This window comes from Bos indicus x Bos taurus, chromosome 21 (genome assembly GCF_003369695.1).
Source record: "Bos indicus x Bos taurus breed Angus x Brahman F1 hybrid chromosome 21, Bos_hybrid_MaternalHap_v2.0, whole genome shotgun sequence".
NCBI lineage: Eukaryota > Metazoa > Chordata > Mammalia > Artiodactyla > Bovidae > Bos > Bos indicus x Bos taurus.
The window spans coordinates 11,317,004-11,605,361 of NC_040096.1; positions in this window are offsets into that span (position 1 = coordinate 11,317,004).

Here is a 288,358-nt window from a genome sequence, read left to right on the forward strand (position 1 = left end):
GAAGATACAAATTGGGGATTTAAGTGCTCATGTTTTGAAAAAACTCCCTTGATTTGAATTCTTGCTCTGAAACCTTAGACAACTTATTAAACCTTTATATGCAAGGGATGAGAGGCTTCCCTGATGGCTCAGTGGTAAAGAATCCCCGTGCAATGCAGGAGACATGGGTTCGATTCCTGGGTTGGGAAGATCCCCTGTAGAAGGAAATAGCAACCCACTGGAGAATTCCATGGACAGAGGAGTCTGACAGGCTACAGTCCATGGCATCACAAAGAGTCTAACATGACTGAGCAACTCAGCACACATGCAAGGGAAGTGCTAAGCTTGTCCCTGACTTTAAGGCATATAACTAGTATTATAGCTTATAAGAGGTATCCTCCTCTTTTGTCAAAGTCTGCATGAAGCAGGAATTTCTTATTTTGGGAGTTAATTTTTCTCAGAGGAAGGGATTATGTTTCTTCCATTCTGTTGGCCTTGTAGGGAAGTGGGCACTGTAGCATTCAGGGCCCCCATTTATTTTTAATTCTACCTGATTTTGTTGTTGTTGTATGCAGCACATAAAAGAGATCTATCGAGTTGACCGATCAATGTAAGCTTATTATTGCTTACCCAAGTGTTTAATAAACCCAGCTCTGTCCTGGGCATAGCCTTAAATACTTCATTGACTGTAACAAAGCTACTCTTTGCTTTTTTGGCCAAAGTGGCCACATAAACTATAATTAAGCACTAATTATGGGCTCTGCTGGTCAGATAGGAGAAAGCAGAGTTCATTATACAATCACCAGAATAAAAATTGGAATGAGATATATGTTTCTGGAAAATATTATAAAATAACAAAATAAAACATAAGAATGAGAAAAAGAAGAAGTTTGTTTCCTTTTTTCTCTACTCCTCCCACTCCCCCCAATTTCTAGGATATGGTCATTGACCTCATGTAGTACTTTTCTGTTTTGTGAAAAATAATGATACCAGCAAAATATTTTCAAATGGTGACTTATTTTTTCAGAGTCAGTAAAATTATGAGAGTATCTGGATCATGATCTATTTTATGGATAAATGTAAAACAGAATGACTTTTTTCAGTTCTTACCATTTGAGAAAACTTGATGTTAAATTAGTCCAACGCATGAAAAGTTAGCTTGAAAATTACTCTTTGACCTGCAGATATTATTGAAAAATACAACAATTTCTATGAGAAATTTTCATTGGAGGGAAGTATATGATTTGAGAAGTATTGCTTATTTTGAACACACACACACACGCACATGCATGCACGCACACACACACACACACACTCCTAGTAGGGCCACCTGCACAGCCTTGCAGGCAGCTTGCAAACATCTCTGTGATCTCACTCTGCTACTTGTCAGGAAGAGTGTCCCGGCCATGGCCATGTGCATACTTTACAGGAGCTTAGCATAGAAAGGACATATTTAACAGTTTATAACTGTCTCGGTGACAGCAAGTTCTAATTTAAAACTCCTGTGTAATACTTGTTAGGAAGTTTTAATATCAAAAGGCCAGCCAAGGTCTTTCATGAAAAATTTCTAGACAGTGAAAGAAACTAATTCTTTTTAGTGATGTTTGGCTTCTCCTAGGCTGTAAAGGATCTTGATTTCATATTTTATATCCATGGTTTGTTAATGAAATTTTCTCACTTAGAGAACAACCAGGAAAAGGAAAGATGGCAATACTGTATGATAAATATTTGAGTGAGATATTTATGTAGAATGCAAAATCTACCACTAAAATTTTCGAGTGATTTATGTGGTGCGTTTTGGGAGACCTCTGCTGATTATATTCTTTTATACAAGGCAAAAGGTGAAGGGGCGACAGAAGATGAGATGGTTAGACAGCATCACGGACTCAATGGACGTGAATTTAACCAAGCTCCGGGAGATAGTGAAGGACAGGGAAACCTGGTGTACTGCAGTCCATGGGGTTGCAAAGGGCTGGACATGACTTGGTAATTGAACAAAAACAATACAAGGAGTGAACTGTCTGGCTGACACTGGACTGGTTTTTGGATTTACATTGCTTATAAAAGGATTGACATGTTTCCCGGGGCTCCTGGCTCCTCTTCTCAGCTGACATGGATAACCTCACCTCTACACCTTTACATATAAGGAATCCCAGTGCTTGTTACAATTACTGTGGAGGTGTGGTCACAGGTGAGGACATGTATCTCCCTCTCAGTGATCAAATCCTGCTTGGCAAAGGGCCATTCATCTTGGCAAAGGGCCACTGTCTTGGAGCAGTACTGGCTTGCACACCACAAGAACTCAGAAATGTGATAGCCTCCTTCTGCAGTGCCTTCTGGGAATATCTTTCTCTCTCTACAAAGCAAGCATACATATATCTATAGGCACTGAAACAGAAGCATATGTATGTGTGTGAATAAATGTGAAGATGTGTGAATAGAACTGGGTAGACATGCACAGACAATATTCCAGTGAGGTTTTCTTGTTAAAAAATTCTTATTATAATTCTTCCAGGAACTTGTGAAAATAGCCTAAAAGATGGAAAACAGTTAATCCAGAGGATTTATTGTTTTTGCAGTAATCTCCAATTACTTGATATCTTATTGAATATTAATCTTTCCTAAAAGGAATTACCTGGGCAAATATTACAGGACTATTCATAGGTTGATACCTAGAGAGTCCAACTAGATTATAGAATGAAAGGCAATCACTATTAAAATATGATGCATTCATTGTTCCTTTTCTCATTTATATGACATTCTATTTTTAATAGTAATATATGGCTCTCTGATTTCTATTTTTGTCTTAGTGAATTGTACGCATTTTTGGTAAGCTGTCTCAACTATTCTTCGAAAGGAATTCTGTGTGGGGATGTGAAAAGATTGCTGGGAAGAAGGATAGTAAATAAATAAATAACATCTGATCTGTGTGGAACATTTCAATTATTTAGACGATGCATTTGACATCATGTTAGTTCAATGGATGACACACATTGATATGATTACCATTTTCCTTCTTTCTCAATATAATGAAAAATGGGAATAATCTTTTATACTAATGAGTTTGTGTTTAAAAGCCTTATTGATTTCTTCAAGCAAAGACATTGCATTTCTTTATAATTCATGCTTTACTAAGATTTATTAACAAATATAGTAGAAAATGGATTTTCCAGACACCTATTAGGAGGTGGATGTCAGTCCAGAGCACACAGCCTCTGAAGTTTGTGTTAGGAGAAACAGTGATGATATTTTTGGCTGAGTGATACGTAATGTGCAGCTGAGAAATTAAACCTGGGATATTTGGTTGTTCTCCTCGCCATGGGCATCTCATAAATGGCAACTGTTTTGAAATCTCCCATGGTGCCCTCCTCATTGTGCTTTCCCCGTTGTGGTACATTAAATGGACAGTGCTTCTCCCCTTTCCTTTATACGCTCTTCTGCCCTCTCCCTTCTCTCCCTAGCCTCCCCTAGCCACATGACTCTCCGTCTGTGACTCCTCCATGTGTAACAAAAAGACATCAGAATCACAGACATGTTTCTTCAAATAAAGACATCACTAATTGACAGATTTGCCTCATGTTGTGGCACTTGAGGGCAACGGTTACATTTTCTCAGCTGGACAAAATACAGATTTCTCCACATGTGGACAGAAGGTCACGGCGAGCTGCCCTTCCTTCGTCAACTGCTCTGACGTTTACTAAGTTTCTGAAGTCAGCCTTAACGACTCCAGCATGGTCTCTCTCTTTCCACCGAGCTTCCCCAGAGTTCACTGCAGGCGTCACTGAGCAGTTAGCGATTACTGTGGTTCTGTCCTGCTCCTTTTCCATGTTACTTATGCCCCTTCCCAGGGGGGTGTGAGAGTCCCTGTGCTCTGATGACTCTAGCACCTGGCCTGCATTAAAGGCCCGCTAGGCTTAACATACTGAATAAAGTGACATGAGGCTCAAGGGGGATTAACATTTTTGAGCACTTATTATTTTTCAGCAACATCATTAAACAGTTCACATATGCTCTTTACTACATCCTCAGAACAGCTCCAGGTGTGGGTGGTCTTCTTCCCAATTTATGGATGAGAGCATTGAGGCTCAAAATTTGGTAGCTTATAATTTGAAAAGACACATGCACCCCAGCGTTCACTGCAACACTATTTTCAATAGTCAGGATACAGAAGCAACCTAAATGTTCATTGAGCAATGAATGGATAAAGAAGATGTAGTACATTTATACAGTGGACTATTACTCAGCAATAAAAAAGAATGAATTAATACATTTTGCAACAATGTGGATAGACTTAGAGACTGTCATACTGAATGAAATAAGATAAAGACAAATATCATATGATAGCACTCATATGTGCAATCTAAAAAGAATTATACTAATGAACTTATCTCCAAAACAGAAATAGAGTCACAGATATAGAAGACAAACTTGTGCTTCCCAAGGGGGAAACAGGGGAAGAGACAAACTGGGAGATTGGAAGTGACAAATATACACTATTATATATAAAATAGATGACTAATAAGGACCTACTGTATAGCACAGGGAACTCTACTAAATGGTCCATAATTACTTTTATGGAAAAAGTATCTAAAAGAGTGGATATATGTATATGTATAGCTGATCCATTTTGCCGTGCAGCAGAAACAAACACAACATGAGAAATCAACTATACTCCAATAAAAACTAATTAAAACAAAAAATTTGGTAACTTGCCTAGAGTTGGGCTGCCCAATCTTGTCTGCCCAATCCACTTTGTGTTACTATCATGTTCACCACGGAATCACCGTGCCTTGAATAAACAATGTTTAGCATAGTAATTTGCCCGTAATTACTCATTACTGTCAAGTGGACAGGAGCAGCCAGAATAATTTTGGCAAATATAAAGTAGGTACCGCTATCCTCAGGTTCAAAGCCCATCAATGGCTTTATATCATACTAAAAAAAAAAAAAATCCAAACTCCTTACTCCAGTCTGTAAGACCGAGGTTCCCTGGCTTCTGACTACCTCTCTGACCCACACCCCACCTATCTGGTCTCCCCTTGACTGACACAGGCTGTCTCCAGCCTCAGCCACAGTGGCCTATGCATTATTCTCCTAACACATCAGTTGGCTTCTTTGTTTCTCCAAATCATTGCCTGGACTTCTCCTTCACTTAATTAAGATCTCTGCTCAGAAAGGATTTGCTTGACATTTACTGTCTGTAATAGTCCTTTCCATCTTTTAGTCTCTATCCCATTACCTTGCCTTGATTTGCTTCTGAGACTTTTATCACTATCAGATACCGCTTCATGTGTGTGTTTGATACTTTTCTTTCCATCACTGACTTATGAGCTCTGAAGTTTAAGGACCCTATATATCTTATTTCCCACAGTACTCAGCATCTAGAACTTAGTAGGTTCTCAACATATCATTAAGTGGGTATTCAATAAACTGACCTTCTGTTAGAGCCATGTGGTTGATTGATGGCTAACTTAGGTCTTGATGCTGAGTTGTGTTGTTCTTGTTGTATACTCAAGGAAGGGTGTCAGGGGGCATTCACTGGCCCACTACATAGTTGAACATCCAGTCAGGACATATGATCCAAGACAGTGTAATTTCATTTAATGGGAGAGACTGTTTGAAACGGATTCTCTGTGGAAAGCCTAAGGTCTAAGTTGGTTCTTGCATTGCTCAACTCTTGCACGTGGAACAGATATCACATTGTGAGTCCCCAGGTACAGTCTCTCAGCATATAAGTAGGCAAGAAGCCACACAATAAAAGGAAACTAATATGGGTTGAATAATGAATAACGATTTATCCATGTATCCTGTACATATTTCTTCATTTGTCTTCCCTGAGATACATGTTCGCTTTCCCCTCTCCAAATAAATCAAGAGCCTCCAGGCTACAAAACTTGCCCCAAGACAGACCTGCTGAGATTGGCAGATGGGACATTTTGTACAAGATTGTCAGCTGAGGCACAGAAGTCAGGATCTGATCCAGACCCACACACTTCTTTATCAGATGTTGCAACTCCGTTCACTTTCCCCCAAGTCACTCCCTCTTCTGAGACTTTCCCCGCCCCCAGCACCCACACATAAAGGCACACACACAACAAAGCAACCTCAAGTCTGTGGAGGACAGCCAAGGATTTGAGGCTGAGCTTTCCTGTGCCAAGAGTTGCCCCACTAAGCCGAGAATATAACACCTCCTTTTGGCTTCCGTAAAGCTTCAAGACAAATCTTAAACCAGATACACTCCTTTTAATCCTATTGTTACCATCTCATGTGGTGCCAAAGTAAAGAAAGGACATGCCTTTAAAATGGGGACTCTAAGAAGATATAAGTAGGATACACAAAACACACACTCAGAGCAATTCCCAGGAGGGTTAAAGTGTGATCTCGCCTAACCACACTTCCTCCTTCCCATCACCCCCTTCCTGTGCAGTAATAAGTAAATAAATGAACCAACAAGCTACACTCTGCTGTCTTCTTTCAAAAGCATAATATATTGCAAAAGTTTAGTTGTTTCTTTCTGCTTTCTTTCAAGGGAAGAAAGTGCACTTACTGTGACTCAGACCTGAGGGCAGTTTCTTTCTATGTATTATTTCATTTATCTTTATCATAGTTTCTTAAAAGCAAGCATTAATGACAAATGAACTGCAGCTCAGAGAGGTGAGTTTATTTAATGTCAAACAGCTAGTAAGTAGCTCAACTGGGATTTGGATTCAAATCAGATGATTCCAATACCCCCATTTTTTTTCACTTTCTTCCATATGCAGTACTGAATGAATATAATATATGTTTGTGGGGGCTGGGCAGAGAAAGGTGACTGCAGTTGATTATTGTTATAACAAGAGCTCAGACTGATTTTTTTTTAAGTCAGGGACTAATAAAGATGGCTGTGCTGAGCTCACATGGTATTAACATGACACGTGTTGAGATGTGCTTGTTGGAAGGTGGATATCTTTGTGTTATACCTGCTTCCTGACCCACTCATGCAGGTCGGCAAGAGTTGACACAATCAAGCAATAAAGTGCCTGACAGGAAGTGGCTTGTGTGCAGTTCTGAGCTCTCTGGCCAGGAGACAGGACTTCCTGGTGAGCAAAGCTAACAGCAGATGAATTAGTGCTTTTTATCAGCAGGAGTTCCAGACCCCTTCATTTCTAAGGTGAAACCACCAAATATCAACTCAATCATGTCAGTATTATGACAGTCCTTTGTCTACACAGCACCATAGGATTTCTGGGGAGAAAGCTAGAAAGAAGCTGATATGCAAAGTGTTTATTAAAGCAACAGGAGAATACAACAGTTAATTCTTTTTCGAAAGTACCTGACATGAACAACTGGAACCTAAACTGCAGAAAGCTGAGAATTTCATTAACTCTGTTGCAGGATTTCTCAAACCCATACGACTCCCAAAACTAAGCAGCCATCAACAGCACAGTTCTCCTTCTAAACCGCCACTGTGGAATATCAATTGCCTTCATGACATGGAAAATCAGGACCCAATGTCCACCCCTGAATGCACCTAGATTCAGAATGACAACTTGAGAACATAACTTAGAGATTCACTTCTACCTTGATTTTTCAATGAGAGGTATTTGAGGCACGTAAAAAGCATTCATTTTCCATTCCCATATTTCTTATGAAATGAATGTTCCTAGGTGTGCACTTGATTCTCATTCTGGTGTCAAGAACCCAGTGCAAATGTCTCATAGGGTAAACTTTAGAGTGTAGTCTATTTTTTTTTCTCTCAACTTCTTGCAATATGCTTCACTAGAACTTTATAACGTGATTTGATACTATCATTTGTCATAACTACTGAATCTGAGTGATTTCTTGGATTGAAGTCTGCACACTCCTTAGTACCAAGTGTAGAGATGCTAAAATGGCAACCCTGAGGTCAGATATTAAAATGTACAACCTCTTCTCCTCTTGTAATGCTTGGTTGATAAGCAGTTATTGTCCTGAAAGCCAGTCATTGGAGTTGAAAGATAAATATTATTCCGTATCTTATTGAATAAAATATATTATATCACAGGTGATGGAGACAGACTGACTCAATAAATTCTAATAGTGTATGCTGAGAAATAGTGGCAATAAAAATGCTGATGACTTGACACAGGGAGAATATTGAATGTCATTAACATGCTATTTCCTCTCTTCTGATCTCCCTGTCATGTTCTTTACACTGCTATCATCTCTATCAGTGGATTTTTCTTTGCATTATCGGTATGAGGATAAATGGCATGTTTAGTACTTTAAGTTATCCACTACTCCACTGATTGCAGAAATGAGGCAGTAGCCTAAACACAGAAAATTAATATAAAATTTTATATTTAGCCATATCATCAGCCTATATTTGAGCATGCTGCAAGAATGGGAGCTGCCACGGAGCACAACTGTGTGGTCCTTCCACAAAGTTTTGTCCAAACTCTCATTTGTGCTAATTTTCATTAACTGAATCAGTTTAGAATAATGAGTCAGAATTTCCTTTTGGGATTTTATTTTAAGACAGTTCAGTGACATGGATCTTATTTTATGAGATGCAGTTAAGGCACAAGGCATGAAAATTTTAAAGCTTGTTTTAATCTCAGTTGTTTTTATATATTGTTTGGGATAGACAATAAACACATACCATTTGTTAATAGAATTTAACTTTTGAGTTACAACTTCTAAATTGATATTAAAAAAGAAGTGTATTATGTTAGAGCAGTGACTCATCATTAATGAGAGCGTCTCTCCTATGAGGACCTTTCACAGGGTTCTTACTCAATTGGAGTAAGATTTCCTACTCCAATTACCCTCAGTCTTCTCTGCAGAGTTTTGGATGAGATGCTTCTATTTGGCATAGTTCCTTAAATTGTCCACAGATACTCTAATCTCAAAATATCTTGAGCTGAAATTGTCTTTTTCTGGAAAAGCTTTTTCCTCTCTCTGTCCTATTTCAGTGAGTGATATTACTCCCTAACCTGTACCCCCAAACCAGACTTTCACATCCTCTCTGTCCTTCCTCTTCTTTGCCCAAAGCCTCAATAAGCAAGCAGTTACCAAGGACACAGGTGTTTCTGACAGTGTTTAGAATCTATCTAGTTCTCCAAATCCTGTATCTATTCTCCTTCAGGTGAATGTCATCTCATCCTCAGTTTGCTACAATAGTCTCTGAATTCTTCTTCCATCTTCTAAACTGCTCGCATCCTCAACCCCCAACCTGTCAATCATTCTCCATATTGCAGCAAATCTGATCACGCCTTAAAGTGAAGTCGCTCGGTCATGTCTGACTCTTTGTGACCCCATGGACTGTAGCCTACCAGGCACCTCCGTCCATGGTATTTTCCAGGCAAGAGTACTGGAGTGGGTTGCTATTTCCTTCTCCAGAGGATCTTCCTGACTGAGGGATCGAACACAGGTGTCCAGCATTGTATGCAGACGCTTTACCATCTGAGCCACCTGGGAAGTCCTCCTAAGATAATGCATGATCTTATCAAATCCCTTCCATGGTTCCTCACCATCATCAGCAGCTTATCCCCAGGAGCAGGGGCATGGATATGTCTTGCCTTTAAAGGCTGTAATGGGGTGTGTTATAATTAATATTGCTATTGATATTAAAGAAACTAGCAAAATATTCCTTCCTCAAAGCTGAAATATACTGAGAGGCTCCAATGATGACTTTAAAGTCAAATATGACTGGTGCTGGTGGATTTCCAGCTGGTGTGCTCATGCTGTCACTCACACCTCCATCACATAGAAGGGGAACACCCTGGAGTGCTTTGGTTGTCATAGCGGGCAGGCGAATTGTTTTTTATTCTTAAACTTATTTATCTTCATAAATAACATGGTTTAAACCTTCAATTCGGAGAAGGCAATGGCACCCCACTCCAGTACTCTTGCCTGGAAAATCTCATGGATGGAGGAGCCTGGTGGGCTGCAGTCCATGGGGTCGCGAAGAGTCGGGCATGACTGAGCGACTTCACTTTCACTTTTCACTTTCATGCATTGGAGAAGGAAATGGCAACCCACTCCACTGTTCTTGCCTGGAGAATCCCAGGGACGGGGGATCCTGGTGGGCTGCCGTCTATGGGGTCGCATAGAGTCGGATACGACTGAAGCGACTTAGCAGCAAACCTTTAATTAAAGGTTTGTTTCTAGGAATCCTAGAAATACAATGTTAGAATATGAGTTAATCAGTTCAGTTCAGTTCAGTCGCTCAGTCGTGTCCGACTCTTTGCGACCCCATGAATCGCAGCACACCAGGCCTCCCTGTCCATCACCAACTCCCGGAGTTCACTCAAACTCACGTCCATCGAGTCGGTGATGTCATCCAGCCATCTCATCCTCTGCCGTCCCCTTTTCCTCCTGCCCTGAATCCCTCCCAGCATCAGAGTCTTTTCCAATGAGTCAAATAAGCACTATTAAAACTGAGCAATGAGTGTCAATGGACCCATAATGCTCAATTCATTTAATCACGATATGTATAAACGACAGCAAGATATGTACAATAGTCAAAAGATGTCTTCAGTAATCTTGATGTCTCCAGTAATCTAGTTATTGAAATCAAATGTTAGAAAAATTAGGAAAAATACAATAACGTTTTTCCACATATCTTTTTAAAATTTTGTCTTTTAGTGTATTGAGTGGAGAAGGCAATGGCACCCCACTCCAGTACTCTTGGAAAATCCCATGGACGGAGGAGCCTGGTAGGCTGCAGTCCATGGGGTTGCTAAGAGTCGGGCGCTACTGAGGGACTTCACTTTCACTTTTCACTTTCATGCATTGGAGAAGGAAATGGCAACCCACTCCAGTGTTCTTGCCTGGAGAATCCCAGGGACAGCGGAGCCTAGTGGGCTGCCGACTGTGGGGTCGCACAGAGTCAGACACGACTGAAGCGACTTAGCAGCAGCAGCAGTGTATTGAGAATAAGACAGTCTATCTGTACCCATGATAGAATAGCACCTACCAGTAGCATCCTGAAGTTTATAGTTTAGAAGCAAACTATAATATTAATAAAGCAAATTAACCAGTTGTATGTTTGAGTGTGTGTGTATGAGTGTGTGAGGGGGTATATAAGAGGGACAGAGAGACAGAGATTTCAAAACCCCTAAGTGTCAATTAGTCCAAGAAAGCAGTTTTATCCACTCCTTATGTTGTAAGAAATATTTCATTTTTAATCTACATTGTATTTTACATTCACTACAAAAAATTATGTGGTGTACACATCTTGAAAATTATTTGTTCATAATTTTTCACTTAATTAGTTTTCTAGTAAATAGCAAGAGTGGCATTTTTTCTGGGAAATAGTAAAATTAGTCTTTACATATAATTACTATTAATAATAATTTTAGCAGGACGTTGAAGAGAGATTATTTCCCATCTCCTTTTTGGCCAAAGCCCCAGTGGTTAATGGAGAAGGGAATGGCAACCCACTCCAATATTCTTACCTGGAGAATCCCATGGACAGAGAAGCCTGGCGAGCTACAGTCCATGAGGTTGTGAGACTCAGACACAACTTAGTGGCTAAACCACCACCACCCAGTGGTTGAGAAAAAATATACTGTTCCAAGAAATGTCCCGGTACAAAGAGAAGAGCTGGTCTATCATGGCAGGCTGAGATAAAACTTGCTCTGCCAGAGTTATTGACAATCCATTCCCAAGCCATAAGAGTAGGTGGGTGAGACAAAAAAGGAGCACATCTTCCACAGTGCAGAGAGGTGCCTTCCTTATCACTGCATGAGTACAAAACCTTTAAGTGGCCTGCTTCTTAGAATTCGTCTGTGTGTTATCATCACCTAGAGACTACTAAAGGCAAATTCAGGGGCATTCTGAAACTTCTGCAGATGACTATGATGGTAGGTATCTCCCAATTACCAAAAATGGACCTTTGAGAAGGAGCTTGCTAGAACTTTCCAAAAGAACACTTGGAAAAAATGGGGGGAGGGGGCAGAGGGGCAGGGAATGTCCGTGGTGGTCCAGTGGTTAGAGCTTCATCCTTCTACTACAGGGTGCATGGGTTTGATCCCCAGGTGGAGAAATAAGATCCCACAAGCCATGCAGTGTAGGCAAAAGAAAAAAGGAAGAAAGAAAGAAACACCACTTGGGAAGGCCACCTGGACAGGTGAAGAGACCCAGAGGAGGATGGCCATTTTACTTTCTGAAATGATTGTTCTTATGTCTAAAGAGGACTAGAAATCTTAAAGACCTGTATGATAATGTCATCTAGGAGTGGGGAGTGATAACCTTCAGAACAAGTAGTGAGAGAAAGAAATTATTTCTGCTTGGTCCTAATCAAGTTCAGTTTGATCAATTGTGTAATGATAACTACTAAGAGTTCTGTGTTTTTTCAAGTTTGAAATCACAAGTCAGGTTCCCCAGAAAGCAATGAACCAGATATCCGTGGACTGGAAAGTTTGGGACATTCTCTGGGACATTCTCTGAGGATCTATACTTGTGGGGAACTAAAGGAATCTGGATTTAACTGAAGGAGAAGTTAGATTGTGATGCATATTTAGAATAAGTCTTAGTTGGGCTGGGATCCTCCTTCAGAGTTTTCTAAAATTAAAACAAGGAACTGAGCTTCTTACATAGACCAAGCATTGCACGTGGTTTACTCCAAGGAAGGGCATATGAGCTTGAATGAAGCAATATTCTTTGTTCTAAGAAACTCACCATGTCAAGATGGAGGTAGTGTTTCAGCAGCAAATGAGTCTTCGGAACTGCCAACGACTGGGAAAATATGTCATTCAATCCTGAAGAGTGTGTTTGGCACCTCATAACATTTGTAACTATCTATGTCTTGTACTACTAAGATCTACTTGCTTCATATAAATTTAGGGATCACCTTTTTCACAATTATGGTGGGCTCCTTTCCTGGAGAACCTGATAGGAAGAAATACAGACCCCACACTGACACTGTTCATAGGTCATGTAACCAATATTCATTATTTCATTTTTGAACTATCCATTCTAGTTTTCCTTCATTTTAGAAGGATCCATTTCTTGGTCTAGGTAGCTTACCTGGGCAGTAGGGTAAAATGTTTTTATTTATGAAAAGTGTGAGTGTCTGTCACCATGCTCTTCTCAGGCTAGGCTGCTGCTTTTGCCCGCTTGCTATTAAAATTAGGCACAAGAATAGTAAGGCATCCCCACATAGTGACTAAACTTATTCTTCTCTGCCTCCATTCTGTAAATGTATGTCAGTTACACCAGCCAGGGTGGCAGACTTTCCAATGCCTGGTACCATATTATCAGCCAGGTCTCATGGCTCAATGTCAGGGCTATTTGCACCATACCCTGAGTCTGCTGCAAAGCTCTTTCCTTCCCCCAACTCTTCACAAAACTGACAGCCTTTTAGGTGATTTGGGACTTCATTATCTGTTTCCCATACACAACCACACTAATAGTTGGGCCCATGACAATGTTTTAGAATTCTAAATATCAATGTCAGCTCAAATACTGTCTACAAAAACTCTTATAATGTTGAAACAGTTTCTTTTTTTAACCCAGGCAAGTGGCTCGGTTTTTAAAAGAGACCAAGAAAACCATTCATACATACACTTTCTGTGGTGTTGCTATAGTTTTTCCCCCTGGAAATCTGATTCTTTCTTCAGTCAGTGGGTTCTGAACTATAAACTGGGTCAGGCTCAGTATCTGAAGAAGGAAGTGGATTTTTGATTGGGGTGGTTGCCTTGAATCATATACAGTTTGTATTTCTTTTGATCATATAGATGGCACTCTTGTTAATTGCTCATCAATCTTTCTCCCAGGAAGGTGGGATCTATTATCTATTCTCACAATTATCTGTAGGTCCATTAATTCCAGTTGTTTTTTTAAATTTCTAACTTATTATAATCTTTGTGTGGAACTTGCTCCGGTGGTAAAGTGTCATTACCTACCCTCTAATATTTCTGAATTCCAAGATGCCACTCTATCATTGAGCCCATTTCTATAATAGTATCTGCTATTGTCAATGCTGGTTCACACCACTCAGTCACCACTGAACTTCTCCATTCCTCTCATCAGTTTGCTTGCCAGTTTGATTAGCAAGGTGACCTCTGATCCTTTCTGCTGAACACAGTCAAATGATGGGTTTCCCAGTCTTATACACAGCACCAACTTTAGCATGTCCATTCTCTGAGCCTTTTGATCCCCTATTGTATAATCTGCAATGGCAGTTCTGTCAGTTCTGCTTAGCCTTCTGAGGGTAATTGATTTCCCCAAGCTTCTAAGAGACATCCTAACAATGTGTTAAAATCACCATCTGAGGTCTTTGCCAGATTGTTGTATCCAATATTTCGAGTATTAATCCCATTTTGGTAAACTCTATCTGTACAAAATTATATTCTGTCCACTTATTTTCAGTACCCTCTGAATCCATTCTCTATATAATTACCTTGTTTCTGATGGTACATGTTGACTGTCTCTTAGCAAATTCCTTTCCTCCCTTGGTAGGCTCAGTGATTCCCAGCTAGGTATCATTGTGACTCATCCCTAGTTAAAGTGGTCAGGAAAGAATAAGGGGCAGATCCTGAAAGGTACACACTTTGTTTTACAAGACAGAAAACTCTGCATAGTCTTCACACACACACACACACAAACGTGAGCTATAGGTTTAAACAGAGAGAAATAGGTAATTTCCGCTAGCCTAGATGGATTTGGAGATTCAAGGTTTTTGATGCAAAACTTCAGATGTTCCTATCCTGAAAGTGAAAGTCACTCAGTCGTGTCTAACTCTTTGCAGCCCCATGGACTGTACAGTCCATGGAATTCTCCAGGTCAGAAAACTGGAGTAGGTAGTCTTTCCCTTCTCTGGAGGATCTTCCCAACCTGGGGATCAAACCCAGGTCTCCAGCATTGCAGGTGAATTCTTTACCAGCTGAGCCACAAGGGAAGCCCAAGAATACTGGAGTGGGTTCGCTATCCCTTCTCCAGAGGATCTTCCCAACCTAGGAACAAACCAGGGTGTCCTGCACTGCAGATGGATTCTTTACCAACTAAGTTATCAGGGAAGCCCTGTTCCTATCCTAGTTCTTACTAAATATACAATAGCTTTATGCCTTTAAATTTTGCATGCTGATGCTGCTGCTAAGTCGCTTCAGTCATGTCCAACTCTGTGTGACCCTATGACGGCAGCCCATCAGGGTCCATCGTACCTGGGATTTTCCAGGCAAGAACACTGGAGCAGGTTGCCATTTCCTTCTCCAATGCATGAAAGTGAAAAGTGAAAGTGAAGTCGCTCAGTCGTGTCCGACTCTTAGCAACCCCCTTATTTAAAATATAATTTGTTGATAAAAATGCTGTCATCTGAGTCTTCAGTGAATCATAATCTTTTTGCTCAATGATGATGGCTGCTGACTGATCAGCATAGTCTTTGCTTAAGGCTGGTCAGTTCCGTTGCTCAGTCGTGCCTGACTCTTTGCGACCCCATGGACTGTAGCACGCCAGGCTTCCCTGTCCATCACCAACTCCTGGAGTTTGCTCAAACCCATGTCCATTGAGTCAGTGATGCCATCCAACCATCTCATCCTCTGTCATCCCCTTCTCTTCCCACCTTCAATCTTTCCCAACATCAGGGTCTTCTCCAATGGGTCAGTTCTTCGTATCAGGTGGCTAAATTATTGGAGTTTCAGCTTCAGCATCAGTCCTTTCAGTGAACATTCAGGACTGATTTCCTTTGCAATTGATTGGTTCAATCTCCTTGCAGTCCAAGGGACTCTCAAGAGTCTTCTCCAACACAACAGTTCAAAAGCATCAATTCTTTGGCACTCAACTCTCTTTATAGTCCAACTCTCACATCTATACATGACCACTGGAAAAACCAAAGCTTTGGCTACATGGACCTTTGTTGGCAAAGCAATGCCTCTGTTTTTTAATGTGCTGTCTATGTTGGTCATAGCTTTTCTTCCAAGGGATAAGCATGTTTTAATCTTATGGCTGGGATGGCTGTAGCAATTTCTTAAAAGACAACCTGAAGTTTGCCACAGCAGTTGATATTTCCTTTTCTGAACTATTTTTCTGTAGTATGCAATACTGTTTAATAGCACTTTGCCCACATTTGAAGTTTGTTCAATATTGGAGTCAATTCTTTCAAATCCTTCCCCTGCTTTATGAAATAAATTGATGTAATATTCTAAGTCCTTTGTTGCCATTTCAGCAATCTTCACAGCATTTTTGCCGGGAATAAATTCCATCTCAAGAAACCACTTTCTCTACTCATCCATAAGAAGCAAGTCCTCATCCATTCAAGTTTTACTGTGAGGTTGCAGCAATTCAGTCTCATCCTTGAAGGCTGGAATCATCTTCTGCCTAACTCCTGCTAATGTCAATATTTTGACCTCTTCCCATGAATCACAAACATTCTCAAAGGTATGTAAAATGGTGAATCCCTTCCATAACATTTTCAATTTACTTTGCCCAGATCCATCAGTGGAATCACTATTTGTGGCACCTGTAGACTTCATATAATACAACTTGGAATTTGAAATTACTCTTTGATCCATGGGCTGCAGAATGGATGCTGTGTTAGCAGGCATAAAAAACAATATTAATCTCATTGTTGACTTTCATTAGAGCTCTTGAGTAGTCATGTGTACTGCCAATAAGCAGTAATGTTTCAAGATGAATCTTCATCTTTTTTTTTTTTTTTTCTGAGCTGTAGGTCTCAACAATGGGATTAAAATATTTAGTAAAGCATATTGTAAACAGATGTGCTGTCATACAGGCTTTGTTGTTCCATTTATAGAGCGCAGGCGGAGTAGATTTAGAGTCCACAGTTTTTAAAAGTCCTAGGATTTTCATAATAGTAAATGAGAAATGGCTTTTACTTGAAAGTCACCAGCTGCAGTAGCCCTGAACAAGAGAGTCGGCCTGTCATTTGAAATTTTGAAGCCAGGCGTTGACTTCTCCTCTTTAGCTATGAAAGACTTAAATGGCATCTTCTTCCAGTGTAAGGATGCTTCTTCTACACTGAAAATTTATAGTTTAGAGATGCCATCTTCATGGCTAATGGTTTTAGTTCAGCCTCTAGATAACTTGCTGCCAGCAGTCACTGTTTCATCTTGCTCTTGCATATTATAAGGACAGTGTCTTTCCTGACACCTTATGAACCAATCTCTGTGAGCTTCACACTTTTCTTCTGTAGTTTCCTCACCTGCCTCAGCCTTCCTAGAATTGAAGAGAGTTAGGGCCTTGCTCTTGATTAGGCTTTAACTTAATGGACTGTTGTGATCTTCTACCCAGAACACTCAAACTTTTTTCCCCAATCAGTAATAAAGTGATTTTTTTTTTTTTTTTTTACCATTTGTGTGATCATGGGAGCAGTTTCAAGAAACTTTTCCTTCGTGAACTTTTGTTTTGTCTTCACAACTTGACTAACTCTTTAACTTTCATACTATTTTGGTTCAACATGCCTTCTTCACTAGGCTTAATTATTTCCAGCTTTTATTTAAGGTGAGAGAGGTGTGACTCCTCCTTTCACTTGAAAACTTAGAGGCCATTGCAGGATTATTAATTGGCCTAACTTCAGTATTATTGTGTCTCAGGGTGTATGGAGGCCTGAGGAGGGGGAAAGAGACTGGGGAACAGGTAGTTGGTAGAGTAGTTGGAACTCACACATAATTTATGTATTACATTCACTGTCTTATATGGGTGCAGTTCATGGCACCACAAAACAACTGCAGTCATAACATCAAAGATCACTGACCATCATTGTTGTTCATTGTTCAGTCAATAAGTCATGTCTGATTCTTTGCAACCCCATGGACTTAAGCACATCAGGCTTCCCTGTCCTTCACTATCTCCTGCAGCTTGTTCAAACTCATGTCCATTGAGTCAGTGATGCCATCCAACCATCTCATCCTCTGTTCATTCCCTTCATCTCCTGCCCTCAATCTTTCCCAGCATCATCATATTGAATATAATAATGATGAAAACATTTGAAATTCTGTGAAATTTATCAACCTGTGACTCAGAGACACAAAATCAGTAAATGCTGTTGGAAAAACGGCACCCATAGCCTTGCTCCATGCAGGTTGCCACAAACTTTCAATTTGTTTAAAAAAAAAAAGTGCAATTATTTTCAAAGTACAGTAAAGCGAAAGGTAATAAAAGAAGCCATGCTTGCATTCATCCTTCAGAACTGAGGCACTCATACACAGTTGCTGGAAATATTACTCTTTTGACTCCATCTTCAGGAATTGCCCTCAGCTGAGGAGAACGACTGAGCTCAAATCTGTACATTTCCCTTGAGTGCTGGCACAGACCCAGTGGCTGGTAATATAGAGGCCAAAGGTGCAGGCTTCTTGCTTCAAGGCAGGCACTTCTGAAATGGTGATCCATCTCCAACACTCTCCAGGGCATTCTGGGGTTGGGTTGATACCCTCTAAATTGCATTACTTCCTCTGCCGCAGTCCTCCCTTGCCTCCTCCACAGGAGTTGATCTTGCAAGGCACTTCTCAATAAACTTCCTGCATAAAATCCCTGTGTTTCTTTCAAAGGACTTGGTCTAAGATAACGAACATATTCTGCAGTTACTGGACTTATGAATGTCATTAGAGATTGTTTCAAATATTCTTATCCAAAGTGAAGTATTTATTTTACTTGGAAATGTTATAATATGCCATGGAAATTGACAAAAAGATTGAAAAAATTTCCCTAAGAGTTTGGGAGATTACGCTACTGTAAAATGAGTCTGTAAGTCTAAGGTTGGCTAATGCCTATAGGATCATGTCCTATATCACTTGCTTCTCACAGTCTATCCTTCTCACATCCCAAGTTATTTGTTTTCTCCTAATTGTATCTCTTTAGGGGTCTTTTACTATATTATTTTCTGTTTCCTCTTCCTTCACATAGCTAAGTGAAGTGACACCAGAAGTACAGCTTTTCTAATAATTTTTCATTGAAGTATTTTGCTGGGAAGGGGCCATCTCTAGAATGAATTAATTAATATGGTGATAGCATGCGGGTATAACTTTTATTATCATAAGTTTATCCTCTTCAGTTATCACAGCAGGGGCTCAGATCAACCAGATTCAGAGCTTTGACTTTGATAGAAAAATGATGACAATGGTGTGAGAATCAATAGAGTAATGTCTAGAGTACTCTCTTGTTGGTTTATGAATTTTCTGATAAGTATGAGTGTAGGTCAAAGCCAGACTTGAGATGGCAACCCAACTCACCTCAGCTGCTCAGGTTTTATTACGGAGGTTCTGTTAGCCACAGGCTTCAGAACATCCTTGTGGTTGGATAACTAGCTCAGGACTGTGAGACACAAAGATAAGAAGTCTATACATGTCAAAATGAATCGCATTGCACACCCTATAATTGATTCTGGATTATGGCAGCAGAATTTAGAAAAGGGTTGGAAATGCTCTCCACTAGCAGTTCCCAACCTTTTGGGGAACAGGGACTGGTTTCATGGAAGAGGAACTGGGGATGGGGGTTAGGGGTGGTGAACAGCTATAAATAGAGATGAATCTTCACTTGCTCACCTACTGCTCACCTCCTGTTGTGCAGCCCACTTCCTAAAAGGTCAGGGAGCAGGACTGATCTGTGGCCCAGGAGTTGGAGACCTCTGCTCTGAGCTTCCCTAAAGAGTAAGATTCTTTCCTTGAAATGGTTCTGTAACAAGAAATAAATTTTTGCTGTTGTTGTTCAGTCACCAAGTCATGTTTGACTCTTCTCGATCCCATGGGCTGCAGCATGCCAGGCCTCCCTGTCCCTCACTATCTCCTAGAATTTGCCCAAGTTCATGTCCATTGCACTGGTGATGCCATCCAACCATCTCATCCTCTGTCACCTTCTTCTCCTTTTGCCTTCCATCTTTCCCAGCATCAGGGTCTTTTCCAATGAGTCAGATATTCACATCAGGTAGCCAAAGTATTGGAGTTTCAGCTTCAGCATCAGTCCTTCCAATGACTATTCAAGGTTGATTTCCTCTAGAATTTACTGGTTTGGTCCTCTTGCAGTCTAAGTGTCTCTCAAGAGTCTTCTCCAGTACCACAGTTTGAAAACATCAATTCTTCACTGCTCTGTTTTCTTTATGGTCCAACTCTTACAACCATATATGACTACTGGAAAACTTTGATCTATGATTTAGGAAAGGCAGAGAAACCAGAGAGCTAATGGCTTTTTGTGTGGAGATAAGTATGGGATTTCTATTTAAAAACTCAGAAGCTCTAGTGAAGTATGTTTATAGCTTTGATTGTACAACCCTATAAACAGATTTGTGAACAACAGATTCAGTTTCAGAGAATGAGGCACAGCTTCTACCCAACGATTTTAAAGGAATCAACCCCAGATGTGCTATATGTAGTATTGTCAAGTCAGTTTGACAAATGCCTTCTGGAAGAGCACTATTACCTCTCCATAATGGATTTTTTTTTCCAGAAGACAATTGGTGGACACATTATTTCTATTTTGTCAATATCCCCATCTTTAGGTATCACTTCTCTGGTCTTGGTTGGCCCTCACTCACCATGTCCCACAAACTATGGCCACTTTTCCTGACACAGGGTTGGTTTGTGACACACACTGAGCCAATAATTAAACTACCATCTCCTTAAAGAGAGTACAAGTAGAATCTTCCCCGAGATTGCCTCATGCTTATTGGAAGAGGCAATATCTCTTTATCTCTACATTTTACAGCTAAAAAGAGCTAAGCCAGAGATGGCCAGTGGTTATCTTACTCACACAGTGAAAGAAATCTTCATTTCAATGAAATGAGAGTTTAGAAGGAGATGCAAAGAAAGATCACTGGCAATATTCCTGGGGCCCATGGGTCTGATTGAACATTTAGTTGACTGTTCTCCTGGACATCTTTTAGTGAGCCAATGAAATTCTGTTCCTCCCTGAGATTGTTTGAATTGTTTTGCCACTTTAAAAACATCCAGTCTATTTTAACAAATTATTTGGATGAATTGTATTTGAGTTGAATCTACTACTACTTAATTCCTCCAGTCCACATTCTCCACACCTAGTTTGAGTCAGAATAATCTAGGATTGATGCATATAATTGCATTTTTTTTCTGTTTAACTGGAGACATAAAGTGACAGTGAAGGTCACTCAGTTGTGTCTGACTCTTTGCGACTCCATGGACTAGTCCGTGGAATTCTCCAGGCCAGAATACTGGAGTGGGTAGCCTTTCCCTTCTTCAGGGGATCTTCCCAACCTAAGAATTGAACTCAGGTCTCCCACATTGCAGGTGTATTTTTTACCAGCTGAGCCACAAGGGAAGTATAAGTCAGGAAGATTTTCTTACATCAGTGTCTTTAAGTGAAGAATCTGCTATGGCCAATAGGTCAGAAAATGCCCATTGGATACAGATATACTGGATTAATAAAAATGTAAAAGTACTAGGTAAATAATTTCAATGTTATATAAGTGATGATAAAACTAAGAATACAGGTTTCCATTCAGTTTTTAAAAGTACCAAAGAGGTATGTGATGAACAAAGACTACAACAATACAACTAAGGTAGCCATGAAACTTCATTCTTATGAAAATAGAAAGGATTCCCTTATTCATTAATGATCTACCTTTCTAAGTAATATGTAATTTTTGTCTCTCTGCCAATGGGCATGGCTAAATATTGATGCAATCACATAGGGTGGAATATCAGTGAATAGGAGGCAACATTTTATATTTATACTATATTTCTCTAGAGTCAAAAACTAGTAATATCCTGGGGTTTTAGGATTTCTTTTCTCAGTTGTGAGCATAAGAGCATGAAAATGAATGAATGGGGAAGAACTGGGAGAAGGATGGGGTGGGAGGCTGGGGTTAGCAGATGGAAGCTGTTATATGCAGAACGGATAAACAGCAAGGTTCTACTGTACAGCACAGGGAACTAGATTCAATATCTTGTTATAAACAATAGTGAAAAACATTAAAAGTGTATGCAAATGTATAACTGAATCACTTTGCTGCATAGCAGAAATTAATACAACACTGTAAATCAACTATACTTCAATAAAAATAAGAAAATGAAATTAGCTTGAAGGGATTACTTGTATTTTACCTGATTTTCACCTAAAAAGTGTTCATTTCATATGATTCAACATGAGCATTCAATGATTTTAATTCTAATATTATTACGAATATGACATGAACATTACTAAAGAAAGAACACCTACTACAAAACAGGAACTGGAATAAGTCCTTAATTTACTAAAAACATGTGATCTTTCACAACATTGACAGTTGTAAAATACCAATGAAAGAAAGTGAAAGTGAAAGTCACTCTGTCATCTTTGACTCTTTGCAACCCCATGGACTATACAGTCCATGGAATTCTCCAGGCCAGAATACTGGAGTGGTAACCTTTCCCTTCTCCAGGGGATCTTCCCAACTCAGGAAAGGAAACCAGGTCTCCTGCATTGCAGGTAGATTCTTTATCAGCTGAGCTACCAAGGAAGCCCAATATATGTAAAGCCCAATTGGTAAAGTACCAATAGGTGTAATTATTTTCTTACTAAACAGATGAAGAAAATAAGTCTCTAAAGGTTAATTAACTGGCCAGTGTCACAGAGACTCTATATATGGGAGCCAGGACTTGAACCCAATGAATCTGGTTACTGAGTCTGCATGATTAGCTGCTGTGCTATATTATGCCACAAAGTAACACTCCAAATTCCAGGCTTATATTTCACCTTTTCCAGTCATAATGCAGATACAATAAAACAAGGTAAGATTTCTTGAAGTTTTATATTCCTCTTCCTCTGATTTCTTATTCAGGATATCAATGAAATGAGACCACTTTTGGTGTCAGCACAGTCAGGACTTCTTTGAAACTCTGGATCTGAGTCAATGGAATAACAAGTAAAACTCATTACTTTATTGAATGCCATTGTTGTTTCAGATTATCTCCTAGTCATCTCATTTCATGAGGGAGGGATTTCTACTCTAGGCTTTTTAGAATGGCCAAAAAAGTTACCTGACACTGGACAGAGGAGATAGACAGCAATTTATAAATCACAGGCACTCTCAGACTGGGGGAGAAAGATGGTACCTGCCCCACAGGGCCACATAGAAGCTGCATTCAGGGACAGAGTGAAAAAGTAGGTCTGTGGGAGTCAGTCTTTGTAGCATCAAGAGGATGGGGTGACCCATGGTGTCCATGGAAGGATGTGGTTGGCTTGTTTGAATAATGCCACAGACGGGCAGCAAAGTAAAATCTGCTAGTCAGAGATGGGCAGGAACTGTGTCTGGTCCTCTTAGAGGGTTGTTTGGTTAAGGGGATTCATCCATGAGAGCACTGTGGGGAGGAAAACCTGCAGTTAGGTCCCTGGTGCTTCCCTGGTGGCTCAGATGGTAAAGCATCTGCCTGCAATGCAGGAGACCCAGGTTCCATCCCTGAGTTGGGAAGATCCCCTGGAGAAGGGAAAGGCTACCCACTCCAGGACTCTTGCCTGGAAAATCCTATGGATGGAGGAACCTGGTGGCCTTCAGTCCATGTCGTCGCAAAGAGTCGGACACAACTGAGCAACTTCACTTTTCAGTTTCCCTAGGTATCAAGGCAGCAGAGAATATTGAGCCTTGATTTTAGGCTTTAAATGCTGTTGTCTGGCTTGATGGTTCTAGTAGGAGCAAAATCTAAAACAAAAAAAAAAACAAAATAGTCCTTGATATGTTTGGCTAAAACTGAACGTGAGAAAACTTTTGCTCTAGCCAAAAGAGGAAGGAGGCTGACTAATCATAAACAGTGGTCAGAGGCATTGCTTCAGTACTTTGTAATCTTCAGGTCCTAACTTGTCCTTAGGTTTTTATAAAAGCACAGATGAAATGCTAGATGAAAATTTCCAAATCATTTATACAGATGTTCATATTTTCAGGCTAACAGACAGGACAAAGATATCTTCAAATATTTTTAAATGTCTCCTTTGAAGGTCCTGTAGCATAAGCTACACAACTATGTGATCTTGGGCAAGTTGTTCCACTTTCTTAGGCTCAATTGCTTGACTTTCAAATAAGATCTAATAATATCCATTTCAAGGGATTACATGAAACTTGAATAAAACAACAGATATGAATGGGTTGCCACTTCAGAATACTCAGTAAATATTATTCCTTTCTTTCTTCTCCTCCACTTACCATTTGGTTTTTGTCTCTTTATACTATTGACAATTATTAGATGCTACCTTACTTTCTATGGTGTGCAGATGCAGCTGTAATTGCTAGATCCTTTTATCAGGCCATTGTAAATGTAACAATTGAGTCAATAAAAAGGCATCATCTTAGTATTCAGTATACAACTATATATACATGTTACTTCTATACCATGTCATCCATGAAATCTCTAAAGTCTCAATGTTGAAAACAAGAAGCTACCAGAGTGGAACAAAGATACTTCTGCTTTCAGTTGTCTGTAGATTGCATTTGTAATGTTTAAATACTAAACAATGATATTTTTTTTAGTGCTGGTGGGAAGTGAAATGTCAATATCTCCAGTAGTTAATCAAGTATTTCATTGCTAGGTGAAGTAGAAGAAAAAGGAAACATAACAATAATGGCCTATTCTTTAGAATACAAGATAATCCCATAGCACCTTTCTGCTAAAGTTAAGTTTTAACTTAATTTGTTCATCATATATAGACTTCCAGATGTACAAGCTGGATTTAGAAAAGGCAGAGGAACCAGGGATCAAACTGTCAACATCTGTTGGACCATAGAAAAAGCAAGAGAATTTCAGAAGAACTTCTGCTTCATTGATTACACTAAAACCTTTGTGTGTATCACAACAAACTGTGGGGAATTCTTCAAGAGATGGGATTATCAGACCACCTTACCTGTCTCCTGAGAAACCTGTATGCAGGTCAAAAAGCAACAGTTAGAATCAGGCATGGAACATCAGACTGGTTCAAAACTGTGATAGGAGTACGTCAAGGTTGTATATTGTCACCTTGCTTAATTAAATTTTATGCAGAATACAGATGCAAGATACCAGGCTGAATGAAGCACAAGCCGGAATCAAGATTGCTGGGAGAAATATCAATAACCTCAGATATGCAGATGATATCACCCTTATGGTAGAAAGTGAAGAGGAACTGAGAGTCTCTTGATGAAAGTGAAGAAGAGAGTGAAAAAACTGGCTTAAAATTCAACATTTAAAAAATGAAGACCATGGCACCTGGTCCCATGACTACATGGCAAATAGATGGAGAAACTGGTTTGAAACAGTGATAGACTTTTTTGGGGGGGCTCCAGAATCACTGCCAATGGTGACTGTAGAGCCATGAAATTAAAAGATACTTGTTCCTTGGAAGAAAGGCTATGACAAACCTGGACAGTGCATTAAAAAACAGAGACATTACTTTGCTGACAGAGGCCCATGTAGTCAAAGCCATGGTTTTTCCAGTAGTCATGTATGGATGTGAGAGTTGGACTATAAAGAAGGCAGAACACTGAAGAGTTGATGCTTTTGAAATATGGTGTTGGAGAAGACTCTTGAGAGTCCCTTGGACTGCAAGGAGATCCAACCAGTCCATCCTGGTTTGATCAGGAAATCAGGAAATCGGATTTCCTGATTTTCTGATATTCTTATATTCAGGATTCTTGATCATAATATCAATGAATATTCAAGAAATCAGTCCTGAATAGTCATTGGAAGGACTGATGTTGAAACTGAAACTCCAATACTTTGGCCACCTAACATGAAGAGCTGACTCATTGGAGAAGACCCTGATGCTGAGAAAGATTGAAGGTAGAAGGAGAAAGGGATAACTGAGGACTAGATGGTTGGATGGTATCACTGACTCAATGGACATGAGTTTGAGCAAACTCTGGGAGATGGTGAAGGACAGGGAAACCTGGTGTTCTTCAGTCCATGGGGGTGCAAAGAGTCAGACACAACTGAGCAGCAACAAATACCTGTTTTATGCTAGTAATTCTATTAACTTCTTGCTAAATCTCATAATAGCCCATGGACACCCCAAACTTAACATGTCCATGATGAAATTTCCATGTTGTACCCATTCCCTACATTCTTTCTCTTCTCTCCGTTTTAATGAAGGGAACTGCCAATGTCTATCAAACTAAATCAGAACTAGGGCTTCATCTGGGGTCTCTTCCCTCTCCTATCCTTCATAACCAATCATTCCTATTGTACTGTCAATGCTTAGTCTTAATCCACTTTGGTTTTTTGTCCCATCACCACCTTCAGCTTTCATCCAGATTAAAACATTCAACAACAGCTCTGTTGTCACATGTATGTTTCACATAGTAACCAACTACCTTTTCTTATATAAAAACATGCCACACAATAGGAGATAGGAAGGTATCAGCATGATGGTGAAGATCCACTCTAGCCTATTTCTTCAACTAATTACAATTGAAATCTTTGGACAAAATACAAAACTGATTGTTTGAGAGTTCTAAACAAAGCAGGTGGAGTTGAGCCAAATCTTGAAGTAACTCTACAGAGCTGTATCCTGAGATTTTTTCCCCCCTATCCTATTGTTGGGTTCCTTTAACGGACCTTTAATGGACCCCAACAATAGGTCCTTTAATGGACCACTCTGGTGGTCCGGAGTTGACCGATAAGAAAGTAAAGGAGAGAGAAAGAGACTGATATTCCTTGGTTTACAAAGAAAGCCAATAAAGCCCCTGCATGGGGTTTGCTCTGTTCACGAAGGCCTCAGGCGCCCTATCAATGGGGTGAAGGTGCAGAGCACCTTCTCGAGAGGGTCTTAGAAGCCCAGGCAGGAAAGTGAACACAGACGACTTCTGCACTTCAAAGAAATAGCCTGAGAGAGAGAGAAAGAAAGCAAGAGACAGGGACCAAATCTCTGATGGAGCAAAGGTGTTTTAATCAACATGGTGTGGACATATATACTGTAGTTATTCTCAGCAAAGATAAAGATTAAAATTCCAGACTTACAAAACATAGGCGATCCATATTAAAGAGAGAGAGAGTTGTAAATAATCACTTTTACCATATGGTTCATAAAAAGGAAGAGGGTACTTATCACCATATAGAAAAACTAATGAAGGAAATGCCTGGATTCCTCAGCCCCCAGAGAGGCTTGCCTCTCCTCTTAATTCCTGAATATTCAGGAATTAATAAGGAACAGAGAATTCCTGACAGATCCAAAACAGCACGTAGGAAGCCTCCTGTTAAATGCTTCCTGACGATTCCCCCTATTTTATTATATTTGTAAAAAAAAAGGTCCTGACCAAATGAGTTTGGTTAGTATTAACCAACCTTATAGAAAGGCTACGGTAAACAACAAATATAATAATCAAGACAATCACCAAAGTTACAGTTCCAGACCCAATACTGTGGGTAATACTTTGAAACCATCCTGGTGGGTCTAGCCCGGATAATTTGTTCAGCTAAAGTTTCCAAATTAGGGGAAGAGGGCAGATTTTTAGAAAAAGTTTTAAACATTTCCTTTTGCAGTAAATGTACATTCAGAGAGGCATTATCATATATATTCTGTAAATGAAATTTGATTTGTTCCCAGTTGTAGGCACTATGATTGAATTGAACAAGAGTAACACAAAATTGAGTAGCTTAAAGAGATAGAGGAGTTAAGACAAGTATATAGTTTGCAATTAATACAAATTACAGAACATAAAGTCTTATTAAATTGTAAATTTCCTATGGCTATAACAAAAGGGAGTGGAACACAGTCCTGTATAAAATATGACTGATTATAGCGAAAGAAATAGTTACTATGACCACGAGAGGTCTCTGTGAAATGTCCGGTCCAAGTTCCAAATTTTTTGCTGTTTGCAGCAAGTTTTCCAAATGTCCCATTGTTCAGGCCCAATTTGTTTATTGAGGACGATTAGAAGAGGAGGAGGGGGTGCCATTCCATAGTCAAGCCAGCCAAGAAGTCCTTTGTCGTGGTAATATTTCGTTAGTAACCTTTTACATAATGTTTTTTGTTCTTTCCCTAACTCTTTCCCTAAAGTTTCAGTGGTGTAAACATGGTTCACAGTAAATAACCCAAGCAACTTCTGAAGGTTTTCGTTTGGAGGCAGGACGAAAACTCAAGTTTGTCGGCTGACGTTTATGTGTAGTACTGCTGGGCCCATGCACAGGGAAGGACTTCATATCCTAAAGAAATGTTAATTAGTGTTCCTTCCTCCCCAGGTTGTGATGGCTCCTTCACATTCTAGGGAGGGGGCATACGTATAGAGTCATTAGTTGAAAGGATTGGTCCTCTCTCTGTCCATTTGACCACCTGTAATAGAGCGGGGTTGGGTATTAGTCAAGCTTGAGCTGGGGGTGGTCGGGGGTGGGGGTGGGGAGAGCTGGGGGGTGGGAGGGGGAGGTACAGGCCAAAAGACTGAGCATTGCCAGGAGAATGTATTCAGGACTCCGAGGCAATCCCTGTTGAGAGACCAAATTTTCAGCTCAATTAGTAAGGGTTTTTATTTGTCCCCAGGGGAGATCATGGGGTGATGCCTCTGAGGGCGGTGCTTTCTGGAGATCTTTAGAGTGGACATAGCCCATATTGGGATTTCTTCTTCCTGGGGTTCTTGTTTCATCTCCATTTTGAATGCTGGGGGCCCCCTTGGGTTTAATCTTCCAAAGAGGTTAAAAAAAATTAAAACAAATAAAACTGTATTAACAATAGATATAGGTTTAGAAAGTATCTTATGTTGGGATCTAGTGAAGTCTGCTTTAGATAAGGAAGACAGTAGTGTACCTGTGTATACTCCCTTTTAAAAATTTATTTATTTGCAACTTTAGTGTCTGATGTGTTCATTTGTGTAAGTCTTGTGTCTGTGGATTATAAAGAATACCTGTAATATATTTAATAGAAAAAGATTGTAAAAATTGTTTAAAGTGTCTAGAAATATAGACAGGGTATAACATGTTGTGTAGCCTTGCCATGAAGAGGTGTGGCCCAGATAAAAGAGGAAGGAAAATAGAGGAAGTTCAGGGCAATGAGTTACCTTGTGCGATGGGTCAAAGATGTTCAGTTCAGTTCAGTCACTCAGTCGTGTCCGACTCTTTGCGACCCCTTGAATCACAGCATGCCAGGCCTCCCTGTCCATCACCAACTCCTGGAGTTCACTCAAACTCACGTCCATCAAGTCAGTGATGCCATCCAGGCGTCTCATCCTCTGTCATCCCCTTTCCCTCCTGCCCCCAATCCCTCCCAGCATCAGAGTCTTTTCCAATGAGTCAACTCTTCACATGAGGTGGCCAAAGTACTGGAGTTTCAGCTTTAGCATCATTCCTTCCAAAGAACACCCAGGGCTGGTCTCCTTTAGAGTGGACTGGTTGGATCTCCCTGCAGTCCAAGGGACTCTCAAGAGTCTTCTCCAACACCACAGTTCAAAAGCATCAATTCTTCGGCGCTCAGCTTTCTTCACAGTCCAACTCTCACATCCATTCATGACCAAAGGAAAAACCATAGCCTTGACTAAACGGATCTTTGTTGGCAAAGTGATGTCTCTGCTTTTCAATATGCTATCTAGGTTGATCATAACTTTTCTTCCAAGGAGTAAGCGTCTTTTAATTTCATGGCTGCAGTCACCATCTGCAGTGATTTTGGAGCCCAAATAGATAAAGTCTGACACTGTTTGCACTGTTTCCCCATCTATTTCCCATGAAGTAATGGGACCAGATGCCATGATCTTCGTTTTCTGAATGTTGAGTTTATTTCCACATGTAAAGCATCCTTCATTTCCCTTTCTAAAGGCAGCAACCATTGTTTTAGCTAGCATTTGTATCTTCTGAGTTTCTGATCCTAGATTGTGACAAGCCTTCAAATAATCAGTAATAGTCCCTGTCTCACGAATTGGAGCTATAGCTTTTTGACATTCCTGATTTGCATTTTCATAAGCAAGTAATTTCTCTAGTTGCCTTTTGGCTTCTTCTCCAATTACAGTATGGGAAATAGCAGTTTCTAATCTAGCTAAAAAATCAGCATACATTTCATTAGATCCCAGAACTTTAAATAAGTGATGAAGTAAAGTAGCAAAGTGATGGGGCTTTCCAGCCATTTTATCCATGTCTTAGTACTTACCGGCCTCAATAGGCCCTGAGGGCACTCTATCAGAATTTGCCTATGTATACCAAGCTCCTGTTCTGGGTACCACTTGTTGGGGTCCATTAATGGACTGGAACCTGGTGGTCCAGAGTCGACCAATAAGAAAGTAAAGGAGAGAGAAAGAGGCTGATATTCCTTGGTTTACGCAGAAAGCCAATAAAGCCCCTGCACGGGGCTTGCCCTGTTCATGAAGCCCTCAAGTGCCCTCTTGATGGGGTGAAAGCGCAGAGCGCCTTCTGGAGAGGGTCTTAGAAGCCCAGGCAGGAAAGTGAACACTGAGGACCTCTGGGCTCCAAAGAAAGCCTGAGAGAGAGAGAAAGAGAGAGACAGAGAGAAAGCAAGACACGGGGACCAAAGCTCTGATGCAGCAAAGGTGTTTTAATCAACATGGTGTGGGTATATATACGGTAGTTATTCTCAGCAAAGATAAAGATTAAAATTCCAGACTTACAAAACATGGGTGATCCATATTAAAGAGAGAGAGAGTTGTAAATAATCACTGTTACCATATGGTTCATAAAAAGGAAGAGGGTACTTATCACCATATAGAAAAACTAATGAAGGAAATGCCTGGATTCCTCAGCCCCCAGAGAGGCTTGCCTCTCCTCTTAATTCCTGAATATTCAGGAATTAATAAGGAACAGAGAATTCCTGACAGATCCAAAACAGCACGCAGGAAGCCTCCTGTTAAATGCTTCCTGACATCCTATCATACATTTTCTCTCAGTATGGCAAGAGTAGTGCAGTCTTCAGCTAAAATTTTGAGTAAAATTCTGTGTTTCTGGCTAAAGGAACAAAGGAAACAGGATTCTTATGGTGAGATGTTATCGAGAGATGGATGCTCAAAGGAAGAGAAGAGGCGCTTCTAATTCTCTGTATAGGAACATGCAAGTGTTAGTCCATACCTTGAGCTACGTCTTTGTGGGAGAGACCAACATAGCTTAACTAAGGCTTAGATGAATGAGAGAATAAAATGACACACACAAATCTTTTAGTGCAGTCTTTGAAGAGCATGCATATGGAATAAATACAAACCAAAGATGGTGAATGCTTGCAGAACTCAACTGAACTCTGCACAAGTATCTGTCTAAATTCTGAGCTGTTCAGCATAAGGCAGATTCAAACCCTCATAGCAAACACTTTGAGAATTTAACCTAATAATTGAGCCTCTTCCCACAGAAGAGAAGACACAACCTAATTAGACTCATTGCTTGCTGAAAGGAAAATAATAATATTTTTCAGAGCACTTTAAAAAGAACAGTGCCCAACAACTTAACATCCACAACATTCAGGGTGTAATCCAAAATTAATTGATTCAAAAACTAAACAAATTTCAACAGTAACAAATAATAAAATGTGACAGATAATAAAATGTCACAAAATTGTAAAGGTAAAAATAAACATATGCCAAGCTTGAGGTTAGTCCAAATGCTGGAAAAATCAGACACATGCTTCAAAACATACTTTAAACTTTATTAATATTTATGTAAAGAAAAATATTTTGAAATGAGTAATAAAAATGAGAAATTGTCAACAGAAATAAGAATTATACAAAGAACTAAATGTGAATTTTAGAGGTGGAAAACAGAATATAAGAAAATTTTTAAAAATGCTAATTGGATCCAATAATAAAATAATGACAAAAGAAGAAAGAGTAAACAAACCTGAGGGTATATCAATATAAATTATCCTAAGGCTAGAGAGAGAAAAGATTAAAAAAGAAGAACAGAGTTTTGGTTTCTTTGAATGTGTAATTGAAGTTCAAAAGAAGGGGGCAAGGAAATTGGGTTGAAATAGTATTTAAAGCAATAACAGTAGGAAACTTAAATTCTTGAAAAATATATTTATAGGTGGAAGATTGGCAAATTTCAACCTAGATAAAACCAAAGAAGATCATGTGTAGATATATTATAAACAGTTCACAACTAAAGATAAAGAAAAATGTTTAGAAAATGGCATGACACATAGTGGAAGAAAAATTTGAATAAATTTCTCTTTAATATCCTTAAAGCACTGAAAGAAAGAAATAGAAACTCAGAATTCTATCTCCAATAAAAATATTCTGCAGAAATAAAAGTTAAATAAATAAATTTAAAAATAAACAAAATAATAAACTAAAAGAAAATTTATGAAATTCTAGAGGAATTTCTTCAAGGTGAAAAGAAAATGATACAGAGATTAGAATTTTTAGGAATTAAGGAAAAGCAAGAGAAATATCAAATAGCAGGATAAATGTAAAAATTACCTTTACTGAATAAAACAAAAATTAAATTAAAGCAAAAATTAAAACATTTTTGAAATTATTGAGGTATATAGAAGTAAAAAGTATGACAATTGAGACAATTAAGAGATGAAGATGATTGTGGTGGAGAAAAGACCTAATATAGTTGCAAAGATTTTCATTTTATATAAAGTGATACAATATTAAAGGTAAAAGATTAAGTATGTATACTGAAATCTCTAGAGAAATCACTAAAATAATGCAAACAGATATTGACAAACATTCAGTAAATAAAATGAACAGGTGAAATAAAAAGAAAGTAGTAAAATTATAGACATAAATCCAATGCAATCCATGATTATATTAAGTGTTAATAGTTTAAATACCTCAATTAAAAAAAAAAGCATAAAAAATTGCCAGAGTAGCTTAAAAAGCAAGAATCCTCTATGTGCTGCCTACAAGAAATATATTTTATTTTATTTTTATTTTTTAAATTAATTTATTTATTATAATTGGAGGCTAATTACTTTACAATATTGTGGTGGTTTTTGACATACATTGACATGAATCAGCCACGGGTGCACATGTGTCCCCTATCCTGAACCCCCTCCCACCTCCCTCACCACCCCATCCCTCTGGGTTGTCCCACTGCACTGGCTTTGAGTACCCTGTTTCATGCATCAAACTTGGACTGGCGATCTATTTCACATATGGTAATATACATGTTTCAATGCTATTCTCTCAAATCATTCCACCCTCACCTTCTCCCACAGAGTCCAAAGGTCTGTTCTTTATATCTGTGTTTCTTTTGCTGTCTCACATATAGGGTCATTGTTACCATCTTTCTAAATTCCATACATATATGCATTAATATACTGTTTTGACAGAGAAGGCAATGGCACCCCACTCCAGTACTCTTGCCTGGAAAATTCCATGGATGGAGGAGCCTGGTAGGCTGCAGTCCATGGGGTTGCAAAGAGTGAACACACTGAGCAACTTCACTTTCAATTTTCACTTTCATGCATTGGAGAAGGAAATGGCAACCCACTCCAGTGTTCTTGCCTGGAGAATCCCAGGGATGGAGGAGTCTGGTGGGAGGCTATCTATGGGGTCGCACAGAGTCAGACACGACTGAAGCGACTTAGCAGTAGCAGCATACTGTACTGATGTTTTTCTTCCAGGCTTACTTCACTCTGTATAATAGGCTCCAGTTTTGCCCACCTCATTAGAACTGATTCAAATGTGTTCTTTTTAATAACTGAGTAATATTCCATTGTGTACATGTACCACAGCTTTCTTATCCATTTGTCTTCTGATGGACATCTAGGTTACTTCCATGTCCTAGCTATTGTGAACAGTGCTACGACTGGGGTACACTTGTCTCTTTCAATTCTGGTTTGATCAGTGTGTATGCCCAGCAGTGAGATTGCTGGGTCGTATGGAAGTTCTATTTCCAGTTTTTTAAGGTATCTCCACACTGTTCTCCATAGTGGCTGTACTAGTTTGCATTCCCACCAACAGTGTAAGAGGGTTCCCTTTTCTCCACACCCTCTCTAGCATTTATTGTTTGTAGACTTTTTGAGAGCAATTCTGACCAGCATGAGATGGTACCTCACTGTGGTTTTGATGTGCATTTCTCTGATAATGAGTGATGTTGAGCATCTTTTCATGTTTGTTAGCCCTCTCTATGTCTTATTTGGAGAAATGTCTGTTTAGTTCTTTGGCCTATTTTTTGACTGGGTCATTTATTTTTCTGGTATTGAGCTACATGCACTGCTTGTATATTTTTGAGATTAATTCTTTGTCAGTTGCTTTGTTTACTATTCAGAGAAGGCAATGGCACCCCACTCCAGTACTCTTGCCTGGAAAATCCCATGGATGGAGAAGCCTGGTAGGCTGCAATCCATGGGGTCGCTGAGGGTTTTCTCCCATTCTGAAGGCTGTCTTTTCACCTTGCTTATAGTTTCCTTCATTGTGCAAAAGCTTTTAAGTATAATTAGGTCCCATTTGTCTATTTTCACTCTTATTTCCATTGCTCTGGAAGGTGGGTCATAGAAGATCCTGCTGCTGCTGCTGCTACTAAGTCACTTCAGTCGTGTCCAGCTCTGTGCGACCCCATAGACGGCAGCCCATCAGTGGGATGCCCCGTCCCCTGGGATTCTCCAGGCAAGAACACTGGAGCCGGTTGCCATTTCCTTCTCCAATGCATGAAAGTGAAAAGTCAAAGTGAAGTCATTTAGTCATTCCCGACTCTTAGCAACCCCATGGGCTGGAGCCTACCAGGCTCCTCCCTCCATGGGATTTTCCAGAAGAGAGTACTGGAGTGGGGTGCCATTGCCTTCTCCAATAGAAGATCCTACTGTGATTTATGTCAGAGAATGTTCTGCCTATGTTTTCCTCTGGGAGTTTTATAGTTTCTGGTCTTATATTTAGGTCTTTGAAATCCATTTTATTTTTGTGTATGGTGTTATAAAGTGTTCTAGTTTTATTCTTTTACAGGTGGTTGACCAGTTTTCCAGCACCACTTGTTGAAAGATTGTCTTTTCTCCATGTATTTTTGCCTTCTTTATCAAAGCAAAGGTGTCCATAGGTGCATGGTGTTATCTTTGGGCTTTCTATTTTGATCCACTGATCCATATTTTTGTCTTTGTGCTAGTATCATACTGTCTTGATGACTGTAGCTTTGCAGTATAGTCTAAACACAGGCAGGTTGAATTCCTCCAGTTCCATTCTTCTTTCTCAAGATTGCATTGGCTATTCGAGGTTTTTTGTGTTTCCATACAAATTGTGAAAATATTTATTCTAGTTCTGTGACAAATGCCATTGGTAGCTTGTTAGAGATTGCACTGAATCTATAGATGCTTTGGGTAGTATACTCATTTTCACTATATTGATTCTTCCAACCCATGAACATTATATATTTCCCCATTTATTTGTATTATTTGATTTCTTTCATCATTGTTTTATAGTTTTCTACATATAGGTCTTTTGAAGAAACATATTTTAAACATAAAAATAACATATTGAAAGTAAATAGGTGCAAAAAATTGCCGAGAAAACAGTAAGCCTTACTATTTATAAAATAAAATTAAAGAGTACTACCAGATATAAAAAGAAATATTTCAGTAAAAAATTTCAATATGACAAATGGGATAATTCAGAAGAAAGACATAAAAATTATTAATATACATGTGTTCAGTGATACAGCTTCAGTTCAGTTCAGTCACTCAGTTGTGTACGACTCTTTGCGACCCCATGAACCACAGCACACCAGGCCTCCCTGTCCATCACCAACTCCTGGAGTCCACCCAAACCCATGTTCATTGAGTCAGTGATGCCATCCAACCATATTATCCTCTGTCGTCCCCTTCTCCTCCTGCCCTCATCTTTCCCAGCATCAGGGTCTTTTCAAATGAGTCAGCTCTTCACACCAGGTGGCCCAAGTATTGGAGTTTCAGCTTCAATATCAGTCTTTCCAATGAACATCCAGGACTGATCTCCTTTAGGATAGACTGGTTGGATCTCCTTGCAGTCCAAGGCACTCTCAAGAGTCTTCTCCAACACCACAGTTCAAAAGCATCAATTCTTCGGTGCTCAGCTTTCTTTATAGTCCAACTCTCAAATCCATACATGACCACTGAAAAAACCATAGCCTTGACTAGATGGACCTTTGTTGGCAAAGTAATGTCTCTGCTTTTCAGTATACTGTCTAGGTTGGTCATAACTTTCCTTCCAAGGAGTAAGCGTCTTTTAATTTCATGGCTGCAATCGCCATCTGCAGTGATTTTGGAGCCCCCTAAAATAAAGTCTGACACTGTTTCCACTGTTTCCCCATCTATTTCCCATGAAGTGATGGGTCCGGATGCCGTGATCTTCGTTTTCTGAATGTTGAGCTTTAAGCCAACATTTTCACTCTCCTCCTTCACTTTCATCAAGAGGCTCTTTAGTTCCTCTTCACTTTCTGCCATAAGGGTGGTGTCATCTGCATATCTGAGGTTATTGATATTCCTCCTGGCAATCTTGATTCCAGCTTGTGCTTCTTCCAGCCCAGCGTTTCTCATCATGTACTCTGCATAGAAGTTAAATAAGCAGGGTGACAATATACAGCCTTGACGCACTCCTTTTACTATTTGGAACCACTCTGTTGTTCTATGTCCAGTTCTAACTGTTGCTTCTTGACCTGCATACAAATTTCCCAAGAGGCAGGTCAGGTGGTCTGGTATTTCTATTTCTTTCAGAATTGTCCCCAGTTTATTGTGATCCACACAGTCAGAGGCTTTGGCATAGTCAATAAAGCAGAAATAGATGTTTTTCTGGAACTCTCTTGCTTTTTCAATGATCCAGCAGATGTTGGCAATTTGATCTCTGGTTCCTCTGCCTTTTCTAAAACTAGCTTGAACATCTGGAAGTTCATGGTTCACGTATTGCTGAAGCCTGGCTTGGAGAATTTAAAACATCATTTTACTAGCGTGTGAGATAAGTGTAGTTGTGTGGTAGTTTGAGCATTCTCTGGCATTGCCTTTCTTTGGGATTGGAATGAAAACTGACCTTTTCCAGTCCTGTGGCCACTGGTGAGTTTTCCAAATTTGCTGGCATATTGAGTGCAGCATTTCACAGCATCATTTTCCAGGATTTAAAATAGCTCAACTGGAATTCTATCACCTCCACTAGCTTTGTTGGTAGTGATGCTTTCTAAGGCCCACTTGACTTCACATTCCAGGATGTCTGGCTCTAGGTTAGGGATCATATCATCATGATTATCTTGGTTATGAAGATCTTTTTTGTACAGTTCTTCTGTGTATTCTTGCCACCTCTTCTTAATATCTTCTGCTTCTGTTAAGTCCATACCATTTCTGTCCTTTCTCGAGCCCATCTTTGCATGAAATGTTCCCTGGGTATCTCTAATTTTATTGAAGAGATCTCTAGTCTTTCCCATTCTATTGTTTTCCTCTATTTCTTTGCACTGATAGCCGAGGAAGGCTTTCTTATCTCTCCTTGTTATTCTTTGGAACTCTGTATTCAAATGAGTATATCTTTCCTTTTCTCCTTTGCTTTTCACTTCCCTTCTTTTCAGAGTTATTTGTAAGTCCTCAGACAGCCATTTTGCTTTTTTGCATTTCTTTTTCTTGGGGATGGTTTTGATTCCTGTGTCCTATACAATGTCACGAACCTCCGTCCATAGTTCATCAGGCACTCTGTGTATCAGATCTAGTCCCTTAAATATATATATCTCACTTCCACTGTATACTCATAAGGGATTTGATTTAGATCATAGCTGAATGGTCTGGTGGTTTTCCCTACTTCCTTCAATTTAAGTCTGAATTTGGCAATAAGGAGTTCATGATCTGAGCCACAGTCAGCTCCCAGTCTTGTTTTTGCTGACTGTATAGAGCTTCTCCGTCTTTGGAAACAGCTTCACATGACAATAAATGAAAAATGACAGAAGGATACAGATAAATTCAAAACTATTGTAGCATACTTTAATAACTGTTATTTCTCATTATTTCTCATGAATTAATAAAATTAGATGAAATCAGTAAGAAAATAGAAGACCTAAAACCTCTTTCAAGTACCTTGTTCTAATCAATATTTTCAATCATTGTATCCAATAAGTGCACCTTACACATGGTACAGTCACTATAACAGATCATATATTAGGGTGTAAGACAATTCACATTAAGTATAAAAGGATCAAAATCATATGGAGTATTATTACAAAAGGATTAAATTTGAAACCAATAAAAAAAATTTAGGAAAACCCACCTATCTGAAAATTAGACAGCACATTTCTAAATAGTTCATAGGTCAAGGAGAAAATCATGAGGAATGTTAGAAACTATTTTTAGTAAAAATATATGATATCAAACTATGTGTGGTATAATTAAAATATATTTGTTATTTTTAATTATTTTAGCAAAAAAAAGATTCACCTTCATAAGCTAAAATAAGCCAGGTAAACAAAGATTTATTTTACAAGAAATGCAAAAGGAATTTCTTCAGTCTAAAAGTAATGACATCAGATATTAATTAAAATCCACAGAAAGAATTTAAGAGAATTTGAAATGATAAATATGTGGATAAATATACAAGATTACATAATTTTCTTCTGTTTTCACTTCCTTCTTTCAAAGGCACACAATTACATAAAGCAATCATTATAACCCAGTATAATTGAATTTACAAGATATAGCAATAATAATACATGTGACATTAACAGTAAAAATAAAGATGAAGGAAATGAAGCTATACTGTAACAAAGTATCTATATCTTATAAGAATTCATCTAATTTGTGATAATATTATGTAATCCATAGAAAATAATTAACCATATGTATGTAATCACTAGTGAAAATGAAAATGGTGATATAGGTACATAAGTGCCATATTGCTATTTGATATACTGTTATTTATAATTTTTGTTTCTTTATCTGTTTGTCCTTTGTAATGATCTTAGCTTTTGTAAATATATATATATACACACATACATATATACCAAATATATATAAACTATGCATAATACCAAATATACATATATAATACAAAGCGTATATATAAAACATCATATATTATTATAACAAGATTGATATAATTTATATTAAATATGTATAAAATTATATGTATATAATATATAATAATAACAAAGGAGAAAAGGAGAATCTGAGTAACAAAGAGAGACATGGGAGATATTAAACCAAATAGTAACATGACAGATATAAATTCAATCACATCAATAATTATATTACATATAAGTGGATTCAGTTCAGTTCAGTTCAGTTCAGTGGCTCAGTCCTGTCCGACTCTTTGCGACCCCATGAATCGCAGCTTGCCAGGCCTCCCTGTCCATTACCAACTCCTGGAGTTCACTCAAACTCACGTCCATAGAGTCGGTGATGCCATCCAGGCGTCTCATCCTCTGTCGTCTTCTTTTCCTCCTGCCCCCAATCCCTCTCAGCATCAGAGTCTTTTCCAGTGAGTCAACTCTTCACATGAGGTGGCTAAAGTACTGGAGTTTCAGCTTTAGCATCATTCCTTCCAAAGAACACCCAGGGCTGGTCTCCTTTAGAATGGACTGGTTGGATCTCCTTGCAGTCCAAGGACTCTCAAGAGTCTTCTCCAACACCACAGCTCAAAAGCATCAATTCTTCGGTGCTCAGCTTTCTTCACAGTCCAACTCTCACATCCATACATGACCACTGGAAAAACCATAGCCTTGACTAGACGGACGTTTGTTGGCAAAGTAATGTCTTTGCTTTTCAATATGCTATCTAGGTTGGTCACAACTTTCCTTCCAAGGAGTAAGCATCTTTTAATTTCATGGCTGCAGTCACCATCTGCAGTGATTTTGGAACCCCCAAAATAAAGTCTGACACTGTTTCCACTGTTTCCCCATCTATTTCCCATGAAGTGATGGGACCAGATGCCATGATCTTAGTTTTCTGAATGTTGAGCTTTAAGCCAACTTTTTCACTCTCCACTTTCACTTTCATCAAGAGGCTTTTTAGTTCCTCTTCACTTTCTGCCATAAGGGTGATGTCATCTGCGTATCTGAGGTTATTGATATTTCTCCTGGCAATCTTGATTCCAGCTTGTGCTTCTTCCAGCCCAGCATTTCTCATGATGTACTCTGCATACAAGTTAAATAAGCAGGGTGACAATATACAACCTTGATGTACTCCTTTTCCTATTTGGAACCAGTCTGTTGTTCCATGTCCAGTTCTAACTGTTGCTTCTGGACCTGCACATAGGTTTCCTCCAATAAAAATAATCAGCAACTGTCAGATTGACTAGAAAGGCAATGTTCAACCACATGTTGTCTATAAGAAACACATTTTATATTTAATGACACAAACAAGTAGAAATAAAAGAATAGCAAAAGACATACCATGGAAATAATAAACCATGAGAGAAATGAAGTAGCTATATATAAATATTAGACAATATTTTGGACTTTATAAAAAGAAATCCTGCAAGAACTCGGTATTTCTGGAAGATATAATAAATATAATGTATATGCATCTATTAAGCCATGACTCCAGAGCACGTGAACGAAAATCTGATAGAAGTGAAAAGAACATAATCAATGATGATATTTTAATACTCTAATCTCAAAAAAAGAGAGAGAAATCTCCAGTGATATAAAAGACCTGAATTACTATCAACCATTTTGACCTCAGTGACAGTTATGTTATCCTTTATCTGATGACACCACAATATACTCTTTTCAAGGTGGCATAAAATATTCTTTAGGATGGACCATATGCTAGACCATAAAAGTCTCAGTAAAGTGAAAGCACTGAAATAACACAAAGTGTGCTCTTCGATCACAAAGAAATTAAATTAGAAATTAATAACAAAGATATTTTGGAAATCCTCAAATATCTAGAGATTAAATATTCTACTTGGTATTTCAGGGGTTAAAAAAGAAACCACAGGGATAATTAGATGAATATTTTAGATGAATGAAAAAGAAAATGTCAAAATTTATGAAATGAATCTAAAGCAATGCTTAGAGAGATATTCATATATTTAAAACAGCTTTATATATATATATATATGTATATGTAAAACTCAATGTGCAACACCTACCATACAACTTAGCCATCTTGTAGCTCAGTTGGTGAAGAGTCTGCCTGCAATGTGGGAGACCTGGGTTAAATCCCTGGGTTGGAAAGATCCCCAGGAGAAGGGAAAGATTACTCACTCCAATATTCTGGGCTGGAGAATTACATAGACTGTGTAGCCCATGGGGTTGCAAAGAGTTGGACACAACTGAACGGCTTTCACACACACCCCAATGGCTCAGTGGTTAAAGAATACATCTGCAATGCAGAAGATGAAGGACACGCAGGTTTGATCCCTGGACAGGAAGATCCCTTAGATGAGGAAATGGTAATCCACTCCAATATTCTTGCCTGGAAAATCCCATGGACAGAGGAGCCTGGCAGTCTATAGTCCATGGGATTGCAAAGATCAGATATGACTGAGCGACTAAGAACACACACATATTTAATTCAATGATAAGTCAAACAGCCCCATCAAAAATGAGCAAAATACTTGAATCTACTTTGCCAAATAAGAGAGGAGTAGTACTGTATGTAAGCATATGGGAAGTTTAGTCATCGGGGAAATACAAATTCATACTACAATGAAATACAATTACAAACCTATTTACTTTACTGTAACCCAAAAGATTGATTGTATCAAGCATTGGTAAGGATATGCAGAGTTGATATTTCCATATGTAGCTTTGTTGGAAATGTAATGTGGTACAACTACTTTGGAAAACAGTTTAACATATTCTTAAAAATTAACCAACAACCTACCATACAACCTAGCCATTTCAGTCTTAAATATCAGAGGAAAGAAAACCCTCAAATAAAATCAACATGTGAATGAATAAACACATTATGTTCTAACCATACAATAAAATAAAATATTAAGCAAAATTAAACGAAAAAAAGAAATAAACTATGAAATACACAAGAACAGGAGACTAAGGATAAGTCTTAATTATTCAGCTGTGTGAACCAAACCAGGCCAAAAAGGGAACATATTGTATGACTCTATAAATGCATACTCTCTATGATTTATTTTTTTAAAAAAGCTAGAACATACAAACAGGAAGACATTTTATGAATGTCTGGGATGGGGGTGACAGAAATGACAGATTACTACAGGTGCTGAGAAAATGTTTGGTGGTGATGGATATGTTCATTATCTGTGGTGATGGCTTCTACAGGAGTGCACTTTTATCAAAATGGATCCAATTTTACTCCTTAAATATGTGTAACTATACCTTAATACAACATACTAAAAATAGATAAGTAAAACTTTTATGGAACCCTACTGTCACCTGGAAAATTTTTTAATTTTTTAGCATGGCATGTGTCAAAGGCCTCCATATTAGCTTGAATTAGTCCTAGCTTTGAGTGGCAGAAAATCTAAATGAATGGTGGTCTAATCTCAGGGTCAGCAAGCATTTTCTGTAAAGGGCCAGACAGTGAACAGTTTAGGCTTTGCCGGCCACATGATGGTAACTACTCAACTTTGCCTTTGTGACATCAAATCAGTTATGCGAAGCTGCTAAGTCACTTCAGTCGTGTCCGACTCTGTGCAACCCCATAGACGGCAGCCCACCAGGCTCCCCCGTCCCTGGGTTCTCCAGGCAAGAACACTGGAGTGGGTTGCCATTTCCCTCTCCAATGCATAAAAGTGAAAAGTGAAAGTGAAGCCGCTCAGTTGTGTCCGAGTCCTAGCGATGGACTGCAGCCTACCAGGCTCCTCTGTCCATGGGATTTTCCAGGCAAGAGTACTGGAGTGGGGTGCCATTGCCTTTTCCGTCCATCGGTTATAGATGCTATCTAAAGGAATGGCATTAGTGTGATCCAGTGAAACTTTAATTACAAAAACAGATGGTGAACTGAATTTGGAAGGGTGGGCTGTAGTTTGCCTATCTCCAGTTTGAAAAATAGCTTTTGTAAACATAGGTAATCCAAGAATACGATGATGACTCCATTTTCTTCCTGGTTTACTATCCTTAACGTGTGGTGTCTATGTCATGGCGCAAGACAGCCACTCTAGCATCAACCACATCTGTATTTCAGCAAATGGGAGAAGAAAAGAAACAAAAAAAAAAGCATGCCTTTCTCTTGGAATACTCCTAGAAAGTTATGCACACTTTAATTTATATTTGTCTGTCTGGAAATTAATCACATGGCCACACTTAGATACAAGGGAAATTGAGCAATATAGTTTTCATTCATGATGACTAGGTATCCAGATAATTGTCAGGGTTCTACTACAAAGAAGAAAGTATTAGGTAAAAATTTTCTTCTGAATTTTTCTAAATATAATATGTATAGAATCCATAATTATATGAAGGAAGCAAAAAGGAAAATATATTTTTAGATAGAAATCACAAGCTTTTATTTTGTATCATTTTTAAATATTGTAAGAAACATGCTTAAAGGATATTTGTTTATGTAAAGAAATATGATTTCCTTAATGACATAGAGATGACGTCAGACAAGCTTGTGTGTTGGATTCAGATGAGCCTGGATGAGAATTCTGGTTTTCACTTATTGTTTATGAGAAAGTTAATAAATGTCCTTTGAATCCTAGTTTGAGAATTGAAAGTGAAAATATTAGTCACTCAGTCATGTCTGACTCTTTGCAACTCCATGGACTGTAGCCTGCCAGGCTTCTCTGTCCGTGGGATTCTGTAGGCAAGAATACTAGACAGGGTAGCCATTCCCTTCTCCAGGGGAGTCTTCCCAACCCAGGGATAAAACCTAGGTCTCCTGCACTGCAGACAGATTCTTTACCATCTGAGCCACCAGGGAAGCCTAGTTTACTAATCTGTACAGTGGGCAGATATAGTTTATTTAATATATTCACATCTATGTACGAGGACAGGGAGAGTACTGCTTATCTTTTCAACACTGTAGTTTTGATATTACAAGTTAGGATGATTTCTAGTGTCTGAAAGTGAAAGTGAAAGCTGCTCAGTTGTGTCTGACTCTTTGAGACCCCATGGACTATACAGTCCATGGACTTCTCCAGGCCAGAATACTGGAGTGGGTAGCCTTTGCCTTCTCCAGGGGATCTTCCTAAACCAGGGATCGAACCCAGGTCTCCTGCATTGCAGGCGGATTATTTATCAACTGAGACAAAAGGGAAGCCCAAGAATACTGGAGTGGGTAGCCTGTCCCTTCTCCAGCAGATCTTCCCGATCCAGGAACCAAACTGGGGTTTCCTGCATTGCAGGCGGATTCTTTACCAACTGAGCTATCCAGCATCTACATTTTATTAAATCTTCATAGGCAAAGCACAGAAGAATTTGAGGGTCTGAGGATCTTAGGTGTGCCATAGACATTTTTAAAATTCACATTGGTGTATATCACTCTAGGTAACTGATAATATCTCACTTACATACAAACTGAGCCACTCATCACAATGCCATTCCTGAAACCTACATGCCAACAAATCTCCAGAAAAATACTGAGGCAGGGGTCTTAATTTTTAGCCATTCTGAAACTCCAATACTTTGGCCACCTCATGAGAAGAACTGACTCATTGGAAAAGAACCTGATGCTAGGAGGGATTAGGGACAGGAGGAGAAGGAGACAACAGAGGATGAGATGGCTGGATGGCATCACCGACTCAGTGCAGATGAGTTTGGGTGAACTACGGGAGTTGGTGATGGACAGAGAGGCCTGGCGTGCTGCTATTCATGGGGTCGCAATGAGTCAGACACGACTGAGCGACTGAACTGAACTGAACATTTGTTGCTAAGAAAGGCATTGCTATTACATATTTAAATAAGATTATTACCAGCTTGTGTTTTGAAAACAATTTGCAACTATCACTGTATTTTATTTTAAGACAGCTTAGTTTGGTAATCCTTGTTTGACAGATGAGAAAGCCAAAACATAGAACAGGTACCTGCCTCATAATAACAAGCAGATGTTTATTGCTGAAGCTTATTGCCATCGGGGGAGTATAAGGAATATAAGAAATACTGGGTTGGTTAATTTTAAGAAATTATAATCAGGATGGTCCACCCTTACCTTTGCGATACACAGGTGCTGGCTGTCTTAGTGGCTTCAACATGGGCACAGCATTGAAACACATTTGCCTTCAAATTCTAGACCCTTCTTGTCCACTCACAGGTTTAGTTAACTATAGAACCTACAGGAACTATCTGTCTTGTGCGTAATCTTGAGGAGTAAAGATACTAAATAAAGTAAAGATCAGATTAGATCAGTTGCTCAGTCGTGTCCGACTCTTTGCGACCCCATGAATCGCAGCACACCAGGTCTCCCTGTCCATCTGAATGAGTGGTGTAGTCATACCTTTCTCTCGCCCCCCAACTGGTGGATGCAGATTACAGACCAAGAACAAAGCAAAATCTGGGGCAAACTGCCCACCACCTCCAGCCTGACCACAAGCTCCCTTGGAGATATATGACCCTTGTCTGCAGTCATCCCAACCACCTGCTCACCCTCAGCCAGCAACTGGCAAGCTCCAAATTTACATTGGGAAATTTGAAAAAGTATCAGCTCCCGACCTCATAGGCTTCCCAGGTAGTGCTAGGGGTAAAGAACCCGCCTGCCAACGCAGGAGATGTAGGAGATGTAGGTTCGATCCCTGGGTCGGGAAGATCCCCTGAAGGAGGAAATGGCCACCCACTCGAGTATTCTTGCCTGGAAAATTCCATAGACAGAGGAGCCTGGCAGGCTATAGTCCATGAAGTCATACACAGTCAGACACGACTGAAGCTTAGCACCGAGCCTTGGACCTCCAGAGGTTCTGACTTAACTGGACTGGGATGGGGCTTCGATTGGTAGGTTTTAAGAGTTGTCACCCTACTTATTTAACTTATATGCTGAGTACATCATGAGAAATGCTAGGCTGGAAGAAGCACAAGCTGGAATCAAGATTGCCAGGAGAAATATCAATAACCTCAGATATGCAGATGACACCACCCTTATGGCAGAAAGTGAAGAGGAACTAAAAACCCACTTGATGAAAGTGAAAGTGGAGAGTGAAAAAGTTGGCTTAAAGCTCAACATTCAGAAAACGAAGATCATGGCATCTGGTCCCACCACTTCATGGGAAATAGATGGGGAAACAGTGGAAACAGTGTCAGACTTTATTTTTGGGGGCTCCAAAATCACTGCAGATGGTGATTGCAGCCATGAAATTAAAAGACGCTTACTCCTTGGAAGGAAAGTTATGACCAACCTAGATAGCATATTGAAAAGCAGAGACATTACTTTGCCAACAAAGGTCTGTCTAGTCAAGGCTATGGTTTTTCCAGTGGTCATGTATGGATGTGAGATTTGGACTGTGAAGAAAGCTGAGCACCAAAGAATTGATGCTTTTGAACTGTGGTGTTGGAGAAGACTCTTGAGAGTCCCTTGGACTGCAAGGAGATCCAACCAGTCCATCATAAAGGAGATCAGTCCTGAGTGTTCTTTGAAAGGACTGATGCTAAAGCTGAAACTCCAGTACTTTGGCCACCTCATGCAAGAGTTGACTCATTGGAAAAGACCCTGATCCTGGGAGGGATTGGGGGCAGGAGGAGAAGGGGATGACAGAGGATGAGATGGCTGGATGGCATCACCAACTCAATGGACATGAGTTTGGGTGAACTCCGGGAGTTGGTATGGACAGGGAGGCCTGGCGTGCTGTGATTCATGGGGTCGCAAAGAGTCGGACACGACTGAGTGACTGAACTGAACCGAACTGAAGAGCATCCCAGGTGTTTTTAATGTGCAGCTTAGGTTAAGAACCACAGCTCAGGGGCTCCCTGGCTGGGACTGCGGGCTGCCTCACCTTTCCCGTGGATTTCAGACTTGATCTTTCCTGTTGCTGTCTGGCCTGCTCTGCCCGATTCTCTATTCAGAACTCCTGCCTAGTTCTGCACTTTCTGGTATTTGTGTCGTCCTCATTCACTGGTGCTTTTCCAGCTTCCGGCTAAATGCCTGCTCCACCTCGCAGGTGTGTCTGAGTCAGACCCAGGCTTTGCCTCGGCCTCTTGCTGCCTGGGTCCTGAGTCTGTTCCTGACAACCACTGTCCAAAGCTTAGCACAGCCTGCAAGACTTTGCTTCTTTAGGGATGCTTCCCTGAGGCTCCTCCTAGCCAGGGGCACCCTCAGAACAGATTTTCCCAGCAAAAATACTGGAGTGGGTTGCCATTTCCTCCTCCAGGGGATTTTCCTGAGCCAGGGATCAAACCTGCATCTCCTGAATTGCAGGCAGGTTCTTTACCTGCTGAGCCACTGCGGAATGCATACTGATGCTGTTTAATATTCTCTGATGTTCCTTTGCCCTGAGAGAGAACGGGAGGGAGTGTGGTTGTGGGGGTGGGGTTGGGGGTGGGGGAGTGGAGGGTGTGGGAGGGTGTAGGGGGTGTGGGAGGGGATAGGGGGTGGAGAGGTTGGAGGAAGGAGGTGTGAAGGGGAGCAAAATTCCAGGACATATTTCCCCAGTGAGTTCCCCATTATTATTAAACACAAATAATTAAAGTTGATACATTTTATGTTGTCTAGTACATTTTTCATATTCTATTAAGCCTAGTGTATTTTTAGCTTTGTATTTAAACATTTAATATTTATTACTAAAGGTATAATATAAACCATTTAATATAATTTAACTACAGTGCCTATATTTTTTGAGGAAATTTAAAGGAAAAACTATTAGCTACACAAAACTCCAAGCTTTGATCTTGTATTGATTGAAATTTGGGTCTGTAACTCATAACATTGTTTGAAAGAAATATTTATTTGATACCTGTTATAAATAAGAGAAAGAAGGGGGAAAGCAGTCACTTTTCACACCTACAACAATGGGAAATTTTATATCTTCTGCCAAAGTATTCATCCTACTCAAAGTTACTTGAGAAGAAAAGCTGGAGTTAATTGTCATTTATTTATATAAAGCTACAAATTAATAATGACTACTTGTTGTCTTCCCCTTCGACTCATTCAGTATTTCCCAAATGGAGTTAACTGGGAGTAAGAAACGAGGCATGGGAGGGAGTGATTCATTGACTCAGATTACTGTCACCTGTTTTATCATCTTATGGGAAATAGTAAATAGATAGATGCCTATTTATTATTTTATCTCAATTTGCAATGTCACGAATGAGTCTTATTATGCAATGACTGACATTTACTCAAAATTTCTGAGATAACATTTCATTTACATAATTTCAAGATAAATCATCTAAATATAGTAGCCTGCCCTGTTTCCTATCAAAAATTGATCAGAATATGAAAATATCAATTGATTGCTTCCAGTTGATGCATCGTCTTGTACTTAATCATTTGTCTATGATTTAACATTGAACTAATTTTTTTCATTCTATTTTTCTTTTCTATGCTGATATCAATAACATTGCAGTGAATGACTCTGTGTTATTTCAAAATAAATATTTTGAATTTATTCTTTTGTATAGATTTTACACAGGTCAAATATCGTTAAACTTCTTAGTCTAATTGATAAGCCTATCGAATACATCCAGTTCTCTAAGCTTCCTAAGGGGATGCTGCTGCTGCTGCTGCTAAGTCGCTTCAGTTGTGTCCGATTCTGTGCGACCCCATAGACGGCAGCCCACCAGGCTCCTCTGTCCCCGGGATTCTCCAGGCAAGAACACTGGAGTGGGTTGCCATTTCCTTCTCCAGGGGATCTTCTTGACCCAGAGATCAAACCCATGTTTCTTGCATCTCCTGCACTGGCAAGTGGATTCTTTCCAACTGACCCCCCTGGGAAGTCCCATATATAGAGAGTGCACAGTGTGAACTATTAAGGCGATTCATAAATTGGGAAGGGGAAATATGTGATACAACTGTCTTTCTTGTTTGGGGACATCTGCTCTTTGACCTTTTCCAACTGGTCACTGTGCCCCGTGGCTGTTGGGCTAGGTTGGGTAACCAAAGGAAGAGCTTTGCAACAGGTGTTCTTTTACAGGTGTTGCTATGGCCTCTTGAGGACTTTCTTTTTTTCCAGTTAGATGTCTATCAGACTTTGTGGTTCACATTCTCCACTCGTTATTCTCTCAGCTGTGATCAGCAGACTCTGAGATACCAGGTGGAGCTTTCCATGTGGTACTGTGGCACAGCTTCTCCATGTATGTCTGTGCTACAAAAGGATGATAGATGCTTTACCAGCAATCATGTTACTGGCTCTGAAAGGAGGTTTGATCTCGGTTCTAGTAACCAATTAGAATCTACCCCTCTTCAAAATTTACATTGTTTAATTCATAACTAATCATAATTATTCTTCTGTTATGAAACTATTCCATGTTTTAATGGCCATGATGAACTTCTTTGTGGTCATTTATTTTTTTCTTCTCACTCTCTCCTTCTCTTCTTCTTTTTTTTTGTTCTCATCACATTTACTTCCTTTGTTGATTCCATTTGCAAAGGTTGTTCCTCTGTTACTTCCACTGGGAGAGATTCCACATAGGTGATTTTAGGCAGGAGGTACTACAGCAGAATTTAGTCCCTGAGTTTGACTGAAGTAGCCAAAACTTGTTATGTTGCTGTTGTTGTTTCTACAAATTCTATCCCCTCTTTTCAAAATAAAGGATACAGTCACTTAAACTTTTCCAGCCAGGCTCCTCATCTCCACAATGACATTCTTCATGCCTGGGGTGGGGGGTAGAGGGCTCTTTATTTCCCCTCTCCACAGAGCATGGTCCCAGCTGTGTGGCTCCCTTCATGAATATGCATGAAATCAGATATGACATTGCCCTGCTCCCATTAATAATCTTGTCATCTGACTTGTGCTCCAGAAAGCTCCAGCCCTGGGCTTCTCAGAGCAAATGTAGCCTGAAGAAAAACAAGACAAAACAAAACAAAAAGACCCTATCTTTTTGTTTATCTTTTTTTTTTAAATTTTATTTGGATTAAGTATTCCAACATTTGGGCAAGGGCTTGTGAGAGGAACAGAGGAGGCAGGAAGGGAGAGAGGGAGAGGGCTCAGAGGAGAAGTCGGCCCCCGTGTGAATGGCGTGGCTTGTTGGGAGTCGAACGCGGTGGGTGTAATGGCATGCGAAGTGACCTTGAATACAGGCACTGTGGGTAGCCCCAGCTTTTTTGTAAAAGAAGCATTTGCAGTGGAGGTTTGGGTTTCAGGCCTCCCAGTCATCAATCATCTCAGCCCATTCTTCTCTTTGACAGCTCAGTACAAGGCCTGACATTTGACACCCAAGACCCCAGGACTTACGCACAGACACAAGCTGATGCCCTAAGGGAGGGGAGGAGGGGAAGAGAGAGAAAAAAAGCTTATTTTATTTTTTAAGCAGCAAACAAATTCTGTCACAGTAATTCTGCAGAAGAGCATCACGTTGAGTTTTGCCACTGCTTTGTGATTTTTCATGCTGCCCAGGGTTCTTAAAATAGCTTTGTGTGGACAGTTTGGGGTAAATATCTCAGCCTGGCGGGCCACTTACCATTTGGCCAGATTGAATCCAACCTCAGCATTAAAGGATGGATTGGTGGACAAGGGGGTTATCACTTTCTGGACAATGGTCCATGACATTGTGACCTGAGTGCCATTACATCATACTGTCACTTCGGGGGGAAGGCCACCCTCAGGGTACTTTCCCTTTGGAACACTGGAAAAATAAAAAAGAAGGATAATAACTCAGGTTCAGATATGAGCTCACTGAAGTCTGGGGTCAACTAATGCAAGCGTTTCAGGGATCAAATAATGGTAATTGGTGTTAAGAATTAGGTAATTTATGGTGCTAACTTTGAAAGAGTCTAAAAGGTTTATAACATGCAAGTCCCAGGATTTCATGGGTGAAGGTCCAGGTGGCTGTGTTTCTAATCCCTGTTCATCGACAGTCAGTTAAGCTGAGTGCCAAGCCCTGAGCATGTGAGGCCAAGGGTATGCCATTAAATTCTTACCCAATTCTGAAATCTGACAGATCAATCTTTCAATGACTTTTGACAATGACTATATGCCCAGCACTATACTGATATCATAGAAAATGCAAATACTTTAAGAGACAATCCCAGCCCCCACAAACACTACTAGACTATTTGGAGAGATAAAGCATATGTTGATAAGATAGTGCATAGCAGGATAGTAAAAACAAATGTATTCTGATAAACAGTGAGACTGTCTCCAGGATTACTCAGCACATCTTTCATTCTGGAAACATCAGCACCTCACACAGACTTGAGGAAAAAAAAAACATGGTTCTTCTCAGTGTAAATGTAGAAAAATATTTTGGGGACTGCTTAGGAAATATAAAAAGCTTCCTAACAATTATTAGCAGTATAGGTTTTGGGGTCAATATTAGGTATGGTTCAGAAAAATTGAGCAGAGACTAATAACAGCAGTGAATGGTGTGGCTGAAGTAGAAGTCATTTTTCTCTTTATCTTTAATAACTTTCCCAATAATTAATAATGGATATGAATAACTTTTATTAATAAATAAATGTTATGAATATTGAAAACAGTAGGGCTATTCAGTTGGTCCCGAGAATCATATATCAGCTTCATTTCATTCTATGGATTTTCTCACAGTGTGGAAAGTCTGTCAACATCCTCCTTTCATTCCCCTCCTGGAAATAGTTAATAATGTTCATGCTTCTGCAAGAGCAAAGGTGAATCAGCCTCTGAACCTGAGGGAAGCTCTTTAGAGTAGATGGGGGCTCCTCTTCTCTATTTCCACAATGCCTTGTGCACTTGAATAACACTAACAAGTTGCATTAATTTGGGAGTGACTTTTCGACCTTACTCATTCAACTGGGAGCTTCTTGAGGGCCAGACCCTGTCTTTGTCAGGCAGTTTACACATGTTTATTCCTCCAGAGGGCAGGTCCTTACCAAAAGAGGCATTCGATGTCCTGCTGAAGACTTAAGAAGTATATGAATAAAAATCTGCTTCGGTATCTCCTTAGACAAGCTTTATCACTATAGATTTAGGGCACTGATTTGTCCACCTGTAGGCAGTCACACTGGGGGAGGAAATGGCAACGCATTCCAGTATCCTTGCCTGAGAAACCCCATGGGCAGAGAAGCCTGGTGAGCTACAGTGCGTGGGGTTGCAACCAAACCAGCACCACCACCAGGCAGGCACACATTCCTTAGTCTTTGAGCTTTGCTCTGTTATCACTTTTGGCAGTAAACAAATTTATTTTTCTGACTTTTCCTGAGCTTCTTGTCAAGAATGGATGAAGAAAAACTTACCAGACTCTCATCTACTTTCATTGAAAATTGCCTGTGCTTTTTTGCTCCTCCTTTAACCTTTCTTTCCTTGTTCTTAATTTTTTAAAGTATGTCTTTCTTTTTTGAAACGCTTTTAAATTCTCTAAGGAATAATACTGTATTTTTTTTGCCTTTTTAATTCTCCAAAATAAAGTGTCATTTATAATGATGTAAGTTTCACATAGTTAATTCCTGTCCAAAATAGCTTTTATTCCCCAAGTTATTTATTAATTTTTTCAAGTATCTTGCTATTCTATCAGGGTATTCATCTAAGTTTGGATAAATCTGTGGTACTTTTATTTGGTGTGCTTCTTTTTCCCCTAGAAAACTTCACCCACTGCTGTCAAGAATTTGAAGTCCAAATCATGATTTTCCCCCAAACTTTGTTAAAGAAGTACAGAATCTGCAATATTGCAAAATGAAAGGTCTTAATCTTGAGGGGAATTCTCTGATCCATAAAATAAGAGCTTTGCTTAGCCATGAGCTTGTAGAAGTAGTGTTTTTCATTCTGTACAAAAGATCTACAGTTAGCCTGAAAATGTCACACAGTGGAGATGATTAGTTATAATGTAAATAGAATGTACCACTGAAAGCAAACTCAGGACAAATGTCTTGGTTTTTTTTTACAAGTTAGCTATTTCCCAGTGTGGGCAAAAAAAAAAAAAAAAAAAGTAATCAAACATTTGTAATTAACAATACTGACTACCATCATTTTAATACTTTCAAACTATGGAGACAGCTGACGTTCAATGCAATCAGGGTGAAGACTGCATTGTTGGGTGGAGGAACTCCATGGCCATTTTTCTCCTATAGGTTCACCATGTGTCACTACAGAATTGGAATTCAAGAGGTGAGCCTGTATTTCTAATCATGTTGATATTTCCCATGTAGCTTCTTAGTCAGCTCCTTGAATTCTTCACACAAAACTATAAAAAGGTCATCAATTATGAGGACCTTATGTAAATACTGGGCAGTTTTGTGATTCTATTCTGAGCAACGTTTATATACATCTGCTCAAATAAATTAATTTTCTTGTCCCAAATGACTCATTTAGTGGAAATAGAAGTTTTCATGCCAGTGCAAATAGAGAAGGGAAAGAGGGCACAGGGAAATGAGGAGAATGGGAATTCACTTTGTAATCTACCAGTTTATGAGTGTTGGCACATAGTTTTTAAATGGAAAAGCATTAAGCAAATATTTATTAATATATGGGGAAGGAAAAGAGAGAGATAGGATTAGGAATCTAATCTTATATGGAAAGTAACCATGTTGAGGGTTTGGTGTGCATTACAGACATGCCTGCATTCTAGTCCAGTTTGCACTGTTTTCCTGGCTTGAGAATCTGACTCACTTCAGTTAATTTTTCAGAGCCTTATTTCTATATATGCAACATCATAATGTAGTTTTTCAAACCGTGATCACTGGCAGCTAAACGACACAACACTTCTATCTTCTGTAGGTGCTGGGGCAGGTCCACGTGTATTGGGCATCCCGTAACAGATGAAGAAAGGCTTGCAAACTTTGCTCAGTCATGTTACAGGCTAAGGTGAGTCTGACAGATCCTTGAAACTCCACCTGAGGTCTGGAGTCATGGCCATATGGATTTTAATAGCAGTTTCTTTCCTGCCAGGAAACAAAGTTTCTATACAAAGCTTCCACCATGTTTCCATCAACCCATTGCAATGAGTCATTTGCTATGCTATGCTATGCTAAGTCACTTCAGTTGTGTTCGACTCTGTGCGACCCCATAGATGGCAGCCCACCAGACTCCGACGTCCCTGGGATTCTCCAGGCAAGAACACTGGAGTGGGTTGCCATTCCCTTCTCCAATGCATGAAAGTGAAAAATAAAAGTGAAGTCGCTCAGTCGCGTCCGACTCTTAGCGACCCCATGGACTGCAGCCCACCAGGCTCCTCCATCCATGGGATTTTCCAGGCAAGAGTACTGGAGTGGGGTGCCATTGCCTTCTCCAAATTAGTCATATAGACTGCTCCAAAAACTATATTTTCTTCCTATCACTTGTTAGATCTCAATAAACTTCCTCTTCTGGCATTTATACCCTCCCCCCCATCATCTAGCATTGATTATCCTAGTTTTGTGGTATTCACAGACACTGTCATTTTATGAATTATCCATCCCAACCTTATTGCCAGCCCTTTGACATCTCTTGAAATTTCTCCCCCTTTCTACATGACCTTTTTAGAGCATTGGCATTCTCCTCCAGCTTATGCCCATGATTATTTTTTCAAAATTCAGTTCATCTTTCTCCATACAAGAATCTTTCTGAATGAAATTTAGCTTCTTTGAATTGTTACTTTATTTTGTGTTCCTCAACTTTTCTGCAGAATGGATGCGTTTATGTTTTTCATACTTCTTTTCCCTTGCCATTTCTTAAAGCTTTTCTTTCTTTTCTATTGAGAATGCAAACTCGTCAGGAGCTAGCATTACATTTTTAAAACATATTGTATTCATTATATGGCCCAGCAGAGTTCCTTATATAGGATAAAAATTTTAATAACTGATTCTTGAATATAATTGCAATTAATTGAATGCTACTACAGATTCCCATTAGCTATTACTATTATTTTTGCATGCATTCTGCTTTTTCTATCTCCCTTCCCTAAATAGGTAGAAAAATTGATTTATTGATTTGCATACAAGTATTGGTATTCATCTATCTGTATTTTTAATTATATCATGGCAATGCCCCTGAAAACAAAAGTTCATTTTTAATTGTGGCATTTCTTGGTCCTAGAATGGGTTCAAGGTAACACATTTCTAATGGAAATTAACTAGCAGAATTTCACTAGCAGAACTTCAAGTTTCACACCTTTGTCTTTTCTAATTCCAGTCCTAGAAACCTAGCTGTATCGTGTGCTTCTGGGTATTTGTCCAATAAGACCTCAATCCAGGTTCAAGAAATAAAATAGTATTATTTCAGTTGTATTCTTATAATTCTTAAAATGCATTATTGTTGTATAGATGAGTGAGTGACTTGATCTCTACTTCACTAAGTAGACGAGGGAGTTTGCTAATTCACTCCAGGTCTATTCTTTGAGTTCTGCTACACAGTTTTGGGCCCTTAAGTATAAGGATAGCAAAACTTGGATAATAATGAAGAAAGAATGTACTATATGCTTTGAAAAGGAGGAAGATAAACAATGGAAGAGAAGATTAGAAATACTGGTTCTGCAACCACAGTATTCGGTTTGAAAATCAACCCCCCACCACTTGACTCTCTGTTTCAATTACCTTATCTATAAAATGGAAATAAAATGCAGCTTCATGGGGTTATCTGGAGGATCCAATGGTATATGGAAGTAATGTGCTTATACAGTCTCTGGCAGAATATGGCTTTTATTCCATCCATGCTAGCTATAATTTTCATGATTCTGACCATGAATTCATCAGGTGGATAGTCCCCGTGCTTTTGCTGTGGGTCAGTCCACTTGGGTGAAGCCACAGTCAAGCGCATGCTTATTAGGCAGCACAGGCTCCCAGCTTCCAGCGCCATGTTTCTTAGTTCCATCTGTGTGGGCTGAGTGTGAAGGAGGATGGAGAAACTGAAGAGGAAAAAAAAACAAGGCCCCTGAGCATTAAACAGAGTCTATTCCCCACGCCTACTCCAAGAGATTAAAGAGACGGATTCTCGAGCAGTTCTTCAGACTGACTAATTTATATGTATATCGAGGACTCAGCCAGAGAATTTTTTTTAAAAGGAGCTGGGGGAAAATATGATGCTCTCACAGTCCCAGCGGTGTTGCCACATCCATTTTACTAGCGCGTTTATCCTTTAGTACTTCCACGGATTGACATGAGGGAGGAATCCGCATGTCATGGGAGATAACATCTCACTGTTGCCAAAGGAGTCTATTCAGACATGCATGTTAGTGGGTTGATAACTTATTCGGTATTGCAGAGGACTCAAAGATAGACATTTCGCCTTTTATCTCCATCTCTGTGCTCCCTGCATACTAAAGATAGTGCAAAACAGCCAGATACATCTTAACTAACCCACGCAGAAAAGAGGGACTTTTGCTAGCCTGCTGCCAGGGCTGCGAAGTGAAAGGGACAAGGTGTCACAGGACCTAATGACAAATGAATTAAACATGTTTATGTCCCAACTTGAGTGGTCTGTGAATGTATTTTTAAAGCTCACACCTAGTGATAATTTAGCAAGAAGAGGTGTAAAATAAATGGAATGCAGACATTTTGCAGCAGTCTGGGGTGGAGAGGTGGGTGATAAAAAAGCAAATAGTGAGGTTGCGATAAAAAAAAAAAGTGGGTAGGTTAACCCATATGGATATTTATACTAGTTGACACACATTTTGAGGAGAAGGAAAGAAAAATGAAAACTTATTTAAACAATGGCTCTACATATGTATTAAAACAGAAACCATTCTAATTGCCTCTGTATTCTCAGGAAGGTAAGGATGCAGGATTCTCTATTAGACACTGTACAAAAGGAACATCTATCTTTTTGTCAGCACCAATCATTGAGTATTTATCCTTTACTCAAATAGTATGTGTCCTCTCTCAATTACCTATGGGTGGTAGTAAAGTGGGATCATTTAAGATAATGTTCAAGATAACATTTCAAATATACAAGGTGAAGTTGACCGTGAAGATAGTGATTTCATTATTTTAGATCAGCAAGATCACAGCAACTCTGACATGATCTGAAAACTGAAGCCCAAAAGTGAAATTTTGGTCAAATTTTCTAACTCACTTTTTATGTTTAGCTAGAATTTATTGCTATGCTATTAATATAAAATATAATTATCTAAACAAAAATTAATATTTTAGAGAAAAGTGAAACGCTTAATGGTCACTGTTGCTCTGCGTAAAGAGCTTGAAAAATGATTCAAAGAATATGAACCAAGATGATAAAAAGTAATTCAGCTGGAAGATTTTAAGTGATTTTTATATTTTGCTTTCTAGCTCTTTTCCAGATTTTCCAAATATTCAAAACTTAGTATGTATTTTTATAACCAAGAGAAATGTGTAAGTGCTTCTTAAACATACTTTATTTATTAAAACCCATTGTTTGTATGATCCATATGGCCGCCAATTATTTATATATATATATATATATTTCAAACATATTTTATTGAAGTACAGTTGATTTATAATGTTGCATTAATTTCTAATCTAGTGTTCTACTTAACATTCTTAAATGTTCCTTTTAAACATCTTTGAAACAAAGAAATGCTATATTTGAAAAAGTTCTCCTCATGCACACAATATTTAGGAAAGTATACCATGTTTTTCATGGTCAAGTAGATCAAAAGACAATTTATTTTGAGATCTTACCAGGTCTTCAGTAGAGTTAATTGAATATACAGAAATGGGTTCAATTTTTTTTCAAATGAAATTTATAGGTGGCTCAGATGGTAAAGAATCTGCCTGCAATGCAAGAGACCTGGGCTCTATCCCTAAATCAGGAAGATCCCCTGGAGAAAGGACAGGCAACGCGCTCCAATATTCTTGCCTGGAGAATCCCACGGACAGAGCAGCCTGGTTGAGCCGCTAACACGCTCACTTTTCATCTGTAAGTACAGTGTGTGTATCCATGTATGTGATGCATGCTCAGTTGTGTCTGATTCTTTGAGACCCCATGGGTTGTAGCTCATCAGGTTCCTCTGTCCATGGGATTTCCCCGGCAAGAATACTGGAGTGGGTTACCATTTCCTACTCTAGGGGATCTTCCTGATCCAGGGATTGAACCCATGCCTCCTGCATCTCCTGTATTGGCAGGCAGGTTCTTTACCAACTGGGCCACCTGGGAATACCACCTGTAAGTAGAGTACTAGGTGTTATTAATATATATAACTTAAAATATTATAGACCTAACAGCATGCAATCTGTTCACACTCTTTGGAGGGTTTGTATTGGTATTATGAAGTATATGAGCCCTGCCTCCCCTTCCTAACTTCTTCTGCTTTCAGTTGATTTTTAAAAAAATATGTTTGTACCTCTCTACAAATGAAGTATAAAACAAGTGTTTTTATTTCATTTGATCATTATAGGGAACAAAACTGAAATTCCAGGCACCTACAAACTTGTGTAATCTCATTTAGCTACATGTGCTAAGATAGAAAATGTTTACTCTTCAGCTTTGTGTCGTGTAGAACTAGAGAACTAGCTGATCTTTAATGGAAAATTCCTTTGTCTCAGTCCTAGTACTTTCTATCATTTTCAAGATGGGCATAAGATTTCTTTCTTTCATTTTCCAGTGTAACAGTGAATGAGTTCTGATTGGTCAGGAGCTTCATTGAAATCCTTGAGTGCACAGGGTATTTCACTAACTCAAGAACTATTTAAAAATAAACTATAACTGTAAATGCAATTTTACAGTAAGGCCATCAGCTTTGAAGATATAAATCTATAATATTTATATATGGGCTGCCATTGCACAGAAGTCATAACCTCCCATGAGAATGTGTGTGTGTATGCCTCTGCATCCCACCTCGAATGATTTTAACTTTTAGCTTTTCTTCATGAGCACCCAGATTAGTGTCTGTGACTTATGGCTGCATCAATTCATACAGAAATGCATTGTACCACTGCAAGGGAAGTAGTTCATCTTCTACATGACAACACTTGCACATCTCCAAAACCTGAGAGGACTCTAGACATGCAAAGTCAGAATGGCTTTAGAAAGAGTTCGGGGCCTAATTATAAACCTGACAAGCAGGAATTTACAGAAATAGAACAGAGCCACGCTGGGTGATATGTCTTTGTTGATATGTCTATTTATAAATTGACATTGGACAAAAACACTGAATACTTGGACCTACCCAAATACATGAGTATATTATTAACTAATATTCTACAAATTCAAAAGTCTATGGATTTGAAAAACAGCTGGTTAATAATCATTGGTCTACCAAAATTTTGCTTTGAATTTTCAAATTAATTAGTGGGTTTGAACACAATAGCATCAATATGTTCAATATTTTAGTTTTGTATTTAGAACTAATGTTTAAGTTCCCTGAACATACAACATTAGAAATGATTCCTCTGTGTAATTACTCTTATTTCCTAATCACTCTCATTTGCAGTTTGTTTATATTTATAAACACATAGAATTTGAAAGTACCAAAATATACTAATTCAAAAGAAATCCCCTTTCATGGATAAAGTATTTATGAATATCAATCATATGGGAATTTCTTTGATATTTCTAGTAAGATCCAAGTGCATTTCAGTTCAACTGTTAGTTGTATCAGGATGAAAATAGCCGTGTGTTATGGTCAACTTCACATCCAAAGAATTGGGTCTATAAATTTACACTTTCTTATACCTCTGGCTATAGATTTGATCCTGATAAATGTGACACCATTGGAGGTTCATTAAAAACATGGCCCACATTAGAAAACATCCATTAGATAATATTTTATTCAATAGCAGTTAATTGTATCTTGGTTTAAATAGCTTTTGCTTATGATTGAGCAAGAAAGAGAGCAAACAATACTTGCACACACTTTAATTTTCAGTAGATGATTAGTAAATATTGTTCAATGAAATACTTTTGTGTCATTCTCCACTAAGGCATTAAGCCACATAACTTCAACTAGAGTCTTTATGTAGCTAATTCCCAAATATAAATCTCCAGCTGCCATATTTTTAATGAACTGTTTGAATTCAACTGCATGATGAACTTTCTATATGGATGTTTCTCCAGGCTGGCGATATCAGCATGTCTCTTTGGAGGTTCTGCCTTCTCTTGTGTGCCTTGCACATGTGAAAGTCAATACCCCCGCCTTCAATTGTTAAATCCTCATTGGTTACTTTCTCTTTTCTTCTGTCTACATGCCATGAGAGGCAAACTAAGTTTATTTGGTCTGTCTTTACAGTTCTTCCCATGCCCACCTTTTCTTTCTATTTCCACTACTATTACGTATACTCAAGTTCTGAACATTTCCTGTACAGACTTCAATAACTTTCCAGTTGATCTTTCCTTCTACCATCTCCTTTGACCTTAGCCCACTTTAGCATAACTACAAATTAATATCTCTTTTGCATATACTTGGGATATTACAAACTCTTTTTTTAAAATCTTCAGTTGTTCTCAAACCCAAACTTCCAGAATAAACCTTTCCACAATTTGGCTCCGAACTTATTTTCTAGGGAATTCTGCTTTTAGCTTTGACATAAGAAGAACATGGAAATAGTCACTCCCAGATTTCTAACAAGCAAAAGCTGGACAAGATGAAAAGCAACAACTTTTCTTAGACCCATCAGAGAACTGACATGACAAGGGAAATTCCCATCCTGAAATTTGAAGACAATGAGACATCTTGAGAGACATTAACGCAGATATGTTTACCAGGAGCAGAAGTCTCTGGGTCCATAAGCTGAGAGGAACACAAAAATGGTAATGTGACAAATTACTGGAGTGAGAATGTGGATTAGTAGGAGGGAAAATACTTAGAGGTTACAGTCTTAGAAGGTACTGACACTTGTACTGGGCTTTCAGTCCAGGAATGCTATGAAGATCCAAGAAAGGCACTCCCCTCAGGGGTTCTGGCAGAGGGAAAAGGGAACAGAGAACTTTATGATACATATCCAGAGTCTTTTCCATAACAGAATTCTGCTCTTCATGGAAAGGACTTTGCCAGAGCACAGTTCTAAAAAACAATTCTGCTAGAATAAGGGAATTCCTCTGTACTCCAGCTCCGTAAGCCTTCCCGTTGGACCTAAAGTGGGAGGGGGTGGATTACAGGCAACTGGGGACTGAATCAGAAAGTTATACAGCATTTCTACCCTCTGTACCCTATCACCACACCAGTAAGGATTCAGGATAGTCACAGTAGATTACAGCTGAAGGGGCTGTGACACACAGATTCTCTCTGAGAAGTAGTACATAGGAAAGTCCCAAAGTCAAGGTAAAGGACAAAGTTAAGGACTAGAGGAATATGAAAACTCTGAAGCCTAGAAGTACAGAAAACGTGAAACACAGCCCAACTGTTAGGCAGATTAATGTAAATCCTCACACTAAAAATCTGTTTACCTCAGTTCCTATTCCCTGATACTACATCTGCAAACTTATACATAAATAAATATTTATATTTATAAATTTATAAATAAAAAACCTTATAAATAAATAAAGCAAAAATAATAAATCATACAGTGAAAGTGAGTGAAGCCGCTCAGTCGTGTCCGACTCTTTGCGACCCCATAGACTGTAGCCTACCAGGCTCCTCTGTCCATGGGATTTTCCAGGCAATAGTACTGGAGTGGATCGCCATTGCCATTCCCTTCTCCAGGGGATCTTCCCAACCCAGGGCTCGAACCCGGGTCTCCCGCATTGTAGACAGACGCTTTACCATCTGAGCCACCAGGGAAGTCAAATCATACAAGAGGCAAGGAAAAAGAGGGTGAAAAAAAAATAAGCCATCAGAACACAGACTCATATATGATACAGGTGCTGAAATTTTCAGACAGGGAATTTAAAATTACAGTTTCATACATTAAGGTTGCTAATGAAAAAAAGTAGGCAATATACAAAGAGAAAATTAAAAAGGAAACCAAATAAAACAAAAATAGACAGACACTGAAAAAAAGAATAAAAAAGAACTGCTAGAAATCAAAAACTTTGTGTTAAAAATGAAGAATGCCTTCAACAGGCTCATTAGTAGACTTGACATAACCAAAGAGAGAATTAAAAGACTTGAAGGTGTAGCAATAAAGACTTCCCAAACAGAAAAGTAAAAAACCAAAAATAATAAAGAAAACATTTAAAAACTGAATGTAATGACAATACAAAAATGTACATAAGTGGAGTACTACAAAAAATGAAAAGAGAGAATGAAACAGCGGTATTTGAAGAAATAGTGGCTGAGAAATTCTAAAATTGACGGACACCAAACCACAGATCCAGATGCTCAGTGAACATCAAACAGCATAAATACCAAACACACACACATAGACACACACTCACACACACACACATTACATTCAAATTTTAGATAATTAGATACACAAAACTGAAGGAAGCTGGAGGAGGAAAAAGCATCTTAACTTATAGGAATAAAGATAAAAATTACATCAGACTTCTTTTTAGGAAACTTGCAGTCAAGAAGAGTGTGATATATTTGTGATATATTTAAAGTGTTGAAAGAAAATGTGATATATTTAAAGTGTTGAAAGAAAACACTATCAACCTGGAATTACACATCAAGCCATATTATCCTTCAAAAAGGAAGGAGAAATAATGACTTGCTTAATAAAGAAAAGCTGAAAGAGTTCATTGTGAGCATACCTTCTCCATAAGAAATGTTAAAAGAAATTTTTAAGCAGAGGAAAAAAACTATTCAATACATAGGTCAGAAATTGGGATCAATATAAAGAAAGGAAGAGGATAGAAAGAAAATTTATTATTACTATTTAATTGATCAAAATGACCAGTTAAATACTAAATTAATGCTAAAATAATGACTAACACTTAATTGAGTAATTTTAGTATATATGCATACACACACACACACACACACGAGTTACATCAGTAGTCCAAGGGATAAGAATTGGGAATACTGTATTATAAGGTATCTATGAAATATGTGACGTACACAGCCTGTACTTGAATGTGGACATAGGTTATTCCAAAATTTGTATTGTAAAACCTAGGGTAAATCACTAAGTTTAAAAGAAAAGCATAAATGATGTGATAAAAGAGAAGATAAAATGGAATCATATAAAATGCTCATTTAAGACCAGAGAAGGCAGAAGGACCCGGGGGCAATAAATGAATTCAACAAGAAAAAAGTGGAAAGATGATAGATATTATTCCAAGCATATCCATGGGTACTTGCTCTCAATGTGAACAGTCTAAAAACATTTAATTTTTAGAGTGGATTAAACAAATCTAATAAATCAAATAAACCCTCATTTCCATCTTTTGGACTTACCTACTCCTATTTTAAATAGAGTAAACTATGATGTTAGAAAACAAAAATATAAATGGTAATCTCCTAAGCTCTGCCCACAAATCAATTGTAACATGTAGATTGAATTTGACTGATTGATGGAGAAGGAAATAGCCACCCACTCCAGTATTCTTGCCTGGGAAATCCCATGGATAGAGGAGCCCGGTGGGCTACAGTCCATGAGGTTGCAAAAGAGTCAGACATGACTTAGTGACTAAACAGCAAACAGAACTGTTTTTAGATATTTTACATTTATTTGTAAGCATTTAGGAGTAATGTTTTCTAAGATTGAGAATTAGGTCAACAGAAAACTGAAAACTAGTCTATTATATTCTGCTCATGAAAGGTTTTAAGAATGTATTTATAAAGGTATGCTGTCTGAGACATGTTTGTTGTAATGATAACAAATAAAATATCTAAAAATATAATTTATATCCATACTAAATTTTATCTTTTTAATTAATATGAGTAATGACCTCTTTTTGCATCTAAATGGCAGGTAAAATTATTGCATGTTGCTGTTTGTTATGGCTTTTCTAGAAAATGCTAGTTAATAGTAGTATAATCCTTGAAAACTTCCTCCCACAGTTTGTAGAGGTCTGGGTCTCCCTGCAAAAGACACATAGGGTACATGTTAGGTGAGCTTGTAAAGACTTTGAGAAAGCAAAGATGGAGAATAAAAAACTCTATTGATGTACTTCTGCTACAGGTTTTGTCTGTTAACCTCATGGAGAATTTATTTGTAATTAAACTACCAAAATCTTTCTTGGTCAACGTGTTCTTTATTTTGAAAGATGAACAAAAACTGTCAAATAATAGATTTTTGAAATGCAAAAAAGAAGTACTGTTTTTATAACTCTATTCAATATACTTTTTTCCCTTCTAAATAGGTCATTATACTTCAAGCATTTCTTTAAAAAAAAAATCTCAGCATAATCAGCAGAATTTAAATGACTTTATTATTTGCATTTCAAATTACAGTTGAAGAAACTGAAGTTGGTTTTATAAAGCACATCAAGGAAAGGGAATTAACAAGGAAATCAGTTTTACCTGAACCATTTTTTTAAATTTATTTTTTTATTGAAGGATAATTGCTTTATAGAATTTTGTTGTTTTCTGTTAAACCTCAACATGAATCAGCCATAGGTACTATTAATTTGTAATCCCTTAAACTCAATGTAGCCCCCAAAATGTACATTTCTGTTCTCCTTTGAATTTAGAAAAAGAATGAATAAATTATGAAGTCAAGTTGGAGTGTATGGACTCATGCACATTCTTCCACAGAAAGAAAATAAATACTAGGTGATTGTTTCAGCACAAATATATTGATACAGCTACTCATTTCAAAACGCTAACTTTATCTGTGAACAGCAGATGCAGACAAGTATGGGTACCTGATAACAAGGATGCAAGATGGATACAAATGTTATCAGCAATCTCTTGTGCGTTAGGAACGTGAATCCATAAGGCTGAGTTGGCATCATAGGGTAAATGCAAAATTTTCCTTTCTTCAGATATTTTTCAGTCAAACTCTGGTTTTCTTCTTGATATTCTGGATATCATTTTCAGCTTTTTTTTTTTTTCAAATTTGAATGTTTATATGATCACTTGGCAATCTTGTTAAACGCATGTTCTGAATCAGTAGATTCTAGGTAGAGTCTAAGAATTTGCATTTCCAGCAAGCTCCTAAGTAATGGTAATCCTGCCCTTCTTAGGACCGCACTTAAAGATGTAAGTTTTTAATTTATTCTTTTAAATTTATTTTTAATTGAAAGATAATTGCTTTACAATATTGTATTGGTTTCTGCTATACATCAACGTGTGAATCAGCCATAGGTATACTTATGTCTTCTTCCTCTTGACCCTTCCTCCCACCTCCCACCCCTCTAGGTTGTCCCAGAGCACCAGTCTGAGCTCCCTGAATCATACAGTTAATTCCTACTGGCTATCTATTTTACATATGGTAGTGTATATTTCCATGCTACTCTCTCCAGGGTTTTAGAAGATTACACATTTAAGAGGAGCTTAGTAATGTACATATTGTTATAAACTATTATTTTATATTAAATAGCACTTTTTGCTCTTTGGATACATAATAAAATTCACTATGACTTCCTCATTTATATTTTGGTAGCTTTTGATACTGTAGATAATAAAAAAATAAATTGCTTTGTTTTGGTCACTTAGGGGATTTTTTCCCCTTTGCAATGATTTAGATCAACCCCCTTTGTAGTGAATCAGATTTGGATTCCCAAAAGTTAAATTCTGTGTTTATTAGTAGAGGGACAATCTTTTCCATTTCGGCAAAATCATTTTTGGATCTGTCTCTTCACTTTGCTTTCACTCCTAAGTCATCATCCTCTGTTACATGTGGAGGACACAAGATGCTTTAGTAAGTAAGCAAGTGTTAATTTCAGAGTTAATACCTCACTATATTGCAAAAACAAATACAGCTTATCCCTGACTTTGGGGCCGGATGATGTAGCCAAATCATCTCAAAGTCGTTTTTGAAATAATTAAATATGTAGGATACTCGGAGGGAGAAGTGATCCGTTAGTTATCCTCTAGTTAGAAGAGAATCATGGAAAGCTTAGTGAAAGAGGCTGAGCAAGGCTTAGAGGTCTACGAAGGACTTGGCCATCTAGACAGGGCTGTCAATGACATTGAAAAGGAAATCCATGCAGTATTCTAGAAGTCTGTGAAAGTCTGGTTGGTTAGAGGCCGTGCAAGTCATTTGTTACTGATGAGACAATCAGTGGAAAAGAAGGCCAAAGGTAGAAAGGGAACAGGCTACAAATAGCATCAGGCAGTTGCAAGTTTCTGTGTTTTATCCTGGCAATAGGAAGTCATTTATGATTTTAAGTAGGGTAATGATGTGAAAAAAAAATTTTACTGTGAGTTCTTTATCTTCTCTTCAGTGTTGTGCAGAACAGACTTCTACAAAATGTAAGTTTCTACCGTAGCCTTTTCAGAGTTTAGTGCTTGTTAGACTCTGCACATATACATGTACATTTATATGCAGAAAAGAAAGTTGAAGTGTTAATCACACAGTCATGTCTGATTCTTTACAACTTCATGGATTGTAGTCCGCCAGCCTCCTCCTGGCCATGGAATTCTCCAGCAAGAACACTGGAGTGGGTAGCCATTCCCTTCTCCAGGGGATCTTGCTGACCCAAAGATCAAACCTGGATCTCCTGCATTGAAGGAAGATTCTATACCATCTGCGCTACCAGGAAGCCTGATGTAACTACAACTATGCCGTATACAAATGTCTAGGTTTTACCTCAGTTGTTTTGAATCTTAATTAAAAAAAAAAAAAAACTTGCAACCTATAACTATATTTTAAAAAAAGATCAAAGTGTTAATTCATTTAGAAATTACTAAAATCCTGTACTAAACCCTGTACTTTTATTCATAATCTCTTTAAATGTTTTCTTTCTAAGTTACACTTTTACAGGTTATTGCCTTTGGACAAAATCACAAAACTTTCTGCTATGTCTAAATTAAACTTTACTAAGTTTAAAAAAGCAGAATAAATGACTTTATTGTATTCTTTAGAAATTATTCATATTAATTATAACAGATTCTAGCAATGGGTCTGCAAAGAAAACATTAGAAAAATTTTTCACCAAGTTTTTTTAAACAGGTTTAAACATACATAAATTATACAGATTTGTATAATAAATATCTCAATACCCTTTATATAGATTCACCAGCTGTTCTAATTTTTCACATTTGTTTTTTCTACACACAATTGGGTCAGGCTGAAGTATTTGATAATAAATTGCAGGTATCATAACACATTCATTCCTAAATATTTCAGAATGAATCTCCACCAGATAAGTAAATTCTCCTTCAAATAAGTACAACAGTGTTGCTATAACTAAGAAAAGTAGTAGTAATAACAATACTATAATAGTACTTATAATGTCCTTTAGGAAGTTAGGGTTAGGGTTAGAGTGAAGAATAGAAAACTTTTCTATTCTCCATATCCAGGTAAAAATTTGATTCTGCAGAAACAGTAGAAGTTAATGCATATTCACTTGAGGGAGGGATATGGACCTACCTTGAGCTCAGGATCCTATACAAATAACAATCAGAGACTGGATAATTCCAGGATATGGATAGAACACTCTCCTGCTTAAGACCCTCTCCAGATACAAGACAGAATTTGGTTGCCATGGGAAGAAAGGCAGGAATACTGAGAAAGAGTCACTCTCAAGGTAAACATGCTCTGCATAAGGGTGACGCTCAACCAGGACAATCAAGAACGACTCTTTTTCCCCATAGTGAGCCCAGTATTGAGTAACAAGCAACAGCAGTCTACTAATAGTAGGCAAGAACTTGGAAAGACCCTCTGTGGAAGTTAATTATGTGCAGGAACTACTAAAATGTTAGAGTGGAGCTGGGACATTTAGGAAAAAACCCCATGTCACCCCTAACCCTTCATTAAGCACAAGGTGCTAACATTCCACCACTGTAGGACTTTGAAATCTGTGGTCCCTTAAAGATAACTTGAGGAGTAAAGCCCCAGTTTCAGCTTCTTGTCTTACTGTATTTCACGATAATATTTCACACTAAGAGCCAGAAAAAAAAATGTGCCTGATTATGGTTCTAAGTATTATTTACTTTAGTCTCTACATTTTTATTTATAATGTCTCCAATCTCATAAAAACTATGAGACAACTAAATAAAGCAAGGGAAACATAATCATTCATTTTCAAAAGAAAAAGAAGTTAGAAATAGACCAAGAGAAAACAACAACTTTAAAATAACTATGAATAATATGTTAAAAGATCTGGTGTAAAAGTTGACAATATGAATGAATAAATGAGGTATTTTAGTAGAGATATGAAAGCTATTTAAAGGCAAATGGAAATGCTAGAAGTTAAAATCAGAAATGTTGTATGCCTGTGGCGGATTCATTTTGATATTTGGCAAAACTAATACAATTATGTAAAGTTTAAAAATAAAATAAAATTTAAAAAAAATAAATAAAAAAATAAAAAGCAAAAAAAAAAAAAAAATCAGAAATGAAGCATTAGTTTAACAGACATTTCAGCTAATTGGACAAAAATGAGGACTGGATGAGTTAAGTTAATAATGCTGCTGCTGCTGCTGCTAAGTTGCTTCAGTCGTGTCTGACTCTGTGCAACCCCATAGTCAGCAGCCCACCAGGCTCCCCTGTCCCTGGGATTCTCCAGGCAAGAACACTGGAGTGGGTTGCCATTTCCTTCTCCAATGCATGAAAGTGAAAAGTGAAAGAGAAGCCGCTCAGTCGTGTCCGACTCTTCGTGACCCCATGGACTGCAGCCTACCAGGCTCCTCCGTCCATGGGATTTTCCAGGCAAGAGTACTGGAGTGGGGTGCCATTGTCTTCTCCAAGTTAATAATAGATAAACAGAAATTATCCAATAGGATCACAAATAGAAAATAGAGGGGAAAATAAACAAGCAAAATATGTAAAAGCCATGAGAAAATAACAAACAGTCTAACAAAAATCTTCCTGAAGGAAATGGGAGAGATTTTGAGCTAAGAATATAGTAGAAAAGATAATAGCTGAGAATACTCCAAAATTAAAGAAGGGATACTAATCATGGATTGAAGAATCCGAGAGAACCCAACTGATAAAAATACAGAATGTATCAGGAGAAAAAAAAAAATTCTAATCCAGTTGCTGAAAACCAAAACTAAAGTGAAAAATCTTAGACAGCTAAGGTCACGTATATTTTAGAGCTTAAGAGAAAAGTATATTATATTGACCTTTTCTGGCGCTCCACCCTCATTCTTGAAGTTATAAGTTTCCTCTGGTATTCTCAGTCTGAAGGATTTCCTTTTAACACTATTTCAGGGCAGATCTGCTGTTAATTAATTCTTTTAGTTTTCTTCATATGAGAATTTCTTTTTGCTGTTGTTCCCGAAGGATATGTCCAGTGGATATAAGAATCTGTTTTAGAAGTCGCCTTTTTGTATGTGGGGGGATGGGAGGGCACATTAAAGGAACTCCACTCTTTCCTGGTGTTCATGATTTCTGGTGAGAAGTCCTCTGCCATTGCTCCCCAACATATAACGTGTCTTTTTTTGTCCGTTTTTCTGATTTTCTCCCATATCTTTGGTTTTCAGAAGCTATATTACTGTATTTGTGGGTATGAACATCTTTGACTTTTGCTGTTGTTCAGATTTCTCTAATCTTCTTGAGGGTCTAACATATAACCTTTGCCAAATTTGGCAAGACTTTCTGCTGTTATTTTGTTATGTATTTTATCTTTACCAATCCCTCCCTTCTTTCCTTCTGGGGTTCTAGTATTACGAATGTTAGGCCTTTGGGTATTATCCCATAGGACCCTGAGGTTTGATTTAAATACTTCTTTGTCACTGTTCTCAGGTCTTTGGGTTGGATCATCTCTGTTGATCCATCTTTAAGTTCACTGAGTCATTCCTCTGTCATCTCCATTCTGCTATAAGCCTATACAACATTTTAAAATTTTCAGATATTTTGTTTTATAGCCCTGTTACCATTTGATTATTTTTAATAGTTCTTTCTTCTATGCTGAGAATTTATACTCTGTTTTCAATTCTTTAAATGCTTACCCTTATTTTATGGAGAATGGTCACATTGCTGCTTGTTGATTCCAAAATCTGTGTCATTTGGTGATTGGCATCTGTTGATTATCATTGTTGAGGATTGTTCAAATTTTTCTGGTTCTTTGTATGCTGAAGAGCTTTGTATGCCTCCTAGGAAATCTGAATAATATGTTGTGAGGGTTTTGGACACACTAAAATCCTCTGGAGAATTTTGAATTTGTCTTTAGGAGCCAGTCAACCCAGTCAGCTCCATATCACAAGTTCTGTTTCATCTTCTGTGGGCAGTTGTTAAAGTATCTGTTTAGTCTGAAAGGATTTACCATGCTGTTTGCAGCTATCCCCGTGGATGTACCACCACTCAGGTAGGACTTGGGCAGTACTTTGCATCATAGTTCAGCTCTAAACATGTTTGCTATGCTTCTTGAGAATATACAGCTTGGAGAGAAAAGGGGGCCTCCTGCCAGCTGATACACATAATTAGGGTGTTTTCTCTCTCATTCTCAGTATTTTCCCAGTATTCCCCGCTTTTCAGCCTTCTGGCTAGGAAATCAGTGTTTTCCTCTCAGAATTTTAGCCCCTGCACTGATACTCATGGGGAGAAACACCAATTTAAAAAAGTAATGAGTATCTCCCCCATGTTCTTCAAATAACATGAGTCTCTTTTCCTGTTTCCTCTATACAGATTGATAAGCTTTTTCTGCAAGGTTTTATGTGTCACATCAATCAGCTATTTCATCCAAATGAGCATGAAGTGATCAGAATAATTTATATCAATATTTACTCTCTTTTCATCAGGAAATCAAAATGTAAGAGGCATTTTATTTATCTATCTTAAGCTACTTATAGAAATGTATTCCCTAATTATAGAATTCTGTCTAGGCATATCCAGAAATTTCCTACCTATGCTATCAGGATTTGCCTCAATGTTTAGTAAGTTCTTCCTACTTAGGCTGTCTAAAATATATATGAAATAGGACATTTTTCTGTATTTTTAAGAAATATTTAGAATTTCTTAATACGTTTTATTTTAGGTGGCTTAAAGATCAATATACCATTTTGAATTAATGTTTCATATAGTGCTAAAGATTTTCCATCATATATTTCTTATGTTAATATTTATTTTTGCTAATGTAGTCCAAAGGTTGTGCTAAAAACCTAATTTGGATGCTCTTATCCATCATGTGAGAGTGATACAAGAGCACATTTTTTTTTTGCTACTGAAATTAAAGTGTCTTATTATAGGGTATTTATGCTATGGATGTTCTTAGTAAAGTGGAATTTTTATATTATGTCATTAAAATGAATATTAAAATGATACAATGGAAAATATAGATTTTCATATTTTTTTGGCATAGAGAAATTCTAATGTGAAGTACAAGTGGCATCTTGTAGAAAGATCTAAATTGAAGTCTTTAATTTAAAAGAAAGAGGTAGAAGAGACAGGAGCACAAAGGCTAGAAAAAAAAAAAAAAAAGTCATGGAGATGTGATGTGGGGTCTCACCCAGCAGACCAGCTATAGTTGGCTCTGAAAAACAGAAATTAGCTAAGGGAATGCAGGTGGCCACTAAAGCCAGGAGAGGCAAGGAGGCAGATTCTCTCCTTGAGCACCCAGAAAGGAATGAAGGCCTGCCCACTGCAGTTTATGGGGTCTCAAAGAGTTGGACATGACTTGGCCCAGTGAGTCCCAGTTTGGATCCATCTTAGAGAATTGTGAGATAATGAATTTGTTACAGCAACAAGAGAACTAATAAACTGTCTACTGAAAAAACTGTACAGTAAAAAAAAAAAAAAAAAAGGCTATATGATTTTTAAAAGATCTACTTTAAATTTCCTTAACTATTTCACTAATTAAAGTGATTAAGGAATAGAGTTTCTATATACCATCTTCTTATGTTTTTGCAAATATTGTATTCATGAATAAAACTAAACAGCTGGCTGCTGAACTCGGACACAAAAGAATACCAGTCTAGGTATTACACCGTACTGTTGGTAATCCTAGATTTTTTTGGACATATCTTGTTGACTGGATGTTACCTATTCCTCTCCCTTTCTGGTAAGACCACTCCAGATCACTTTTGGGAAACCAAGCTCTTTGATATGGTGTGATGTGATTCCTGTATAAGGGAATTGTTCTCAAACTTCAAGTGTACCAGGCATACTCAGGGTACTTGATGAAGCACAGATTTCTGGTCCCACTTCCAGAATTTCTGAGTCAGTAGGTCTGAGGTGGGGCTTAAAAACTTGCATTTCTCACAAGTCCTTAGGTATTGACAATGTGGCAAATGCAGGGACAACACTTGGAGAAACTCTAATCTAGGGTGAATCACTCTATTTTCTCACTGCTGGAAAGTAGTTCCACTGGTATCAGCTGAACCATCATAGCCTAGATCATTGTACTTCTCTCCACACTGAACCAAAAACACAAAACTATAAACTTGGTATATGGCGGTGTTGAAATACAAGTATGTTGTTTGTTAGAAATCTAAGCTTAGTCAGTGTGTGCTGTAGTCAGAATCACAATGATAGCAAATGATATAATGTCCAGTGAAATAAGTGATATATTCCCATCTTTGTTAGGAGGATAAATCAGAAGGCCCTCTGTTCACCTTGCTAACATCACTTCACTCAAGTCTTCCTTGGTCTAGCCATTCATCAAGATGGGTTATAGATCATTTCTTATACAGCCATCAAAACATCCTGTGAATATATCTATCATTGAACTTTACATTTTAAAAAAATTATCTTTCTATGTATCTGTTTTCTTCATTGGACATTTGGTCTTTGAAGGCAAGGGTCATTTCTTATTAATCTTTTAACTTCAATGCTTGGGGCAAAATCTTGTGGGTGGTTGGACCCTAATAAATTTTTTGTTGAATAAAAGAAGAGATTCATGATGGATGGTGAGTGAAAGGCAAAGTCAAAATACAACCTGTCCAAAATGATTTCCTGAGAGACTGAGTGTTTGCATTTCTTCATACACTCATGCAAGTCTGTACACGAGAAACTATTGTCCCCATAACAGTCCTTTACTCTTTTCTAGAAAGTGTCCCTGTGCTTGTGACTTGTACAGAGAATGACAAGTAAAATCCTCAAGTCTATCACCAAGAGGTGATAGACTGGAAAATTTAAATTCTAGATGGCAAGGCACAAGTTGAAGGAAAACATGTCCTAAGTTTAAAACTCACTGAAAGCATGGGTGGGGGAAGGTGGATTTAACACACAGTAAAATAAGCTAGAATTGGGTGTTTTCATTGGGATTTAAGAAACTATGTTATCACACCTTAAAAAAAAATATTACTATGCATTGTGATGGATACAGAGCACATTCATCCTTTACTTACATTTTTGTACTTTTAGAACATTCTCCCCCTTTAAATACGAAGCCATATTTCAAGACCCACTAGCAGTTTCTAGAATTCACCTATTCCTGTTCCCACCTGCAGTGATCTCTCCCTCCATTGAACTAATATAACAGACGCTTTACTTATCAAAATTCTGTCATAATATACACGAGCATCTATGGACTATGAACTGTCTCTGATGAGATTGTGAGTTCTTCGATGTTGTACATCAGGAGTGACAAATTGAATGCAATGTGCACGCGGCTTCTCACCAAATGGCAACATTTCCCTGAAGTCCTGGGATAAGAATAATGCTGAAAGTGTGTAATATTCTCCCAATCGTACTTAGAATGAGAAAATGTCATTACTTATACAAGATGTGATATTGTCTGGAAATTTTGAATTCCTAAAAACTGGTAGGGCAAAATTTGTAGCAGAGAAGGACCAACAATATGTAAAATGAAGAAATTAAAAAGAATGTAACAGTTACTTAATTACTAATATAAAATATATGTTGAGATTTAAAAAGATATTCAAAAAGTTCAGTTAATTTTATTCCTAAATAATAGATTTATAAGAAATATTAATGAACTCATGGGTGCACGTAATTAATTTGGGGGGAATATATTCTCCACCAATATACTCTTTGTTTGTAATACCCAAAACAGAACTATCAGGTCTTTACATATGTATTTAGGTAAGCAAAAATGGCTCCAAATAAATATTCAACTTTAACCTGGAAGTTCTGGACAATATCTTTCTGTAATTGTTTTCTATTATGCATAATCTATTATACAGCTATTTTTTTAATGAGGAATTTATGCTATAATTGATGGACTATTAGAGTTTAAAATGGGAGTGAATTTAATAGCCTATCTCATATATTTAATTCTATATTCACAAAGGACTTCAGAGCATGCAAAAGAAATTTTGAATTTACTTTGGTGATCTTAAAATCTGGACAGTATTGACTGTTAACCCAATAGTTGATTCATCTTTTTTTTTTTTTTGAGATAAAATTAATCTAGGGAACTCCCTGGTTGTCCAGTGGTTAGGACTTTTCATACTCACTGCTGGAGGCGCAGGTTTGATTTTGGTCAGGGAAGTAATATTCTGCAAGCAACATGGTGTGGCCAAAAAATTAAAAAAAAAAAAACAAACACAAAATTAATCTAGTTGCTCTTGTGATGGAAATAAGAATTCTTACTCATTTTCAGTAATGAAAAATTCCCTCTTTTTATAGATCTCAGTGACACCTGATTAAAACATGAGTGGGCAATGCTGTTAAATTCATTTTTCCCCAGAAGTAAGAACATCATGATTACCCATGGGCTTGGACTCTTAAACCCTGAAAGTCTCTAGTATGTGCATAAAAGAGAGCTCAATTGTTTTTACTTCTTCTGAATGATGTTTTTAATTGCTTTGTCTTTCGTTAGTTCTTATTCATACATGTGTGTTCTCAGCTTAATGTTTATTACAGTTTTTCTCTGTGCCAGACATTTTTCTCAGTGAGGAGCTACACAGATGACAGTGACGTAGATCATGCACTCAAGAGATCATAGACCATTAGAAAGAACAGATAAGTAAAAAGGCAGTTAGACTAAAATTGAAGCATCATGATAGAAGTGTTTTGTAACCCTTTAATCTTTTGTGTCTCTCAGCATTTAGGGCCCCTGGTATCAATACAATCTGTATTCCTAGTTAGATTTTCTTTTTTTTTTTTTTTCAAGTTTTTATAGTTCAACTTTTTTTTGCCTACCATCTTTTTCACAACAACAATATCTCATTCTTGCTGAACATCACTGAGTTTAAAACCTTTAATTATCCCTCATGTACAGTACCTACTTCTTTGATGTAGAGATAATAGCTGTAATGAGGCATGTGAGCAGACCTAAACAAACGCTATATGTCCCTTCCAGGGTCTGGATTAATTGATACATTTAAAGCACAAATTACCTGTGAAGGAGAGGTACATAGGTGGAGTACAGTAACTGGCTCTGATTTAAGACTATTATAAGCAAGATTGTTCTGATTCAGTCACATCCTCAGTGTCTCCCCCTGGATGTGCCTGGCTCAGATTAGGGGACAGCCTCCTTCTCCCTACTTTTGCTATGTAGCTTCTCATTACTCAGTCTGTGTTTTGTCCTTGTACAAATCCAGAATGTGGGCAGATCAAGTTCAAATGGATGGAAATTAGGCAAGCATTTGGCCGCCTCATTTCCTAACCCTGAAAAATGCACCAAACTCATTTCAAGATCTCTGATTTCTGTAAAAAATGGGGGAAGAAAATGATTCAGAGCTAGTGTGTTCTGAAAAACATATATTTGACTGAATAGTAAAATCTTTGGGCGGGCTAAAAGGAGAGACATTTTGTGATAACAGCAAACAGCATGCACTGCTGTATATTCTCCCTATAAATATAGACCTTGTAATTCTAAGTAAAAGTGAAAGGTTGAGAGCATAATATACTTGATCTTTTGTAAATTTTTGTTCATTCAACAGTATTTCATGTTTTTTATTGTCTGTACATTCTATATGATGAATATTTTTCCCACAGAATAATCAGTGCATCTTTCCCATATTAATATACATATTAATGATTTAATCCATTCTCTGTTATACATTGAGTTTGTTTAATTTATAATATTATTTTTGAAAAAGATAAATATTTTGTACATCTCTGGCTACCTCTTTGAGTAAACACCTTTAAAAGGAATTATCTTTTCAAGTACAATTTTTTTTTTCAATTAAAAAAATATTGTCATATTTTCATTCAGAAATGTTATTTACATTCCCAATAACCATCTCTGATTGTCCTAAAATGTTAGCTATTTATAAAGCATTCATTAGGAATTTAGAAAAATTAGAGGTCTACGTTATGTGCTGGGGGTATTTCAATAAGGCGGGGTTTTCAACTATGTGTTCAAGTTTCCTAGTAGTTAAAGGACTATGCTCATTGTCTATTTCAGCTTGTGTCAGTTCAAATTTATTAACAACAACATATTTGTAATATCACTGCCTGATCATTTTAAAGTCTCAGGATCTATAGTGATGTGCTTTTTTTATTCTTAATATTTGCAATTTTTGTCTTCTCTATCTTTATTGACTTTTCTAAAAATTATTTTTTGACTTTGCTTATCTCCTCTATTGTATGCCAACTTTCTATATTATTAATTTATGCTCTTATATTTATTATTGCCTACTTTTGGGGGATTCATTTTTTGTGCTTTTCCTGTCTTTCTGTCGTACTTGACACTTTGGCTTCCACCCTTCTTTTGAACAATAGACCTTAATGTGAAAGATTAAACAATAAAACTAAAATTATAATGTAGCAATATAGAAGTAATAGAAAAGGAGTCTTAAACAAAAGCCAAAAACTTTAACCCCAAATTAAAAATTGATAAAGAAAAGTTATTACATTAGCTGAATTGTGTTTATATTCTTTAAAAGAAACCATCGAGAGTGAAAAAGGGAGGTACAGAAAGGAGGAAGCTGTTTAGAATAAACATAACTAACAAATAATCTTATTTGAAATGTATTAAGAACTACTAAACATCAATCTAAAAAACAAAATAATATCAACTATGGACAAAGAACTCAAACAGGTACATCAAAGAAGAAACTACTGAAATACTTAATAATCATATAAACATTTCTTCATGTGTTAGTAATCTGAAATGTCAATTAAAATGACAGTGAAATGAATAGTTCACATTTACCACAAAGGCTAGCAAGATTGACAATTTTACAATAACCATAGTGTTTGTAAAAGGAATTATGGATGTTATAATTATTGAATGGAACATACCTGTGGACAGGATATTTTCTGGCTTTTTTCACCTCCTTGGCACAGGATGCTGAGTTAAATACATGGCATGGTGTTTTGCCAGGAGTGAGAGATTTAATTCCTTGAGAACTTTAATTCTGATGATCTTGTACTTCATCAGCAATCCTGTTTCCTTTCCTGCTGTTTTTTTGGAACTCTGAATGAAATGCAGAAAGACAGAAGAGGAAACTTTGGGCCTCAAAAGATATCATTTGTACAGAACAGGTATAGTTATTCCGCATTCTTCATGGAACAAAAACTGGAGTTCTGAGATGGGAAATAGATGGTATGGCGTCTGTAAAAAGAGGCTTTGATTTATTTTAGGACCACTGGTGGTTCAGACTGTAAAGAATCTGCCTGCAGTGAGGGAAACCCAGGTTCGATCCCTGGGTCCGGAAGATCCTCTGGAGAATGCAATGGCAACCCACTCCAGTATTCTTGCCTGGAGAATTCCATGGACAGAGGAGCCTGGCGGGCCACAGACCATGGGATCACAAAGAGTTGGACACGCCTGAGCAACTAACACTTTCACTTGTTCACTTTCATGATCATGAGACAAAGCATGAAACAGACAATTGTTATTTTTCCCAGTTCAATCTAATTGAGTTTATAACCAGTAGAAGTTCTTTCCAAGATATTGTAATAAGTTTTTGCTTATTTGTTTTAGTTTTTAGTTATTCACATTTTGACACGTGTTGATGTTATTTTGAGGCATCTATTTTTCACCTATTGTAATAGTAATACTATATGACTGAAACTATTTGTCTTTTTACCAGACTCTTTAAGTTCCATCAAGGTAGGAGCTATTAATATGTTTATTTTCTTGCTTATCATAATTTCTAGGCACAATATAGATACTTGACTTTATTTATGAAGGAATAAATGAATCAATCATACATTCAATTTTATCATGAAGCTTCAAGAGAATTAATCCATATTGATATTATATTCTAAAGTTATATTATTAATATTCTTGGCATTCAAAGGAAGCACTCACATATAGCTACATATATTACACACTTATAGTTGAATAATGTACAATATACTCTATATATTGAAGCAAAAACATTGTATATTGAAGCAAAAACATTCAGGGTTTAGTGAAAATGGGAAAAGGTACACTACGTTAGACAAATGATAAATTATCTATCTTGAATGAACAAGTTCAAAAAGATTCAAAATATATAATAAAAGCTTATGCGTGTGTGCCTCCTAAATCTCTTCAGTCGTGTCTGATTCTTTGCAACCCTATGGAATGTAGCCCTTGAATTTTGGACTATAAGTTATGGGCTTATTAAGCATAATAGAAGGCTTCCCTGATGGTTCTAGTGGTAAAAAACCCACCTGCCAATGCAAGAGATGTAAAGGATGCAGTTTCAATTCCTGGGTTGGGAAGATCCCCTGGAGGAGGGCAGGGCAACCCACTATGGTATTCTTGCCTAGAGAATCCCATGGACAGAGGAGCCTGGAGGGCTGCAGTCCACAGGTTTGCAAAGAGACATGACTGAAGTTTCTTAGGAATGCACGCAAGCATGATAGAGTAGTCAAATTTGTTTTATTAGGCACTGTTATGACTTAAGTAATATTGCAGGGAGAATTAATATCATAGCCATTAACATAATAAATTATGACTAGGCAGGAAAATGGGATGAAGGGCTTGTAAGAAAATAAAGAATTGGCAAAACATCAGAGAGAGCTTCCCTGGTGGCTCAGTGGTAAAGAATCTGTCTGCAATGCAGGAGCTGCAGGAAACGCAGTTCCATCCCTGGGTTGGGAAGATCCCCTGGAGGTGATCCCATGTTAACCCACTCCAGTATTCTTGCCTAGAGAATCCCATGAACAGAGGAGCCTGACGGGCTACAGTCCCTAGAAGTGACTGAGCACACACGCATAGCCTGAAAGATGTGGAGGAAAAGAAAAGAGGAGTTAAATATGGTTCTTGACAAGTAGATCACTGAGACTTAGAAAATTCTCTCTGCTGGGGGTTCTCTTTTAACTTTCCAGCTACAACGTGTATTCTCTAAATATGGGGATTTATCTTCAGGTCTCTCTATCTGTCCTCATCTGTTCCTCTCTCTCTATTCCTCCAACTTCCTCTTTTTCTAATTCTTTCACACTTTCTTCATCTCTTTTCCTTACATTTCTTTATTTTATTGTATATTTTTCTCCTTCACTTGCCCCTTTCAATTTCAACTTAAGGTTGAAATTCATCCATCTTTCCTTCATTTAGTCAACAAGTCAAAAAAATTAATTACCTATAACTATAACATGCCAAGGTTCTAGTTAATTAGAATGCAAAGATTAATAAGACATGATACCTTGCCTCAAGAGATTTTACCATTAAACAGTGATAAACATTCATTCATTTCTCTATTTATTCAATCATTATTTATTTACTGGGGATATATGGTTGAATAATACATGATCTATATTAGCAAGGAATTCCAAGTTTGATCTAAGAATATTTAAAATACTTTTAGTCTTTATCATGATAATATGTGGAAGAATATGATACACAGGGCTGCACTGATTCCAAAGGATAGGGTTAGAGGTGGGGAAAGGAATATCATTATTTTTCATCCCTATACCACTTTTAGGAGAAGGCAATGGCACCCCACTCCAGTATTCTTGCCTGGAAAATCCCCTGGACGGAGGAGCCTGGTGAGCTGCAGTCCATGGGGTCGCTAAGAGTCGGACACGACTGAGCGACTTCCCTTTCACTTTTCACTTTCATGCATTGGAGAAGGAAATGGCAACCCACTCCAGTATTCTTGCCTGGAGAATCCCGGGGACAGGGGAGCCTGGTGGGCTGCCATCTATGGGGTCACACAGAGTCAGACACGACTGAAGCGACTTAGCAGCAGCAGCAGCATACCACTTTTACCTCAATGAGAAGGTATCATTTTATAATTTAACAAATATTATTAATAAAAAGTCTCAAATACAAAGTTATGATTCTGGATGTTTGTGTCTTCTCATTTCTCAGGGTCCCTTTATTTCACAGTCACACTCAGTTATTATTAGTTTTATTCCTATGTACTTCAGTTCAGCCTTTCACCCTTTGATTCAGGGTCTATTAAGAGGGAAGAAAAAAGTTTTGTCCGGCAATTTTAGTCTCATCATATTTCTACTCTCACTTAAAAATTGTATTGTCTACGAAAAATTATCATATATCTGCTTTTTTACTATGCCTTTATTTAAAATTTGCTCCAAAATTATTGCTTTGGTGATCAAATTAATCTTTTTTATTTCTTGTATCTTAGAAATTCTTTGAAATACAATGTCCTTTTACATAAACATTTCAGTCAATAGTTAATAAGTTTCTTTTACATTTCTGTAAATTCTATGTCACTGGAAACAATTGGTAAAGAATCTGCCTGCAGTATGGGAGACTAGGGTTTGATCCCTGGGGAGGGAAGATCCCCGGAGGAGGGCATGTTTACCTACTCCAGTACTCTTGCCTAGAGAATCCCATGGACAGAGGAACCTGGTGAACTAGAGTCCATAGGGTCGCACAGAGTTGGACGTGACTGAAGTATATAAGCAGCAGCAGCTGGAAACAATAAGCTTTATTCAAGAACTCTGTACATCCTCTTCTCTCCCAAATACTTTTCATCTCTAAGAGAGACAGAAGTTTATCTTGATAAACTTAAGCTCTTGACAAGAAACCTGTCTGGGTTGAATGTGCAATCACTTCGGTCACATCTTTCCTTTTCTTTTTTGAGCAACTGCCCCTGAATTTCAAAACTGAAATACAAACACATCATAATAAAGACATGCATTTCCAGGTTTCTGTGGGACTTCATGGCAAAGAATGTGTCTTCATAAATGTGTTGTGGCCTTACAGACAAAGCATTGCTCTCCTTGTCAGATCTATAAGCTTCTCCGGCTTTGTCACCTCCCCAGTATGACAAATAGATGGGGAAACAGTGGAAACAAGTGGCTGACTTTATTTTTCTGGGCTCCAAAATCACTGCAGATGGTGATTGCAGCCATGAAATTAAAACACCCTTGCTCATTGAAAGGTAAGTTATGACCAACCTACATAGCATATTAAAAAGCAGTAATGCTCAAAATTCTCCAAGCCAGGCTTCAGCAATATGTGAACCGTGAACTTCCAGATGTTCAAGCTGGTTTTAGAAAAGGCAGAGGAACCAGAGATCAAACTGCCAACATCTGCTGGATCATAGAAAAAGCAAGAGATTCCAGAAAAACATCTATTTCTGCTTTATTGACTATGCCAAAGCCTTTGACTGTGTGGATCACAATAAACTGTGGAAAATTCTGAAAGAGATGGGAATACCAGACCACCTGATCTGCCTCTTGAGAAACCTATATGCAGGTCAGGAAGCAACAGTTAGAACTGGACATGGAACAACAGACTGGTTCCAAATAGGAAAAGGAGTTCGTCAAGGCTGTATATTGTCACCCTGCTTACTTAACTTATATGCAGAGTACATCATGAGAAATGCTGGACTGGAAGAAACACAAACTGGAATCAAGATTGCCAGGAGAAATATCAATAACCTCAGATGACACCACCCTTACGGCAGAAAGTGAAGAGCAAATCAAAAGCCTCTTGATGAAAGTGAAAGTGGAGAGTGAAAAAGTTGGCTTAAAGCTCGACATTCAGAAAACTAAGATCATGGCATCCGGTCCCACCACTTCATGGGAAATAGATGGGGAAACAGTGGAAACAGTGTCAGACTTTATTTTGGGGGGCTCCAAAATCACTACAGATGGTGACTGCAGCCATGAAATTAAAAGACGCTTACTCCTTGGAAGGAAAGTTATGACCAACCTAGATAGCATATTCAAAAGCAGAGACATTACTTTGCCAACAAAGGTTCGTCTAGTCAAGGCTACGGTTTTTCCTGTGGTCATGTATGGATGTGAGAGTTGGACTGTGAAGAAGGCTGAGCACTGAAGAATTGATGCTTTTGAACTGTGGTGTTGGAGAAGACTCTTGAGAGTCCCTTGGACTGCAAGGAGATCCAACCAGTCCATTCTGAAGGAGATCAGCCCTGGGATTTCTTTGGAAGGAATGATGCTAAAGCTGAAACTCCAATACTTTGGCCACCTCATGCGAAGAGTTGACTCATTGGAAAAGACTCTGATGCTGGGAGGGATTGGGGGCAGGAGGAGAAGGGGACAACAGAGGATGAGATGGCTGGATGGCATCACTGACTCAATGGACGTGAGTCTGGGTGAACTCTGGGAGTTGGTGATGGACAGGGAAGCCTGGCGTGCTGTGATTCATGGGGTCGCAAAGAGTCAGACACGACTGAGCGACTGATTGATATGATCTGATTACTTTGCTAACAAAGGTCCGTCTAGTCAAGCCTATGGTTTTCCCAGTGGTCATGTATGGATGTGAGAGTTGGACTATAAAGAAAGCTGAGCGCCAAAGAATTGATGCTTTTGAACTGTGGTGTTGGAGAAGAGTCTTGAGAGTCCCTTGGACTGCAAGGAGATCCAACCAGTCCATCCTAAAGGAGATCAGTCCTGGATGTTCATTGGAGGGACTGATGTTGAAGCTGAAACTGCAACACTTTGGCCACCTGATGGGGAGAGCTGACTCATTTGAAAAGACCCTGATGCTGGGAAAGATTGAGAGCAGGAGGAGAAGGGGACGACAGAGGATGAGATGGCTGGATGGCATCACCAACTCAACGGACATGGTTTTGGGTAGACTCTGGGAGTTGGTGATGGACAGGGAGGCCTGGCGTGCTGCAGTTCATGGGGTCGCAAAGAGGTCACATGGGGACACGACTGAGCGACTGAACTGAACTGAACTGAACAGTAACAAATGGAATAGGCGCTGAGTCAAGCACACGGTTTGCTGTTAAGTGACACTGCATGGTTTTCTTTACTCTTCAGGAGGATCCTCCCATGCCAAGTCAGTTTGTAATAGATTGAATCTTTCAGCAGTCCTTTGCTCTGACTCCAGAGTCCTTCTCAAATATCTTATGAGGGTGAGCTGTTCATGTAAACGCCAATATCTCAGAAACCTAACCTAAAATCCAAGAGGCTTTTTCAGCATCTGAACTTTATTCTTGGCGCTCTACATACTGTTCTTTGAATCCATGAACGGACTACTTGGTAACTTACTGATCTGTGATCCAGTTTGTTTGGAAGCTTTGGCTTATAGTCCCGCACAAGGACAGACACAAAGACTTGGATGATGAGAGGCAGATGCGAGCTGGCAGTGCTACAGCATCCAATTAAGATTTTTAAGTAAAAAGGCGGGAAAGAGAGGAACACAAGGTGTACAGTGCCAAGAATGAAAATCAACAAATAAAGGGCAAAACAATAATCCAGCACCTTCTTTGTCGTAGTTAAAGAATCCCAAATGTGGAATGAATGTGGTAGAGGTTGTTACAGATGTGGGTGGAGGTAAGTGAAATGAGGAGACCATGATAACCAAGTGTTTCTAGAAACAAAAATATATATAAATTCATTATAGAAAATTCATGAATTATGAAAGACACATTTTTGTTTTTTTTAATACTTAATACTCTTTAGGGTTAAACTATCTTAATATTACTCTTACCTAACGTTATTTTCTAGCCCACTTTTGGTTTATCTGATCTATATAAAAGTGAAATGCATTGATCAGAATTATAATCTTCTTTTAGACAATAACATCAATATTTCTCTGCTTAGGGTGACTGAAAAGTAGTAAGATGTAAGAAAAACCTTTTATCTCTCAAGAAACTTACTCTCTAATGGGAGAAAAGCCACTTCTATATTTTAAAATAAAAGATAAGAAAGATATAAAAGCAAGATATATTCACTACCACCATTGTTTATAGGTTAAACACATTCATGCACATGCACCATGCATGTGTGCACACACACACACGCTCACACCCCTCCTTTCTAGATCATCCTAATTGTCAGCATTGTCATTGTTTGCACCCCCATATCCTCAGTAATTTCAACATTTCCCATTTTCTTCTTTTAATTAGTAAACTTAATTTTTAAGAGCAATATTTTAGGTTTACAGAAAAACAGAGTAAGAGGGACAGAGAGTTCCTATATATGCAGTCCCAACCCCCAAATGTTCCCTATTACCAACATTTTGCAATAGTGGGTTACTTTTATTACAACCAGTAAACTAATATTGATATATTGTTACTAAACCAAATCCACAGTTTCCACTAAGACTCACTCTTTGTGTTGTAAATGCTATGGATTTTAACAAATGAATCATATCATGTGCCTAAGATTTTATAAAACTCAACATTCAGAAAACGAAGATCATGGCATCTGGTCCCATCACTTCATGGGAAATAGATGGGGAAACAGTGGAAACACTGTCAGACTTTATTTTGGGGGGCTCCAAAACCACTGCAGATGGTGATTGCAGCCATGAAATTAAAAGATGCTTACTCCTTGGAAGAAAAGTTATGACCAACCTAAATAGCATATTCAAAAGCAGAGACATTACTTTGCCAACAAAGGTCCTTCTAGTCAAGGCTATGGTTTTTCCAGTGGTCATGTAGGATGTGAGAGTTGGACTGTGAAGAAAGCTGAGCGCTGAAGAATGGATGCTTTTGAACTGTGGTGTTGGAGAAGAGTCTTGAGAGTCCCTTAGATTGCAAGGAGATCCAACCAGTCCATCATAAAGGAGATCAGCCCTGGGTGTTCTTTGGAAGGAATGATGGTAAAGCTGAAACTCCAATACTTTGGCCACCTCATGCAAAGAGTTGACTCATTGGAAAAGACTCTGATGCTGGGAGGGATTGGGGGCAGGAGAAGGGGACGACAGAGGATGAGATGGCTGGATGGCATCACTGACTCGATGGACGTGAGTCTGAGTGAACTCTGGGAGTTGGTGATGGACAGGGAGGCCTGGTGTGCTGCGATTCATGGCGTTGCAAAGAGTTGGACACGACTAAGCGACTGAACTGAACTGAAGATTGGTTAAACAGAACAGTTTCACAGCCCCAAGTAGCTTTTTTTAAAATTAATTTTTATTGGAGTATAGTTGCTTTGCAATGTTGTATTAGTGTATACTGTACAGCAAAATGAATCAGTTTTCTGCCCCTTTTTGAACTTCCTTCCCATTCAAGTCACCACAGTGCCTTAAGGAGAGTTCCCTGTGCTACAGTAGGTTCTCGTTAGTAATCCATTTTATATATAGTATCAATAGTGTATATCTATCAGTCCCAATCTCCCAATTTCTCTCACCCCCTTTCCCTCTTGGTATCCATATGTTTGTTCTCTATGTCTGTGTCTCTATTCCTATCCTGTAAATAGGTTCATCAGTATCATTTTTCTATATGCCACATATATGCATTAATATATAATATTTGTTTTTCTCTTTCTGATTCACTTCACTCTATAGGACACTCTCCAGGCCCATCGACATCTCTACAAATGGCTTCTTTATAAGCCATTCTTATAAAGCCATTCCTTATAAGTTTTGCTTCTTTATATAGAAAAAGCATTGTTAAATGTATCTCCTGTGAGCAGTGGAAGTATGGTTCTTATAGTAGGTAGTCAACAAGATGTGGAATGGCTAGGGCACTGGATATGCCCTTTAAGAACAATTTTAATGAAGACTGCATGTTTTCTCCAAAACAGACACATGAGTCTTATACTCTAACCAGCTGTTTGAGAGTATTTATTTCCTTTTGCTGTTTCCAATATATTACTAAATTCTAAAATTTTTGCCAAAGGCCTATCTTTGTTCAGCTGGCATTTCCCCCAGTTACTGGTAATATTGAGCATCTTTTCATATGTGTAATTGACTACTTATGTTTCTTTTTATGGTAATTGCATTTTTTGTATAATTTGTTGATGAATTGGGGTTGAGTACTTTGTAATTTTCTTATTAATCTTTGGGTTTTTATATACTCCAGATATTTATCCTTGACTGTTAGGTAAGTTGAAATATTACATTTCAGTTGCGGCTTGTTCTTAACTTCACTTACGATGCCTGTTATTGCACATAAGTTTGAGGGAAAAATAAAGATAAAAAGGAAGTCTAGAACCTAACATAGTAAAATGGCGAGTGGTTGGGAGTGGGGGATGGAAGCCAAGAAAACAAAAACATATGCTACGGTCCTAATTTGGCAAGAAGCCCATCCTTATTCTGGTGACTAGTTTTCTCTGGATTTTCTGAAGATCTTAAGCCATATACCCGCCCTTTTTCTTCTTTAACTTTCTGCAAGTGAATTTCATATTCTTTTTCTGCCACCCAACCATATCATTCCATGAGAAGTGCCTCTGCTGTTCAGATTTCCTCATTCAGAGACCCTGTCTTCTGTGTTTGATGCTCTCTAAAGAACTGTGTACACTCACAGCTCTCTATAAATAATTGAAAGAGTAATAATTTGCATATACAGTGGCCTGTAATTGGTTGTGATATACTCACTGGTAATTTTGCATGAGGGATGCTCCAGTAAAATAAATCGTGCTTGTCTGTGTTTACTTTGGACAGGTGAAGTACTATATGGCATGCTGAATTTTTATATCAAGTTTTAATTAGGTTATCTCGCTTGAGTTACCCAAATAACCTGCTCTTCCCAATAATGAGAATGGAATTTATTTAGAAATGAATATCAATGACTCATCCTATATTTCAGATTAGGAAAGAACTCTTCTCGGTAATAGATTCAAGTTAAATATTTGGAATCCTAATCTAGTCAGGCTTACCGATTGATTCTCTGCCAAGAAGAGCCCCTGCCAAGCCAGAGAAGGGAGATATTGAGGTCAGGACTCTGTTGCATACCCAAGAGAGCACATGGAACCCACTCGGCAGGGATGCAGGGAGTGATCAACCCTCTCCTTTTCTGTAAATCCCGCTCCAGCCAGCAGTAGGTCAGATTGAAGGAGAGCATACTTCCCGCACCATCTCACTTTTGGCACATCACGTTTTCACTAGGTGATCCTCTGTTTCAAAATGACAGACTTTTCCTTTTTTTTTTTCCCACAGAATAGAACTTTACAAAGCAAATTCTTTGAAGCTTATTATTTTCAGTTTCAGTCATTCAGTTCAGTCAATTCATTCACTCAGTTGTGTCCGACTCTTTGAGACCCCATGAACTGCAGCACGCCAGGCCTCCCTGTCCATCACCAACTCCCAGAGTCCACCCAAACCCATGTCCATTGAGTCGGTTTAATGCCATCCAACCATCTCATCCCCTGTCGTTCCCGTCTCCTCCTGCCCTCAATCTTTCCCAGCATCAGGTCTTTTCAAATGAGTCAGCTCTTCGCATCAGGTGGCCAAAGTATTGGAATTTCAGCTTCAACATTGATTATGGTGGCTACTCCATTTCTTCTAAGGGGTTCCTGCCGACATTAGTAGATATAATGGTAATCTGAGTTAAATTCACCCATTCCAGTCCATTTTAGTTCTCTGATTCCTAGAATGTCAATGTTCAGTCTTGCCATCTCCTGTTTGACCACTTTCAATTTGCCTTGATTCGTGGACCTAACATTCCAGGTTCCTATGCAATATTGCTCTTTACAGCATCGAATCTTGCTTCTCTCACCAATCCCATCCACAACTGGGTGCTGTTTTTGCTTTGGCTCCATCTCTTAATTCTTTCTGGAGTTATTTCTCCATTGATCTCCAGTAGCATATCGGGCACCTACCAACCTGGGGAGTTCATCTTTCAGTATCCTATCTTTTTGCCTTTTCATACTGTTCATGGGGTTCTCAAGGCAAGAATACTGAAGTGGCTTGCCATTCCCTTCCCCAGTGGACCACATTCTGTCAGACCTCTCCACCATGACCCGCCCGTATTGGGTGGCCCCACACGGCATGGCTTAGTTTCATCGAGTTAGACAAGGCTGTGGTCCGTATGATCAGTTTGGCTAGTTTTCTGTGATTGTGGTTTCAGTCTGTCTGCCCTCTGATGCCCTCTCTCAGTGCCTACCATCTTACTTGGGTTTCTCTTTGGGAAAGTCAAAGCATGGAGGATGATAGGAAGAAGTAGTTTTAAGTTACACTAATACTTTTTATTATTGTGATCATGATTTTTAACCTCACAAAGGACTTTTCTTTTTATTCTTACCCCAGTCAACCAAGGCAAACTCCTCCAAAGAAGCAATGATCACAATATTGTTCAAAACGCTAAGGTACAATTTGCATGTGACTTGAGGCCTAGCCTAGTCATTTCATCTCTGAAATGACGTGTCTCTGAAAGATGTGCAAAGCACACCCAGCACACAAAGAAATAAGAGAATGTGCTCTCAGTGCTTTATAATCTTAATCAGATTCTCTGAGAGACATTCTTTCATGGATATAAGACAGGAAGGCGGTATCCAGATTAAGAAGTTATTGGTACCCAGTAGCTCAGAATTAACTCAGTGATTCTGCCTTGAAAATGTGTTTTCTCATGGAAACAGTAGGTATCAAGACTTCCTAAGCTTTGTTGAATCTATGACTTTGCCCTTGAAATACAGCCACCAGGTTAGGAAGGTGATGAGAGTAAAGTTCCATCTTTTTCCAAGATAAGAGTAAGTTCCATCAAAAAAATCTCCAGCAGACATGATTTTGTAGATATTTGTACCAGGAGTTCTGGCAAACACTGGTCAGGTGGAATGAGAGCTGTGAAGGAGAGAAAGGTGGGGTGGCTAACAAGAGGATTGTATGTAAGAAAAAATGTGATGCAGAGACAGGACATGTGCAGGAGCATTCCCTCAAATATAAGAAGGGTGTTCCAAAGCTGCTGGGCAGACAAAGGATAACAAACATCCTGCTGCTGCTGCTGCTAAGTCGATTCAGTCGTGTCTGACTCTGTGCGACCCCATAGACGGCAGCCCACCAGGCTTCCCTGTCCCTGGGATTCTCCAGGCAAGAACACTGGAGTGGGTTGCCATTTCCTTCTCCAATGCATGAAAGTGAAAAGGGAAAGTGAAGTCTCTCAGTCGTGTCCGACTCTTTGCGACCCCATGGACTTCAGCCTACCAGGATCCTCCGTCCATGGGAGTTTCCAGGCAAGAGTACTGGAGTGGGGTGCCTTTGCCTTCTCTGAACAAACATCCTACATGAACCTAAATATCCCTGAATATAAAAATAGTTACATAAACTACATGTAAGTATATTATGTATAACATATTTACATATATAACATATGTATAAATAGATTATATACAGATAAGAATAATTAAATATATAGATTATCTTATACAAATTATATATAGATTATATTATATAAATTACACATAGACTTGGAGAAGGAAATGGCAATCCACTTCAGTATTCTTGCCTGGAGAATCCCATGGACAGAGGAGCCTGACAGGCTACAGTCCATGGGGTCACAAGAGTCAGACACAACTTAGCAACTAAACCACCACCACCATATATAGACTATATTATATAAGTTATATATAGAGAAAGAGAAAGATATAGATGTGTTTCCATAGGATACGGGGTCAACTAAAAGTCACATTTTAAAAACATTTACTAGCATGATGCATGAAAAAATACATGTCAGCATACAGATATAAAACTACAAATATAGAATGATTCCTTTTTAAAAACATGTAGAGAAAAATATTAGAAAATATAACAAGACACTAAACATGGATAAAAAGGTGAAGTTTTTACTTTCATTCTTTTTTGTGTTTTATACAATTAATACACATCACTTTATAATGAAAGTTGCTGAAGAATTGATACTTCCCAATTGTGGTGCTGAAGAAGATTCTTGAAAGTCCTCTGGACTGCAAGATCAAACCAATCAATCCTAAAAGATATCAACCCTGAGTATTCATTAGAAAGACTGATGCTGAAGCTGAAACTTCTATACTTTGACCACTTGATGCGAAGAGCCAACTCATTGGAAAAGACCCTGATGCTGGGAAAGACTGAGGGCAGGAGGAGAAGGGGGCAACAGAGGATGAGATGGTTGGATGGCATCAGCGATTCAATGGACACGAGTTTGAGCAAGCTCTGGGAGATAGTGAAGGACAGGGAAGCTTGGTGTGCTGCAGTTCATGAGGTCACAGAGTCAGACAGGACTTAGACACTAAATAACAATAACAAAATTAAAAACCTAGCTCCTTATGGGTTTATAGGTATAAAAAAGTTATTACATTTACCTGGGCAAAGCAAAACAAATCTGCTTGAGATGCTCAGCTCTGACCACTGCCAATAAATACTTGAAAAGGGAGAAAAGCATCTGCTGCCAATCTACCCGCATGTCTGGCTGCCAAGACTTTTTATCCAAACTTTTCTTGAAAAGAAATTTTATATTCGGTAGCCTCCATATTGTTGTCTTTTTCATCTTTCAACACTCAACAACCCACTTTCTGCTCTTACTGCTCTGTGGAAAGACCCCTCAACCAACTACCAAAATTGGCAAATAAAATCTCTTTTCTCCCACTTCTTTAACTGCACATTCTTTTGGTGTTCTATTTTTCAAAACCTTCTAAGGGTATAAGATGTAAGCTCTACTTCCATGTTTCTGTGACATCACACTTTCCAGGTCTTCCTTTGACCCATTTATTCATTTTTGTTTGTAAGTGCATGCTTATTTGGGGTTCTACTATATTCCAGATTTATCTGTGAGCAAGCCTTTGCGCTAACAGAGCTTACCTGATGGGGAAGGTGGAGAGGAATGTTAAAAAAGTAAGTAAAGATAGAAACCAAGCAATTTCATTTCATATTTCTGAACCTATCTGGTGCTGCTTACAAAGGCCTCTCATTTACCCTTAGTATTTTCCAGGGTTCTCTCTTTATGTCTTGTCTCATTCTTCACACTTTTCTATCTTTTCTCAGGTTTTCTACTAATCTGTTTAGTCTTGATCTCACCCCAGTGTTCATGTATACAACTGTCCATCCACAGATAACTCTACCTACACATCTGGCACTTGTCAAAAATCAAGAAATGTCAAGATAAATTCATCATCTTTCACTTTAAACCTGTCTGTGCGAGGGTATCTCCACCTCCGAGCAGTCTACCTTGCCTGAGGACTACAGGATAAACATGGAGAAGGTCAGTGATGATCGTTCCTGGTGTTTCTAATCTCCCAGGTTACCAAATTAACTTCTTTCAGTAGAGATAATTTGGCTTTCACCTCTGAAATAATCCAGAGCATAAGCACCATGACCTCTTTATTCTAAAATATATACGTGAACACATGCAACATGAGCTACACACAGATACACAGCCAGGCTCCCCAGGTGGCACTAGAGGATAAGAACCCGCCTGCCAATGCAGGAGACATAAGAGATGTGAGTTTGATACCTGGGTGGGGAAGATTCCCTGGAGAAAGGAGCAGCAACCCACTCCAGTATTCTTGCCTGGAGAATCCCACAGAGAGAGGAACCTGGCAGGCTATAGTCCATAGCGTCGCAAAGGAGTCAGACATGACTGAAGCGACTTCATATGACTTCACACACATGTACACTAAATTCTTTGAGGTCAGGTCAAATTCATATATTCCAATCTACTTCTATTAATTTGGGGACACAGGTGTTCAAAATAAAACGTTAACATCGGAAATCTTGGTTTTAGATCCCCTCCCACCTATAATTAATTTCCAGTTACTATCGGGTTCTGAGCACCATGGCGTCTCACTTAGGACCAGATGCATACCAGACTCACAATCAATGTTTGTATTAATAGATTAATTCTTCTGTTTCCTGAGAGATCCACTGTCGTGAGGCTGCTGGTGACCTACTCAAGAAAGAAAGCAAGACAGATAAGTTGTTTTCTATTTCAACATGCTGCTGCTGCTGCTAAGTCGCTTCAGTCATGTCCGACTCTGTGCGACCCCATAGACGGCAGCCCACCAGGCTCCCCTGTCCCTGGGATTCCCCTGTCCCTGGCAAGAACACTGGAGTGGGTTGCCATTTCCTTCTCCAATGTATGAAAGTGAAAAGAGAAAGGGAAGTCGCTCAGTCATGTCCGACTTAGCGACCCCATGGACTGCAGCCTACCAGGCTCCTCCGTCCATGGGACTTTCCAGGCAAGAGTACTGGAGTGGGGTGCCATTGCCTTCTCCGATTTCAACATAGGGTTTTGCATGTTTTTACTGGGAAGTAGGGGATGGATATATGCCTTTGAGTAAACATTATGTGATGTATTTTCTGCACTTTGCTATTGTCAAAGATGATTTAAGATCTCTTTTTTTGTTGTTGTTTGTTTCTTTGCTTTTTTCTTTAACGGCTATTTGGCCATCATGGGAATGTATTGTATTTTCCATGGTCTAGTCTTTACCTTTCCCTTTCTTAAAAAAATTCTAGTTTAGTGCAGCAGCCTAATGGGAACTGGGCTGACACTGGCACCCCAGTCCAGCTGGGCACAGGTTTTCCATCCAGCAGCCTGGCAGCCTAGCATGTCCGTGATCTGGATGGATCAGCTGACAGTCCTTCGTGCAGCTGAATCTGGCTGAGGGGAGATGCACTCTGTTTTCAAGAAAGCAAAGGTAAGCCTGCCACAGTCCATGGTCCTTGTGCTAGCCAGATACAATATGTACCCTGGTGAGAACTTGCTTTATCCTGTTCTCCGAAACTACTTCTTCTCTAGCTGGAGAATGCTTACAAGGTGAAAGGTGAACTCTATGCATATTTTATAGAATAGGTTTATTACAGCTCTTAGAGTCCAAATCCAATCTGTATCATCACCTTCCCAAAGCACTTCTGCTCTCCCCTGCAAACTTTTGCATCCACTTTCACTCTGATCAAGGTGAAACTGAGGCTTCCCAGGTGGCTCCGTGGTAAAGAATCTGGCTGCCAATGCAGTAGACGCCAGTTCGATCCCATGGTCAGGAAGATACTCTGGAGAAGGAAATGACAACCCATGCCAGTATGCTTGCCTGGGAAATCCCATGGACAAAGGAGCCTGGCGGGCTACTGTCCATGGCATCGCAAAAGACTCAGACACGACTTAGTGACTAAAACAACAACGAAAGTGAAACAAACGCCCCAGTCCTCTCACAAACCCACTCCGTTTTCTCTTCCCACAATCTCCTCTCTGTTTTCATCCGCATCTCTGTTTTTCTCTCTCTCCTCTCCGCAGCCAGGAGAAGAGAGGCTTGGAAAGGAAGGTGCGAAACAAGTCTCATCTCCTTTTACTACTTTCAGAACAATAAAAGCTCTCACAACAACACCCACAGTAATGAAGAAACCAGGCCAGAAAAAACCTCTAACTTACATTCAGGGTGTTTTAAACCCTAGCACTGATCAGAGCTCATTGAGAGATGGGGATGTCAGTCACACGCACCAATGAGGGTAAGAACTTTTGAAAGCATTTCTTTAAAAAAAAAAGAAAGAAAGAAAGAAAGAGAAAAGAAATTCACAGGTTCCGACAGAAATTCACAAACACAGGAAGTGGAGTGGTGATTTGCTCAAGGTGTTTTTTATTTTTTTTTCTCCATCACTCCCATTTTGGGGAATCACTGTGTACCTACGGCAGCCCCAAACAAAAGGAACGGGGCAGGTTTTAGAGGCTTTGGAACGGGGGGAACTGAGGAGGCGAGGGAAGAGAGGAGCATGATTGATGGAGTTCTGGTTGGCTTATAAAGGGCAGCCGGGAGTGCAGAGAAATAATCAGGGAAAAGGGCGTCCCGTGCTGGCTTTCTCAGAGGGGCGAAATGAATCCGGCTCCTCTGCATTATTAAGTTGTCAGGCGGGCTGATGATGAAAATCTGAAGGTCAGGCATAACAAGAAGCACCTTATGGGGGGGTCACGACCTTTCTGGAAGTGCTACACTCATGTTTATCTGCACCTAACCCTTATCCACAATTCTTCATTTGATAAGAACATTGGAGGGGGGAGGCTGGGAGGGGTGTCTCCTCATATGTATAAGCAGTGAGCGAAATTAGGCTTCCCGTGAAACTGATGGTGGAGGCTCAATTCACAGTGAAAGATAATAAAACCTAAAGGACACACGAGGGATGCAGGCAGAAATTGTTCGCTACAGTGGAACTCAATAAAGGGAACAAGAGCTTCCCTAAATGACAAATTTGGTACAGTGGTGCTAAAATCAGGATTCTCCCCGGAATTGAGGCAGCAATTCACGCCCGGCAGTACCACTTCTTATTTACTTTGGAGATCCTAATGGCCTGGGGAGGGGTGGGGGGGGTGTTTTGGGGGAATGTTTGTTTCTTGATCTGCTTGTTTTAAAATCAAAGACACGAGGTGAAGGACGATCAGACAGAAATACTCAATTTGATTTGTAATTTTGTTTGTTTCTGAACTGGCAACCGAGCCGCAGCTCTCGGGCATCTTGTCTGCATGTGTTGGGGCTGAGAGTTTGTAGTTTTCGCTGAGTCCCCTCCCAGGTGTCCTCCATTTCTTGAGAACTGAGGAAGTGCTTGGGATTCTCAGCTGGGACTCATAGACCAAACCTCTCACTGATCACAAAAATAAACATATCACTTGTAAAAATAACACTGGAACGATTCACAAGCTACAATGCAGGCTTCTATTGACACTTCCAAATCGAGCTGTTTATCCCTGTCTGTAAAAGGAGCATTCTTCAGATTTAGAGTCTTTGGCAGCTGTGTGTGTAAAACACAGCATTTGAAAAATCCCTTCTAAAATGCAGATATATTTGAAATTGTACAGAAAGGGGAACACTTGGTAAAATGAGAGCGGAAGCAGTTTACCTGTGGAATAAAAAGTGAATCACTCTGAAAGTCAGCTAAGGACTTTACTCTTTCCAGAAAAGAATTCTCTAAAATGTGGAAGGAAGGAATATTTTCTCTACTGCTCTTATGTATTTTTTGCTTATATCTCTTTTAAGGGGTAAAACCTGATTTTCAACAAGGTACTTTGAGATAGTTCATTTGACAAAATAAGTAGATTGTGACTTGAGTGGATGATATTCAATTTGGATTTACATTCTTAAATAAAAGGAATAAGCTAGTACTTAAAAAAAATATATTTTGGTCAGGTTCCTTAAGTTATCTCCATAAGCTACTTGCCATCCCTTCTGCCAACTCATATGTACAGAAGCATTATCCCAATAGATAAACCACGGATAAACTAGGGAAAAAAATCCATTTTAGTTTCTCAATTCTAATCTTTTATTTTTTTTCTTTGTGGTGCTGTGCGGCATGTAGGATCTTAGTTCCATGACCAGGGATCTAACCTACATCTAACCTTCCTGCATTGGAAGTGCTGAGTGTTAAACACTGGACTGCCAGGTAAACCCTAGTTTCTAAATTCTATGCAGGGATAAAAATACAGGTTATATATATAACTTGACTGGGACATTACTCACAGCCTATACATTTGAAGATTATATCTGTGCTTTTTGCCTCACAGGTACCTCCCCTGTGTAGCAGAGATAAAATCTCTACCTTCCTGCAAATGTGCATATGAATGTTTGTTTAAAAATTGGATTCCCTCTATAAAAATAGCATCACAAAATTAAGGGAAATAGGAATATTCAGTAGTAATATTACACTCAAACATTTTTTTTTCTTTTCTTTCTCATTTTTTTTAATTCTTTGTCCAGAAAAAAAAAAAAAAAAAAAAAAACAGGCTTGTAATTGATGAGATGCTTTGGTTTAGGCAACATTGACCCAGAAACCAAGATAATAAAGTGAGCCCATTATTGCAGGGCGGCTGCCACATTAGGTTACACCAAGGGATGACTTTACTTGCAGAATGGAACAGGTGCTAAGAGATGAACCCACAGGAATAGTCCTTCTGCAATTGTTTAAATACAAAATAATCTTTTTTGTTCTTTTGTAGGCTAAAGTAAGTGTACCATCTGGAATGTATTTTCTATTAATACTGATTAGAATATTAACATTACTGGTTTGCAATTCAAACAAATCTTTAAAAAGTCACAGTTCAGCTTGCCATGAGCTCCATTTATCAGAATGCATCCGTATAATGAGCCAAGATGTCTTTAGAGCTAAGGGTGAATTTTCCAATAACTTTGTCAATGATCAACCACCCAGTGACAATGTGAGTATGTGGAATGTCACAAATATTAACAACACTTTTGTTTTGCAAGGAAGAAGAATAAATTTTTATTTTGTGATGGTTTCGTTTTTCAACCTATGGATTTCTTTTGTAAAAAAAGCAGATTTGAACTTGCTTGCAATAAAAGATATGTACGCATTAAACATAATTAGATCAAAAACATCAACAAATAAAATTGAACATACTGAAACTGATGTCATTATCAGCTGGTGACTTTGAACAGTTAAGAAGAGACTGGATCTCCACCTCCTGGCCGTTGGTTTTCTTTGTGAGTCTCAGCTCTTTCTTGCTTTCACTGACTCATGTTTGCAGTACGTTTCATCTGACCTCAAAATATCCTTTTGATCAGATTGTATCTGTGGTTCTGGAGCCATGATTTTCCATTCTCCTAGGCTTGGGCCTAGATTTCTATGACATTCAGAAGTTTGTTTTAAAATGTGTGACATTTGATTGAAAGGAAGGGGCCCAACGTATTAAACCATGGTACTCAGGGTACTGTCTATGGATGAGCAGCATCTGTCCCTTGGCTGGCCACAGGCACCCAAGCTTGTTAGAAGTAGAGAATCTAGAACCCCTCACTCAAGACTGGCATTTGTAACAAGATCTGAAGTGATTCATAAACACATTCTAGTTGGACTGAAGTAGATGCCATTTGGCATTTGGGGGCCTCACTTGGCTGAATCAAGGGTCAGCCTCACCTTGATGACATGGCAGTTCCAAATGCCTGCTGCCTCCATGGCACAGTTATCACCAGGGGCCAAGACTGACAAATGCATGGACTTTCTCTGCTCGTCTTCCCCGGTAGAGAAGAAAGCATCAGAGTTGAGGATATGCCGAGAAGAGTTCTTGGGGAATCACAAATCCCTAGAGAAGAGAAGGGCTCCATTTCTCATAACATGTTTACTCTGAAGGTAATTAATAACACAGGCTTCCCAGTTGGCTTAGTGGTAAAGAATCCTCCTGCCAGTGCAGGAGATGTGGGTTCAATCCCTGGGTTGGGAAGATACCCTGGAGGAGGAAATGGCAGCCCATTTCAGTATTCTTGTCTGGGAAATCCCATGGACAGAGGAGCCTTGTAGGTTACAGTCCATGGGGTCACAAAGAGTCAACATAACTGATCAAATAAGCAAGCACAAAAGCAGCTAATAACACATCGTCCAATAGCAAATACCTGTAGGAGGGTAATAGTGTTAGTCAGTCTTGTCCAGCTCTTTGCAATCCCGTGTACTGTGGCTCTCCAGGATCCTCTGTCTGTGGAATTCTCTAGGCAAGAATACTGGAGTTGGTAGCCATTCCCTTCTCCATCAGATCTTCCAAATCCAGGGATCGAACCCTGGTCTCCTGTACTGCAGGCAGACTCTTTACCATCTGAGCCACCAGGGAAGCCCCCAGGAAATACCTGTGCATCAGGTTAATTGTAAGTTGTAATAACAATAATAAAAACAAAAACTCTTTCTTTGCATCAGAGATGCTCAAAGAATAATGCCTTCTGTTCTCATGATACCTATTATTAGCTGCTTTTTCTTTCTTTAACTTTGCAGAGGGCAAAAATACTCTCTGTGTTTTTAAAGATACTGGAAGTGATTGCTACCTCTCAGGGTATCTTTATTTTATTTTCACCTCTGCGAGCTGACTCTACTGTGACTTTTTATTGCTGCCTTTTTTATCCATTTGGAATTTCATAGGCCAATCGATTCAAATCCATTTTAAACCTCAATGGGCTGGAGCTTGGCATGTGAGTTGGTTGGCCAGGTGCAAGTTTCTCTTCAAAATATGACAAAAGTCATGGCTGAAATATAGAGCGGCAAAAATGTGGGAGAGTTTTGCCAAGTTGCGGCTAAACAAGGCTGACTGTTATTAGCAAGGGGCAGAGGGGCAAACAGGGGAGGAGGACTGTGGGCAGTGTTCCATTTGCATAATGATCAATCTAGTATTTTTTTTTAAGAACACGCCACTACCGTTCATTCTTTGAGCTTTTAAAATTTTTACATTAATAAAAATATAACTCAAGAACTAGCAATGCATTTAACAAATAAGAGAGATAAGAATGGAAATGTTTTAATGATCTTCAGCCCAGTGTTCGATCCCTTAGAAGTTCTATCCCAAAGACACCCCCAAATTCAGTTTCCACCACCAAAGCATGAAGCCTGACTATGGCACTTGCAGTTTATGTACCACTGAGCAGATGCTGCAAAATAAGGATGAAACAGTTTCTGGTTTGTCTTAGATAATCACGGCAGATTAAGCAGCAGTTTCGTTACAGTGTTTTTACTATGCATTATTTTTACTAGGCAGCGTCCTTCGAAATAATGGGAATTGATTTCACAGATCTTTTGCATATTACTGATGCTCAGTAATGTTGCCGAGTAAAACCTTTTCCATCCTGCCGCTGTGAAAAGGCACTAATTGGGGAAGAAGAAGGTCCCCCCCATGGAAGGCTCTCTTCTTCCGCAGATTTGAGGCTGGGAATCAATTGAGCCAGGGAAACTATATGTGGGCCTTTGTGGTTTTAGCAGCTGGAGCTTTGTGTCCTGATTTAGCTGACCTAAAATTCACACGCTCCCAGATCACAGAGCATCGGCTGCACTGCCCTTGGTTTCCCCTTCTTGGCCCTCAGCTTCCCCCTCCCACCACTGTATTTCTCCTGCTGGATAATAAAAAAAAAAATGGAGATGAACTGCTGGTGAACCAGGAGGCCAGAGAGTGAATGCAGAGACAAAGATCACCAGTGTCTTCTGCAGTCAGACACAAATCTTAAAACGCATCCGATTGTTTACCTTGACTTTGGGTCCCTGGGTGTGCATTTCATCTCTACCTGGCTGTTTGGTTTATTTCCCCAAAGAACTTACCTGCAAACATTCTCTAACAGACATGTGGATAGAAGATAGAACTTCTTTCTTTCCAAAGTCGTCTCTCTCACTGGTTGACTTGCCAATAACAGCTTCATTCCTTCTAGAAATGATTTTTATTGGAAGCCTCTATTTTTTTTTCCTCCTCTGAAGCCTTCATCCCTAAGTCATTTCCTCTTGCTGGGATTGTGAGATCTTGTGTGTTTGGGAAAAGAACAGTGAGAGGAAACAGGCCATCTGGCCTCCACTGCAGTGCCTTATCACAGTTAGCTACAGGACTTAGGCAAGACAGTGAACTTTGCTTGTACCTTGCTTCCTTTCTGTATAACTTTCTCTTTCAAGTGAGTAAGGCCTCCTTCACCTTCATCACTCTTACCTTTGAGGAGTTCCACTATAAAAGTTAAACTCCCATGTAAAAATTAATCTGCATCACATTATCCACACTGTATTCAGGCCAGGCTGTCCTGAGCTGAACATGTTAGGAAGAAGCTGGAAGATTTATTCATTTTATCTGCAAAATTCTGAAAAGAGGACATGGCAAGGTTTTTTTCTTCCATTTAGGATGCGAAAATATTTCAGCTGTGAAAGTATATAACACATGAAAATGTTTTAAATGATAAAGTTAGATGGATTCAGTAGCAAACATTCTAAAATTATTTTAAATATAATTTGAGTGAGAGAAATCTGTTTCTGTACACTTCAAGGATAAAATGATCAGCAAAGCCCCAGAAGTATCTGTTGTCCCATAAGGTTTTGCAGGGAGTTCAAAGTCGATTAGTTCTATCCAGGGTTACAACTGCAACAGCTCAATAATAGCTATGGAAATTTCCCAAAATATGCTCCTTAAAATACTAAGTCAGTGAGATGTTAATGGTTATTCTAGACACACATGTTCATGCGCACGTGCGCACACACGCACGGACACACACACACACACAAAGTTTTCATGGTGAAAAACAGTTTGGAAGAATTTGAGATGAAATATACTCAAGATAGTTTTTTGATTGCAGTATGTTCAGAGCTTTTTATCTGCAGATGTTCACTATGAATCTCCTTGAGAAAGATTGCCCTCACAGCATCTTTATAATGTACATGACCATTAACTCTTCGTGGGGAAACACCAGTTAATGCCTTAACCAAACCATGCATCTCAGAACACCATTTATTAAACACAGATATAAATTCAGCCTCTTGGAATTCAATAGAAATACAGATTGAATGGGACTCCTAAACACTGCTTTAAATAGATGAAATTCAAACATCTTCACCAATTTTTTTAGGCAAAATCTCTTATTTACTATTTTATATCATTGTCTTTCTTGGTAAGGAAAGGCTGTCTATAGATAACAGCTTAGTGATGGGCAGTTTTAAGAGACAAATAAAGATGGTGTATGCATTAACTTTTTGGCATAACTCTTATGAGTTATTATAGTATTCATAGCCTGTCATGACGAAACACCACTATATCATTTCAACCAAACCACCTATTACACATAGATCAGTCAAAATTTTAATAATGTCAAAATATTCTCCATTCTCCAAATTTCACCATGGGCTTCTCTGTTGCCCTGCCTTGACTTACTAAGAGGTTTCTTCTAAAACCCCCTTCACCCTTATGGCCACTTTTCCAAATCCTCTTCTTCCTCCAAGGACCATGCAAAATGCTAGGACGATTCCTTTTATCTTCTTATAGCTAATCTTTTTCTCTGGTTCTCAGCAGTTTGTACTGCTACTGGTATTGGACACATATTTCCTCTTTTTATGCTTAGCTCTTAGTATTATTTTAATTCCCATTCCTTAAGCATTTTTCTAAGCTTATCACAGTGCTAAATTTCTGTAGAGGATCTCATTAATATGTAATCTATGCAATGGGGAGTACCTGTCTGTCTCTCCTGCATCACACCACCTCGACCCCTCTCTAAGCACTCTTTAATAAAGAAGGGGATTTAATGAAGTTTGCTGCAATAGATGGACTGTACTAAAATTGATTTCAAATTTGTGACTAAATATCTGAGTTGATGGTCTGCAGTCTTTCCAAGTTTCTTTTGCCTTGGCCAATGTCCTGAAGATATCCTGCATAAACCCTTTGCTGTGCTCACTGAAGTTTTTTGCTACTGTTGTTCTAGACACTCTTTTAGCCCTGAGAAACCAGGAGAAATTGATGAAGGATATTCCTCTTCAGACCAAAGATTTATTCCTATTGCAGGAACCATTTTTGGAAAAGCGTCATTCTCTGTTTGATTCCGAGGCTGCAGAGAGGCCATCTCTTGGTTTATATGAACTGAGTTAAAATCACCCCTCTACTTCAGCTCACTTGTGTTGAGCATCTATAATGCATCAAGACTTATGTGAGACCTCATGGGTACAAAGTTAATTGAGACATCTCAGTGGAGTCTAACGGTGAAGACCTATAGATAAAGACATTATTTGAACAAAATCGAATAAATTCTAAAGCTGAAGTATGTACCAGATGCTACCTAAGTTCAAAAAGAGGCATTTGCCCAAAGATGAAGGTTTAAAAACCCAAAGTAATCCCTGTTTCTGGGCTTCCCAGGTGATAAAGAATCACCTGCCAATACAGGACATATGGGTTCAATCCCTGGGTCCAGAAGATTCTCTGGAGAAGGAAATGACAACCCACTCCAGTATTCTTGCCCCAGAAATCCCATAGACAGAGAAGTCTGGTGGGCTACAGTCCACGGAGTCGCAAGAGGGTTGGATACGACTGAGCAACTAAACGACAAACAAAAACAAAAATCCTGGTTTCTACCACCCTTTGACTTCTTGGTTATGTTTATACCTATAATAAAATTAGGAGAATGATGTTTTTGGCTTCTCACATCGCTCCTTGGAAAACTTCTACACTGATAAAACTCAATAATATAGCCCAGTCCTGGGGGTTTGTCTTTAGTAGTTTCTCCAATTGAAGTGGGCAGGGAGCTAATTTTCTTTCAGCTGGAATCAATTTTTTCTACTCAAGTCCATTCACTAGAATTAATCGTTTCGGAAGAAGCTCAATTTTGCTGGAAAATCCAGAAAAGATTTTAGTTACAGCTCCACATAATAAAGCAATTGTGTAATTAATAATACATTTGTCACTCCTTTAGAGAGTGGGAAAAAAAGTAACACATGTATGGCTTTAGTGTAAATCCTGACAGTGGAGATTTTTTTTTCCAGGGAATTATACTATTATACCATAAAAATGTCAAGGCGCAAGTTTACTGTTCCTACTAATATTCTAAAATATTCTCTTCAGCTGACATCTCTGTCAATTAAAATTAAACAAAATTGCATTCTGCCATCCACACTTCAAGGAGGAAGCTTTCAGTTTTATGGCTGTTCTTTGAATTGATTTTTAAGATGGCATCTGTAAAACTTGTCTGAAACAAGATGAGGTGGGATGAATCTAAGGACCAGTCAATGTAAAAAATGTTTTTAAAGATCGTGAATTGACAGCCAGAATAGACTGCACATGTCTCCAGGTTTCTCAACTATTAAAATACATCCAGCAATTCTTTTGAATGGAATGTTTGTCCTGATATAATTCAGTGCCAACATGCTTCTGGCTTGTTTTGGGTTTCCAATATTTTTACAGAGAGTAACATAAACAAGGAAGCTGGTGAGTGTTGCTTCCAGTTACTCAATTTGCACAGATTTGGGAAGAGTCCTCCTCCTGGTGTTTCCCACAGAGCAGCACTGTGAACGTGCTTTCTCACGGGACTGTGGTTCTCTGGGAGGACAGGCAAGAGCCATGTGGACAGTGGATGCTTTTGGCAGGATGAGGCTGCCAATAAAATCTTCAGGGAGATCATCCTCTGTGATAGGAAGAGGAGCAAAATAAAATTACAATTCCCCTAAAAGAAATTGAAGAAGCCATCTTTGGGCTTAGCCCTCTGATTGCCAAACTTTAATGCGAAATGTTTTATGAGTGCATTTAAGGCAAGTATTATTTAATGATCCAGAGTTTCTTAGGGCCAAAGTACCCCCTTCATTCTTGGTTAAGCACCTTTTGGAAGCTCAGTGTTCCTTTTCAGGTCACCTGGTTACCACTTAAGGGAAAGAGATAATATCCTAAGCAGTTTAAAAGGGTTTGTGCCCTTTACAGTAGGTTCAAAATGGTATTCTGGCTTGGCTGCTGTCTTGAGTAATTCATGGAGTTGGGGAGGGTAGAAGGGTGGCTTGGAAGATGGGTATTCTTCATGGGCAGATGCTTTGTCTAGATACATAGGAAACGGTACTCAGGAAAAAGCAATAAGGGTTGAGGGAAACTTTCTTCCTTGCTTTAAACTGAAGAGACAGGACTGTTTAGGAACAGTATTTGGGTGTATTTGGGTCTTGTAAAAAAGGATAGCATCTTTCTCAGTGGTCATGTGTAAGCTTCCATGAATTCTAATTCTAAGGGAGCAGCATCATCATGTTCAATTTTTCTGTTTCTTTTTTTTTTTTTTTATGAATTTCCCATTCCTGGCATATAGCAGCACATAGTATAGGCTTCTTAAATATTTTTGAATAAAAGGTCCATCTAGTCAAAGCTATGGTTTTTCCAGTAGTCATGTATGGATGTGAGAGTTGAACTATAAAGAAAGCTGAGCACTAAAGAATTGATGCTTTTGAACTGCAGTGTTGGAGAAGACGCTTGAGAGTCGCTTGGACTGCAAGGAGATCCAACCAGTTCATCCTAAAGGAAATCAGTCCTAAATATTCATTGGAAGGACTGATGCTGAAGCTGAAACTCCAATACTTTGGCCACCTGATGAGAAGAACTGACTCATTGGAAAAGACCTTGATGCTAGGAAAGATTGAAGGCAGGAGGAGAAGGGGATGACAGAGGATGAGATGGTTGGATGGCATCACAGACGGGATGGACTGAGTTTGAGTAGGCTCCGGGAGTCGGTGATGGACAGGGAAGCCTGGCGTGCTGCAGTCCATGGGGTTGCAAAGAGTCGGACATGATTGAATGACTGAGCTAAACTGACTATTTATTTTATAAGTGAATGAATGATCAGATTAGACTCTGTTGCTCCAGTTCCTTAAGTATCTCTGTCACACAGGGCGCTCAGGGCCAGTACACTGAGATGACCCTGAAGGATGGGATGGGGAGGGAGGAGGGAGGGGGTTCAGGATGGGGGACACATGTACATTTATGGCTGATTCTTGTCAATGTATGGCAAAAACCACTACAGTATTGTAAAGTAATTAGCTTCCAGTTAAAATAAATAAATTAATTTACAAACAACAACAACAAAACTCTGTCACAGAAGTAGAGTAAGTGAAAATGCCTCAGGAGAGAATTATGTGGGAGGAAACTACCATACTGGGTCTCCTGGAGACTCATGGAGCCCACACTGGAAGAAAAATCAGGAGAAAGACAGAGGCTGCTTTCAGCACTCCGGGTTTCATTTTCTTTCTTCTCTCTTTCAGTCTTCAACACTCTTGTGTCCTCTCTCTTTATTCTCTAATTCTGTTCTTGTTGGATGAAAGCATTAATCTCTCAGTTGTGTTTGGCTCTTTGTGACCCCATGGACTGTAGCCCACCAGGCTCCTCTGTCCATGGAACTCTCCAGAGAGGAATACTGCAGTCGGTTGCATTCTCTTGTCCTGAGGATTTTCCCAATCCAGGGATCAAACCCAGGTCTCCTGCATTGCAGGTGGATTCTTCACCATCTGAGCCACCAGGGAAGTGCCTTGTTGGGTTAGAGTGTATCTTTAAAGGACATCTACTGCATGTTACAGGTCCAAATTCAGTAGAAAGATGGAGCTCAGGAGAAGGATTGGGATAAAAGATGCCATAGACTATCCACCTCCAAAATTCATATGTTGAAAGTTAATCCCCATTGTCATGGCATTTGGATGTGGCATCTCTGGGAGGTGATTAGGTCTAGATGGTGAGGGTAGAACACTCATGAATGAGATTAGTGCCTTTATAAAAGAGATCTCATTGAGCTTCCTTGCTCCTTCTGCCATGTAAGGATACAATGAGAATATGACCATCCCCAAACCAGGAAGCCAGGTCCTTACCAGATACCAAATCTGCTGGCCCCTTGATCCCAAATTTCTCAGCCTCCAAAATTGTGAGAAATTAATACTTGTTGTTTAAGCCAACCCAGGGCTTCTCTGGTGGCTCAGAGGTAAAGAACCTGCCTGTCAATTCGGGAGATGCAGGTTCTATCCCTGGGTTGGGAAGATCTCCTGGAGAAGGAAATGGTAACCCACTCCAGTATTTTTGCCTGGCAAATCCCTTGGACAGAGGAGTTTGGCAGTATACAGTCTATGGGATCGCCAAAGAGTCAGATACAACTTTAGCAACTAAATGACAACAATAAGCCACCCTGACTGTAGCATTTTGGTTATAGCAGCTTGAACCAACTGTGTCCAGACGTGGGCAGGGTAGGCAGTAAGGTCTACTTGAACCAAGTGACTAAGGACCTCTTTGAAGTATTTGAGAACCCACAGTGGAAGTAAAAGGACTGTCTTAGAAAATTCGACATCTGTTCTTAGCCACATTGTGGAGTTGGCCTGAAAGTTTGATTTATAGCATCTTCCTCTGCCTGAGCCTCAATCTGGAAATAATAACAGGCTCATTTTTAACATAAAGGCATGCTACACAAATACCTGGAATATCTTACATGGTAACACAAGGGCTATTTTAGTTGATTATTGACTCATTCCACTTTAAAAAAAAACTGATAAATATTTATTAGGCTCCTACTATATGCAGAGGCACATTTCTAAGCATCCAGATACAGACATGTGGAATGACTAAACCCTTTCTTGTAGAAGTGATATTCCATTGGGGATTATGGAGAATAAGCAAGATAAATAAATCAGTTGATATCTATGTATGCACACACAAGGTATGTAAGTGTGTAAAGCATATGTGTGTGTGTAAAATGTCCTATATGGTAAAAATATTGGAAGAAAAAACTAAAACAGAGACAGGGATAAAGAATGTGGGAGAATAGGGATGGGAGAGACTGGGGAGGTAGAAATAGTTTCAAAGGGTGTCAGGGGAAGATGCCCTAAAATGGTGCCAACTGAATAAAGACTTGGGGAAGATGAGGAACAAATCCTCCAGATTCCTAGGAGATTCCTTTCAAGTAGAGGGAACAAAAAACAGGAGCATCACTGACATCTAGGAGGAACACCATGAAGGACAATGTGCCTGAACATGAATCAGCAAAGAGAAAAGGAAAGAAAGATGAGACCAGACGGATTAACATTTTGTGAGTCATTGGGAGGTCTCTGGGTCTCACCTGGAGTGAGATGAGAAGCCTCTGAAGTATTCTGAGCAGAAGAGCTTAACAATGTTTGTTTTTTGTTATATTTTTGTTTTTCCAGAGGGCTTTGTGTTGCTTTCTTGAGAAGAGACTGAAGATGGGCCAGAGTAGTGAGTAGGCTCTTGTACTAATCTAGGAAAAGATTTATAATTTGGGAAGAAATATGCTTTGTATTTTCATAAGAGATGATGATATTGATTGGAGAGGTCAGGAAATTGAAGCAGATCCAGGACTAGAACACTAAACTCTCTTCTCTTCTTTGAGCAATTTTATCAAGATCCAATACTTTAGATATCATCTTTACATGAATAACTTTTCAATTAAATCCACAGGCTGTCTTTTCTCTGGGTTCACATCTGTGTATTCTATTGAGATGTCTCAGTGATTAATTTTTATCAACTTGACATATTTCAGTGGTTGCCCAGGTATTTGGTCAAACGTTACTCTGAGTATTTCTGTGAGGGTGATTTGGATGAGATAAACATTTAAAACTGTGTTTATAGACTGAATAAAGCAGATTGCCCTCCTTAGTGTGAGTGGGCCTCACTTAATCAGTTGAAGATCTGAATAAATCAATTGACTCTCCCTTGGGCAAGAGGGAACTCCTCCTGTCTTTCTACCTTTGAACTGACATATCAGGGTTTTTTCCTTCCTTTGACTTAAACTACAGCATTAGGTCTTCCTGGTCCTCAAGTCTACTGGCCTTGGGTCTAAAACTATACTATTGGTTCTCCTGGGTCCCCAGTTTATCCACTCACCATGAAGAGCTTTGAGTGTTGAGCTTTGAGCTTCATAATTGCATGATCAGTTCCTTATAATAACCTATATATGCATATATTCTGTTTCTCTGGAGAACTTTAATACAAATTTCATCCTGAGTATTTGCAAGCCTTTAACATGAAGCCTGGTGGGCTGCCGTCTATGGGGTCACACAGAGTTGGACACGACTGAAGTGACTTAGCAGCAGCAGCAGCAGCAACATGTATATGTATAATATTAAACTTATATTCTTCACTCCTCACTACTCCATCAATCATTTCAGCCTTCTGCCAGTAACTAATAAATGGATTCACCTTCAATCTGGTTACATAAATCTTAAAGGAGTTATCCTTGGTTTTTCCCTCTCCCTCATCTGCTAAGCCCATCTAAACCATCTGTATATTCAGTTGTTTGATAACCTCAATAGATCTCTTAAATATGGACACTTACATAAATTTCCATTGCCTCACTATAATCTCAGATCAGTTTAGTTCAGTTCAGTTGCTCAGCTGTGTCCGACTCTTTGCAACTCCATGAATCGCGGCACACCAGGCCTCCCTGTCCATCACCAGCTCCCAGAGTTCACTCAGACTCATGTCCATAGAGTCAGTGATGCCATCCAGCCATCTCATCCTCTGTCATCCCTTTCTCCTCCTGCCCCCAATCCCTCCCAGCATCAGAGTCTTTTCCAATGAGTCAACTCTTCGCATGAGGTGGCCAAAGTACTGGAGTTTCAGCTTTAGCATCATTCCTTCCAAAGAAATCCCAGGGCTGATCTCCTTCAGAATGGACTGGTTGGATCTTCTTGCAGTCCAAGGGACTCTCAAGAGTCTTTTCCAACACCACAGTTCAAAAGCATCACATCAATTCTTCAGGGCTCAGCCTTCTTCACAGTCCAACTCTCACATCCATACATGACCACAGGAAAAGCCATAATCTCAACTACCACCATATTTGTTGGACTACTCTGTTTTACCCACCGTCACTTTAGGCTCCTCCACTGTGTACTGATCTGTGAGATTTAGTCTTTCAAAACATACATTTGATTATTCTACTTTATTTGAAAAATCCAGGGTCTTCTTATTGCTCTGAGAATAAGGAATATAATCCCCTCACTCAGCTTCCAAGACTCGTAATCCCCTTTGCTTGTGACAAGTATATGCTTGTTGTCCCAGACTAATTCTTCTTAGCACCTCCTTTCAATCTCAAATGTATCTAGGTTTGGACAATAAATTAAGGGGTTACTTTTCCATGACCAAGATTAAGGTGAACCAGTTTATATTCTCAACTGATGAGCACCCAGATCATTCTCAGCTACTTAAAGAAATATTTTCTGAACAAGCAGAGCCGTCTTGATTGAGACAAAATACAGGTGCTAGAAGCTCAGGAGTTACGTTTTCAAAAAAGTTCCCCAGAGAGGAAAGAAGAGGCCATGCGGCCCTTGACCCAGTGAGTAGGGGAAAAAGGAGGTTGGTGACAGAAAGCCATTAATTCATGCACTGTGAGTTTGAATGATGTGTTTTCTTTACACCTTCAAGTAGTTAAGATCAACTGGAAGTCTAAAGCCCAGTTCAGCCTTCCTAGAACAGTTATAAACCATGGAAGTTATCCCAAGCCTCAGGATTTCTTTCAGAAATTCAACCCAGAGGGATAGGGTGATGAGAGAGGTCGGAGGAGGTTTCAGGATTGGTAGGTGAGAGCATATGTATATCTGTGGCCAATTTATGTTGATGTACGGCAAAACCATAACAATATGGTAAAGTAATTATCTTCCAATTAAAATAAATTAATTAATTCAAAAAAAGAAATTCAATGTCTTCTATTACATGAAATCCAAATGTATTTTCATTTCATGGTAAGTTTAAAAAGATGACATGAGTTTCTGTTTTCAGATATGAAAATAGAAAAAACAAAGAACTCTAGATAAATCAACATTATTTGTAATGTTATTGTGTTACTTGAATGTGGGTCTTTTCACATATTTAAATTATTAATTCATCATTTATATTTGAAGATTGCTAAACTTTCAACAATGAAAACAGTGACAGACTTTATTTTCTTGGGGTTCAAAATCACTGCAGATGGTGACTGCAGCCATGAAATTAAAAGACACTTGCTCCTTGGAAGGAAAGCTATGACCAATCTAGATAATGTATTAAAAAACAGAGATATTAGTTTGCCAACAAAGGTCCGTCTAGTCAAAGATATGGCTTTTCCAGTGGTCATGTATGGATGTGATAGTTGGACTATAAAGAAAACTGAGTGCCAAAGAATTGATGATTTTGAACTGTGGTGTTGGAGAAGACTCTTGAGAGTCCCTTGGACTGCAAGGAGATCCAACCAGTCCATCCTAAAGGAAATCAGTCCTGAATAGTCATTGGAAGGACTGATGTTGAAGCTGAAACTCCAAGACTTTGGCCACTTGATGCGAAAAACTGACTCATTAGAAAAGACCCTGATGCTGGGAAAGATTGAAGACAGGAGGAGAAGGGGATGACGGAGGATGAGATGGTTGGACGGCATCACCAACTCGATGGACATGAGTTTGAGCAAGCTCTGGGAGTTAGTGATGGACTCAGAGGCCTGGCGTGCTGCAGTCCATAGGGTTGCAAAGAGTTGGACATGACTGAGCAACTGAACTGTACTGAAACTTTCAGGAAAATGGTAAAGTTTACATGGAGATAGTGCTATATGGAAGTTTCCTTACCTAAAATAAGGAGGTAATATATCTTTTATCTCCTAACATAATTGTGAGGAGTAAAAGAGAACTTGTGAAAATGTATAAGGTGTTCTGTTTCAGTTGATGGACCCTATATATTCCAAGACTATTGGTTGTCTTTTTTTGAGACAACCTTTGTCTATTTACTGAGTCCCTAAAATATAACAACTATTCCTACACTTGGGCTTTTTAGGTTCAGTGATAAAGAATCTGTCAGCCAATGCAAGAGACACAGAAGACATGAGTTCAATCTCTGGGCTGGCAAAATGCCCGGGAGAAAGGAATGGCAACCCACTCCCGTGTTCTTGCCTGGGAAATCCCATGGACAAAGGAGGCTGGTGGGCTTAAGTCCACAGGGTTCTTAAGTCCACAGGGTTCCAAAGAGTCAGACAAAACTAAGTGACTGTGCACACATGGCACATACATACACTTACTCTTATCTTTATAATTATATGTTTCATGTTTTTATGAAAAATCTACCCACCTAATTATCAACCAAGAATTCAAATGGTGGATATTTAAGAAATAAGGAATGCATATAATATTTAGAGTTCTGAAGTGACAAGCCTTTGCTGCTGCACACAGTCCTCTAAGTCATGTACTCCTCATTCTGAAATGACAACCCTGAACTGTAAATAAAGCATAAATCTCTGAAGAGCTTGTAAGACAGATATGGAGAGAAAGCATATACATATAACCATAAGTAAACATGCAAAATAAATGGACACAACATTGCTTTCTCTATTATTTTCAAATCAATCATTTATGTACATTCTTTATTCAATTTGTCTCTTACATAGACATTTCAATTGGCTTTTCTTATTTCCCCATGTTCCTTAGCCTAATTGATTTTTATTTGCCTCACATTTAGATTTTGTTAATTGCTGTACATATTCTGGAAATGATTTCCTGATATTTTTGTCCATAAGTCTGAATTATTTGATGAACGTCCAATTCTTGATGCTCTGCATATGTTAGGTGTTTATATCAACTTGTTGATATCAGCATGTTTATATCAACTTAAGATCCCTAAAAATTGACTTGGACCATCATGAAATTCTGAAATACGCTTTGAGACAAAGGTATGTCTGTCTAGTTTGTTACTGTGAAGACAGATCCCCAGAGGGGTCTGGCCTGACCCCTGAATGTTTTCCTTCCTTGCTGGAGGAGGACATGCTTGGTCCACTTCTGTGCCTGCCCCCGCTGTTCACTATCTAATTGTTTATTATGTTTCCCAGGCAGACCTCTATGATAAATAATGAAGATTTGCTTTACATGTAGATATTTATATTTTATAAATGGAGCCCAGGTTTCCCAGCTCACACCGTCCTGGAGGGGATATAACCAAATGGGTGAGGGTAACAATAAGGACAACCACAAAAGCCTCCCACAAGCAGCAGGACTGTGTTTCTGATCCCGAATGTAAGCACTTGCCTGCTTCCGGCAGAGGCCTAGCCAACATCAACATCCTTAACCACTGTGACCTAAGTCCTTTTTTCTTTTACAAGTTAGTTCTACTCTTTCTTCTGCCATTTCTAGTGGAGTTTTCTAGTGGAAAAAGAGTTTTCCTCAAGAGTCTCCATTTTTCACTCTCCAACGTTCTGCCATATTGGTTCCTGGTTTGTCCTGAATATGGTTGAATCTAGGGTTTGTCATAGCTTCATGGTAACGTTCTCTCCATCACAATTTGTTTTCTTTTTTCATGTCCTTGGTCACCCACGTCGCCACCACCGTTATGGTAAGGAAAAGTGCTAACCAAAATTATAACCACACGACTAGGCAAAAAAATTAGGAACCTCGCCTTGGTTTCTTTACAGCAGATTTATTTGACTATTTTTTCAGTTGACGCCACCACTTTCCCCCAGAACTTGGCAGAATCTGTTAGAAAGACAGGGCAGAAGAAAATATGGGCATCAGTGAAGAATTGACAATCAGATCTACCCATCCGCACCTACATTTGAGCATCCTGATTCCAGCTGGAGTGTCTCTTCTCTTTCTTTTCTCAAGTATGCGGCTTCTCCATCCAGTCTAGTTTTAGGAGAGGTCACTGGCATGTCACCTGAGAGGTATTGTTCTAGGGAACTGCTGATGATGTTAATGTATGCGGTCACTTTAAGTAATTTAGAGTATTGGGTCTAGACCCATGGGTCATAATGCATGGCACTGATGCTAGGTAAGCTCTCCAGAGGCTCCATCAAATTTCTATTGATTTGTCAAGGTTTTCTTTATTATAACTATATATTTATCTGCATTAGTTGGTATAAAGGCTAAACTTTGATGATAAAGAGAAGCAAAACTACTCAAAGATAAAAATTAGTATCTTTCACAGAGTATTTCAGAGAAAGGCAGGAAGTCTGGGTGTGTGCTGGGTGATTCTGCTACATGAGGTTGAAGAATTCCAGCTTCCTCCAGGGTAATAAATCTAGCTGCTCAGCTGTTGCTTAATTCAATGCCCTTAACTGTGTGGTCAAACCTGGCTCACAAGTTCCATGACCTTGTTATTAATCCAATCCATAGGAAGGAGGGAAGGAGGAATGTGAAGCAGTAGAGGCCAGGGAAGGAAAGAAGGTATTTTCCTTATGATAGTTTGCTTTCATCCCTTTGGCAAGAAATGCACATGTCTACACAAGGTCCGAGTAAGTCTGAGAAATGTTGCTTTTACATAGGTGGCCATTTGCTACCCAAAACCCAATGCAGGGTGGATCATATCAGTGAAGAAAGAATGTCAAAAGAGTGACTGGGTAACAGTTAGCAGCCTTCTTCACAATACTGTATGGAGATGCCTCTTGGGTGAACTACTAAGCTGAACAGCTCATGTGATGTAAGATGCAGTGGGCACAACTGCCTTGAGTTATAGGTGATGCCTCAGGCTACTATTAGAACTTGGTTGGCAGAATCCCTGAGTATGTCAGGCTGTAACTGAACACAAGTTTAGTCACTTACCACTCAACAGCCAATAGATAGAGGGGAAGAAAAGTACTTTATTCAGAAAAACCTGCCAATCTGGGGAGATGGTGGACTTATGTACAGAGACAAATTCTAGAGATTCTGCTCAGTCTTGACAATTTCTAAAGGTGAAAAGGTGAAACAATCTCAGTCAATCATCAAGGCAGGCATTCAGAAAATTCCATCAACTGAGGAGCCTGGTAGGCTACAGTCCATGGGGTCCCAAAGTCAGACCTGACTGAGTGACTTCACTTTCACTTTTCAGATTCTTTGTCATTTTCCACTGCATGCAGATCTGATGACTTCTCCCCTTCTTCCTTGGAATGTTGTCTTGCTCACATGGTCCATCTGCAATTGGATGTTCTTTTGCCTGTGTGGTCCACCTGGAAATTTACTAAGGGGAAACTACAGGTAGAGGGTCAGTCATTCTTGACTTAATTCTTCAATCTTACTCCTTCTAATCTAATAAAGGAATCAGCAGGGAAGGTAACGTGTATATATATAGTAAAGCAGGAATCAGGAGCAAAGTTAAATGTAAACTAATGATCTCATCGGAGAAGGCAATGGCAACCCACTTCAGCACTCTTGCCTGGAAAATCCCATGGACAGAGGAGCCTGGTAGGCTGCAGTCCATGGGGTCGCTAAGAGTTGGACACAATTGAGCGACTTCACTTTCACTTTTCACTTTCATGCATTGGAGAAGAAAATGGCAACCCACTCCAGTGTTCTTGCCTGGAGAATCCCAAGGACGGGGGAGCCTGGTGGGCTGCCATCTATGGGGTTGCAGAGTCAGACACTACTGAAGTGACTTAGCAGCAGCAGCAGCAGCAGCAATGATCTCATATTTATGATTAAAGTCTAAAAAAAAACAGGGATGATCAAACAGAAAAGAGGCAAAGGAGCTGCTTACAGAGCCAAAGTGACCTACTGGATCAGCCAAATAGATGTTGTGGAGGAAAAAAACAAGTAACCAGAGGGATAATGGTAGATGCTTCATAGATGTCTTTAGGCTCTCTCAAGGTTGTTTGAGTCTTCTCATTTCCTTTCCATTTGTTGTGAGAAGTTCTAGAATTCCAAACACTGCTGAGGACACAAAAACATTGTCAATGACTAGTGTCAAAAGTGAGGCAGGGGGCCAAACCCTATGGCTCCAATAATGAACAGGATAGACAAAACGACTCCCCCCAAGCCACAGAGGGGGAGAAAAGAAAATAATTACAAGCCACTAAATGATTGCAAATGTGTGAAAGGCTGTGAAGATGTCCAGGCTGCTAATAATGTGTGTGTCACAAGTAATCTAATCTAGCCTGGGGTCGTGAAAGGCCTTTCCAAGGAAGTGATGCTTCAGCTCAGTCTGCAGGATGGGTAAGAATTAGTGGGGCTAACAAGAAAAAGGGTAAGGGGTGAAATAGCATATGCAAACTCAAGAGGGTAAGCTGGGAAACAGATTTTTTTTAAAATCTCAGGTTTCTCATCTATTAAATGGGGATAAACATGCCTCCTTCTAAAGACTCTTGTTAGGCTTGAGTTAAATAATTCAGATAAAGATTTAATAACAAGCCTGGAAAGAGATAAAGGGCAAAAATTGGTAGCTTTCAGCTGACTGTGGCTCAGATCATGAACTCTTTATTGCCAAATTCAGACTTAAATTGAAGAAAGTAGGGAAAACCACTAGACCATTCAGGTATGACCTAAATCAAATCCCTTATGATTATACAGTGGAAGTGAGAAATAGATTTAAGGGCCTAGATCTGATAGATAGAGTGCCTGATGAACTATGGACTGAGGATCGTGACATTGTACAGGAGACAGGGATCAAGACCATCCCCATGGAAAAGAAATGCAAAAAAGCAAAATGGCTGTCTGGGGAGGCCTTACAAATAGCTGTGAAAAGAAGAGAAGTGAAAAGCAAAGGAGAAAAGGAAAGATATAAGCATCTGAATGCAGAGTTCCAAAGAATAGGAAGAAGAGATAAGAAAGCCTTCTTCAGCGATCAATGCAAAGAAATAGAGGAAAACAACAGAATGGGAAAGACTAGAGATCTCTTCAAGAAAATTAGAGATACCAAGGGAACATTTCATGCAAAGATGGGCACAATAAAGGACAGAAATGGTATGGACCTAACAGAAGTAGAAGATATTAAGAAGAGATGGCAAGAATACACAGAAGAACTGTACAAAAAAGATCTTCATGACCCAGATAATCACGATGGTGTGATCACTGACCTAGAGCCAGACATCCTGGAATGTGAAGTCAAGTGGGCCTTAGAAAGCATCACTACGAACAAAGCTAGTGGAGGTGATGGAATTCCAGTTGAGCTATTTCAAATCCTGAAAGATGATGCTATGAAAGTGCTGCACTCAATATGCCAGCAAATTTGGTAAACTCAGCAGTGGCCAGAGAACTGAAAAAGGTCAGTTTTCATTCCAATCCTGAAAATGAAGATCATGGCATCTGGTCCCATCACTTCATGGGAAATAGATGGGGAAATAGTGATAACAGTGTCAGACTTTATTTTTGGGGGCTCCAAAATCACTGCAGATGGTGATTGCAGCCATGAAATCAAAAGACACTTACTTCTTGGAAGGAAAGTTATGACCAACCTAGATAGCATATTAAAAAGCAGAGACATTACTTTGCCAACGAAGGTCCGTCTTGTCAAGGCTATGGTTTTTCCAGTTGTCATGTATGGATGTGAGAGTTGAACTGTGAAGAAGGCTGAGCACCAAAGAATTGATGCTTTTGAACTGTGGTGTTGGAAAAGACTCTTGAGAGTCCCTTGGACTGCAAGGAGATCCAACCAGTTCATTCTGAAGGAGATCAGCCCTGGGATTTCTTTGGAAGGAATGATGCTAAAGCTGAAACTCCAGTACTTTGGCCACCTCATGCGAAGAGTTGACTCATTGGAAAAGACTCTGATGCTGGGAGGGATTGGGGGCAGGAGGAGAAGGGGACGACAGAGGATGAGATGGCTGGATGGCATCACTGACTTGATGGACGTGAGTCTGAGTGAAGTCCTGGAGTTGGTGATGGACAGGGAGGCTTGGCGTGCTGCAATTCCTGGGGTCGCAAAGAATCGGACATGACTGAGTGACTGAACTGAACTGAACTGAATTGTTATATTAGCATTAACATTAATTCTACTCACCTAGGAAGTGGAAGATATATTTATGCAAATATAATCTCTCATCTGACACTGGAAACATCTTGATATGTTTTAATGCTATACATATATATATACATACATATATCCAAAATTCCCTAGTGATTCTGATGGTAAAGCATGTGCCTGCAATGCAGGAGACCTGGGTTTGATCCCTGGGTTGGGAAGATCCCCTGAAGAAGGGAATGGCAACCTACTCCAGTATTCTTGCCTAGAGAATTCCATGGAAAGAGGAGCCTGGCGGGCTGTAGCCCATGGGGTCACAGTCAGACATGACTGAGTGACTAACACCTTCACTTTCATATATATATATATATATATATATATATGATATATAAGGGATGTATATATGTATATCCATGACATATCACTTAGCAAACAGAAATAAGAAATCAGAGAACAAGATTGAGCAAATAAAAATTTTAGAGATAGTTATATCAGCTGTAAGTAACAGCATATCCAATTAATAATGTTAATGATGGCTAGTGTAATAAAGGTATTTATTTGTCTCCCCATCCAGAAAGACCAAATATAGGCAATTCTCTGGTCAGGGTAGCAGCTCCAGGATGTCATTAAGGTCTTTTCAATACTCTGTTCCAGCTTTCTCAGCATTGCCTCTTGTTTCCAAAATGGCTGCCACAGTCTTGGCAGCTCAACCTTCTCCAAATACATTCAAGACAAAAGTGAAAGCCACAAAACAAAAGGAGTCTTTCATTTCATCATTTCAAAATCTTTCCCTGGAGCCTCCTAACAAGTTTTTCCTTTGTGTCACTGTCCACTTCTAGCTGCAAGTGACACTTGGATAAGTCACCAACGTCTTTGTGATATAGTTAGGCTGTTGTTAGTGGCTGGAGTTGGGTAGATTACTGCATCAGGGAAAAAAAAAAGAGTCAGACAGGAAGTGATTGTGGCTATTGAATATGCAACTAACAGTATCTCTCTGTTGGTTTGGAGATGATTTGAGAAGGCAATGCTTGGTTGATTTTATAGGCTAACACAAGAAGAACAATCCATAAAAAAAAAGTGCATATGCAAATAGTTAGGATAGCTTCCAACTTTACACATGTGGGGAAGAATGTGGAGAAGTATGAAGCAGATTGTAATTCAAGTCAACATTTTTTGAAGTGGTAGGAACTTTTCACTTATCATCTAATTTAATTCTCACAGTATCCTGGAAAGGGAGGCATTATGCTTCACCAGAAATAAGTTAACAGCTCAGAAAGTTAAATTCGTGGGTTCAAGGTCACATATTGATTGGGTAAGAGGCAGAACTGAGATCCCAATTCAAGTAAGTCTAACAATAATTTCAGGATATTATTATCTTAAAGATGGAAGAGGCTGTATAAACATGTGTAAATGTGGCTCAAAGAGAATTAAACCTGTATGAGCTTGAGGCACAGAAACTATTAATATGAGCTGCTGCTGCTGCTGCTGCTGCTGCTACTGCTGCTAAGTTGCTTCAGTCGTGTCTGACTCTGTGCGACCCCATAGACGGCAGCCCACCAGGCTCCCCTGTGCCTGGGATTCTCCAGGCAAGAGTACTGGAGTGGGTTGCCATTTCCTTCTCCAATGCATGAAAGTGAAAAGTGAAAGTGAAGTCATTCAGTCGTGTCCGACCCTTAGCGACTCCATGGACTGCAGCCTACCAGGCTCCTCCGTCCACTGGATTTTCCAGGCAAAAGTACTGGAGTAGGTTGCCATCGCCTTCTTCGAATATGAGCTAGAATATCTTAAATACCAACTTACGGGTCAAGCACCATTCTAAGCTCTTTGAATACAGATAAATGTCTTACTAATATATGCTACTATCTATCATCCTTTATAGACCAAGGCACAGATGATTAAACACCATGCACAAGCCCACCTAGCTGGCACATTGAATGCTGAAGGTTTACCTTGAAGCTATCTGACTCTAGAGCCCATCCCATTAACCACTTTGCAAATCTGCCTCCAAGAGTTCCCAGTCGTTGCTATGAGCTCTGGAATGTTCTCTTTGATCATCAGTGTCCCTAGGAACTCCTTTAGAGCGTACCCCAGGTGAGTTTACTGTAGTTGCACAGCACCTGCTGTGAGCAGGACCGCTTACCCCTGTCAGGACAGAATGCGTATCAGACAATGAGAATTCATGTTAGGATTGGGTACAGAGGACACAAGCTCTAGATGAGAGGAAACAAAGGAAACCCTAATAATGTAGTAGTTAATTAGAACAAACAAACAAGCCACCAGAGAATTTTTCCAAATTAGTTATTACATAGAGCTATTACAATGAGAAATATAATTACTCATATTTTTAAAAAAATCATCATAGATAACCAACCATTTTGAGAGAGCAGAATGACAAATTCTTTTCATTTTGAGATATTGAAGATTCCCCTTTGAGTTGAGTTTCAAGAGTTTCTAAATATAACTGTATCCTCAGATTACTGTTTGAGGGTGTGATCTAGGTTTATTAGAATAAGATTAAGCTATTGTAACAAAGGATGCAACGTGATTCAGAAACTTAAAAAAAGATGGCTTAGCTAAACTGCTGGAAGAAGAGGCAAGTAATTTCCCTTTCACTGGGAGGTAGCTTGCTGCTAAGTCACTTCAGTCATGTCTGACTCTTAGCGACCCTATGGACTGCAGCCTACCAGGCTCCTCCTTCTACAGGATTTTCCAGGCAAGAGTACTGGAGTGGAATGCCATTGCCTTAAGTCAGTTCAACTGATACAACTCAACGATAGCAACAAACCACAATGATGGGTTGTTATGTCTGTATTTGTAGCCCCAAAGTTATCAAAAGGCCAGATCAAGGTTTAGATGATGGTGAGAGTTAACAGATTTGTTTATCCCTATGATCTCTAATACTAATTCAAATTTTCTATTTAATTTTCTTAAGAGGCAGTAGTGGACTGAAATAGACCACAGATACAGAAAACAAACTTAGGGTTACCACAGGGGAAGGCAAGGAGGCATGGATCAGGAGTGTGCGATTAACATATACACCCTACTATACATAAACTCGGAGAAGGCAATGGCACCCCACTCCAGTACTCTTGCCTGGAAAATCCCATGGACAGAGGGGCCTGGTGGGCTGCAGTCCATGGGGTTGCTAGGAGTCGGACATGACTGAGCGACTTCACTTTCACTTTTCACTTTCATGCATTGGAGAAGGCAATGGCAACCCACTCCAGTGTTCTTGCCTGGAGAATCCCAGGGACGGGGGAGCCTGGTGGGCTGCCGTCTATGGGGTCGCATAGAGTTGGACACGACTGAAGCGACTCAGCAGCAGCAGCATACATACATAAACTAGATAAATAACAAGGACTTATCGTATAGAACAAAGAACTATACTAGATATTTTGTAATAACATATAAGGGAAAATAATCTGAAAAAAATATATAGAGTCACTTTGCCGTATACTTGAAATTAACACAGCATTGTAAATCAACTATATTTCAATAAAAAGCTAAAAAAAATTTAGTGGACAGAGTGGGTAATCACCACCATCAAAAAAAATGGAATAACAAAATAAGTCAAGAAACATGCAAACAAATTATTGCAATAAAGTAAAATTGCCCTGCAAACTGGGTCTATGTCTTTATGGGATTAAAAAAACAATTTAGAGGGTCTCTGGCATGGATCTTGGCAATCACGTAATGACTGAGACAAGGAAGAAGATGAATTGTGTTGGTGTCCAGAGGTGTTCTCCCATCTTTAGGTGTGGATTCACAAATTTAAGTGACGAATGATTTATAAAAGTCCAAATTAAGAGCCTTTGTCTGACAGTATTCACATTTGCATTATATTTTCTTTGTCAAGATTTTGGCCTTGATCTTTCTCCCACTAGAACAGTGATTTACAATGAAACCATTTGAAATACTCCACACTGAAGTAAGACCCGGGATGTCACTCCCTGGTCACCCAGAGCCAGCACTCAGTGATTAAACCCATTCAGAGCTGGGCTGCAGGAACAAAAACAGAAATATAACCTCCTGTCTTCTGCCCTCATTTTTTTTTCTATTTTGAGCAAGCAAGAAGATATAAAACAGTAGAAACATTACTATTGTCACAGCTAAGGAAATAGAGAGGAGACAAATTATGTAAACATACCTGTAACATATGTGTGTGTGTGTGTGTGTACATAAGAGATTACATTTATAATTAACATTATTCATGCAAGAAAAGAAAGAAAATAGCTAAATGTTTTGCAACTTGAAGTTTATAATACAACATGCAAATATAAAAATGTTAACATTTAGTTTCAAAAAACATAGCTTTATTTCTCTTTCCTAAATTAAATCGCAGAATGGAAACTATGATAGCTCAATTTAAAGAGTTTCATAATAATTATCAGGATAGGTTAAAAAAAATATTGAGGGGAAATAAACTGACCCAATAGTTACCATAATTCTCACCTCTTCTTGACACACCAGGAGTTTTTATAGAAACAGTTCATTTTTCCAGTTTAGAATGAGGCTGGAATTAATTTAGAATTAACTTGAAGAATTTTCCATTTATAAAAAAATATACCATGATATTAACTGTGGTTATTTCTGGTATTGGAGATCATGTAGAAAACTTGTTTTCTTCTTGAAATTCTTCTGCATTTTCCAAGTTTTATATAATCAGCTTGCGCTACTTAGATAATCAAGTAATTAAGAAAGTTATTTTAGGGGAATAAACTGTTCAACATCATATTTTCTTTGTATTGAGAAAAAGCAGTTGTACTGAATCAAAAGATTAAAGAAAATTGGAGTTCATTTGCACTCAGTAAACTACCTAAATTTAGATAATAGCCAACTGAATCAGGTAGTGCATCATAATAGAGGCTGTTTAAATAGTTGTTTGGGGGGAAGGATATGCATATAATATGTGTATGGGGAGCCAAACACATCACATATAGAAATTCTTTATGAATTGTTTAACCCTTCAAATATTTTCTACCTTTACCTGGCAAATTTAAGAACATTATTTTTAATTTTTTTTTGAGTAATAATATATTTCATTTGCATGTGAAAATACTTTTTATCTGTTTCTGAACTTCATAATTTTTTTTCTATAGAAAAAACTTGCCTTTTTCTTCTCTCTGTGTGTGTACAAAATTTGTTACTCCTTCATAGGTATCAAGTATATTTAAACTTGAACGTGTATATATTCTCCTGCTTTAGTACTTACAGGGATTTTGGAAGATTCTCACATACTAACTTCTTACAAATTGTAGAAACTAGTTCTGTCCTGGATCTGTGCCCCCCACACCCCCACCAATCTGTTTTATTATTTTACCATCATTTAAAATGTCCTTATCTTGTTAGCACTTACAGAGGCTCTCTCTAACTATAACTTCAGGAACAGATTAAGTTGGCTTTTCAAAACCATCCATCATCAGAGATATGTTTTCGTTCATGTTTTCTTTTGTAAATCATTTTATTCTTGTAAGGTGTCTCTGGATGCTGGCATATTAATAGGCTATATAAATGATTTTATCCTATATTTGTGTTGTATATACTTTATTGTAATAGCACTCTCGGGTCAAAAGCAGCCAATATTATTCCGATTAATTCCTGTCTAGACACTCATAAATTGTCCTTTAATTTGCAGAGAGAAAACGAAGTCATATGAAGCATAACCTTTCCTGGCTGTAGGAGCTGCACCTGGTTTTTCTGGGCGAGAGGAGGCCCGCCTCCTCGCGTCCTTCAAAGCAGCAGGCTCACAGCTACAAGGGTGAGCGTCGGGTTTTCTATGCTTGGCCCAGGTAGTCAGCCAAGTCCTGCCAGTTGGCACGCTGTCCTCAAAAGGAAAACACAAAACCTAATCCCCCAACACACTTTCAGACAAACACTCATTTTATTTACTCATATTCATCTCCCCAGAAGGAAAAAAAAAGGAGGAGAAAATAGCTTGCTTAATCCCAATACTAACACAATATTGATTCACATTCATGTTCCCTATTTATTGACGTGTGTTGCATACAATGGGGGCTCTCATTTAGGTGACTGTGTTGAGAGGGGGAGGCACAATTGCATTAGAGAAAGAGATGAAGCACAGTTTATACAGCCCTAATTTTACGTAATATAAACTTTTCAGGCTCTGCACATAGGAGTGAAAATGTATGTCCTAATGAAAAGCCAAATGCATACCAAATGGATTTATCTTAAAGCTAATTATGGCTGTGGAATATCTGTCCTGCAAAGTCCACCATCATTTCCTAAACTTGTATAATGAAATTAACTTTCTTCGTTTTGCAACAGCTTTCTGTATATCTCATTAACCAACTGTAAATGCTTTTGTGCTTGAGAGCAGAGCATGGGGTTTTGTTTTGTGACATCTAGTGTTCAATGTTTTGAAATTATGCAGGTGGTGTGTAATGCTGTAGGCTAACTATACACAGAGCTGGAGTATATATTGAACACCAGACGACATATACGTATTACTAGCATATGGCTTCTGCAAGAAGAAAGCAGATATGAAAAACACCGCACTCTTTTTTTGCCCCTTGGAAATTTTTATTGCCTAGTGGCAGCTGTATTTAATAAAATATTAGTAGCCACTTGAGGTTTAAAGGTGTAACACAATTCCATTTCAATATAACAATTCCATAAATTCAAATATGAAAACTTCATAGAAGCATGATATGGCTATAATTAAAAAAAAAAAACCTTGGTATGTGCTTTCAAAAAACAAATTTAGAGTTCAAAAGGGAGGGGATATATGTATACCTATGGCTGATTTATGTTGAGGTTTGAGAGAAAACAACAAAATTCTGTAAAGCAATTATCCTTCAATTAAAAAAAAAAAAAAAAAACAAATTTAGGGCACTTTGTACCTGTAGTCTATCTATAATGTGGACTTCAGGTGATCATTCACATGTTTGAAAGTTGGAAGTGATTCTAGAGACCTCTATAACAGAGACTGATGGTTTAATTTGTTGTTTTTTAAATCACTAAACCAGCAACACAGTCGTCTACCCACTGCCAGCAAATAAGTTTCTTCCCTTCCTAATTTCTTTATGCCTCTTAAAGTCTTCTTTCTTTCGAGACTATCAAATACAAAAGTGCTTAAGAAGCTGTCAAGCTCCACACAAATCTTAAGCTTTATTGTTGTCATTTGCAAGTTCATAAAGAAATAATACCCCCCTTAACCACCCTGTCCAATCTATTCTGGTATAGTCAAGGTCTCAGGGAGGCAGAGACACATATTGAATGAGAAGCTTTGGATTGGAAAGATTTTGGGTGGTCCCCTTTTCCTATGAAATTATCCAGATAAAATGAAGAGAGAAATAGCCCTTTTCTGGAGGAAGGTTGTACCTTTATAGATAGCTGGCAAAGAATCTAAAGGAAACAGAACATGAAAAGGTTCAGAGTTTTAAGAGACATGGGTTCATTCAGAGTGTGTCTTTGAGTGTGGCCAGAGGAGAAGCAGAGTTTACAGTGCCTTCCACAGGGCTCATCTAGCCCACAGTGGAGTTTTGATTACCTAGCACAGTATTTTTTATTTTTATTTTATTTATTTATTTATTTTATTTTTTAACTTTACAATATTGTATTGGTTTTGCCATATATCAGCATGAATCCACCACAGGTATACACGTGTTCTCCATCCTGAACCCTCCTCCCTCCTCCCTCCCCGTACCATCCCTCTGGGTCGTCCCAGTGCACCAGCCCCAAGCATCCAGTATCGTGCATCGAACCTGGACTGGCGACTCGTTTCATATATGATATTATACATGTTTCAATGCCATTCTCCCAAATCGTTTTTTAAAATGTGTAAATGCGTCAAGATTGCAGACACTCTTTCTAGTCTATCACAATCCCCTTGTTCACTTGCTAAGTTTTGTCAGATTCTTTGTGACCCCATGGACTGCAGCATGCCAGTCTTCCCTGTTCTTCGTTATCTCCCAGACTTTACTCAAACTCGTGTCCCTTGGGCCGGTGATGCCATCCAACCATCTCATCCTCTGTCATACCCTTCTCCTCCCATCCTCAATCTTTATCAGCATCAGGGTCTTTTCCAATGAGCCGGCTCTTTGCATCAGGTGGCCAAAGTATTGGAGCTTCAGCTTCAGCATCAGTCCTTTCAATGAATATTCAGTGTTGATTTCCTTTAAGAATGACCGGTTTGATCTCCTTGCAGTCCCAGGGACTCTCAAGAATCTTCTCCAGCACCACAATCCCTATGATTCCCTATCAGCTTATACCTGAGACATTCTAGGTCAAGATTCCTAACCTAAGACATGGGGAAAATGAAAGACAGGAGGGGGCACATATGCAAGAGTAGAAAGTTAAGTGAAAGGATGAAATGGTATCAGGTCAAGACAACAGCCCCCCCGGTACCTGCAAAGGGAGAGTCCTGGAAGGGTTCTAAGTGCTGTTGTTGCTCTTTAGTCCCTTAGTCGTGTGTGACACTTTGCGACCCCATGGACCGTAGCCCTCCAGGCTCACCTCTCCATGGGATTTCCCAAGCATGGTTCCACTTTTATTCAAAAGATTATTTGGGTGGGGCAGTAAAAAGAATGGTATGGAATAGAGAGCAGGAAATACAGCTCAAGAGTCTTTGGAAATAGCCCCAGAAAGAAAGAGATGATGAAGGACAGACTAAAGGCTGCATCCCAGGGCACATGGAGAAGGTAAGAATTCTGGACATGTTAGTGAAGTAGGTCAACAGAAGTTGATACTACCTGAAAGGAAAACCAGGGGTTAAGAGAACGTGTTATATAATTTTAAATGTACAAGTTTACATACAAAATTGAATGAGAAGCAAATAACAGAGATGGAGAAGAATTTGAGGAAGACAATAGTGAGTTTTCTGTATAGGTAAGATGTTAGGTGAAGATGATCAGCTCAGAATCAGAGTGCAACTTTGGAAAGCAGTATTGGCTGAAGATATACACTTGATGGTGAATTGTAGGAATTTCAGTGAACATCAAGGCTGTATATTGTCACCCTGCTTATTAACTTATGTGCAGAGTACATCATGAGAAATGCAAGGATGGATGAAGCACAAGCTGGACTCAAGATTGCCAGAAGAAATATCAATAACCTCAGGTATGCAGATGACACCACACTTATGGCAGAAAGCTAAGAAGAACTAAAGAGCCTCTTGATGAAAATGAAAGAGGAGAGTGAAAAAGTTAGCTTAGAACTTAACACTCAAAAAGCTAAGATCATGGCATCCAGTCCCATCACTTCACGGCAAATAGATGGAGAAATAGTGGAAATAGTGACAGACTTTATTTTTCTGGGCTCCAAAATCACTGCGGATTGTGACTGAAGCCATGCAATTAAAAGACTCTTGCTCTTTGGAAGAAAAGCTATGACCAACCTAGACAGCATATTAAAAAGCAGAGACATTACTTTGTCAACAAAGGTCCATCTATTCAAAGTTATGGTTTTTCCAGTAGTCATGTATGGATGTGAGAGTTGGACTCTAAAGAAAGCTGAGCACTGAAGAACTGATGCTTTTGAACTGTGGTGTTGGAGATGACTCTTGAGAGTCTTTGGACTGCAAGGAGATCCAAACAGTCCATCCTAAAGGAAATCAGTCTGAATATTCATTGGAAGGACTGATGCTGAAGCTGAAACTCCAATACTTTGGCCACCTGATGTGAAGAACTGACTCATTGGAAAAGACCCTGATGCTGGGCAAGATTGAAGGCAGGAGAAGGGGATGACAGAGGATGAGATGTTTGGATGGCATCACCAACTCAATGGACACGAGTTTGAGTAAACTCCAGGAGTTGGTGAAGCCTGGCGTGCTGCAGTCCATGGGGTTGCAAAGAGTTGGACACAACTGAGTGACTGAACTGAACTGAATCTTTCTTGGAAAAATAATACCCAGTGAGGAGTGAAAGGGCTTCCCTGATGGCTCAAGCAGTAAAAGAATCCAGCTGAAAAGCAGGAGTTACAGGAGATGGTGGTTCAATCCCTATGTCAGGAAGACCCCCTGGAGAAGGAAATGGCAACCCCCTCCAGTATTCTTGTCTGGGAAATCCCATGGACAGAGGAGCCTCGGGGCCTACAGTTCATGGGATCACAAAGAGTCAGACATGACTAAACATTCATGTACATGAGCAGGGAAACGCATGAGGAGGGAAAAGGGTGAGGGATGGTTCCCCTAGGAATGACAGTGTTCCAACATTGACTCAATGAGGAAGTGAAAACAGAGACTGAGAAATAATAGTTATTAAAAAGGTAGAGGGACCTCCCTGGTGGTCCAGTGGTTAAGACTCCACACTTTCAATATAGGGGTTGTAGGTTTGATCACTGGCTGGGGAACTAAGATCCAATGTGCCTCATAGTGAAAGTGAAGTCGCTCAGTCGTGTCCGACTCTGTGACCCCATGGACTGTAGCCTACAAAGCTCCTCTGTCCATGGGATTTTCCAGGCAAGAGTACTGGAGTGGGTTGCTGTTTCCTTCTCCAGGGATCTTCCCAACCCAAGGATTGAACCTGGGTCTCCTACGTTGCAGGCAGATGCTTTACTGTCTGAGCTCCCAAGGAAGCCAATGTGCTTCATGGTGCAGCCAAAAACTAAAATAAAATAAATGCTTTTAAAAAGGTAGAAAATCCAGAGAAAGGGTCTAAGATAATACTGAGATGCATTGCTTAATACTGTGTGCCATCGTGTATGATGCCAGGGAGATGGATTTCCAAAGGAATACTCTAGTCTGCAGCTTCTTATTGTCTTTCTATAAGATTTGTTGTTGTCATTTATACATTGACTTAATGTTTAGCCAAGTGAGCAGAGCCCGTTTTGAATACATTGAGAACAGTCACTGAGAACAGTTCTTTCTAAACAAATCAACCCCTTCCCCCACCCAAACAGCTTTGCTGGAACACCCTGTTTGTTTTGAGATGCATTTCATTCCTGTTGTGTGTTGACTCGATTACAATGTTCTAAGTGACCCCATTTATTTTCTTCAAACTGCTGTGATAAGGCTGGAGCTCAGGAAACAGGACTTGAGAAGTTCAGGATTTAAATCAAGATGAACTTTAAAATAGAGAACTTGAACCAAATTCCCATCTCTAATCCCAGGAAAGAAGAATCACATGGCCCAATTGGGTTGAACTTTTGTTTTGTTTTGCAGCAGACTTTTCCAAAGGAGGGTCAGGAACAGAAATTATTGTTGCTATGGTAACTTCTGAGCTTTTAGTTTGTGTGTGTGTGTGTTTGTGTGTGTGTGTGTTTTCTATCTTATTTCTGCAGTTCCAAAGTAAGATAAAGGTTGCTAAAAATTCAGTAGTTTTTTCTAGTAGCTAGAAGGAAAACACATATCAAATTTTACTCTTAGGTCAGTGCTTTTTTTCATATATATTAAGACATGATGGAATTATTTAATTACCTTTGCTAGCAAGTTTACAGACAAGCATAGCCCTCTCTTATTGCATATCCACAAATAGGATTATTTACATCCAATCTAAGGAGTGCTGACTGGTGTCATTGGAAGCTGACGCTGTATCAGCATTTAAATTCTCACTTTTCTGGGCAAAAACCCAACTGAATGATTCAATTAAACTCTTTATGTTATATATTATCCAGAAGTTCACAATATAAAGTGATTCTCCCAGTCTAAACCCCTGCCTTTATGATTGCAATTTGGTAGCAAGACAATTTCCAAGGACTATTTTACTTGAACTGCAATGAAAACGTTAGGCCATAACATACTTTTTGATGCAGGTTTTATGAACGGCACTCCAAAATCAACCATTATTTCAAGCACATGCAATAAATAACCTTCATTATTCATCAGAGTGCAAATATGCGTTTGTGTTTGCAAATATGGTGGTTTCCTGAGCGAAGAAGCCAGAAATCAACAGCTCCTGCAGCCATTTAAGGAGGTAACAAATGGATGTCAGCCTCTTTAATTGGGAAAGACCATCTCTAGAGAGACAAATAGCCCATCCTTCAGCATAGACTTTGTTTATTGCTTCTACCCAGTACCTAGGAGGGTGTCATATTGTAGACACTCAACTAATATGTATTGAATAAACAAGACTTGACCTAGATCCCCTAGTGACCTTGGAGGTGTAATTTTTCCAATGATTTTAAAGGAATTTATTTTCTGTTTGTTTTGAAATTATCAACCTCCTCCAAACTCTTTTAACAAAATTAACCAATTAGATTTAGCATATTGTAATTCTGAGACTGAAAATGCTAAAGAATTTCTTTCTTTGAAGATGCTGTTGCCAGCTGCCTAATATCCTTTTTCTTTTTAAGAGAAGGAAAGTCAAAAATATTTATACTGAGATTCCAAGCATACTACATAAATGCAGAAATAATATATCAGCCACTTGGATGGATAAATCCAACATGTCCGGTAAAGCCATTTGGTGTCATTTGCTTTCAGCAGTTGGGACAGACACTTTTCTGTTCGAACTCCTTCAGCTCCAGACCCCCTCACACAGGTTTCTTTGTCAATTTAACATTTCTTGCTCCTGCCTTTGGGCTGATGAAACATCTCAGCCTCCTGTGTGTAACCCTGCAACCTCACCACTCCAGCTTCTTCATTAGAATTATGCTGGGTGGTTGGTTTATTCATGCATTTAACCAGAAAAATTTAAGTGTTGATCACATGTCATCTACTGTGCTATGTGCTACACACTTGGACACACGGATGAATAATTTTTACTAAATATTTACCCCCAACTCCCCCAAAAATCATGCACTGAAGCCCTAACCCCCAGTGCAATGATATTTGGAGGTGGGGCCTTTGGGAGGGAATTGGGTATAGACAAGGCCATGAGTGAGGCCCTCATGATGAGATTGGTGCCCTTATAAGAAGAGAAACCAGAGTACTTTTCTGCACTATGTAAGGACACAGAGAGAAGCTGGTGGTCTTCAAGTCAAAAAGAAGACCCTCACCAAGAAGCCCACCACGCTAGCACTCTAATCTGGGACCTCTAGGTCCAGAACTGTGAGAAAACACAATTTTGTCATTTGAGCCACGTTATCTATGGCATTTAGTTCTAGCTTCTGAGCAGACTAAGACAAACTCTAAAGTCTCCACATCCCGATGCCAAGAGTTGATATATAACATCAGCCAAATCCAATGCAGTAGTGTCATAACTCCAGAGAAGAAAGAAGGTAACTGCCTAGAGCAGTCACAGGTGAGTGAACATTTATGATTAGTTTTGAAGGCGTGTACTAAAAATAGAAATTCGGTAGAGTGAATTTTTTGTAGAAGATGCAGAATGTGCAAAGGTCTGGAATCATGCAATGGTGTGGCGTATTCAGGCAACAGTCATATGTTTAGTGTAGGTAAGATATAGACTTGGTCAGACCAGAGATGAAGATGAAAAGATAGGCTAGTCAGATTGAGAAAAGTCAAAGGTTCTTTGCTAAGGAATTTAAGCTTCATCTCATCCCATTAAAAAGGTGGTGGGGGAAAATGAACGTATGGTTACCACAGGGAAGGGATAGTTAGAGAGTTTGGAAAGGTCATGTACACACTGCTATATTCAAAATGGATGAACAACAAGGATGTTGTATAGCACTTGGAACTCTGCTCAATGTTATGTGGCAGCCTGCATAGGAGGCGAATTTGGGTGGCGAATGGATACATGCATATATATACCTGAGTCCTTTCACCGTTCACCTGAAGCTAACCACAGCATTGTTAATTGGCTATAAGCACTAAGTTGCTTCAGTCATGTCCAGCTCTTTGCAGCCCTATGAACTATAGCCTGCTAGGCAACACTGTCCATGGGATTCTCCAGGCAAGAATACTGTAATGGATGGCCATGCCCTTCTACCCAATACAAAATAAAATCTGAAAGAAAAAACAAAGATGGTGGTGGGGTCACTGGATTTGCAAGCAAGCAAGTGATAAGGGTAATTTTCTTTTCATCCTGATAAGAACACTCAACATGATATCTAACCCTAAGAAATGTTAGATATATGTATGATATTGTTCACTAAATGCTCAAAGGTATACAGCAGACCCTTAGAATGTAACCATCTTCCATAACTGAGATTTTGCACCCATTGAATAGCAACCTCCCATGCCTCCTTCCCTCAGCCACTGGTTCCCATCCTTCCAATTCTGCTTTGTGAGTTTGACTATTTTAGATACTTCATGTAAGTGGCATCGTGCACTATCGGTCCTTCCGCAACTGGCTTATTTCACTTAGCATAAAATCCTTAGGGTTCATCCATGTTGTCACAAATAGCAGAACTTTCTTCTTTTTAAAGTTTAAATAATACTTTACTGTTATGTATATACCACATTTCTTTATTTATCTGTTGATGGACATTTAGGCTATTTCCATAAAGCTATGGTTAACAATGCTGCAATGAACATGGGAATGAAAGTATCTCTTCAAGAGTTTGATTTCAATTCTTTTGGATAAAGAGTCAGAAGCAGCATTGCTGGGTCATAGGGTCGCCTTTTTAAAGGATGATCTGCAGCACTTAAGGGTAAGACAGATAATGCAGAAGCTAGTTAGAAGGCTGTTATGGTCTGTGGGAGAGAATGAGAGCCTGAGCTACATTGAGGGGATGGAAAGGAGCCAACAGATTTGAACTGACCTCTACACGACTAGCCTTTCATGCAAGAAAAGGCATCAGCTGTCTACTTTCTCTGGTTGCCAGAAGGTTCTCTGTTCCCAAACTTCTCTCTTTGCCAAAGTACCTGATAATCCCATTGCATTTCACTCAAATCAGTTCAAGAAGGAAAGCTGCCTTGAAACAAAATAAAACAAAACAAAAACAGGATTCTGGGAGGCATGGCACATTATCAATAATATCGCTTTATACTGGCCTGGGGAAATATTTCCCAAAGTGTGTTCTGTGGGACACTATGGTCTGTCAGACATTAATATTTATTCCATTAAACAGAGAAAAGGGGTTTGTGATGAAATTTCTTGGGAGATTCTCTGGGTCAAACAGATTTATTTGCTGCTATGTTGTAAGCCTCTAATTCCTAATGTGCACTATAAATATCTACAAGAGGGATGTAGGCTGTGTTTTTTCTCAAGGGCATTGGGCCACTTTTTCATAGAGCTTCTCCTATGAATATAGTTTTAAGTGACAATTTTGAAAACCTTCGATATACAGAGGGCTTATAGGTAACAAAGAACATTCCCTCAAGAGCTTCATAACTGGGACAAGGCAAACTTTACTGCAGATATTTTAGCAGAAAGAAACAGATGCTCAGAGTTGCCAGTGCCTTATTTTTACTCATAGAGCACCTAAGAGGAAGAATTTGGGATTCAAAACCCAAATTTTCTGACTTCAGGTCTTAGGGAGCTTCCTGCTAGGCCACAAATACCATTGCTGCCATAGTTAAAGCAGTGGATGGAAAGAGATCACAGATGGTCTCTGGTGAGTGGTGAATGGAGCTTGGCAGAATGCTTAAGGACTTGGAGGATCAAAGTATGGATATGTTTAGACATCCATGTCATATATGTAAAATCTTGGAAAACTGTCAGCACTGGTATCCAATATGTGATATTCAACTGGAGAGTGCAAATGTACTCTGTGTGAACTGTACCTATTCCTTGGCTTTACCACCTGAAGTCACTGCCATCTTAGGTGGAACTGGTGCTTCAAGGGTCCTTGTTTCTTTGTATAATCATTTATTTGTTCAGTGGACACTTATAAAGACATATTGATTCAATCATAGTATCCTTTCAGCCTAGATATGGCTCTGACTCCCCAAAGCTGGTACAGCTATTTCACAAGGCTCCCTTAAGCTGAGTGCTCTTTCTGGCTATATAATGTTCATAATATGAAAGGTCTGATGCTTTCAAACTGTGGTGCTGGAGAAGACTCTTGAGAGTCTGATGGACAGCAAGGAGTTCAAACCAGTCAATCCTAAAGGAAATCAACCATGAATATTCATTGGAAGGACTAATGCTAAAGCTGAAGCTCCAATTCTTTGGCCACCTAATTCAAAGAACCTACTCATTGGAAAATACCCTGATGCTGGGAAAGATTGAAGGCAAAAGGAGAAGGGGGTGGAAGAGGATGAGAGGGTTAGATAACATCACCAACTCAATGGAGATGAATTTGAGCAAACTTTGGAGATAGTGAAGGACAGAGGAGTCTGGAATGTTGCAGTCCATGGGGTAGCAAAGAGTTGGACAAAATTTAGCAACTGAAAAACAGCAAAAAATATGAAGGGTCACCTCATTTTAAGATTAATCCATTCCAATTGGATGAGGAAGACTTTGCCATAATTATGCAAACTTGGAAAGGAAGTTGGGTATAACACAGAACCTGCTGCAGACTCTCACCAGAATACCATTGCTCAAGTAGTCATTCAACATGATACAGCAGCAAACTCAATGCAAAATGTATGCTAAAAACTAAGAATAGTCGTGGGCAACAGAGACATGACCTCTGCCTTCACAGGAAACTGGACTTCACCAGGGAAGGCAACTGTAGAATACATCATTTTAAGTGATTAAGTAAATAATTTAAAGTGAAAACAGGCACAAATACTAGGAATGATGAAAAGCTCTAAAACGGAGCCTAACAATTTTTCTAATATGGTGGTCAGAAGGAGATCAGCCCTGGGATTTCTTTGGAAGGAATGATGCTAAAGCTGAAACTCCAGTACTTTGGCCACCTCATGCGAAGAGTTGACTCATTGGAAAAGACTCTGATGCTGGGAGGGATTGGGGGCAGGAGGAGAAGGGGACGACAGAGGATGAGATGGCTGGATGGCATCACTGACTCGATGGACGTGAGTCTGAGTGAACTCCGAGAGTTGGTGATGGACAGGGAGGCCTGGCGTGCTGCGATTCCTGGGGTCGCAGAGTCCGACACGACTGAGCGACTGAACTGAACTGAAGGACTATGTGGAGTTTCTTTAGCTCGTCTCATCTGAAGATATCTGCAAAATGAGGTGATGGGACTCCAGCAATATTTTCCAGAGAATCCTCTACAGAACTTGGCGCTATGTATTTGGGAGTTAACGTTGATCATACAAAGTTCAACAGGCTTGTTGACTGAAGAATCTGTTAGTTTTTAGTGTGCAAGTGTTCTTTTGAATCTCAAAGGGAAGCTCTGGAGAGGGGCAGCTCCCAAACTTGATGGGGAACATGTTCGTGTAGAATACTTTTTGTAATGGTGATCCAAGGAAGACCATTTTAAAACATAACAATAGATGTCCAAGATCTCTCCCAATTTTAAAATTCAATTATATCTCCAAGCATGTCTTTCATTTTATAATGCCCAGCTATTTTCAACTAAGATTTTCCTCAGGCTGTAGACCAGTGAGCAGGTCAATGTAACTTTATATTGTGTGCATGCTAAGTTGCTTCAGTCATGTCTGACTCTGTGTGACCCTGTGGACTGCAGCCTGCCAGGCTCCTCTGTCCATGGGATTCTCTAGGCAAGAATACTGGAGCGGGTTGCCATTTCCTTCTCCAGGGGATCTTCCCGACCCAGGGATCAAACCAGCATCTTCTGCATTGGCAGGCAGATCCTTTACCACTGAGCCACGTGGGAAGCCCTTCTCCTTGGGACTTCCCACAGCTTCCCACAGCACCAACAGGGAGCCATGTATCATAAAAAGTGCAGGCTGGGAACCTCACCTGCTCTCCTCGTGTAGTCAGAATGAGACTACAGAATGAGACAGAATGACATCTAGAGCCTCGGGCAATAGCATTGGTTCGTTTGTTGATTTGTGATCTTTATTTAATTATTTTTGCCTGTGCTGTGTCTCCGTCGCTGCCCACAGGGTTTTTATCTAGTTGCTGCAAGTGGGGGATACTCTCTAATTGCAAAGCTGGGGCTTCTATTTGCATGGCTTCTCTTACTGCGGAGCACGGGCTCTAGGGCAGGCGAGCTTCAGTGCTTGCATCACATGGGCTCAGTAGTTGTGGCTCTAGAGCACAGGCTCAGAATATGTGGTGCAACAGACTTAGTTGCTCCGCAGCACGTGGGATTCTCGTGGATCAGGGAGTGAACCTGTGTCTCCTGTATCAGCAGGCAATTTCCTTACCACTGAGCCACCAGGGAACCCATCGGCATCAATTCTGAAGGAGGTTCCTGGGTGGACACAACCTGCTGGCCGCCCTGTTGGCTCACCTCCTACAGAGTATGTTAGTGGATTCTGTGAGAGCTTTTCTACTTAGTGTGATGCTGTGCTACTCTCCCAGGAAGAAGAATCCTGACTTCAAAGTCTTCCTTCAGTCTGTTTTTATATCTGTATCACATACAGCAGCTCACGCAAAGCTTCTGTCATGTCAGTCTCTGCCTGCCTAGATGATACAGGCTTTTCCCTAGTTAGCAAATCTTTGATAAGTTTACTGATAACCTGGGGGGCGGGGCAGCTGGAATGGGAAAAATTACGTGCTCATTATCCAGGGGTCATTTTAATAGAAATACTCCCATCGATTAGAGTTCCATCCTTTGGGACCAAAGTCCTTATCTTTGTTCCAAACTGAACGTGTCTATTATTCACTCTACATGGTGATTCTATCAGTAATGGACAACAGTTTTCAGGAATATCCACTCTGACCAGGAGGTTCTGTTCTCTGAGTAATACAGACTTCTGCTTTTCCTATGGACGGACTGGTATTTTTTCACCGTGACTGTCATGTCTTAGTGTTTCTACTTATTTCTTAGGATGTAGCATGATAGATAAGGACACCACTCTGGTTGTTATCTGATCTCGAGTAAGATGATCCCTTCTTAAATACAGTACCTCTATTTTTATAACCAAAGCAACACTGTACTAGCTTACTGGGTATCACATCATACAGTTGACACCCATGGGCTCTATTTCACAATTGAAGCCACCAATCTTTTCCAGAGAGGCTTTGATTAAGCCACAGTTTTCACATCCAGTTATTCCAGGCCTTTTGTTTTCTTTGGATGAAAGTGCAAGACTTTACATTTGTTCCCGTGACATGACTGTATATTTTGGCTCATCATTCACATCCATTCACATTCTTTCATTCACTGTGTTCAAGATCCTTGCTGGGTTTGTGTAAGAAAATTTGATGAGCATGCCATCTACATCATCTTTCTGATCCCAAATAAAAATGTGGAACAAGATGAGGCTGAGTGCTGGGTGGTCATGACATGCTCCTAGAAACATTGTCCCTCAGTGACATTAATTCACTTAATTACTCACCTCTGGGAACTTGTTCAGCCAAGTCCAAGACTCCTTCATGACCTCAAATTTTACTATTTGGACTACTAGTATATCAGGAAAGGCTCTGTATACTCAGACGGACTTTGCAGAAGAGTTCTTAATTCTCTCTGCACGTCTTTGTGGGTTTCTGTATATGTCTGTGTATTTCTCTATGGGTCTGTGTTTCTGTGTATGTGTGTGTACGAAAAGATTTAGGAGCTCCTGAATAGCATAAGAAGAAAAAGCACTTCTTTTTAATAAGAAGCCTTATGAAATAGCTTGTGTTACAGGAGCGAAGTCCCAGAAAGTCATCTTTGTGATCAGTGTCTGCCTCATCTCTGCAATTTGTCACAAACTGATTCAACACAGAAGTTATCTGGAAAAATTAAGGTCTCAAAGAAATCTTGGCCGTACTCTGCCTTTTCCTGGATTTCAGGGAAAATTTTTGATTTGTGATCTCTTAAGTCTGTAACAATTTGCTATTTCTAATTTATTGCTTCATTTGTGACTGCTGCTAAGGCAAGGTAAATTTATTCTGATTTGCACAACCTAAGTCCTTCCTCTGACAGTGACTAATTATTACCTGAGTTAAAATAATGAAGGTGTCGGAAAGTGTCCGAATGCAATTTGTTAGGAAAACATGTGGCATGCTGTGTTACCCCAGACCAGAAAAGCCTAAGTGATCAGAAACCATGGAGAATTAAGAGATGTTTTTTTTCTCCCTCAAAGGTTATAAATCAATGTAGAAAATTTTAAGAACTTTCATGCCAAAAAACTGAATTTGGTGACATAAAGAGTACTTGTCAGTTCTTAAATGTCTCATATCTTAATAAAAGTAATACTTTTAGAGAACCCATCGAAAATGACACAATAACAACATACAAGGAGTCAAGAGGACCAATATTTGGCAAATGCCTACTATGTTCTTGATGTCACCATCCTGCTCATACCAGGTGCTTCATCTAATTTTCATAACAATTCTTTATGGACTCATTTTAAATTTTCTTATTTTATTCCTCAACATACAGCGATGTGAAGTGTGTGTAACTGTCTCAAGGACAAACTGATAAGTATGAGAGCTGTATTTTCAACACCAACTGCTGATTCGAGAACTGCCATACCAACGTTCCACTGAAAGTTGACTCTATTTAATGTGTAAAGCAATTTGAAAAAGTACCTAATGAAGCTTCTATTCAAGAAGCTAGATGTATGGAAACATGTATTTATATAATAGAACTAATTATTAAAACATAGAGTGATAAACTCAGACCTGAAGTGAGTAACAGAATTTGACAGAGAAACTGAAGGCCAAAGAATTCCTCATTTGTATCTTTTCCAAAAGCAATGTCTGGCCCAAAGTTGGATTCTTTCTGACTTCCAACTTCTCTGTAACTTACTCAGTCTCCAAATACTTTTTTGTTTTTTTAATTTCAACACTCTCTTAAAAAAATTTTTGACCCAAATACCTGACCTGTCAGGATTACTCCAGGTAAAATATGTATAATCATAATAGTAATGATGATGAGACTAAGTTTCCAAAAAGGGTGTCATTTTAACTTAATGGTATAATTTATATATGCACAGTACATTTGTAAAAAGTACTGACTAGATTTTGGCAATTTTAAACTACAGTATAACAAAAAAGTGGAAGTTCTGCTTCTTCATGAGAAAAACTCTGTTATAAAGATGAATACTTCAATAAATCTCAGTTAAGATACTTCAGCTTACAAGGTCATTAAAGATACCAGTATTGTTAATTTAAGGCGCTGTTTCAAATGTATCCCATATTTTTTATTACATAATTTTAACCAAATACTTTAAAAATATTGTAGGTAATGTTCATACAGAGGAAGAATTTCTTAATTTGATCATATTTTTAATTGCTAATCATTAAAAGAAAAATATTTCCAAAGTTTTCACCTACAAGTTGCTAATATATGTTGTAGATGTAGCTAGGAGGGAATCTCATCAGTACAATATATTGAGGGTATCTGACTAATATCACCTTCAACATTTCTTAAAGGGACCCTAACCTTTAAGAAGGTGGTTGTAACTTAGCAACATGGTCAATCAAAAATCTACTCTATGGCAGAATTAACCTTCAACTCTATTCATTAATGCAGTGAATGTGGCATGTAATAGAATACTATCCATCCCTGAAAAAGGAATGCGTGTTGACACATATTAATATTACCACATGGATGAACTTTAATGACATTATACTAAGTGAAATAATCCAAATACAAAAATAAAATTTAGGATTCCACACACTTGAGGTATCTTGAAGAGTCAAATTCATTGAGACAGAAAGTAGAGTGGTGATTTCCAGGGATTGGAAGGCGGAGGAATGGGAAGTAATTATTTAATGGATAGAGCTTCAGTTAGAGAAAGTGAAGCATCTCTGGAGCTGGATGGTGGCAATGGTTGCAAAACAAAGTGAATGGACACAATGCCACTGAACTTTACACTTAAAAAGGGTTAAAAAATAAGTTTTATGTTATGTTTGCTTTATCACAATGAAATATAACTGATATCAGTTTAAGAAATGTATGGTCTTGTAAATTGTTTCCTTGTTAATTGCTTCCTAAAATATATTTTCTGATAGGAAACAAGTTAGGATAGGGTCAAAGCAAAGAAAAATTTCAAAGCTAGGCAAAGTATTTTTTAAACACTATTGTTGAAGAGATAATATGTGCATCTGATAAAGATGTAAATTTTTCAACAGTGTATATAGTAAAACTTAAGTCAGTCTTCCTAGTTCTCCTGTCATTGAAGGCAGCCATTATTATCACTTGTGATACAGTTTCCCAAGAGATTCTCACATAAATATATATTTATGAAAGTATTTAAAAAAAAAAAAAAAACTTCTTGCTTTCTTCACATAAGACATCTTGAAAATTCTTTTTTTAATTAATTAATTTATTTTAATCGGAGGTTAATTACTTTACAATATTGTAGTGGTTTTTGCCATTTGGAGAAGGAAATGGCAACCCACTCCAGTGTTCTTGCCTGGAGTATCCCAGGGACAGGGGAGCCTGATGGGCTGCCGTCTATGGGGTCACACAGAGTCGGACACGACTGAAGCGACTTAGCAGCAGCTGATGTGAATCAGCCATGGGTGTACATGTGTTCCCCATCCTGAACCCCCCTCCACGTCCCTCCTCATCCCATCCCTCAGGGTCATCCCAGCACACTGGCCTTGAACGCCCTGCCTCATGCATCGAACCTGGACTGGTGATCTATTTCACATATGGTAATATACATGTTTCAATGCCATTCTCTCAAATCATCCCACCCTCACCTTCTCCCACAGAGTCCAAATGTCTGTTCTTTATATCTGTGTCTCTTTTGCTTTATCACATATAGGGTCATCATTACCATCTTTCTATATTCCAGATATATGCATTAATATACTGTATTGGTGTTTTTCTTTCTGACTTACTTCACTTTGTATAATAGGCTCCAGTTTCATCCACCTCATTAGAACTGATTCAAATGTGTTCTATTTAATAGCTGAGTAAGACTCCATTGTGTATATGTACCACAGCTTTCTTATCCATTCGTCTGCTGATGGACATCTAGGTTGCTTCCATGTCCTGGCTATTGTGAACAGTGCTGCGATGAACATTTGGGTACACGTGTCTCTTTCAATTCTGGTTTCCTCAGCGTGTATGCCCAGCAGTGGGATTTCTGGGTATTATGGCAGTTCTATTTCCAGTTTTTAAAGAAATTGCCACACTGTTTTCCATAGTGGCTGTACTAGTTTGCATTCCCACGAACAGTGTAAGAGGGTTCCCTTTTCTCCATACCCTCTCCAGCATTTATTGTTTGTAGACTTTTGAATAGCAGCCATTCTGACTGGCATGAAATGGTACCTCATTGTGGTTTTGACGGACTGTCGCCTACCAGGCTTCTCAGGCGACAGTCCGTGGAGTTTTTCAGGCAAGAGTACTGGAGTGGGTTGCCATTTCCTTCTCCAGGGGATCTTCCTGACCCAAGGATCAAACCTGGGTCTCCCGCATTGCAGGCAGACGCTTTACCATCTGAGCCACAGGGAAGCCCTGATAATGAGTGATGTTGAGCATCTTTTCATCTGTAGTTAGCCATCAGCATGTCTTCTTTGGAGAAGCGTCTGTTTAGCTCTTTGGCCCACTTTTTGATTGGGTCATTTATTTTTCTGTTATTGAGCTGCATGAGCTGCTTGTATATTTTGGAGATTAATTCTTTGTCAGTTGCTTCATTTGCTATTATTTTCTCCCATTCTGAAGACTGACTTTTCACCTTGCTTATAGTTTCCTTTGTTGTGTAAAAGCTTTTAAGTTTAATTAGGTCCTATTTGTTTATTTTTGCTTTTATTTCCATTAATCTGGGAGGTGGGTCATAGAAGATCCTGCTGTGATTTATGTCAGAGAGTGTTTTGCCTAAGTTTTCCTCTAGGAGTTTTATACTTTCTGGTCTCACATTTAGATCTTTAATCCATTTTGAGTTTATTTTTGTGTATGTAGTTGGAAAGTGTTCTAGTTTCATTCTTTTACAAGTGGTTGACCAGTTTTCCCAGCACCACTTGGTAAAGAGATTGTCTTTTCTCCATTGTATATTCTTGCCTCCTTTGTCAAAGATAAGGTATCCATAGGTGCATGGATTTATCTCTGGGCTTTCTATTTTGTTCCATTGACCTATATTTCTGTCTTTGTGCCAGTACCATACTGTCTTGATGACTATAGCTTTGTAGTAGAGCCTGAAGTCAAGCAGGTTGATTCTTTCAGTGCCATTCTTCTTTCTCAAGATTGCTTTGACTATTTGAGGTTTTTTGTGTTTGCATTCAAATTGTGAAATTATTTGTTCTAGTTCTGTGAAAAATACCATTGGTAGCTTGATAGGGATTGCACTGAATCTATAGATTACTTTGGGTAGTATACCATTTCACTATATTGAGTCTTCTGATCCCTGAACATGGTGTATTTCTCCATCTATTTGTGTCACCTTTGATTTCTTTCATCAGTGTTTTATAGTTTTCTATATATAGGTCTTTTGTTTCTTTAAGTAGATTTACTCCTAAGTATTTTATTCTTTTCATTGCAATGGTGAATGGAATTGTTTCCTTTATTTCTGTTTTCTCATTGTTAGTGTATAGGAATGCAAGGGATTTCTGTGTATTAATTTTATATCCTGAAACTTTATTATATTCATTGATTAGCTCTAATAGTTTTCTGGTGGTGTCTGTAGGGTTTTCTATGTAGAGGATAATGTTATCTGCAAACAGAGTTTTACTTCTTTTCCAATCTGGATTCCTTTTATTTATTTTTCTTCTCTGATTGCTGTGGCTAAAACTTCCAAAACTATGTTGAACAGTAGTGGTGAGAATGGGCATCCTTGTCTTGTTCCTGACTTAAGGGAAATGCTTTCAATTTTTCACCAGTGAGGATAATGTTTGCTGTGGGTTTATTATATATGACTTTTTTATGTTGAGATATGTTCCTTCTATGCCTGCTTTTTGGAGGGTTTTTATCATAAATTAATGTTGAATTTTGTCAAAGTCTTTCTCTTCATCTATTGAGATAATCATAAGGTTTTTATCTTTCAATTTATTAATGTGGTGTATCACATTCATTGATTTGCAAATATTGAAGAATCCTTGCATCCCTGGGATAAAACCCGCTTGGTCATGATGTATGATCTTTTTAATATGTTGTTGGATTCTGTTTTATAGAATTTTGTTGAGGATTTTTGCATCTAAGTTCATCAGTGATATTGGCCTGTGGTTTTCTTTTTTTGTGGCATCATTGTCTGGTTTTGGTATTAGGGTGATGTTGGCCTCATAGAATTAATTTGGCAGTTTACCTTCCTCTGAAAATTTTTGGAAGAGTTTGAGTAGGATAGGTGTTAGCTCTTCTCTAAATTTTTGGTAGGAAAATTCTTGAAAATTTTTGAAAAATTTCAAGAAAAATCTTGAAAATTTTCCCTTTGAAATACTGCCTTATTCTTTTAAATTGCTGCAGTACTAGTTCATTGAATAAGTGTATCCCAATTGATTTAACATTTTACCAGAGGTGAATATTAAGTTGTTTTCTAATATTTAGAATCATAAGTGATTCTTCAGTGACTACCATTGTATGAATACTATTTCCTAGTGTGGGATGTTCTTCAGCTTTCTAAGCCTCAGTTCCCATGTTTGTAAAATACACATACTGTGACAAACCTAGGCAGTGTATTAAAGAGCAGAGACATCACTTTTCCGACAAAGGTCCATATAGTCAAAGCTATGTGAGGAGAGAGAGCAAATTAGCCAAGGTGGCATGTTCAGGCTCTCTCATCCCACACTTTGGAAATAAGGACATGTAACAGCTGAGATCATTTATAGCCCTGCGTATGCACATCATGAGATACTTGGTCATGAGCTACATTGAGCTTGTAGGGATATATGAGCTCCACCCAAGAAAGTTGTGACATTTTACTGTTCCATCAGGGCTATATCCATTAGGTCAGCCACAAAGGGAAAGAATAGAGTGTGTCTACTTCTATGGCTGCTGCTTCAGCTAGCAGAGAAAACTTATGGCTGCTGTGTCAGCCAGGAGAGAGGTTGTGTGCAGTTATGTTGTGTTATGTCTGCTGCTACAGCTGCCGTGCCAGAAGAGGATAAACATGTCTGCAGTTCCTACTGCTCCATGAGTCCTTCTAGCCTCTTAGCTCACGCCTCGCCTACTCTGGGTTCAGTGGACAGTGCGGGCAGTGTGAACAACAAGACAACTGGTGCTGTGAATAGGATGAAGAGCGATACACTGTGGTGTTTCCAGTAGCCATGTACACATGTGGGAGTGGGACCATGAAGAAGTCTGAGCCCTGAAGAATTGATGCTTTCAAACTGTGGTGCTGGAGAAGACTCTTGAGAGTCCCTTGGACTGCATAGAGATCAAACCAGTCAATCCTAAAGGAGATCAGTCCTGACTATTTCTTGGAACGACTGATGCTGAAGCTGAAATTCCAGTACTTTGGCCACCTGATGCAAAGAACTGACTCATTGGAAAAGACCCTGATGCTGGGAAAGATTGAAGGCAGTAGAAGAGGATGACAGAGGATTAGATGGTTGGATGGCATCATCAACTCAATGGACATGAGTTTGAGCAAGCTTCAGGAGAAGGTGAACAACAGGGAAGCCTGGCATTCAGCAGACCATGGGGTTGCAGAGTCAGTGACTGAGCAACAGCAACAAAATTACTTATTTGTGGACACATGAAACAAGTACCTAAAGTACTGAGCACAGCGTCAGGTTTGTGGTGTATATTCAGCAAATGCAGCTTCCGGTTTCTTTCCTCTCCTGTAGTTCACATGCTTTTTCTAAGTTAAATAATCACAATTGGAAGTTAATGGAAGATGAAGATCTAAGATTTTTCATGGCATAGGGAGGTTAAGAGCGTATAGTAATAGAACCAAACTGCATAGATCCTATCAAGCCTTGCTGCTTATCAAACATGCAAGCATAACCTCATGCTTTCATTTCCATTACCCACCCCGCCTCCAGCCCAGTTCCATAGGAATAACTAAGGTACCTATTCATACACTTGCATGAAAGCATGCAACTTCATGCTTGGAGGAAAGCATGCATCTGCAGTGTTTTTTAATACTGTAAGCTTTCCAAAAATGATAGTTTATGAAAGAATTTATGGGTCTTTGAAAGAAACTGCTCTTATTCATTTACTCTAAGTAAGCAGGGTTGTTACTCTGCATTTAACTACCTGAAAAATGGCAAAGAGCTCTGTAAACAAGTGCCTATTTAATTATTGTCTAAAAGTATGGAGCACCGAAGAATCGATGCTTTTGAACTGTGGTGTTGGAGAAGACTCTTGAGAGTCCCTTGGCCTGCAAGGAGATCCAACCAGTCCATTCTGAAGGAGATCAGCCCTGGGATTTCTTTGGAAGGAATGATGCTAAAGCTGAAACTCCAGTACTTTGGCCACCTCATGTGAAGAGCTGACTCATTGGAAAAGACTCTGACGCTGGGAGGGATTGGGGGCAGGAGGAGAAGGGGATGACAGAGGATGAGATGGCTGGATGGCATCACTGACTCGATGGACGTGAGTCTGAGTGAACTCCGGGAGCTGGTGATGGACAGGGAGGCCTGGCGTGCTGCGATTCATGGGGTCGCAAAGAGTTGGACACGACTGAGCGACTGATCTGATCTGATCTGATGTCTAAAGAGAGTGCAAATCATAGGTTCATAGACTTATGGAATGTTAGCATAGGGAGAAAAATATTATCACATCTTTCCTTTTCTAGTGGTAAATAGAAACTAACCGGACAATTCTATTTAATGTGTCTGAGCACTCTGTGTAAAGTCTGCTTTAGCACTAAATATCTATTGGATATTTCCTCTGAGAACAGATCTTATTATTACATTATATCATACAAGATGAGTCAATAAGGGAGTTATTTTCCAACCCAGCTTGCCAATGGAAATACCTATTTTAAAATTATTTCAAGACCTTCTTTGTAGGAGGTTAGGAAAAATATGCCCATGAATCATAAAAATAGCAAGCCCTGGGGCTGAGTGGGCCTGATATAAGAGATACAAAGAACAAAGATAAAGGTGTACTACAGGTATGCAGAAATAAGGGATAATAAAAGAAGTAGACATTGGATGAGATGGGTAAGGCAGAATAGTATACTCAGAATGCAAAAACAAAAGACACAAAATGAACTTAAAAAGTTCTTGACCTGGAGAGAATAAGAGGATAGTTTTTACTACAAATGTCAGGAGGAAAAAAAAAACCAAAACATGATTTCCTTGCATAATTGAGGTTTAATTAGGCCAAATTAGGCTGTACTTTTACTAATATTACTTTTATTTTTCAGTTTAATCCATTTTCAATCACAAAAGGTTTTTTTTTTTTTCATTTTTCTTAATATCCTATCATTATCAGTAACAGCTCACCTGTTTTAAAAATATCTTGACCCGAATAAGAAAAGCCTCTTTTGAATTAATTACTCCTCTCGGGGAAAGTGAAGGTACTTTTCCTAATTCAAATTTAAAGTAGCAGAGTAAAAGAAAAAGCCACACACACTCAAACCCCAAATTCACTGTTTTTCCTTGCTGGTCAAACAATCTGACAGGAGAAGGAAAGGGGTTGTATTTAAATGCTCATTTTGCCTATAAAGATTTTTCATATCTCACAAAACCAAATTCTTCTGTAAGATTGACATTTCAGAAGAGGAAGGAAGGCAGACAGGTGAACTCAGATCAAAATGGATTTTGCCAACCTTCGATTTTAAAGGTCAAGGTTGTTGCAGACTCGTGTCGCGTTTTCAGTCTAAAGCTCTCACCTTCATTGCCAGCACTCGGGAAATGTCCATGAACAAAAGGAAGAGAATTCTTCCCTTGCTCTGGTTGGGACTTCAAAATAGCTGCAGAAGACAGCTGCGTTAGAAGAGCAGAAGGACTTCCTGTCACATGTGCTATTCTTCTAGAAGAGGAGGGAGGATGTTTAATTTGTTTATTTATGAACTCCGGACAATTCTGGAAGAATGGCACATTAGTAGTCTCCGCTGTTCCAGGCTGCAGTGGTCCATTGTGGTCAGTGTTTGGGACCTTTTCACCTGTCAGACCACTTACTCTGGAGTTTGTTCTTGGAGAACTATTAGGGTCTATCAAAAAGTACACACATTCTCTTGTGAACCAAGATACCCAACTTAAACAAATGTGCATTTAGCTGCCCTGGCTTTCTGTTCACAAGGAATTCTGGCCACACAGCAAGAATTCCACACAGCTCCTGCCCACAGCCCATAAGGGAACAGCAGTAAAAAGAGAAAGTTAAGAATTTGTATCTTTCAAGGAGATGAAACATTTGTATAAAAAGTTCCTAAAAGTGCCACCTTCATAAGAAGAGTCATTCACTTGAGGGTGGTTTTAAAGTTTGGCCTAACTGTTCTAGAGATGCTGTCTTTATACTGGCATAAAATGTGAGCTTAACTCTCATGATGTTTTAAATATTATTGGAAAATATCATATATTGCTGAGATATACATTTTGTGATATTTTGTGACCTATTACAATTATTTGTAATACAGGAGAGGAAGAAATTTTTCTTAGCATCCCTGGCTAGGTCTGAAAATTAAACCTATGAAGACAAATTAACAAGTGAAGAAGATACAAATTTATTTAATATGAGTTTTATGGGACACAAGAACCTTCATAAGGAAATGAAGGCTTGAATAAAAGGTTAAACTTGAGTATTTGTAGGCTAGGATTCACGGAGAGTGGACTGATGTGGAAAATTCCAATAGGTTAGAGTATAACTGCAAGATGCTGGCAGAAACTTAGCAAGATCTCTCCATTTGTCCCTCTAATAAGGATGTCCCTTTCCTCTATATAATGGGCTTCCTTGGTGGCTCAGACTGTAAAGCATCTGTCTGCAATGCGGGAGACCCGGCTTCGATCCCTGGGTTGGGAGGATCCCCTGGAGAAGGCAATGGCACTCCACTCCAGTACTCTTGCCTGGAAAATCCCATGGACAGAGGAGCCTGATAGCCTACAGTCCATGGGGTCGCAAAGAGTCGGACACGACTGAGCAACTTCACGTTCACTTTTCACTTTTCCTCCATATAAGGAGGGAACCTTTGTGGAGGTAATGGAATTCCAATTGAACTGTTTCAAATCCTGAAAGATAATGCTGTGAAAGTGCTGCACTCAATATGCCAGCAAATTTGGAAAACTCAGCAGTGGCCACAGGACTGGAAAAGGTCAGTTTTCATTCCAATCCCAAAGAAAGGCAATGCCAAAGAATGCTCAAAATACTGCACAATTGCACTCTTCTCACACGCTAGTAAAGTAATGCTCAAAATTCTCCAAGCCAGGCTTCAGCAGTACGTGAACCGTGAACTTCCAGAGGTTCAAGCTGGTTTTGGAAAAGGTAGAGGAACCAGAGATCAAATTGCCAACATCCACTGGATCATCGAAAAAGCAAGAGAGTTCCAGAAAAACATCTATTTCTGCTTTATTGACTATGCCAAAGCCTTTGACTGTGTGGATCACAATAAACTGTGGAAAATTCTGAAAGAGATGGGAATACCAGACCACCTGACCTGCCTCTTGAGAAACCCATATGCAGGTCAGGAAGCAACAGTTAGAACTGGACATGGAACAACACACTGGTTCCAAATAGGAAAAGGAGTATGTCAAGGCTGTATATTGTCACCCTGCTTATTTAACTTATATGCAGAGTACATGATGAGAAACGCTGGGCTGGAAGAAGCACAAACTGGAATCAAGATTGCCAGGAGAATTATCAACAATCTCAGATATGCAGATGACACCACCCTTATGGCAGAAAGTGAAGAGGAACTTAAAAGCCTCTTGATGAAAGTGAAAGAAGAAGTGAAAAAGTTGGCTTAAAGCTCAACATTCAGAAAACGAAGATCATGGCATCTGGTCCCATCACTTCATGGGAAATAGATGGGGAAACAGTGGAAACAGTGTCAGACTTTATTTTTGGGGGCTCCAAAATCACTGCAGATGATGACTGCAGCTATGAAATTAAAAGACGCTTGCTCCTTGGAAGAAAAGTTATGACCAACCTAGATAGCATATTCAAAAGCAGAGATATTACTTTGCCAACAAAGGTCCATCTAGTCAAGGCTATGATTTTTTCCAGTGGTCATGTATAGATGTGAGAGTTGGACTGTGAAGAAAGCTGAGCGCCGAAGAATTGATGCTTTTGAACTGTGGTGTTGGAGAAGACTCTTGTGAGTCCCTTGGCCTTCAAGGAGATCCAACCAGTCCATTCTGAAGGAGATCAGCCCTGGGATTTCTTTGGAAGGAATGATGCTAAAGCTGAAACTCCAATACTTTGGCCACCTCATGCAAAGAGTTGACTCACTGGAAAAGACTGATACTGGGAGGGATTGGGGGCAAGAGGAGAAGGGGACGACAGAGGATGAGATGGCTGCATGGCATCACCGACTCGATGGACATGAGTTTGAGTGAACTCCGGGAGTTGGTGATGGACAGGGAGGCCTGGCGTGCTGCGATTCATGCGGTTGCAAAGAGTCGGACACGACTGAGTGACTGAACTGAAGGATTTTATCATCCGTTTCAGGGGCGAAGGGCCAGAGGAATGTCAAAGTGACTTGGTACTTCTGCTGTTTTCTCAAACTCCTTAGGCTTAAAACATTCGATACACTGAAGTGCCTAATTTTGAAGTGGCATGTCCTCATCCTCATCATTTGTATTTTAAAATGTTACAGGATTCCAATACACAGGCTTCTGTGTTACATTACAAATGCTCAGCACACTATATTCTACCTTGGACACTCTTAGTACACACTCAGACACCCACACTCATGTAAGATATAAGCTCAGTTCAGTTCAGTTCAGTTCAGTCGCTCAGTCGTGTCCGACTCTTTGTGACCCCAGGAATCGCAGCACACCAGGCCTCCCTGTCCATCACCAACTTCCGGAGTTCACTCAGACTCACATCCATCGAGTCGGTGATGTCATCCAGCCATCTCATCCTCTGTTATCCCCTTCTCCTCCTGCCCCCAATCCCTCCCAGCATCAGAGTCTTTTCCAATGAGTCAACTCTTCTCATGAGGTGGCCAAAGTATTGGAGTTTCAGCTTTAGCATCATTCCTTCCAAAGAAATCCCAGGGCTGATCTCCTTTAGGGTGGACTGGTTGGATCTTCTTGCAGTCCAAGGGACTCTCAAGAGTCTTCTCCAACACCACAGTTCAAAAGCATCAATTCTTCGGCACTCAGCTTTCTTCACAGTCTAACTCTCACATCTATACATGACGACTGCATATAAACTAATGGGATATTAATGCTAATAGTATCCTCAGAAGTGATCAATAGTGACCCTCTACTTTGAAAATGACTTAACAGGGACCTAGCACATTCAGAAATGTGGTCTAGTGGCAGATAGCTGGTTAATGATGGGGCAGAGGATGGAACCCGGTCCTCCTGGGCCCTGGCCCTGCCAGCCCTCAGCTCTTGGTTTTCAACAACCACTTAAATTCTCTGTAGACTTGAGATGCTCAGCAAATGTCTTCAACACCATCAGACTGTACCAAATAAGCACGTGCAACTGAAACACTTAGGTTCCTAATATTTGACATTTAACACCACATACTGAGGAATATCTTTGACCCATCAGGGCTACATCTGAACCTGAAAGAAAAATGTTTATGTTGGTTATTAGACATCTCTATGCCTGTCTCCCTTCCCAGCTCTTAGAGACATATGCGGCTATTGTCAGCTCCGTTTCCTGTGTTTAACCCACGCTCTGTCTCCTCTGATTGCCCCTAATGGAGCTTGACAGTGTAGAGTTAATCTAAGCTCTGGTTTCCAGGTCTCAGTTCAGGAAACAATCGGTCCCCAGAGTGCTGGGCCTTCTTGCAAGGCTATATTCCCCTTGGGGCCTTTCCCAGCCCAGCTGGGGAGCTTTTCCCATTGTCTGCCAAATGGACACCAATTAAGTCAACTGTTCTCCAATTAGAATTTAGCAGAATTCCTCTTGTTCTCTGGTACTCCTGTTCCCAAACCACGGTCTGTTTTTGGAATTAGTTACACAGGGAGGAAAATAAATAAATAAATGGCAGCCCTTTCCTGTAACCAGATCCCCCTGGGTTTTTCCTGTCAGCCATTCACACAACATGATCCCCGAATAGATCGCAACTGCTTGGTAGCTCTGAGGTTTATAATCTGCATAATTCTTCCATGGGGCTATTCGGGTAGTAGAGAGCCCGAAGCTAAGAATAGAAGGAGCATTCCCCAGAAGGAGCACTCAAGTCGCTGGGAAGAGGAGGGAAAATTCCTCTCTGCACCAAAAAATGTGGGTTTGCTTTGAAGAGATGAAAGTGTGGTGTTGTGCTTTCTGGAGGATATGCTCCTCCATTTGGACAGCCAACTTTCAGACAGATGTATTCTTGTGATGAAGGATTCTGCAGAGTGTGGCATTTCCAGGCAGCGTTTAAGATGTCACGTTGAAATCACTCAGGCTGTCACAGCTGGGTGACACCAGGCCAAATCAGGGCATCTTTGGAGAACAGGGCATCGTTGACATCAGAATGCACTTGTTTATGAAACACAGTCAATCACAAATAAGATCTTCTGCAAAGAATCCTACTTATTATCATACATTTTTTAGTAATTTTTTTGCATGTTCATTTGGCATGCTCATAAAGAACAAAGAAAGGCATGTAGCTAAGAGCCACACTTCTTTCAGACTATAACAACCTGGGCTCTTATTAAAATAAGATTCCAATTCAGGAGACCCAGGATGGGACCTGATCAGCTGCACTTTTCATAAGTTCCCTGGTGATACTGAAGCTTCATAACCTTCACCACAGTTCATCCCAAGTGTTCAGATTAATAGGTAATAAACTGATGAGTAATTAAGTCAATAGGTAAAGGATCCATCACTCTTATTGGATTGGGTCCACAAGGACAAATAGAATTAAAACTTGAATGACATGCTCAGATATTTCAGATAAAACATCTTGCCAATCTGTGGTTAATGTTTTTCTTTCCGGTAGTACCAGCTTATTTATCTACTCATTTATTCATTCATTCATTTGACATTATTCATTATTAATTGACAATGTATCACATGGGGAGCATTCAGGAAATGTGCTAAGATACAAAAGAAACATACTGGAAAGATCTCTGAACTCCAGACAGAAAGTAAAGAAATAGAAGTTCAATATCTGCAGATGTAGCAGTTAACTGCACGCAAGCAACAATCCTGCAAATGCCAGTGGTCTTTAGATGGTGGCTGAAGTTTCCCAGTGTGCCAAGGCAGACTCTGCTTAGCCTTCTGCTTTGGAGTCGGAACGGGCAGCTCACTGGCTGACACAGTCACAGGCCCAGCCTTGATCTGGCGAGGGACGAGTCTGCACAAAGCCAGGGATGATGGGAAGTAGGGACCACAAGGCCCTATTTGGAGACTGACTGGCAGTCCCAATGTAATGACAAAATGAAGAACAGAAAAGTAAGGGCCATACAGTTTCAGAGAATTGAATCAATGTGAGGTACATTTTTAGGAGAAGTCTTCATCTATAAGCTTTGGAGGGAAAAAAGAGTCATGTATGATAGTTATATATTTATTACTTCCATTATTAAAGTTAAATAAATGTTTACTGAAATCAATTAGAAAATAACGAAAAACAAAAAAGTCATTTCTAATGAAATTTAAAAAATGAATAACTATTTACAATGGCCTTTTACCTTGATAAAAGCAGCCTAACATCAAAGAGTAAGATCTGAAACAGAAAAGCTAAAGGCCATATAGAAAATTATATGTTATGGGGGAAAGGGGCCCCCTTAAAAGCATAAGATGACAATATATCAACGATCTAGGTAGGTTTTAAATAACGTGCTTCACACTTACTGCAGGCTGCGAAAGGAATTCCTTAGCTTGTCACAAATCACCCACAATCCCACCAGACTTCACTCAACAGTCAGATACAATAATGTGAAAATTCCTACCTCCACATACTTTGCAGCTATATGCCACAGTCTCAAAGAAAATACCAACTATTAGCGAAACGAGCCTGACTCAGTTTTATCTGAATCATATTTGTTTGGAAAGTGATCAATAAACCTTGCATAAAAGGAAAATTGACATCTGCCTTTTACAAGAAGAATGACAGCCTAAGGAGCCACTTCTCTCTCTCTCTCTCTCTGTGGTTAAATCCCAAGAAAACAAAAAAATACAGGTGAATGTATCTTAGGGCTGAGTTCATAATAGTCAAACACGGATCATCATCAAGCTTTGAATATTAAGAAACAATGACTTCACAGTGTGAAATACACAAGCTGTTCATTTTTTCATTTTTTAAGTTTGATGTACTTTTATTTTTTTGCTTTCTCTTTCTATGGCTCTCTCTCGCCAGCCACCTAATTCTATATTCTGGGCAGTTTTCCAGGTCTGATATCCCTTGCTATTCTTTTTTTCTGGTTGTTGTCCTAAGAAAGTAATGGCAAAGCATTATTAAAATATTGTTACTTTCTATGGGGAAAAGTAAGAGGATGCTTTTATTTAATTTTCCACTAATAAGGCCACCTGGAGAGATGCCCGAAAGACCTGTTTAAGATGATGGGAAAATGTCTAGATCTTGATAGGATGTGGCAATGAACTTTTGGGATGTACTGGGGAACTTGCGACTACCCCATCATTCCTTACCAGGGATTTAACTCCTTCTGTCTTAATTCACACCCTCAACAGAGGCGCAGAAATCAGGACAGAGGAGTAGAGATGGGATATTTCTCTCCTGACCCAAAACAGCCCAGCCTGAAACATTTACAAGAAAGTTTGTTTTTAGGAAATTTCCAGTCCAATTATACTCTCCCAAGAGACACGAATAGTTCAGATAGCATTCAGATAAGCATCCACAATTTTGGGAACTTCATAAAAAAAAAAAAAAAAAAAACAGAATTAGCAACTTCTTGAGGCTTGGCCTTCCCTGACTAAAATAGCTCTTTCTGGGAGAGGCAGCCTCTCCTGGTGGTCCCAGGATCGAGGTTAGAATCAGGAGGTTCTGGGTGTTTTGATTCCAGCTTTCTTTCTCACTTGATGGGTGGCCTGAGGAATAAAATGAGCACTAATCTCTAGACTTGAGACAAAGGGACAAATAAAAATAAATTTCAGGTTTTTTTTAATTGATTTATCAGGTTGATGAATGGGGCTATACATGTAATTACTTTCCAGCTTGAAGAGGATATATGGAATTCACAGAAAAGTCATCTGAGGTGGGCTCTGATTCTCCTGGCAGAATCCTGGTCACCTCATCTGCCTGTACAATTATCTAAGATTCAAAAGCAGTGGAAGTTCTTCCTGGCCTCTGATCAGTTGCACTTTGGGAGGTATTTTTAGACAGCTCACCATGGTGACCTAACCTAACATTGGCTGATGGACATGGTACATTTATCAGGCTAGTTTTGGCAGAGAAGACAATGGTACTTTTGATGGAAATAAATCACAAGAGAGACCTACTTCAGAAAGACACCATGGAGATATAATCTAAGAGCAACAGACACTTAGTGAGTTCTTCTTCTACTTCAATATGCAACCTCCTTTGCCTACAATGATTCTGTGGGTAAGTACATAATGTTTGATGATCTAGGCTACAAGTGAGAAAAATCCAAATTGACTTAGTTTAAACTGGAAGTGGAACGTTCACCTACAAAGTCCCAAAGTATAGGAAGAAGAGGTTTGATCACAGGCTCACCTCCATTTCTTGGTGAGTCTCTGTACTCTGTCTCCTCTGCCTATTAAATTTGCCCAGAGGTCAGCTTTCCTAATGGTGGGAAAAATGATTGTGGAGTTTCAGAATTCACCTCTATACATGTACTATCCACTAAAAAGGAGGAATCCCTGATCCATTTTCATTCCATGCCCTGGCTTCATTCTGATTGGATCAATATCTCATCCCTGAACCCAGCATGGTGGCAAGTAAATGAGATTAGGCTGATCATCTTGGGCTAACTGCGACTTGAATGGGGTTGAAACTTGGGTCAATCCCAATCAACTGGTGACTGGTACCAGGTAGGGAAGAGACACAATCAATGCTGGGGGAACCAGCAATGTCCTTTACCAGAGGAATGATCACCCTCTTCTCAAGGTAAATAGATCATATTTGTAGTTAACTGACTCATTCAAGATCTCTCAGTCAGTCTGTGCTGAACCCAAGGTCTTAATCAATACCTAGTGTTGAATAATGCCAAAGATCTCTACATAACAAATAAATCTTTCAAAATGCAAATATGCTTACATTATTCCCAGCTTCACCATCAGCTCCCATGAACTTCAGGAGAAAATCCAAATGCCCTGGCTTGACTTTCAAGTAGCTTTGTGCCCTAGTTTCTGCCTATCATCCCAAACTGATCTTATCTCTCATTTTAAACCACTTAGCATCTTTTTAGATTCTATGTCCTCGCTTACCCATTTGACTCTCACATTTCAGTATTACCATTATACTGTAGTTGGTCAATTTCTAATAGTTGGACAATTGTCCATCTGTCCATAACATAGAGTCAGAATGAAAATCAAAGTCTTTGAAGTCAGCCAGACTAGGGTATGAGCTATGAATTCCCAGACAACCCAAAGGATTTGTCTGAACACTGAGCTAAGACTTGGTCAGATTTTAGCCTCATTTCCACCTGCACTAAGTCATGTCCCTAAAGGTGACCCCAAACCCCATGATAAATCTTTGCTCAAAAAAATGCTATGCTATCAAACTGAAAAATGTACATTGTCTCAACCCACTTTGCCAACCTCTCTTTTGTAATTCTCCACTTTCCCCACTTCTGTAACTTTCCACTAATTCCCTCACTAGTTTCCTCCTTTTCACCTACCTATAACCTATTTTTTTTTCCCCGTCTCCGTTCTCCCTTTAAAAATGTCTGTCTTCTTTGTATCAGTTGAACTTGAACTCAGTTTATATTGGATTCTCTCTCCCCTACTGCAGTAGTCTGAATAAAATCTGTCTTGCCACTTTTTAGCAAATGTCCAGGGCTGTTTCTTTTCTTTTCTTTTTTTCCAATGGTTAGATTCCCAGGTCTGCTGCTCAGTAGTAAAGTGGTCCTTACCAAATCAACTTCTGTAAGCCTTCATTTTGTCCACCTATAAAATGAGGATAATCATGCTTATCTTACAAGGAGAAATGTGTTTAGAACAGGGCTTGGCTCTTATTACATACACACATACAAGTCGCTCAGTCGTGTCTGACTCTTTGCGACCCCATGGACAGTAGCCTACCAGGCTCCGCAGTCCATGGGATTTTCTAGGCAAGAATAATGGAGTGGACTGCCATTTCCTTCTCCAGGGGATCTTCCCAACCCAGGGATCGAACCCGGGTCTCCTGCATTGCAGACAGACGCTTTACCGTCTGAGCCACTAGGGAAGCCCTAGTGGCACTTAGTAAGCCCATAATAAATGTGACCATTATCACCACTCTATTCCCATGTCTGAGAATCTCGCAAGTCTGAAGGTCAGGGCTGTGTCTTCACCTAGCTTGTCTCTCCATTGCTGAGCTCATGGTCTACCAAGGCATCCAGAGCATCTTCATGACTTTCTGTAAATTGTCTGTGTCTAAACCAAATCCAAAAGTTTCTCTAAAATGTCCTCACTCGTTTATTACTTTTCTTGCTAATCTGTTCCTCTCCTAGACCTTTCTGTTTGAATGCTAACAGGTGCTACTTGGTGACTTTTGAATTTCACTGGAGAAGCCACAGCTCTGATACAATCTTTGCCCTGAAGTGCTTTAATGCACTGAGAAGGTTCCAATAAAAATGTCACACCTTTAATCAGACCTTTGGCTTGGGCTTCTTTAATCAGCTGAGTGGTTTCCTTGGCATTTGAAGTCTTGTTAATCCTATCTCTAGAAGCTCTCCTTCTTCCAACCTCACGAGTCTTTCAGTTCAGTTCAGGTCAGTTCAGTCACTAAGTCATGTGAGACTCACTGAGACCCCATGAATCGCAGCACACCAGGCCTCCCTGTCCATCACCAACTCCCAGAGATCACTCAAACTCATGTCCATTGAGTCGTCGATGCCATTCAGCCATCTCATCCTCTGTCGTCCCCTTCTCCTCCTGCCCCCAATCCCCCCCAGTATCAGGGTCTTTTCCAATGAGTCAACTCCTTGCATGAGGTGGCCAAAGTATTGGAGTTTCAGCTTCAGCATCAGTCCTTCCAATGAACACCCAGGACTGATCTCCTTTAGAATGGACTGGTTGGATCTCCTTGCAGTCCAAGGGACTCTCAAGAGTCTTCTCCAATACCACAGTTCAAAAGCATCAATTCTTCGGCGCTCAGCTTTCTTCACAGTCCAACTCTCACATCCATACATGACCACTGGAAAAACCATAGCCTTGACTAGAAGGACCTTTGTTGATAAAGTAATGTCTCTGCTTTTCAATATGCTATCTAGGTTGGTCATAACTTTCCTTCCAAGGAGCAAGCGTCTTTTAATTTCATGGCTGCAATCACCATCTGCAGTGATTTTGGAGCCCCAAAAAATAAAGTCTGACACTGTTTCCACTGTTTCCCCATCTATTTCCCATGAAGTGATGGGACCAGATGCCATGATCTTCGTTTTCTGAATGTTGAGCTTTAAGCCAACTTTTTCACTCTCCTCTTTCACTTTCATGAAGAGGCTTTTGAGTTCCTCTTCACTTTCTGCCATGAGGGTGGTGTCATCTGCATATCTGAGGTTATTGATATTTCTCCCGGCAATCTTGATTCCAGCTTGTGCTTCTTCCAGCCCAGCGTTTCTCATGATGTACTCTGCATATAAGTTAAATAAGCAGGGTGACAATATACAGCCTTGATGTACTCCTTTTCCAATTTGGAACCAGTCTGTTGTACCATGTTCAGTTCTAACTGTTGCTTCCTGACCTGCATATAAGTTTCTCAAGAGGCAGGTCAGGTGGTCTGGTATTCCCATCTCTTTCAGAATTTTCCACAGTTTATTGTGATCCACACAGTCAAAGGCTTTGGCATAGTCAATAAAGCAGAAATAGATGTTTTTCTGGAACTCTCTTGCTTTTTCCATGATCCAGCGGATGTTGGCAATTTGATCTCTGGTTCCTCCGCCTTTTCTAAAACCACGTACTGCTGAAGCCTGACTTGGAGAATTTTGAGCATTACTTTACTAGCGTGTGAGATGAGTGCAATCGTGCAGTAGTTTGAGCATTCTTTGGCATTGCCTTTCTTTGGGATTGGAATGAAAACTGACCTTTCCAGTCCTGTGGCCACTGCTGAGTTTTCCAAATTTGCTGGCATATTGAGTGCAGCGCTTTCACAGCAACATCTTTCAGGATTTGAAATAGCTCAACTGTAATTCCATCACCGCCACTAGCTTTGTTCATAGTGATGCTTTCTAAGGCCCACTTGACTTCACATTCCAGGATATCTGGCTTTCCAGGATATCTGGCTCTAGGTGAGTGATCATAGCATCGTGATTATCTTGGTCATGAAGATCTTTTTTGTACAGTTCTTCTGTTTATTCTTGCCACCTCTTCTTAATATCTTCTGCTTCTGTTAGGTCCATACCATTTCTGTTCTTTATTGAGCCCATCTTTGCATGAAATGTTCCCTTGGTATCCCTAATTTTCTTGAAGAAATCTCTAGTCTTTCCCATTCTGTTGTTTTCCTCTATTTCCTTGCATTGATCACTGAGGAAGGCTTTCTTATTTTTCCTTGCTATTCTTTTGAACTCTGCACTCAGATGCTTATATCTTTCCTTTTCTCTTTTGCTTTTCACTTCTCTTCATTTCACAGCTATTTGTAAGGCCTCCCCAGACAGTTATTTTGCTTTTTTGCATTTCTTTTCCATGGGGATGGTCTTGATCCCTGTCTCCTGTACAGTGTCACAAACCTCATTCCATAGTTCATCAGGGACTCTACTTATCAGATCTAGTCCCTTAAATCTATTTCTCAATTCCACTGTATAATCATAAGGGATTTGATTTAGGTCATACCTGAATGGTCTAGTGGTTTTCCCTACTTTCTTCAATTTAAGTCTGAATTTGGTAATAAGGAGTTCATGACCTGAGCCACAGTCACCTCCCAGTCTTTTTTTTGCTGACTGTATAGCACTTCTCCATCTTTGGCTGCAAAGAAAATAATCAATCTGATTTCGGTGTTGCCCATCAGGTGATGTCCACGTGTAGAGTCTTCTCTTGTGTTGTTGGAAGAGGGTTTTTGCTATGACCAGTGTGTTCTCTTGGCAAAACTCTATTAGCCTTTGCCCTGCTTCATTCTGTACTCCTAGGCCAAATTTGCCTGTTACTCTAGGTGTTTCTTATGGACTTCCCTGGTGGCTCAGATGGTAAAGCATCTGTCTACAATGTGGGAGACCTGGGTTCCATCCCTGGGTCAGGAAGATGCACTGGAGAAGGAAATGGCAATCTACTCCAGTAGTATTGCCTGGAGAATCCCACGGACAGAGGAGCCTGGTAGGCTACAGTCCATGGGGTTGCAAAGAGTCAGACATGACTGAGCGACTTCACTTTCTTTCACTTTCCAGGTGTTTCTTGACTTCCTACTTTTGCATTCCAGTCCCCAATAATGAAAAGGACATCTTTTTCGGGTGTTAGTTCTAAAAGGTCTTGTAGGTCCTCATAGAACCGTTCAACTTCAGCTTCTTCAGCATTACTGGTAAGGGCATAGGCTTGGCTTACCATGATATTGAATGGTTTGCCTTGGAAACGAACAGAGATCATCCTGTCGTTTTTGAGATTGCATCAAAGTACTGCATTTCGGACTCTTTTGTTGACCATGATGGCTACTCCATTTCTTCTAAGGGATTCCTGCCCACAGTAGTAGATATAATGGTCATCTGAGTTAAATTCACCCATTTCAGTCTATTTTAGTTCACTGATTGCTAGAATATCGACATTCACTCTTGCCATCTCCTGTTTGACCACTTCCAATTTGCCTTGATTCATGGACCTGACATTCCAGGTAAGCATGCCAGCTGCAAACGGACCACACATAAGTGCAGCCAAGAGGAGCTACCACACGCCCGAGGTCAGGGGAGACGGCCAAGAGGAGCAACCCCATGTCCAAGGAGCGGCAGCTGCACAGGCACAGGAGGGCTGAGAGGAGCTACTCTATGTTCAAGGTCAGGAGGGGTGGCCATGAGGAGATACCCCTGGTCCAAGGTAAGGAGCAGCAGCTGCACTTTGCTGGAGCAGCCGTGAAGAGATACCCCACGTCCAAGGTAAGAGAAACCCAAGTAAGATGGTAGGCGTTGCGAGAGGGCATCAGAGGGCAGACAGACTGAAACCATAATCACAGAAAACTAGCCAATCTGATCACATGGACCACAGCCTCGTCTAACTCAATGAAACTAAGCCATGCCATGTGGGGCCACCCAAGATGGACGGGTCATGGTGGAGAGGTCTGACAGAATGTGGTCCACTGGAGAAGGGAATGGCAAACCACTTCAGTATTCTTGCCTTGAGAACCCCATGAACAGTATGAAAAGGCAAAATGATAGGATACTGAAAGGGGAACTCCCTGGGTCGGTAGGTGCCCAATATGCTACTGGAGATCAGTGGAGAAATAACTCCAGAAAGAATGAAGGGATGGAGCCAAAGCAAAAACAATACCCAGTTGTGGATGCAACTGGTGATAGAAGCACAAGTCTTTGAATATCTGCAAATAACACTATTTCTTTTCATTCCTTCCAGAAAACTGGCAAATTCTTTCTAATGTGCATGCTAAGTCACTTTAGTCATGTCTGACTCTTTGTGACCCCGTAGACCATAGCCTGCCATGGTCTGTGCATGGGATTCTCCAGGCAAGAATACTGGAGTGGGTTGCCATTCCCTTTCCCAGGGGATCTTCCTGACATAGGGATCAAACCCACATATCTTACATCTCCTGCTTTGACAGTTATGTTCTTTACCACTAGTGGCACCTGGGAAGCCCATTCTTCCTAGAGCTTATCTCATTTTTTTTAATATCTTGCAAATTCAGTTAACACCAGCTAAACATTCTGCTTTCCAGCTTCTTCTCTCAGTTCAGTACACGAAGTCCATCTTCCAAATGAACCAAAGTGGCAGTTTTCCCGTATGTTTTCCCTTTGCATGATAAAGATCTTCATATTCCAACTATGATACTAATTTCCTCACCTCCACTGCCCCACTGCTAAACTAATGTCATCTATGCTTAGTTTATGTTATGATGGAAACTCACTTTTGGTATTGATTTCTATATTGACCAGAATAGGAAAGGCTCTCCATGGTAATAAACCCCAATGTTCCATAGCTTATCATGGAAACAAGGTTATTTCTTGCTTTCTCAAAGTCCCTGATTCAGGGACTCATGCTACTTGCATCTGGTAGGTCACTGGCTTCTAGAACACACATCTTTCTAAGTCCCTTTAGGAGGGGAGGGAAGAGCATAAAGAACTCACACTCTCACTGAAAACTTTTAACCAGAAGTGACACTGGTTACCTTTATTCATAGCATACTGGCCATATTCTAGTGGTCCCACCTGACATGAATTGATTCTGGGGAAATGTAGGGAGCAAATGCCACGTCCGTTTGAGCACTCTGTTTTGTCCCATCTCCTCTACCTATTTCTCTTTCTCCACGGTTCTGGAGCTGAGAGGCACTCTTTTTACACACTCTCTCTCTATTTTTGTTGGCTGCACTGGGTCTTCCTTGTTGTACATGTACTTGTGGCAAGCAGGGGGTACTTTATGTTGTGATGCTAGGCTTCTCACTGTGGTGGCTTCTCCTGTTGCAGAACTCAGGCTCTAGGTGTGCAAGCTTCAATAGCTGCATGGGCTTAGTTGTCCCATAGCATGTGGGATCTTCCCAGACCAGGGATGGAACCCTTGACCCCTGCATTGGCAGGTTGATTCTTAACCATTGGACCACTGAGGAAGTCCCATATATCTTTGTCTTAAGAATGGGAGGCATCAGATATGAAAATCCCATGATTTATGAAAGAGGGGAAAAAATTATCTTCATGGTTCTGATCTGTCAGGGAAGAACTGCAGGAGAGAGATTTTTCTAAGGATAATATCAATGCATTTAACTGGAATAGGTTACTGTTCTTGAGTACCAAGTCTATGTCCTCAAGGGAGGTTGTTTCAGAAGGGAGAGGGATTCCATGTGGGTTCATTCATTTATTCATTTTGTTTTTCTTTTTTAATACTAATATCCATATGGGACCAATTCTGGAAATTCCAATCTATCAACCTTAGTTGAGGCTCAAATTTCAACATTTTGGTAGATAGTTTGGATGATCAGTCTGGGTGAAGGACCGCTGGACACAAGTCACCCAAGAATGTGTGAATTTACCAGTAGGAGACCCAGGGTAAGAGGTGAGAGTTTGAAAATGCTGGCAGGAAAATAAGATGTTAAGGAGGCAGACTTTATCAGTGGGCAGGCCTAGTCATGAGAAGAAGGACGATATCCCTTCACCTGCAGTGGAAGAGGAGGTGGTAGAGAAAAGAGACTGTGAAATTCACAGCCCTGGCAGCTTCAGATTTTCCATTTACTTTGCTTTTGCTTAGTCAACATTTATCACTAGCTCTGCTCACCAGCCAGGGACTCTGGGAGGTACCACAGACAAAGTGCTGGAAAAGGCAGCCGTGGCCACTGTTCTCAGGATACTCACGGCTGATGGACATAGAGTTAAGAACACAGCATCATGTGTGCAGTGATTTCAGAACAGGAAAGGAGCCTGTGTGGATCAAGGGAAGCCTCCTGAGAAAAATAAACTTCTCCCCAGAGCTTGAAATGTGAAATAAGTATCAGAGGCCACACTTTTGAATCCTTTCTGTGGTGGGTGAGGAAGGCCAAACAAACAAACAAAGCTGGACTTGGGCCTGATTGTCTATAGGATGCTGAAAGGAACACGTGCAGGGAGGAAGACAGACGCCAGCAACACCATCCCCAGCATCAGCTGTGGGACCTGAGCTGGGGACCCTCCTGGTCCCCCTTCCTCAGTTATACAATCAGCCTTATAACACCTGTTATCTGCTTGGAGCAGCCGGGGTCTGGCTTAATGACCACCTCTTCCTCCTCCCACCACTCTCCACCTTCAAAATAAAAAGGAATACTAACACTGATAGAAATAGTAAAAATGCTGTCAATATAGAGTGCCACTAACAGTGGTAATACATCATATTATATAGCAATCCACAGTTTACATGATACTCGTATACCCATTCTCATCTGAAGTTGTTACTGCTTTTTCCTCTCTTCCTTCCTTCTCTTTTTGCTTCCTTCCTTTCTTCTTTCCTTTCTACCTTCCCTTAATGTCTTCTCCGACATACATAGTGTTTTGACTGGCATAAAGAGTACTTACAGTAATAGAGTGCTGCTGCTGCTGCTAAGTCGCTTCAGTCGTGTCCGACTCCGTGCGACCCCATAGACGGCAGCCCACCAGGCTCCCCCATCCCTGAGATTCTCCAGGCAAGAACACTGGAGTGGGTTGCCATTTCCTTCTCCAATGCATGAAAGTGAAAAATAAAAGTGAAGTCGCTCAGTCGCTTCCGACTCTTAGCGACCCCATGGACTGCAGCCCACCAGGCTCCTCCATCCATGGGATTTTCCAGGCAAGAGCACTGGAGTGGGGTGCCATTGCCTTCTCCGAGTAATAGAGTAAAAGAATTAAAATCAAAGTGACAAAAAATACGGTGACAAAGTGAGCCTAATAATAAGATTGGCCACAATGCTCTTATTTATACCCTGGGCAGATTCAAGAGTTGGATTTCACTTTTCTAGGAGCCAAGGTAAAAGGATAAATATATTTAGATTTATAGTGCATATCATCCACGAAAGGAGTAATTACCAGTGCTTTGGATTTACAACTAGTACTGACACTGATTTTGGACCTGCACTTCCTCCTGGGGGTGTCTCATAAATGGGACACTGTGTTCTGGAGTAAAGAATGTTCAAGGCGACCTCCCACCAATTTCTCCTTGCAAGAGCTTTGCTAGGATATTTTCTCCAAGATTCCTAGCATGGGCTATGGTTAACAAATTATCTTGGAGAGGAGAGAAAGATGGTGCAACTTGAATACCAAGCCTTCTTTGATTTGGGTTGACCCAGTGGGCAGATAGGGCTTCCCTGGTGGCTCAGTGGTAAAGAATCTGCCTGCAATGCAGGAGCCACAGGAGACCAGGGTTCAATCTCTGGATCAGGAAGATCCTTTGGAGGAAGGTATGGCAACCCACTCCAGTATTCTTGCCTGGAGAATCCCATGAGAAGAGGAACTTGGTGGGCTACAGTTCAGTTCAGTTCAGATCAGTCGCTCAGTCGTGTCTAACTCTTTGTGACCCCATGGATTGCAGCACGCCAGGCTTCCCTGTCCATCACCAACTCCCGGAGCTTGCACAAACTCATGTCCATCAAGTCAGTGACACCATCCAGCCATCTCATCCTCTGTCATCCCCTTCTCCTCCCACCTTCAATCTTTCCCAGCATCAGGGTCTTTTCCAATGAGTCAGCTCTTTGCATCAGGTGGCCAAAGTATTGGAGCTTCAGCTTCAGCATCAGTCTTTCCAATAAACATCTAAGACTGATTTCGTTGAGGATGGATTAGTTTGATCTTCTTGCAGTCCAAGGGACTCTCAAGAGTCATCTCCAACACCACAGTTCAAAAGCATCAATTCTTCAGTGCTCCACTTTCTTTATAGTCCAACTCTCACATCCATATATGACTACTGGAAAAACTATAGCTTTGACTAGATGGACCTTTGTTGGCAAAGTACTGTCTCTGCTTTTTAATATGCTGTCTAGGTTGGCTATAACTTTTCTTCCAAGGAACAAGGGTCTTTTAATTTCATGGCTGCAGTCACCATCTGCAGTGCTTTTGGAGCCCCCCAAAATAAAGTCTCTTACTGTTTCCATTGTTTCCCCATTTATTTGCCATGAAGTGATGGGGCCAGATGCCATGATTTTAGTTTTTTGAATGTTGAGTTTTAAGCCAACTTTTTTACTCTTCTCTTTTAGGAGAGGGCTACAGTCCATGGGGCCTCAAAGAGTCGGACATGCATGAAGCGACTTAGCATACACACAGGGGCAGATACAATTTAGAGTTTGGGGAGAGATGGATAAGCCATGCTTTCCGTAAGCATTTCTCATGGGATCTCTATAAATGTCAAAGAGCAACGAGCTCAAGTTTCCCCTGCATGGTAGTTCACATAGATTTGTTTCTCAACTTTAGTTTCTCCAACTCAAAACCTTGGAATCTTTCCATAATGAAGCACAAATTATGTTGAAGGATCTTGCTTGTGTGTATTGTCACTCAGTCATATCTGACTCTTTGTGACCCCATGGACTGTAGCCTACTAGGCTTCCCTGTCCATGGGATTATCCTAGCAAGAACACTGGAATGGGTAGTCATTTCCTACTTCAGGGGATCTTCCTGACCCAGGGATCAAGCTCTCTTTTCCTGCATCTCCAGCATTAACAGGTGATTTTTTTTTTTTTTTAACCATTTTACCAACTGGGAAGGCCTTGAAGGATCATGAGGACATCCTTTCTGTATCTTTAGTCCCATTCTTCCTCCTTGGCCTTGAGTCTTGCTACAGGAAAAGCATCACTGTCTTCCCGTGCAGCAAAGCCAAAGCTTTGCCTAGGAAACAAATCCAGGATATTTTACACAGTATGGTTCCTTCCGAAATCCGTCAATTATTCTCCGTATATTGATTTGATGTTCTTGCAAGTTTGGTAGTTTAATGGTGTTTTTAAATAAACATTATCTCCTAACAGTATAAAGAAGAGTCCTAATTGAAATCCATTTGGGTCCAAGGAGGGTCTTTAGACCTCTAATGTTCAGTTAATCAGCTGATCGTTGGCACAGTGGAGGGCGACTGCTCCTTTGCGGTACAGATTCTGAGATGGGTCTGGCATATTGAGCCCATTCCTGCCTGGCAAGGCCCTGGATGCCAAAAGATGTTCTCAGAAGCAGGAAGAACGAATTTAAGGACAGATGTTTGGGTGGGAGGCGCTGCAAAGTACTGTTGGTGTCACTGTCTCCATCATCACACCTAAGCTTCAGATAATTTTCTGGGCACAACCAGTATGCAGTTTCACAGTCAGAAACTGGGTCCCCTGGCAACCACTCCTGAGGGCTTCACAGGGAAGGTTAATATTTGTCATCTTTGGGCAGTTTTGAAATCACACTCTCTTGGCCATTCTTCTTATAACTCTTAACCTTCAGATGCTATGGGAAGCAGCAGATGCCAGACCACCAAGCAACCCCATAGAGAGTCTGGCCCTGAGGAAGAACCCAGAGCTTGTGGGTTCTGTTTAGCTTATGTGCAGTGAGGGACTCCCAGAGCCAGTGACTTTTCTCCTCTGTGTCTTGGCTTCCCAGTTTGTCAAACTGAGGGCGGTAACTTCATAAGGTTACTGAGAAGATTCCATGATTCCATACAGATAACTGTTTGAAATAGCACCTACCACAATGCACACATGCTTTCTGTCCTTAAGAGCTGTGGTTTGAGCCACTACAAAGGCGCTTCCATGGTATCTCAGACAATAAAGAATCTCTCTGCAACATGGGAGACCAAGGTTCGATCCCTGGGTTGGGAAGATCCCCTGGAGAAGAAAATGTCTACCCACTCCAGTATTCCTGCCTGGAGAATCCCATGGACAGAGGAGTCTGGTTGTCCTTAGTCCATGGGGTCCCAAAGAGTTGGACACTAACTCAGCAACTGACACACACACGCAGTTTTGTAGAGTTTGCTGAAACAATTTTGAGCAGCAGCTGCCTCTCTTTTTCCTTTCCTATATGTATGTCAACTTAGAGACAGTTCCAGGGGGCCTTTGACCTTCAAAATCATTAAACACATGGGAAATAAACATTTCCATTTGCTGTGCTAACCTCCTACCGTATACCAAATGCTTTACATACACCATTGCCTATAGGCTTCCTGGCCGCCTATGAAGTAAGTACTGCTCCACGTGTAAGAAAGAGGAAGCTGTCCTTCTCTACATGAAGTATGATTACGATCCAACACCTAATAACTTTAATATTCATCTCATCCAGGTAGGATTACCAGTAAAATACTGGATGCCCAATTAAATTTGACTTTGGTGTTTAAAAAAAAAAGATATTTTAATTCAAATATTTCCCTAATACTGTGTGGGATATACTTATACTAAAAAGTCATTCATTTGTTTATCTGAAATTCAAATTTAACTGGATGTCCTGTGTTACATCTGGGACCCTAACTCCAGGGAACTAAGAAACTTCTTCTTAGCCCTTTATGCAGTTAAAAACACTGACTTCGTTGGACACAAGGCACGTCATGGAAAAGGACAGTTTGGATCAATTTATATACCGCTTTGCCAGCTAGTTTGATCTTTCACCCAGTATTTTGATTGCCAGCATCACTTCTGGCATTAGAGGGTTTTGTTACCTCGCAGCCCATGTTCCACAAAATTAGCCTTCTGCTGTGCTGGTAAGATTATTCAATGATGAACTACAGGCAGGGCTTTTTTTATTTTGTTTTATTTTTTCGTAAATCACTAAAAACAAGAAGCAGTCTGAAGGGTAGAGAAGAGCTTTGAATTTAGACAAACATAATATTCAAGCTTCATGAGAAATAGATGGGGAAACAGTGGAAACAGTGTCAGACTATTTTCTGGGCTCCAAAATCACTGCAGGTGGTGACTGCAGCCATGAAATTAAAAGACATTTACTCCTTGGAAGGAAAGTTATGACCAACCTAGATAGCATATTGAAAAGCAGAGACATTATTTTGCCAACAAAGGTCCGTCTAGTCAAAGCTATAGTTTTTCCAGTGGTCATGTATGGATGTGAGAGTTGGACTGTGAAGAAAGCTGAGAGCCGAAAAATTGATGCCTTTGAACTGTGGTGTTGGAGAAGACTCTTGAGAGTCCCTTGGACTGCAATGAGATCCAAGCAGTCCATTCTGAAGGAGATCAGCCCTGGGATTTCTTTGGAAGGAATGATGCTAAAGCTGAAACTCCAGTACTTTGGCCACCTCATGCGAAGAGTTGACTCATTGGAAAAGACTCTGATGCTGGGAGGGATTGGGGGCAGGAGGAGAAGGGGACGACAGAGGATGAGATGTCTGGATGGCATCACTGACTCGATGGACGTGAGTCTGGGTGAACTCTGGGAGTTGGTGATGGACAGGGAGGCCTGGCGTGCTGCGATTCATGGGGTCGCAAAGAGTCAGACATGACTGAGCGACTGAACTGAACTGAACTGAATATTCAAGCTCAGAATCTCCCACTGACTGTCTATGAGCTTCAGTTTCATCATCTGTACGTTTTCCATCCATCTCAGGGGGTGCTGAGGATTGAAGAGAGATGTCTTTAGTGAAGTACCACCGCCCTCCACCTGCCTTTTCAGTGCAGCCCCGGATGAGTGCCCATCAGGGGTCTGTTCTCTGCTCCTTCCCTTTCCACTTTTTAATGATAGGCTGTAAATATGAAGATGTTAAATTCTTCATATAAGTCAATACCTCCAGAAAAAAAAAAAAAATCTACTTACATTGTCTCCTATATCGAGGGCCTAATGATGACCAGAACTTGGGAAATTCCGTCAGAAACTGCGTTAAATACAGAAGACCTGGGGTTCAATCCCTGGGTTGGGAAGATTCCCTGAAGAAGTGAACGGCAACCCACTCCAGTATTCTTGCCTGGAGAATCCTATGGACAGAGTAGACTGGTGGGCTACAGTCCATGGGGTCACAAAGAGTCAGGCACAACTGAGCTATTAACATTTTCATCCTAACTGGGCAGAGACTTCAACAGTGGGAGGAGAAGAGGGCAATTCCCAGAGCAGGCTCACCTTTCATGGGTGTGATCTGTGATGTTCATGGAATTCTCTAGAGTGGAGAAAGCAAGGGAGCTGGAAAATAGAGTTTTTATCCAGGGTCTGAAGGAGGGTAGATTTAAAAAAAAAAATGCAACTTGAAGGAGTGTCCTGAGGAAATGCTTAAATTCAGGCTACACCCTTATGAGATTAGGAAAAATAGGTGTGCTAAATTCTGGCCCAAGATTTCCCCTTTGTGTGTTATTTACCTTATGCATTGCTGTCCCAGGTGGCGCTAGTGGTAGAGAATCTGCCTGCCAATGCAGAATTCTATCCCTCGATCGGGAAGATGCCCTGGAAGAGAGCATGGCAACATATTCCGGTATTCTTGCCTGTGGAATTCCATGGACAGAGGAGCCTGGCAAACTACAGTTCATAGAGTGGCAGAGTCAGACACGACTGAAGTGACTTTGCAGGTGTCAAACACGCACCAGTCAGAGGATGGACGGGCGGTGAAATTTGCATGAAAATGTCAAGTCATCCTAGCAACCTTTCAGCCAGACCTTCTGGTGGAGCCATACTGCTAGGACAGCATGAAGAAAGCTCTGGTTAAGACCGAGTTTGTTTATCCAGAGCCCTTCTGTATGATGTATTCCCTTCAGCAGAACCATCCTCACTTCCTAAGGCCAGATGCATTACTATACACATATCAGCTGGTACCCTCTTTTTTCTAGGGGCGGCATAAAGGAAATGAATCTGAGCTTCAGTTTAATTTCCCCCTGCAACAGGTTCAAAGGCTAAATGCCATTTCTCTACCTCATTCAGGCTTTGTAGCATCTCCAGCATTATATGAAATTTGCTTGTGAAATAAAGACAAACACAGGCTTGAGAGAAATGGCATAAATAATCAATCCTTCATATATTTATGTAGAATCTAGGTACAGCTCATGGATGATTGCTTTGTACTTTATTTCTTTACTTTTCCAAGCAACTCTGATAGATGTAGTGGGGCAATTTGGGAATATGCCCTCAGAGATATCCTGAAAAATAATCAACCCTATATTAGGTCTAGTTAATGTGGAGGGAAAACACATTAAAATGGAACTCTAAGAAGAATCTTTTTCAGAGTAAGTAACAATTGGCATTTTCTCATCCTCATTTGATCAATTTCCCAAACATCATAACATGTTTGTATCACATTACAGTTTCACGATCAAAAGTCTTGTACGAGGAACTGGAAACGCTTTAACGAGATGAGCTTCTTGGGGAGGTTTCCAGCCTCAGTAAGCAATCCCTAGACACCAAAATCACTTGGGACCCATTCAAAAATTCTCAGCAACACATGAGGAATGCCAAGTTCCAGAGAGAACGGTGTGCATCCTGTGCTTGTTGAATATACATCTTCACAGCAATATGGTATTCCACTTATTAATTCTGTTTGCCACAGATGTCTTCATTATGTGTATTTAATTTTAGTGCTTAAGTAAACATGCACTAACGGTGTGTGAGAAATACTCCAGATATCCTTAAGCAAAAAGCAGAGAATGTGTAATGCTGTAGGAGAGCCTACTGGGAGCAAATCTAAATTTAAATTTAAATCAGTTTGGGGAAAATCTCTTCAGAGGCCACGAGTGTGTGTGTCTCCTTATTTGTGATGAAATGGGGAGTCGGAGAGGGAAGATACTAATCAATGAGGCCGTAATTTACAACAGCAGTTACAGTGATCCTATTTTTCGCACAGTAATTGCCACATGTTGACTGTACAGATGTCCGAACACATGGGAGCGCTTCTCTTTCTGAAGACAAATGAAGATTTTCACTTTGTTTGGTAAACGTGTCAAGATTTATCACTTAGTCATGTGCCATACGTTAGGGTGTTTATAAAATTTGGCTTTCTGCACTCTGATTATGTCGTTTTATGATTTCAACAACATGGCAGTGATGAAATCAATATTTTCTGGATTCAAATGTGTCTCAAGTCTTAGAGTAGAGTGTGAACAGAGTTTCAGAGGTTAGACACAGGAAAACAAGAAATCCCGTCTATGAACATGAAAGCCATACAAACACGCTAATGTTCTTGTCTTCTGTGTTCTGGAAAACAGAGACCAAGTTAAACAGCTTTGTCCAATAGGCTCAGATTAAAAGAGGCCCTAGCCAACTGGATATCCTAGCGTTTTCTTGTAGATTGAGACAAAATGCAGCTTCCAGATTCAACAGAATTGAACTTCTTATTCAACTTCTTCTTGTGAGATGCAGAAAAGATAGGTCCTGAGGAGACAGTGAACACTGGTCAAAAACAAGCTCAGAAACAGGAACAAATTGAAGGACAAGATAAATCTAAGACAAAAAAAGCATTTCAGAAACTCACAAACCTTGATCCTCTTTCAATGTCAAACCAATGCTCATCCAGGTGGAACAGAATTCAAACTGTTTGTTATACCCTCTTTCTGAGCCAGGAACTCAACTTCCTCTGAGTTTCAATGACTTCTCTGAAACACGTTCAATCCCCAAAAGTGATGCTTTTGAAAAGAATTAAAATAACATAATTGGCTATAAAGATATTGATTTATAGTTTAGGCTTAAAATTAGGAAAACTCAAAATAGCCAGAGTAAGAGGCTTTCTGCTCTCTCAGCCACTCAAGAAAGGTCAGGGTTCATGGAAAAGAGAACATTCTGAAAATTGCCTTGGATCTTGGTTATTTTCATTATCGGCATTGTCCCAGGAACATTTAATTTCATAGAAATTGAATGCAATTTTTTTTAATTTATGGAAAGGAAGTAAAGCTGTATGGAATGGAGAAAAGAATGCTGTTCTGTATTTCATAATAGTTTTCAATATGAATATCTTTTTCTTCAACCAGATGAAAAACCACAAAGGCAAAGGAATCCTTTTGATTTTCTTATATCTCTTCATAATAGTGCTAGGCATACAATTGATGCTCTTTAATAATCTTTTAGTGGAATGAGTATATCAATTTTGTTAACCATTATAGGTGCATTATTTAATACAGTACCTAGAACAATGTCAAATGCAGTGTATTTTTTGAAAGACTGAATAGCTGAGCTGAGTCCAAGGAAGAATCATGACATAACAGAAACCTTGGTAATGGGTACACATGAGCCCTTATGAGCAAGCCCCCAGAAACATCTAGGCTCTGGTCCAAAGGCATTTTATTACTAAGACCAGAATTTTCTTTAGGTGGCAAAATAGGTAACACCTGATGAATCCCCAGCTTTCATTGGGCCTGTTTCAAGAGTGGTTCAGTCCCTGACACTCAGTTTGCCTTAAGTAATCAGATAGAAAGTCTGCTGAGTGCTCAGTGACAAATAGAAAGTATTTACGGGAGCTGCAGAAAGCTTTGCATCATCCTCTGGGAACTCATTCTTGAAGATCCAGATGTACCCTACGAGTGGCTGTCTTGCTCAGGTAACAATTATCTGTAAACTGCTACCCAATAGCGTGGGCACCTTGACCCATGATGTGCTTAGTCACTCAGTCATGTCTGATCCTATGCAACCCCATGGACTGTAGCCTTCCAGGCTCCCCTGTCCATGGGACTTCCCAGGCAAGAACACAGGAATGGGTTGCCATTTCCTTCTCCAAGGGATCTTCCCAACCCAGAGACTGAACCTGCATCACCTGTCTTTCTCGAACTGGCAGGCAGGTTCTTTACCACCGAGCTACCTGGGAAGCCCAGGCACCTTGGTAACATTTCTGCAAAAGTTCAAAAGCATTCCAAGTTTATCCTTACTGGAAGGTAAATAAGTGGCTTTGGCCTTAGAAAACAGCATTTCCCATTACCTTATAAAAGAAGTCAATTTGGAGAAATGGAATTCAAACACCAAACCAGAAGGATAAATACAAAGAATGACTTGGTGCTGTTGTACTGTTTAATGCAACAAGGCGAGTATTTTAGAACAATTAACAGTAATGGAGTATTCTTAAATATTTGAAAAATGTGTCATAACTACTAAAGAGAAATTTAATTTTCTTATATATGCACCCACATGATGTCAAAAGAAATATCTGAAGGATGGAGTAAGTAGCAGGTAGTAATTTCTAGGGGAGAAGGCAATGGCAACCGACTCCAGTACTCTTGCCTGGAAAATTCCACAGGCAGAGGAGCCTGGTAGGCTGCAGTCCATGGGATCACGAAGAGTTGGATACAACTGAGCGACTTCACTTTCACTTTTCACTTTCATGCATTTGAGAAGGAAATGGCAACCCACTCCAGTGTTCTTGCCTGGAGAATCCCAGGGACCAGGGAGCCTGGTGGGCTGCCGTCTATGGGGTCGCACAGAGTCGGACACAACTGGAGAGACTTAGGAGCAGCAGCAGCAGGAATTTCTAGGAAAAGCATCTCAAAAGAAAGCACAAGCAATTTCACTAAAAGACATTTAAAATAGTATACAGTATAAATGGCTGGAACTAAAATGAAAAGACAGTTAAAATTGTTTTTATTTTGTTTACCCCCTGCCTACATCTATTCTCTATATAGAGTATTTTTTCAAAAGCTGAATATACAAATACTCAACAGATGGGTACAGGCTGCCTTGAGGAGGACTTAAAGAAAACACCTGCCTTCCTTTTATGTGGTTCTTCCACAATTTCTGGGTGCCTCAGATGATAATGGGGCATTCTTGTTTGGGAGATATAAATTCTCTTGTCCTAAGGTAGATGCAGGAGTTTTTTGTAGACTCTACTACCATTGCAGAACCTAGGGAGAATGTTGAGACATTCTGATGTTGGAGGGAAAAAAAAAACAATATTCTGTTGGATTTGCCTAATCGGAGGCATTCTTTACAAAAGTTTTATGGGAGAATGGAGTGGTGGAGATGAAGATTTGAATCTTCCTATGAATAGATATAAGAATAATACTGGTGCTCTGTGACAACCTAGATGGGGTGGGGGGTGGGAGGGATGTTCAGGAGGGAGGGGACATGTGTACATTTAAGGCTGATTCATGTTGTTGTATGGCGGAAACCAACATGATATTGTAAAGCAATTATCCTCCAATTAAAAATAAATTAAAGCAATTTTAAAAATTAATAAATATTTCTTAGACAAATATCAAATGATATTGCTTATATATGAAATTTAAAAAAAGACACAAATGAAATTTTTTACAAAACAGAAATAAACCCACAGACATAGAAAATAAACTTATAGTTACCCAAGTGGAAAGGGAGAGGAGGGATAAATTAGGAGTTTGGGATTAATGGATATAGACACTACTAAATTGTATATAAAATAGATAACCAACAAAGACATAATATATAGCACAGGGAACTCTACTCAATATCTTGTAATAACCCATAGTAGAGAAGAATCTGAAAAAGAATCTGTAATATATAACAGTCACTTGGCTGTATATATGAAACAAACACAACATTGTAAATCAACTATGCTTCAATTTAGAAAAAAGAATAACATTTTTTTGTAAATGCAATAGACATCATAAACAAATGAATACATAAACTGTTAAACAGCAACAAGCAATGGAAACTCACTGCAACACTAACCTTGTCCTTCTCTGTACTAGGAGTTTTTCCTCTTAGTGTCTCTCATATCAGTTAAAGAGATTCATATTATTAAAAAGTTTCATAAGTTGTTATACATGAGTCTTACCAACTGAGAGTTTTGATTTTTATACTTCAATATATGCCTGGTTCTCAGGCTTCCCAGGTGGCTCAGTGGTAAAGAATCCATCTGCCAAGCAGGAAACATGAGTTTGATTCCTGGGTCAGGAAGATCCCCTGGAGAAGGGAATAGCAACCCACTCCAGTATTTTTGCCTGGGAAATCCCATGGACAGAGGAGCCTGGCAGGCTAGAGTCCATGGAGTCGCAAAGAGGCAGACACGACTGAGTGACTAAGCAACAGCAGTATGTGATTCTCACACTGGGACTGGGCTACAATGAGCCCCTTGCGTTACATTTTTTGCACAATTTGTCTTTTGGTTTCTTAAATTGAGAATAGCCATATAAAATCTCCATGGAAGCCATAAAGATGTCCCTTTTGGAAAGTTACATCTTTGTGCCTACATTTCAGGGTGGAGTGTGAACAGTATACTCTCTTCTATCAGACAAGAATTTTTTTAAAAGTCCAGGAATTATCCCAACACAAAAACCTGACCTCGCTGGCCTCTGGGGCCTGAGGCCTAGACAATCACCCAAGCCTGGTTTTTCCTGAGAATTGCTGCAAGACAAATCTGAGAGAGGACTAATTTACACCTTTTGGAAGCAAAGTCTGAGGGTCTGAGGATCTATCAGTTCCAGCTGTACAAAGAGCAGGGTTCAGACCTCATTCTCAAGGTAGATGAATAAAGGAAAAGAAATCAACCATCTAGATCTTAATTCTTTAAAATTTAAAAGCTAATTTTGTGTCTTTTAGTCAATTTCCTGAACAGGAAGGAAGAATTTATTAACTGCCTTCTAGTATTAAATGGAGTACTAATGGGTAAGTACAACAATCCAACAGGTGCCAAGGAGATCTATGGAAGCATTATATCAATTTTCATCGTAATGTCCTACAAATGCATTTGTAGACTGATAGTTCTGCTTCTCCCTACCTCTCCCCTCTCCCGTTTAATTTATTTTGAGAACCTTATCTCACTCCAAATAATAAAACGGCTGCTATATCATTCTAGAGAACAGAATGTTATAGGATCTTACTTACAAATTCCTCCTATGGAAATGCTTTTGCACAGTTTAAGTAACAGGAAGTAGGTGAGGACAATTGTTCAGCATTTAAAAAAAGAAAATTAGTAGTGACCAAGCCAGTCGAGGATTTGAATCAGGATTAGGGAGAAACTCCCTGACCCAGAAGCCAAGATTTTAATGCTACGCCAGGAGCATTTTGGAGAAGGCAATGGCACCCCACTCCAGTACTCTTGCCTGGAAAAATCCCATGGACAGAGAAGCCTGGTAGGCTGCAGTCCATGGGGTTGCCAAGAGTCGGACACTACTGAGTGACTTCCCTTTCACTTTTCGCTTTCATGCATTGGAGAAGGAAATGGCAAACCACTCCAGTGTTCTTGCCTGGAGAATCCCAGGGATGGGGGAGCCTGGTAGGCTGCTGTCCATGGGGTCGCACGGAGTCAGACAGGACTAACAAGACTTAGCAGCAGGAGCATTTATATAAAGCACACAATGAAATCTTAAAAGAAACCACTCTCTACAGTAAAAACACTGTTTACAGACTGTGTTCTATTTGTTCTTTATCTATTTTGGTAGAAAATGAATTGGATTCAAGTGTCAATAGAAACCAAATACATAAAGCCACAAGTTTCACAGAAATTGATGAAAATGTAACCAAAAAAAAAAAAAAGATTGCATACCCAGTTGTATCTGACTCTTCCCAACCCCATGGACTATAGCCTGCCAGTATCGTCTGTCCATGGAATTCTCCAGGCAAGAGTACTGGAGTAGGTTGCCATTCCCTTTCCAGAGGATCTTCCCAACCCAGAGAGTGAACCCTGGTCTCCTGAACTGCAGGCAGATTCTTTAATCTGAGCCTCCAGGGAAGCACTACCTTGAAAGCCTTGATGAAAACATGAAGGCCAACAATTAGAGCTATGCTCAGTAACCTTGTTCTCTTACCTGGATCAAATGCCACTGAGAAGAACAAAAGAGAAATTTCTTCCAGAACGATTTTTTTTTTTAAACCATACAGCAGGGCCATTTTTTTTATTTTTGCAGAAAGTGTGGTTTCACAGCTTCCCCAACCCTGTATCCCAGTCTGTCACTTCTCTGTATAAACCATATAACCTTACTCTCTCCTTCCTAATGGAAAGAAAGATGGCCCCACATAGAATCACTAGGGCTTTAAGTAATCCTATTTTCTTAGTGACTTAGGATGGGAGGAAGTGAATACCTTTCATCTTTTTTGGTTGTTCTCCCCAAATTTCTTTGACTATTATGATTTGCCTCAATTTCCCTTTTTGAACGGTTAACCTTTTTTCTTTGTTTAATTTTAATGAAAGAAAAATAGTACTGATGGAAACTTCATCATTGCATGAAACAGGAATCTTAGGCACAGGCAGAGTAAAGCCTGGAGGGAGAGAGGGCCATGGGATTTTTAAATTATGGCAACATTAGGAATGTGAAAAATAAATAAAGGTCTATCTGGATCAATGGTCACACCTTCTCTACCAGGTCACCATGTGGAGACAGAAATTCATGATGTGGGGAGGACAGAAACATGGAGGGGTTTTAAGGCAGTACTGTACATCCTCAAGACTGGAAGGGTCTTTAAATTTTTTTCCTCAGACAAGCATCTTGTATGATCACAGACACTGAAGATGCATAGCACTTAAAAACATTTTTCATGGCTACACATACCAGAAATGACACACAATTTTGTCAGGACTCATTTAGATAGAATGCAATGATCTCACGAAAGTGAAAAGCATTAGCTGCTCAGTCACGTCTGACTCTGTGATTCCAGGGACTTGATCCCACCAGGCTCCTCTGTTCATGAATTTTTCCAGGCAAGAATACTGGAGTGGGTTGCCGTTCCCTTCTCCAAGGAATGTCCCTGACCCAGGGATTGAACCCCATTCATTCCTTTTCTTGAATACACCATCCAGGGACCTTTAATGATCTTATGTTTGGAGACATGACTATTTAAGCATATGGCTCCAACTACTGTGAGAAACTTTGTCCTTGTTTTATAGTATGCTAAACCAAAATTCTAGAACTCAAGGTTCTAGAACCAGGCTCCCCCATCCTTGGGATTCTCCAGGCAAGAACACTGGAGTGGGTTGCCATTTCCTTCTCCAATGCATGAAAGTGAAAAGTGAAAGTGAAATCGCTTAGTCGTATCCGACTCATAGCAAACCCATGGACTGCAGCCTACCGGGCTCCTCCATCCATGGGATTTTCCAGGCAGGAGTACTGGAGTGGGGTGCCATTGCCTTCTCCATGAAGGGCTTCTAATTTGTACTAAAGCTGTGGAATGCTAATCTGAATTATGAATGCATTGTTGCCTTATTGATTAAAGCTGTACTTTTTCAAAGGAATATTTTACCTATGATATCCACCATAGTCATACTTTTAGAGTAAATTTGTAAAGTAATGTTTAAATAGATTCATTAAAACCATATATAACACCAAATACTCATTGTGGATTGTTCATCCACAGTGAAAAGCTAGGTTCCAAACACTAAAAAGTTAAAAATCAAACCAAACAAAATATAGAACAAAACAGGCACGCAGACACACGAATGTTGTTAGTCCTTAGCTAGAAAACTTAAAATTTTTTTTTCCAAATTTCTAACTAACCAAAGTGAAGCAAGCAAGTTTACAATGGTAATAAATTCAACCAAGTGGGGGAATTTGAGAAGTAATAGAAGTCGAGTATAAATTACATGCAAGCACACAGACATTGCCACACAGATGTAAATAATCTTGCTTCAAATGGACCATAAAGTTTAAATTACTTTCCATACCAGCAATACGAGGCCAGGAAGAAACAACAACAACAACAACAAAAGCCCCCAGCTAACCTTGGTTAAAATAATACTGTGACCCTCTAAAGAAAAACACAAAAGAAGGATAGCTGATAATTTAATGGTTGCCCTGGGTTTTCATAAAAATGTCACTTCCACCATTAAGAGTATCATTTGCTTCTATTTTCCCAGAGCTTGGAAACAAGTAAGAGTTGACTCTTGGCCATTAGCATGCATGTGTCTCAAATTGTTATACGTAGGGTATAAAATTGTTATAAGACTTTTACAGCAAGGACATTAAAATATCAGTGTGCAGCACCCATTTTTTTGAATTTTGATCAAAAGATGTGGTCAAAAATTTTCACACCTATTGGATGTTCACGGTATGTATGTACTTCCATAAAAGAGTAAACAAATATTAAAAAATGATTAAAATCTTTTTTTTTTTAGTTACAAAGGCAATATACAACCATATGAGGATAATAGGAAATACAAAAGTAAAAGGAAGAAAAGGAGAGAAAACCATTCAACATAGAACTTTGTTTCTCATATCAATTTGTGTGGGGGAGATTATCTCCTTATATACACACATACTCAAAAATATGTAACCATGTTGTTCATATTATTTTGCAACTAGGTCTATAAATTCACATTATAACATGAGTAACTTTTATACTATTTAAGATACTTTTTCCATAGCATTTTTTGTGTTTGGAAATATTCATTATATATTCTATATTGTCTTCAAATAATCTAATGTTTCTATAAATCAAATTGTTTTCAAACTTCAGTTATTATATATATTATTGCAATTACTTGAACTTATGTTTTAAAGCGCATCCCTAATTTTTCCCTATAGTGTAGAAATTCCCCAAGTGGAATTTCTAGATTCAAGAATGTTGTTCTCCAGAGGGTTTGTATTTCTTTCTACTATAACACATAAGCTATCACTCACTACAATAATTCATGACGATCTCAAAAGTGGGGAAATTGTAACAAATTATTTTAATTCACAATTTTTAATCTGCAAAGTTGTTATGTACACTAGAAAATGTACTGAGCAATTTTTTATCAAGGTGTACTCATCTTATTGATTGCAATAGCATTTCATTTATAAAGGATGTTATCTTTTGTTGAGTCAAATATTTTGAAGGTTATACTCAAATTTTTATTCGTTTTGTGTTTGCTTATGGTGCTTTTTAATGCAACACTCTTTTTCTGATGTAATGATATCTGTCAACCATCATTCCTTTGGTGTCCTGCTCAGAAAGCCCTTCCCATTGGAATAATCATAACTGAACAATTTATTGAAGTCTTACATATTGATCAAATGAATATAATTATTCATTTGTTTCTTCTTTACTTTTCCTTTACTTTATTTAAATTTTAATATATCTGGGATTTATTCTGGCAAATAATATTAAAGAGGAGTTTATCTTTAGCCCAAGGATAGCTATTCAGTCCAACATGATTTACTGAATAATTTAATCTTTCTCATTTGATTTGAAATGCCATCTTTTTAAAGTGTATTTTAACAATCACATGCAAAGTAATCGAGTGTCATACATCAAATTCTTCCGTGACTATAGAAGATATTATTGTTAATTTCACCTTTTAAAAATGTAAGTACATGCTTATTATTTCTGTGAATTGTATGGTCCTTAGAGGAATTCCATGACGTTAATTTGAAAATTCAGCTTTCTTTTATAAACTTAAAGTGACATCCACAGCTTTCATATAAAATAATGCTGACTAGTATTTTTAGTATAAAAATTATAACTAGACTCAGTGGCGTAAACTTTCTCCTAGTCATTCCAGGGGGACTCTACCAGTGAAAATATTGTACATTTATGTTGCATATCAAGGTACTAAAAAAGCCATAGTACGAATAATACCAGCTTGAATGCAATTTAGAGACCTTATTTTATGTGTGTGAAAATACCGAAATACTTTATCTCAGATGAAGAATTAGCGTTCTTGTCAGGAAAAATTTAAATTAAGACTACTTGGTTTACAACTTGGCAAAATCGCATCTGAAATTCATTTTTTTTTGAAGCTCTATAAATCAAAGGAGCTTAGCAGAGCACAATTTTGTTGTTGCAGTTGCATGTAAAAATATTTAGATCTGGACTGGCAGTGTTTCCCAATAGTGCCAAGTAAAAGCAATCACCTAGATATTAAACTCTGAAAAAAAAATTGATGAGTATAAATGTAAGGGGAAAAAAAGAACTTGACTTACTATTTTTCCACAAGCATATGAGTGCTAAAAAAATAAGGATGGGCAGAATCTCTAGACATTGATCAATTATTCTTTATTTAAACATATGAATATTAAGACAGTGAAAAACTCTTTTAAATTAAATATCTACCCAGGAGAACCAGCTTTCATAAAAATTATTTACAATTTGGTTGAAGAAGAAAATATTTAGAATTTTCCTATTACCACCTTTCTTTTCTAGACAGTAAACCACCTAGGTTTATTTTAAGGGGGAGAATGGGGGTTGGTTTTTTGTTTGTTTGTTTTCTTAGATAAGCACTGTCTCTAGACAGAAGGCTGGTTATATCTGATCTTTTGCCCAAGTGTCCTTTTGAAGAGGAGAACAAGAATAGGCACATGCTCTGGGTGGTTGATTCCAAGATAACTTTCACATCTGTTTTATCACCAATGCAAAGGCAAAGCTTTCATTTTCTCACTCCCTATTGAATGCAAAGTGGATTCTGTCATGTCAAATTAGAACCACATTAATTTGTTCTGTAGTCTAATAAAATCTCTTGATAAAAGAACGTATGGAATCTACTTTCTTAGAAGCAGCCTAAGAGATATAACACAACTGAGCGACTGAACTGAACGGAAGAGACATAAAGCAAAAACTGGACCCACCCACCTGCATTCCCACCCCAACTTTGCCCCTTAGAATCTGTGTGATGCAGAGAAGTTATTTAATGTCCTTGGGCCTCAGTTTCCACGTCTGTAAAAGGAGAATCAAAAAAGTAATAAATAGATAAATTATGCCTATTGATAAGGTTGCTGTGAGATGTGAAAGGAAGATATAAAAGCCTGGCACCCCCTAGGTGCTAGGAGAGGGAGAATCCTCATATTTTAAAAACTGGAGTTGAGCTGTAGGAGTTGCTTGTATATTTTGAGATTAGTTGTTTGTCAGTTGCTTCATTTGCTATTATTTTCTCCCATTCTGAAGGCTGCCTTTTCACCTTACTAATAGTTTCCTTTGATGTGCAGAAGCTTTTAATAAATGACCCAATCAAAAAATGGGCCAAAGAACCAAATAGACATTTCTCCAAAGAAGACATACAGATGGCTAACAAACATGAAAAGATGCTCAACATCACTCATTATCAGAGAAATGCAAATCAAAACCACTATGAGGTACCATTTCACGCCAGTCAGAATGGCTGCAATCCAAAAGTCTACAAGCAATAAATGCTGGAGAGGGTGTGGAGAAAAGGGAACCCTCTTACACTGTTGGTGGGAATGCAAACTAGTACAGCCACTATGGAGAACAGTGTGGAGATTCCTTAAAAAACTGGAAATAGAACTGCCTTATGATCCAGCAATCCCACTGCTGGGCATACACACTGAGGAAACCAGAAGGGAAAGAGACACGTGTACCCCAATGTTCATCGCAGCACTGTTTATAATAGCCAGGACATGGAAGCAACCTAGATGTCCATCAGCAGATGAATGGATAAGAAAGCTGTGGTACATATACACAATGGAGTATTACTCAGCCATTAAAAAGAATACATTTGAATCAGTTCTAATGAGGTGGATGAAACTGGAGCCTATTATACAGAGTGAAGTAAGCCAGAAAGAAAAACACCAATACAGTATACTAATGCATATATATGGAATTTAGAAAGATGGTAACAATAACCCTGTGTACGAGACAGCAAAAGAGACACTGATGTATAGAACAGTCTTATGGACTCTGTGGGAGAGGGAGAGGGTGGGAAGATTTGGGAGAATGGCATTGAAACACGTATAATATCATGTATGAAACAAGTTGCCAGTCCAGGTTCGATGCACGATACTGGATGCTTGGGGCTGGTGCACTGGGATGACCCAGAGGGATGGTATGGGGAGGGAGGAGGGAGGAGGGTTCAGGATGGGGAACACATGTATACCTCTGGCTGATCCATTTCAATATTTGGCAAAACTAATACAATATTGTAAAGTTTAAAAATAAAATAAAATTTTAAAAATTAAATAAGTAAAAATAAAAAGCAGAGACATTACTCTGCCAACAAATAAATAAATAAATAAATAAAACTGTACACTCCATGGCTATAAGGTTGGTTTTTTAAATCCTTTGTAGTTTTGAATTTGACAGCAACGATGTAACTGGACTTTGCTGTTTGAGTGGAACAGAAAATGAAAAAGCTTAAAGAAAACAGCAGAAGATAAGGAGCCAACCCAAGCTAGCAAGTCATCATGCCCTTGGATAACTGAAATCAAGACTTGAATGTGGCTTTATGGGTAACATAAAAATGGAAAATTTTTATTATTTTTTCCTTTTCTTAAAATAATACTAAGGAAAAATAAAGCAACCAGGCCATACTTTATTCTTATTTAACCAAAAGATTAGCACAGTGGGTTGCTGGTTTTCTTCTACTTTTTTTTTTTTTTAAATTTTCCATTAAGCAAGTTCTTTTAAAACAAATTTGAACTTTTCCCATCCCAGTGATTCCCACGGACAGTTGGCAAAGAATCTTGGATAACTTGCAAAACTGGGATTTTTTCCAGGCATGAGTAACTTGTTAAAAAGGCACTATTTCCTTAATACTAACAGTAAATAGAGTTCACATTCACATAAATCCTTGGTGGCCCATGGGGAAAGTTTTATGTGTGTGCGTCTGTGTGTGTGTGTGTATGGAATCTTTTTTTAATTCATAAAACACTTGGCTCTCAGCATGTCTGTTTATACTCCACTTCTTAAAAATAAATACGCACGTTTATGCCAGTTGAGGTTAAAAGGTATCCTTTTTCCAGTTGCCTGCTGTGTGCCAATGATTTTATGATGGATGGGTTCAGGATACCTGGCTAGAATTCAGGAAGAGTGTTTCTCTTCTATTTATTCTAATTTACAAAAAAAAAATGGATAAAACTTAATCACCATGTAATTAAGATACATGTTTTCATGAAATTTAATTTTGTTGGGAGAGCTCAAATAAATATTTTCAGGACTTACAGGAAAAATTAAACATTTAATTTTAAAATCAAACGGCAAAGTTGGTTTTCTTTTATGCGTTGGGACAGTGTAAGTTACTGCAGTAATCTGTAGCAGTTACTACTATGGGTATAAATTATCTCTTATTTATCAGTGGCAAATAATTGCAGGGGACTTTCTAGGTGGCACTAGTGGTAAGAACCTGCCTGCCAATGCAGGAGACTCAGGGGATGCTGGTTGATCCCTGGGTCGAGAAGACCCCTTGGGGGAGGGCATGGCAACCCACTCCAGTATTCTTACCTGGACCCATGGACAGAGGAGCCTAACAGCCTTCATACAGTCCATGGGGTCCCAAGAGTCAAATACGACTTAGCGACTAAACCACCACCAATGATAATTATGGGACTTTTCCCTCTTACAGAATCATCTGAAGAATATGTACTTTAAAGTTACCCTGTATTAAAATCTGTTTTGTAGATTTTTTTTTTTTTCATGAGACTGGTAGCAGTAAGTGAGATTTTACAAGGCCACACAGTGACACAGTAGCGGACCAGCATCTAAAACATATGAGCAACATTTCTACCCACTCTTCTTTCGCAGTGACTTGTATATGCCAGAATTCTCTCTAATTCTCTTTATCTGGGTGACAAACACCTCCTGTCTTCGCAGTGCTGGACTGGGTATATTCTGATAATAGGCAGTCCCATGAGATATCTTGCATTTCCTGCTTCCGGTCAGATGTTCCACAAGAATAACTTCTCTACATATGTTTTTGCATTTTTGATCACAATCCCAGCTGGAATCAGGAAGTTTGGAGGCAGCATGGAAATGGAAAATAATTGAAAGTCACAGCGGCACTTTTTTTGACTTTCAAAAATATTTGATTTTCTGGCATTCCTGAAGGCCAGGGGTGGGGGTGGGGGAAGCCTATATCATCCATTACCTACTTAAAAAATATGCTACCACCTCAGTTCTTGACTCAAGGTACATTTTTATTGAAAAGAATAAGAGCACAGTTATAAGGGAATAGGAGATTTCCCAAGGTCAGACAGTCAGTCACAGGGAGTTACAGGGTTGGAACTTTTAAAATTGCTAACTGAGGGCTTAATTGAAGCCATATTAGTTATTATCATTAGCCTCAGTTACTTTTCATGCCGGTGAAAAACATACCGTCATGTAAGTTCTTCTAATGAATGTATTCAAGTAAGTTAAATACAGAAATAGAGCAGAAATTATCTTCTCAAAAAGCTTAAAGGTGGTATCTAAACATCAGCAAACATGGTTTTGCTGAGTCCTCTGAGTTTCATTTTACTTCTCTGCCAAATGATATAACTTCTCTTAGGATGTCTATTAGAATTAATTTAAACTGTGGCTCAAGTGCTTAGATGATGTATGGCCCCTAAAATGGACCAAAAAACCACAAACCCCTTTGCTGCTCGTCCTCCTTTTTTCTCCCCTCCTTTCAGAATGTGGGCCTAACAATTCTTAACAAGATGAGATTTTCAGAGACACAACTGCATCCCTGGACCCTGCTCCTCACCTGGGCTAGAATGGATTCTGTTGGCCAGTAAGATCCAGACTGAAACAGAAATAGGCAAAATTCTGGTTTTCCTGTTAATTTGTACAATCACTATTTCTGTTACTAATGCTTTAGTAAATCTAAACAAACCGCTTAAGTAAAACTAAAAGTAATCCACACATTTACTCCTAAAATTCTGAACCATTCTCTAGCTAGAGACCCTGCCCCATGATTTTAATGGAGACTCAGGCAGCTGAGCAAACATGAAGCTGTCCAGAGTCTTCTCTCTTTCTGACTCTCCTGGGTTCCACTTGAAACCCCAGGAAGAGTCTGTTTTTACTGTTGGTTTGTTGTGTCCTGTTTTGCCTTTGGTTTGGGGAAGTTTTTCAAAAGATTTTTTTTTCCTATGAAAATTCCAAGTTTTTTTTCTTCTTCTTTCTTTTGTATAGAATATATAGAATGAAAACCAACATTTAGTGGGGATCAATTATAGTTCAGGCTTTTTCCATACCGTACTTCATTTAATCTCATAAGATCTCAATGATGCAGGTATTTTTATCATTTATAATGTGGAAAGGGGGCTTAGTGGCAGTGTAGTTGGGTCACTTTCATGAATGGAAAGATAGCAGAGCTTAGGTTCAGAGCCAGGCTTGCATACCTCCAAAGTCTGTTCTTTGTTCTTAACTCTCTGTCCTTCTCTGTCAATTCAGGGATGAGATTATGAGCACCTATTATCAGAGTTTATATAGTAGAGTCCTCCAAGAGTAAAATCTTTCAAGTCAAGCACACTTAGGAATCTGATTTTAAAACGTAGAGCAAACACTGTTTTAATCATTACTAACTTTCTTGATCACTTTTGTGATGATGTAGAAAAATATCTTTCTGCTTGGAGATGCCGGTCAAGTGTTAGGTACTCAGGATCTTGTATGCAGCTTACGCTCCAAGGATTCAGCACAATAACTGATCCATCCAACTGTAGGCCTCTGTAGGTATTGATATTATTAGTCACCATTTCCTTGACTTGAACATTTTTTAAAACAAAAACTTGGAAATTGTTTCTTTTGTGTATTTGGGATACTAGAAAACTCTTAATCTATCATATCCAGGGAATAAGTTTTCTTATCTCCTGATTTTTCCATATCTTAATTTATAGTCAGTGTGACAATTTTTTAAAAAATTCTAATTTATAGAAGACAGACAAGGCAAGCAGATATTACTATGGTTTTTGTTGTTAGTAAGCATTAGTATTTCTGTATATTAGCAAAATATATCTGTAACAAAATGGTGTTCCAGGTTTGGGGAGATTCTCTTGAGCAGTAGTGAGTTCAATAAATGGCGTCCATAGGAACCATTTAAAATGTGGTAACCTGAGCTTGGGGTTCTTGATTCACTATCATGTTGCTACCAAGGTCTGTCTCTGAGCTTAATATATGCTAAATGTTCGCTAACTGAGGGACTTCACAGACCTCTGGGGATTTGCGGGGGTAGTCACTCATACTTAGGAATGAAAGAGCTGAAAGGAAGAAGGGTGATGCTTAACACAGAAAAGAGACATTGAAGAAAGTGAAAACATGAGCCGCAATTAGTTGAGCACCTACTATGGGAGACTTTCTTAATTATTCCTTCCAATGAGCCCATGAGAGAAGAATTTTAATACTATCCTTTTATAGGATGAGTGGTTGAGATTTAGAGTTTTAGTAAAGACTAGTGAGTGGTATCGGAGAAGGTGATGGCACCCCACTCCAGTACTCTTGCCTAGAAAATCCCATGGACGGAGGAGCCTGGTAGGCTGCAGTCCATGGGGTCGCGAAGAGTCGGACACGACTGAGCGACTTCACTTTCACTTTTCACTTTCATGCATTGGAGAAGGAAATGGCAACCCACTCCAGTGTTCTGGCCTGGAGAATCCCAGGGACGGGGGAGCCTGGTGGGTTGCTGTCTGTGGGGTCGCACAGAGTCGGACACGACTGAAGCAACTTAACAACAACAACAACAGGTGAGTGGTATATAAAACTCAAATTATTGGAGTTCATAACCATGAAGTATCTGCTATGTACTAGCTACCTGATCCTTGCCAAAAAGAAGCATGCTTATTGAGTGAGGGAAACTTTAGCTTCAGAACCCATGCTTTGGGAAGAAGGGAGAAAGGAAGGAGGCAAATATTTATTTGGCACCAATATTTATTCTTTCATTATACTTAGGTCAAGCTCCTCAATATATTATTCCAGTAGAAGACCTGGCCTCATGGAGTTCATCATCTGGTTGGGAAAAGAAACCTAAAATTTTTTTTAGCAATTCAGAGCAATGGCACTGGACTGGGAGTCTGGATATCCTAAATGTAGTGTTGAGTTCATAAACAATTTACTGCACCTATGTCTTTGAAATGAAATGAAAGGAAAAGAAATGAAATGTTAGTAGCTTAGTCATGTTCGACTCTTTGCCATCCTATGGACTGTAGCCCACTGGGCTCATCTGTCCATGGAATTCTCCAGGCAAGAATACTGGAGCGCGTTGCCATTCCCTTCTCTGGGGGATCTTCTGAATCCAGGGATCAAATCTGGGTCTCCCACATTTCAGGAATATTCTTTACCATCTTAGCCACCAGGGAAGCCTGATTTAATAATTTTACAGGTTTAAAGAGCTCAGCAATCAGATAGTCATGCCAGGAACATTTTATGTATAGAGCATGCCCAATTAAATTCTGTGAAAAATATACTTTTGTGCAGGGCGAATGTGAATCTTAAGTCAGTAGGCAGGTCAAAGAGTTCTTATCTTAAAAATGAGGTTAGTGAAATATAGTGTCAAGGTAAAATTGGACAAGGAAGTAGCAGATCATCTGTTCTTGGGAAGCTAGAATGCACATAGTATGCCCCTGGATTAAGTGGACAAAAACGGACACTAAATAGGAGAGTTCTAGAATCATGCCCACGGTCTCACTGAAACAGAAGCCACAGTAGACAACTGCTATTGGATGCACCCAGCCATCAGTTCAGGTCAGTTCAGTTCAGTAGCTCAGTGGTGTCTGACTCTTTGCAACCCCATGGACTGCAGCACTCCAGGCCTCCCTGTCCATTACCAACTCCAGGAGTTTACTCAAACTCATGCCCATTGAGTCGGTGATGCCATCCAACCATCTCATCCTCTGTCGTCCCCATTTCCCTCCTTCCTTCAATCTTTCCCAGCATCAGGTCTTTTCAAATGAGTCAGCTCTTTGCATCAGGTGGCCAAAGTATTGGAGTTTCAGCTTCAACATCAGTCCTTCCGATGAATGTTCAGGACTGATTTCCTTTAGGATGGACTGGTTGGATCTCCTTACAGTCCAAGGGACTCTGAAGAGTCTTCTCCAACACCACAGTTTGAAAGCATCAATTCTTTTGTGCTTAGCTTTCTTTATAGTCCAACTCTCACATCCACACATGACTACTGGAAAAACCACAGCCTTGACTAGACGGACCTTTGTTGGCAAAGTAATGCCTCTGCTTTTTAATATGCTGCCTACGTTGGTCATAACTTTCCTTCTAAGGAGTAAGTGTCTTTTTACTTCATGGTCAGGTGGTCTGGTATTCCCATTTCTTGAAGAATTTGCCACAGTTTGTTGTGATCCACACAGTCAAAGGCTTTGGCATAGTCAGTAAAGCAGAAATAGATGTTTTCTGGAACTCTCTTGCTTTTTGGATGATCTGTTGGCAATTTGATCTCTGGTTCCTCTGCCTTTTCTAAAACCAGCTTGTGCATCTGGAAGTTCATGGGTCACATATTGCTGAAGCCTGGCTTGGAGAATTTTGAGCACTACTTTACTAGCATGTGAGATGAGTGCAATTGTGCAGTAGTTTGAGCATTCTTTGGCATTGCCTTTCTTTGGGATGGTTTAAATCGTCCATGCTGCTGCTGTTAAGTCACTTCAGTCATGTCCGACTCTGTGTGACCCCATAGATGGTTTTAAATTCTACATGAGATCCTGAGATTTCCTGGCTGGATCACTGAGCAAACTGGCCAGGGTCTCTTCAGTACCCTCAGCAATATATAACCCCATATTTTTGTTATTGAATTTCTTGGCTCCTACTTTTACATGGTGGGACTTTGCCTTAACTTTGTTAAGACTCTGTAGCTGAGGTCTAGTCTCTTTTTTTGTAGAAAAAAAGGCTAGAACAGTTTAAAGTTTAAAATATTTTAGAAGTACTGGCTTCATTCCCAAACCTCCTCTTCTATATAAGTACGGACTGAAAGAGAACTGAGTGGAATATTAGGTGGCTAAATAAAAGAATAAGAAAGCTCTTTATTACTTACGTGAAGTTTTTTAAAATAGACAATGCTAAAAGTGAAACAATGAGTATAGCATATTTGTATCCTTGTAATTATAGATATGCATTTTATATACTCACATATATATTTATTTATGTATATATACATATATTTATCTGAATAAAATGTCTCCAGAAAGATATACAGGAAACTTATGAGAAATGATTGGCTGGAACACAAGTTTGAAAGATAGATTTCTCACAATATAAGCAGCTAAGTTCTGAAGCAAATGAATGTGATAGATAAAATATAAGTTTTGAAGTGAAATAATGAAAAAATTAATGACTCTATAAGTACATGTCTTAAAATATTAATTGTTCTGTCTTTGTGCTACTTAAAATTATGCTATACTTTGGAAAGCACCAGAAATGATAAATATAAAATAAGTTACACCTATTCTAGTACTTTTAAAATATTCATTAAATAAGTGGTACTTAGTATTAGATGTACGTTTGCTTCTTTTTTAAAATAGATCTTACTTATGAGATACTATGTACCACACACTCACAAATACTGGAAGAAGTTGATCAAGGAGGAGACTGAATATAAACTTAAAAAGATACTTTAGTGAAACTTGGATGTATCTACTACGTTTCCAGTACTGGAACTCAACTGTAATTAATTAAAGATCTATTTTTGTTGAATTAGTGCAGCCACTGTGCATTTTTAGCCTCTTGTGCTATTATGATATCCTTAATGCCATCTCAAAATTATTTTTAAACCGTGTATTATTAAAAAAGGACTCCAACTTGGGCATTCATTAGGTTAAGATGGATAAGAATAAAGCTTTATCCTCAACAGATGCCCCACTTTGGCATAACAATCTAATTCTATTTAATTTATTCACTGGAATCCTCACCCCCTCCTGTCAAAGTGAATCAACCTGAGTGCTAATTTTTGAAGCAAAACCTCTGTGATCATTTCACTCGTGATTTAATCCAGATCTAACCTCAGGCCTTTAGAGGTTCGAGGTCAATGACCCAATTTATTCTGCCATCAGCCTCTATATCAGTAACCATGGTTATTCCTCTCAAGGTTTTCGTTACATATATTAGTCTTTGGGTGTGTATCCCTCCAAAATTATGCAGAGAAGTTAAACGTGATTTCAGTTTGCAACTTGGAGAAACTTGGCAAGTGGTTTTGGAGTCTTTGGTAAGCAGAAGAGAAACACATTGTGTATGATCTTTGCCTCTAAAAGCAGAAACTAACAATAAGAAATTATCTGCCTTGAAACATATACATTACCGTATGTAAAATAGATAACCAGTGCCAGTTTGATGTATGATGCAGGGCACCCAGAACTGGTGCTCTGGGACAAGCTGGAAGGATAGGGGAAGGAGGGAGGTGGGAGGGGGTTCAGTATGGGGGGACACATGTATACCTGTGGCCCATTCATACTGATGTATGGCAGAAACCATCACAATATTGTAAAGGAATTACCCTCCAATTTAAATAATAAATAAATTTAAAAATTAAAAAAAGAAACTATCTGACTTTCTCCAATAAAAAGAAACTCAGTCATTGGCATCCATGCTGGTTGCCCAAGAGTTTTACGAAGCAATCCTAGAGCTTCCACACGCAATATGAAATCTATAAAGAAAATAAAGTTACGGATAGTACGCTAAATGTTCTTAGAGATGAATGAACTACACATGAGCCCAAATCTGGGGGCTGTATTTCACTTTTTTTGAACAATTAGTATCTTTTTAGTCTCCTTCATCCATAGCAGTTAATACATTTCATGAATTTCCCTTTATGTTTTAAATAATTTTCCCATCCCTGGTGCCCCACCAGTGTGTCTGCGGAGAACAACACTCACACCGGAGAAACTCTCCTTAAGTAAAGGAGAAATCCCAGGGACGTGCCGCCCCACGCAGGAATCGCTGCTCAAGGGTTTCACCTGTCCCAGGAGGAGTTAAACTGGGTTTCTGTGTCAAAGATGCTGAATGAAATCGGGGGTGGAATTGTTAAAATTGGAAATGACCTATTTAACGATATGCACATTCCTGTGATTGGTATAAATACGTCCAACTTCCTAATTCTCTCATCAGAATGAACTTGTCATACCCTTTGATGCAAAAAGTCTTCTTAGCAATATATTAAAAGAAAAAGAATCTGTATCATTGATCTTTATATAATCTTTATGATTTCTCATTCTCTTAATCATAGCAACACAAAGATTGTTTATACCCACCTGAATCTTGGGAGAAAAATGGGATGGAAGTTGCCAAGAGAAATCACAGAAAAGAGCTCGCACACTGAAACAACTTATTTAGGCTCAACCACAGATCAGAAATGGAATACACAGGTACCTGATAATTACAATGTAATGTGGGGTTGTCCTTTATTTCCCCAATTTCACTGCTGTGTGTGTATACTTTGATTTTTCATAAAATTAAATATGTGGAAAATCACCTAACAATTTCTATTTCACCCTTCCTAAATCATTTAATCATCAGCTGTAAATCCAAGGAAAATTCCAGGAGTTATTACTCAGGAAGGTTAACTGATATTTCCTACCTATAATTATATTTTACTAACGATACATGAGTATATCTTGGTATCTACTTATTTATTCTGTAAAGAGTGTATTCTGAAATGCCTTAAAAACAAAAACGTATAGTTTAGGCAGAGCTTAACTGAACAGAATCAGACTGGAAGGACTGCATTGTATCCCAAACAGTGACTTATTACCAAAAAAATGTAGATTTTTCAATTAGAGGCCCTTAATGTCTCTTTAAATGGATTTAGCATTTGGAACTTACAAAAGTATATCTTAAATTTTGCATTTGCCTATGGACAAATGAGTGTTTTCGTTAACATTTCATCACACTTGGCATGAACGTCACATAGTTTTGCTTTATTTAAAAACCAAATAATATTTTGTTTTTAGAAAATTGCATTACTTTCTTTTCCTTGTTTTCTTTCTTTTTTGGATATGTGACCTTTAAGCAAAGGTTGTGCTGTATATTTTAGCCATCAAACATTGAGAAAATTGCATTACCAGTAAAATAGTATTCTTACTGCCAAATGTACAAATATTCACTAACAGCAATCTTGGTCTCCAAGTCCCAGAGCAGCACTTCATCACTCCAGCATGGCAGCCTTGACAGAAAACTTCCCTGAAATCCATCCACTTCTCTGTCATGCAGAGCTTTCTGATTCAAAACAGCTTGGTGAACGCATAGGCTGGCTGATCTGTTGCCCCAAAGCCTGACGTCCCCAGTTGGCTAGGGATTTCTCCAAGCACCTTCTGACTAAGGCTAACTGGCAGCTCTGACCACTAGGGCTGGTCTCCATGACATTTTTGGATAAAAATGTCTCTGAGAAATGTAATCCTGTGTCATAGTGTGTAAATAATAGAAATATGCATATGTCTGCATGTTTAGTCACTCAGTCCTGTCTAACTCTTTGCGACTCTATGCACTATAGCCCACCAGGTTCCTCTGTCCATGGGATTCTCCTGGCAAGAATACTAGAGTGGGTTGCCATGCCCTCCTACAGGGAATCTTCCCGACCCAGGGATCAAGCCCTTCTCTCTTTTCTCTCCTGCATTGGCAAGCAGGTTTTTTACCTCTAGTGCCACTTGGGAAGTCCACAAATATGCATATATTTACATGTAAATATATATTTACATAGTTTTACTAAGAGTTTATAGCTAATACATGAAATAAAAATGTATGTCTTTAAAAGATGTATTTTTGGGAAAATGTTATTTTTTTAAGGATTTTTTTTTTTTAATGAAGTTGCTGAGGAACTCATGTAAATATTGATGATCCCAACTAGCCTAAAATTTGACTAATTGTATAAGACTAAATTCAGTATCAGTATCAGTTCAGTCACTTAGTCATGTCTGTCTCTTTGTGGCCCCGTGGAATGCAGCATGCCAGGCTTCCCTGTCCATCACCAACTCCTGGAGCTTGCTCAAACTCATGTCCATCGAGTCAGTGATGCCATCTAACCATCTCATCCTCTGCTGTCCCCTTCTCTTCCTGCCTTCAATTCTTCCAAGCATCAGGGTCTTTTCCAAGGAGTCAGTTCTTCTCATCAGGTGGCCAAAATATTGGAGTTTCAGCTTCAGCATCAGTCTTTCCAATGAATATACAGGACTGCTTTCCTTTAGGATGGACTGCTTGGATCTCCTTGCAGTCCAAGGGACTCTCAAGAGTCTTCTCCAACACCACAGTTCAAAAGCATCGACTCTTCAGAGCTCAGCTTTCTTTACAATCCAACTCTCACATCCATACCTGACTACTGGAAAAACCACAGCACTGACTAGATGGACCTTTGTTGGCAAAGTAATGTCCATGCTTTTTAATATGCTGTCTAAGTTGGTCATAGCTTTTCTTCCCAGAAGCAAGTGTCTTTTAATTTCGTGGCTACAGTCACCATCTGCAGTGATTTTGGAGCCCGAGAAAATAAAGTCTGTCACTGTTTCCATTGTTTCCCCATCTATTTGCCATGAAGTGATGGGACCAGATGCTATGATCTTAGCTTTTTGAATGTTGAGTTTTAAGCCAGCTTTTCAGTGTCTTTTTTCACTTTCATCAGGAGGCTCTTTAGTTCCTCTTCACTTTCTGCATAAGGGTGGTGTCATTTGTATATCTGACGTTATTGACATTTGTACTGGCAATCTTGATTCCAGCTTGAGCTTCATGAAGCCCAGCATTTTGCATGATGTACTCTGCATAGAAGTTAAATAAGCTTCCCGATTTGGAACCAGTCTATTGCTCCATGTCTGGTTGTAACTGTTGCTTCTTGACCTGCATACAGATTTCTCAGGAGACAGGTAAGGTGGTCTGGTATTCCCATCACTTTAAGAATTTTCCACAGTTTTTTGTAATCCACAGAGTCAAAGGCTTTGGTGTAATCAATAAAGCAAAAGTAGATATTTTTCTGGAATTCTCTTGCTTTTTTGATGATCCAACAGATGTTGGCAATTTGGTCTCTGGTTCCTCTGGCTTTTCTAAATCCAGTTTGAGCATCTGGAAGTCCACAGTTCATGTACTATTGAAGCCAGGCTTGGAGAATTTTGAGCATTATTTTGCTAGCATGTGATTTGAGTGTAATCATGAAGTAGTTTGAACATTGTTTGGCATTACGTTTCTTTGGGATTGGAATGAAAACTGACCTTTTCCAGACCTGTGGACACTGCTGAGTTTTCCAAATTTGCTGGCATATTGAGTGCAGCACTTTCACAGCATCATCTTTTAGGATTTGAAATAGCTCAACTGGAATTCCATCACCTCCACTAGCTTTGTTCATAGTGATGCTTCCTAAGGCCCACTTGACTTCGCATTCCAGGATGTCTGGCTCTAGGGCAGTGATCACACTATTGTAGTTATCTAAGTCATGGCGATCTTTTTTGTATAGTTCTGTGTATTCATGCCACCTCTTCTTAATATCTTCAGCTTCTGTTAGGTCCATGTGATTTCTGTCCTTTATTGTGCCCATCTTTCATGAGATGTTCCCTTGATATCTCTATATTTCTTGAAGAGATCTCTACTCTTTCCCATTCTATTGTTTCCCTCTGTTTCTTTGCACTGATCACTGAGGAAAGCTTTCTTATCTCTCCTTGCTATTCTTTGGAACTCTGCATTCAATGGGTATATCTTTCCTTTTCTCCTTGGCCTTTCACTTCTCTTGGATTCACAGCTATTTGTAAGGCCTCCTCAGACAACCATTTTGCCTTTTTGCATTTCTCTTCCTTGGGGATGGTCTTGATCCCTGCCTCCTGTACAATGTCATGAACCTCCATCCATATTTCATCAGGCACTCTGTCTATCAGATCTAAACCCTTGAATCTATTTGTCACTTCCACTGTATAATCCTAAGGGATTTGATTTAGGTAATACCTGAATCGTCTAGTGGTTTCCTTAGTTTCTTCAATTTAAGTCTGAATTTTGCAATAAGGAGTTCATGATCTGAGCTTAAATGAGGATACAAATAAACAGATTATTTCTGAGTCATACATGGAATTATTCTATTGAAATCATGAAGAGATGAATAATGAACAATCATGCTATTTTATATGATTTTCCCTGGTAACCAATGAATTCAAGCAAAAAGATTTAAAGTGGCAATTTTCATATTTTTCGCAAAATTCAGATAGCAACAATGCTTGTGTGTGTGTGTGTGTGTGTGTGTGTGTGTGTGTTTGTCTTCCTATTTCCCCTCCCTGTGTGGCTCCACCTATGATGGGGAGGGTCAAATCCATTGCAAGTTCATTTCTGGGCCAATTCTATTAAATTCTATGGTGTGAATTCATGTCCACTAGGACTTAGAACAGCAGAAACAGATTTAAGTTCTTAGGTTGAACTGGCCTACAACTGTTAGGGTAAAAGGCCAGTTCAAATACATTAATTAGTCTAATGGGCTTCCCTGGTGGCTGAATCGATAAAGAATCCACCTGCAATGCAGGAGACTGCCTGCCAAGGTGGGAGACCTAGGTTCGATCTGTGGGTCAGGAAGAGGAGGGCATAGCAACCCATTCCAGTATTATCGCCTGGGAAAATGCGTGAACAGGGGATCCTGGTGGGCTACAGTCCTTGAGGGTCACAGGACTTACTGACTAAATCTCCACCACTAAAACTGGGGAAATACAATCACCCCCTGGAAAACAATTACTACCTAGCTATGTTTGTATGTTTTAAGATTTAGAATTTCAGACAGTTTTGTAAATGAATTCTTGGTGGTGCTAGAATAACTTTATGTGAAACAGCATTGTGTAGATTAGCCTGTGGGCACTGAACCAAAATATTAAAATCAGTTAGAGGAGTCATGTGATTTTTGTTAAAAACCTATAGCAGCCTGGGATTCTGGAAAATAATTTTTCTTCCATAAAGGCTTTCTTCCCAGTAGTGAAGTTCCATACAAGTATTAAATCTCAAAACAAATTAATTCATGCCTATCACTTGAAATTTTTACAATTTAGACATTTAAATATCAGAGTTCCATTTAATGGTATGAACAGGTTGTAGAGATTTGTTAATTTGAAATTCCATTTGGTAACAGATGCGATAACTTGTCTGGCATTAAAACTGAGTTTAAGGTAATCACTGCACTTGCTCTTTTGTTCTAAGTGCTTTACAATCCTTAATTCACATAAAACATCTGTGAAATTTAGTTAGGAGTGCGGTGAGTAAAATTTAATCCCTGTTTTTATACCAGCGTGTTCTGAAACATGCTTACATATATTTCAATCTTCCTGTGTGAAAAATCCTTGTGGGAATCAACAGGAAACTGTTTTAGTGATATTCTAAACCTTTTGGGCAATAGAAGATTAACACACTAACAGAATTAAAGCTATGCCAAGCTGGAGACTCTTTCCTCCTTTGGTTCTGACACCAATTGGAGGAACAACCACAGAAGCAAATGAAGATTTGAGGATCATTTTGGTGGCTAAATGTCTCTGCTAAAGTGAAAGCTGTTGGTTTCTTTTCTATGCCATTGATTAAACAGAAGCAAAGCAGAGTAAATTATTTTGCTGAGGCCAGCATTGTTAGGTAGAAATGATGCATATGTGTCATGTCCTACATGCAATGCAGACAGCAACAACCAGATTTGTTCTTTCTCAGGAGCCTGGGAGCAACCTCAGACTCCTTCTCAGAGCTATGTTCCCTGCTAATGCTCACCCATTAGCAGATGAGCAGAGTTACAAACCAGCAGGAATTTTTCTAAGTTACTGAGAAGTCAGAGATAACAAAGCATAAGCATTAGAAACACTGTCCTGTGTGGATATAACATAAAGGATGCTGTTTCATCTCTAAGTCATGTCTACTCTTTGTGACTCCATGGACTGTAGCCCACCAGGCTCCTCTGTCCTTGGGATTTCCCAGGCAAGAATACCAGAGTGGGTTATCATTTCCTTCTCCAACATAAAGGATGCCAGTAATAAAGCTACCAAAGAATTTTATATGAAAGATATTTCCTCTGAATCCCGTCTCCCCATGTACCATTCTGGATATATTTATCTAGCACTGTGCTAGATGGACACTGTGTCACACACACTGTGTATTTCTGTCCCATCACATTTCACAAAGGATTTATGATTGTTCATAGACATTTTACACATTTGGTGTTGTTTTAGTTACTAAGTCCTACCCGATTCTTATGCAACCCCATGGACTACAGCCCGCCAGACTCCTCTGTCCATGGGATTTCCCAAGAAAGAATGCTTGAGTGGGTTGTCATTTCCTTCTCAAGGGGATCTTCCCAAGCCAGGGATCAAACCTTTTGTTTCCTGCACTGCTGACGGATTCTTTACCACTGAGTCATCTGGGAAGTCCACAGATCTACATTTATGTATACATATGTGTGTGTGTGTGTGTATGTGTGTGTGTGTGTAAATATAGGATAAACACATGATTCAGGGGCTCCTATTAAAAGAAAAGTGGATAATGGAAAAATGTGGGTAAGATAAGATTAGGAAACAAGGTATACCATCTACAAGGTGTTGTAGAGGTTATGGAACTATATCGTACTCTTTGCCTTCAAGTATACTTCCCAGGGATCAAAGCAAAGAAGAAAGTGCTTTCAGTTAGACCATATGTGATACCCAAAGAAGACAGATTTTCCAGATATTGTGATGAGAGGGAAATCTTGCCTAGGGATTCTCATTTTAGAGAACCCTGTATTGTTTGATGAATGGGAAGCTTGCCAGCATCCATTGGATAATTCAAAATATTTAGTTGGATGTGACAGTACTTCTTATAGTCTGCAAAGTAGACCAGTGACCTAGCACCCATGTAAAATACAGGAAAAGGAAGTCTATGAAGAGGTAAAATGTTGTGGGGGGTGGGGAGGAAATGTAGTTCTATTGTGATCTTTCATTTACATAGAGTAGAATTTAGAAAATTGACATTCAAATCAAACTACAGAGGTGATCAGTCTGGTGGGTGGGGGAGGTGGTGGTGAGTAAAATCCAAAGGGTGGGGCATACATGCTCCCATTTCTGACACAGAGAACTGTGGTCTTTGATCTGTGCTACCCACGTGCCTTCAGAGTACTGCATCTCACATTCAAGTATCTGGTATGGATGAAAGAGTAGAGAGCTTAAAAGGTAAGCATCCTCAGTAAAAATCTGGGGTGCAGATATACATGGAGCTAATGAAGAGCTTTACAATGCCGTGACAACTGATTTGGGGCAGCAAGATATGAAAGTCCTTTTGTCATATGGCAGATATCTTCCCCACCTCAACACAAAGGAACCAGATTCTTCCTTAGGAACTATTCTTAGTCTGTTCTAGATGGGAAATTGTTGTGCAATGACTCCGAGTTCTCTGCATATAGTGTTTTCCAGGAAGCATTCCTTTTACTATTTATTTGTTTATCTAAAATGCATTTTTGGCTGCACCGGGTTGCTGCACGGGCTTTCTCTAGTTGAGGCAGGTGAGGGCTCCTCGCAGGTGGCCATGCTCAAGCTTCTCACTGCAATGGCTTCTCTTGTCACCGAGCACAGTCTCTAAGTGCATGGGCTTCAGTACTTGCAGCACTTGGGCTCCCGGGGGCATGTGGAATCCTCCCAGACCAGGGATCGAACCCATGTCCCCTGCATTGGCAGGCAGATTCTTAACCACTGCACCGCTAGGGAAGTCCCAGGAAGCATCAGTTTTAAAGGATGATACATCAATTTCAAAATCAAATAAGTTTGATAAATTATGGCAAAAACAAAGTTCAACAAGTTACCTTGCACGACTTCTCAAAGCCAAGCACAGTCAGGTTTTCTGATGCTGATTAAATTATTGTCCCCTCTTTTCACAAAGTGCTTCAGTGACATAACTTTCTACAGCAGTCATAGTACAAATTCAATGAGTATTTTAGCCCAGAACATTATTGTAGTAGACATTGTGAACTCTAACATAACATTTCCACATTTCATCCATGTTGTAGCATGTATCAGTACTTCATTTCTTCTTTATGGTCAAGTAATATTCCACTGCTTAGACACAGTGGTATTCATTTGTCTAGTGGTCAACTGAGGGACTCCTCTGTTGTTTCTACCTTTTGGTTATTAGAAATTGTTCTCCTATGACCATTCACATACAAGTGCTCATGTGGATATATGTTTTCATTTTTCTCGAGTATGTACCTAGCTGTAGATTACCGGGTCAAAGGAAACTCATTTTTAATATTTTAAGGCACTGCCAGGCTGTTTTCCAAATTCAGGGCACCATTTTACATTCCCATCAGGAATATGTGTATGTTCTAATTTTTCCACATCCTTTCCACAAGAACAACACTTGTTACTCTCTGACTTTTTGATTATACCATCCCAGTAGGTGTGATCTTTGCGACCCCATGGACTGTAGCCTACCAGGCTCCTCTATCCATGGGATTTTCCAGGCAAGAATACTGGATTGGGTTGCCATTTCCTTCTCCAGGAGATCTTCCCAACCCAGGAATTGAACCCGGGTCTAGGTGTGAAGTAGAATCTCATTGTTGTTTAGATTTGCATTAGCTTAATCACTAATGAAGTTAAGCATCTTTTCATGTATTTATTGGCCACTTGTATAAATGATAAAGGTATAAATTGGAGAGTCTGTTCACATTTTTGACAATGTCAATTTCCATGTTCCTTCAAATTAAAATATAGTTCTATTTTAAAAGCAAAGATCAAACTTATTGCTTCTAAATCAGAATATTTATGTTTATTTGAAAATGGGAATGAATTCCATGGAAATAATCTACTAGAAAAATGACCACATAATAAGGTTTGAACTTGTAACTAACAGAAAGAAAACTAATAGGGTTTTCATTTAAGCCCTGCCTTATATTTTGGCTCTAAGCAAAGCTTGACACTGAGTAAAGATTCACAGAAGGTTTGATTAGCTTTTCTTTTCCTTCTCAAGCCAACATAATTAGTTTTAGGAAAAAATAATATAATAAAGACAAGTACCGTCTGACCAATCTTTCCATTTCATTTTTCTCTGCTTCTCATCTTCTGCCAACTCCAGGAATAGAGGTTGTTTTTTTGGAATCCTGAGCAGGAAGAAATGAAAGAGATGATAAGAGGATAAATGAGCATTAGAGACAGTGTTTCATGCCTCAAAAATGTCTTCCTTTATTTATACCTGTTAAAAAGAAGTGAAAAGACCTCAGGCAGGATACTTGATCCTCTGAAAAACTTTTCAATCCCTAGATCATATGCTTGACTCTAGATTATAAAATTTACAGCACAAACTAGAACAATGCACCAGTTCCATAGGAAACGTTCATTCAAACAATAGCTTTGCTATCCCATTTTGTATAGGAAATGATGTCTTGTATTTCAGCCCATTTACAATATCAAACTTGGCTTACGGTTCTAGAGGTTCAACCTGCTAATTAGAACAAGTTAATCACATACAGTGTGATAGAGGAAGAGAAAAATGGGCTTTGGAAATTCAGGTGATGAGCAGGAAATGTACAAAATTGAATTCCCAAGATCAAGGGAAGGAATCCTAGGGAAATTAAAGACACCCTGTAAAAATTAGGTTAGCTCTCTTTATATTCTCAGTTATATCCTTCATTAACTCATTGTCAGCTCATCAAATAGAGAGGTACATATAACATGTTAATATTATAATTGTTAAGACTTTGCTTCTCAAATCACATATAGTAGAGAAAATCAGAGCCACTAACTAATCAACTAGCCAAGAAGTATATGTACACGTGATCTAAATTTCATTCTCTGTTTCCTCATCTTTAAAGAGGAAGAAAAGCACACACTTTCTGTCTCCACCACAGTTTATGAAAACCACATGAAATGATGAATGTGAGAACCCTTGGAAAACTTTAAAGTTATGTTATTAATATTAATACTATTATTGCACAGTTCGGCCACGTTTTAGACTCCTAGCTGCTCACTGGTAATCATTCTGAAGAGGGAAGCCTGAAACCACGGCTAAATAATGATTCAAGATTAATCTGTGAATTCTTCTCTTCTACCAGATTTCCGTGGTAATTGAAAGTTGATGTATGATTCCATTTGTAAAAATGAAAGGAATGCTCTGGCACTGACTTACTGAGTTTTCAGTAAAATAGATGTACTTTTGACAGGTGTAAAATAATGAGACGAGAATGGAGCTGAATGAGGAAAGATGCTCTTTCCAACTTAGGTGGCTGAAGTTTATCTGTAGGCAAAGTGGTGATGCTGCCATGTGACAAATAGACATAAGGTGCACTAAAACAGTTCCTCCCCAAACTTCTCCATTTCACCCTCCTCAATCTCTTTGTTGTGACTCACAGATTCCTGAGACTTGTCAAATCCCATTGGTGTAAAAAGAGGCTGCTGGAAAGAGTAGAGACTCCAGACTCTGTTTTTTCTCCTGGAGTCAACATCTAAACTGAAAGAGCGAATAAAAATTTCAAGAAAAGCTGAAGAAATGTCACTATTGATAAACAGTCCTAATGAATGCATGGATTTAGGACCTTATTTATACTGAGATTTATTTAGTACGTACATTGCACTTGGAGTCTAAACCCTGGAACAAACTGTTTCTTCATTGGTTGAATAATTCCAAAGCCCTTGGTACTTTTTAAAAGGTAGAGACTGGCTTCACTCACTTATGATTCAGAGTCACGTTTCTCAGGCTTGAATAAAGTGGTAATAATAAAACACCAACACAAACACAGGCAGATCATTGAGTAAGTGGCTTTTAGCTTTGCCTTTATCCAAGTGAGGTTGAAAAAGTGTCCCCAGTGAAGCCTGGCCAAAACAAAATATCTCTCCCAGTGGCCCATTAGCTGCCTTCTTTCTTAAAATAGCATACCCTTCAGATACATACCTTCAGGGAATTTATGCACCTGGCCAACCACGTTAAGATATTTTTACACTGGTATAGTCTCTGCCAACAGATATTATTTGTTTTCCAAGGATGCCCTCAGATGGACTCTTTTACCAAATCCAGGCCATGAATATTTTCTGCATAGCATATTATTGAACAGTCAAATGAATTTCGTAGATTGCCAAATAGGAAAGGAGAAAAAAGAAAAAGAAACTTGTCTTTAGATGACTTTCCTTGTTGTTGCTGTTGTCCAGCCACTCAGTCATGTGCAACTCTTTGTGACCCCATGGACTGCAGCACGCCAGGCTTCCCTGTCCTTCACCATCCCCCGGAGCCTGCTCAAACTCATGTCCATTGAGTCAATGATGCCTTCCAACCATCTCATCTGCTGTAGCTCCCTTCTCCACCTGCCCTCAATCTTTCCCAGCTTCAGGGTCTTTTCCAATAAGCTGATTCTTCCCATTAGGTGGCCAAAGTATTGGAGCTTTGGCTTCAGCATCAGTCCTTTCAATGAATATTCAGGGTTAATTTCCTTTTGGATTGACTGATTTGATCTCCTTGAAGTCCAAAGGACTCAAGAATCTTCTCCAGTACCACAGTTGGAAAGCATTAATTCTTTGGTCTCAGCCTTCTTTATTGTCCAACTCTCAAATCCATATATGAATACTGGAAAAACCATAGTTTTGACTATCTGGACCTTTGTCAGCAAAGTGATATCTCTGCTTTTTAATACATTGTCTAGGTTTGTAATAGCTTTTCTTCCAAGGAGCAAGTGTCCTTTAATTTCATTGCTGCAATCACCACCTGCAGTGATTTTGGGGCCCAAGAAAATAAAGTCTGTCACTGTTTCCACTGTTTCCCTATTTATTTGTCATGAAGGGATGGTACTGAAAGCCAGGATCTTAGTTTTTTGAATGTTGAGTTTTTAGCCAGCTTTTTCATCCTCCTCTTTTACCTTCATCCTGAAGTAAATTAGGTCAGCCTTTAACTCATAACCAGGCTTTCCTGGTAGTTCAGTCAGTAAAGAACCTGCCTGCAGAGCAGGAGATTCAGGTTCAATCCCTGGGTCGAGAAGATTCCCTGGAGAAGGAAACGTCAAACCACTCCAGTATTCCTGCCTGGAAAATCCCATGGACAGATGAGCCTGGTGGGCTACAGTCCATGGGACTGTAAAAGTTGGACACAACTTAGCGACTAAACCACCATTTAACTCATAAAATGGCAAAAGAGGCCCAAACATCTGAAACGTGACTCTTCCCTCTTCTCTTCAGTCTTTTATGTTATTAGCATTATGCTGGAGATGGTGGATTTCAGCAGTGGGTTTATGCTATGTGAGTTGGAGACAAAGATATTCCTGTAGGACATTGAAGACTGTCACAGTCTTCAGTGAAGTGAAGTCCTGTGCTCTCCATCACAGCAGTTCTGGTTTTATGTATAAGTTCCCTCCATACAAACGAGTTCCATTCAAGAGCATGTTTGTAAGTTCAGTTCATTCATAAGTCCAACAAAAATAAAGAACACACTTTAATCTTACAGTAAAGTGCCTTGTATAGTATAGTAGTACACAGTGACTGCTGGCATACAGGGGCTGCAAGAAGAACAAGAAGAGTTACTGACTGGAGGAGAGAGAGGAAGGGAGGAGATGGTAGAGTTGAAGGGCCCTCAGCAATAGCAGATGGAAGGGAAGCTGAACTTTCACTCAGTCCTGACGTTGATGGCGCAGGTTCTGACTCCTTGCTGGATTCAATTCTACCTACCATCTTCATCTTGAAAAATGATCCAATGATGTGTAGCTAGTACTGTGCCAGCTATATCACCACTGCTATTACACTTGCTTCTGGACATCCTGGGCTTGAAATTAGGATACTGTAATACTGTACTGTATATACAGTACTGTACAGTAAAGTACATGAGCACTTGTAGAGGAGTACCCACATGACAACATACCCCAGACATGGGAACTAATTTATGTAATTGGACATGCAAACACACATTTGCATCTTTGAAAGTCTGAAGCATCAAGGTTCATATGTATGGGACTTACTGTGTTGGATGTAGTATACTCTATTAAGATTTCCTTGAGAAAAATAAGTACCCAGTGCTTAAAAAAAAAGATAAATATTTTCATAGTCCAGAATACTACTTTGTTTATTTTGCTGTGCTCTGCTGCTGCTAAGTCACTTCAGTCGTGTCCTACTCTGTGCGACCCGGTAGACGGCAGGCAGCCCATCAGGCTCCACCATCCCTGGGATTTTCCAGGCAATAACACTGGAGTGGGTTGCCATTTCCTTCTCCAATGCATGAAAGTGAAAACTGAAAGTGAAGTCCCTCAGTCGTGTCTGACTCTTAGCAACCCCATGGACTGCAGCCTACCAGGCTCCTCCGTCCATGGGATTTTCCAGGCAAGAGTACTGGAGTGGGGTGCCATTAGCCCCAACCTAATGCTGAACATTTATTGAGCACATATATAGATGACACTCCACCAGTTTGCTTAGAAACATAGGTTATCTCCAAAGTCACTCAGTGAAGCAAATACGGGTTCAGTTTCTCTGTCATGTTCATGGTCCTGAAGGTCCTTGTCTGGTTATGTCATTTCATGGGATAATCAGAAGGACTTGTAACAGATACTTTAAAGTGTGAGTTGGAAGGGTTACCAGATTTAGCAAACATTTGGCATGTAGTTACGCTTAAAATATATTTGTCATTTATCTGAAATTCATATTCAACTGGATGGCCTATATTTTATCTGGAAATCCTATATGGTGGGGGTGTTGTAAAGGATTGAATTTGCTTTAAAATAGTGAATTTGCTTGAATGTTTGGTGAAGAAATGGGGTTGCTATTTATAGACTACATTTGAAGAATATGCAAGGTAAAGATGACTCAAATTGTAGTTGGAAGGCATAATAAATTGTCAGGAAAAATTGTTTCAGGTTTTTCTTATGAAGAATGGAAACAAATACATATTTGTAGGCAAAGTTGGCAAAAGAGTATGCTTAGCCAGCACTAGCAAAACAAGAAGAGAGTAAGGTCAGCCTTACAAAACTTATCAAGAATTTTGTGATCAGAGAAGCTATCAAAGTAGAATTTTGAGGTTTAGGACATTGTATGAATTATAATATACATATAATTTATTTATTCAATATATACTATATATAATCTCCTAAATCTAAGTAATATAATTAAATTAGTTACTATAATAAAAGCAAAAAGATGCGACCCAGAAAGATGAACTACCCAGGTCAGCAGATGCCCAAAATGCTACTAGAGAAGAGTGGACAAATAGCTCCAAAAAGAATGAAAGAGGTTGAGCCAAAGTGGAAGCAACGCCCAGTTGTGGTTGAGCCTGGTGGTGGAGGTAAACTCTGATGCTGCAAAGAACAATATTGCATAGGAACCTGGAATGTCAGGTCCATGAATCAAGGTAAATTGGACATGGTCAAACAGGAGATGGCAAGAGTGAATGTTGACATTTTAGGAATCAGTGAACTAAAATGGACTGGAATGGGTGAATTTAATGCAGATGACTATTATATCTATTACTGCGGGCAAGAATCCCTTAGAACAAATGGAGTAGCCATCGTAGTCAACAAAAGAGTCCGAAATGCAGTACTTGGATGCAATCTCAAAAATTACAGAATGATCTCTGTTCATTTCCAAGACAAACCATTCCATATCACAGTAATCCAAGTCTATTCCCTGACCAGTAATGCTGAAGGAGCCAAACTTGAATGGTTCTATGAAGATCTACAAGACCTTCTAGAATTAGCATCCAAAAAACATGTCCTTTTCATCATAGGGAAATGAAATGCAAAAGTAGAAAATCAAGAAACACCTGGACTAATAAGCAAGTTTGACCTTGGAATACAAAATGAAGCAGGGTATAGGCTAACAGAGTATTGCCAAGAGAATGCAGTGTTCATAGCAAACACCTCCTTTCAGCAACACAAGTGATGACTCTACACATGGACAACACCAGATGGTCAATACTGAAATCAGATTGATTATATTCTTTGCAGCTGAAAATGGGGAAGCTCTATACAGTCAGCAAAAGCAAGACCAGGATCTGACTATGGCTCAGATCATGAAATCCTTATTGCCAAATTCAGACTTAAATTGAAGAAAGTGGGGAAAACCACTAGGCAATTCAGGTATGACCTAAATCCAATCTCTTATGATTATACAGTGGAAGTGACAAATAGATTCCAGGGATTAGATTGGATAGACAGAGTGCCTGAAGGACTATGGACGGAGGTTTGTGACATTGTACAGGAGGCAGTAATCAAACCATCACCAAGAAAAAGAAATGCAAAAAGGCAAAATGGTTGTCTGAGGAGGCCTTATAAATAGCTGAGAAAAGAAGAGAAGCTAAAGGCAAAAGAGAAAAGGAAAGATACACCCATCTGAATACAGAGTTCCAAAGAATAGCAAGGAGAGGTAAGAAAGCCTTACTCCATGCTCAGTGTAAAAAAATAGAGGGAAAAAACAATGACTAGACATCTCTTCAAGAAAATTAGAGATATCTAGGAAACATTTCATGCAAAGATGGGCACAGTAAAGGACAGACATGGTATGGACCAAGCAGAAGATATTAAGAAGAGATGGCAAGAATACACAGAAGAGCTATACAAAAAAGATCTTCACAACCCAGATAATCATGATGGTGTGATCCCTCACCTAGAGCCAGATATTCTGGAATGTGAAGTCAAGTGGGCCTTAGAAAGCATCACTACGGACAAAGCTAGTGGAGGTGATGGAATTCCAGTTGAGCTATTTCAAATCCTAAAAGATGATGCTGTGAAAGTGCTGCACTCAATATGCCAAATTTGGAAAATTGCAAAATATGCAAATTTGGAAAAGTTAGCAGTGGCCACAGGAATGGAAAAGGTCAGTTTTCATTCCAATCTCAAAGAAAGACAATGCCAAAGAATACTCAAACTACCGCACAATTGCACTCATCTCACATCCTAGCAAAATAATGCTCAAAATTCTCCAAGCCAGGCTTCTAACAGTATGTGAATTAAGAACTTCCAAATGTTCAAGCTGGATTTAGAAAAGGCAGAGGAAACAGAGAACAAATTGCCAATCTCCGTCAGATCATTGAAAAAGTAAGAGAATTCCAGAGAAACATCTACTTCTGCTTCATTGACTAAACTAAAGCCTTTGACTGTGTGGATCACAGCAAAATGTGAAAAAAATTTTTTTAAATGGGAATACTAGACCACCTTACCTGCTTCCTGAGAAACCTGCATGCATGTCTAGAAGCAACAGTTAGAACTGGGCATGGAACAAAGGACTGGCTCCATATTGGGAAAGGAGTACATCAATGTTGTATATGGTAACCCTGCTTATTTAACTTATAGGCAGAGTACATCATACGAAATATCGGGCTGATGCACAAGCTGGGATCAATATTGTCAGGGAAAATATCAATAACTTCAGATATGTGGATGACACCACCATAATCGCAGAAAGCAAAGAAGAAATAAAGAGCCTCTTGATGAAGGTGTAAGAGGAAAGTGAAAAAGCTGGCTTAAAACTCAGCATTCAAAAAACTAAATTCATGGCATCCAGTCCCATCCCTTCATGGCAAATAGACAGGGAAACAATGCATTGTTAAGCTATGAGGGGGACTTTCCTTCTTTGATATAATATTGGGGCTCTATTTTAGATGAGTGAGAAGGAAGGCAGCGTGGGAGGAATCATTTTCAAGACAACACAACTGGTCTGTTTAAAAACAAACTGGGAGAATATGTGACTTTAATTCAAAAGTAAATATAGATAGATTAAAAAAAAAACTTACCAAAACTGCTTGGCTTGTTTTTAAGCTGATTTAAGGAATACAAACAAACACACACATAGGCATTTCAGCTTTCAGTGATTTTCTTACTAATATTTGACATATTTTCTAAACTTTGATACAGCTTTATCTTTCTTATTTAGCACTACTAATATTTATTTACTAGTTTTTTTTTAATCTAAACTGTGTCCATTTCTCCATGTTACCATAAACTTACATTTCTCAGCATCTACGGTGACTCATATTGGCTCAAGTTTCTTAATGAATGCTTTTTTTTTATAATCTATAAATCTCTATTTCTCTATATAAGTTATGGATGAATTCTAAAACTGTTGAGTTCAAACTGTTGAATATGTATATATATACATATATGTATATATATATACATATAAGCCAACAGCCATTTATATATATTTAATAGTATGACCAATTATCACAAAGTTCTTGGTAGTCATTTGGCTTCTGGTCTTGAGGAAGAGGGAGAAATCAAAGATGACCTTGCAGCTTTTAATTTTTATGGTTAGAAAGACAGTGAAAATGAAGGTGGAAAAACAGAACTTAAATTTTCATTTACTGAAAGTCAAAGATTTATTGAGCAGTAATACAAGGCACTAATTCATAATACTAATACACTAATACATTAAAATAATAATACTAATACACTAATAATATTGAGCACTATTACAAACAGGAGATGGCAAGAGTGAACATTGACATTTCAGAAATCAGCAAACTAAAATGGACTGGAATGGGTGAATTTAACTCAGATGATCATTATATTTATTACTGTGAGCAAGAATCCCTTAGAAGAAATGGAGTAGCCATCATAGTCAACAAAAGAGTCCAAAATGCAGTACTTGGATGCAATCTCAAAAATGGCAGAATGATCTCTGTTTGTTTCCAAGGCAAACCATTCCATATCACAGTAATCCAAGTCTATGTCCTGACCAGTAATTCTGAAGAAGATGAAGTTGAACAGTTCTGTGAAGATGTACCAGACCTAACTAACACCTCAAAAAGATGTCCTTTTTCATTATAGGGGACTGGAATGGAAAAGTAGGAAGTCAAGAAACACCTGGAGTAACAGGGAAATTAGGCCTTCGAGTACGAAATGAAGCAGGGAAAAGGCTAGTAGAGTTTTGCCAAGAGAATGCACTGGTCATAGCAAACACCCTCTTCCAACAACACAAGACTCCACACATGGACATCACCAGATGGCCAAAACCAAAATCAGATTGATTATATTCTTTGCAGCCAAAGATGGACAAGCTTCATACAGTCAACAAAACAAGACTGGGAGCTGACTGTGGATCAGATCATGAAATTTTTATTGCCAAATTCATACTGAAATTGAAGAAAGTAGGGAATCATATCCTTTATGACTATACAGTAGAAGTGACACATAGATTTAAGGGACTAGATCTGATAGACAGAGTGCCTAATGAAGTATGGAAGGAGGTTTGTAACACTGTATGGGAGACAAGGATCAAGAACATCCCCAAGAAAAAGAAATGCAAAAAAGCAAAATGGCTGTCTGAGGAGGCCTTACAAACAGCTGTGAATAGAAAAGAAGTGAAAGGCAAAGGAGAAAAGGAAAGATATAGCCATTTGAATGTAGAGTTCCAAAGAATAGCAAGGAGAGATAAGAAAGCCTTCCTCAGTGATCAGTGCAAAGAAATAGAGGAACACAATAGAATAGGAAAGACTAGAGATCTCTTCAAGAAAATTAGAGATACCAAGGGAACATTTCATGCAAAGATGAGCTCAAGGACGGAAATGGTGTGTACCTAACAGAAATAGAAGGTATTAAGAAGAGGTGGCAAGAATACACAGAAGAGTTATACAAAAAAGATCTTCATGACACAGATAATCACGATGGTGTGATCACTCACCTAGAGCCAGACATCCTGGAATGTGAAGTCAAGTAGGCCTTAGAAAGCATCACTATGAACAAAACTAGTGGAGGTGATGGAATTCCAGTTGATCTATTTCAAATCCTAAAAGATGATGCTGTGAAAGTGCTGCACTCAATATGCCAGCAAATTTGGAAAACTCGGCAGTGGCCACAGGACTAGATAGGTATTTAGTTCCAATCCCAAAGAAAGGCAATGCCAAAGAATGCTCAAATTACCGCACAATCTCACTTGCACTCATCTCACACGCTAGTAAAGTGATGCTCAAACTTCTCCAATCTGGGCTCCAGCAATACATGAACTGAGAACCTCCAGATGTTCAAGCTCGATTTAGAAAAGTCAGAGGAACCAGAGATCAAATTGCCAACATCTGCTGGATCATTGAAAAAGCAACAGAGTTCCAGAAAAGCATCTATTTCTGCTTTAGTGACTATGTCAAAGCCTTTGACTGCGTGGATCACAATAAACTGTGGAAAATTCTGAAAGAGATGGGAATACCAGACCACCTGACCTGCCTCTTGAGAAATCTGTATGCAGGTCAGGAAGCAACAATTATAACTGGACATGGAACAAGAGACTGGTTCCAAACAGGAAAAGCAGTACATCAAGGGGGTATATTTTCACCCTGCTTATTTACCTTATAGGCAGAGTACATCATGAGAAACACTGGGCTGGATGAAGTACAAGCTGGAATCAAGATTGCTGGAATAAATATCGATAACCTCAGATATGCAGATGGCACCATCCTTATGGCAGAAAGTGAAGAAGAACTAAAAAGCCTCTTGATGAAACTGAAAGAGGAGAGTGAAAAAGTTGACTTAAAGCTCAACATTCAGAAAATGAAGATCATGGCATCTGGTCCCATCACTTCATGGGAAATAGATGAGGAAACAGTGGAAACAGTGACTGACTTTATTTTTCTGGGCTCCAAAATCACTGCAGATGGTGACTGCAGCCATGAAATTAAAAGACGCTTACTCCTTGGAAGGAAATTTATGACCAACTAGACAGTGTATTAAAAAGAATAGACAGTACTTTGACAACAAGGTTCCATCTAGTCAAGGCTATGGTTTTTCCTGTGGTCATGTATGGATGTGAGAGTTGGACTGTGAAGAAAGCTGAGCACCGAAGAATTGATGCTTTTGAACTGTGGTGTTGGAGAAGACTCTTGAGAGTCCCTTGGACTGCAAGGAGATCCAACCAGTGCATTCTAAAGGAGATCAGTCCTGGGTGTTCATTGGAAGGACTGATATTGAAGCTGAAACTCCAATACTTTGGCCACCTGATGTGAAGAACTGTCTCATTTGAAAAGACCCTGATGCTGGGAAAGACTGAAGGCCGGATGAGAAGGGGATGACAAAGGATGTGATGGTTGAATGGCATCACTGACTCAATGGACATTGGTTTGGGTAAACTCCAGGAGTTGGTGATGGATATCGAGGCCTGACGTGCTACAGTCCATGGGGTCTCAAAGAGTCAGACACGAATGAGCAACAGAACTGAACTCAATACAAAGAAACGTACTTTACACTGTAGCTGGTATGATGAGGATTAAGGCAGGGTCTTTAAAAGTAGAGAGTGATGTTGTGATTTTATGGTTGAATTTAAAGGGAAGAGATGCTAATTTTGTTGCCTTTTACTTGAAGTGCAGAGTAAAGTGGTAGAGAGAAAATATTTCCAAGGACTGGAATACCAGCTACTACTGCTGTTGCTGCTAAGTCGCTTCAGTCATGTCTGACTCTGTGCGACCCCATAGATGGCAGCCCACCAGGCTTCCCCGTCCCTGGGATTCTCTAGGCAAGAACACTGGAGTGGGTCCAGCTACTACTACTTCCTCTTAAAATACAGACTATCAGCTATATACAGAGCTTTGGCCTAGGAGATGAATATCCAAATTTTTATTTTTTTTTAATTCTCTGTCCCTAAGAAGTTTTTGTGACCTTAAAAAATTTGATTAACATCTATAAAAAGGTGATAAACCCTGATCATAGTAACCCATCTACCCGGATACTAATCTATGCATTTAAAACATGTCCTTCCAAGTGACCGTGATAGAAGAAGAGGAAGCCAGCCGGTAGTTCAAGCAGCATTAATTAAATGCTGTAGTTTACAAGTGGCACCCATTTCTACTCACATTTCACTGGATTGAACTAACCACATGGCCACCTTGCTTCCAGGGGGCTGGGAGACTTTTGTTCTCATGTCTCTGGCCTTATGGGAACTGAATGCTTGTGAACATAAGTAGCACAGGATGCCAAACTTACTCAAAAGAGTTTTAACATAGTGTAAATCTGTCTCCCCTATTTGAAAGTCTTCTCGATTCTACATGAAGTTTTATTGATATCTATGAAACAATTCACTTCCCTCTCCTTAAAATTTCACTCTTTCTCCATCCAATACATTAGAACATATCTTGGAAAGCGAAGCCTCCATCAGAATATGGTATTACATGACATTGTAACCTTCTTCCCCTCCAGAAAACCACTCTTTATGAATAAAACATGGGTGACCTTTAAAAACTTAGCAGTTGTACTAGGTGATTGCATATTAACAAGCTTTTTGAAGAAATAGGACAGGCACTATATGTTTCAGTTAAGAATAGATAATAGAACTATTCAAATAATGTATTATGTTACTCAATACAAGGAAAGGCAACAACTGTTTTACCAAGTCTGCTTATATTTCCCCGAATGTAATTGTATGTGACTTCCCACTTATCTTAATTGCATTTTTACCCCAAAGACTCCCATGGAAGAAGCAATTCTTCCTATCTACTTGATTTTTTTCAATTTTTGGTTAAGTATCTCCAAAAATGTTGAGGTCTGCTGAGTAGGGAATAAAGAAAGGCAGAATTCCTTTGAATAGAATTGGATCTTCTGACTTCCAAATACAAATCCTCAGAAATTTCTCAGTACCTGGCTGGCATATAAAGGTTACTCAATACATAATTATAATTTTTAATGATATTGCTATTTTTTTAATTTTTAAAAATATTTTTATTTATTTGGCTACACCAGGTCTTAACTGTGGCATGTGGGATCTTTAGTTGTGGCAAGTAGGATCTATTTCCCCAACCAGATACTGAACCTGCATTGGAAGCATGGAGTCTTAACCACTGGACCATGAGGGAAATCCCTCAATACATGCTTATTGAACAGGAAGGGTGTTCTTAGAGGATAAACTAGATGAAGGTAAAAAGAAGTCGCTAGAGAATCTTATCAATGTTATGAGGAAGCATTTAATCAAATCATAAAAGAAAGTTTTAGGTTGAACTCATGGGGAGAAATATCTGGAAGGAAATGAATGAAATAAGGACGATTCAATCAACTCACAGAAACAAACAGGAAGAGGCCTCTGCTTAAGGATGTGTGTTTCTAATTCAGTCACTTAGGAGAATTATATTCAAACTAGGTTCTCTAGGGTTCTTAGGGGATAACTCAAGAGGCACTAAAGCAAGAGGGAGTCTTCATTCAGGGAAGCTCAGCATTTGTTTGTTAATAAAAGAGGTGCTCAATGTAAGATCTCACTATGAAAGGTTCCATTTCTATGAAAAATACTCTGACAATTGTCTTTCAGAATATGATGATTCTTTCAGGCAAAACTGTGTGCCCTGGTCTCAATCGAAAGAACGAGATAGAGATACAAAGATATGTGCCTTTTTTCCCATATCAGTCTTCTTCCCACTTTCATTCAAAAGTCTCCTTAGGTGGGCTTAGTTAATAGCAGTGACATCTTGGGAGCCAGAGGCATACTACCTTATTCTGGCGCTAGGGTGTACACCAAAGAGCTTGGAGGGTCCCACTTCCCGTAGGGAGCAAAACACTGAGCTTGACAAATGTCCTGACATTGTTGGAATTACTTGAAAACAGCTCTATGTAAATAATAGTTCTGTATTACGTAGGGCACAGTTTTAACTTGTTCTGTTGCAAAGGAGAATGTGTCAGGTTGTAGAGCTCTCTTGAAGACACAGGTTACAACACAGCCAAACTTTCCACCTCTCTATCCCTCACATTTTAGTCTAGGTGTATTTGGCCACACTCAGTAATCAGTTACTTTGGGCAAGTTGTTTGAGCTCTTGGGATTTCAGTGTCTTCATATAGAGAATGCACTAGTCTGTTTACTTTGAGAAGGGCAACTGAGACCTTAAATGAGGAACAATTATGAAAAGCAAACTATATAGAACTATCTATGTTTCTGTCGCTTTTGTTAAGTTGATCAAATATCTTTGGTGTATGTGCATGTGTGTGCTAAGTTGCTTCAGTCGTGTCCAACTCTTTGAGACCTTATAGACTAACCCACTCCAGTACTCTTGCCTGGAAAATCCCATGGACAGAGAAGCCTGGTAGGCTGCAGTCCGTGGGGTCACTAAGAGTCAGACACGACTGAGCAACTTCACTTTCACTTTTCACTTTCATGCATTGGAGAAGGAAATGGCAACCCACTCCAGTGTTCTTGCCTGGAGAATCCCAGGGACAGGGAAGCCTGGTGGGCTGCCGTCGATGGGGTCGCACAGAGTCAGACACGACTGAAGCCACTTAGCAGCAGCAGCAGCAGCAGGACTATAGTCCGCCAGGCTCCTCTGTCCATGCAATTCTTCCAGAAAGAGTACTGGAATAGGTTGCCATGCTCTCCTCCATGAGATCTTTCTGACCCAGAGATCAAACCTTTGTCTCTTACATCTACCTGCATTGGAACTTGGGTTCTTTACCACTAATGCCACCTGGGAAGCCCATCTTTTGTATATAATTATAGGTTAAATGAATTCTATTATATCTGGGGAGACTTTTGTCTAAGCAGAGCTTTAAAACATGTAGTCTCTCCTGTATGAGAGGCATTAACAGTGTAGCTTTAAAAAGTTACAAATTCAAGCAGTGACTTCTTTAAATGCTGAGGAATAAGGCTGGGGAAAGCTTTAAACCACTTTACGTAATAAGAGACTACTTCTACTTTGCAAGCAGCTAGTGTTTTTTTTTTTTTCAAATATACTTCAGTTTACTAATAATTTATACCTGGATAAGATTTACTTCAATTAAGTGTCTTGTGGCACACAGTACATAAAATAAAAATATAGTATTTGTATAGAACAGTTTATTTACAGCTTTTAAAGATATATAGTTTTAACTATAATTGAGTTGTGGAATATGAGTGAATTGTTTTTTCTTTTTTAATTTTATTTTATTTTTAAACTTTACATAATTGTATTAGTTTTGCCAAATATCAAAATGAATCCGCCACAGGTATACATGTGTTCCCCATCCTGAACCCTCCTCCCTCCTCCCTCCCCATACCATCCCTCTGGGTTGTCCCAGTGCACTAGCCCCAAGCATCCAGTATCGTGTATCGAACCTGGACTGGCAACTCGTTTCTTACATGATATTTTACATATTTCAATGTCATTCTCCCAAATCTTCCCACCCTCTCCCTCTCCCACAGAGTCCATAAGACTGTTCTATACATCAGTGTCTCTTTTGCTGTCTCGTACACTGGGTTATTGTTACCATCTTTCTAAATTCCATATATATACGTTAGTATACTGTATTTATGTTTTTCCTTCTGGCTTACTTCACTCTGTATAATAGGCTCCAGTTTCATCCACCTCATTAGAACTGATTCAAATGCATTCTTTTTAATGGCTGAGTAATACTCCATTGTGTATATGTACCATAGCTTTCTTATCCATTCATCTGCTGATGGACATCTAGGCTGCTTCCATGTCCTGGCCATTATAAACAGTGCTGCGATGAACATTGGGGTACACGGGTCTCTTTCCCTTCTGGTTTCCTCAGTGTGTATGCCCAGCAGTGGGATTGCTGGATCACAAGGCAATTCTACTTCCAGTTTTCTAAGGAATCTCCACACTGTTCTCCATAGTGGCTGTACTAGTTTGCATTCCCACCAACAGTGTAAGAGGGCTCCCCCCTCTCCACACCCTCTCCAGCATTCACTATTTGTAGACTTTTGGATCGCAGCCATTCTGACTGGTGTGAAATGGCACCTCACAGTGGTTTTGATCTGCATCTCTCCGATAATGAGTGATGTTGAGCATCCTCCCATGCATCCGCTAGCCATCTGCACGTCTTCCCTGGAGAAACGTCTATTCAGTTCTTTGGCCCATTTTTTGATTGGGTCGTTTATTTTTCTGGAGTTGAGCTGTAGGAGTTGCTTGTATATTTTTGAGATGAGTTGTTTGTCAGTTGCTTCATTTACTATTATTTTCTCCCATTCTGAAGGCTGTCTTTTCACCTTGCTAATAGTTTTCTTTGATGTGCAGAAGGAACATACCTCAACATAATAAAAGCTATATATGACAAACGCACAGCAAACATTATCCTCGAAGGTGAAAAAATTGAAAGCATTCCCTCTAAAGTCAGGGACAAGAAAAGGATGCCCACTTTCACCATTACTATTCAACATAGTTTTGGAAGTTTTGGCCACAGCAATCAGAGCAGAAAAAGAAATAAAAGGAATCCAAATTGGAAAAGAAGAAGTAAAACTCTCACTATTTGCAGATGATATGATCCTCTACATAGAAAACCCTAAAGATTCCACCAGCTAGTGTTTTTGTCAACATACACTACAAGATTTTCTTTGGAAAATATATATTCATATTTCTGGATCACTTGCTTATGCAGACATCAATAAGGTAAATATTTCACAATGTTTCCAGGAGGAATAAAGGATGCTTCCGGTTCACCTGGGCTAGAAGATGATGTCATCAGGACACTGATCATCGTTTCACCTAGTCTCACACTCAAGAACATTCTGAGGATGGTTTCTTGCAGCAGGGGAGCAGGACTAGGGCTCAGAAAACCTGGGACAAAAGCCAAAAGAGGAAAGGTCCTTTCTGAGAATAAGAGCATTGAAAGCCTCCAGGAGAAAGACAGGTTCCTACTGGAGGGAGTGTTCTCTCGGCAGCAGAGCATTCTTGGTGGGGGCTTGAGGGTAAGCTATATGCTCTCTCTGTATACAAATGAACATGCACCATTACCTGAGTCTATTGGTCATTATAGTGTCCTCCAGGCAAGAGTACTGGAGTGGGGTGCCATTGCCTTCTCTGCCTTTATTGACTACAGTCCTTCAAATCACCACTGCTTTTGTGGCAACTGCTCAATGTTTACGAAACACCAAGTGGAAATGAGCTTTAGAATCTATAGAACCCTAAAAAATAGTGAATACAGATTCAGAATTATTCAGCATGGAATTATTCAACACAGATACAGATTATTAAGCTTATAGAAAATGAAAGTATGAATAACTCATAGAATATTTGAAGAACTTTTGCAGTGCTGCATAGTCCAATTACATACATCAAAGTCTGAGTGTCCTTTCAAAGATCCTCAAGTGGTGAAACATTATTATTATTTATTATATTATCTTGTACTTACAGCAATTCTTATAGTAACTGATAATTAATATTTATTGAAATATCTGGAATATTTATTATCTATATTTCTGAATACTTTTTGACATTCCTTAGATCATCAGCTATCCTCAAAACTGCAATGGAATGAAACTGATTACAGTCCACCAAGAATTTTACCATAGGAGATGTCTTAAATTATTTAAAACTGGGGCCTTGACTGAAATGATTCCGACTTGTGGAGTATTCCTTTCATTCAAATATATTGGCAACTTGTTCTTTTTAATCTCTGAGAATAAACTAGGCCGTTTCATTTAATCTACAATTATGGCAATAAGCCTCATAACTTTGCTTTGCTTTGCTGGGCAGGCTGGGATAAGATTGCCTCTAGGTGGCTCATCTTTTTACTATACGCGCCACCTCTCCAGAGAGCTGGGGATAGATATATCCAAGCACTGAACAGACAAAATCACTTACATTTGTCATTTTAGCATTTAGGCTCCTAGGATTGTCAAAAGGATTCCTGATATATAAAATAAAGATGTCTCCGGGCAGGAGGAAGTCCAGGGATGTTTGCATGGCAGTTCCCCTAATGTATGCAGCGTACACAGCGGTTCACTCCCGGAGCCGATGTGGGGAGGAAGGGAAGGAGCGCTGCATGGAGCCCACTTGAGAAGTTTTCTCCAATGTGTCATTAAGGTGTTTCAGAGCATCTGTGTGGCTGCCACATGAACTGGATGGGAACACAAAGTAATCAATTTCAGTTGAGAGCACTAATTTATCACCTTGCCATCTTTTATTGCAAGGTAGAGAATCTCAATCCCTTATTCTCTCACTTTTTTTTTTTTTCACACACACACACACATCTATCTCCCATACATACCCACAAACTCTTACACTCAACCAAACCTTTTTTGAAAAAATTTCATATCAAACTCCCAAATCAGAAAATTTTATCCTTTTCGTCTTTAGTTAGCATGGATTTAGACTTGTGAAGATAGTTGCTTCACTGACATTTTTTCATATATTTGGAGGCTTTTTACATTTTCCTCTTTTGACTCCTAAAATAAGTTTGAGTATGATTACAGCATTAATGTAAGTCTGCTTCCTAAATTCATTCTCTGTCAGTTAGTAAAGAAAGTATTGATATTTTGCTTTTTAGAGCTAAAATCCCAATCTGAAGGAACAATTTAATACAGTGGCTCAAATCTGAATTTCTGGAGTCAGGCTGGCTGCAAAGTCAAATTATCAAAGTGGAAACTTAAACCCTCAAAGCACTTAGGAGGACGCACAGCTTGAAAGGTGGCATGACCATCAACCTTTTGCTGTCACTAGCCCAGCCCGAGGGCCCCACTGTGACTTCTGCTTGCAAGTCCTGCGGGGTGTTTGACATGACAAGTCCAAGGCAGGATCCCTTTCGGGACATGGGACAGAATAGTCCAGGGAAGAGCACGTGGAGATGGCAATCATCTTCCAAAAAATAGATTTTGCGGGTCCTAAAACTCCTTAAAGTAAATTCTGCATTATTTTTCTCAGCATTTAAAGTTCAGATTTCTAAGGAGACTTGAAAAGCACCTGAGACATTTCATGGAATCTTTACTTTTAATCTTTTTTAGCTGAATCTAGATTCAACTTTGCTATACTGGCCACTTCATTTTTATTTCAGTAAACCATAATGTAGGAGCTCTCATTATGTAAAATGATTATCTTTGGAGTGTATTTTTTTCTGGAAGTCTGGCATTTGTATATGTTATTTATTCCATAATATACAGCACTCCACCCACACCAAAAAATAAATCTTGTTTGGCCACTGAGGCCAAAGTTCATTTGTCCACCCCAGATGTGTTTCCCTTCAGAACCCCTACAAGTTCTCAGTGTTTATTTCATAAACTCTAAAATCCCACCACAAACATTTTTTTTCCCTTTTAACTCCTAATATATATTTTTTTCCTCTGCAAGCCCTGATGTTCTCTCTGTTACTCCCAAAATTTCTCCCTAGACCCCAATTTCCTAACCAAAGCACATTACTGATCTGATGCTTTCAACAGCCTGGTAGCACATCAATAAACTAAAGATTATTGTGCTTTGTCAGGTTTTATTTTGTAACATTATGGGAAATTCTCCGCTGTCTTGGATGAGTGCGTAAACTCTGATTGCTTGACAATTAACAGAGCTAGTAATAGAAAGGCAATGCAATTTACCTTCGTACAAGGGATCTCAGTTAACAAAAATTAAACTATTGAACTCTCCTCTCCAAGGAAAGGGATGTCGCCTCATTATATTAAAAAGAAAAACAGATTCCAAGTGGGCCCTCAGTCTGGCTGGAGGAATTTATTGTTCAGATTATGTGCTTTTCTGACATGCATACAAAATTATGGCTTTTAAACTGGACCAAACTCTCTCTTCATTAAATGAGTATTTCCCCCCTTTGGTACTATAATTCAAAGAGAGCCTTCTAGATAAATAACATTGAGAGGGAGTATCTAAGTGTGCTCTGTGGTTTGGATGTTGAGAATGTGTCCCTTATCTACAGGCCTGGAGTACAGCTCTTCTCTATCTCCTCCACTCTCTGCATCTCTGTCTGTCGGTATCACAGCACTAAAGAAGAAAATATACAGTGTAATTAAATACAGAACCATCACGCTAAAAGGGAGGAACTCCCACAGAGCAGAGCGCTGGGTTTTACAGACTCCCACGGAGACCATATGAAGCTTGCATTCAAAATGGCATCTGCAGCTTTGAGCCTGCCTTCTGCCCTTTCTGAGATTCTGCTTAGTTCAAAGAAATACTGTGTTTGAACACAGACATCCCGATAACTCCGTAAAGTCGCAAGGGAAGTTGAGTCTTTGCTTCCCTCTTCCTTGGGAATTTCAACCTCTAAAGTCTCTCTTTCTCTTTTTAAATAAGTTCTTATATACCCTCCTAATGCTCTCAAACTGGTTGTCTAAAATCCTGAGTGAATGGTGAACAACTTTAGCTTTAAGCAGTAAGAAAGATGAGCAACTGTTAGGCTCTAGAAGAGGCTGTTACAGTTCTAGTTGCCATGGAAGACACACAAAATCACAAGACTTGTTTCTATCTCCAAGAAGTTTATGGTCCTGGGATCAGCCAATGATAGCCTGTGGGCCAAATTTAGCCTGTCACCTGTTTCTGTGTGGTCTGCAAGGAAGAATGGTTTTTATATTTTCACGTGGTAGAAAAAAATTCAAAACAAGGAGACTTCCCCAGCAAGAATACTGGAGTGGGTTTGCCGTTTCCTTCTGCAGGGAAGCTTCCATATGCAGGGATCAAACATACGTCTGTTATGTCTCCTATATTGGCAGGTGGGTTCTTTACCATCAGCGCCACCTGGGAAGACCAGGTCAAAGTAAGAAAGGCTCAGGAATGAAGGATTGGTACTCAGTGCCATTGAAACAAATAATTCTGCTTCAAAAAATGGGAAACGACTGACAAAGAAGTATTATGAGCAACAAGAATATTATTTATTGACAACATAAGGCAAAAACCATACATATATATCCACTGTGTTTCATATTTCATGAGTCATTTTTTTGTAACTTTAATAAAATGAGGTTCCTGATGTAACTTTAATTACATGATTAATTCCAAATTATTATCTGCTAAAATCAGTGTGTGAGAAAATTCAATGTATGGTTTTACATATGGTCATTTCAACCTTAAAACACAAAATGCAAGGGGTTAAGAACATTATGAGCTGTTTGTGGTGCAGGCTTCCATACTCTGTAACACTGATAGAAAATTATTTAAAATGTGACAGGCTTTGGGATTTAATTAGAAAGTAATGTAAAAGAAAATGCTTCATTATGAAATTATAATACAGTTGTGTTTAATTTTTCTTATGTAATTCAAATATATTTTTCTTGTATTCTTTGTATCCAGGCTTGGACAACTTCAGTGGCTACCCTGATTTTTACTTACCATCCATTTTGTCTATAAAATGCTGCATATCATTGCATTATTTTAAAATAGTTTCTTTTTTTCTTTATGGCTCTGTTATAAAAAGTGCAAAAAGAATAGAAAAGATTTTATTACCATGTGTTTAAAATGGCTTGCATCTTAAAGAAGTAACAGAAATTATGAAAGCAGAATCAGGCGGTATTCAACCATAACACAGTTGAGGGACAGGAGAGTTGTGTCTAAAATACAAAACAGCTAGTTAAATAAGTGAAATTCAGTTGTATGGACACAATACTGTGCATTTTAAGTGAGTGTAGCATGGTGGAGGGTTCATCTTTCTATCAAGTGGCTGTGACTTCAGTCTCATTTATTTGTTAAATATTTATTGAGCACATACTCTGTGCTCTAGCTTTAAGGATACAGGACTAAAGCTTAAGGGACATAGGACTGTGTCAAGCTGTAGGGACACAGAGACAAATGAGACAGACATTGACTATAGTCTAGAAAGGAAAATAGGCAAAGGAGATGATTAAATACAGAGTGATCAGTTCAGTTCAGTTCAGTTGCTCAGTCGTGTCTGACTCTTTGCTACTCCATGAACCGCAGCATGCCAGGCCTCCCTGTCCATCACTAACTCCTGGAGTCCACCCAAACCCGTGTCCATTGAGTTGGTGATGCCATCCAACCATCTCGTCCTCTGTCGTCCCCTTCTCCTCCTGCCCAGTGCACTGTTAAAAAAATATGCAGTGGATATTGAGAAGAAGTCTCTTAACCAAGACTAGCAGACAGGGGTAGAGGTCAGTGCAAAGCTTTGTGGCTGAGAACAAGGTGACATCTCCCCCCTTTTCTTATCTCCCAGCCTCTTTGGTGTGGCTGCTGTTCACACTGTGAACGTTGCCAGTGGGAGGCAGAGAGAGCTCAGCCATCCTCCATCCTCACAACTTTTCTCCCTTTTCTTCTTCTCTCTCTCTCTCTTTCTCTCTCTGATAAAATACAGTTTTGGAAACGGTGATGTCATTAAGGTAGGTGGAACTTTTAGTACCATTCTTGGAGATTTGTAAAAGTACTTGAAACGGGGATCTACTCCCATAAACAAACAGTAATGTTTAAACAATTAACAGTCATCTATGAAAACAATGTTTAAAATCATTGCAGACTTTTTATTCTTAAGTGTAGAGAGTAATAACAGATTTTAAATATCTAAAAATACCACTTTGTTTCACTTTCATAAATATTGAACTGTAATAATTTCTCAAAAAAAAAAAAGTTTTCCCTTGGTTTCTAATCCACTAATACAATCCAATGTGACCTTGTCAATTTCAATGCAATGGCCATATTTGAACAGTGATCTTTAAGGCCATATAATAGTTCCCAAAGATAGGTAATGGTGAGTGTTATGGATTTGTGCTTTGGGGTTTAAAATTGCCCTGTGCTGCCCTTAGACTTTGGAGAAGGAAATGGAAACCCACTCCAGTGTTCTTGCCTGGAGAATCCCATGGACAGAGAAGCCTGGTAGGCTGCAGTCCATGGGGTCGCACAGAGTTGGACACGACTGAAGCGACTTGGCAGGCAGCCCTTAGACTTCTTACACATACAAATAGTACAAAGAGTTTAAGATGGGGGTGTTGGGCTGGACTGGTGAAAGGCTTTTCTCTTCTCATGAAGAACAAACCTCTATCAGATGTGTTGAAATCTCCTACTTGACCCTTGTCTAGCCTTCAACCCAAAATGCAAAAAGTAAGATAGAGCTAATTCCAGAAAGCTGGTTTAAACAAACAAGCCAGCAGTTGACTATGTCTTTGAAAGGTTGATTTTCTTACTTTTCTCACACACAATCTGTTTAGGAAAACAAGAAGCCTATGACTCTAAGGTAAGTCACAAAACACTTGTTGGGAGGTTGTAAGACTCAGAGCAATTATTTGAACACTGGTGTCCAAACTATCTGGTTTCCTGCTGCCTAACTTTTCCAGAGTGAGACTGCTTGCTTCTGTAGACTTCATGGGTTTTCAAAATATGTAAGAGTCCTAAATTTCTTGCAAAAACTTAGTTAATTAAAACTTGAAGTATCCTCATGTATTTAGTGGGATTTGTTAATAGTTTGCTTCAAAAAAAAAAAAAAATAGCAATGGCTTTTTTTCTATGAAGCTAGCCAATAGCTCCTCTGAGTTTAAGCTCCCTTTTTGCTAAAGTTGGAGATTTCTAGTTTAGGTAAAGAAAGAAAAAATGTGAATTATTTTGTGCTCAGAATTAGCTTTTCATTAATACTAAAATTTATGTGATATTTATACTATAAAAATATGTAGGAAGTTATATTCTGATTACATTTGAGAGATAGTAAATAAAAATTGCAAAAATTATTTGCAAAATATCCATTGGTTGTACAAATAGAGAGAATTTAGATATTGTATATATGTGCATGTAACCAATATATTGCCTTGACTGACTGATGAAATTTATAGGTGCTTTCACCAGAAAAAAAAAAATCTAAAAGTTAACAATGTATTTATATACACTTAAACCAAGTTTTGAACACACCAAATCCTTTTGACTTTAGAATTAGTTTTATCTGTATGTGTTTATCTATGTGTGAGTGTGTGTGTGTGTGTGTATGACTCATTTATCTCCCTCATGGCCCAGACATGGAAAAGATTCAGCAAACAGCCTGGAGCTCTTGAGAATGTGATTGAAAATGCGAAAGCATCAAGATACTGTGAGTATCCGGGAGGCCGAGGGTGTGAACTGAGAAAGATACACACCAATGGAAGAGTTCAGAAAACCACCAAATTTCAGGATTCATGACTCTTAACATCACACTCATTCTTTAGGAAACAAACACAGAACTGAGAGTTCTCATCTCAGTTAGGGGCTAAACTGAAACTAGACACAGAGGCCTCTAACGCCTAATATCATCCTTCTATTGCATGAAGAAACTATACTCTCACTTTTTTTTTTAATTTATTTTAATTGGAGGCTAATTACTTTATAATATTGTGGTGGTTTTTGCCATACATTGACATGAATCAGCCGCAGGTATACATGTGTTCCCCATCCTGACCCTCCCTCCCACCTCCTTCCCCATCCCATCCTTCAGGGTCATCCCAGTGCACCAGCCCTGAGCACCCTGTCTCATGCATCAAACCTGGACTGGCAATCTATTTCACATATGATAATATACACATTTCAAGGCTATTCTCTCAAATCATCCCACCCTCACCTTCTGCCACAGAGTCCAAAAGTCTGTTCTTTATATCTGTGTCTCTTTTGCTGTCTCGCATAGGGTCATCATTACCATCTTACTATATTCCAGATATATGTGTTAATATACTGTATTGGTGTTTGTTTTGCTTTCTGACTTACTTTGCTCTGTATAATAGGCTCCAGTTTCATCCACCTCATTAGAACTGATTCAAATGCATTCTTTTTAATAGCTGAGTAATATTCCATTGTGTATATGTACCACAGCTTTCTTATCCATTTGTCTGCTGATGGACATCTAGGTTGCTTCCATGTCCTGGCTATTGTAAACAGTGTTGCAATGAACATTGGGGTACACATGTCTCTTTCAATTCTGGTTTCCTCAGTGTGTATGCCCAGTGATGGTATTGCTGGGTTGTATGGCAGTCCTATTTCCAGTTTTTTAAGGAATCTCCACTGTTCTCCATAGTTGCTGTACTAGTTTGCATTCCCACCAACAGTGTAAGAGGGTTCCTTTTTCTCTGCACCCTCCCCAGCATTTATTGTTTGTAGACTTTTGGATCGCAGCCATTCTGATCAGCATGAGATGGTACCTCATTGTGGTTTTGATTTGCATTTCTCTGATAATGAGTGATGTTGAGCATCTTTTCATGTGTTTGTTAGCCATCTGTATGTCTTTAGAGAAATGTCTGTTTAGTTCTTTGGTCCATTTTTTGATTGGGTTGCTTATTTTTCTGGAATTGAGCTGCAGAATTTGCTTGTATACTTTTGAGATTAATTCTTTGTCAGTTCCTTCATTTGTTATTATTTTCTCCCATTCTGAAGGCTGTCTTTTCACCTTGCTTATAGTTCTATTCATTGTGCAAAAGCTTTTAAGTTTAATTAGGTCCCATTCATTTATTTTTGCTTTTATTTCCATTACTCTCGGAGGTGGGTCATAGAGGATCCTGCTATGACTTATGTCAGAGAGTGTTTTGCCTGTTTTCCTCAAGGAGTTTTATAGTTTCTGGTCTTACATTAGATCTTTAATCCATTTTGAGTTTATTTTTGTGTATGGTGTTAGAAAGTGTTCTAGTTTCATTCTTTTACAAGTGGTGGTTGACCAGTTTTCCCAGCACCATTTGTTAAAGAGATTGTCTTTAATCCATTGTATATTCTTGCCTCCTTTGTCAAAGACAAAGTGTTCATAGGTGTGTGGATTTATCTCTGGGCTTTCTATTTTGTTCCATTGATCTATATTTCTGTCTTTGTGCCAGTACCGTACTATCTTGATGATTGTAGCTTAGTAGTAGAGCCTGAAGTCAGGCAGGTTGATTCCTACAGTTCCATTCTTCTTTCTCAAGATTGCTTTGACTATTTGAGGTTTTTTGTATTTCCATACAAATTGTGACATTATTTGTTCTAGTTCTGTGAAAAATACCATTGGTAGCTTGATAGGGACTACATTGAATCTATAGATTGCTTTGGGTGGTATACTCATTTTCACTCTATTGATTCTTCCAGTCTACCAACATGGTATACTTCTCCATCTTATACTCTTACTTTTAAAAAAATGTAATCCTCAGTAACTTTAACCCACCGTAAAAATCTAAGGACATACTCGAAGTCTGCTGTTGATCTGACTGTCACACCTTTATAAGTGATCTCCTTGAGATTTTTCAAAGCTGATATAAAATGCATGGGTTGTGGACTAATTAATTTGATCCTAATTAGTAGTTAGAATGACTTTAAATATCTGAATTGTTTCTCTTTTCTGGAAATTTCTCATCTTTTATCTCTTTGAATATTGACTTTCTGCTGTTCTCTCTACTTTCAAGTGCTGATCCTCCTTTGAAATGTACATTAGACCTTTTGTTTCTAACACTCTTAGCCCCTCAACAATAATTTCTATCACCTTATTCTCTGTAATTTTCTTTTTCAACTTCCAATTTTAAAAATTTATTTTCTACAGTGTCTAATATCCTGTTTCAACCATCTTTTGAGGTTTCTCCTCATACAAGGACTTGATAAGAATGTCAATCTTATGAGAATGTATCTGTATGTTTATGTGTTATTGTGTGTATATTTGACTGTCTGCTAAGCACTTGAAAGAACATTGTGGTATGCTAGACTTTATTGGCTTGCATTCTCTTCACTTTTGCCCTTTCATTTTGATAGTTTCCTTTCTGTGCTTATTTGAATAATCCTTAAAAATTATTTTTACTTAAATAAATTAACTCTCTCCCAACTAAAGTACAGGCATAATTTATTTTATTGAACTTCGCTTTATTACTGTCTAACTTGGGTTTCTCTTACCTTGGACATGGGGTATCTCTTCACGGCTGCTCCAGCAAAGCACAGCCGCTGCTCCTTACCTTGGATGAGGGGTATCTCCTCACCGCCGCCCCTTCTGACCTTGAACATGGAGTGGCCAAGGTAAGAGAAACCCAAGTAAGACAGTAAGTGTTGTGAGAAGGCATCAGAGGGCAGATACACCAAAACCATAGTCACAGAAAACTAGTCAATCTAATCACATGGACCACAGCCTGGTCTAACTCAATGAAACTAACTCATGCCCTGTGGGGCCACCCAAGATGGGCAGGTCATGGTGGAGAGGTCTGACAGAATGTGGTCCACTGGAGAAGGGATTGGCAAACCACGTCAGTATTCTTGCCTTGAGAACCCCATGAACAGTATGAAAAGGTAAAATGATAGGATACTGAAAGAGGAACTCCCCAGTTCAGTAGGTGCCCAATATACTACTGGAGATCAGTGGAGAAATAACTCCAGAAAGAGTGAAGGGATGGAGCCAAAGCAAAAACAACCCAGCTGTGGATGTGACTGGTGATAGAAGCAAAGTTCAATGCTGTAACGAACAGTATTGCATAGGAACCTGGAATGTTAGGTCCATGAATCAAGGCAAATTGGAAGTGGTTAAACAGGAGATGGCAAGAGTGAACGCCAACATTCTGGGAATCAGTGAACTAAAATGGACTGGAATGGGAGAATTTAACTCAGATGACCATTATATCTACTACTGCAGGCAGGAATCCCTCAGAAGAAATGGAATAGCCATCATAGTCAACAAAAGAGTCTGAAATGCAGTACTTGGATGCAACCTCAAAAATGACAGAATGATCTCTGTTCATTTCCAAGGCAAACTATTCAATTCACAGTAATCCAAGTCTATGCCCCAATCAGTAATGCTGAAGAAGCTGAAGTTGAACGGTTCTATGAAGACCTACAAGACCTTTTAGAAATAACACCCCAAAAAGATGTCCTTTTCATTATAGAGGACTGGAATGCAAAAGTAGCAAGTCCAAAAACACCTGGGGTAACAAGCAAATTTGGCCTTGGAATATGGAATGAAGCATGGCAAAGGCTAATAGAGTTTTGCCAAGAGAATGCACTGGTCATAGCAAACACCCTCTTCCAACAACACAAGAGAAGACTCTACACATGGACATCACCAGATGGTCAACACCAAAATCAGATTGATTATATTCTTTGCAGCCAAAGATGGAGAAGCTCTATACAGTCAGCAAAAACAAGACTGGGAGCTGACTGTGGCTCAGATCATGAACTCCTTATTGCTAAATTCATACTTAAATTGAAGAAAGTAGGGGAAACCACTAGACCATTCAGGTAAGATCTAAATCAAATCCCTTATGATTATACAGTGGAAATGAGAAATAGATTTAAGGGACTAGATCTGATACATAGAGTGCCTGATGAACTATGGATGGAGGTTGGTGACATGGTACAGGAGACATGGATCAAGCCCATTCCCATGGAAAAGAAATGCAAAAAAGCAAAATGGCTGTCTGGGGAGGCCTTACAAATAGCTGTGAAAAGAAGAGAAGTGAAAAGCAAAGGAGAACAGGAAAGATATAAGCATCTGAATGCAGAGTTCCAAAGAATAGCAAGAAGAGATAAGAAAGCCTTCATCAGCGATCAATGCAAAGAAATAGAGGAAAACAACAGAATGGGAAAGACTAGAGATCTCTTCAAGAAATTAGAGATACCAAGGGAACATTTCATGCAAAGATGGGCTCAATAAAGAACAGAAATGGTATGGACCTAACAGAAGCAGAAGATATTAAGAAGAGGTGGCAAGAATACACAGAAGAACTGTACAAAAAAGATCTTCATGACCCAGATAATCACGATGGTGTGATCACTGACCTAGAGCCAGACATCCTGGAATGTGAAGTCAAGTGGGCCTTAGAAAGCATCACTACGAACAAAGCTAGTGGAGTTGATGGAATTCTAGTTGAGATATTTCAAATCCTGAAAGATGTTGCTGTGAAAGTGCCCCACTCAATATGCCAGCAAATTTGGAAAACTCAGCAGTGGCCACAGGACTGGAAAAGGTCAGTTTTCATTCCAATCCCAAAGAAAGGCAATGCCAAAGAGTGCTCAAACTACCACACAATTGCACTCATCTCATACGCTAGTAAAGTAATGCTCAAAATTCTCCAACTCAGGCTTCAGCAATACGTGAATCGTGAACTTCCAGATGTTCAAGCTGGTTTTAGAAAAGGCAGAGGAACCAGAGATCAAATTGCCAACATCCGCTGGATCATCGAAAAAGCAAGAGAGTTCCAGAAAAACATCTACTTCTGCTTTATTGATCATGGCAAAGCCTTTGACTGTGTGGATCACAATAAACTGTGGAAAATTCTGAAAGAGATGGGAATACCAGACCACCTGAGCTGCCTCTTGAGAAACCTATATGCAGATCAGGAAGCAACAATTAGAACTGGACATGGAACAACAGACTGGTTCCAAATAGGAAAAGGATTATGTCAAGGCTGTATACTGTCACCCTGCTTATTTAACTTCTATGCAGAGTACATCATGAGAAACACTGGGCTGAAAGAAGCACAAAGTGGAATCAAGATTGCTGGGAGAAATATCAATAACCTCAGATATGCAGAGGACACCATCCTTATGGCAGAAAGTGAAGAAGAACTAGAGACCCTCTTGATGAAAGTCAAAGAGGAGAGTGAAAAAGTTGGTTTAAAGCTCAACATTCAGAAAACAAAGATCATGGCATCTGGTCCCATCACTTCATGGGAAATAGATGGGGAAACAGTGTCATATTTTATTTTTGGGGGCTCCAAAATCACTGCAGATGGTGACTGCAGCTATGAAATTAAAAGACACTTACTCCTTGGAAGGAAAGTTATGATCAACCTAGATAGCATATTCAAAAGCAGAGACATTACTTTGCCAACAAAGGTCCGTCTAGTCAAGGCTATGGTTTTCCAGTGGTCATGTAGGGATGTGAAAGTTGGACTGTGAAGAAAGCTGAGCACCGAAGAATTGATGCTTTTGAATTGTGGTGTTGGAGAAGACTCTTGAGAGTCCCTTGGACTGCAAGGAGATCCAACCAGTCCATTATGAAGGAGATCAGCCCTGGGATTTCTTTGGAAGGAATGACCTTGAAGCTGAAACTCCAGTACTTTGGCCACCTCATGCGAAGAGTTGACTTATTGGAAAAGACTCTGATGCTGGGATGGATTGGGGGCAGGAGGAGAAGGGGACGACAAAGGATGAGATGGCTGGATGGCATCACCGACTGGATGGATGTGAGTCTGAGTGAACTCCGGGAGTTGGTGATGGACAGGGAGGCCTGGGTTGCTGCAATTCATGGGGTCACAAAGAGCCGGACACGACTGAGCGACTGAATCGAACTGAACTGAACTGAACTTGCTTTACTATGCTTGTAATTTTTTTTTTTTTTTTTTTACAAATTGAAGGTTTATGGCAACTTTGCATTTAGCAAGTTTATCAGCACCATTTCTCTAATAGCATTTGCACAATTTTTGCCTCTGTCTTATTTTGAGAATTATTACAATAGTCTATGCTTTTTCTTTATTGTTATATTTGTTACGGTGTTCTGTAATCAATGATCTTTGATATTACTGTTATAATAGTATTGGGACCTCATGAACTGCCCCCATGTAAGATTGCAGGTTTAGTTGATAAAAGTGTGTGTTCTGGTCACTGCACCAACTGGACATTGGACATTCTTTCATTTCTTCCTGCATCTTGAGACACAACAATATTAAAATTAAGCCAATTAATAACCCTACAGTGGCCTCTGAGTGTTCAAGTGAAAAGAAAAGTTGTATGTCTTTTACTTTAAATCCAATGTTAGAAATTACTAAGTTCAGTGTGGAAGGCATGTTGAAAGCTTGGATACACCAAGAGCAAGACTTCTTGCACCAAACTGTTAGCCAAGTTGTGAATGCAAAGGAGAAGTTCTTGAAGAAAATTAAGAGTGCTACTACAGTGAGCACACTAATGAAAGAAAGCAAAACAGCCTTAGAGTTGATATGGATACAGTTTGAGTGGCCTGGATAAAACAACAAACCAGCCAAAACATCACCCTAAGCCAAAGCCTAATCCAGAGCAAGGACCTTTTTCTCTTCAACTCTTTGAAGACTGAGAGAGGTGAGGAAGCTACGGAAGAAAAGTGTGAAGATCACAGAGGTTCATTCATAAGGTGTCAGGAGAGACACCGTCTCTACAACATTAAGTGCAAGGTGAAGCAGTTTCTTAGTTAGAACTTGTAAATTACTGATGTAGAAGCTGCATCAAGTTATTTACAAGTTCTAACTAAGAAAGTTAATGAAGGTAGCTTCTCTAGACAACAGGTTTTCAATCTAGAAGAAACAGCCTTACATTGAAAGAAGATGCCATTTAGGCCTTTCATAGCTAGAGAGGAGAAATCTATGCCTGCCTTTAAAGCTTCAAAGGACAAGCAGTCTCTTATCAGTCACTCTGGTGAACTTTAAATTGAAGCCAAGTCTCATTTGTGTGCTCAGTCGCTCAGTCATGGCTGACTCATTGTGACCCCTTAGACTGTAGCCTACCAGGCTCTTCTGTCCATGGTATTTCCCAGGCAAGAATACTGGAGTGCATTGCCATTTCTTATTTACTATTCTGAAAATCCTATGACCCTTACTTATTTTGTTAAATCTACTTCTTTATAGTTGGACTATAAAGAAAACAGCACCAAAGAATTGATGCTTTTGAACACTCGTGTTGGAGAAGACTCTTGAGAGTCCCTTGAACTGCAAGGAGATCAAACTAGTCCATCCTAAAGGAGATCAGTCCTGGGTGTTCATTGGGAGGACTGAGGTTGAAGCTTAAACTGCAATACTTTGGCCACCTGATGCGAAGGGCTGACTCATTTGAAAAGATCCTGATGCTGAGAAAGTTTGAAGGCAAGAGGAGAAGGGGACAACAGAGGATGAGATGGTTGGATGGCATCACTGACTGGTTGGACATGAGTTTGAATAGCTCAGGGAGTTGGTGATGGACAGGGAAGTCCGTGGGGTCACAAGGAGTCAGACACGACTGAGTGACTGAACTGAACTGACTGAAATCTACTCTGCATGTGCTCTGTAAGTGGAAAACATGGGCACCATCACATCTATTTACAACATGGTGTAAAGAATATTTTAAGCCCACTATTGAGATTTACTGCTCAGAAAATCTTTCAAAATATTAGTGCTCATTGACAATACACTTAGTCTCCCAGGAGCTCTGATGGAGATATACGGCGAGATTAATGCTGTTGATTCACTTGTTTCATGTCTGTTAACACTAGATCCATTTGCAACTTATGGATCAAGGAATCATTTTGACCCTCAAGTCTTATTATTTAAGGAATACAGTTTGTAAGGCTGTGACAGCCATGGTGATTCCACTGATGGATCTGGGCAAAGTAAATCAAAAACTTTCTGAGAAGAACTCATGATTGAAGAGGTCAAAATATCAACATTCACAGGAATTTGGGAGAAGTTGATTTGAACCCTCATAGATAATGCTAAAGGGTTCCAGACATCAGTGGAGGAAATATCTGCAGATCTAGTGGAAATAGCAAGAGACCTAGAATTAGAAGATATGAATGAATTGCTGAAATCTTATGACAAAATTTTAACAGATGAGTGGACGAATAAAGAAAGTAGCTTCTTGAGTGGAAGCTAACACCTCATGAATATGCTGCGAAGATTGTCAAAATGACAAAACAGATCTAGATAATATCTACATTATTATGGTTGACAGGGGTGACTACAATTTTGAAAAAAAAAAAAGAGTTATACTGTGGGGGGAAATATTATTAAACAGCATTGCATGATGCAGAGAAATAATTCATGAAAAGAAGAGTCAATTGTTGGGCAGACTTCATTGTCCTCTTATTTTAAGGACTTGTCCACAGCCATCTGAAAACTCCTCTTGGAAATTTACAGTTCAGTCATTCTCATTCTGTTTCTCCCCTTCTCACAGAATATTTGGTTGTGCATTTAGTTTATAAGTACGCAATGTAGTCGACTTTCTCAATTTATTGATGAGGACACCACATTCAAACTATTCTGTTGAGTAAGTTCATGCTGGTATAATAGCAGGTTGATACATGACTGAAACTTGGTTATTTGTCTCCCAGTCCTTCTAAAAACCAAGTAAATATTTGTTTTTATTTATAGAAACCAATAAACTGCTTTCTATCATATGTGTGATATCCAAGTGTCATGCTAAATAGCATTTCAAGCCTTTTGGGAAAATATCAACAGAAGTTCTGAGTTAACTGTCTCTCTTGTGAAAATCACCAATGAAGCAAGCACTATCAGTAGTTATTTGGTACACTCATATTTTTCTTTAAATTGAGGCATACTTACTTTACAATGCATTAATTTCTGCTGTGCAATGAAATGAATCAGCTATTCAGTCAGTTCAGTTCAGTCACTCAATCGTGTCCGACTCTTTGTGACCCCATGGACTGCAACATGCCAGGCCTCCCTGTCCATTGCCAACTCCCAGAGTTTACTCAAACTCACGTCCATTGAGTCGGTAATGCCATCCAACCATCTCATCCTCTGTCATCCCTTTCTCCTCCCACATGCAATCTTTCCCATAATCAAGGTCTTTTCAAATGAGTCAGTTCTTTGCATCAGGTGGCCAAAGTCTTGCAGTTTCAGCTTCAGCATCAGTCCTTCCAATGAATATTCAGGACTAATTTCCTTTAGATTGGACCGGTTGGATCTCCTTGCAGTTGAAGGAACTCTTAAGAGTCTTCTCCAACACCACAGTTCAAAAGCATCAATTCTTTGATATTCAGCTTTCTTTATAGTCCAACTCTCACATCCATACATGACTACTGGAAAAACCATAGCTTTGACTAGACGGACCTTTGTTGACAAAGTAATGTCTCTGCTTTTTAATATGCTGTCTAGGTAAGTCATAGCTTTTCTTCCAAGGAGCAAGCATCTTTTAATTTCATGGCTGCAGTCACCATTTGCAGTGATTTTGGAGCCCCCCAAAATAAAGTCTGTCACTGTTTCCACATTTTCCCCATATATTTGCCATGAAGTGATGGGACTGGATGACATGATCTTAGTTTTCTGAATGTTGAGCTTTAAGCCAACTTTTTCACTTTCCTCTTTTACCTTCATCAAGAGGCTCTTTAGTTCTTCTTTGCTTTCTGTCATAAGAGTGGTGTCATCTACATATCTGAGGTTATTGATATTTCTCTTGATTCCAGCTTGTGCTTCATCCAGCCCAGCATTTCTCATGATGCACTTTGCATAGAAGTTAAATAAGCAGGGTGACAATGTACAGCCTTGATGTACTCCTTTTCCTATTTGGATCCAGTCTGTTGTTCCATGTCCAGTTCTAACTGTTGCTTCCTGACCTGCATACAGATTTCTCAAGAGGCAGGTCACATGGTCTGGTATTCCCATCTCTTTCAGAATTTTCCACAGTTTGTTGTGGTCCACAGTCAAATTCTTTGGAACAGTCAATAAAGCAGAAATAGATGTTTTTCTGGAACTCTCTTGCTTTTTTCGATGATCCAGTGGATATTGGCAATTTGATCTCTGGTTCCTCTGCCTTTTCTAAATCCAGTTTGAACATCTGAAAGTTCACGGTTCACGTATTGCTGGAGCCTGGCTTGGAGAATTTTGAGCATTACTTTACCAGCGTGTGAGATGAATGCAATTGTGCGGTAGTTTGGGCATTCTTTGGCATTGCCTTTCTTTGGGATTGGAATGAAAACTGACCTTTTCCAGTCCCATGGCCACTGCTGAGTTTTCCCAATTTGCTGGCATATTGAATCAGCTATTACATATATCCCCTCCCTCTCAGAACTCCCTCCCCGATTCCATCCATCTAAGTCATCACAGGACACCAAGCTGAACTCCCTCTGCAACCCAGTAGGTTCCCACTAGCTACCTGTATTACATATAGCAGTGCATTTACCTCAGTCTCAATCTCCCAATTCACCACATCCCCCACCCGGTATGCAGTGGAATGTTGCTCAGTCATAAAAAGGAATGAAATTGGATCTCTTAAGAAATTTACTTCTAACAGTTACAGATTTGATGTTAGCTAACTCTAAGTAGGCTTTCTCCCAATATATAAGGTTATGAACTGGCGTAAAATATTTCAGAGGTTATGTCTTTAGCATGTTTTATTCCAAAAATTCTTATTACTCCAACTATTTATTAAACAACTATTATGTGCTAGTTAATGTCTGTCTTACTCTGGGTTTGCCAAGAGGTCCTTGGACAACAGCTTGTATGCTACTTGTCTGTTAAGTAGTAAAAATCCCAGGAAAGCAAAAGAGAAGGAAAAGAAGAACAGAGAAGGGAAAAGAGAAGAGCCTATCTGAGGTTTCTTACTGAGCCAGTTGCAACATTGTAAGAGATCTCAGGTAACTGCTTTCCAAGAGATTATATAAATGGCTGTGCCTCCTGACAGTCCATTCTGAAGAAGAAATGAATAAGGTGTTATCCACTGGCTCTGGTCTCCTATTGGTCCAAGGCTTGCCACACAGAGGGCTAATTCACTTGCATTTCTGGATTGCACATGCCTCAGCCTCAACTATGAAGCCTTTGAGAAGGGTGAGTAAGAAGAGAGGAGCTGTAGGGCTGTGCCTCCACAATGTTGGGTAAAGTTCTCTTAGAACTAGTCTTTCCAGTGTTAACTAGGAAGAAAATAAGTAGCCAAGGGCCCTGGGCAGGGATTAGGCTGATAGGAGCAGATACATGTGCTACGAAAACCATGATAAGGGTTTTCACCTTCCAAGGAGGTTAATGATTCAAGGTGAGTACCACAACTAGCAGCAAAAATCTGTAATTGCTGCATAAGTTCCACAACAGTGATGCTGTGAGACCAAACGTGAGGGCAAATTAATGTGGTGACAACATACTAAAAAGCAGAGACATCACTTTGCTGACAAAGGTGTGCATAGTCAAAGGTATGGTTTTTCCGGTAATCATGTATGGATGTGAGAGCTGAACCATAAAGAGGGTAGAGCACCCGAGAATTGATGGCTTCGAATTGTAGTGCTGGAGAAGACTCTTTAGAGTCCCTTGGATAGCAAGAGCAAATCAGTCAATCCTATGGGAAATCAACTCTGAATATGCATTGGAAGAACTGATGCTGAAGCTGAAGCTCCAATACTTTTGCCATCTCTTGAGAAGAGAGTGGACTCATTGGAAAAGACCTTGATGCTGGAAAATATTGAGGCCAGGAGGAGAGGGGGCCAACAGAGGATTAGATGGTTGGATGGCATCATCAACTCAATGGACACGAGTTTCAGAACTCCGGGAGATAGTGAAGGACAGGGAAACCTGGCATGTTGCACTCCATGGGATGGCAAAGAGTCAGACCCAACTTAGGAACTGGAAAACAACAGTTGAAAATAAAGAAATACCTAAGCTAACATCTAAAGATGGGATAGAAGTTATTTCATCAAAAAGAAATTAGACAGAGGATAGAGGGAAGAGCTTTTCAGGATGAGGAAACAGAATGTACAAAATTACAAGGAAGAGAGGTGATAATTAGGAAGAAATGTAAATAATACAATAGCTTTGTCCAAAATGTGTGCATGAGATGTACAGTACTGACAATTTTTCGACTTGTAAGCAAATTTATTGATTGTAAAAGAGGTATACAAAGCATTTTGTAGAGATAACCTTTATGGATGTTATCTGTGAAAGAAAGAAAGCAGCTGTCTTTGAAAGAGGGAAAGAGTACAGCTTGCTGTCTAACTAGCCCCCATCAAATATTCTTATTATAATAAAATAACCATAATTAATAAGGATGATAGACAACCATTTGTATTTGCAATGAAAGAGTAATTGGTGCTCATTTTCCTTTGGTAATGCTACTATTGAATTAATCATACCCTTGATGAATTACTGAAACAATGTTATACTATTGTAGGTGTCCCCATTTTTTGCAGCCATTTAAGATTGTTTTTATTATGAAGTGTTATAGTCTTGTAATGGTAAACTTAAACAATTGATAGAGATGTGGGAAAGATAACTTTTCTGGTTATTTCTTTAAAAATGTGTCTTTTTATTGTGCATCTATGTGTTTAAAGTATGTACGTGTTTTATTGTATTTCTTGATAGAAGACCAATTGATTTTTTTTTTTTCCAGAAACCCACAAGCAAAACAGGCAGAAAGAAAGAATAGAATTTCTTCTCCCTAATTTTGGTGGATTGAAGCCAGGAACATAATGACAATTTAATGCACTTCATCATGTCACGTAGAAATATAAAACCCATTGATGTGAAAAAAGAAGGAATCTCTTGTGTAAGGTTAGGAAATTAGAAAGTGTTTGTTTCTTAGTCATTGAAATCTCACTGGTCGGCTTGGTTGTTTGCTTTTTAGCATAGAAATTCAATGTGACAACTTCAAATAGTTTAGAAATTTGGTGTAAGTATCCTGTTCTAGAAGTGATTTGTTCAGTCCATTTATTCCTACAATGCTGCTAAATGAATTCTACACAACAAACTCACTTCAGTGATTTTCAATTCTCTAAATGACCCCTAAATTCCTTATTATGAGGATTGCAACATAACTTCGTGAAATGGACATCGCTTTCCTCTATGGGTGAAATGCCATATGGTTGAAAAAATATTAAGAACTAATGTCATGTTTTGCCCATCAACTATGATAACCATCTCAAAATAGTGGTAACTTTTTCATTGTTGATTGTGAATTTGGCAAGGTAACTTGATCTTTTGTTCTTCCACTGGGTATTAATTCATAGCAAACAGCATAATTATATTAGTGAAAAATCTGTAAGCCCCAGCATATCTTTCTACAGCAGCAAACACACTGTCACCATTATGGCCAGAATTGTGAGTTTCCTTGGCTGATGCTACTATACTGTCTGATGACATCAGGGGCTTTTAGCTTTCCTGTTACAAATTGACAGCATTTTAATAGCATGCAGGAACAAGATAGCTCTGCCCACTAGTATTTTCCTATATTCAGAAGAACCATATGTTAACACAGCTCAACATTGCATGGATTTAGATGGAAAATGAATTCTATCTTGTCTCTTGAAATATAATGACATGACCATACTGTAATATGTCTACCATATGAGGCAGCTGTTAGGTTCTTCCTAACCACTACTATAAAGCTATTTTATTCTACTGGCTAAAAATATTCATTCTGTGCTGAGTACCTTAAAAACTCAAGTGGCTGACTCAGAGTTTGCTCCTAAAATTATTGTTGGGGTTTGTTTGGGGCGCTAATTCTGAGAGAGCTGACAAAGATAGGACTTGTGTAACTGGAGATCAAAATATGATGGTCAGAACTTCTCTGGTGGTACAGTGGTTAAGAATCTGCCTTCCAGTGCAGAGGACACGGGTTCTATTGCTGGTCCGGGAAGATTCCACATACTGTGGAACAACTAAGCCTGTGTGTCGCAACACTGAGCCTGCACTCTAGGCTGAGCCACAACTACTGAGCCTGTGTGCTCCAACTGCTGAAGCCCATGGCCTATAGCATTCAGCATGTGAGAGCTTAGCCCAGTGTCCTTTGCTGCTGCTATATTTACTCCACTAAAATCCAAGTCACATCTTATTTCTATTCCCCAGAAAAGGTTCACTTGTTCTCAAATGTGCATACTGTAGAAGTTATATTGGTTTCTTATCTTGGATTTAGAACCTTCCACAAACTGGTCCCAAGCTGTCTATTCACTTGCTGGGTTCTTGATAAAGCATCAAGCATGTCAGACTCTTTGCCTTCAGTAACAGGCCACCATGCCCTTAGGTACCCTCATGTAGGCAATTCCTGTGTGTGGGTGCTTTTTCGCAGCCCTTGATTCCTCTGATTCAACTCATCCTCCCATGCCCAATTCAAATATGCTTCCAGCCCAACACATTAGTCTTCTTTTCAAGGTGGAATAATCTTCTCCTATGAAATTCCAGGAGCATGTATCATGCGCTTTAATTATTGGATCTAATTTAGTAATAAAGAATAATGGTAAGTGGTCACTAGAAGCATAAACTTTGAAGCCTGAGAGAATTATTGTTAATTCATGACTACTCCTAAGAGGCTGACCTTGAGAAATTGACTTAATCTCTAGGCTCAAATTTCCTAATCAGAAAACTCATGGATAATAATATGACCCAATTTGTTTGTTTAATTCTGAGCCTTAATTTAAATCTTGCATGTAAAATATTTTGAATACTTCCTGGTAAATGTATCAACTATTATTTCTGTCCAATTACTATCATTCCAGGAAAAAGCTAAGCCCTTGACGTGCCTGTATCTTCAATCATTCCATAAGAATTCTTGGCTCAAGCAACCTTCAGTGATTCTGCATACCATGAATTATACACTCTTACAAATTCTAGCTCAAAAAATATGTATTCAGTGAATTAATTAACCAATACTTTGTTAGGCAAAACTTTTCTGATCCTTTCCTAATTAATACATCTACATAAACCTCTTTTTATATCATGTAAAATATTTTATTAAAATAACTTGAGTAGTAAGAGTGGCTCAGAGGTAAATAATCTGCCTGCCAATGCAGATGTGGGTTCAAACCCTGGGTGAGGAAGATCCTCTAGAGAAGGAAATGGCAACTCATTCCAGTATTATTGGCTAGGAAGTATCAGGGACAGAGGAGCCTGGCAGGCTACAGGCCTTGTGGTCACAAGAGTTGGACAAGACTTAGTGACTAAACAACATAAGTAATAATCTATGAGAACCGTATATTTTTAAAATTCTTTTAATATTTCAGCAATACATGAACCGTGAACTTCCAGATGTTCAAGCTGGTTTTAGAAAAGGCAGAGGAACCAGAGATCAAATTGCCAACATCCGCTGGATCATCAAAAAACCAAGAGAGTTCCAGAAAAACATCTATTTCTGCTTTATTGACTATGCCAAAGCCTTTGATTGTGTGGATCACAATAAACTGTGGAAAATTCTGAAAGAGATGGGAATACCAGACCACCTGAGCTGCCTCTTGAGAAACCTATATGCAGGTCAGGAAGCAACAGTTAGAACTGGACATGGAACAATAGACTGGTTCCAAATAGGAAAAGGAGTATGTCAAGGCAGTATACTGTCACCCTGTTTATTTAACTTCTATGCAGAGTACATCATGAGAAATGCTGGGCTGGAAGAAGCACAAGCTGGAATCAAGATTGCCAGGAGAAATATCAATAACCTCAGATATGCAGATGACACCACCCTTATGGCAGAAAGTGAAGAGGAACTAAAAAACTTCTTGATGAAAGTGAAAGAGGAGAGTGAAAAAGTTGGCTTAAAGTTCAACATTCAGAAAATGAAGATAATGGCATCCAGTCCCATCACTTCATGGGAAATAGATGGAAACAGTGTTCGACTTTATCTTTTTGGGCTCCACAATCACTGCAGATGGTACTGCAGCCATGAAATTAAAAGACATTTACTCCTTGGAAGGAAAGTTATGACCAACCTAGATAGCATATTCAAAAGCAGAGACATTACTTTGTCAACAAAGGTCCGTCTAGTCAAGGCTATGGTTTTCCCAGTTGTCATGTATGGATGTGAGAGTTGGACTGTGAAGAAAGCTGAGCACTGAAGAATTGATGCTTTTGAACTGTGGTGTTGGAGAAGACTCTTGAGAGTCCCTTGGCCTTCAAGGAGATCCAACCAGTCCTTTCTAAAGGAGATCAGCCCTGGGTGTTCTTTGGAAGCAATGATGCTGAAGCTGTAACTCCAATACTTTGGCCACCTCATGTGAAGAGTTAACTCATTGGAAAAGACTCTGATGCTGGGAGGGATTGGGGGCAGGAGGAGAAGGGGACGACAGAGGATGAGATGGCTGGATGGCATCACCGACTCGATGGACGTGAGTTTGAGTTAACTCCGGGAGTTGGTGATGGACAGGGAGGCCTGGCATGCTGCAATTTATGGGGTCGCAAGGAGTTGGACATGACTGAGCGACTGAACTGAACTGAATATTTCTTAGCTTTTACATGTAATATATTATAACATTTTAGTAAGATACATATAAAACACCCCCTTGGAAGAAAAGCTATGACCAACCTGCTGCTGCTGCTGCTAAGTCGTTTCAGTCGTGTCCGACTCTGTGCGACCCCATAGACGGCAGCCCACCAGGCTCCCCCGTCCCTGGGATTCTCCAGGCAAGAACACTGGAGTGGGTTGCCCTTTCCTTCTCCAGTGCATGAAAGTGAAAAGTGAAAGTGAAGTGGCTCAGTCACGTCTGACTCTTAGCAACCCCATGGACTGCAGCCCACCAGGCTCCTCTGTCCATGGGATTTTCCAGGCAAGAGTACTGGTGTGGGGTGCCATTGCCTTCTCTGATCACCAACCTAGACAGCGTATTAAAAAGCAGAGACATTATTTTGCCAACAAAGGTCTGTATAGTCAAAGCAAAAAGTTTTCCAGTAGTCGTGTACAGATGTGAGAGTTGGACCATAAAGAAAGCTGAGTACTGAATAATTGATGCTTTTGAACAGTTCAAAATAGTTCAAAAGACTATTAAGAGTTACGTAGACTTCAAGATTCAACCAGTCAATCTTAAAGGAAATCAGTCCTGAATATTTATTGGAAAGACTGATGCTGATGCTGAAGCTCCAATACTTTGGCCACCTGATGTGAAGAACTGACTCATAGGAAAAGACCCTGATGCTGGAAAAGATTGAAGGCAGGAGGAGAAGGGGCTGACAGCATGAGATGGTTGGATGGCATCACCGACTGGATGGACATCAGTTTGAGCAAGCTCCGGGAGTTGGTGGTAGACAGCAAAGCCTGGCATGCTGCAATCCATGGGGTCACAAAAAGTCAGACATGACTGAACAACTGAACTGAACTGAACTGATATTGCATTTTATCAATAAAAACAACTGGCTCTTGGAAACATTGGATCTCATCAGAGAAGCTTTGAGTTTTAATTTTAGGTATTTATAATATGAGCAGTATCTGATATTAATATTGATACTAGTAATGATAGTAATTAGCATGTATGAAATAATTTTTATCTGTAAAGCAGATAACTTTCATAATATTTGGACATTATTATTATATGTATGAATGAATCTATCTTAAGTTCATTAAAAAACAAAAAATAATAATTAAAAGTATAACAACACATGCTTTTGTCCGTTTGACAAATGAGATGCTACTAAAAGGCCTCTTATGGAAAACAACTAGATTTTGGATAAAGCATATTTTAAAGGCATCTCTGGGCAGGGAACGTTAAGATCTTTCCTGTTCAAAGAACCAAATCAAGCCAGAGAAGAAGTCTTGAGCATGAAGAGACTGCTAATAACTTGATTTACTAGAAAATGCTAATATCTGCACTGAAGTTGGATCCCTAGATCTGAGCCAGAGCTCAAGAGATACTACTGCTTTAAGTCTGAAGTCCTGTACAGGATGAAAGAGCCCAAGATTGGCCACATCCCCGGGTTCCTGACAAAGGCCATCGCATGGTCTCTCTGAAGTAAGAGCCTCAGGACTGGCACTGATGAAAACTAACCATAGTGAGTTTAGGGCCAAAGACCACCAAGCAAAGAAGAAAACTTCCACCAGGTGTAATAGTCATTGAGATGAAACTTGCATCCCTCAGAGAACTTCAGATATTACAAATATCTTAATCAGAATATATATAAAAAAAAGAAGGGCAATGCCAAAGAATATTCAAACTGCTATTCAATAGTGCTCATTTCACACGCTAGCAAGGCTATGTTCAAAATCCTTCAAGCTAGGCTTCAGCAGTATGTGAACCAAGAAAATCCAAATGTACAAGCTGGAATTAGAAAAAAGCATAGTAGCGAAAAATCAAACTGCCAACATCTGTTGGGTCATAGAGAAAGCAAAGGAATTCCAAAAAACATCTACTTCTGCCTCGTTGACTATGCTGAAGTCTTTGACTGTGTGGATCACAACAAACAGCAGAGAATACTTAAAGAGATGGAAATACCAGACCACCTTACTTGCATCCTGAGAAACCTGTATGCAGGCCAAGAAGCAACAGTTAGAACCAGACATGGAAGAGTGGGCTAGTTCAAAATTGGGAAAGGAGTGCGACAAGGATTTAACTTCTATGCAGCATACATCATGCTAAATGCCAGGCTGGAAGAATCACAAGCGAGATCAAGATTGCTGGGAGAGATATCAACAACCTCAGATATGCAGATGATACTACTCCAATAGCAGAAAGTGAAGAGGAACTAGAGAGCCTCTTGATGAGAGTGTGAAGAAGAGAGTGAAAAAGCTAGCCTAAAACACAAAATTCAAAAAGACAAGATCGTGGCATCCAGTCCCATCACCTCAAGGAAAATAGAAGGGAAAAAAGTGGAAACAGTGACAGATTTTATTTTCTTCAGCTCCAAAATCACTGCAGATGGTGACTGCAGCCATGAAATTTAAAAACCCTTGCCCTTTGGAGGAAAAGCTATGATAAACCTAGACTGTGTATTAAAAAGCAGAGATATTACTTTGCCAACAAAGGTCTGTCTAGTCAAAGCTATGGTTTTTCCAGCAGTCATGAATGGATGTGAGTGCTGGTCCATAAAGAAGGCCGAGTGCTGAAGAACTGATGCTTTTGAATTGTGATGCTGGAGAAGACCTTTGAGAGTCCATTGGACAGCAAGGAGATCAAACCAATCAATTCTCAAGGGAAATTGTCCCTGAATATTCATTGGAAGGACTGGTGCTGAAGCTGAAGCTCCAATACTTTGGCCACCTAATGCAAAGAACTGACTCCTTGGAAAAGACCCTGATACTGGGAAAGATTGAGGGCAGGAGGAGAAGGGGGTGACAGAGGATGAGATGGTTGGATGACATCACCGACTGGATGGACATGAGTTTGAGCAAGCTCCAGGAGTTGGTGGTAGACAGGGAAGCCTGGCGTGCTGCAGTCCACAGGGCTGCAAAGAGTTGGATACAACTGAGTGACTGAACAACAATGTGCCATCTTGTACAGAAGCTGCAGTTAAGCCAGTTTCTACAACATGGTCTTTAGTCTATTCATCGTCTCCTCTCATCATCATCTTGTCTTTGCTTTGACTTCGAGGCTGGGTTAAGAGAGTGCTTGGCCTGAATCTCTCTGTGGATTTGTTCCTAAGTCAGATCAACATTTGCTGGCCTTTGTGAACACATTAAACATAGAAGGAAGGAAGGAAGGAAGGAAGGAGAGTTACATGATACATACTGTCCATAATTCCATTCTTCATCTTTACTTTCTTTCATGATTTCCTGCTCTAACATACTTCCAAATTCCAAACTCTATCAATATCCATTGCCATAATACTGCAGGAGCAGAGAAACTAATGAAAACTAATATAAAAATATAGGGAATGTAGGGTGTGTGATGGTGTTGTGTAGATGTTTTTGTTTGTATGTATGTATGTGGAATGGCATGTGTGTGTGTCTGAAGGAGTGAGTGTGGACAATATGGAATTTCTGAGAAAGAGGTGGAAATGGGGAAGAAAGGAAAAAAAGAGACGAGATAGGCAATACATTATTTCACCTGACGATAAAGCCCATGATGACTTAGAAATTAGTTTAAATGTAGAGTTTGACTGCAGTAGTTCTAATGCAATAATACTAGATATTCCATTTGCCTTTTCATAAAGTCTTCTCTCCAAATAGATTCTATTTTTGAGGAGAGTCATTTAGCCAAGTTTGCATAATTGTCTGTGCAGTAAAAACAGAAAGATATGGCTGTTTGAAGATTTTGGCAGAGAAGTTACGAAAGTATAGCTGACAGTATATACATGCTCATCGGTAAAGAAAAATTATGAAACTTCAGCTTAGAAGAGCTCTGTTTTCCTTGAACTATGAAATAAACTTAAGATCCCTTTGAATTTAATATCTTAAAGGACAGTCTGTCATCATTAATTTTTTGTTGTAAATTTTAAAAGAATTGTATTTCTAGTTAACTGGACACTTCTATTTTTCTTAATCTCACTTAGAATCATAATATTTACAAAGTTAGTCACATCTGAAAACATTCATGTCACCAAAGCATTTCTGTGGCTTTCAGGCATGGGTAAATCTTTCTGATATTTCAAAACCTGGAGGTTCATGCCTTAAGCTGATTTTTCTTCAAGACCCCTGTCTCTTTAGTGCACTGCATTCTGCATTGTTCTCTGAGTCTTAAGTTGCTTCTGTATTACAGTTGGATTTCATATCATCTAAAATATTATATTTTATTTTTGACTCTAAAATAAAGGATAATTTGCACGCGGGCCTACCTGTAGTTTCAAAGGAAAATGACAGTTTAAATGTATGAAATAAATTTTAAAAAATCATGTATTAAGATCACACACACACACACACAGCAATTAATGAGGCAATTTGTTTCTTCACAGAGATAAGAACTTTTCCATAGTAAAGTTGGATAACCTTAAATGCACCATACTTTTGGGAGGATTTTGTGGGCTATGTTTCTAGGAACAAGTGAGTATTCTTATGGAGCTGTAGAATTAGATTTAAAGACTTATACATAAATACATCTCTGATTCTATTTGTACATTCCCTGCCACTGGTATATCTCATTTTTGCCAATGGCTTTGAAGTAGAAAATTAAATATTTGTGGTCTGATCGACTACATCAACTTTGTTTTGTTGTTGTTGTTTCCCCGTGAGTTTAAAGTAAATTATTTTTCCAAGAAGTGAAAAATTTAAAACTTTGCCAGAACATCTGTGTCAGAGGAGTAAGGTTTACTTGATCCATATAGAAGTGGAATGCTCATTGTATAATTATTATACAGATGAATAGTTTTGAAACAGGAGGGAAGCGGGCAAGGTACAACTTTTCATAGAATGACAGAGCCAGAGGACACAGCATAAACTGATTAGAATTAAATTGGTCCAGGGTGGAAGACACGTCAGCTTCGACTAGACCTTGATCCTCAGTCAGCAAGCTAAATGACACACCAAGATTGCCATGATAGTTCCAAGGCCTGCTGTCAAAAGACCAAACAGTTGGCGGTGACCCAATTCCTGAAAGTCTGTACCCCAGACCCAAAATAGTTGGGATAATCCTCCCACTAATTAGCCTGTGTGATTACCCAGCCCATAAAAGCTAACCAGGACACCTTTCGAGACCACCAGACTCTCCCTCTGCGATGGCCCACACTCTGTCTGTGAGGTGTTTCTTTCTAAATAAATCCACTTCTTACCTACCATTTTTCTCTCACTGAATTCTTTCTGTGATGAGACATCAAGAACCTGAACTTCACTAGGTCCTGAAACCACGAACCATGGGTTTTGGCTGGGTTTGAGTTCCAACCTCATGGGTTAGAGTGTCAAACTGGGTTTTGGCTGAGTTCAAGTCCCAGCACATGGATTAAAGTCCCAATCTGAGGTAAACAGTTTTGGTTTGACAAAACAGTCACAGACAAAAAAGATATTATAATGTCTCCGGCAGAACTAACAACAACAACAAAAAGCTAAAATGTTTGCAGTTAATAAGGCTAATGCTACTTAAAGTGAAAGTGTTAAAACACTCAGTCATGTCCAACTCTTTGCAACCCTATGGATTGTAGCGTACCAGGCTCCTCTGTCCATGGAATTCTCCAGGCAAGAATACTGGAGTGGGTAGCCATTCCCTTTCCCAGGGGATTTTCCCCTTTCAGGGATTGGACCTGGGTCTTCTGCATTTCAGGCAGATTCTTTACCATCTGAGCCACTAGGGAAGCCCCTATACTACTTATGCTAAGGATAATTGACCACATATTGTTAGAAATTTTTCTTTCCATTATGGAGCAGGCAGGGGATGGGGCAGACACAAATCCAAGCTCCTTAGTATGGCACAGAATTCTTTCAAAATTAAATCTTATTCTAACTTTTAATATCACCTCCAATCACTCTCTCCTTTAACAGGGAACCATGTTTCCCCAGATATATAGGCTTAAACTCTTTCTTTTGTCCTTGCCTGACACTTCTCTCCTGCAATAAAAATCCCTCCTTCAATTCCCTACTCTTCCTTAGAGACCTAACTCAGAACTTGGCTGGATCAGTGGTCCCCTCCTTTGTGATGCCAAGAGCACTTATCTATTATATGTAAATATCTGTTTACAGTTCACTGAAACTCAAAAGATGTTCGTGGAGGAGCTTATACCACCACCAACAACAAATCAATAATGTATAATTTTTCCTTCCTCTAATACCTAACACAAAGTCTGGAAGATAATTGCTAATAAATAAGTAAATGATGAATGAATGAGCTTGTATCAACCATAGGACCTCTGAGAGATTATTATAATGGCACCAACAATGAGATAACTAATATAATTTCACCAGTTTTAGAAAGCCCAGAAACTGAGGCTTTGTGGGGACCGGTAGTCCTATCGCCTGTTTCTTTGCATTGAATTAGCAACTATGTGTTACACTCTATGAAGGACCAGGCTTTTATTCATAATTACAGTTTTTCTGTAAAAGATAAATCAATTATGAAGGTGAAAGCTATGATGATGCTGAAGAAATAAGGGAAATCTGAAACAGTTGGAATACTCAAACCATAGAAAATCATGCAAAAGAAGTCTGAGTATGTCAAGTAGTCAACAGACTGAGTATCTCAAATTTGAGTTGTAATGAAAAGACAACTGAGGAAAAAAAAATTAAGTAGAATCAGTTGAAAAGTGAACAAAAGTCTTCATGATACAATATCAAACATTTTTCATCACTATTCATTTTTAATCTTAAAAAACATATTGGTAGCTTTTAGTTCCAAATTTCCAAGCCTTGTTCTTCACTGTGATGTTATCAGCTGGAAGGGAAAGCTGGCCACAAAACTGTTATGTTAAGCACTTTTCCACAGGAACTTATTGCTTTAATAAGTTGGGAAATGCTCCTAAGGAAAAAAAAAAAGTCATTGAAGATTCATTAGAGAGGAAAAAAAAAAGAAAAAACCTACTTGATTCTCCATAGAATTCACACTTGCCTTACCATGGGATACAGCATATACCCTGAGGTCTCCCCAAGGGTAGGAATAAAATAGCTACTTATCTCTGGAAAGAGAATTTTTTGTTTGCAGGCACAGCAGGGTAAGACAAAAATCCACATACTCGTCATTTGTATACCCAGCAGTTATCCCGATATCCCATTGGATTAGGGATTCCAAGGTAAACAATACTTCAGACAGGTAAGTGCTCAATAAATATTTTTGAAAGAGTGGATAAACATTAGAAAACACGTGAATGCTCTTTGATGACTGTAATCACCACCCCCTGCAACCCGACCCCTGTGTTGATCAAATTCTCACCGTATAGGAGTGTATGGGAAAGAAGTAAAACTCCATCTCCAAGAGGATTTGCATATCCGTGTAATCTGTTGCCTTAGACCCTCTTTAGAATTTAATCTTTTATCCTAATAGTCTTATAGATTTTAACCAATTCTGAAAGCCATATGCAAAAACACAATAAACATGCTTTATGACCTCAGTGAAAAGATAAGTACCTTCTCTGTTTCAAGATTTTGTTTATAGTTAACCTTATTGGTTACAACTTATATTAAAAAAGAAAGGCCTTAATATGACACTCATTACAACTGAGAGAATATTCGCAGTCAGACCCACTACCTCCAGGAACCCCTGGTCAGTATTCTTTCACTATGGGTCATTTTAGCCTTTTTGAAAATTTCATGTAATTTAATTGTGCTATATGTAGCTTTTTATGTTTATCTTCTTTCCCTCAACACAATGTTTTTGAGATTTAAACTTGATGATGCCTATGTCCATAATTTGTTCCTTTTTACTGCTTAGAATTCAGTTTAAGGAATCTGCCTGGAGTGCAGGAGACCCCGGTTTGATTCCTGGGTAGGAAAGCTCCCGTGGAGAAGGGAAAGGCTACCCACTCTAGTAGCCTGGGCTTTCTTGAGCTTTCCTGGAGGCTCAGATGATAAAGAATCCACCTGCAATGTGGGAGACCTAGGTTCAATCCCTGGGTTGGGAAGATTCCCTGGAGGAGGGCATGGCAACCCACTCCAGTATTCTTGCCTGGAGAATCTCATGGACAGAGGAGCCTGGCGACTACAGCTCATGGGTCACAAAGGGTCGGACATGACTGAGTGACAAAGCACACTGAGTCTAAAGACAAATAACAATTTATCAAATCAACTAGTGATGGAAATTTGGGTTGTTTCCAGGCTTTGGTTATTATAAGTAAAGCTTCTAATTACCAAAAAAAAAAAAAAAAAAAGACTTAAGACAGACCAGCTTTATGGTTAAGAAAATACTGAGTATCATTAAAAAAAAAAAATTCTGAGTCATGTGGATACTCCATGAAAGGGAAAGCGGATGACTCACTTTCCCAGCAATGAGTCTTTCTGTGGGTTTCCTGCCTTCCCGCCACCTCCTTCCACTGTCCCATAAAGCCCCACCCATAGCAAAAGCCAGGCAATTTCTCCTACTTATACAAAGTTGGGATACTTTAGCATGAAGTTGTTTTAAAGTTCCAGTTCGATATGTACCAAAAGGGCAGGAACGGGAGAGAGAATGGAGCTCCATTCAGATTCCATCTGTGACCAAAACCCAATAACATTCTTTGGTACCAAGTAATCACCCACTCACCCAATGGTCTCTCTGGATGATTGCAAGTGGCTTAAGTAAGTACATAGGAGTTTAAAGAGCCACTCAAAATGACCGAGAAGCAGGCTGTCCACAGAGGAGCCGTGTCACTCCATTGACTAAAAAGCATGGGGCGAGCAGGCGATGGGCTTCCCAGGGGCTCACAGGCTGAGAGAGAGGGAACCTGAGTGAGTATGAGAATAATAAGTGCAAGGAGCATCCTGCTCCATCCCACTCCTACTATTATGTGAATGCTATGTTCGTTAGGCTAGCTCCCTCCCCAGCCACCCTCCAAGCAGTTCATAGACAATAAAACACCAGGAATCCCTGAAGAGTGGTAAAATGCTGACATGATTTAAGAAGGAAGACTCTGATAAGAAGATAAAAATCTAATAAACAGAGTCTAGAGAACCTTGGTACGTCTCAGGCGCTCGGCCAGGGTAAGCAAAACCCTCCCAAGGAAAACAAAAGGAGCCTTAATCGTAAGGACATTCCACTCACAGACCATCTGAAGGAGAAAGTTAAGGCCGTGACCTCTGCAGGCTGCAGTTATGAGCGCTTTGACAAGAAAATATTTGATTTGGTTCAAGAGGCAAAATCAGTCACTGGATTTTTTTAATACCTTTTTTTTCTTCAAGAAAACAAAAAATCATGTATTTTGTATGTGCTTGAGAGTGAGAGAGAGTGAGTTCTGTGTACGTGATAAATATTTCTCCAAACCTTTGTATCTTTTCTGTTTAACTTGGTTTTAATTTCTTCTTGGATTTTAATCAACTCCAGGAAAAGGTGGATTCACAGGCCCATTGATTTCCCTTTTTTAATTAACACAGAGCTCCCAAAGGCTAATCTTAAGTTTCACACGTGAATCTGCAAATATGTAAAGACATACATTCTCTACCAGAACCAGGTCGAGAGAGTCATAAAGCTGTTTATTGCTGAAGACTTAGGATGACCTCCAACAATTCATCTGTGTCTTTGAAATCTAGAACAGAGAATTGCATAGAAAAATGTTGAAGTGCTACCTAGGATCTCAGCCTAATTCAAAACAAAGCCTTTATATTGGTTGAAAATCTGAGCAATTTTGTCACCATTGATAAAACATGTGTAATAAGAAATATTTATGTAGTGATGTATGTATTTGGTATTAAGAGAACATATGTAGAGTTAGGAAGGAGAAAAATTTTATGGAGATTAAAATTTTGAAGAGCTCTTTCAGTATACTTACAAGAGCTTCAAGGCTTGCAGATACTTCAAATTAGCTTAATTTTAAGATTCAAGGCTTTCTTTTCACTAATATAGAGGTGAACTGTACTTGTGCTCATCAGATATAATTAGTTTATTTTTAATACTTATTTTTCCTCCCTAAGAAGAAGAGAAGTGGGACATAGGTATAAATGGGCATGATCTAGAAGGAAACAGGGAAGAAATGAAGAGGAGGGAAGAAGTGAGAAGAAAAAATCCTAGGGCAGAAATGAACAGCCCATGAGAGATGAAAGGATGACAAAAGAACAGACTGAGGTCCTTTCTCTTATCCTCTGAATACGTAATTGGGAAGCAAGACTGGGTCAAAGCACTGAGAATTATCCAAAGGACTTAGGGCTCAGGAAACTTTCATGGCCATCTGATAATCACAAGTTCAACTAAGAGATGGGTGAATGGGGCACAGGTAGGGAAGGGAACAGATAAGAGCAAAGTCTTGGGTTTTACAGCTGGTGAGAGCCTGATTTGCAAGTATCCTCTGTTCTATTTGCTTAGAACCCTTGATGGTAGAGTGAATTATCTTGAGGACATATTTAATTTTAGAATTTTAGAGCTCTAAGAGATTGAACCTGTAGGCTAATATAAATTTCCTGTATGGCAAAACTTTATTCTTTAAACCAAACTTTTTTTAATATAGGAAAATTTTAAATTTTTTTTAATTAAATTTTTAATTTGTTTTTTAAAGCAGGGAATTTTTTTCATGACCATACATACTTCAGACTGAAGTGGAGATTCAACAACTATGTAATCAGTTTAGGACATTAGCTAAGAAATTGTTTCTTTTGGATTTCTGGGATATTTAGTCTATTTACATTGATCTGTTAAACTAGAACCACTTTATTTGGTAACACATCGACATATCTGCAAGAGGCCAGTCTTTAATATCATGCCCTCCTTAAGCATGAAAACAGAAGATCAAAATTGCCTGTGATATTTGCTAGCAAACTCTACAATTAGAATAAAGAAAATTCAATTACATGCAGTTAAACAACTCTGAACCTTGACATCAGAAATATGTTAGTGTGCTTGATGTTATTCAGATTTAGATACCTTATACTCGGGTTTGCCTGAGTTAATGCTATCTTTCTGGGTAATAAAAATTAGGTTAAAGAACTGCTTCCCTAGTGGCTCAGTGGTAAAGAATTTGCCTGCCAGTGCAGTTGATGCCAGTTCGATCCCTGGGTCAGGAAGATGCCTTGAAGAGGAGAATGGCAGTCCCTATGTATTCTTGCCTGGGAAATCTCAAGGAGAGAGGAGCCTGGCTGGCTAGAGTCTGTGGGGTCCAAAAGAGTTGGACACGATTTAGGGATTAAACAACAATGATCACAAATTGCTGTTTGGACAACCTATTTTATTTAGAAAGCATATTATTACAATTTCGGGCTTTGGTGTCAGGTAACCAGGGTTCAAATCCTGGTGCCATCATGTACCAGCTGTATGACCTTGAGCAAATGACTTAACTCCTGTGATAATTAATTCTCTCATTGATAAAATGAGGTAAAATAGTACTTATCTCAAAGGGTAGTTATAAAAATTAAATGAGTTAATGTAAAGAAGTTAAAACAGTATCTAGCACAGAGTAACAATTAGCTATCTTTTTAATTTATAAAAGTAATATGTGCATGTCAAAGTTTTGTAAGACATAGAAAGGCATTTCCAAAAAAAAAAAAAGATATCCTAAAAGCTAGGGATGGTCACTCCTTTTCCTAGTTTTTAGTCTCTGTGTTGATTTTAAAAAATTGAAATTAAGTGTATGTATGCGCTGGACTGGAAGAAACACAAGGTGAAATCAAGATTGCCAGGAGAAATATCAATAACCTCAGATATGCAGAGGACACCACCCTTATGGCAGAAAGTGAAGAGGAACTAAAGAGCCCCTTGATGAAAGTGAAAGTGGAGAGTGAAAAAGTTGGCTTGAAGCTCAACATTCAAAAAATGAAGGTCATGGCATCCGGTCCCATCACTTCATGGGAAATAGATGGGGAAACAGTGGAAACAGTATCAGACTTTATTTTTCTGGGCTCCAAAATCACTGCAGATGGTGACTGCAGCCATGAAATTAAAAGACGCTTACTCCTTGGAAGGAAAGTTATGACCAACCTAGATAGCATATTCAAAAGCAGAGACATTACTTTGCCAACAAAGGTTCGTCTAGTCAAGGCTATGGTTTTTCCTGTGGTCATGTATGGATGTGAGAGTTGGACTGTGAAGAAAGCTGAGTGCTTAAGAATTGATGCTTTTGAACTGTGGTGTTGGAAAAGACTCTTGAGAGTCCCTTGGACTGCAAGGAGATCCAACAAGTCCATCCTAAAGGAGATCAGTCCTGGGTGTTCATTGGAAGGACTGATGCTAAAGCTGAAACTCCAGTACTTTGGCCACCTCTTGTGAAGAGTTGACTCATTGGAAAAGACTGTGATGCTGGGAGGGATTGGGGGCAGGAGGAGAAGGGGATGACAGAGGATGAGATGGCTGGATGGCATCACTGACTCGATGGATGTGAGTCTGAGTGACCTCCGGGAGGTGGTGATGGACAGGGAGGCCTGGCGTGCTGCGATTCATGGGGTTGCAAAGAGTCGGACATGACTGAGCGACTGAACTGAACTGAACTGAAGACATGGAAGTAACCTAGAAGTCCATTGACAGATGAATGATAAGGAAGTTGGGGTACATATAAACAAGGGAATATTACTCAACTATAAAAAGGAATGTGTGAGTCACTTCTAGTGGGATGGATGGACCCAGAGCTTATTATACAGAATGAAGGAAGTCAGAAGGACAAATATTGTATATTAACACATATATATGGAATCTAGAAAGATAGTACCCATGATCCTACATGCAGGGCAGTAAACGACACACAGACATAAGGAGCAGACTTTTGGACACGGTGGGAGAAGTAGAGAGTGGGATGATTTGAGAGAATAACATTGAAACACATATATCACCATAAGTAAAACAGATAGCCAGTGGGAGTTTGATGTATGACACAGGAAATCCAAAGTTGGTGCTCTGTGACAACCTAGAGGAATGGGGTGGGGAAGACGGTGGGAGGGAGGTTCAAGAGGGAGAGGACACGCATATACCTATGGCTGATTCCTGTTGGTGTATGGCAAAAAACCATCACAGTATTATAAAGCAATTATCTTCCAAAAAAAGAATAAAAATCTCAAATAACATCTTTAGAGAGACAAACTAAAAGATAAAATACAGTAGTAGATAGAAAAAGCAAAATAGAATGCTTGATGGATTATCCCATTTATAAAGCTTAGGTCAAATACATTTTGCAACCACAATGCGCTTTTGTTACCATTTTAATAAACCGCTTATTACTTGACAATCGTTGAATATCAAGAAATATGCCGTGTATGTGTACTTAACTGCTAAGTCATGTCCACTCTTATGACTCCTTTGACTGTAGCCTGCCAGGTTCCTCTGTCCATGGGATTCTCAAGGCAAGAATACTGGAGTGGGTTGCCATTTCCTTCTCCAGGAGACCTTCTCAACCCAGGGATCAAACCCAAGTCTCCTGCATTGGCATGCAGATTTTTACTACTGAGTGGCCTATGAAGCCCCCAGGAAATGCCCTGGGAAGGAAATGGATCTAAAAAACTAAACTTTTCAAACACTGTTTAAAAGGTTTTTTTTTTCCCTTAACTTTTGAAAGTTTATTGTTCAGTTTTGTAAAGCAATGAGAGACAAGATGTAGATAACTTCCTATTTTATTTTGAAGGTTATGATTGATTATTGTGACCTAAAAATTACCCAAAATATCTCTAATATTTCCCTTATCTCAGCTTCTAATATTCCATTCCTTTGAAGGTGACAGAAGTTAAACATTTGGTCATTCATTTATTCATGATGCGATAAAACAAAAGCACTATGCATTATAATCATATGTATATTTGTGTATAAACTTATCAACACTAAATAGAATCATGTGATATATTATTTTATAATTTGCTTTTCTTTAAGTTTGCAATATATTGACTTTATATTATTTATAATTTTAATTTTTTGTTATTATTTTGTATATAAGTGAACAGGGACTTTGTTTTCACATCTTGTTATGATAACTGGTTGAAAAGAAAAATTTCAATGAAATAATTTGGAGGATTCTTTGGAGGAAATTTGATATTAAAGGGGCAATAAAGGATCATCTAGGTTGAATAAACAATATTCTCTTAACTGTGTTCTGCAGAGTTAAGCAAAATTTCGCTAACCATTTGCTATCAAAGATTATGTGCTGGTGCTACATGAATCTACAATTGATTATTTTGTTTGGCAGAAACCAGAGAGAAAAGATTTCATGATCATGAAGAATGTCTAGAAGCAGCTACTTAAGACTGTAAAACAAATTTTTGAGAAATCAATTTTCACAGAATTTGGACACAATCTGATAGAAAGATGGGTTGCCTCAGTTAGGTACACCCCAGACAGCCAAAATACATTTCTCAGGCTGCTGTCCAAATGATATGTGGTCCACGGTATAGAAGAAATGGCTTGAAGGTAATGGTCCTTATTCAAGTGGAAGCTGAGGCTCTTATCTCTTTGTCTTGATCTTTTTAGTTCTTCCTCTCATATTCCAAGGATCAAGATCCTTCTCTAATTGCATTGTGATCTTGTGATCCACCATCATTTGCAAGAAGAATATTCCTCCTGCAACTGAATAGACCATCTTAACTTCTTGCCACTTGTTTCCTCCCAAAATGGTAACGTTGTTGTGTTTTTTGATGATTACTTATTACAATTCTCCTCCTTTCCTTTCTTTTACAGAATCTCAAAGAACCACTCTGTGAAAAACTGAGGCAATCATTTGCTTTTTTTCTGGTAACCAGTGAGAAGATACAGGTCTTGGCAGAGATATAGAAGGGGAAAAAAAAATTTCCTTGACCCAAGGGGAAAAAAATGGAAGAGGGAAAGGGCAAAATGAGATGATTGAAGGGTAAATCTAAAGACAGAATAGACTTGATTCCAAGTGAATAATCAGATTGACCTATAACACATTAGATGCCAGAGACATTCATGCTCTGTATGGAGTCTTAACATCAGAAGCCCACAGAAAAGAAATTTACATGAACGCGCTCCTTCCCTTGCACATGGCACACACAGAAATCTAGAAACCAATTTATGTCTTTGCCTCCTTCCCCCACCCTCTAAGTATGTATTTTAAACCAGGAAGAAGTCAGAGCCAGTTATTGTACACAAATCATCTCTTGGCTGAAGTTTTTGGTGGCAGCCAAGAGAGGAGAAGGGAAAAAAAAATTAGAAAAATTTCAATTTCAGGACCATTATTATTTTCATTAATCATAAGAGGCGCTGTCACCTCTGTCCTTATTCTTTAGAAGGAGATCTATTATACGGTCCATTTAGTCCAAGCCATATTACCTCATATGTTTTCCTGGCTGACCAAATAAGACTTAAGAGATAAAACAATTTACTGTTCATTATGATCCGTGTCACTGGAATCAATCTATTAACCTACATTAACTGGATATGTGACGATATCTCACATACACGCTTCCTCAGTTTCAAGAAAAGGCAAGAAAATGGGGAGGGGGGCAGCGAGAGTGAGAAAAAAGGAGAGGAAAGGAAACCAGAGCCCATAAAGTGCAGCAGACATATAATTTGCCAAGCGAACACAACTTCATTTTCCAGTGCCCACTGCTGTGCCCTCCACATCTTCACGCAGCCCCTGACCTGTAAAGAAGTCTAACAAATTGGCTTCTATTGTGGAGCCAAAAGGTGCCATCAAAGAAGGGACGGTTCGCTGGTCCTAAAGTATGATGGGAAATCTCAGGCTGGAATAAAGAGCCGCGGTTTTATGAAGTTAACCCATTGAGGTTAAAGGCAAGCAGGAAGCCCCAGCCTATTGGGGCAGTAACACCAACACTGGGAGAAGAGAATCCCTCCAGTTGTCTCATTCAAACACAGGAAAGGCAGCATCAGGTGAAATGAGAGCCACACAAAGTTAAAATCAAAATCAGCATCATTTCTCTATTTTAAGCAATAAAAATTCCCCTGCTGGGTCTCTGGACAGCCCCTCTCTTTCATTCTTACTCTATCTCTGTCTCTGTTTCTCTCTCGCTTTCCATGGATGAGGGATCATAAACATCTCAAGAGAGAAAAATAAATCCGTGGGTGGTCTTGATGCATCCTTGCACAGAAATATGGCTTTAGAATAGACAGTACAGAAGTTAAGGTGGGAAATCCCCAGAAGGTGCACCCAGCCTCCCATTTATCCTATATTTGCAACTGCTTGTTAAGGGTTCATCCGGGTATTGGCATGCATGGTGTAAATTTCTGTCTAAGACTCTAAGGCCCAGGCCTTGGTTACCTGGCCCATGGGCAGGTTCTTCCATGCCCAGATTATCCAAAAATCTATATCATCCATGCCACCAAGGAGTTGAGCATTGTTAACCCAGTCAACATAGTGGTGTCCAATGGGGGTGAGATCAACACCTGTTTCCATTGTGAGATGGAGAGAAAAAAACAAAAAAAAACAAAAAATGCAGACTCTATTCTGTCCCATTCGTGGGTGATTTGTCTCACTATTTACCTAGGAAGGTGATAGAAGTACAAAGCTCAGTTCCTCATTCAACCTTTTCAGTCCCAAGAAGAAGGAGAAATATCTGTTCAGTCACTGCCTGTTCCATAGCTCAGGGTACAACTGAGGGTGGGGCTGTAGTGTGAGGGGTGAGAAGTGAGGAAGACTTTCTTGGCTGCTACAGCTGAGTCACTGCTTACCAATTTATCCTACTCTCAAGAACAGGCAGTGGAAAGAAGTTGGCATTAATGGTAAGCCATGTCACAATCAGAAACACAGAGACATTACTCACACACATGAAGAATGCTGAAGAAGTCCGGGGCTGTATCATTAAGAGTGTTCTCATGACATCATTATACTGTTCATGGGTTTCCATGGGAGCATTCCTGGGCCAAGTCAGTGAAGTCACATTTCTTTTGATCCATATCCACATAACTGTTTTTGTGAAGACGATGAGGTGTGTCTTCTGTTTGAAGATACACAGTCCACCATTCTGCCTTTCTCTAGAGATTCAGTTCAGTTCAGTCGCACACTTGTGTCTAACTCTTTGCAACCCCATGGACTGCAGCATGCCAGGCTTCCCAGTTCATCACCAACTCCCAGAGCATATCAAAATCCTGTCCATCGAGTCGGTGATGCCATCCAATCATCTCATTCTCTGCTGTCCCCTTCTCCTCCCGCCTTTAATCTTTCCCAGCAACAGGGTCTTTTCCAGTGAGTCAGTTCTTCACATCAGGTAGCCAAAGTACGGCAGTTTCAGCTTCAGCACCAGTCCTTGCAATGAATATTCAGAACTGATTTCCTAAATATCAGGTTTAACCTCCTTGCAGTCCAAGGGACTCTCAAGAGTCTTCTCCAACACCACAGTTCAAAAGCCTCAATTCTTTGGTGCTCAGCTTTCTTTAGAGTCCAGCTCTCACGTCCATACATGACTACTGGAAAAACCACAGCTTTGACTAGACAGACATTTGTTGCGAAGTAATCTCTTTGATTTTTAATATGCTGCCTAAGCTGGTCATTCTTTGGCATTGCCTTTCTTTGGGATTGGAATGAAAACTGACCTTTTCCAGTCCTGTGGCCACTGCTGAGTTTTCCAAATTTGCTGGCATATTGACTGCAGCACTTTCATAGCATCATCTTTCAGAATTTGGAATAGCTCAACTGGAATTCCATCACCTCCACTAGCTTTGTTCGTAGTGATGCTTTCTAAGGCCCACTAGACTTCACATTCCAAGATATCTGGCTCTAGGTCAGTGATCACACCATTGTGATTATCTGGGTCGTGAAGATCTTTTTTGTACAGTTCTTCTGTGTATTCTTGCCACCGCTTCTTAATATCTTCTGCTTCTGTTAGGTCCATACCATTTCTGTCCTTTATAGAGCTCACCTTTGCATGAAATGTTCCTTTGGTATGTCTGATTTTCTTGAAGAGATCGCTAGTCTTTCCCATTCTGATGTTTTCCTCTATTTCTTTGCATTGATCGCTGAAGAAGGCTTTCTTATCTCTTCTTGCTATTCGCACAATTGCACTCATCTCACACTTTAGTAAAGTAATGCTCAAAATTCTCCAAGCCAGGCTTCAGCAATATGTGAACCGTGAACTTCCTGATGTTCAAGCTGGTTTTAGAAAAGGCAGAGGAACCAGAGATCAAATTGCCAACATCCGCTGGATCATGGAAAAAGCAAGAGAGTTCCAGAAAAACATCTATTTCTGCTTTATTGACTGTGCCAAAGCCTTTGACTGTGTGGATCACAATAAACTGTGGAAAATTCTGAAAGAGATGGGAATCCCAGACCACCTGACCTGCCTCTTGAGAAAACTATATGCAGTTCAAGAAGCAACAGTTAGAACTGGACATGGAACAACAGACTGGTTCCAAATAGGAAAAGGAGTTCGTTAAGGCTGTATATTGCCACCCTGTTTATTTAACTTATATGCAGAGTACAGCATGAAAATTCTGGACTAGAAGAAACACAAGCTGGAATCAAGATTGCCGGGAGAAATATCAATAACCTCAGATATGCAGAGGACACCACCCTTATGGCAGAAAGTGAAGAGGAACTCAAAAGCCTCTTGATGAAAGTGAAAGTGGAGAGTGAAAAAGTTGGCTTAAAGCTCAACATTCAGAAAACAAAGATCATGGCATCCAGTCCCATCACTTTGTGGGAAATAGATGGGGAAACAGTGGAAACAGTGTCAGACTTTATTTTTCTGGGCTCCAAAATCACTGCAGATGGTGACTGCAGCCATGAAATTAAAAGGCGCTTACTCCTTGGAAGGAAAGTTATGACCAACCTCGATAGCATATTCAAAAGCAGAGACATTACTTTGCCAACAAAGATTCGTCTAGTCAAGGCTATGGTTTTTCCTTTGGTCATGTATGGATGTGAGAGTTGGACTATGAAGAAAGCTGAGCACCGAAGAATTGATGCTTTTGAACCGTGGTGTTGGAGAAGACTCTTGAGAGTCCCTTGGACTGCAAGGAGATCCAACCAGTCCATTCTGAAGGAGATCAGCCCTAGGATTTCCTTGGAAGAATGATGCTAAAGCTGAAACTCCAGTACTTTGGCCACCTCATGCGAAGAGTTGACTCATTGGAAAAGACTCTGATGTTGGGAGGGATTGAGGGCAGGAGGAGAAGGGGACGACAGAGCATGAGATGGCTGGATGGCATCACTGACTCGATGGATGTGAGTCTGAGTGAACTCCGGGAGTTGGTGATGGACAGGGAGGCCTGGCGTGCTGCGATTCATGGGGTAGCAAAGAGTCAGACACGACTGAGCGACTGATCTGATCTGATCTGAAGCTGGTCATATCTGTTCTTTCAAGGAGCAAGCATCTTTTAATTTCACGGCTGCAGTCACCATCTGCAGTGATTTTGGAGCCTAAAAAAATAGTCCTCACTCTTTCCATTGGTTCCCCATCTTTTTGCCATGAAGTGACGGGGCTGGATGCCATGATCTTAGTTATCTGAATGTTGAATTTTAAGCCAACTTTTTCACCCTCCTCTTTCACTTTCATCAAGAGGGTCTCTAGTTCTTCACTTTCTGCCATAAGGGTGGTGTCATCTGCGTATCTGAGGTTATTGATATTTCTCCTGGAAATCTTGATTCCAGCTTGTGCTTCATCCAGCCCAACATTTCTCATGAAGTACTCCGCATGTAATTTAAATAAGTATGGTGACAATGTACAGCCTTCACGTACTCCCTTCTCTTGTTCCATGTATGGTTCTAACTGTTACTTCTTGACATTCATATAGATGTCTCAGGAGACAGGTCAGATGGTCTGGTATTCCCATCACTTTAAGAATTTTCCACAGTTTGTTGTGATCCACACAGTCAAAGACTTTGGCATAGTCAATAAAGCAAAAGTAGATGTTTTTCTGGAATTCTCTTGCTTTTTTGATGATCCAATGGATGTTGGCAATTTGATCTCTGGTTCCTCTGCCTGTTCTAAATCCAGCTTGAATATCTGGAAGTTCATGATTTACGTGTTATTGAAGCCTGGCTTGGAGAATTTTGAGCATTACTTTGCTAGCATGTGAGATGAGTGCAATTGTGTGGTACTTTGAACATTCTTTGATATTGCCTTTCTTTGGGATTTGAATGAAAACTGACCTTTTCCAGTCCTGTGGCCACTGCTGAATTTTCCAAATTTTCAGGCATATTGAGTGTTGCACTTGACTTCACACTCCAGGATGTCTGGCTCTAGATGAGTGATCACACCATCGTGGTAATATGGATCATGAAGATCTTTTTTGTATAGTTCTTCTGTGTATTCTTTCCACCTATTCTTAATATCCTGTGCTTCTGTTAAGTCCATACCACTTTTGTCCTTTATTGTGCCCATCTTTGCATGAAATGTTCCTTTGGTGTCTCTAATTCTCTTGAACAGATCTCTAGTCTTTCCCATTCTATTGCTTTCCTCTATTTCTTTGCATTGATTACTATTGAAGGCTTTCTTATCTCTCATTGCTATTCTTTGGAACTCTGCATTCAGATGCTTATATCTTTCCTTTTCTCCTTTGCCTTTAGCTTCTCTTCTCTTCTCAGCTATTTGTATGGCTTCCTCAGATAACTATTTTGCTTTTTTGCATTTCTTTTTCTTGGGGATGGTCTTGATCACTGCCTCCTGAACAATGTCACAAACCTCTGTCCATAGTTCTTCAGGCACTCTGTCTATCAGATCTAAACCCTTGAATCTATTTGTCATTTCCATTGTATAATTGTAGGGATTTGATTTAGGTCATACATGAATGGTCTAGTGGTTTTCCTTACTTTTTTCAATTTAAGTCTGAATTTTGCAATAAAGTGTTCATGATCTGAACCACAGTCAGCTCCCAGTCTTGATTTAGCTGACTATGTAGAGCTTCTCCATGTTTGGCTGCAAAGAATATGATCAATTTGATTTTATATTGACCATTTGGTGATGTCCATGTGTAGAGTCTTCTTTTGTACTCTTGGAAGAGGGTGTTTGCTATGACCAGTGTGTTCTCTTGGCAAAACTTTGTTAGCATTTGCCCTGCTTCATTTTGTACTCCAAGGCCAAACTTGCCTGTATTCCAGGTATCTCTTGACTTCCTACTTTTGCATTCCAGTTCCCTGTGATGTAAAGGACATCTTTTTTGGGTGTTATTTCCAGAAGATCTTGTAGGTCTTCATAGAACCATTCAACTTCAGTTTCTTCAGTGTTACTGGATGGGGCATAGACTTGGATTACTGTGATATTGAGTGGTTTGCCTTGGAAACCAACAGAGATCATTCTGTCATTTTTGAGATTGTACCCAAGTACTGCATTTCAGACTCTGTTGTTGACTATGAGGGCTACTCCATTCTTTTCTAAGGGATTCTTGCCTACAGTAGTAGATATAATGGTCATCTGAATTAAATTCACCCATTCCAGTCCATTTTAGTTCACTGACTCCTAAAATGTTGATGTTCACTCTTGCCATCTCCTATTTGACCACCTCCAACCAGTCCATCCTAAAGGAGATCGGTCCTGGGTTTTCATTGGAAGGACTGATGTTGAAGCTGAAACTCCAATTCTTTGCCCACCTGATGCAAAGAGCTGACTAATTTGAAAAGAGCTGGGAAAGATTGAGGGCATGAGGAGAAGGGGACGACAGAGGATGAGATGGCTGGATGGCATCACTGGCTCAATGTACATGGGTTTAGGTAGACTCTGACAGGTGGTGATGGACAGGGAGGCCTAGCATGCTGTGGTTCATGGGGTTGCAAAGATTCAGACACAACTGAGCGACTGAACTAAACTGAACTGAATTTGCCTTGATTCATGGACCTAACGTTCCAGGTTCCTATGCAATATTGTTCTTTACCGCACTGGGCTTTACTTCCATCACCAGTCACATCCACAGCACAGTGTTACTTTTGTTTTGGCTCCATCTCTTAATTCTTCCTGGAGTTATTTCTCCACTGATCTCCAGTAGCATATTGGTCACCTATCAACCTGAGGAGTTCATCTTTCAGTGTCCTATCTTTTTGCCTTTTCGTACTGTTCATGGGGTTCTCAAGTCAAGAATACCGAAGTGGTTTGCCATTGCCTTCTCCAGTGGACCACATTTTGTCAGAACTCTCCAACATGACCTGTTCATCTTGGGTGGCCCTACACAGCATGGTTCATAGTTTGAGTTAGACAAGGTTGTGGTCCATGTGCTCAGTTTGATTAGTTTTTGATTGTGGTTTTCATTTGTCTGCCCTCTGATAGACAAGCGCGGGCAGCTGAGACGGTGCACAAGCACAGCCGAGAGGAGCTACCCCACATCGGAGGTCAGGGGCAGCGGCCGAGAGTGCCAGGCTGCAATGATGCAGGAACAGCCGAGAGGAGCTACCCCACGTCCGAGGCCAGGGGCGGCGGCCTAGAGGAGCTACCCCGTGTCTGAGGTCAGGGCCGGTGGCTGACCGGCTGGTTGCAGGCCAGGCTGCAACAGTGCAGGAGCAGCCAAGAGGAGCTACCCCACTTCCGAGGTCGGGGTGGCGGCCAGGAGGAGCCACCCCCTGCTGGAGGAGCAACCCTACATCCAAGGACCAGTGGCTGTGCGGGAGCAGGAGGGCCTAGAGGAGCTACTGCACGTTCAAGATCAGGAGAGCGGGCAGTGAGGAGATACCTCTCGTCCAAGGTAAGGAGCAGTGGCTGCGCTTTGCTGGAGCAGCTGTGAAGAGATACCCCGCGTCCAAGGTAATAGAAACCTAAGTAAGACGGTAGGTTTTGCAAGAGGGTATCAGAGGGCAGACATACTGAAACCATAATCACAGAAAACTAGTCAATCTAATCACACTAGGACCACAGCCTTGTCTAACTAAATGAAACTAACCCATGCCCTGTGGGGCCACCCAAGATGGGCGGGTCATGGTGGAGAGGTCTGACAGAATGTGGTCCACTGGAGAGGAAATGGCAAACCACTTCAGTATTCTTGCCTTGAGAACCCCATGAATGGTATGAAAAGGCAAAATGACAAGATAATGAAAGAGGAACTCCCCAGGTCAGTAGGGGCCCAATATGCTACTGGAGATCAGTGGAGAAATAACTCCAGAAAGAATGGAGGGATGGAGCCAAAGCAAAAACAATACCCAGCTGTGGATGTGACTGGTGATAGAAGCAAGGTCCGATGCTGTCAAGAGCAATATTGCATAGGAACCTGGACTGTTAGGTCCATGAATCAAGGCAAGTTGGAAGTGGTCAAACAAGAGTTGGAAAGAGTGAACATCGACATTCTAGGAATCAGCGAACTGAAATGTACTGGAATGGGTGAATTTAACTCAGCTGACCATTATATCTACTACTGTGGGCAGGAATCCTTTAGAAGAAATGAAGTAGCCATTATGGTCAACAAAAGAGTCTGAAATGCAGTACTTGGATGCAATCTCAAAAACAACAGAATGATCTCTGTTCATTATCAAGGCAAACCATTCAATATCACAGTAATCCAAGTCTATGCCCCAACCAGTAATGCTGAAGAGCTGAAGTTGAACGGATCTATGAAGACCTACAAGACCTTTTAGAACTAACACCCAAAAAAGGTGTCCTTTTCATTATAGGGGACTGGAATGCAAAAGTAGGAAGTCAAGAAACACCTGTTGTAACAGGCAAATTGGCCTTGGAATACGGAATGAAGCAGGGCAAAGACTAATAGAGTTTTTCCAAGAGAACACACTGGTCATAGCAAACACCCTCTTCCAACAACACAAGAGAAGATTCTACACATGGATATCACCAGATGGTCAACACCAAAATCAGACTGATTATATTATTTGCAGCAAAAGATGGAGAAGCCCTATACAGTCAGCAAAAACAAGACCGGGAGCTGACTGTGGCTCAGATCATGAACTCCTTATTGCCAAATTCAGATTTAAATTGAAGAAAATAGGGAAAACCACTAGACCATTCAGGTATGACCTAAATCAAATCTCTTATGATTATACAGGGGAAGTGAGAAATAGATTTAAGGGATTAAATATGATAGATAGAGTGCCTGATGAACTATGGACTGAGGTTCGTGACATGGTACAGGAGACAGGGATCAAGACCATCCCCATGGAAAAGAAATGCGAAAAAGCAAAATGGCCGTCTAGGGAGGGCTTACAAATAGCTGTGAAAAGAAGAGAAGCAAAAAGCAAAGGAGAAAAGGAAAGATATAAGCATCTGAATGTAGAGTTCCAAAGAATAGCAAGAACAGATAAGAAAGCGTTTGTCAGCGATCAATGCAAAGAAATAGAGGAAAACAACAGGATGGGAAAGACTAGAGATGTCTTCAAGAAAATTAGAGATTCCAAGGGAACATTTCATGCAAAGATGGGCTTGATAAAGGACAGAAATGGTATGGACCTAACAGAAGCAGAAGATATTAAGAAGCGGTGGCAAGAATACACAGAAGAACTGTACAAAAAAGATCTTCATGACCCAGATAATCACGATGGTATGATCACTCACCTAGAGCCAGACATCCTGGAATGTGAAGTCAAGTGGGCCTTAGAAAGCATCACTACAAACAAAGCTAGTGGAGATGATGGAATTCCAGTTGAACTATTTCAAATCCTGTGAATTCACAGATAATGCTGTGAAAGTGCCCCACTCAATATGCCAGCAAATTTGGAAAACTCAGCAGTGGCCACAGGACTGGAAAACGTCAGTTTTCATTCCAATCCCAAAGAAAGGCAATGCCAAAGAATGTTCAAACGACTGCACAATAGCACTCATCTCACATGCTAGCAAAGTAATGCTCAAAATGCTCCAAGCCAGGCTTCAGCAATATGTGAACCGTGAACTTCCAGATGTGCAAGCTGGTTTTAGAAAAGGCAGAGGAACCAAAGATCAAATTGCCAACATCCGCTGGATCATGGAAAAAGCAAGAGAGTTTCAGAAAAACATCTATTTCTGCTTTATTGACTATGCCAAAGCCTTTGACTGTGTGGATCACAATAAACTGTGGAAAATTCTGAAAGAGATGGGAATACCAGACCACCTGACCTGCCTCTTGAGAAAACTATATGCAGTTCAAGAAGCAACAGTTAGAACTGGACATGGAACAACAGACTGGTTCCAAATAGGAAAAGGAGTATGTCAAGGCTGTATATTCTATGCAGAATACATCATGAGAAATGCTGAGCTGGAAGAAGCACAAGCTGGAATCAAGATTGCCGGGAGAAATATCAATAACCTCAGATATGCAGAGGAAACCACCCTTATGGCAGAAAGTGAAGAGGAACTAAAAAGCCTCTTGATGAAAGTGAAAGAGGAGAGTGAAAAAGTTGGCTTAAAGCTCAACATTCTGAAAACGAAGATCATGGCATCTGGTCCCATCACTTCATGGGAAATAGATGGGGAAACAGTGGAAACAGTGTCAGACTTTATTTTGGGGGGCTCCAAAATCAAATGGTGACTGCAGCCATGAAATTAAAAGAAGCTTACTCCTTGGAAGAAAAGTTATGACCAACCTAGATAGCATTTGAAAAGCAGAGACATTACTTTGCCACCAAAAGTCCGTCTAGTCAAGGCTATGGTTTTCCTAATGGTCAAGTATGGATGTGAGGGTTGGACTGTGAAGAAAGCTGAGTGCCGAAGAATTGATGCTTTTGAACTGTGGTGTTGGAGAAGACTCTTGAGAGTCCCTTGGACTGCAAGGAGATCCAACCAGTCCACCCTAAAGGAGATCAGCCCTGGGATTTCTTTGGAAGGAATGATGCTAAAGCTGAAGCTCCAGTACTTTGGCCACCTCATGTGAAGAGCTGACTCACTGGAAAAGACTCTGATGCTTGGAGGGATTGGGGGCAGGAAGAAAAGGGGACGACAGAGGATGAGATGGATGGATGGCATCACTGACTCAATGGACGTGAGTTTGAGTGAACTCCAGGAGATGGTGATGGACAGGGAGGCTTGGTGTGCTGCGATTCATGGGGTCACAAAGAGTCGGACAGGACTGAGCGACTGAACTGTACTGCCCTCTGACATATAAGGATAAGAGGTTTATGGATGTTTCCTGATGGGATAGACTGACTGTGGGAGAAACTGAGTCTTGTTCTGATGTGCAGGGCCATGCTCAGTAAATCTTTAATCCAATTTGCTGTTGATAGGCAGGGCTGTGTTCCCTCTCTGTTTTTTTGCCCTGAGACCAAACAATGATGGAGGTAATGTAGATAATGGCGACCTCCTTCAAAAGGTCTATGCACACACTGCCGCACTCAGTGGCCCCAACCCTGCAGCAGGCTAATGTGACACACACCTCTGCTGGAAACTCCTCGACTTTCATGGGCAAGTCTGGGTCAGTCTCTTGTGGGATCACTGCTCCTTTCTCCTGGTTCCTGGTGCACACAAGGTTTTGTTTGTGCCCTCCAAGAGTCTGTTTCCCAGTCCTGTGTATATTCTGGTGGCTCTATGGTGGGTTTGATGGTGACCTCCTCCAAGAGGGCTTATGTAACACCCAGCTCTGCTGCACCGAGAGCCCCTGCCCCTGCAGCAGGCCATTGCTGACCTGTACCTCCACAGGAGATGTTCAAACACTCAAAGGCAGGTCTGGCTCAGTCCCTGTGGGGACTCCTGGTGTGTACAAGATTTTGTTTGAGCCCTCTGAGCTTCTCTGGTGGTTATGGGGTTTGATTCTAAATGTGATTTAGCCCCTTCTACCATCTTGCTGGAGCTTCTCCTTTGCCCTTGGGCATGGGTTATCTTTTTTTGGTGGGATCCAACATTCTCCTGTTGATGGTTGTTCAGCAGCAAGTTATAATTTTGGAGTTCTCACAAGAGAAGATGAGCACATGTCTTTCTACTGTGCCATCTTGTAGATTACTTGTATGAAATGTCCAAAATTTCATAATCCATGGAGATGAAATATCCCAAATCGATGGAGACAGAAAGCATATAAGTGTTTGCTAAGGGCTTCTCCTCTTCAGCTTCCAAAAGAAAGTGAGCCAGGGAAGCCCAAGTCCCCTCTCCCACTAGTTTTGATTTATGTGAGAAGCCAATTGATGATTTTGAGTAGAAGAATGATATGATCAACTTCCTGGCTAAGGAACCATTCATTCAGGAGAGCTTCCAATTGAGGAATTAAAAAACCACTCTATCAAAAGCATCACAGGGTAATACAATGGAAGCAGGAGGGATAACTTTTCTTTAGGCTCATCAAAATCTTATCACGTGAAAATTGCTTAACTTTTCTCAGCTTTACGTTCTCCCTCTGTAAACTGAGGATCAGAGCCAGACAAAAGATTTCAAACAGAGCTTAGTAGACCATTCCAAGTGGGAAGGTGGAGGGTTTCACAGGCCGTCCTTGTTCCAACTTGAGAAGCACCGTTTGCTTCTGCTTTAGCTATTGGACTACTATTTATTAGGGTTTTATTTGAAGTGAGATTTTTTTTTTTTTTGCCATTAAAATACATTGAAAAAATCCACTAGGCTAGATGAACTCTAAATTCCTTTCAGCTTGAAAAATGTATGAGTCTATTACTAAACACCCCAGAAATGGGTACATTGAATAGAAGAGAAAATGTATATCAAATTGGGGTGGTGTGGAAATTGACTTATGCTTATAAGTAGAAGCAATAAAATTTCTCTTGCAAATCCCCAGGATGTCTTAGCCCTGGACACCATCCCTATGTGTATTTTTGTTTACCTGTCATTGTGAAAAAGGGGAAAAAATGGAGGGGGGAAATGTTGGCAAGTGGAAGGGAAAGGAGAAAATTCTAGTGTAATCAAGACCAAAGCAAATTTGGAAACTGAAGAAAGTGTACTCTGGGAGCGTTCAAGCAGTTTCTGTCTTTTAGGTGGAGCCTGGAATTTTCCTTTAAAACAGACCTTCTCTTTGTAATGGGAGGGGTTACTTTGTTGAGAACTTTCGATTAATGGTTTTTTCCTTGGGGAAGTTTCAGTGCTTCAAAACTAGTCAGTAAGAGACTCGAAGGGTTTGATAAAGCTCTTTCCCAGCAGAAGCCCAAATGGGATCACCACCTCCAGTAATAGTTGTGATTTCTGAGCTGTGGAGTTTCCCATATCCTCAGGATTTTAGCAAAATGCTCAAAAGGAAAAAAAAAATCTACTTAAGTCTCAAAGGTGATGTGGGAAAGAGTGTTTATGCCTTCTCAGAGGCCAGAGATGAGGCCAGCTGTACCCAAGGAACTCTGGACAAAGAGCCATCAGTAAAGCATAAGCTAAATGAAAGAAAGAAACAACCAGCATGTTCAGGTCTGCATCCTCAGCCCTAGCGGGTCCCAGAGAACACACACTGCCTGCCTGCTCACCCCACACTGGCAAGTGGTGGAAAGAGGAGTGGAGGGGAATGAACAGGTCTCAAGACACAGTGAAGCAGTCAGTCACAGGGGAGCCTGCATACAGAGCTGGGAACACATGGAAGGGAGTTAACATCCAGCTATTATGTCGGTAGGTTGTACAACACAATATTGGGCACAAAATGCAGGCAATCTTAATCTGTAGTCATCAGCTGATGAGGCCAATGATAATCTGTTGCAGGAGACTAAGGAAAGATTCAATCCTGGATGCAGAGCTACAAAAACACCCAGTCAACAGAACTCCAAACGCATAATGTCATTCATTACTCTTTGATCCTAGCTTTACATGGTATGTTCTAGCCTTAGAGAGAGGGAGAAACTCTAGAAATGATATCTTACTAGCTTATCTCCCTCATTGTTGACATGTTCCTTGAGTTCCATCAATGGTTCTCTGAATTAAAGTCCACCCAATTCCTCAAGTGAAGTCTTTTGATGGAGATAAACTCTTTCTCTTGTTTGTCTCCCCTGTTCTTGTTCCTTGTCCCTTCATCTCACCAAAATCCTTGCTAGACTCAGACATAATAATTAAACAATAATTTGACAATCAGAGTAAGAAACACAGAGGAATCACTTAATGTCTTATCCTGGAACATAATAATTGATTAGCATATGAGAATTGTTGCTGCCATTATTGTTGTTGTTATTAAAATATTAATATCTGTATACCTCTAGTCCAAAGTCTAATTCAGCACTGTCCAGGAAAAATTTCTGAAAATGATGGAAATATTCTATGTTCATGCTGTTGTTTATGTGGTCACTAGCCTCCTGTGGCTATCAAATACTTAAAATGTGGCTAGTTCAAATGAGAAATACAATGTTGTATTTGATTTGATTTAATTAATTTAAATTAAAACAACCTCAGAACAGTACAGGTGTATACCTATCCATCTTTCAGGGGTGAGGCTTAGGACATCCTTACTCTTTCAACGTGTAGTTATAGAACTTATATCAGCACAATCTGGAAAACTTGTTTAAATGCAGACTTTGGGGCTACGCTGGTGACTCAGATGGTAAAGAATCTGCTTGCAATGTGGAAGACCCGAGTTTGATCCCTGGGTCAGGAAGATCCCCTGGAGAAGGGAAAGGCAGACCACTCCAGTATTCCTGCCTGGAGAATCCACGGACAGAGAATCTTGGTGGGCTACAGTCCATGGGGTTGCAAAGAGTTGGACGTGACTGAGCAACTAATACTTTTTGGGCTCTAATCCTGGAGTTTCTGAATTATAATTTCTAAGATATAGCCTGAGAATTTTTATTTTCACAAGTAACACTGGGGTTGCTGCTACAAAGACCAGACTTTGAGAACCACTGCTTTCGAGCCATCCATGAGTCTCCATTCCAGATGCACATGGGAACCAGATGGGGGTCGGGGGACTGGTGTCCAGGCTGTGCCCCAGAAACACAGAACCAGAATTTTTAAAACTCCAGGTCATTTCTTTTTCTAGAATAAATAAATTAATTCTTAAATCACTTACATCTTATATAACTAATAAAATTCTTAAATCAGGAGATGTGTGGAATCAGGTCAGGGCTTCTCAAACTATCCTGTACTTCTGAAGCACCTGGTGCTTGTGCTTCGTCGCCCAGTCATGTCCGACTCTTTGGGACCCCATGGACTGTAGCCCACCAGGCTCCTCTGTCCATGGAATTTTTCCAGGCAAGAACACTGGAATGGTTGCCATTTCCTTCTCCAGGGAATCACCTGGTGGTCATGAGAAAAAGCAGAGACTAATTTCCTAGGTCTGGGACGAGGCCCAAGCATCAGCATTTTTAACAAGCTCCCGATCACATTGATGCTGGTGGATCCAAGGCCCACAGTTTTAGTAACAAGGGATTAGGTGATCCCTGAGGGAATCTTTAAATGCTGCCATTTCTAGAGCCAGGTAGGATATCTGAATCTTGGCATGCCCACCCAAGTCTAGTGGTGCTGGGGAAAAACTGAAAAAGCAGCAAACAGAGTGATGACAAGAACTGTGAGTCCAGGGAAGGAGGAGAGAAAAGTGGCTCATTCCAGGCAGCTGGGTCCTGGCTGTGAGGCTGCCAACTGTGAATGATGCTGGCGAGCTCCTTCCTCTGAACAGGAGGGGGCCAGACAGAATGAGACTATCACTCTCAATATCCCATTAGGCTCCATGTAGAGTTCAAAGTCTGTAAAACATCTCCACGGGTTTCCAGCCACAGGAGAAGAAAGCTGGGGACCAGACCACCCTATGGTTTAAACAGGGCAGTTCCAGGCTCAGAACTGTCAAGCTGTCCAGCATTCAGATCTTTTAAATGAAGAAAGAAAACCAAACATTGAAGGCTCTATTACATGATTGGATAATAACCAAGGGGCAGTGCAGTACTTGTAATGTCAAATAAAAAGAACACTTAATGTTTCTTTTTCTCATTTCAGGTCAAAGGTGAGTTACAATTGAGGCTTCAGACTTAAGCTGTTAGATAGTGAGGTAAAGAGAAAAAAAAAAAAAAAAATGTGCAGATTCATCAAGGAGTCCAGGAAAGCCTTTACGCCTTTAGTATTTTTTCAGGGGGAGGGATGAACATAAGAATAACTCAAATTTTTTCTTTGCAAATCTGAATTTTCTTTGTAACATACTTGCTATGGTATCCTAAAATCATATCAAGAAAAAAGTGTTTTTATTTCCATACAATTTTAGTCCATGGCTATGAATGGAAATATATTTAATAATGATGATTGCCTGGTGGTCTCTATAACTTTTCTTCCTTTCTAACAAAAGAGGAAGATGAAAACATGTAAAACCATCCACAGAAAAGTACTTCTTTTGAATTTTAAGTAGATAATGGACTAGGCTGGACCAGGAGTCATTATAAATAGATATTCAGCAGTGGAAATTCTTTTAATTCTCTTCTTTCTGTTTCTGTCTTTGTTTCTCTCTCTCACACACACACTGTTACTTACAGAGTTGATATTATAATGATCCAGGAGACCAAATAGAGGGGGGAAAGTGCAGAAATGCAGAGTGTTTTAAAGATTGGACTTGACTAACTTGTAGAGCAACTGTGTTTTTCCACTGAGTTTGGATTTTCAGATGAGAACATTTCTCTCTTGTCTCCAGTAAAAATGACTCTATTTGTTCTTTTCCAGGGACCCCACCCCCAAGGGTCCTGTCCTAGAAAATGAATAATGATGCTTTATTTTTCATAGTACCTTTTCCCAAGAAGTTCATAATGCTTGAGAAAACTGATCTCATAAATCTTTAAGACACTCTTGAGAGGTAGAAAGCAATAGTCTCATCCCCATTATACAGGTGAGGAAACTGAGGTATACTGAGTGAACTTGTAAAGATAGAGCTTGAAAAAAGCTGATTTTTTTTCTAAATCAGTCCCCCTGAGTGCACGCATGCCTTCCTTGCTAATGCGTCGTATGTACCAGTATCTACAGACATGAAATACTCAATTCAGGAGCTCCAGAAAATGCCTCCACTTTCTTACATGCCTTATACTAATCACAACGGAAGAATGTCCATGGTGGAGATGTAGACTGCACTAAATAATTGCATATGAATGTGTATGTAGGCATACTGGTGCCGTGTGTACACTGGGTATTGTTTTGGATCATGGCGCTTACCTGGACACAGTTTTAATGCATTTTAAAAGACAAGGACCTGCTCAAACCTGTTGGCTTCAGGAGTGAACCATGCAGTGATGGAACTGAGACTTCAGTGATTGATCAGTGGTCTCTAGTCTTGCATCTGTCACCATGACCTTCAATTCCAACTCCTGCAGCATTCAAATGCATCCTGGAAACAGGTGAAAGCCTTGCTGAAAAGTAGGAGCTCCTAGCGAGAGTACCATGGGCATGTCCCCCAGTGTTATTACCCTTCTTTCTTTGGTGCCAGCCTTTTAAGTAGTAGAGAACTTAATTCTTGGACTTCTGATTTAAAGAATGGTGATTGTATTGAACTTGAAAATCAGTGATTAACTTGTGACACCCATAGGTCAATCTTTCAGCATCTTAAAACAATATAATTCATAAACTCTCCTTACTGTTGGAGGGAAGAAGAATCATGCTCCTGGTGACTAACTCCTCAGGAGAAAGGTAGTTTAGAATGCCCTAGGGTAGAGAGACCACAGATCATTAGGAAGAACTTGAAGGACATCAGATAAAAGGAAGTGAATTGAAATGGCATTTATTATCTCAGATGTTTGAGCATTTATTTAGAGTCATCTTTTCTCCCACATCCACTACTAACACAGTGAGAGGTATCTACCCAATCAGTCAGCAAAATATTATTTATTCCTTCAGCCATCTTTTTTGCATTTTCTTCTTTTACCAGATGAATATTATCTAATCAGTATCGATCTCTCTTTGACATAGTTTGTTGTTGTCGTTCAGTTGCTAAGGCATGTCTGACTCTTGTGACCCCACGGACTGCAACATGCCAGTTTTCCCCATCCTTTACCATTTCCAGGAGCTTGATCAGACTCATGTCCATTGACTCATTGGTGCCATCAAACCATTTCATCCTCTGTCACCACCTTCTCCTCCTGCCTTCAGTCTTTCTCATCATCAGAGTCTTTTCCAATAAGTCAGCTCTTCGCATCAGGTGGCCAAAGTATCGGAGCCTCAGCTTCAGCATCAGTCCTTCTGATGAATATTCAGGACTGATTTCCTTTAGGATGCACTGGTTTGATCTCACCACTGTCCAAGGGACTCCCAAGAATCTTCTCCAGCACCACAATTAGAAAGCATCAATTCTTTGGTATTCAGTCTTCTTTATGAGCCAACACTCAAATCAGTATAAGACTACTGGAAAAACCATAGCTTTGACTATATGGACCTTTGTTGGCAAAGTAATGTCTCTGCTTTTTAACACTGTCTAGGTTTGTCATAGTTTTTTTCCAATCAGCAAGTATCTTTTAATCTCATGGCTGCAGTCACCATCCACAGTGATTCTGGAGCCCAAGAAAATAAAGCTTGTTAGGGGGAAAAAATTCTGCTGTATACGAAGAGGGAAACTTACCTTTCCCTTTCCTTCTCAATTTGGAGGTCCTTGACCTCAGCATGAGCACTTCTATCTCAGGAACTCACTGCTTCATAAGGAAACCCACTCCACTTCAGCTGCTGGAAAATTCTATTTTCTTTGGAGCCCAAACCTTCTTTGTCATTTCAACTCATTTTTCCCAGTGTAGTTCTTCTGGATCAATCATCTCTTCTCTCTTTCAAGTATTTAAAAGCAGTGATGATGTTCTCCATACAACCCAACTCTTTTTCAAATGTTTCAACTGCTATGCTTTTATTACTTTTTCTCAAGTCAATTCTATGGTATGTTAAGCATTAATATAAGGAAAATAAAGGGCAGCCCTTTTCAATTAAATATAGAGTCAACTCACCAACTCAAGACTCACACAATACTCTTCAGGAAGATCACAGAGGAATAGCATGGCTATTGGAAAAGGATATCTAAGCACTTAATAAGCAAAGGAAGATGAAAGGAATATTTCCAGTAGGGTAGGGGCTAGAAATAGCTCAGGCTTAAAAGGACATGGAGTAACTGAGACTCAATTTAAACAACACTGGAGAATAAAACAATTGGGAGAAAAAGAAAGAAAATTATGTCTTAGACAATTACCCTGACTAGGAAGCAAAATTAGCACAGTCCTTTCTAATTTAAATGTGTTGAAAGTGACTGAGCATGACAGCAGAAAATTATAAGGTTTACGGCACAGGCTTTCGTTAAAATGATGCAATTGGAATATTGTAGCTTTCTTTTGCTGATAGTGATGATTATTAAGTTACCTATAAATATGAACTTTTAATGCTACTTGAGATTTTACTTTGCTGGCAAGTTCAGGTGGGTTTTGTATATTTTGCTTTTACTTAGTATAATTTTGGTTTCAATTTATCACTGACAGGTTTACCTGGTTTTTAGTGCCCAGTACCTGTTTCTTTCCTGGGTCCCACTCTTTTCAGCTTTCTTCCTTCCATCCCTCTTTCCTTTCTTTGTTTTAACTGTTGGATCCAAGAGGAAAATGAGGATGTCTTAGAAATGGAGACTCTTAAAAAGACTTGTTTCAACTTTGTCTGCTTTCTCACAGCAAGGGTCTTATTCCAGAAAGCGTCTCAATTTCCAATTTAACTATATTTTTATTTCAAACAGAAGTCCACTGAACTACATAGCCATCTTTAGTTCACTCTGCAACACAATTTTCTTAATTGTTGTGTATATTACATTGCCCCATTCAATTACTTACCACGTTCTCATATTTCTTCATGTTACTCTACTTTTATGTAGAAGAATTCATCAGGCCAATACTTTGTACATTACCCACTCTTACTGCTGCTGCTGCTAAGTCACTTCAGTCGTGTCCGACTCTCTGCCACCCCACAGACGGCAGCCCACCAGGCTCTGCTGTCCCTGGGATTCTCCAGGCAAGAACACTGGAGTGGGTTGCCATTTCCTTCTCCAATGCATGAAAGTGAAAAGTAAAAGTGAAGTCGCTCAGTCATGTCCAACTCTTCATGACCCCATGGATTGCAGCCTACCAGGCTCCTCTGTCCATGGGATTTTCCAGGCAGGAGTACTGGAGTGGGGTGCCATTGCCTTCTCCACCCACTCCTTTATCTGATCAAATAGAATATGTACCTTTATTTAATTATCAACAGTTAGTTAGTTGTTAGATGTATGTCTCAGTTCAGTTCAGTTCAGTTCAGTTCAGTTGCTCAGTCGTGTCTGACTCTTTGTGACCCCATGGACTGCAGTACATCAGCCTTCCCTGTCAATCACCAAGTTCTGGAGTTTACTCAGACTCATGTCCATTGAGTCAGTGATGCCATCCAACTATCTCACCCTCTGTCATCCCCTTCTCCTCCTGCCCTCAATCTTTCCCCAGCATCAGGGTCTTTTCAAATGAGTCAGCTCTTCGTATCAGGTGGCCAAAGTAATGGAGTTTCACCTTCAACATCAGTCTTTCCAATGAACATTCAGGACTGATTTCCTTTAGGACGGACTGGTTGGATGTCCTTGCAGTTGTATGTCTAAGCAACTTAATGCAAGATTTCACCCAGGGTTTCTCAATCTTGTCACTATTAACATTTTGACCCAGATAATTTTCTGTTGTAGGGTTCTATCCTGGACACTGTAGTGGCATGACTGTCCCCCTACGGAGTGGCTACTAGGATAAACTCCCCTTACCCCAGTTGTGGCAACTGCAGTGTCTCTAGAATTTGTCAGATATCCTGGGAGACAAAATCACCACCAGTGGAGAACCACTTATTTAACCCAATCCAAAACATAAGGCAATTGTTGGGCCTTCCTTGGTGATCCAGAGGGTTAAGAATCTGCCAACCAATGCAGAGGATGTGGGTTCAGTCTCTGATCGGGGGACTATGATTCCCACATGCTGTAGGGCAGCTAAACCCGATTCGCCACAACTAGAGAGCTTGCCTGCCACAACTGCTAAGGCCGTTGGCTCTGGAGCTCATGTGCCACAAATAGAGAGAAGCCCGCCTGCCACAGGAAGGGCTTCCACACCACGATGACAGATCCCACATGCCACAGGGAGGATCCTGTGTGCTGCATGATGCAACTAAAAAACCCAATGTGGCCAAATAAATGTTTTTGTTTTTGTTTTAATATTCAAGTGTGTGGAAAGGAAATAAAACACTGGTCTTAATGGGATTAGTTTGTCTGCCATATCTGTTCAGTTATTGGAAATAGAAATTTATAGTTGTCTAAATCAAGTAGAAGAATTGTGTTGGGCTACTAGTACCAGAGATAGGAAGTAGCAGTAGTTGAAATAAGATTGAAGTTTATTTTTTCTATTATGGTAAAGAAGTCTGGACGGTGACCTATGGTTGCTCTTTCAGGGGTACCACGTCACTGTCACAAGGCTGGGCTCCACGTTGGTCTTTGTGCTTGATCATCCTGGGAGCTGGATGTGAATCATGAAGCTTCCAGGTTTGTGGGTTATCAAGTCAGCCTGGCTGTTCTAGTTCAAAACTGCAAGTAAGAGCAGGAACTGCTAGGGTAAAAAATGAGTGAAGAAACTTTTCAATAAGCCCCACAGTTACCAGGTGGCTAGAAAAAAGTCTCAGTCAGTTCCGTTCAGTTCAGTCACTGAGTCATGCCCAACTCTTTGTGATCCCATGGACTGCAGAATGCCAGGCCTCCCTGTCCATCACCAACATCCAGAGCCTGCACAAACTCATGTCCATCGAGTCGGGGATGCCATCCAACCATCTCATGCTCTGTCATCCCTTCTCCTCCTTCCTGCAGTCTTTTCCAACATCAGGGTCTTTTCCAAGGAGGCAGTTCTTCGCATCAGGTGGACAAAGTATTGGAACTTCAGCTTCAGCATCAGTCCTTCCAATGAATATTCAGGACTGATGTCCTTTAGGATGGACTGGTTAGACCCCCTTGCAGTCCAAGGGACTCTCAAGAGTCTTCTCCAACACCACAGTTCAAAAGCATCAATTCTTCGGCACGCAGCTTTCTTTATAGTCCAACTCTCACATCCATACATGACTACTGCAAAAACCATGACTTTGACAGATGGACAAAGTAATGGTTGGCAAAGTAATGTCTCTGCTTTTTAATATGCTGCCTAGGCTGGTCATAACTTTTCTTCCAAGGAGCAAGTGTCTTTAAATTTCATGGCTGCAGTCACCATCTGCAGTGATCTTGGAGCCCCCCAAAATAAAGTCTCTCACTGTTTCCACTGTTTCCCCATCCATTTGCCATGAAGTGATGTGACCAGATGCCATGATCTTAGTTTTCTGAATGTTAAGGTTTAAGTCAGCTTTTTCACTCTCCTCTTTCACTTCCTTCGAGAGGCTTTTTAGTTCTTCTTCACTCTCTGATGTAAGTGTGGTGTCATCTGCATATCTGAGGTTATTGCTAGTTCTCCTGGCAATAATGATTCCAAGGAAGGAAGGCTAGGGTATGGATTTTTCAGATGAATTATTACCAGCATTTTGATAATACCAAAGAAAAAAAAAGTGATTGCATTTTGCGATCACAGCTAGTGATGTTTCCCATTCATTTATTCTTTTATATTCAGACATATTCTTCTTAAACATTTACTGTGTGCCAGACACTCTGCTTAATGAGAGTCCCTTGGACAATGATGAGATCAAAGCAGTCAATTGTAAAGGAAACCAACCCTGAATATTCATTGAAAGTACTGATGCTGAAGCTGAAGCTCCAACACTTTAGCCACCTGATGCAAAGAGTCAACTCATTGGAAAGACCCTGATGTTGGGAAAGATTGAGGGCAGGAGCAGTAGGGCAGGAGCAGAGGATGAGATGGCCCGATGGTATTGTCAACTCAATGGACATGAGTTTGACCAAACTGCGGGACAGGGAAGGACAGGGAAGCTGGCCTGCTGGAGTCCATTGGATCACAGAGTTGGACACGACTGAGCAACAGAACAAGACATGCTGCTAGACATTGGAAATAAGATCGAGTGACATTTACTTCCTGGGAACATATAATTTATAGGGATAGGCAAGTATTTCATAATAAATTAAATGATGAATAAAATGCAAGTCCTAGAAAAGCTACAAAAATACACAGGATGCTCTGAACCTCTTAAAGGCAAAATGTGTTTTTCTGCTTCTTGAGCACATATGAGTTGTTTGGCATGTAGTACGTGCTCAATAAAACTTTGGAGACAGATGCACAGTCTGATCTGGATCAAGATCAGATCAGTCGCTCAGTCATGTCTGACTGCGACCCCATGAGTCGAAGCACGCCAGGCCTCCCTGTCCATCACCAACTCCCGGAGTTCACCCAGACTCACGTCCATCGAGTCAGTGATGCCATCCAGCCATCTCATCCTCTGTCGTCCCCTTGTCCTCCTGCCCCCAATCCCTCCCAGCATCACAGTCTTTTCCAATGAGTCAACTCTTTGCATGAGGTGGCCAAAGTACTGGAGTTTCAAACACTTAGGTAAAATCATATGAAGTTCTGAAATAAAAATAACAGTGTAGCTATGTAAAAGTCAATTTCCATTCTATTTTAGTTTCACAGATTGTTACTTCAAGCTCAGGTTGCAAAATATACCATCTTCAGCAAAGTCCTAAAGAAATTCTGTCCCCCTATTAAGTAAATTCACCTTCATCGATATTTGCACTGAAAAGGTCAACTGTTCAAATATTTTATTTATTAAATTATTTCTGCAGAAAATTCATATGAATTTCACCCAACAACCTACAATTTGGGCAGCTCCAAAACAAAACTAGACTCCATTGTTCCTATAGAATCATGTTTTTGTAACCCTGTTTTTGCATGTATATCCTGATTCCTATGTAAATAAGTTCTCTGTGGTGGGTGTACAGTTTAAAGTTGCTTTAGAGGAATCTAGAAATCAGTGCATTTGGGAAGTAAACAAATTCATTTCAGCTGTATTAACCTTAAATATTACTCTTATTTGTGCAGCACTAAAGCTTACCCACACTCATACACAAACTCATCCAGAGACTCATAAATAAGAGACTGTCAAAAACATCTCCATTATTATCCAGTATCGTCCAGTCAGTTCAGAAAACAATAACAATTGAAATATGTCTGTACTAGAAGACACCTTCCTTTATTGCCTTAAAAGATATTTTTCTGTGGCTTTATTTTGCTACAAGAGAGCACTGGGGCAATCTCAGAAATTTTGTATTTCTTTTGTGAAGCTAAACTAACCAGCACTCATACAGGGATTGTAGAAGTAAACCTCCAGTCTCAGATTTTGTTTTTCTAATTCTACTGAAACACTATTAAAAGTAAAGTCTTAAAGACTGTAATTTTCTTAACATCATGGTTATTTTGTGATTTGATCTGTAGATGTTAAACTGGTCCTAAAGCTCATCTTCTCTCAATGAACAAGAACAGCCAAATATGTTTTAGCCCCAAATCACAATGTAACTTAAAGGCCCAGTCTATCTGCTACTATTTAGAGTTAGAAATAAATTTGTCTTATGGACATTAAAATTTATTTACGTTTGACCAGTCTGAAAAGTCAATAACCTGAAGATATTTAGAAAATTATATGTGCAGCTCATCAAAAATACAGAATTAGTAGTTGGGCAAGTTTAGCAACTGAAAGCACAATTTTTAATAATGAAAAGAAAAATAACTGGTTGAAGTTTGGTGTGAAAGTTATATATACCTTTGAGGGGATAAAGCATTGCCGTACATAAATATTCACATCCATTGAATCTAGTATGTTTCTGCCTGTACTACTCAGATAATCCAGGCAAAATCTAGTGGAATGTTTTACTGTTATGTTATCTGCATTTGCTGAGTGGTCTCCTGGCATTATGTAATCTGTGCTACTGGGGCCAACAGTGGAATAAACTGGAAAAGGGCAATCAACAACTTTGAACAGGTAATATTTGTATTTCTATCAACTCTTTCTGCATTTCCTAGTGCTTGCCATTGGAGACCCTGGAGGTCAAACTTCAGTTGCAAATGCAGAACAGAAGTGGAAAGAGAAAGCCAATTCATGGGAGCAGGGTAAAAGTGGGCCATATTAGTTGGAATGGTCATTTTTGAAGAAACACAATACTTGGACTTTGAGTGAGCTTGCCTAAAAACCAATTTAAGATTTACAAACTGATCATTTAAAAGCGTTGTCATATTTCTTTCTTTGCATTCTCAAGATTGTTCTCCAAGCCTCCATTTTTCTTTCAAGACACTTTTCAACCATTTCATCCCAATCCAATTTGAACACTTAATTATTTTGAAAGTGCTGAAAATTTTAAACATTTGATATGATTTGAGCTAGGTTTTGATTAACACACTTTCTATTTTAGGACAGGTTTAGATTTACAGAATTATGAGGAAAGTAGTATAGAGACCTCTCACTGTCTCACATCCAGTTTTTCCTATTTTTAACTCCTTACATTTGTATGATGCTTTTGTCACAGTTAATGAACCAATATCAACCCATGATTATTAACTAAAGCCTGCACTTTATTTGCACTTCCCATTTTTTCCTTAATGTCTTTGTTCTATGGTAGGATCCCACTCAGGGAGCCACATGACGTTCATCTGTCATACCTCTCTTGGTTCCTTTTGGTTGGGACAGATTATCAGATTTTCCTTGTCTTTGATGATCACGAAAGTTTGGGGGAGTACAAATCAGGTGTTTTGTAGAATTTTCCTCAGTTAGAATTTGTCTCTCATTTTTATTTTCTCATAAATAAAATGGGATTATGTAGTTTTCTGAGGAAGGACCCAGAGGTTATGTGCCACTCACATCATATCCAGGTATATACTGTTGACACAACTTATCACTGTTGATATTGACCTTGATCACATGGCTGGCATAGTGTTTGTGAGACCTTGTACTGTAAAATTATTCATTTTCTACCCTTTCCATACTGCACTTACAGAAGGAAGTCACTGTGTATAACCCACACCTATGGAGGAGGAATTAAGTTCCCCATCTTGAGGGCAAAGTAGCTACATAAATTATTTAAAATTCTTCTGCATGGGAAATTTGTCTAATTCTCCCTCATTTGCTTGTTTATTCAATAACTTATTTATATCAGTACAGGCTCATGGACATTCATTTTATGCTTTGAGTTATAACTCAGCATTACTTTATCTTGGTCAGATTGTTCCAGGTTTGGCCACTGGGTGCTCTTTCCATTGACTTTTGTGTCCCTTTGACACAACATGGGGTTTGGAAGGAATGCTTCATTTCTAGCACTTGAGACTTATCTTGTACCAGCCCTAGTCCTGGAATCAGCCATTTCTCCAAGGAGCCCTGGTTCTTCTGTTAGAGAATTGTGTTTAAACCAAGATCTGGGTGTGAGGTTCTAGAGCTTTTGAAATATTGCCTTCTATATTACTACAGAATAAATGTTTAATGCAGCTTAACTACAGCAGATACTCTTGAAGGGAATTAATCATTATTAATGATTGCCTTCTGCATTTTATCCTAATATTTGTTTAAGCTACTATGTGGTGTAATATTGTAGCAAATTTTCTAGATAAGATACTCCATTTTGCCTACCATCTTTGTCTCTTGTTAAAGATATCTTCACTTCCATAAAAAAAAACAATGCAAAGAGTTGCGGAAGGGGTAAATTAACACAAAACAGTATGGAAAAAACATGATGAAAACAGGTTCGTGTTTGCAGCAAGGCAAGGATTTCCTCACAATATCTTTATTCAGCTTTTGTAAGAAATTCTTCAAAAGATGAATGTTCCAGCATCTCACATGGATTGCATTCTACAGTGAGAAAATAACTACATTTTAAGAGACGTATAGAAATGGTACCACACATTTCTCCTAAGAATACACAGGTATTCATGTATGAATATATTAAATAATACATTCAGCACATATCCCCTGGCCTCCTGTGGATAATTGTAGATTGTGCATGTGTGTGTTTGTGCACACATCACACAGGCACATGCAGTTTGGGCAATCACAAGTCCATGATCTTTGTTTTTCTTACTGTTCATTGTGTCACTGATTTTATGCATGTGCTCATTTATGTTGCTTAGGGGGAGAAAAAGCTGTACATAAAAACAGATTATCTTTTAGAGCACCCCAGGGTTAGTTTCATTTTACCCTCATCTTTTATGAAGAAAATGATAGGAAACATAAACCGGTGCCCTTAAAGCAGAAAATGCATGAAATGAAACAAGTAAGGTTTCAGAAAATACGCGAAACACGACAGGCGGACCTCCAGCTTAGCGGGAGGGCGAGGGGTAAAATATGCACTGTGTACACACAGCCAGTATATCTTCAGCCCTTAAAAAAGATAAAAGTGGTCTTGAAAGTGAATGAAGTTGACTCTCAAAAAGTGGGTTTTAGATGTTGAATATTTAATTCACTGATAAAAGGGACCTGATTTCCTGCACACGGCTGCCATAAAAAAAAAATAAATAAAAAAAAGCACATCTTAAAAGAGAAGCAATGAGCAGAAACTGACCTTTCTGTGAGCAAGCAGATGAGAGAAGGTATTTGGCTAATCCCAGCTGTCTCTGATTGGCCAGACAGCACCGTGTTGAAAATGTCTCCATCTGGGCTAATCTGCTCTCAGTTGGATGAGCTGAGGCCTTCAGAGTTAACCTGACATTTAACAATAATTACCCTTTCGAATGACCCTGGCCCAATCGTCTGCTCTCTTAGAAATCTCTTTTTTTGTGCGTGCTCCCAAACCCCTTGACTTTTGTGTTAGAGATAGGGAAAAATAAAAAAGATGAGACGATAGAGCTTGTGTGCAAACATCCAGAAGTGTGTGGCTGTGTGTAGTTATATACCTATACATTATATATAAAGACATATAATACCATAGATGATAACTAGGGATCTCCACCTGGTTACAGGGCCTCATTTAATGGCTCTATTTTACTGCTCTGCATTCTACAGTTTAGCAATGCCTTGTAATATTAAAAGAAAACACAGGAATAACACCACCAATTAAAGTGGGGCAGAATTTGTTTACCGGCTCTTTTATGAAAGTCCAAGTTCCAATCTTGCCTTGCTCAAGCCCTTGTGTGTCCCTTATCAGACACTGCGAGAAATGGTGCATGAAAAGAGGTTCAGATAGAAAAACCAGGTTCAGGGGTCATGAAGGCTAACTGTGGATGAAATGTGGCCATTTCTTTTTACCTGAGGCTGGCTTCATCTTTTCTTAGAAAGGTCATTGTGATGAAACAAACAAACAAAAAAAAACATCTCGGAAAGAAAATCCATTTTGGGGTTTTATTTGATTAAAAAAATAAGAAAAAGCCTTTCCCAGTTTAGCTTTGCATTTTCCCAGAGCATCCTTAATGAAAGCCAGTATAAGACAAGATGGTTTCTAACACTAATATTTAGTAAGGAACTTCCCACAGGCTGAAGATTGGAACTGAATAGCCACCCACAAGTTTAAGTACTTGCCCTAACTTTGTCAAAGTATCAGACCTGGTTGGCTTGGAAAAAAATGGTCTGGACCTCCAATAAGCACAATTTCTTTAAAACTCTATGTTTGTGCTTCTTTCGTACACTTTAAATACCAAAAGAATAATTGTTTATGAACATTCCTTTTCACCTCCTTGATAACTAACATAGAAGATACAAAATGTGAAAATATAGATAGTCACAACACGTGTATGTAAGGAGCCCTGTCAGTGTATTTCCTTTTGAGCTGGTCCTTCAGATGCATAGCTCAGCTAATAAAGAATCCGCCTGCAATGCAGGAGACCTGCGTTTGATCCCTGGGTTGGGAAGGTCCCCTGGAGAGGGGAATGGCTCCCCACTCCAGTATTCTAGCCTGGAGAATTCCATGGTCTGTGTAGTCCATGGGGTCTCAACAAGTTGGACACAACTGAGCGACTTGCACTTTCACTGTCTTTCAGGTATATACAAGACAGGTGGGGAGAGCAGGCACCCAGCTTGGCCTACTGCACTCTTGTTCCGTGTTTACGCTCCAAGGCTCTCAAGCCCACTTATTTATAATTTGGAGTATTCTTTCCTTGAAATAACCCTCAGCCCCTCCTATCCCTCTGCCTACCTACTTTAATTTCCCTTCCTGGATTTGTGTGTGAGGGGGTAGCTCAAATCCTAACTATGTTCAACTATCAACTAACCTCATGGGGCTGTTACCATGGCCTGAACTTCATCAGAAGCCTAACTAACTGAACAGAGATCTCTTAGGAAACAAATGAGTAACTCAAAGAATGACTTGGCATTCAGAATTAAACAGGATCTTGCTAGGAAAGAGGGAGGTCCCTTAGGGGAGAGTAATGCTTTTCAGAAAAGATGAATGAGTTCTTAGAAGAATAGACAGGGGGTAGGATAGATAGAGGAGAAGGCAATGGCACCCCACTCCAGTACTCTTGCCTGGAAAATCCTATGGATGGACGAGCCTGGTAGGCTGTAGTCTATGGGGTCTCTGAGGGTCGGACACAACTGAGCGACTTCGCTGTCACTTTTCACTTTCATGCATTGGAGAAGGAAATGGCAACCCACTCCAGTGTTCTTGCCTGGAGAATCCCAGGGACGGGGGAGCCTGGTGGGCTGCTGTCTATGGGGTTGCAAGAGTTGGACATGACTGAAGTTGGACAGCAGCAGCAGCAGGATAGATAGAACCAGAGGTTAAATTGCCAACATCTGCTGGATCATGGAAAAAGCAAGAGAGTTTCAGAAAAACATCTATTTCTGCTTTATTGACTCTGCCAAAACCTTTGTGTGGATCACAATAAACTGTGGAAAATTCTGAAAGAGATGGGAATACCAGACCACCTGACCTGTCTCTTGAGAAACCTATATGCATGTCAGGAAGCAACAGTTAGAACTGGACATAGAATAACAGACTGGATCCAAATAGGGAAAGGAGTATGTCAAGGCTGTACATTGTCACCCTGCTTATTTAACTTATATGCAGAGTACATCATGAGAAATGCTGGGCTGGAAGAAGCACAAGCTGGAATCAAGATTGCCGGGAGAAATATCAATAACCTCAGATATGCAGATGACACCATCGTTATGGCAGAAAGTGAAGAGGAACTAAAGAGCCTATTGATAAAAGTGAAAGAGGAGAGTGAAAAAGTTGGCTTAAAGCTCAACAGTCAGAAAACTAAGATCATGGCATCTGGTCCTATCACTTCATGGCAAATAGATGGGGAAACAGTGGAAACAGTGTCAGACTTTATTTTTCTGGGCTCCAAAATCACTACAGATGGTGACTGCAGCCATGAAATTAAAAGAAGCTTACTCCTTGGAAGGAAAGTTATGACCACCCTAGACAGCATATTAAACAGGAGAGACATTACATTGTCAACAAAGGCCCATCTAGTCAAGGTTATGGTTTTTCCAGTGGTCATGTATGGATGTGAAAGTTGGCCTATAAGGAAAGCTGAGCGCCGAAGAATTGATGCTTTTGAACTGTGGTGTTGGAGAAGACTCTTGAGAGTCCCTTGGACTGCAAGGAGATCCATCCAGTCCATCCTAAAGGAGATCAGTCCTGGGTGTTCATTGGAAGGACTGATGCTGAAGCTGAAGCTCCAACACTTTGGCCACCTAATGCGAAGAGCTGAGTCATTGGAAAAGACCCTGATGCTGGGGAAAGATTGAGGACAGGAGAAGGGGATGACAGAGGATGAGATGACTAGATGGCATCACTGACTCAATGGATACAAGTTGGGGTAAACTCCAGGAGTTGGTGATGGACAGGGAGGTCTGGTTTGCTGCGGTTCATGGGGTCGCAAAGAGTTGGACATGACTGAGTGACTGAACTGAACTGAACCGAGGATAGCTTATGACAAAGTTTGTCTGGGCACGACATGGATTTCCAGTCTCTTCCTCTGTAAGAAGCCAATTTTCCCTGGTTGGTAAAATGTCAAGGATAAGACTTACGATAACTGTGTTCCTTTAGGAGAATCTGTCCATAGGTAGAGAAGGGAATTCAGATGAAACCTCTCTTTGCATTGGTCGTTTTTCAGTTGCCTATAGCTCGACTGGGGCTTCCATGGTAGCTCAACTGGTAAAGAAGCCGTCTGCAGTGCAAGAGACCCTGGTTCTATTCCTGAGTTGGGATGATCTCCTGGAGAAGGGAAAGGCTACCCACTCCAGTATTCTTGGGCTTCTTTGGTGGCTCATATGGTAAAGAATTGGCCTGCGACTGGGGAGACATGTTCGAGCCCTGGGTATGGTTCTTCTTGTCCAAAGAGTCGACTCTTCACATCAGGAGGCCAAAGTATTGATATAAATATAGGTAAATAGATAGACAGATAGATAAAATAAGCATTGCTTTAGTTTTTCCCAGGGTTGGTGTCCTGAAAAACTACAAGCCTTCAGTAAAGGGGCCATTATCTTTTTTCAACTGTTAGCTAATCATTAATCTTGTAATGCTTTTGCATAAAATGATACCTAAGAATGTCTCTTCAGCATGCTCAGAACCTTCATTATTTCAAAATTTAACTTGAAAATAAATCCTGCTAGTTGAGTACTAGATGCTGGCAGGCTTCACTGCCTATATTGTAACACCTGATGATTTCCAAAATGAAAAAGATATTTGCTAAATTTACTCTATCATACAAGTCCTCAAATTCCCTACTTCTTTAACAATAGTACATACACATGGTAAGTAGCCTCACAACAAAGTCTTCTTTTGATAGCATTTAAAATAGTTTATCACTTATAAAATTGATATCAATAAATAATTAAATTGCATTTATTAAAATGTTAAAATTAAGATTACTTTCTTTCTATTCATTGGAGAAAGTTTGGAAAAAATCAAAAAGTTGAGGAAGGACAAAATTCAGTTAGTTGCTACATTCCTTTTTTATTCCTAAAGATGTCATTGAGTAGTAATAGATAAATCATATCAACTTTCACTAGAAACTGACAAAAAACCCAGACCATATTTGCTTCATAGATCATCTCATTTAATTTCCAAACAACCCTATTCAATAGGTATTATTGGGTTTTATTTTTAGATTTAAACATAAAAAGACGTTTAGAGAAGTTATAGAATTTATTTGAGGCAGAGTTTCCAACCTCAGCCCTACTGACATTTTGAGCTAAATAATTCTTTGTTGTGGGGGCTGTCCTGTGCATTGTGGATTGTAGCAGCATCTCAAGTCCACTAAATGCCAGGGACCCGCCCTCCCCAGTGGCGACTATATATATACAGGCATTGGGAAAGGTCTCTGTGTAGCATAATCACCTCCTGTCAAGAACGACTGACTCAAGATTCTACTTCTAGTCAGTGATGAAATCCTAGGAATAAAAGCCAATTCTCTCTTTACAGCTGTGATCTTATTCCAAATGTAGTTTACACTTTGGTGTTCTCACTTAATGTGTTGTAATTGGATCAACCATTTCTCTTTCATTGGCTTTCCTTTTTGGATAATACTAATAATGTCTTAATGATTATCTTTACACGTAATCTTGATTTATTCTATGTTCCTGATTTCCCTTATGCTGTTCTTCCCAAGCTGAAACCTCTGCGTCATCATGTGTGAATTTTGCAAGACTTCTGATATAAGTTGTTGTGTCAGTTGAGAAAACAACCTTGTATCAAAGCATCTTCTTTTGTCCCTGCCCTAGCATGTTCATTTGAGGTTTGTAACTGCTGATCTTAAAATCATGTGGCTGTTAAACACTCAAAATCAGTGAAAATTCCCCTTGAGAAATAAAAACATATGTGTTGGTATTAATGTCATCAATGTACTAAGTATTTTATAAGTAGAACACAACGCACAACCATTATTCCCAAGTATATTTAGCCTGCTAATTCTTACTGAAGTCTCTTACCCTTCTGAATACCTCTGGACACCCAAAATTTCACAGGGGCAGCTCTAGTCAATGGAATACTTTTTATTAACACATTTAAAATAAGTCATTTTCTTCTGTATTGTGATAGAAACCACTAATACCAGTTCTTTGCTTTGGACTCCAATTCCTCCCCCAAAGCTGCTGCTGCTACTGCTAAGTCGCTTCAGTCGTGTCTGACTCTGTGTGACCCCATAGACGGCAGCCCACGAGGCTCCGCCATCCCTGGGATTCTCCAGGCAAGAACACTGGAGTGGGTTGCCATTTCCTTCTCCATCCCCCAAAGCTAGACATCTGCAATTCAATCCAAGAAGTTAAAGGAAGCATATCTTAATATGCATTTGCTGGATTTAGAGTATGCTGCTTTTTCTAAGTTATCTCATTTAATTTGTATAGACAGTATTTGAATTTGGGAAGCTTCCCAGGTGGCTCAGTGGTAAAGAATTTGCTTGCCAGTAAAGGAGACACAGGGGGTGTGGGTTCAATCCCTGGGTGGGAAAGATCCCCTGGAGGAGGAAATGGCAACCCACTCCAGTATTCTTGCTTAGAAAACCCCATGCACAGAGGAGCCTGGTGGGCTACAAGTCCATGGGGTAGCAAAGAGTCAGACATGGCTTAGCAACTGAGCACACACACATTTGAATTTTGCAGATGAGGACACTGAGATTTAATATTAGTTATCCAAGTCCACAAGTTAGAAAGTGGTAACGCTGATACTTTAAAGCAAATCTCTGCTGTTTGGATATCTACCATATTGATAGACCTCAAAGACATTTTCCCTGTCAAAAATCTTAAAGCTCACGGATGCCCCAAAGATATTTCTACAGCCAACAGCATTGATTCCATCTGCGACCTTGATAGAAATGCAAATCTAAACCTCTGGGAATGGGATCCAGGAATCCCTTTGACAAGTCCTCAAAGAGAAGGTGATACATGTTCCAATTTGACTACTTTTCCGCTACTTTTCAAAAACCTTCCACCTTCTACAGTATTGGCCGCACCCGAATACATTTCAATGAAGGACAAGAAGTTTTTACCTTTTTGGTGCATCATGCAGAAAAAATAAAGGAAAAAAAAAAAAGGGTATTCTGCTTTTACCCTGACTTTACGAATTATCTGTTTTTTATTTCTCCAGTTTTCCTCCTGATACATTTCCACCCTATTTGGAAGTTATCATCTAACTTATTACACCTCTTTTACATTTTTCTCTATTGTCAGGCCTGATTTCTCTCAAGACCCTTGCCTGTAAGAGGCTGAAAAGAATGATGTGTGAGGGCCAACAAATTTAATTTTACTATTTTCACTGAGGCATTCAATCCACCCGTTGAAATTATCATCGTCAATTGTAGTGACCTGTGGTTTTCTTTGTGAGTTATTCTACATGGTTTTAGAACCACCATATGGGCTGAGAGCATGGTTGAACTTGTTCCGCCTCAGTTGACTACCTTTCCCAAACTGGACTGGAGTTTCCGAAAGAGATCTCTTCACACCACTGCATTTTCCACTTTCACAGTCAATTAGCAATGGCTGCCAATCTTGGGCAGGGCAGAGGAATTGGAGCACTGCCCTTGAGAAAATGCCATATGAGATATTACCATAGAAACATACGTCATCGAAGGTCATAAGATAACAGAGGCGTTCTTATCTAGGCAAAAGCATATGTTCACACATATGAAAGTTGCTTACATATCTTTATCATGGACTTTGGCAACTAGGCTAAGGAAAATGCAAAAAAAAAAAAAAAACAATAAAACCTGGACATATTTACGATTAGAAAACTAATTCAGCATAAGCCATGAAGTTAGCATTCATAAACTCATTTCATTCTTGTCATACATTTCAAGTCAGGTCTTTTAATCAGTCATCACAAAGCACAAATAAGGTTCATTGACAGGTTGGAAATTTAGCCTTTCTCTCAAAGTATTTAAGAGTCTTACTCTTGGGGGCTCCTTTGAGATTCCCCAAAAAGCTGTTAACAATTCTTTCGACACAATACCCAATCACAGTCTATACAGCAAAAACATGTGTATTAGTGACATCTCTACCATACTATTTTCTCCATGGCATAATAAAAGTAGTTAATTAGATCACACTAGAATGCCTATCAGAGAACTGCAGAAGTAGAAATGGTCCCTTTTAAACCTATGGCGCAGAGAAAGACCTCTTTGTGAAATTCTTCTGAAATTAACACACATCTATTCAGAAGAAACTTACCTGCTTTCGTTCCTTTTATCTACACCCCCTCCCCCTGCTTTATTTTTTAAGTCACCCAGACCTTGTCTTTCCAGTAATGTCATAATCAGCAGGCTGAAAGCAAGGTGGCTGATAATAGTTCTTTATGTTGCTCTTTGTTTAGTATCTGATTCAATACATCTGTGTGGACACCATTTCATCACCTTCTTAGTAACAGAGGTGAAAAAAATCAATGGCAATCAGATTACCTTGTTAACAGAAAGGCTAAAGGGCCAGTGTGTTAAGTTCACAGTGCATCACCTTTCATTTAAAACATTTCACTTTTTTTATTATTTATCTTTATTATTATTTATAGCACTGAGTCCAGAGCATTCCTGAACACAGAGTGTGGCCTTGCATTTGTCTTCTGCAGAGCCAAGCATTTCTGCCACATCACGGAGTAGGTCAGAGACCTCTCCGGCAGCCCCAGTGGAGAGCCTGCAGAGAGCCCATGGCTGCTACTTCTCACAAAGTGCTTTGGAAGAGTCCCAGAGGACTCTGATTGCCAGGCTGGTTTTGTGATCCACGTTGTCATATGATATTGTATCTGTTGTTGTGTTTGTTATTTACTGTTGGTTCTCATTAAGATTGTTGTTATTATGCACAGCAGCTGTGTGCCCCGAGCTATGTAAGAGGTATTATAGTATGCCCAAAGAACAAAAGCTCTCAACAGGGAACTTACAGATGAAAGGTGTGACATTGGACTGCACAGGCCAAAACAATAGAGACCGATGCAGGGTAGTCGTACACAGAGAATTAGGTGGTTATTGCAAGAGGAAGTGCTTTGAAGAACAGGTGGGTATGGAGGAGGGTTTTGAAAGTGGAGAAGGATGTTATGTTACTGCAAACATGTTATTGTTTGAGCTTAGGGGGTGATTAAACAACTTTTGAAAAACCAAAGGGACTATCGGACCTAAAACTCCAAGTACTCACTGAGAGACATAAAAGGCACATAGGCAAGAGGACAATTTCATTACAGTTGATTTCAAGACCAAATGTTATGAGGAGTGACCACTGCTTACCCTTCTTTATAATCCAGTGGCCAAATGTCAACTGCCTGCATTCAATTAAGAGAGTTGAGAGTGTCTGTATGGCTTCCTTCAGCCTGAACTTGTGACTCTGCATTTTGAGAGGGGGGATATTTGGAGGTTTTTCAGAAACCCCTAAACATGAACTTGGCCTAAGTTTTAGCAGGTGGGGCCCTTGAGTAAGCGATCTTGGAAACTAATATGGTTGGGGAGTTGACTGCACTTCTGGACTATCAGTTTTTAACAAAACAAATCAAACCCAGATTATAATATAAGATCATCATAAATGTTCCAGTTTCAGAGTGAATTCAGGAGATCATGCCCAAGGTAGCCCCAGGTTGAGTGAAAAGTCAATAAGCAGCATAAGTATTGATCACTCTCAGACAACCATGAGATTTAGAAACTTTACTTTCTTGACTCTTCATAAGATTCTCAAGAAAGTTCACATCCCTTTGACTTGGGAATGGAATTCTAAGATCAT